Source organism: Schistocerca piceifrons, chromosome 4 (assembly GCF_021461385.2).
Source record: "Schistocerca piceifrons isolate TAMUIC-IGC-003096 chromosome 4, iqSchPice1.1, whole genome shotgun sequence".
Lineage (NCBI taxonomy): Eukaryota > Metazoa > Arthropoda > Insecta > Orthoptera > Acrididae > Schistocerca > Schistocerca piceifrons.
Window position 1 is genome coordinate 603,634,462 of NC_060141.1, and position 288,358 is coordinate 603,922,819.

A 288,358-nucleotide genomic window follows, 5' to 3' on the forward strand; every position below is an offset into this window, starting at 1 on the left:
TGTCTATCCTATCCAGCACAGACTGAGTCCTTTTCCCGCCAATTCCAAGGAAGAGATTTGGTGTTTGACCGACTTAGGCTAGTGGAGGTAGCCCAATTGACCTATTTTCCCACCAAAATCTGAACTCCCCACCATGACATCATTGTGACATTGTCACATCTATCACTGCCATCTTGAATAAATTTGGCAAAAATGCAGATTGGGGCCACATCAGCCTTGTCCCTCTACTCACCTGCCCTCCTAACACATGGCAGTCACTGTATCCGACACAGAACTAGCTTTCATCAAAATCCACAACAGATCTCCACTCTGCCCTCCAGTGAGCTCTAGCTGGAGATCACTGAAGTCGCAAATGGTGTTAGTTTTGAGATCAGTGTAATGCACGCTACAGGGTGTCTGGTTTGGAGCTGTCATTGAAGTAACCAATTTGTAACAGTTCATTGTGTCGCTTTGGTGCCAACTGCTACTCAAATTGCTGCTGCACATGCATTTTGATGCGCCAGAGCCATATGCCGAACACAGTGGTCTTCCATCTCCCTAGTAGCACGTGGGCTTCCAGAGTCTGTCTTCTTCCTACTGTACCTTCCTGTGACCACTGCTGCCAGCTATCATGTATAACGGCTACATTCCTGCCAATAAATGAAATTAAATTAAATTAAATTAAAGTCTTTCTGCAGTATCACGGAAGGAACATCCAGATTCTCACAGCTCTATTACATGACCTCATTAACACTCAGTAAGCTGTTGATAATGACTGTTTCGTCGTCTTATAGGCTTTCTTGACCAATATCAACTCGCTACGTCCAATCTCGAAGGTAGCTGACGCTCAAGACCGTTACAGACGTATTTAAAGCAAACCTTTTTTGAAAATTTGTAATGGCGCTACTAGCACCACTCTTATGCGAATGGCGCGAAATTTGAATAGAAATTATCTTTCAGGTGTTGAAACGCACTTATCAAATTTCGTTTATTTCGCACAACTCCTTCTTAACCTTGGGATTTTTTTCCGTATTTAGAGGGAACCTGGATGTGTTTGGTACTGGCTCCAAGTGTGACTGCAAAGCTGAGGGAGATCTAAAGGCATAGAAACATTACAAACAAACTCAGATTAGTTCAGTACTGCACAGTCTCCAGATTCGCCGCTGAAACACGACTGTAAAAAACTGCAGGAAAGAAACAGTAAGTAATCCTTCGAGTTCTGCCAGCATCGCTGAAGGAACATCATACATCTATACTCATGAACAGTATGTCGTGACATATTCATGATTCTCTTCATGAGCTTCTATCTAAAATACTTCGGACACTTTTCTAAAGTTTTTTTTCGGTGGGAAAGATGGTGGTACAGCTTAAATTGAACGAAAATTGACAGTAAGGACGTGCAACAGTCAGATCGATTCGCACTGCGAAAGTAAGCACAAGCTTGAGCAAAATTAGAAAGTGGAAACATGTTTCACATTCTGTAAACGGTAGAATAGTGGAGGGACGTAAGCCTACCCTCCAAATTATTCCTGATAATAAACCAGGAACAGTAGAACAGTAAAAGTTACACGTTAATTACTTCTGTGCAAGTGAACTATAAAGCAACAATGAAAAGACTGATTTGACGATCTAAAAAAGGAATTTGCATTTTGTGGAAATCAGCAACTTTAACGCTGATGGATCAGTTCAGGAGAGACACCGAGCTGACCATATTTGCAGTACTAGTTCTGTTTTTCGGTTTTCCACGTCTTATTTGAAAGCTACAACTGCACCACCAGTTAAATAATAACTGTTATTTGCGTAAGTCAAAAGAGAGTAAGCTCTTGAAAGCATCAGGTTGCAATAACAATTGTCAAATAACACACACAAGTGATACATCTTGTTACCATGATTAATGGGTGTTAAAATCAAGTAGTATTTGCGATAAGAAGCAGCTGCATTGTTTGTTTCCTGTCCAATGAGCTAGTCGCGAAATATTGTCCCTACTGAACTGTAAATATGGCTTATATTTAACTCTCTTCAGTATCCTTATTACAATTGAGAACTATTAGCAAAGAGGTTGCAATAGTTCCCTTATGAAAATATTTTGTCGTTAAGTTCCTAAAAGTAGTGTGCAAAGCAAACAATAGCAAAAAAAAAGAAATAAAAGAAAAAACGCTAGCTCTTCCGCATGTGTGCATATGAGTTTGTAAGTAAACAAACAGAGGAATGAATTTAAATTTTAAAAAAATCTGTGGAAACAAAGTGTGCAAGAGAAAATAAATGGGTATAATCCAACTTCAGGCAGCGATTTTTCAATAATCCTATTCCCCAACGGAAAATCTGCAGGCAGAAATAAAGAACAGTGGAAATAAGAACTGAAGGGGGTATTCTTCACGTCTCCTTGACAATAACAGAGCAGTAGAGCAGAAGAAAAAAACGGATGACAAAATAAACTTCTTTTCTACCGACTAATAGTCGTTGGTAACCAGTTTTCTTTGCTTTTCTTAAGTTTTACAGTTGGATGCGATTTTATGTATAATTAAGGTGCCCCGACTATACGCTGCATTTCATTTGTGAGGCGAAGTTAAAAATCAGATGACCTCATTCACAGCTGTCCACAAAAGAAAAGAAGAGAAAGAAATAAGCGTTTCAAAACAACTACGTTAACTTTGTGGCCTTCAGATGTAACGAAATTGTTCAAGGAGTTTTGACAGGAGAAATAAAAAGAATTCCGAAGCAGAGAGAGGGAAGGGAAGGTACCTGCTTGACTTCGCCTCAAGAAAGTTTCCCTCACCTTCTTTTCCTTGTACAGTGACACAAATATTTTAAATTGTTTGATAGTACTCAGTCGCGTCTACTTTTCGAGGGGGGGACTTTTTAATATGACCTACTTACTGAAAGACTGTGTAATATATGTTCATCAGATTACAACGACGATTGTCGCGAGGGCTACTCATAAATTGGCGATAATCCTCTATTAGACTTAAAAGCAGTCAAGAAAATAACAACGAAAAAGTCCATTGATAATGATGAGTTACTACAAATAATTCAATTTGAATGTCGAAGCCATTGTCGTTTTACATCGGAATTAGATAAATACTGTATGTTACATTATTCTTTTCCGGTCGCCTTAGGCCATACCACTTCAGCGTATAATTATCGTTTTGTTTGTTCACCTGATTTTACGATATACACAAAATATTCATGTATTGGGGCACCTATGTCAATAAGGAGTATAACAATATATAGAGCTCTGTTAAGAGCACAGTTGATTTGCGCCTCTATAAAAGAAGAAAATCTGTGTTAGTGCCGCATTTTCTCTAGGTGTTCATAACAGTGAAAACACTTGCTTCGTATCAATTGTTATAAAGGCTGCTGAAAGATAATGCCTCCGAATTTTTTATGTGAAAACTCTTAACTTTTTAAATAAAATCAACTTTATTAACATTCAACTTTTTTATTCTTCTCAGAAGAACACATTTCTCCCAGCTAGAGACCAATTTGTTTATAGCGTCACTGTAGACTGATTTTGATGACGGGTGGGGCAAAGTCGGCACTGTATGGAGGATGATCGATGACAGTGGACCCAAGGCATCGGATTGTTGCAGACAACGCAGCGCAATTTTTTTATATACGTATAAGGAGGGAAACTATTTAAATTTATACCTACATATTCATATTCATAACAGCATCTATCTTACATACGTTTTATAATCATTTTGAATTTTGTGGTTATTTTATTATCTTATTGTGGTGGGGAAATTTATTGTAAAGTTATTTTTTCCCATTTACAACAGTATATGTTGTCTGAGAGTTTGTGTCTGCATACTCACTCTGAAGATAGAATTTTGGCCTTGTTCATATGTGAACTGCTCGATTTGTACATACTATGGTGTTTTTAGCCTCTGGAATTACTATCATGCAAGTAACAACTTTGGCTTTTGGTTGTGTTTTTAAAAACTTCTAACAATGGGGCAAGTTCTTCATTTTTTGCACCTCTATTGGTAAATTCCTTGCATGGTGTGTCCCTCAAACATCTGAAGTCCTTCAGATATTACAGAATCCAGAAAGTTAGTCATCAATGTTTCCTCCACCTCGTATTCACTTACGTCAGCCATATTCCCTGTGTGCACTTACAGCAGATGAACTTTTGTATGGTAGTTGACATAAAAGCAAAACTGTCACAATTATTGGGTGACTTGGTTCTGGTATAGGGTGCCAAATTGTCAGACACAATTGACCACCTGACAAGCATACTCTGTGTGTCAGTTTTCCAACAGACCTACACATATACAATTTGTTGGTTGGTTGGGAAATAAATCAGAATAATAATAATAATAACAACAACAATAATAATAACAGCTTTAATCAACATCAGATGGTACATTGCACATGTACAAAGAACAGTAATGATTAAAGTTATTTGTACAATACACAAGACACATTCTTCTGAATACGTCATTAATTTACAACGAAATTACAATAAGATCTTTACTGATTTCTATTCACATAATTTCACAAAGCAGTTGTTGTTCTTCATATAAGTATGGTACTCTTCTAACGTGTAGAAAGGGTGTTTTACTAAAAATTTCTTAAACTGATGTTTCAGTTTAATTGTAGGAAGAGCCATGACTGCACTAGGCAGTGCATTAGCTAATTTTATACCTGTGTACTGAGGCCCCTTTTCGCGAAGTGCTGTTCTGTGGCCACCAATGTAAAATCTTTCTTTATTTTTAGTATTGTACTGGTGGAAATCTGAATAAGTGTTTGGGTGCAGTCTTTTCACAATCAATATGGACTTCAGAATGTGTCTATTTATAACAGTTAACACCTCCGTTTTTGGAAACAAGTTGCGACAAGATTCTCTATATTTTGCTCCACAGATTATTCTCATACCCATTTTTTGAAGAATGAGTAGCGTATCTAGATTACCTTTGGTTGTTGCCCCCCAAATTTCAGTACTGTAGTTCAAGTGAGAGTCTTTACAGAACTTGCTAATAGTACTGATTGCAAATATATTTTTTGACAACTTATTTGCTAGATAGCCAATATGTGTGTCCCATTACAGGTTGCTTTCGATTGTTACATCAAGGAATTTTACACTAGACTCTTTCTTTACCAATTTGTTGCCAATGTATAATTTAATTTCATTATTCAAACTACTTTTGTTAAACTCCATCAAACATGTTTTAATGGTCCTTACATTTAAGTGGCTTTCATTAAAAAACTGAACAACTTCTTTTGTCACATTATTACACTCGGCCTCTCGTTCATTACAAGATTTCTTTTTACACATAATGGCCGTGTCATCGGCATACAGAACAATTTTGGAAGTTATAGTACAGTATTTAATACCATTTACATAGATCAAGAACAGAAGGGGGCCCAACACCGAGCCCTGGAGCACGCCATATTTTATGCCAGTGATATCTGATTTGTAGACACCACTTTCTGTTTTAAGCAGAACAAACTGTTTTCTATTGCTCATATAACACTTTATTAGGTCATAAGCAGCGCCTCTACTTCCCATGTTCCATAGCTTGTCTAATAGGATGTCAACACTCACCCAATCAAAGGCTTTTTCCTGGTCCAGGCATACACCTGCCACATGTTCCTTGCTCTCAGTACCCCCAAACACCTCTTCAATTAGTTGAGCAGCTGCAGTGCTAGTTGATTTACCTTTTAGGAATCCATTTTGATTTTCAGACATTGGGTTGTTTTTGATAAGAAAGTTTATAATCCTGTTGTATATAACTTTCTCAACATATGTAGGCCCTTACAGAATGTTGATGGTAAAAATACAACATTAATCATAATTTGCACAGTAAAGTATTGTTCAAAGTAAAACTGTAGATACATTAAATTCAGGTTAACAGGAGTATTTCACCAAATGAATCATTAAAAAAAAAAATAAAACCCAAAATGATCAAAAACTTATTGCTCATCTCAAACGTACTGTTTAATTTTATTTGAGAATGTTTGACTTCTACTCTTTTGTGTATTTTATATGTCAAATAACTAATACAGCATTTACAACATGCAGAATACATTCTTGATAGTACAGTGATTTAGCTCCCAGATAAGCCCAAAACAGAACAAGTTAGGTCTCAGAATATATTTGTCTTGGTGCATGTGAAGATCGGTTGGTAAGTAAGGAAGTGCAGTAATTAGATAAGGCTGCTACTAAGTAAACTGAAGGAGTGAATATCATAATAGAGTCAAGTAGTTTTATCCCATATATAAAGCCCTTTCACCTCAAGGAATTGACTTACTGAATGTCATTATTTGCCATACCTACACTAGTAACCTACAGAGAAGAGGAGCTACAACCTGATGCCTGACAACCTTGAAACATTACATGGTTCTTCAACTGGCAAACCATGCCAACAGTAATTATGACTTTCGAAAATAAAATAACAAAAACAAATGCAATATTGCACTTTATTTTCCGTGACATCTGCAGAACATTCCCAGTCTAATGATCTGCTCTTTATTGGCATCAGTATACATTTCACTTATTTCAGCAGATCTCTTTCTTACTCACATCAAATAAATGGTACAACTGAAATAAAAAGAATAAAACTTCCCCGTATGTTGTTGGGTGTTTCTGTGAGCGAAAGGCCACACTTCCGTTTACAAATTTAGGGTTTTGGTTCATCCTGCAAGCGACCGAGGCTATTGTCCTCAGACTCTGACTACAGTAATCATGATGTCAGAAGAGTGTTTAGATTACCATCATGAGACATGTTTTTTGAGAAATGCATCAAGAACTTCTAGAGACATGTAAATTTTCTTTTCCCAAACCCTGCTTATACATATGCACACAAACAATTTTTCTTACTTACATTTAGCTCTTGCTTTAATTGTAGACAACATGTAAACAACTAAAAAATTTTCACATTTCACTTATTTTGCAAATTATTTAGGAATGTGGCACTTTCTTTGATGTGTGTGTCAAATGAAGACAGTATCTGAAGTCTTTCCAAAAAGTTTTTATAGATAGGCAAACTGATGAACAATTTTGGAGATTAATGGCAGCATTTATCAAATGAAAGTCAGTTTCTTGTCAGTTCTAACATTATTGATCATGTGCAGGTGCATGAAAAGGCTCTCAATTTCACTAAAAAGATTTTTATATTACAGCTCATATCATTGCTTCATGGTTCCCACAATGGTAGAAATGAAGACCTAAAGAAAACATCCAGTTCAGTATAAAAATGGCGACAGAGTTACAACTTTCTAATGCAAGTGTAACCCAAGAAGGTGTTTAATAAAAAATAATTTTTGTTACGTATGAATTACATGTGTGTGAGCAATAAATTAAGAAGTAAAGAATTTCGATTCTTTTGCTGATGATTTACACTGCTGGCCGTTAAAATAGGAGGCATGTCTGGAAAGTAAGTACCATTTCAGGAAACAATCACAAAAACATTTTTTCAAACAAAAGTTTATTTTTACAAGAAAGGGTATGTCTTAAACTAACTGGAAACCAACTTTTCTCTGCTCTCTGCATCGAAAGATGCAGCTAATGAACACAGCCACTGCTGAACACCATTTTTCTCTTCATAGCTGCCAAAATGCCTTCTTTTAAAAACACTTTTCAATTTCAAGAATAAGTAGTAGGCAGAAGGTGTGAGGTCAGGGCTCAACAGCATGGAGTGCTCTGTTCAAGCATTGTGTTGCTGATGTTACTCAAAACTTTATTCAGCAATTCAGTTGGCTGCAGTTCAGTCACCACCATTCAGCTCTGAGTTCGCGCCTTTTGACTACCACTTGTTCTTGAACTTGAAGCACATGATTTTGGAGTAAGATACCTTGACAGTGATTATGATGACAGAAAAAAGTGTTGAGCAGTGGCAGTCTTCACTGATGGCACCTTTCTATGAAGAGTGGATAGTAAATTTGGCTTCCTGGCATGAGAAATGTCTGAACAATGGTGACAGCTATGTAGAAAAATAGTTAGAGATATTCTCTTTCTTGTAAAAATAAATTTTGGTTTAAAAAATTGCTTTTATGAGGTTTTTTTCTAAAATGGTACTTACTTTCCAGATATGCCTCATAGCAACAACAAGAAAGACAGCAAACAAATAAATTTTAGTTGTTACAATATTACGAAAAGGAAAGTTGCCACTCACCATTATAGTGGAGATGCCGAGTCACAGATAGGTGCAACAAAAGGACTGTTACAAATAAAGCTTTCGGCCTGTAAAGCCTTCATCAAAAATAGATCACACACACACACACACACACACACACACACACACACACACACACACACACAAGAGAGAGAGAGAGAGAGAGAGAGAGAGAGAGAGAGAGAGAGAGAGAGAGAAAGAGAGAGAGGCAGCATACAGGATGCAAAATTTAGCATACACAACAGTCATCTCTGACAGAAACAACTGCTTAAACATGGCTGAGGATTGAGTCAAATTGAGTTCAGAAGACAAATATGGCTACATCAATAACTGTGACTTCAATTCTATGCCAGAGATCGTGAGTCATAGTGGCTGGCAAGTGGTGTTACACCAGTGTCTTGGTATCCCATGACCCGATGCATCTAAACAGGTCAAGACATCAAGGGCAACGTGTAACCTAGTGTTTCCTTGTTGAAAGGTAATGTCATAGACACTCAAAGAAAGGGCAGTGTCCTTAACACAATGGAAATACCTTGACGAAAAAAAAACAACGCCAAAAAATAATTAATTTAGGGTAATGAAATTCCGGGAAAATATTTGTCTGGGTAACATAATTAAGTGATTAACATTGCAGGATCACAGATTAATGTAAGTGCGAGATAAGCCATAGCAAATGTGAAATGCTGGTACTTAAATAACCGATGTTCCTTCCAGAATGTTGAATGTAAGCATGCAAATGTGCTTGCATTGTGTTGAACAGGTGCCGGATGTCAGTTTGTCAGATGGAGTTCCATGGCTGTTGCACTTGGTGGGTCAATACAGGGATGGTTAATGCTGTTTGTGAATGACACTGGAGTTGTCATCTGATGATGTCCCGTATGTGTTCGATTGGAGACGGATCTCATGAGAGAGCAGGCCAAGGGAATATGTCAACACTCTGTAGAGTGTCTTGGGTTACAACAGTGGTACGTGGATGAGCATTATCCTGTTGGAAAACACCCCTGGAATGATGTTCATAAAAAGTAGCACAACAGGTCAAGTCACCAGATTGAGGTACAATTTATGAGTCAGGGTGTGTGTGTGTGTGTGTGGTAACCACAAGCAAGTGTGCTGCCCCTGTCATACATAATCGCACCCCAGACTGTAACTCCAGGTGTAGGTCCAGCGTGTGTAGAATGCAGATAGGTTGGTTGTAGACCCTCAACTGGTCACCTCCTAACGAACAAACGGTCACACTGGTACCAAGGGGTAACCAATTTGCAACAGTTCACTGTGTAACTGTGGTGCCACCTGCTGGTCAGATTGCTGTTGCAGATGCAGTACGATGCACCAGAGCCATACGCTGAACACAATAGTCTTCCTTCTCAGTAGTGTCACATGGCCATCTGGAAGCCCGTCTTCTTGTGATCGTACATTCTCATGACTAGTGCTGCAGCACTCATGTGCAGTGGCTACATTCCTGCCATGTTTTTCTGCAGTACTGCAGAAGGAACATCCAGCTTCTCGTAGTTGTATTATAAGACCTCATTCAAAGTCAATGACGTGTTGATAATGTTGTCCTTGTCGCCTTAAAGGCATTCTTGACTAACGTAAACTCACCATGTTCAAGCATAACCATTATAGCATGTATTTGAAGCATGTATTTGAAGCACATCTGGTTTGCATCCTCACTGTGGTGCTACTAGCGCCAATCTTATGTGACTGATGTGAAATTTGAATAGATGTTATCTTTTAGATGTAGAAACACGCCTACAAACTTTCATTTATGTCGCACAACTCCTTCCTGGCGTTGTGATTATTTTTCTGTCTATGTATAATGGCTACTGTGCAAATTACTCGATATGTGAACAAGAGGTGATCATATTGTGTAGGTACCCAGTATTACCCTATATAGTTACGCAAGGTGCTGGGCCCACATGAAGATGACAAATGCAGTCTGGTAACGTTCACTATCCTCAGAGCCTTTATTTATGGAGACTTACTTCCTTAAGCTGTGTGGAGAACTGGGACACATCTGAAAAGCTGATGTGGTGCCACACATCTGTCTAGTGTGGTTGTTGGACACACCACTGTCAGTGCACTTCTGCCTGCTGCCTTGTCGATGGAAGCCACAACAATGGTCACTGAGCTGACTGTCCACGCTGCTATAGGCATCGTTGCTCTGTGCATCTACAATAACAAATAGTGACATCATATCTAGATATCACAGCTGATGTGTACAACCAGTGTTCAGTTCCATATATAACACCAATATAGAGTTCAAGTTGCAATAATTGTGGAATGCTTACATGTTTCACTCCATGTCATCTAGTGAAAATCATCTTTAATATTAATCCAAATCACATAACTAAAATTAAGCGGTCCCGAAGTCACGATTATACATAATTCATGTTGTGAGATGTATTGTATAATAAGTACATCAATTACTTCTGCAGTGAAGGAGGAGTTGGCTCCTCTTGAACTGTAATCTCATCTTCTGATGCAACCAAAAACTTTGGAAAAAAAACCTGTTCACTTGTACGTAAGTTCCCCAATCATACCATAACCACTAGTGAAGACTTCAATCATCCAATAATTAATAGGGAAAATCACTGTTTTGTTAGTGCTGGTTGTGATAAGACATCCTGTGATGCATTACTAAATGGCTTCTCTGAAAACTACATTGAACAGGTAGTAAGTACCCCACTCATAACGGAAATACGTTGGATCTAATAGCAACAAACGGACCTGACCTCCTTGAGGATGTCCACCACGACACGGTTGTGAAAACAATGATTACCAATGTACATAGGACAACTAAAACAAGCAGAAGGATATATCTGTTCAGTAAACTAGATAAAAAATCTTTCAATGAGGAACTTGAAACTTTCAGCATAGGGCAGGAACTATAGCTCAAGCTTAAAAGAATAACTCACCATGCACAAGTACCCAGTAGAATAGTTCCTAGTGGGAGGGGCCCTCCATCATATACATTAATTGTAAAGAAACTTTCAAAGAAGTTTAAGTTACTGCATAATAGGTGTAAAACAAACCATAGGCGTAAAAATAGAGAGATGGTGAATGAAAGGCTTTTGGCTGTCAAGAGAGCAACGCATGATGCCTTCGAAGCCTACCACAGCAGAATATTGTCAAATGATCTTCTACAGAATCCAAAGAAATTTTGGTAACATGTAAAGTCTGTTGGTGGCACAAAAGCCAGAGTCCAATCCCTAGTGAATAAGACAAACTGAAAATGAGGGTAACAAAGAAAAAGTTGAAATGCTTAATTCCATTTTCAAATGTTCCTTTGCACAGGAGAACTGCCCCAGTTTAATCCTCATATCACTGAAAAGATGGATGAAATAATTATTAGTATCAGTTAAAACTGAATAAAACTCCAGGACCCAATGGAATCCCTGTCATATTGTATAATGAATTCACAGCTGAGTTTGCCCCTCTTCTAATTATAATCTATCATAGATCTGTCAAACAAAAAACCATGTCCTGTTTTCAGAAAAAGCCTAGGTCTATAAGAAGGGTAGTAGAAATGTTCCACAAAATTACTGTCCAGTATCCTTGACATCGATTTGTTGTAGAATCTTAGAACAAAATCTGATCTCAAGCATGATGAGGTATCTTGAACACAATGACTGCCTCAACACCAACCAGAATGGACTCTGAAAACATTGATACTGAGAAACCCGACACTCAGTTTTCTCACATGACATACTGAAAGCTTTGGATCAAGGCAATCAGGTAGCTGAAGTATTTCTTGATTTCCTGAAAGCATTTGTCTCAATACCACAGCTACACTAATTGTCGAAAGTACAATCATATGGTGTATCAATTGAAATTTGTGACTGGACTGAGGACTTTTTGGTAGGGAGGACACAGCATGTTGACTTAGATGGAGAGTCATCATCAGATGTAGAAGTAACTTCGGGTGTACTCCAGGGAAGTACATTGGGACTCTTGCTGTTCATGTTGTATATTGATGACCTTGTGGACAATAATCATTGTAACATCAGACTTTTTGCAGATGTTACTGTCTGAAAGAAACTGTATAAAAATTCAGTCAGATCTTGATGAGATTTCAAAGTGGTGCAAAGATTAGCGGCTTGCTTTAAATGTTCAGAATGTAAAATTGTGCACATCATAAAATGAACACACATAGTATCCTATGACTATTATATCAATGAGTTACTGTTGGAATCGGGCAACTCGTACAAATACCTGGGTGTAACACTGGAGGGATACGAAATGGAATGATCACGTAGGCTCAGACGTGGGTAAAGCAAGTGGTAGGCTTTGGTTTCTTGGTAGAATACTGCTGAAGTGCAATCAGCCTGCAAAGGAGATTGATTACAAATCATTTGCACGATCCATCCCAAAATACTGCTGAAGTGTATGGGACCCTACCACATAGGACTAGTAGGAGATATAGAACATGTACAGAAAAGGGCAGCACAAATGGTCACAGGTTTGCTTAATCCATGGAAGAGTGTCACAGAGATGCTGAAGAAAATGAACTGGCAGACTCTTCAAGATAGACATAAACTATCATGAGAAAGTCTATTAAAACAGTTTCGAGAACAAGCTTCCTATGTATCACCCCCTTGGGAACATGAGTCTAACAAGGAGAGGGGACGACCGTGTGGTCGGGGATTTGACCGAAATTTTGTGTGGTGAAAGAGGACCCCTAACACCTCACGTGGTTAAAATATTAGGACGCACTACTAGTAAAATCCCGAGAAAAATCGTTCCAAAGTTTCTTAGGTGCCTTATGAGTATAAAATGTTAGTTCACTGCCGAGCCGCCGTCTGGCCTATATGGTTACGGCTTGGACTGTTACGTCAGAGTTCTCGGGTTCTAGCACTTTCATTTCTTCTGTTTCATTTTCTTTTGTTATTCCACCAATTATTCAAAAAGTTTCTCAAACCTACATTATTTTTAAAACATTATTTTAGCTCAAGAACGTAAAGTTTTTCATTCACTGAAAAATTTTCGTGCTCGTTGTTCTATTTCGTTTTATGGGGTCTCAAGGCTTAAAAGCGCTTTGTAAGGGTCCCCTTGGGATTATAACAGTCATCTGCGCATAGGACTATGCGTGAGCCGTGAGAAGTAAACGGCAGTTTGTTTTTCGATTTCGTCATGAACAGACATGCCTGTTTCTAATTTCAGCCTGTTATTCCGATCCGAGGTTAAACATGTCGACTGAAGAAGTTGCTGGCTCATCTGGAATAGGAGAAGAACTTTCTGAAGAATCCATTCATAGTGATATATCAAAATTATGATTGAAGGACGCAGTGGTGTATTATGAAAAGCTGTTGACGGAAAATAATTTAATTGCATTGACATCATCGGAAGAAATCTCTCGCGATACTATGTTATTGGCCGGAGAACTTTATAATAATACACTGGAACTTTTGTGTGAAAAAACATTCGTAACTGAAGAGGAATTAATTCATGCTCATGAGGATTCCGAAGAACGTGAGAACGACGAACAGTTCGAAGTGCCACAAAGTGATTCGTCTCCAGACAAAAAGATTTAAAAGTGACATGATTCCCATTGCCTACTAAGTCGAAGTCGTGAATATTGCTAAAGCGCACGCCACATGGTCCTTGGCGACATTGCAATAAAAAGGATGCCGCCAATTGAAAAGAAAAGAATATCTTTCACAGTGGGAGAAAGATATTAAAAGTGGTGGTACGCGAATGGATAAATCTGAGGCAATAGATTCGTGGACCTACGACCGTTTTGAGGAAGCAAGACAGCAATATCAGTAAGTCACGGCAGGAAATTTACAGCAATGGGCATTGGCTGCGGCTGCACAATTCGTCGATTTCAAATTCAAGGCGTCTGATCGATGGGTCATTGCATTTAAACAGCAGCACAGAATTTCACAGCGCAAGATCACGAAAATGGTTTCGAAAAAAGAAGCGGCGTCAATGGAAGACATCCAGGAGTCTGCGGAGACCTTTCGTCGGCAGACGTGCCATTTAATCCCTCAATACCATGAAGATTATGTGATAAATACTGACCAAACAGGTAAATACGTGTTTTCTGCGTACAAAATGTTTTTACCGATGTAAAATACATCAATTCAAATTTAATTATAGAAAAAGATATTTACATATACTTTCGAATATTGTTTCACATTACAAATACTATTGTTTCAGGATGACAATATCAATCTGTTTTCAACAGGACTTTCACTGAAAAAGGGAATAAAACAGTTTTCGTGAAAAAGTCGGATTTGAATAAAGTGACGCATTCGTACACCACACAATATTCAATAACATTATCCGGAAAACTGCTTCCACATGTCTTCATATGCTTACAAGAAGCGACCGGTCATTTCGGACCTCGTATTCACAAGTTAATAGACGGCTATACAGATACTTATACGAACGTCATCGTAACATCATCGTAGTCCAGAAAATTAACAACAGTTTTATACATGGGTTTTATCTGGAAATGTTTAAAATCTTACATGGGGGAGAATAAATATTTACTGCTCATTGACTCTTAGGGAGGTCAAACGAATCCAGAGATACATGATGCAATTTTTCAAGATGCCAACTTGGTCCGTAAAAGTCGTACCTCCAAAATGCACTTCTTTGGTGCAACCTTGTGATGTTTACTTTTACAGGCAAGTTAAAAATTTCATAAAGCGCTTGCAAAATTGCAGAGCATTGTTACAGGAGAATCGTGAAATTAATTCCCGGGTGTGTATAAAAATTCATACTATAATTGACCATCAATTATCATCACCAATATTCTGAGACATGATTCAATATGCCTGGTTTGCCTCAAAATTATCAGAAATTCGAAACATTTTCGTAAATGTTAAAGGGAGATGTTTTTGTACATATTTATTGGAAACGCCCTGTGATTGTAAAAAAATCCTCTTTTATGTGTTGCACAAGATGTCGCGAAAATTATTGCTTTGTTTGTTTTTACGATAATTACCACTGATGTTCTTGTTTATAATTATTATATTTATAAAAATTGACTGTTTCCCAATCGATTTTGTTATTCTGATTAAAAACCCAATGTTTCTCCTCGTATGCTTTACAATGAAAAATGGAAAACCCACCGCCATGAATTTTGTTGGACAAAAAGAAAATAATTTTTATTCAATAATGTAACTAATTTGTTAAAGATAATGTAGGTTTGGGAAACTTTCTGAATAATTGGTGTAATAACAAAAGAAAATGAAACAGAAGGAAAAAAAAGTGCTGGAGGAGGAATCGAACCTGAGACCTCTGGCGTAACAGTCCAAGCCATAACCATCTTTTTGTTTTTTTTTTACTCTATCCATCCTTTTTTCCATCTTGTTTTAATTTTTCTATTTTCTTTTACTTTATTTTTTCTTTATATATAAGTAAAGAAAGAAAATTACCTCTTCCACTTCAGGCATTGGCCCCTATCACCCATACTACCCCCAAAAACCTATCTAGCCTAAAAACAAAAACAAACTAGTGCCACCACCACTTTCATCCTAAATCTAACTAGGACGGCTGTTCGCCACCACTTCAGGTTTCGCCCACAAACAAAAATTAAATATGCCTCTGAACATTATTAAATAAAAGAAAAAGAGAAAAGAAAGGGTACAATATTTTATTATATTTTATTTTTTGCTCATTTTGCTTTTATTTTGTTCTCATGTATTTATTTGGAATTCTCTTTTTGTTGTTGTAGTTTTTTTTTCTCGGGGGTTGTCCACAGCAGCCAGACAGCGGGATGTTCTGGTCGTCTTCTCATTCAGCGAGGGTGAAACACCCTATAATTACCATTTATGACTCTCATCAGTACATCATGCACAATCTCTCAGTCTCTTCTCACACCTGGCTCACCCCAATGGTCTGGAGGGTGCATAAGCAACGACCCCAAGTAATTCGCAAAGAGCATACCATACGACGCATTGCACCGTAAAATTGTGTAATTACTGGTTAAATAATGCCAGGAATCTAACAACCCTGCAACGCTCTCATTAAAAAAGTATGACAGTGCCATACCCTTAACCCACACCGTGGCGTTATGACGAGTAGCAGGGAAGTAAGTGTCGCCGGGATGGATCAGCTCGGTGGGCTGTACGGACTGAGGCGTCCATCACAGCAACAATGCCAACATACACTGTGTGAGGAGCCAGCAGTCGGCAACCGTACCACAAATGAAACGGTGCATGTCGGTGTCGACAGCAGCGCATCTGGGGCAGAGAGGATCCTCGGCATGATGGATCATGTGTGAACGTTGTCGGGTGGGGAATTTTTCGGTCGTTATCACATACCACAGTGCCCTGACCGTGGTGGGAAGGAAAGAGGACTGTATGTTACTCCACACCCATCTCCAGCCAACCGCTGGATGTCGGCGTTCAACCGCATCAGCAGGCAGCGTTCGCTGAAAGTACCGGTAGAAGTCCTTGGTGCAAGGATCCCGCGTGGTCGGCAGATAACTCATGTCGACCAGTTAGGTGCGAATGTGACACAGTGCTGACGTGATATGTCCAACAGGAATTGGCGGACGGATGGGTTGAGGCACCACCTTCTGAATCAGTGTACCAGGGAGGGTAGCCTTGTCCGAAGTATGTAGGCAATACATCGTCTGCAGGAAGAGAGCATGCGCCCTGTTGAGCACATTTCTCAGTCCAACGTCTCCTGCGTGTGTGGGCAACATTAGCGTCTCGTAACTGTTCTTGAACACTCTACCCTCCCTAACGAAATGACTGAAGGCTGCCTGGAACTTGGCAGCGACTGTAGCGGGCATCAGGAGAATGTGTGTGTAATGATTAAGTTTCGGAGCGAGGTACACATTGACAAAATGTAGCCGCATGATCAAGTCAAGTGTTCAAAAGTTGTGGAGGCGAACTTGCGTACAGATCAAATTAAGTAGTCTGCGATACGTGTATGCTGCTGTACGCTGCACATTCTCATGGAAGGTCACTCCCAAACACTTCGTTGTCGGGACTTTGGTAATGGGCACTGGCATACTCATTTGCAGTCCTCTGCCCACATCCATGTAGTGCGACTTTCGCAGGTTGATACGGCTCCCCGCTGCGGTCGCAGGTTTGAATCCTGCCTCGGGCATGGATGTGTCTGATATCCTTAGGTTAGTCAGGTTTAATTAGTTCTAAGTTCTAGGGGACTGATGACCTCAGATGTTAAGTCCCATAGTGCTCAGAGCCATTTCAACCATTTTTTGATACGGCTCCCAGCCACCTCTCCATATTGCTGAAGCCACGCGATTGCCGTACATATATCTTCCGCGAACCTCGCCAAGAATACTACATCGTCCACATAGGTACAACATTTAAAATGCACATCACACAGGCAAATGCCCTCCATACGCTGTCGTAGACCATGAAGTGCAGGCCCGAGGCCAACAGCGAAGAGAAAGGCTGACAGGGGACATCCTTGTCACACTGAGTGCTCTATACTGAACGGTGGCGAGAAGTAGCCATTGACCAGAATAGTGGAAGGGGCTCCGTGGATGAGACGGAGAAACACACCTGCCGATATTGAGGACAATCCCATCTTGTCTAAGACAGCATGCAAGAAATGGTGGTCAACGCGGTCAAATGCGTGGTCTAGGTCAACCGCCACAAGGGTGCCTTCTAAGCGTCATGCCGACATGAACGCAACCACATCTCTGTAAGAGCTTAATGCTGAGTGTATATTACTGCCACCTTCCAGACATGTTTGGTCAGCATGAATGGCATCTTTGACAATAGCACGAAGAATGCAGGCAAACAGCTTGTAATCCAAATTCAATAACGTCAACGGCTGGAAGTCTTACAGTCTGCACCCCCTGTTTGGTTTTGGCACAGGGATCATCATGCCTTCCAAAAATTCGTGGGGGACGCGGAAGTCCAGATCCAGGATTTCACAGCACATCTGCCGCCAAACTTCGCCCATCAGGTCAGAAAAGGTGTTATAAAATTCGAGCGGAAGACCATCAGGTCCAGGTGGTTTGTTTCCCGCACCCTGCAAGAGGGCCATGCGCATTTCTTCCCACGTGACGGCCTCCAAGAATGTGGCGTCGCCTTGCGCCCTACCCAAAGGTGGCAGGTCGTGCAGGAGGCCCTCAATGTCATTGTCACGCCGTTGATCTGCTAGATAGAGTGTGCAGTACTAATCTGTGAGGGCACGGGATATTGTGGTGTATGTCTCTGCTCATTGCCCATCCTCAGAAATAACTGCCATGATGAGTCATCTCTTATGATGTCTCCGTTCTCTGACGATTTGATAAAGAGAGGCACATTCCTCTGGGATGGAATCTTGCAGCCTCCATCGAACCTGCGTGCCATCCAATCTGTCAGCCATGATCTGCAGAAGCTGTGCCTGTGTCCGGCCATTTGGCACTCTGGCAAAGGTGGTTGAGACGCTAGTTCCTGCAAGGCTGTGCTCAGAGGTGGATCGGAGCCCAAGCGCCCTGTCTCGTCCATATGCCATGAGCGTGCGACGAAGAGCTGGTTTGGCACAGTGTGTCCACAGTCTTGTCGTGGAATCATAGGTATGACGCCGCCGCTCACATTTGTGCCAGGTATCAGTGACGGCTACATGGCAAGCCTCTTTCTGGAGGACGTTAACGTTAAGAATCCAAGGTCCTCTACTATGGCTCGTCTGTTGTTGTGGCAGTGTCACGGTGCAGATGAAGGCCTGATGGTCTGTGAGTGCAATGGGCCACAGTTCAGCACCGACTGTTGCTGTCCGAAGACCTCTGGAGACATAAATCCTGCCCAACCTGCTGGCCGAGTGGCTGGTGAAGTGTGTATATTCGTGTTGGTCACCATGGATTAGCATCCATGTATCATGCAAAGCAAGATCTCTGATTATAGTACGTAGGTCTGGACATGGGACATGGTGAGGTATCTGATCCTCAGGGCGTAAGATGCTGTTAAAATTCACACCCACCACGAGTTGCTATGTAGTGCCACGACACAATGGAGCTACCTCAGTGGATTAAAAGAGTCTTCACTCTCGACGCTTCACAGTACCAGACGGGACATACAGACTCACAAGACAGACATTGCCGATGGTGAGCGCAATGCCTTCCGCTGATAGCAAAAACTGAATATCCATTGGTTTGATGCCATCGCGTATTAGTATAGCCATACCACCACCACCATCAGAAGTTGGGTTGATGTAAGACGCATATCCATAAACATCCAGGTGCAGATCAGGCCGTACCTCTTGCAGAAACACGATATCAATGTCCGCCGCTCGAATCATGTCCTTTGACAACTGAGTATTGATTGTGGAGCTAATGCCGTTGACATTGACTGTACCTATCCGATACATCTGGGTCATTTGATAGTACAATGACGTATCCTGCAGTCTTTTAAGCCTGTATGCGCCACATCGTCTGCCCTACCTTCCCAGTCACCCGCACCGTATATATTATTGATCAGTTGAGACGTGATGTCCGTCTGACGATCCGCCGGCTGTGGGTATCTTGTTGTCACTGAAGTCTGATATCAGTCTTTCCATTTTGGACGCCCAATCACCAAGCTGGAGGTGTGGTACATCAGGCAATGCAAGACGTTATTCCAATGTCTTAGCCGCAGAATCACCAGTGGGCTCGTCGGTGAGCTGAGCATCGTCAACTTGTCTTTGCCCTTGGGCGGACGTTGCCAGCAGCAAACCAGGAACCGTTGGTGTGTGGTCCACAGCACTGGCTGCAGATGGATTTTCCTCATCCCCCTGCAACGTGTCACCATCTCTAGAATCATTTCCTGCAGACAGTCTCCTCCTCTTTCGTCGCTTGGGCGACTTCTGCTTGCAGGAACGCATGTCTGGCTCCTGCAGATCACGGCAAACAGTAGGCACCTCCCACATCTCCGTGTCAGAGTTCAAATCGATTTGCTGATGCACTCCTTCCTCACATGGCTGGGGTGCAGACTTGGTCGCTGCTGTCGAACACAGCGACGGTTCCTGTGAATGCTTCGTCATCGTGGGCGCAGAAACCTGGCCTGCGGGGGTCTCCACCTGTAACATAACAACGTCCGCGTCTGTCATGTTCCTCGCTGCCTCAACGTATGTAATAGGCAGCATTGTTGGTTGCAGTGTAGGTGTCGTGTCTGCTCATGGTATCTGGACTAGGCGTCGCTGCAGGCATTCAGAGCGTACATGCCCTTCCTGCCTGCACCCTGAACAAGTCCGCAGTTGACCGTCATAAGTGACGATCACTCAACAACCACCAACGGTCATGTACGATGGGATGTGTTTACGCAGTTCGATTTGCACCTGACACACTCCATTCAGTACAGGATATGTCTCAAACATATGCCACTTTTCTTCCACGTGACATAGTACTTCCCCATAAGGCCACAGCATGCTCATGACAAGCATGGCCCATACTTCAAAAGGCAGTTCGAAGATTCGTATGTTCCAAACGCCGAGTCCTGCATGGTCGACAGTCACTACGCCCACGTTGCCATCCGAATGGTGGAAACGATATCCATTGGTGGAACGTCGAAGAAGTCGTTCGCACGCTGCTTCATCTACAAGTTTCAGGTAAACTGTACTGGAAATGATCGAAAGATGTATACCGATAAGTTTCTGTGGCTCAACGTACATTACTTCACGCAGGAAATGCTCTACTTCACATATGCCTTAGATCGTGTGTACTGTGGATCGAACGTTATTTTAATCGTGGCCTTTCTATAAGAAAGCGCCATCGTCGTGATAGGTGATCTGTTTACACTGCAGTACCACTACCCGCGCAAGTTAACACGGCCCGTTTGCGGGGCGCCGCACAGACACACACGCCCCTCCACTTCACAACACGGCTGAGAACCAACTTATCTAGGCCAGACGGCGGGTCGGCAGTGGACTAACATTTTGTACTCATAAGGCACCTAAGAAACTTTAGATCGATTTTTCCTGGGATTTTCCGGGTAGTGCGTCGTAATATTTTAACCATGTGAGGTGTTAGGGGTCCTCTTTCACCACACAAAATTTCGGATAAATCCCCCGGTCGTGCCATCTCCTTGTAAGATTAGAATAATTACTGCACGCTCAAAGGCATTCAGACAATCATTCTTCTTGTGCGCCATACGTAAATGGAATGGGAAGAAACCCTAATACCTAGTACAATGGGATGTATCCTCTGCCATACACCTCATGGTGGTTTGTAGGGTGTAGATGTAGATGTATATTATGGTAGAAACTAACGGTTTTATGATAAGCAGAGTCTCACTCTCACCTCGAAGACATTTTTTCCCAACCCCACTCCCAGTGTGACACCATAGAGCTGTTACATGACCAAAAAACATTGGCTCCAGACAGCACCAATCTCTCAACTTTTTCCAATTGTGCAAATGTTGGGAAGCTTTGTCAACATTTTCCCCAGTTATCTGAATATTTCTATCGTATTCTTTGCTGAAATCAATGTTTAAAATATATGTAACAGAAATGGTGGTACTTTGTACTACATGATTACACTGATCAGCCAGAACATTGTGACCGCCCACCTACTACCAATATGAACCTGTCCAGGTAATTGCAGTGTCACTGGTGAGTTATAACTGCTAGTCAGACACACACACACACACACACACGGTATATGTAGTATCGGTGAGCGTGCTGTTCGTGGGGAGAATGGGGAGTTTGGCTGACAGCGGATTGTGATGTTCCAGAGGCTCAGTGCGAGCATTTTGGAAACTGCATGACTTGTTGGGCATTTGAGAAGTGTTGTGGTGAGTGTCTTCAGCAGGTGGAACCAAGATGAAACCATCTCCAGACGTCGTGGGGTTGGGTGGCCAACACTCACCACAGATATCGAACATCTTAGGCTGGGCAGAATGGTCAAAGAGGGCAGGTGGTGAACTCTGGCAGAGCTAATACCAGACTTTAATGATGGGCAGAGTACAAGTGTGTCTTAACATATAGTGCACCGAAGACTTCTAACACTCCTCTGCAAGTGATGACCCATGCATGTACCAATGTTAACAACAAGACATCAGCAACTATGACAAACGAGCACATCAGCATCAGCACTTGACGTTGGCACAGGGGCGAAGTATTGCATGGTCTGATGGGAATGCACATACCTGTCATCTTCCGAAGGAACAGCTTCTTTATGCCTATACTACAGGACGGAGACTAGCTGGTGGTGGCTCCCGTATGTTCTGGAGAACATTCATGTGGGTATCAAATGGTTCTGAGCACTATGCGACTTAACTTCTGAGGTCACCAGTGGCCTAGAACTTAGAACTAAGTTAACCTAACTAACCTAAGGACATCACACACATCCATGCCCGAGGCAGGATTCGAACCTGCGACCGTAGCGGTCGCTCGGTTACAAACTGTAGCGCCTAGAACCGCACGGCCACCACGGCCGGCATGTGGGTATCCATGGGTCCAGTGAAGCTCGTGCAAGGCCCCATGATGGCCAAGGAGATTATTCATTGGTTGCATACCACATACACCCCTTCATGACGATTAAGTTTCCCAACAGCAGCGGCATTTTTTTAACCAAGATAATGTGACACGTCACAAGGCCAGGAGTGTGATAAAGTTGTTCAAGAAACACAGTGGCAAGTTCCAGCTGATATGCTATCCCCCCAACTGGGATGTGACCGAACACAGCATCAGAGCTCATCGCCTCTCCCCCCCCCCCCTCCCCGGAATTTACTTGCATGTACCGATGTGCCAGTTCTCTCCAGCGACCTACCGAGGCCTCATTGCTTCATGCTACGACGTGTCACGGCTGCTATCCGTGCCAAACATGGACATACCGGCTATTATGTAGGATAGGGGTCTCTAAACTACAGCCCGCAAGGCTGAAACCAGCCCGCGAGGGTCAGCAAACCGGTCCGCGTTAGCTGGCCAGACATCCCCGGTATCTGGCCCGCCAAATATTTGAGGTGGTACCTATACTGCCAACAATTGAGTTTCGAGACCTATCGCGACCAATACACTGCGACATTGTTGTAGCTCTATCTTTACAAAGCGGAAGGTCATGGTTAAACTTGTGGCTATCCATAATAAACAGACAGAAGGAACGGTTAACAGACTAGTTTGGCGAAAACATTTTAAGTAAAAAAATTCTTTGCATTTTATTCTACTCACGAGTCTGGTGCAAGTCTTTCAAATGTACGCCACTTCAGCGACTAGCCTTAGTAATCAATCATTATAGAATATGCTTCTTAAGCGAGGTTTCACTTTCTTTTGATTACGTTGTAAAAAACACATACGAAGTAAATCGTATAAAATATTTTTGTTTAAAGGCAATTTAAAAAAAAATACTATACCTGGTGTACATAATGATATTGCATATTTTAGTTGTAACTGATGTATAAAAATAACTGTAATTAATTTATATCTTGAAAACTCACAGTGTTATTGTATTTACGTAAAGAAATTTAATATCTTAGTGATAATTAGTGGCTTTTATGTAGCTGTAACTTTCCTTTCATAATTACCTTCAGTTGTGGCTCAAGTTTACTAGTAGAGATAATCATCAGCGACTTCAAATGCTCATCACTTAATTTTGATCTGTAAATACTGTCTGCGTGTTTCGTTTTGGAGAAAGGCCGGCCGGTGTGGCCGTGCAGTTCTAGGCGCTTCAGTCTGGAACCACGTGACCGCTATGGTCGCAGGTTCGAATCCTGCCTCGGGCATGGATATGTGTGATGTCCTTAGGTTTAATTAGTCGTAAGTTCTAGGCGACTGATGACCTCAGAAGTTAAGACGCGTAGTGCTGAGAGCCTTTTTTTTTTTTTTTTTTTTTTTTGGAGAAAGTTTTTTCACATAGATAAGTAGTGCCAAAAGCGGAAAAAAAACCCAGGGGCAAATTTATGTTAATTTGGAAACTGTGTGGATGGAAGACACTTATAAAACTCCAGTAACATTGACTTTGAATGTTTTTCTTTACAAAAGTCGCTACATTGCAAATCAATAATTTCAAACTGAAGTTCTGCGGGTAACGCTTCTATTTCGACGTCAAAAGGATTTTGAAATATCTTGATAGCATTTGAATTTGCATCGATATCTGAAAAACGTGATTCAAAATTAATTTTTAAAGTGCCCAGAGCTTCAATTGAGAAAGCTACAGGAAACGGAATCTCAGTTTGCTGACTGAATGTTTGGCATCTATTAAAATGCGTGAAGCATACTTTGTTCAACTAAGATTGAAACAAAGCTACCTTTTGTCGAAAGGACTTAACATACGTGTATAAATCAGGCAGAACCTGGTTTTCACCTTGCAATTTTAAATTAAGGTTATTCATATGTTTAGTTACGTCTGTATAACCACTCACCGTTCCGTAACTCAGCTATAGGGCGATTCCTTTCGTTCAAAAAAATTTCAATTACTGTTCAGAGTTAAAAAAAAAACAGGTCAGAACTTTACCGCAGCTAAGCCAGTGCACTGCAGTATAACATGGCAAGTCACTTTCCTCAATATCTTCAAGAAACTCGAGGAACTGGCGATGACTGAGTGCATGGGGTCTGATATAATTAACAACTAAAATAACTGGCTTTAAAACTTCTGACATATCTAAATGTTTTCCACACAAAGACCGTTGGTGAATAATACAATGCACTACTAATGGTTTTAGCCACCGTCATTTTCTATGGCTTTAGAAAGGAGAGCAACAACACCTTTATTTTTCCCACACATGTTTTTGCCATCATCAGTTGTAACACATTTTAATTTCTTCCACTGAAGATTATTTTTCGGAACTGCTCTTTCAACTCCTTTAAAAAATATCCTCGCCAGTGGTTGTCCTGTGAATACTGTGAACATCAAGGAGCTCTTCATACACTTCATAATTTTTGTCAATCCCTCCAATAAAAAGTAGTACTGGAGCAGTATCTGATACATCTGTTGACTCATCCAAGGCCAAAGAGAACCAATCTGTCTTGATTTTTGTCACGCAGTTGTGCTGATATATTTCGTGCAATGTCATTTATTCTTAGAGCCACAGTGTTTGCCGACAAACTTATGTTTTTAAATTAACTTTTTATGGACACATTTCTTCTGTTGTTGCAATTATGCAGTTCTTAATTAATTCACCGTCGGTAAATGGCTTACACTGTTTCGCTACTAAATGAGCCACACGAAAACTAGCACGAGTTGCTGCATGTTGTTCAGCATTTACTTTCTTAAACAGCGACTGCTGGGTTTTTAGCTGGCGTTTCAGAGACTCATACATTTCTAATCGTTCGCATCCTGTAAACTTGGAGTAATTCTGAGAGTGCTTAGTCTCATAATGACGTTTTATATTGGATTCTTTGAAGACTGATATTGCTTCATTGCCAATAACACACATTGGTTTGTTGCTTGACTCCACCACGAAATATTGACATCCCCACTGCTCTTTAAAAGCTCTACATTCACTGTCAACCTTTCGTTTCTTTTCCATATTTATACAGAACTTCACAAAAGATTGTAACCTGAAAATAAAATTGTACTATTTAATACTAATAAAACTAGGGAGTAGTATGCCTAAACAAAATGCAATGAATTTATTTTTAAGGTACTTTAATTACTAAATTAAAATACAATTACACTGTAGTTCCACTAAAAAATACGGTGAAAAAATACTCTAGTCGTGCTATACATATTTAGATCTTCAGATTTTCCTTCTCTCTTCGAATTCAAACTTTGAATTGTCCCACACTTCGTCGTCTCACCTACTAGTACAGATTGTTGCGCCGCTTGAAATAACAATGCGTTGACATGCTCTACCTCTGTTACGTCTTGCAGTAATAGTGTTGGTCACAATGATTGAGATTTCGTTAACTTTGCAGGACACTTTCGTGAAGAATGTGCAGTGACATACTTTTTTGTCGGTGAAATTCGCCAGAATAAAATACGCCAGAATTTCGATCAGGTACGTCCACCAATCACAATTATGTAATTAAATAAAAATCGTAGTTCGTTTCAGTGCTAGCTATTCCCACAACCTTAGATTTTTGCGATTTCATCTTTCCTTTAGCCTAATATTGCGGTGATCATGGATTGCTAGTGTACTTTAATCCCACTGGGTAGATCTTGGCCCTTATGACTTCGTGGAGGAGTCAATGTGGCCCGCGGACTAAAAAGTTTGGAGACCCATGATGTAGGAGATCATAATGTTCTGGCTGATCAGTGTATACACCGCGTGGTAAATCGAGCAAAGCATCGCAAATTTGCCAGCTATTGGCCCCGGAAATGATTAAACAATTTGTCAAATATTTCCATGTTTGCCAAATACTTGAACGTGTAGGGCGATGTTTGTCAAACATTGAGCGTGTTTACAAGATATTTTGATTAACTGATAATTTGGCGAGAAAGCGAACGATGTTTGCATTCTTTTGCCGCGTATGTTTAGTGAAAAATAAATCTATAACAATTTATCTCGAGGTATTGTTTTCTCGACTATGGAAACTACTATCAAGGATAAAAACAAAATGTATTGACAATTTCCAAAATGCCAGAGGTGTCACACATCTTTCCCTAGCATATATTACGCATAAAGAAGAGGTTAAGAAGAAAAATCAATAACCTACGCGCAACATAAAGAGGGAGTGCAATTTAAATAACAAAAGAAACCTCGTTCTCCCAAAAATAATGTAGGCTGTACGTTTCCACATTGTAGTATTTTAATGAACTGTCATTAGAGAGCAAAGTAGAAGAGACTATAATTTCGCATAGGTCGTCTTTCTCAGTGTCAGGGCGAAGTAACTCTAAACAAGTTATTAAAATTTGCACTCTCCATTCATAGAAAGTTCATGTAGGCGTAATCATCAGATTCCGGGTGCAACATTTCCTTTAACGGGTTTTCATATGTTTGTTTTACATTTTACACCATTCACCGGGCCAGCTCTTTTTTCTCTTTCTCTCGTTCTGCATTTTTAGATACAGTGCCAGAGTCAACGTCAGAAATGCTTTATCAGCATTTTTTGCCCTTCCAACTAGCCTCACAGTACCGCATACATGAACAGCGTCTGCTTCGAACGTGAATAAGTTGACAAATTTTGTTGATACGTTTACGAGCTTAAGTGACAAATCTAAGGCTTGATAGGGCCAAATTTGACAAACAAGTTTGATCGTTTACGACGGCCTTACCAGGCTTAATATTTGCTGTTCGTAAAGTGGCGTATTTAGAAATTCTTGTTCCTTTATTTAGTGCAGATAGTACGCTGTTTACTTCAGCTGTAATTAATGCTGTGTCTGCTTACGTTTTCCGAAATTGCCAAAGTTGCGGATTATCGCCCAGTTCTCTTCACCAATTCTATTCCGCTTGTGTTGTGGGCGGGGCATTACATAACGACGTCTTAACCAAGGTATACACATGGACGTAGTGTTAATGAATGTTTTTTTTTGCTTAAGTAAACGAGACTGGTTCTTAGTTCTACATCGTCGATTATATACCTGTGCCTATAAATCCGATGATATTTCTTCAGTATTGCAGCAATAGCCGCATATAGTATCTTCCAGTTGACACCAAATCTGTAAGATTGAATCTGCATCTTTATAACCAATATTACCTGCGTTTTATTGTCAGTCATGCATTGCAAATAATATGCATTTCGACACATTAAATGTATTTTACTAACAATTACTGTTCAGTTCATGTGATTGTCTTCGCCATATTCCACTGTCTGAATCTGAAGACGAAATATCTGTTGGGTACAATAAAAGTACCGGTAATTAAACCAAGTTAAGTACTTCCATTCACAGATGAGTTAGGCACCAGCTGCATACTGGTACAGTATTATCATTGGTCTTCTCATTTTCTTTCACAGATTACAGTTTTTCTAACAAATCCTGTTGCACAAGTTTTTCTTAATTTCACTTTTGTCATTGACAAACATTTCCTGCACCAATCACGAATTTTATTAGGCGGGTGTATGACCGTTCCCGTATTATGTGTTTGTTTTGAATATAAAAATGTGCGTAATTGTCAAAACATGGTTCAGAAGCCCGATAAATAGATGATAAAATAATGAATGACAGGAAAAAATGTTTAAGATAATAAGGCAAAACTTTAAGACGTCCTGCCACCACACACTGCATTTAAGCATTTGCTGTCATAGGTCATATTTTATTAACAATGCTACAACATTTTGATACATAACTCAGTACAGTGGAAACCTTGTACTTCTGTTACCTTTTGTCTATCTTGTAATGTACATCATAACTACCATCGCACTACAAAATTTCCATTGCCCCCTATAAATTCTTTATCACCACGTTTTTGATTGCGTTTATATCAAACAAATGGGTTTACATAAATACATCAGAGATGTGCATATTATAATTTTAAATAGGAAGGACATAATTACAGGTAATAATTCAATTCGTCCTAATGACATACGGTATTGTAAGGTCATTTACGAAATGAAACCACAGTGAACTTAAGATAGAGAATAACCAGGAAGCAGAGGCTCACAACAAACAAAGGATTTTGATAACATGTTGTATCACAGTAACTTTGTGTGCTATTAAAACAAGAAGTTAGGTTCAAAAGTAACATATAATTATACAGCGTTTCCTTTTTGGTAGAGAGTGGAAAAGAAGTTCTTGTATCTAATGTGAAATCATAGGTTGCTATCTCATCGGTATTTTTGTCTAATCAACTATAAATGTGTTTCAGAAATGGGCTGTTGTTTCAGTCGGGACTCCAGCAATGAGGAAGTCACCGTACCTCATAGACCACTGGCCACCAACAGTTTTCAACCATATGCAGCCACGAACTATGATATAACTGTGTCACTACCCTCTGTACGAGCAAACAGCAGCGGTTTCCACCATGCACCAACTTCCATAAACAATTCTAGACTGGCAAGATCACAGCAGACCAATCAAGAACCCGTCAGACCGAAGAGACCAAAAACATACTTTGAGGGAAACAACCAGTTTCAACCCTCTGTAACCAGTTCCAACAATATAATTGTATCACCATCTTTACAAGCACATAACAGCAATTCCTACTATGCACCAACTTCCACAAGACATTCTAGAGTGACAAATACACAGTGCATTGTTAGTAGAGGTTACCCAAGTCATTCACTAACCAGAACTGTTGAATCTACATTACACAAATCAGTCTTGAAGTTAACTGTTGGGTGGGATCATATGAATGCTAGCTCAGAGTTTGAGCTGCAGTTGTTGCTCTCTGACACTACTGAATATAAGGAAATATTGTGGTTATTCAAGAAGACCACACAGAAGCAGTTCATGGTTGAGAAAATTTATAGGGTCCAGAATCCTTATTTGTTGGGGTGTTACTTGCTCAAGAAAGAAGAAATACAATCAAGATATGGTTCTGTTGCTGAGGAGTATTTATTTCATGGTACCAAAGAGGAAAACAAAGACAACATTTGCAGAAATAATTTTGACTGGAGGAAACATGGCAAATCGGTAGGCAACATATTTGGACAAGGTGTTTCATTTACTCCTATTTCTTGCTATGCTAGTCATTATTCAGACAGCTGCAACACACAACGAATGATGATAGTGTCAAAGGTTCTAATTGCAAAGGAAACTGTTGGTAATAAGTATATGAAAATACCACCTCAATTTGATTATATGCAGTGTCTTAGATATGACACTGCTACTAAAGAAAATCGCCACGTTATTGTGAAATTCTCTGATAACGAGTTCTATCCTACATATGTTATATATTATACAGGACAGTATGAGAAAAAGGAACAGAAGCCAATAAGATTTTAATTTGTGATACATGTTTTTGTAAGGAACAATATTTCTCAGAAGATGAGTAAACATTTTTTTTAACATGCTGCAATGAGTTTACAAAATTTCTTCACATGAATCTCTCTAAACATTTTTTAAATAAAATGTAATAATTTAAAAAACAAATGACTGCTGCTTTTCATTAACATTCACAAGTTTGTGACTGCTGCTTGTAGCTCCTTATGCTTCTTCCATGCTTTAATTTGTAATTGCCATCAGGAGAATCTTATTTATTTTCCTTATGTGACTGCAGCATATATTGATGTTAGTTAATCGAAGAATACATGACAGTGGTATAGTGTGTAGGAAGCTGTGCCAAAAACAACTTGTTTCACACAACTTTTTTTTAAACTTCACTGCTGCACATGCCAATTACCAATTATACAGATACTTTTAACTTGGCACCGTGTGTGTGGTGACTACTGCGAGCGAGTGCACTGTAACGATGAAAGCACAACTTATTTTTAACTCTTGTGAATTATTTTTGTTAATCTACGAGTCATTTAACCACATTCAATTTGTTGTTATTTAATTTGTTGGGATAAGAAACAGTTACAGACAGTTGTATTTTGAAATCAGCCATTTTAGTACTGCCTGCGTGTTTCTAATTTTATTTCTTTAGCCTGTACCTTTAAACTGTGAATGTCTTTGTTCGTGTCACTTTCATCATCCCAGCCTAAAATGATGCAAGTCTTACGTTGCAACAAATTAATACACCTATTTGTGATAGCTAAAGATGGGAATAAACAATATGGTCTTGCCAAGCCCACAACTTAGTCATTCATCTGTAGTTTAATAAAATCTTGAATCAGTGTTTATAGTAAAAATGAATTACATCTGTTGTTACTGACATAGCCGAGGAGAGAGGAGCTTTCTCGACAAATGCACTTGAAGGCCACAGTAAAAGGCTACAAAAAGAAGAATGATTAAGATTCAGCATTTTGTCAAAGAGAAGGTAATCAGGGATGGAAATAATCAAGGCATGCTGCAAACAAACCACCCGGCATTTGCTTTAAGTGATTTTGGTGAATCATATAAATCTGGCTTTTCAGACAGGCATCTGAATCCCCATCCTCCAGAATGTGAGGCCAATGTCTTAACCAGTACACCACTTCACTCAGTAAATCAAAAATAAGCCTCCAGTAAGTATACTACCGGTAGAAATAACAGAATCCTGAAGTTTAGAATTAAAGATACTGAATGTGTTAGGAAGTTGTTACAAGCAATGGGCTGAAACTCCGTTTACAAATAAGTGAAAATTATTAAAAATTCATACCAGATTATCTGTCTGTCCATCCTTGCTTAGTGCTCAGTAATGTTGTTATATAATGTTGACACATACAATAAACTGACATTGATAAATTTAGTGATTACATGCAAAACATATGGTGGTGTCACTCTTTAAATTTTGCTTACTCTTGTTTTGAATCTGTTGTGGGCACTGTGTTGAAGTTACTAAATCTGTGCGTTTTCACGCAATATCTCCCTGTAACTCAGTTTTGGCATATTGTTTCCAGAAAATTCAAAGCTGTTAAGAGTATGGTAACTTGAGAGATGATCTTTATACTGATTTGCATTACTAAAAAATAAACTATCAAGTCTGAAATAAAGTGGAATTGAGGTGAAATACATCAATCAAAAATTTAGAATATCTTTGAAAGGACTATTATTAAAAATAGTATCAAGTGTATTATCAGTTATACTGAAATAAGTATACTTCTGTAAACTGTTTACTTTAGCTGCATAGCGCCAGAAGATAATTCAATAGACAAGAAGTTGAAGATGTATAGTAAGCTAGCACCCTGGTCTTAAAATCAATGTAATAAGAGAAAATTAACTTACAAACATGTGGAACTAAACAACCAGATTACTTTTTTTGTGTATTTGTTGGCTCCATGTTAGCTTGTACTGAAAGTGAATCACAAGGAATTTAACACACAGTATCATTTAGTTTGTATTTCTGGTATGAGCAGGTAATTTTTATGTGTCTGAAATTGGCTAATGTAAGTATTTTTGAGACAAGTCAACTTGTTTGCTGTGAATCACTTATAAGCCTGCTCAGTTCACATCTGAAGTGCTTACTCATCAGCAAACATTGTTTTTGAACAATCTTGGTCTGCCCTCACTAAAACCCATGAATTTCGACAAGCTTCAGTATACTAGACACGGGGCACTATGGAAAAGGTTAGGTCATTAATTTTCAGTTTTTGAATAACAGAGCAAAGACCATGCATGACACAGACTTCATTTGAGACCATGCAAAATTGTCAGAAGACCCAAAAATAGTGATATTTCATTTGTATAAGTGGCAGCCTACCCACAAGTTGTCATTATTGTTTCGACTATGCTGAAGTTTCACTGGAAAGCCCTTACACATCCTCCATACAGTTCCAGTTCTCCCCATGGGATTTTCATGTTTTTGGAACTCTGGGAAAGACATTTGTGGCTGTCTGCTTGCTTCAGATTAGAACATGTATGCCTGGGCACAATCAGGGTTCTGTAGGCAACCGTAAATATTTTCCTTGATGGCACTGACTATCCTGTCTCACAGTGGGACAAATGTATTAACAGTTATGGTGATTGATTTTGAAATAATAAACAGTTTATTTACTTTTTAATAATCCATCTCATTTTCATTTGACTGTCACCAATACATATCAACACTGCAATCTAACACGTTCTGAAAAATCTAAGAATTAGAGGAGGAAAGCGATTGCTAACTGGGGTGGCGGCCAAATGATAGAAATCCTGCATTCAGATCACAGACAGCTTCCATATGTCTGGGTGCTACTCATATTCCTTGCAACGTTTTTTCCTCTTTGACAAGAGAATGAAACAGGTGGGAACTTCAAGGATGGTGAAAGTTTGAATGGGACTTGAAGGTGCACTCGGGTAACTTAATGATTAAGGTAACTGCTCATAAAACGCAGGAAATCCAGGTTCGAGTCTTGATCTGGCACAAATTTTCAACTGTCACTATGGGTTTGTTACAATGAGTGTGTTACAAGATTTACATATCATCATTTTGAACAGTAGCTTCACATCCAGCTGTCACCTGCCCATAGCATGGTGTTCAGTGTGTGGCAGCCACACACCTCATAGTTCTGATACACCTGAAGATGGGCTTGTAATTACCCGAAACAAGTCGCGATTGAACCAGTAAAACTATTTACAACTAAAGCAGTTAATCATGTGATTCTAAAATAAATTTTGTCATTGAGGGAATAAAAGCGATCTGGGTATATATGTGACAATTACTGCTATAATCTCTCTTTCTTTCCTTCTCTCTAACTACAAAACACTTTTTGCTAATCATATGAGACTTATCATAATATAACGCATTTACACATTATCTTTAGTAGAAGTCAATTAATCAATTAATGATCCTTAACAGGTACAGTACATTTGAACACAAATTTACAAAAGAAAGATTGTGTGTGTACCTCCACACACACACACACACACACACACACACACAGATTTAGTGTGGCTTCAATTGAGCCAGTATGCATAGTGCCTAGATGGATACTTCCAAAATGTCTTCACAACACCATTAGCCTCTTTGCTTTCCTCTTCTAATGAAACTTGCAGTATTTCAAATGAATAGTGATCATATCAATGAGTTACACTTTCCAGGTTTGATTTACAGTTGATAGTTAACTGGTAAACAATTCAAGGAAATTAGATATATTGTGACTGCTGTAAGCATCAGTTTTTCTGATGGACATGAACTTGTTCTGGCAGTTGTGTCGATTCAATAATAAATTGAAAAGATCCCGGCAATGATGTGTCAGACAAACCTTGTCTTCATGAATGAGCCACAGAAGAAATAAGATGTAACAGATGCAGTATGTTTCTTCATTAAGGTATTTTGTACGAAGTAGGTATTGTCAATTTGTATTCTTCAATTTGTATTCTAGCTCTTTTATTTCTGTGCCTTCAGACACAAGAGGCTCTTTTGCAATGGTTTTTGGTCATGCACGCTGAAATCTTCGTATTGGAGGTGAAAGAGCTGCTCTACAAAGGAGGAAATGAGATAGAATTGTGTGAACCTGATGCTCCTATTACGGAGTCTGAAGTTCTGACAGAATCAAGCTCTCCTCCATCATTTACTGATGACAACTAAACACTGGACATTTTGAACCTATACCTCCTGACATCAAAACAAAGAATGGTAATTCTATTGAAAGAACACTGTAAGTAGAAACTTCATACACCACAGAAGAAGAGAACCAAAAAGAATAGGTAAAAAATGCTATAGTGCAAGAGTGTTGACAAATCGAAGCAAGAACATGTAAAGAGAATGTGACAAGAATGTTGCTACATTACATTGTAACACTGGGGGAGGCACCTTATTGCAACTGGTAATATTTAAGTTAAAAATTTCTACACAGTGCGAATTTAGTAACGAGCTCACTTTTCTAGCATTTTCCTCACTGTACTAGGTCCACTATTTTCATTATTTGGCAAATTTACTTTACTTTAGCTCTGTGGCTGGATGCCCTTTTTGTTGCTACAATCATCAGTTAACCTAATGTGTGCAATCTGTGAATCATGCACTGTGTATTACTGTATTCCAACCATGTGTGTGTTTAATTTTTTCTGAGGCCACGTGGGAATCAGCCCAGCATTTGCATAAATGAGCTCTGAAAGCCATCTGAAACCCAACACTCAGATGTTGGTGTATCAGATCAACAACTGTTGATTTGGTTTGTATTCTTGAGGGCCTTTGGCATGGTAAATGTTTTGCAGAGACATTGTAAGTAGAGATATCCAAATGGCTGAGATGTTTAAAGTATTTAGTGCTTTATTGGTTTGCAATAGGTCTATCTTGGTTGCAGTGTCATTTTCTAGCTGCCCGCAAATAAAACAGGATGAGTCATAAAGGACTTTACTATTTTGGAATGACACAGAAATTTATTGAGATAACTTACAGAATTGGTAGATGTGTCATTTAGAAGCAAACAGCCTCAAGTCCTTTGAACCACGTAGTGATTAAAATAACGACTGCATACACAGACGCATTCAAACAATCATTCTTCCCGTGCTCCATAAGTGAATGGAACAGGGAGAAACCCTAATAACTGGTACAATTGGTTTGAAACTTCGGAGGAATGATCACAGTTCATTACATTTGCCACTGACGTGGGTCATTGTGGATTAATGTGTGTAACAATCTCCATCAAACCACGAAGGTCATCCCGAATGTGGATAATCACAAATGCCAAAACGATCCTCTTTAAAACAAGAAAACCACTTTCTTGCCTTGCTCTGTCCAACGGCATTAGCCTCATACATGGCGCAAATGTTTCTGGCCGTCTTCGCTGATGTCACCTCTCTATTGAACTGAAAAAGAAAAATGTGTTGGAAATGTGGTTTCTCCACTTGGCACTCCATTTTCTAGCATCCATAGCTCCACTCACTTTGTCCAAATGACAGTATGTAAAGTAAAATTACAACAGTCAGCTACAAATAAAATATGACAATCAATAAATAAACCCATACCAACTAGAATACTGATGTGCAAAAGAAAAATGCACCAATCTAATATTTTAAACATAGCAGTGTTTGGATTTCTCTACTTGCAATTGATGATTCGCTGTATGGTTTAGATCCAGGTCCGGCTCACCTCCCTGTCTTACAAGGTAGTGCACTGCATGTTCAGCTATACAAACAGATTAACACAACATACAGTTGCAGGAAGTAAATAATCTCACAAAAATTTGTAAAAATGTATAAATTGCGTGTTTGGACACCAGAAAATTGAAAATTACTGCTTACAAGTTTCTAACTCTCAAATTTTACTTTAAAGTGGATTCATGGGGTCAGCAAACTGACATAATTTCCATCATTCCATATTAATTTTTTTTTGCAACTAAAGCCATCTGAATTGCATGGTGAAAGTTCTTCAACTGAAGCAGACAACCATGTTCCCTCACTGGCTTTTTCCAGCTTCGGATCTTCACAATGACTCTACTCTTTGTAAAATCGAACTGGGACTCCATCTGGACCTGGTGATTTATTTGTTTTCAAATCTTTCAGTTGTTCCTCTATGCCAGGTATGTTTCTTTCTGTGTCGTCCATATGGAGTCTGTCCGATGGTTAAATGATGATATATTTGTACGGTTCTCCTGTATGAAAGATTTCTTGAAAGTGGAATTTAAAACTTCAGCTTTCATTTTGCTACCTTCAACTGTCATACCAGATTGGTCAACAAGGGACTTAATGGAAGCCTTTACCAGCTCAGCCATTTTACATATGACCAGAATTTTCTCAGGTTCTCTGCCAGATCTTTTACTAAGGTGTGAAAGTGGCAGTAGTTCTATGCTTCACACACAGATCTTTTCACAGACATGCGAATTTCTAATAACCGTCGCTTATCACCATTTGTGTATCCCCTTTTTAACCTGGAATGCAACCGCCTCTTCTTCCTCAGCATCCTCCGAATTTCATAATTAAACAATGGTGAATCTTTTTCATCCTTTATCCACTTACTAGACATGTAACTGTCCAGACCACAATTTACAATCTGCTTAAACTTTGCCCATAAGTCCTCTACATCCCCCTTGCTGGAACTAAGTTATGCCAGTTCACTGTCTAAGTGAGATGTTAATAACTGCTAATGTGCTCTATCTAGCAGAATGACACTCTTAGCCTTCTTGACTGATTTATTAACTTTATTTTTTATTTTTTTTAATTTATTTATTGAGGCCTTTGATCATATGTAGTACAGTGTACAGGATGATATTGGACTTATTACTAAGTTCAAAATGATACATATTTAAATAATCATTTTTCAACATGCTACCAATTTCAATAGTTTTAGTTCTTACAATGATACAATGTTACAAATTACAGTTGCTTTAGTTCTTAACAGTTATTCTGGTCCAAGTATTCCTTTACTGAGTAGAAACAGTGGTACTGTAGATATTCTCTGACAGATCTTTGAAAACACTAATATTTTGTAAGCATTTTATACTATTTGATAGTCTATTATTGAGTTTAATACCCAGATAGCATGTACCTTTCTGATACTAACTGGTACTGGCTGGGGGTACATGCTAGTTATATTTTATTGGGTATTACAATCATGTATATCTTTGTTTTTTTTATTTAAAGTATTATCATCATTTCCAATCATATACTTTTTTACGTACATTAGTGTGTTGACAATAAACATAGACGGTAGAGGTAGTATATTCAGTGCTTTAAATATTGGTTTGCAGGACTGTCGAGCACCACTCCCTGTCATGATCCTAATGGCTCTTTTTTGTGTTCTGAAAGTCCCTTGAGCTGCTGGGGAATTTCCCCAGAATATGAGTCCATACTTGAGATGGGCATTGAAGTACGCATAATAGGCACACAATAGTGCCTGTTCATTTTTGCATCATTTGAGAACCCTAAGAAGATAACAGCCCGTGCTCAGCTTGGCATTAATTTGTTCTGTGTGTTTGTCCCATTTTAAGTCTCTTTGTATTCAGATGCCGAGAAATTTTGTAGCCTCATCATTTGCAATAGGGTGTTGATTGATTTTTATTTCTGGATATATCAATGTGGTGTTTTGGTGGTTATGGAAATTTAAGGCTACTGTTTTGTTGTAGTTTTTTATCAACTGGTTTTCTGCTGTCCAATTACTTAGATGATTTGTAACTGTGTTTACTTCTTCTTGTATATCTTCATTTTTTGCTGCTTTTACCAGTATTGTTGTGTCGTCAGCAAACAGTATTACTTTGTAGGAATCAATATGTATATCCAAATCATTGATATATAACAAGAAAAGTAGGGGTCTCATTACCGACCCTTGCGGTACCCCGTAAGTGATTGGGCTTTCTGACAATACATATTCTGTGATTATTCGTACTTTATCATCTATATGTCGGATGGATACTTTTTGTTTACGGTCGCTGAGAAATGAACGAATCCGACCCCTAATTCCATAGTGCTCTAGCTTCTTCAATAGGGTTTTGTGGTTTACCATATTAAAGGCTTTGGTTAGGTCCAAAAATATACCTGTTTGCTGTTTTCATCTATTGTTTTTATTACAGTAGATATGCATTCATAGATTGCTGTCTCCATTGATTTCTTGCTTCTAAAACCATGTTGAGTATTAGATAGCACACTGTTTTTGTTTATAAGCTTTAACAACTTACTACACATAATTTTTTTCTATTACTTTTGAGAAACAGGATATTAATGTAATGGGACGATAGTTTATTACTTCATCTTTGTCACCAGCTTTGAAAATAGGGATGAATTTTGATGTTTATAGATGATCTGGAAAGATGCCTGACTCTAGGGAACAGTTGCATAAGTGAGTAAGGGAGTCAATCATATTTTGGATACAGAGTTTTAGGATTCTGTTCGGTATACCATCAATTCCTGCTGAGTATGTTGTCTTTAGTTCTCTGACAGCCTTCAATGTCTCCACCCTGCTTACTTGGTCCACAAACATTGAAAATTTATTACTGTTGCACTTGTTTACCACTTGATGCTGAGTTGAACTAAAATTAGTTTTTATTAAATTTTCAGCTATCCCAGTGAAGTATTTGTTGAATATGTTTGCTGTTTATCTAGGCTGTAAAATCTTTTTATTGTTGTGTATCAAGACAATGCTCTCCTTAGTTCTCTTATTTTTGCCAGTTTCTTTTTTAATGATGTCCCACATAACTTTCACTTTATTTGTAGAATTATTTATGTAGTAATCATTGTACATTCCTTTTGCCTGTTTAATGACCTTTTGTAAGATTTTAGTGTATGTTTTGTAGTGAGTATGCATTTCCTCAGTGGCATTATTTTCTTTGCAGATTCTGTGGAGCTCCCTTTTTTTTCTGGCAAGAAGTTCTGATTCCCTTAGTAATCCAACCCTTTCCTCTTGTCTTCTCTCTTATATTTACCATTTTTTGAGGGAAGGCTGTATCATAATGCTTTACCATTTTTTCTAGAAAAATATTGAATTTTGAATTCAGATTTTGCTTTTCATAGACATCAGACCAGTCTTCAGTATGCAATAGTGAGTTAACTTTCATAATCATGTTTGCTATAATGACATCATGATCGCTAATCCCCGTTTCTATACTGACACTGTCGATAATGTCCATCCAGCCTATTTGTAGCTACAAGGTCCAAGATATTTCCATTGCATGCTGTAATTAATGCACAGCATTTTACACCGAGGTGACAAAAGCCTTGGGATAGTGATATGGACATACGCAAATGGCAGTATTATCCCAAACACAAGGTATAAAAGAGCAGTGCATTGGCAAAGCTGCCACATGTACTCAGGTGGTTTATGTAAAAATGTGTTATGTGATTATGGCTGCATGATGGGAATTGATAGATTCTGAATGCAGTATGGCAGTTAGAATAGCCGCGTGGGACATTCCTCTTCAGAGATCATTAGAGAATTCAATATTCCGAGCTCCACAGGGTCAAGAGTGTTCCCAGAATACCAAATTTCTGGCAGTACCTCATACCATGGACAATGTCTGGCCAACACACCAGAAATCAATGTTGGACATATGACGAATGTATCCACTAGGACAGTGTGGCAAAATCTGGCTTTAAAAGGCTATAGCAGCAAATGATCATTTCGAGTGCCTTTGCTAACAGCATGACATCACCTACAGTGCCTCTCCTGGGCTCATGATCACACTGGGCAGACCCAAGACAATTGAAAACCTGTGTCCCTGGTCAGATGAGCCCCAGTTTCAGTTGTAGTAGCTGATTATAGGGTTTGAGTATGGCACAGATGCCACAAAGCTGTGGACCCAAGTTTTCAACAACGCAGCACTGTCCAAGCTAATGGTGACTCCATAATGGTGTGATCTGTGTTTACAAGGAATCGACTGGGTCCTCTGGTGGAAATGATTTTATTTGGCTACTTGTTGACCATTTTCGGCTATTCATGGTCTTCATGTTCTGAAATAACTATAAAGTTTTTAGGGATGACAATGTGCCATGTCACTGGGCCACAATGGTTCACAATTGATTTGAAGAACATTCTGGACAATTCAAGTGCATGATTTGGCAGCCAGACCACCCAACACAAATCACATCAAATACTCATGAGACATTATCGAGAAGTCAGTTTGTCCACAAAATCCTGCACCGACTTTCACAATTATGGCTGGTTATAGAGGCACCATGGCTCAGTATATCTGAAGGGGACTTCTAACAACTTGTTGAGTCATTACCACATCAAGTTGTTGTGTTATGGTGGACAAAAGGAGGTCCGACACAATATTAGGAAGTATCCCATGACTTTTGTCACCTCAGTGTATGTAGGCAGCACCAAAAACCAGCTGTCCACCAACTTGTAGCCAAAACCAAAGTTGATCACCAAGTGGCACAACATGCTGCTCAGCACAACATGCTCAAGTTCAATAGCTGCTTCACAACCTGCACTATCTGAATACTTCCTTCCAATTCCAGTTTATTGAGAATCTCTTAAATAGAGAATACTCCCACAACACTGGAAAAAGAGTAGAGATCACTCCTGATTGTGAAATTGGTAAAAGTATTGATGCACAGAATTAGAGACCAATATATAGAGCATATTCTAATCTCAACAATTGTGATGTAGCTACCGTAAAAGAAATTTCTCTCAGAGAATCAGCATGGATTCAGGAAAAACCACTTACATGTGACATGGTTACCCTTAATAACACATAATATCCTGAAAACAGAAAATTTACAAAAGGCACTGACCACTAATTGAGTATACAATGGGTATTCTTCCATATGCAATTAGCTCAAGCAATATTTAACTACCAAAACACAGTAAATTACATTATATTAGATGGAAAAGGTTCAACAGCGACAAAGCTTGAAGCACATGTCCCCCAAGAAAGCTTATAGTATTGCTAATATTCTGAAAATGCATTAACAGTTTATCAGATGACATCAGCAGCACTATCAGATTGTTGACTGACAACTATGAGTAACTATTGTCAAAGGACAATCATAAGAAAATGCACAAAAACTGTGACAGAATATCCACTTAGTTTAACAAATGGCTCCTCTCTTTGAAGAAGGATAAATGGCATATAGTGTGTATAACAGACAGACAGAACTCAATAGTATCCAATAATAAGATTAGTCGTGAATATCTGGAGTGCATCAGATTGTACAAGTATTTAGGGGTAATACTGAGAAGCAATAAGAAACAGAACAGACACATCAAATCAGTATTAGCAAAGGCCTAGATTACTGCAAAGTTTCTATAAACTTGCAGTACAACTGAAAAGGAAACCACATACAAGAAGGTAGAGCAACCAACTAGATGGTTCCAGCATAGGGATTCCTTCCAAAACAATCATGGCAACAGGTATAGATTGAATTGAGATGTACTACTAGCTTTGTGACAGGTCAGGATAGTCCATATGAAAATGAACTGGGATGCTCTGGGAGTGGAAATGTCACTCTTTAGAAGAAATGGGGTGGTAGAATCTAATAATCTACAGAATTTGTTTAGTGCTAAATTTTTTTCAGAAACATAAACCATGTCTAATTTATTTACAGGTCATGAAACATTTAACCTACTGTGTGCATCAATTTTTATCAAGATAGTTCACTGAAGTAATATCTTTCATTAGTGCTCCATTGTTACTAAACCTACGTACAAAATCGTAGAATTTGTAAACCTGCAGATGGTGGCATTGTGGGGGAGAAAAGACGGGGGGGGGAGGTGAAGTTTTGACAGTTCCGCGAGGGGGCACAGGATCACCTCAGTGTATCTCTGACAGGGTGACAGAAAATCTCTAATACTGGTCTGAAGAACACTCAGCCACACACTGTACGATGGCTTGCTGAGGATATACGTAGATGTAAATAAACACGCACGAATGCACCAGGTCACAAAAAATGCTTTTGGAGCCAGCATGGCATTTAGTCGACAAAAATGAAGCTGCTTTGGTGCAACACAAATCCAATGTTATTGAAGTTATTTGGATTTTTTTTATCAAGATCAGAGTAGCAATAGTAATAATGCCACTCACTCACTGTTGTCTTCAGTCCAGAGACTGATTTGATGCAGTGCTCCATGCTACTCTATCCTGCACAAGCTTCTTTATCTCCAAGCAACTACTGCAACCTACCATCCTTCTGAATCTGCTTAGTGTATTCATCTCTTAGTCTCCCTCTAACATTTTTATCCTCCACACTGCCCTCCAACACTAAATTGGTGATCTCATGATGCCTCAGAACATGTCCTACCAACCAATCCCTTCTTCTATTCAGGTTGTGCCACAAATTCCTCTTCTTTCCAACTCTATTCAGTACCTCCTCATCAGTTACGTGATCTACTCATCTCAGCTTTTCAGCATTCTTCTGTAGCACTGCATTTCGAAAGCTTGTATTCTCTTCTTGTCTAAACTAGTTATCATGTTTCACTTCCATACATGGCTACACTCCGTACAAATCCTTCCGGAAAAAGACTTTCTGACACTTAAATTTATACTCAATGTTAACAAATTTCTCTTCTTCAGAAACGCTTTCCTTGCCATTGCCAGTCTACATTTTATATCCTCTCCATGTTGACCATCATCAGTTATTTTGCTCCCCACATAGCAAAACTCATCTACTACTTTAAGTGTCTCATTTCCTAACATAATACCCTCAGGATCACCCGATTCAATTCGACTACATCCCATTATCTTTGTTTTGCTTTAGTTGATGTTATCTTATATCCTCCTTTCAAGACACTGTCCATTCTGTTCAACATCTCTCCAGGTCCTTCGCTGTCTTGGACAGAATTACAATGTCATTGGCAAGCCTCAAAGTTTTTATTCCTTCTCCATGGGTTTTAATACCTACTCCGAACTTTTCTTTTGTTTCCTTTACTGCCAGCTCAATATACAGATTAAATAACATCGGGGGTAGGCTACAACCCTGCCTCACTCCCTGAGCAACCATTGCTTCCCTTTCATGCCCCTCTACTATTATGTGCACAAGACTTAAATGATATGCAGCAAGGGCATTGCTTTGGTCTATTAAGTATTGTGCAAAGTGTATGTGCTCATTCTCCAGAATTGTCACAAGTTTCCCCAAGTGAAAGTCGATATTTGCCTGATTTCCAGACAAGTTTTAACATTTTTCCCTGACAAATTTTGAGATCTCAAGGGTAAGTAAAGACATAAGTTGATAAAAAAATAATGTACGGACTTCTGTATTTCTCCTTCGTGTAAGCAAAAATCATAAGTACTAACCTCAACATCTTTTGTAATGAACTGTTTTTAGATGGAGAAAGCAAGCAAGATGGCATGTGTTTCATTAAGACCATTATTATTATTTTATTTCAATAAAACAAAACACATTGATGACAAAAATACGCTTTTCCTTGGAGTCGCAAGACAAATTTAAAATACCTTCACTGATTTTCTTTTGGGAAATATATGAGTACTTAGTGTACAAACCACCAGCGACTGCCACAATTTTCTTCTTCTTACTGTCCATACTTTCTAATATATAAACTACTTTCAAAGTGCCAAAATATACTATAAGGGGCATCCAAAAGAAATGAGCCGGAGGCATAATTACAGAAACCATTACCTGTTTGTTAGAAGTTCTGACCCTGACTGTTGAGACACTTGTCCCACTGTGATACGAGGCGGTGAATGGCTGTCTCATAAAATTACCGGGGCTGCGACGTTAACCAGTTCTACACATACCTCGTCATCCGAGGTAACTTGTTTGCCCCTCAGGGCCTTTTTAAGGGGACCAAAAATGGCGTAACCAGCGTAATCACAAGGAGAGAGGTCCAGATTGTATAGAGTATGGCTGAGAACCTCTCATTTGAATTTCTGCAGGAGTGCCACTACTGTGTTGACCGTAAGAGGCTTTGCATTGTCGTGGAGCAGAATGACACCACGGGTGAGATTTTGATTTGATTGCTTGGCAAAGGGTGGTCAAGGTTTGCGAGTAATGCTGGGCATTCATTGTTGCCCCCTGTTGCAGGAAGTAAATCAGAAGGGGACCATCTTGGTCAAAGAAGAACGTCGGCATAACGATTCAACTCTGACGACGACGTCCAACTGTACATGCGGAACTGCTTAACATCGCAGCCCTGGAAATTTTATGAGACACCCATTCACCGCCTTGTGTCACAGAATGTACTTGAGGTGAGACAGTCGCAATTCCTGAAATCCATCGCCCGTGCCCTCTGGCCTGCCAAGGAGCACCTCAGTCCTGGGTCCACGGATAAACCACGAAAATCCACTGTATTATGCCTCACACGAACAGACCAAGGATGCAGGCAGATCGGTGCGCCTAGATCAGATGGGCAGGGCCTGCATGCATTAATAGTAAACGATGGCCTTCAGATCGACAAGTCCAATCCATTAGAGATGATCCCTGAGCCACAGATAGGCATGTAGAAAAGACAATCACATTCTCACAACTAAATTTTCGGCCATAGCCTTTGTCAGAAAACTAGAGTGCACACACAATCACTCTGACACAACTCATACACACACGACCCCTGTCGCCGGCCCCTGCATCAACAATTTCTGAGAATCAGATCCAAACAAACCACTCCTCATGCCTTCCTGCCTCTTGTCAGCAGTGGCTAGGCTAGCAGCAAGAAGTGGTGGCAGCTCTGATTGCGAGTTGAGGGGAGTGGTAGGAAGGGGAGAAGCAGTAAGAATGAAGGGGTGGGGAAGCGGCGCACGTTCTCAGCTGCGCCCAGCCAGTGACAATGCACGACCTCTCACTAAACAAACCATTTCACCTAATGAGTCTAAACTGAGATTTTTCCAGGTTTTTTTTATTTCCCTGACACGTTTGAAATTCCCTGATTTTCAGAATGTGTGGGAACCCTACCCCCCCCACGCACACACACCTTTTTTTTTCTTTAAGAAGGCTTTTTGGCTAAAAGTTTAAATGTATGACAGTCTATTTGTTGTGCCTGTAAGCGAGTCACTGTCTCCTCTATATGGTGAGAAACAATCTGTCTTTTTCATAATACTGTCAAGGTCTCCTCTCCCTACACAATGCAACCTTTCACCTGAAAGTGAAGTTATCAGACATCAAATTGGCTTGGTTGCCACCATTTTCAACTAGACTCTCACAATCCATGGGCTACAGAGTTATTTACTCATTCAAGTCCCATTATACACAACTATTGATGCAATCTATTATTCTTAGTGTTGAAGAAGCCAAAAGTGCATTTGCCCTTTAACAGACTGTTCCTGTCCTGGGTGCAGTAAATTTGTTTGGCTTGGCAGTAAGGAAATAAAGCGGGAAACTATCACCAAGTGCTTCAACAAAGTGGGGTTTGGAGGTGGTGATGAAGATGTTTCTGTACTCATTGCAGTCAAGGAAATGCAGCAGCAAATGCTGAATTGACTCACCTGCAAAGCATTTCATGCAGTCCAGATGACTACATCTGACGTGATGAGTTTCTGTCAATTCACTCCATTTTTACTTCAGTAACAAATCTAATAGAAACACACAACACAGAAGATGATAAGGACTGATGGGAATATAGTACTGCCCATACTTAATAAGTGTTCAATCACATGCTAAGAATATGCTTGAAAGTTTTATTAACTTGAAATAACAGAACAAGAAAAAAATATCTGTTGCTATAGGTGACTTGTCAAGGCACAGCAAGAAAAACACAGAATAAACAAAGTCAAAGAGTTACAGCACCAAAGAGGAAGCAATGAACATTAATACAATATTCCAAGTGTCGGACACAAACTTGACAGTTGACACCATTCATTTGTCGCCATACTCAACTCTCACCACAACTGCATCTCTGGATGGTGTGAACAGAGCTAATGCACTTTTCTACAGTAGTTGACATGTGTAGCAGTTGCTACAGGAGCCCTCTTGGTGAAAGTAGAGCATGGAACGTCTTCTCTGAACCAGACCAGGAAGTGGACATGTCGTCTAAAGCAGGTGGTGCATGTAGGTTCTACATCAACGTTTTATGACAGCAGAGTTGGGCATCGGGGTGTTGCACCTGCCTTGCATGCAGCTCTTGACCACTAGGCGGGTAATGGCGCCTTGAAAATGCAAGCAGGCTTCACTCTGCAGAGAGAAGTGGTCGCTCCATTTTCCATTCACTGTGAAGGCCATTGTACGTATGTCTCTGCACAGGGCACATTCAGAATAGGGTGGTTGCAGTGGTGGCTTCACACAGTCTGTACATAACATGACATGCAAAAAGCAGTTGAGGCCATTGTGCACAAAATTTGTTGGAGAATCAGGTCTGGAAGCCTTTGTGGGTCTGATGTGGTTTATATATTCCCGTAACATGAAAAGGAACTCTGGTTGTCATCCATTTCTGATAGTACGCTGGCATAAATTAACTCACGTGTCAGGCGCGAAGTCTCGCCATAAAACAATTCTGCTGCCGAGGACACTGTATCTGGCTTGTATGTGGGTCATAGGCTCAATCAATAGGACTATGGGAAGTGCATGTCCAAGACGGCCATAGCACATTGGCACAGTCTTCAGTGTCCAATGCCAATGTTCCACAACGCTGCTGCTGGCTGGATGATAACTGGTCATCTGGTAATGAACACAACGACAGAACTTCGCCAACTGCATGAAAAAGTCTGATTTGTGAATAAATAACATTGGCCATCTGATGGAGGACGTGGTCCCACTGTGTCAAGGTGAACGTGAGTGAAGCGCGAAGAAGCTCTCCAATTGGGGTATGAATGTAGAGAGTAATTTTGCAAAGTTGGCAACACTGGCAAGTTCTTGTCCACTTATGGCAGTCTCTTTTATCCCAAACCACACAAACTACTGAGATACTAGCTTCAATGTCGACCGAACTTCTGGGTGACAAAGATTATGTAAGGCCTCAAACAATGGTCTGCAAAATGCAATGGGGACGAGAGGACTTGACCTGTCGTGTGACACCTCACAATACAATTCCATGTTCTCATCGGGTATGTTGACCAGCTGTAACAGTGTCATAATGCAATATGATATGCAGCTCAGGATCTTCCTGTTGCTCCTTGGCAAGTGCTATCATGTCCACAGACTGTGAGACACTGGCCACTCGAGACAGACAGACAGCAAACGCTATTAGTGGTGCCCGATACAAGGCGAGTGTCCATGCTAAACTGACTAATGAATTTGAATTCCAATTGGTTGTACTGTTGTCAGGAACAAGTGTAGCTGCTTTTCTTGAAAGCATATGTTAAAGGCTTGTGGCCTGTGTATATCACGTATTATCTTGCCTCAACCTGCAGCTGGAAGTACTCTATTGCTTTATATGTGGCTAGGAGTTCCCAATTTTATGTGCTCCACCTTTGCTGGGAAGGCGATAGCTTGCCTCAAAAGTAAGCGAGCAGTTGTCAAGTGTTGTCTGCCTATTGTTGGAGAGCTGCACCAGCTGGCTGATTGGCGTTCACCACTGAAGCCAGTGGAGTTTCAAGCTTAGGGTGCACCAGCAGTGCTGCTTGTGCTACACTCTTTTTGGTCGCTTCAAATGTTGCTTTATCTCCTCAGTCAAATGCACAAGAGAAATGCTGCGTCAATGGTGCCTGTTGTTCTGCAGTGCATGTTAACGCCAGCTGCAAAAATGGAGCATTCTTAAGTACTATGTAGCCCTTTTATTACAGAGGGCTTATGTAGCTGCAATATGGATTCAATCTTCTCAGTGAGCCTGCAGAACATATTTGATGATACAGGAATTCAACTTCACATTGTCCAAACCCACATTTCACCATGTTCAACAATGTTGTAATTTTCCAAAAGCTCAAAAACTTCTCTCATGTGCTAGTGATGATGATACTCAGACAATGAATACACTAACACATCCAAATGCACAAAACAAAAGTTCAGCACATGCAAGACAGAGTCAGTGAACCACTGCCAGGATTGTGCAGCATTATGTAGGCAGAATGTCAAAAACTTGCTCATACAACCCAAACAATGTAATAATCGAGATCTTCGGAAGGTCCTCTGTTGCCACGGCAGTCTGGGTATGCACCTTTGCGCAGTCTATAATATCAAATATAGTAGCTCCATTGCAGCATGTGGTTATAATCTCTTAATAGTGGCACTGGGTAGCAATCAGGCATGGTTCATGAGCTGAGTGCTCTGCAATCACCACACGGATTCCAGACTCACTTTTTAGGTACTAAATGCAGTGTGGATGCCTATGGGCTGCTGGAAGGTCAGATGGCGTCTCTTCACAACATCATGTTGAATTCCATTTTAGCAATGGTGAGGCATCCTTGAGCTAATCTTCTCATCCGTAAAGACGCAGTTTGTGGTTTTCCTGTGGTGGGGCATATCACGAAAAATTTGATGTGGCATGCCTGGAGATCTTGTTAAGATTATGGAGCAGTGTGACCTTTATGTCGCATGTTTTGGCATCATGATGGCACCCAGTGGACGTAAGTCCGGTCAACCTGGCACACATTTTCTAAGTCCGGTAGGAGCTGATAGTGGGCTAGGAAATCAGAGCGCCTACAACTACTTTGGCCACGTTCGCTACAAAAAATCCCATGTCAATTGACGGCAGAGTCCTAAATTTAACCCTTCCTGCCTTGAGCTGTATGTCGCAATAGCTGAATTATTTGTAACAGGCAAGCTAAATGCAACGGGTGGTCTACAACAGCGCAGAGACGCTCTGGGCAGGACGCTAAGGTTGGACCCTGTGGTTATTAAATACTTCTGGACTGATACCATCAGTAATGAATAGGCACCGGGATGTAGTGGGGCAGTGCCTACTACTGACCACCATTTGCATTTGGATAGGCCCAGGGACTAGCACACTAAAATGGCTGCTCTCCGAATCTTCTGTGGTACCAGCAAGTTGACGGACCAGCGTCTGATACAGAGTTGAAGCACGGCTCCTAGATCACTTGCAGCTATTGCTCTGTAGTGACTAGGACATCCTCACAACACCAAAGGGGCAATCTGTCTGCTCAGTGCATTATAATCTGTGTGAGATTGGAGGAGTCATGAACAAGCCACTGCCACACACTGTTACAGCACTAACCTGTTGGTTTGGAGAGATGGCTTCTTGAATGTTGTCAGCTAGTTCTGCAACAGCGTCCAGGGACATCTCTCTCTACAATGCAACGATCGCTTTTACTTGTGGCAGCAGATTGCTACTCCGTGGAGTGTTCAAGACTTGTCAGGCATTGTTCCGGTTTCCACCTTGCTGCGAAGGTGATGCAGGTACTGGGACAGTTTTCTGTTGTCTTGCCTAAGCACTTGTCTGATGCGGTCTTCCAGCGATGCTGAGACACTATGAATAAGCTTGGTCTTTAATCTTTCATAGGTGTTCTCTGCCTCAGGAGCTATGATGACATGCTGGAATTTGGAAGTGCAGCACTGATCAAGCTGACTGACTATCAATGCAAATTTAGTCTTATCCGCTATAATTCCAGCAATGTAAAAGCGGCCATTGACCTGGGTAAACCATAGAACTGTATTATGTGGCCAAAATGGCCAGCCACAATACCAAACACATTTCCATCCTGTAATTAATGTTACTACAGATCAGTCTTCTCAGCACTGATCATGTCGGGGTCACCACTGACAGGATGTAATATATAGTATATAGTGCTGCTCATACTTAATAAGATTTCAATCACACACTGAGAATAGGCTTGAAAGTTTAACTAGAAATAACAGATTGGAAAAAAAAATCAGTTGCTAAGGTGACTTGTCAAGACACAGCAAGAATACACAGAATAAACAAAGTCAAAGAGTTACAACTCCAAGAAGTAAGTAATACAGTGGTCAAAGCAGTGGACACAAACTTGTTGGTTGATGCCATTCATTTGTCACCATACAGTCACTCAACTCACGCTGTAACTGCATCTCTGGATGGTGTGAACGGAGCCAACATGCATAACCACAGCAGTCGACCTGGGTAGTGATTGCTACAGCATAAAACAGAGGAAGAGGAGCAAAATAATGTCCCTAGAAAAATTAAGGCGCTTGAAGAAGCTATTGCATTCATAGACCACGTTATGCAAGCAAACCACAAATTCTTCAAAGCTGTTGCAACTATTGTATGGTGTAGAAAATGGCACAGGGGGAAAAAAAGCAATTTTGAATAGGAAATTCAAACCAGTTTCCATTCTTGATACGAGGTGACAAAGTGAAATGTAAAGCGAATAATCACATGAATGAGATATCAATACAACAATACATGAATTTAAAGTTACAGTGAGAACACACACATGCTATACTATGTATCAATTAGTGTAACAGTTTAGTGTGCTACTGTACAATATACGGTAACTGAACATCTACTGTTCAGGAGTAAAGGTACATAAATATGTGCATAATTACCAATTTATACTTTTGTGCATGATCCCTGAAAAATTTTGTGAAGCCTAGGTGTTTTGTCTAGCTTAAAACTTGTCTAATCTGGAAATTGATTTAATTCCATGCAATTCAATTGTGAACAAGTTTTACTGTATTATGTGGGAAGGATTAAGAAGAAAATCAATTTCCTTCACAAAACATACAAGTGAGAGTACATTAAAATAGAAAAATCTAAGCTTACCAGTTCTTCCACAGACTGTGTGTCCTCATATTGTTTTATTTTAATGAACTGTCTTTAGAGACCAAGTAGAAGAGAATAAATATTCACTCACTTTCATCTTCCTTTTCAATGTGAGGCAAAGTAACGCAGTTACTAAAAGTTTGACAGTCCATTTGGAGAAAGTTGATGTAATCACAAGATTCTAAGTGTAATACTTCATTTAGCAGATCTTCACAGGTGTATTTTTCCCTCAATTTCAACAATTTTCTTGACCACCATCTTGTTGTCTGTTTCTTCTTTATGCATAGTGCTAAAGCCAATGCAGAAAATGCTTTGGTAACCATTCCCACTAGCACCAAAATACTTCATGACACGAACAGAGTCTGCTCCGAAAGTGAGGTTAAACTGACGAACTTTGCTGGAATGTGAACAGGGTCTTAACTCACAAACAAGGGAATTTTTCATTATTAATGATATGTGATGCAAACAACAAATGAACAAGCTTTATGGTGGTGTATTCTCCACTGCAACATATGTTAAACGTATTTGCTGAGTCTTGCATTGGGCATTACAGTAGAGTCCCGCAAACTCAGCACTTGATAACCTGACAAACATATAACGGTGCCACCCCCTCACAGGGCAGAAAAAAGAAAAATCCTTTGTACTGCATCACATTCCCAATCTTCCATCACATGACTGGCGCCATTGCGCACTCGACTGCTCCATCTACCTGCAGCCTTTGGCATGGTTAGCTGATTTCTTAACTGCACTGCTTAAGTCAATGAGAGTGAATACTGTTCAGAGCTGTTTCAAAGGTTTTGTGTGCTTTAGAGAACAATACTCTGCAGGCAAAAGTATGAAAAAAAGTGAGTTTAATGAGGTAAATGAAGCACTTTACATTTGGTTTTGCCAAACAAGAGAGAAGGGCACACCAATTAGTGGGCCAAACTAGCAAGAAGGCCTTGAAATTTTACAAGGAATTAAAAACCAACATTGATCCAAATTTGTTGGAAGCACTGTATGGCTTGATTGCTGGGGAAAAAAATGCTATGACATCTGACAGCTTGGTATATTTGTGGAAAAATTATCTGGTGACACAGAGATTAAGTCTCAGTTTCAGGAAAAGTTTGAGAAATTTATTGAACTTGACGGTATGACTAGAGAGCAATTGTGATGAAACAGGGTTAAATTACAAACTGTTACCAGCTTTCTTGCTTTCAAGGAGGAATCATCAACCCATCATTTTAAGAGGAGCAAGGCGATGGTCACAATCTGAGCAAGCAGTAATGTAACATGTGACCACAACTTAAAACTTGGTATCATTGGAAAATCAAAGAACCCACTTATGTTTAAGCACACTGAAATGGACAAAATTGGTTCGATGCCAAAACCAGCCAAATGCCTCGATGAGTGGTGCAATTTTCAAAGAATGGTTTCATGAAGTATTTGTGCCATCAATTGAGCAGTTTTTAACATCTAAAAACCCACCAAGGAATGCTTTCTTATTTTGGAGATCTTCCCACCCAGACATTGAAGAGTTAAAAAATGGGGACCTACAAGCGATGTTTTTACCATCCAATGACACAGCGTTATGCCAGCCCATGGAACAGTTTTGGTTAGTCTCAAGCTGCTATTCTCCCTTCTTTCTGCAACGATGGTCAATTTATAAAGAAAGTTGACCTATTGGATATTGTTGGATTCCTGGAATATGTTAAGTCACTAACACTAGTTTGTGCCTGCACAAAACACCTCCAATATGCAGAAAATACATTCGTTGAACATCACGATGAAAGAAATGTGAAATTAATCAAACTTGTGAACAAAATTCCTGGACGTGAAGAAGCTAATGAAAGCCAAAGAGCGATTATATAATGATACCAACCAAAACATTACATCCAAAGAAGAAATTATTGCTGCTGTCACAGTTAGTGAAGAAATTCACAAAAATAATGATGATGTTGACATTGAGAACTCGACTGTAAAGGACCCTACACAGTGATGGATTACAGCCTGTCAAAACTGCCCTTCAGTAATTTGAACAACAAGGTGCGTCAGTAATAGGCACACAGTTCCTCTGTTGTCTTCCTGACAAAGAATCAAAATGCAGAGTGCAGTGCGGAAAACAACAGGACATAATGCATTTCTTTAAAAAAAATTAGGCAGTTTGTTTTTAAAAACGTGTTAGTTCATTTTCATTAGAGAAAGCTTTATGCCCGCAAAGTAATTTTCTGAAGTCTGACTTATTCGTTAAATTACTGTATTCCTTAACTTTCATTAGTAAAGGCTCTGTGCCTTCGTAAAGCAATTTTCCTTTGGTTTAAGGGTAAACTGGAACTTTTGTAAGTTACATTTATATAGAGTTCACACATTAGTTATTTTCTTACATTCATTCGGACAGTTTAAACCTGAGTTATAGCATTCTTTGTGAACTGTTGTATTCTTAAGCAACAAATAAAAGGTGTTTTATGACAAAAAATTTGTACTGATACTTTTTTTTAAAGATCTTTCCTGATAACCCGGCATTTTCACAAACTCTGCCACCCTTCGATCCACATTAGACCATTTTTCTGGACTGTATTACAATGAAATGACTACACATAAAACAACAAAATTTTCACACTCAACAAAGGATATTGTTTGTGGACGTAGTTTGGCTTCTGTTGACTCTCCAGTGTTAACATTTTCCTTCCGTGCCCAAAAAAGCTTGAAAAGCACACACTCTTAGAAATATTGCAGCACACATCCTGTTTCCAACAAAATATAATATTCACACATGAAAGTACTTGTGAGGTTCAACATACCAAAGGATGTCATACGATGTAACCCCAAGTGAACATGAACCAAGGAGTATCATCAGGAAATGTTAACAGTATTTCATTTCATTATTTAATTCCCAGAGTCCACTTATTAATTAAAGTTACACAAATTTTTAAATAGTCTAGTATGTACAGAACTGCAGTCTGATTACATTCATTTGAGTTACTGGACTACTTTTCAGTTTTACTTCTCATTAAAATAATAATACAAAAAATGTGGAAAAGTGAGGACTGTAACACTTATTTATGTGGTTTTTGTTTTGTTTTAAAGCAATATCTTCTAAGTGAAAGAGAAAGAACTAGCCCAATGTATAGCAGACTCTGGTACGTGCATGAACTGCAGCAACTGACTATAACCTAAGGGGTAACATAGCTACATTCATTCATATTATAGCTACGTTCATATTAAAACTGATTTCATGTTTTTACAGTGATTAGAGATCTGTACCACCCATTATTGGTCTAGTCCAGTGGACCAAAAATTACAAGTAGACAAAGAATTGACAACCATGTACCAGTCATCATGGCACTGTTATGCTCACTTTTGAACATATATATCAAAAATATATGTGTATTCTGGAAGACAGTCATACACTGATATTTATGTTTAAGTTAATAAGAAGTTAGTAATTGCTTTTAATTAGAGAGATTAATCAGGCATGAAGTTTGCTTTCATAACAATGTGTCTGAAAGTTAGCAGTTTTCTCCCTGGCCAAGTACATTATGCTTACAGCTATAAAAACAAATTACTCTGGATATTTCCTGTCCTCCACATTCAGTACAGTGAATTTGAGTGAGGTAAATGCAGATGTAAATGCTTTGAAAATAGGTGTGATTTATGAATATTTAATTTTGATTTATTACAGACATGATTAAGCTTGTGAAATTAACTAGCCTGCTTATCTCGAATGAAGTAATGCAAAATTGTATTTTTATTTCCTTTCACATTGCTTTTCAATTCTTTAGTCTTAGCTTTATAATTCCAAGATTCAACTAGTTCCATTTGCATTTCATACGGCAGTTCCCTGAACACTGATTGATCAACACCATCTGGACACTTACATTCAACAGGAAAGTCTCTTTTCGTAGCTTGCACACAATCATCTTCCAATGTACATACAGAATGCAAATAATCACTATCTAATTTTTTCTCCATTTTATTGTGAGGCAATTCTTCTGAGGAAGTTTCTTCAACAGAATCACTTGAATTCAGATGAATATCCGAGACTCTTAACTTGCTAGGAGATGCATCATCACTGTCATCATCCATGCACACAGTTCTCTTCCTTCTTGCAACCCAAGAATCTATTCTTGTTTTCTTTGGTGATGGTTCTGGTTCAGATTCTGAGCCAGATTTTTCTGTGTTATGAAAGCATCTATGAACTGGGAATGGCTGTGAAGGTGGCTGCTCCATTCCATTACCGATCCCTGATAGATACTTGTAAGATGTAACTGACTGAACAGACAAATCTTTTTTTAAGAATGAAGCTATGGAACTTTTTCCCGTCTTTCGCTCCTGAAACTTGGTAAATCCTACACCAACAAGAGTCAGATGAAATGGTTTGGATATATTAACCATTTTGTGAAATAACTGCATGACTGAACTCATTAACTTTTCAGTAACGTCACTTGAAAGCTGTTCACAATTAGCAGTAGTAAAAAATGATGGAGGTATATTACATTGTTTGCTCTCCCTGTGACTCACTTTTGTGACACTGTCATACTTTCTTACAGTTACTTTAACAGCACAAGGTATCCGTCCATCTTCATTTAACAAGACCATAAGTCTTTGCAGCAACACTGAAAATTTACTTCGCACCTCTGATTCCAAATTTACTTTTCGGCAACCATCCTCAAGGCTAATTGTATGTGGCTTACCAGACTGTTTTACAGGTAAATTATCAATACCAAAGCTTAGCCTTTTCAAGCGTATAGCATTATCAACACCAACCGCACGTCTTAATTTCTCCATGCTGCAGTTCTGAAGGTCACTGATTGATGTTATGTCTACTGATTGCAAGGTTTCACATAACCTGGATCCTATGCCTGGGATACATCTCAAACCTGGAAGACCTGACACTAAATCTAGGGCACAGCATGCAAATACGGTTGTTTGCTGATCAGGCTTATTAACAGAGCATACCAATTTTGATAATAACTTGTTGTACGATATTCCTGCACAGCAGGTTAAACCCAAGTCGCTTTTTATTTGCTTCCTAATTTTACTTGCAATATGCGAACCAATACACAGGCGTTCATGGCAGCCACAATCACATTCATCCATTATATTTTTGAATATTTTCCCATCTGCAGCTGCCCTCTCAGTTTTAAAGTCTGACTGAGATACCAAGTGGCTTACATCAACAAAATTTTCATCTAACCCTAATCGCTCAACCTGCGTACTGAAATTCTGTAATAGGTTTGTTACTTTGGATGACATTTGTCTATAATCATGCAAATCTTCTCCACAAACAAGCACTAACTGTGGACACAGGCTCTGAGCTTCTCGGACTTCCATGCACTTCTTAACACCATATTCTCTTGCTATGTAGTTGCAGGTAACCACTATGTTTTTTTGTTGTATGCCAACGGGTAAATCTTTCAGTGATGGATTTTTCAATATCTCCACTTGGGCATAAAAACAATCTATATCAATGTGAATAATGGTCCGTCGGTGATCATTTTGTGTACCCAACTCTAAAGGCTGTCCAAAATCATCCATAACAGTTACCTGCAACAGAGACATAACTATGTCAGTGTCATATGTATCAGTGTAGGACACTAAATGATGTCAGAGCTTACATATATGTTAAAGCCATTTAGAAACACCAGTAAAAAATGTAATTCCTGTGTCATCATATATACGTGTGTGTGTGTGTGTGTGTGTGTGTGTGTGTGTGTGTGTGTGTGTTTGTTTGTTTTGGGGGGGGGGGGGGGGGGGGGGGGCGCAGAAACCTTCACAATAACTTTTTACATTTGAAAAGTGTTACAGTTAGGAACAATAACTCTTTTTACTACATTGTCCTGTTCATTATGTGATACTGTTAGGCAGTTCTAGAAATATTCTGAAATACAACCATGTTTTGCTACCATTATATCATTTCCATTATTTATAGGGGTATTTACACTAACGCAGGCATATGTTGATAATTCTTCTCCCAGTTTGCATACGTAGTTCGGAGCCTCTTCTAGTTTCACTAGATCCCTATTTAGTAGTATGTAACTTGAGTCCCTAATTTTCACGCGTATGTACTACTGAAGGCAGAGAACATCCTCTTCCCAATTGCCTGTTTTGGGGTCATTCTTGAGCAAAGTGAAACAGGTAACTACCCTCCTCCACCACCCACACTGAGGACAACATGTAAGGACATTCTTTATTAACTTTATTTTCTATACATGAACATGTTATTTACTGCTAGCAGAGAGGGAAGGGGTTGCTTTAAATTACAATAAAATCACTTGTTACTTTCTTTAATTTTTTAGAGAATATGAAGCAATAAAGTTTTTCCCCCATATATATTTGAATATAGTATATACAATGTAAAACAAGATCCAAGCTATAAAAACATTACTTATATCTGTAGAATGCATCTTGTTACTAGGCAATATGTACATACAGAAGTAAATTGTGGCAGAAGTTCTAACAAGACCAAACAGATGAAACAAGCTCACATTAGTTACAAGGGTTAAAAAAGTGTCTTTCAACAAACATGTATACAAAAACACTGCATATAAACCAAATTATTTTATTCCAGTGAAAGATAGCTAAATCAGGTTCTCTGAAAAGAAGTTTGTACAATAACAGTGCAGAACTGGACTTCAGAGGTCAGAGTTCCCTACCCACAGGGGTCATTGCACTGGTAGTGGGGGCTGCGTGGAGTGAACTGTGTCATTTATTAGGTTAGAGTGTCTTAGGAAAGGACAAAAATGGTGCAGGTGAAACACAGGACAAGGATTGCTGTAGGAATCATAGGTGTTATAGCAGTAAATTGTCACAGCTGTGATGGAAACGAACCCCAGCTCCAGGCACGAATAGAAACTCTTGAGCACAAATCGTTGTAGGTACTGAAAGCCAGCTGGATAAACTTAGCCAAAATTTTACAAAGGACTTGAAGGTACCGAAAAATACACTCCTGGAAATGGAAAAAAGAACACATTGACACCGGTCTGTTGATGCACAGTCAGCACGGATTCCAAAAATATTGTTCTTGTGAAACACAACGAGCTGTTCATTCTCAAAAACTAATGAATGCTATCAAATGGGGACCTCAAACTGATACCATATTTCTGGATTTTCAAAGGGCTTCTGATATTGTTCCTCACAAGGGCTTAAAACGAAGTTGCATGGCTATGGAGTATCGTCTCAGCTGTGCAACTGCATTTCTGACTTCCTGTCTGGAAGTTCACAATCTGCACTAATTGATGGACAGTTATCAAGTAGAACAGATGTGGTATCTGGCGTTCCCCAAGGAATTGTCATAAACCCTCTGCTGTTTCTAATCTATACAAATGATTTAGGTGACAATCTCAGCAGTCACCTTAGATTGTCTGCAGATGATGCTGTGATTTACTGTCTAGTAAAGTCATCAGAAGATCAAAACCAATTGCAAAATGGTTTAAACACGATATCTGTGGTGTGAAAAATGGCAACTGACCCCAATTAATGAAAAGTGTGAGATCATGCACTTCAATACTAAAAGCAATCTGTTAAATTTCGGTTACACAATAAATCACACAAATCAGACTGTCAATTCAACTAAATACCTAGGCATTACAATTACGAGCAACTTCAATTTGTACAATAACATAGATAATGTGGAGAAGGCAAACTGAAAACTGTGTGTTATTGGAAGAACACTTAGAAGATGCAACAGATCTACTAAAGAGACTGCCTACACTACACTTGTCCATCCTCTGCTAGAGTATTGCTGTACAATATGGGATCCTTACCAGATTGGATTGACGGAGAACAACGAAAAAGTTCAAAGAGCAGCTCATTTTGTATTATTATGAAATAGGGGAGAGAGTGTCACAGATATTATATGCAAGTTGGGGTGGCAATCATTAAAACAATTTTTCATTATGGCAAGATGTTTTCATAAAATTTTCAATTATCAGTATTTCCCTCTGAATGCGAAAAGTATTTTGTTGATGCCCATCTACTTATGGAGGTATGATCACTCCAATAAAACATGAGAAATGAGAGCTTAGACAGAAAGATTTAAGTGTAAATTTTCCCTGCACACTGCTAGAGATTGGAATGGTAGTAAAATAGCATGAAACTGGCTCAATGAACCCTCTGCCAGACACTTAATTGTGAATTGCAGAATAGTCATGTAGATACAGATTTAGAGTGCCGAAAGACAAAGTTTGTAAAAATAAAATACGCCGACGTGTTAAAAATATGCAACAATGAAGTTTTGCTGTGGGAAACAATAGTGAAATTGGAACAATGATTGTGAAGATTTTCCGTATTTCCCTCATGTCAGAGAGTCAAGCTCAGCAGTCAATTCAGCCCGACATCGCACACTGTGTACACCTACATTTACACCCATACTCTGCAAACCAATGTGAAATGGCAGCGGAGGGTATGTGCCATTGTAACAGTTATTAGGGCTTTTTCCCCGTTCTATTCATGTAGAACTGTGGAAAGAATGATTGCTTAAATACCTCTACATGCACTGCAGTTAGTGTAATTTTTGTGATACCTATGAGAGCAATATGTAGTGGGGTGCAGTATATTTTTAGATCCATCAGTTAAAGTTAATTACAGAAACTTTATAAGCAGGCTTTCTACAGCATTGATCATGTCTATCTTGAAACATTCACCATTTCAGTTTTTTTGGTATTTTTGTGACATTCTCTTATAGTTGTATCTATTCAATATCCCCTGTTAGTCATATATTGTACAGGTCCCACATAATTGATCAATATCCTGGAAGTAGTTACACGTGTGTTTTGTATGCAGTCTCCTTCATAAACTGATTGCATTTCCCTAGCATTCTACAATGAACAGTACACTGGAAAAATAACACTACCTAATCAACCCACAGATACGCCATATGTGTTAATAAGTCTCTCATTATGTTTAGCAAATTTTGTAAGTTCTTCATACTTTCAGTCACACACATCATCACACAGTGAAACTCAACACCGGTACCTGTGGCAACTTACAATGCATAGTATTCACCTCATTATGAGCCAACAAGAAATCCTTTTAGGTTAATTCTGAGATTTGAATCTTTTGTAGGGTTTACTGTATGTTACACATGTATGTTATCAAAGATTTAATTTCATTTAATAATTGATTTTTGTTGACAATAATTTATTGCCCAAATGAAAATCTGCTGACAGAAAACTGTGCAATGAACTTACCACTAATTAATGCTATGATAGGGCTGACTTTAAATGCATGCTGGGGAAGGCTCAACTTCTGAATGTGAAAATCATATAAGTAATGGATTTGCTGAGTGTAAGGATTCTCGTTATTCTCACAGTCGACATGCTATCAGCAATATACAAACTATTTCTTTAAGAGATCATGCTATCACATTGTACCAACATCAGCTTCTGCAATATAGCCATCTTTCTGCAATTAACTTCATCAAGAACACACCTGGAATTGGAAGGTATGTAGATATTTGAACAGCTAACATAAAAGTTCATTCAACACAATTTTTTATACAACTGAAAATGAAATTAAATGATGGTAACTCCATGTTGAAATACCAACTACATAAGGAAAAGATAGATCACTACTTATAGTAAAAATTATACAATAAGTCACAGACAAGCACAATTAAAATTACACATTAGCTTTCTGCCACAGCCTTTGTCAGAAAAGGACGGAAGGACAGACAGACGTGCACACGCGCACACACACACACACACAGACACACACACACACACACACACACACACACACACACACACACACACACACACACACACACACACACACACACAAGCGCGCGCGCTTACATTCATTCATTCTTACATACAAGCAAACAAGTGCCCACCTCACACATACAATGGAGATGGCAGCCTTGTTTACACGAGGTGTGTGTTTGCTTCTGCGAATGGATGTGTGTATCTCCTTTTCTGTCGAAGGCTGTGGTGGAAAGCTAATGTGTAAATGTCTCTTAGCTGTCTCTATCTGCAACTTAATGTATCATCTTTACGGTAACTAGCAATCTATCTTTTCCTTATACTGTTACAAATGAAATTATTGAGATCAAAAACATTGAAGAGCACAAATTTATGGCCAACAATGGATAAACATTGACAGCGTTCTATTTAAGGCATTTCATAGGTTGCTGTCACTTGGTTGTATATTACTGATAATTTGGAAAGTTTACAGAGAGACTGTGAGATAAGGAAACAGGCCAGAATATATTTTGGGTGATGCCACGAAACTCATTCAGTAAAAAATAATTTGTTGCACAATTTGATAAGAAATTAAGTAGAAAAGAAAGAGGAAAAATGTAGAAATAGTTGGTAGAAGTCTTTCCCAGATTATACAATCTTGAAGTAAATGTGACTGTTAATAAGTAAATGGTAGGTTTTTCGGGTTGATGTCCCAGACAATATGTTCTAAGTGAACCATCGAAGTATGGGATAAGAACATGGACAGCTTGTGGCTGGGGAACTTCAGATGCACTAAAAGTACAAATTAATGCAGGTGAAGCAACATGAGCAGCACCAGAAATAAAAAATAAAAAAAATAAAGTTAAAAAGGTATGATGATGTGTAAGATCTCATCAGTGAACCAAGAGGTGAGAATGTAACATACAACAACTTTTTTTACTTCCTTTGATTCCAGACAGCAGTTGTTAAAAAGGAAAGAGACACTATTAGGAACTCCACAGGAAATCATGTTAGAATTCCCACAGCAAATAATGAACAGTGAAGTTCACAGTCATCATTTAACTTCAAAAGTGACATTAATGTGGTCAATTACATCTCAAAGAAAAACAAAAATTTTTATGGGTATGAGTCATCACAATGGCAAAATCAGCAAGACATATGACAAGAACAAAGATTACAACAGAACAAAGATGCTGTAAATAAAATGCATATCAACGATGTATTCTACATTTCAGATATTTTTGCATACATTACTTATGTTTTCTGACTTCCATAGATCCCAGTTACAATGCAAACAAATTGACAAGAAGTATTCTTAGAAGAATTTGTAAAATCACTCAGAAAACAACATACTGCATCAAAATCACACCTTCCAACATCGAACAAATCAATGAAGATTTTCAAGAATATCCTAAATCCTGAAAATATGTATGCAGGAGCAACTGGCCACGATTGAAAGGCTTCAGGCTGCTGCCATCAGTTGCTGCGGAGCTGATGTGGGTGAGGCCACAGTTTTAACACCTTTGGTGCTTGCAGTGTCATCTGGTACCTCTGATGTTACAGTTCCTTCAGATTTGCTCCTCATGACCCGGTTTATATTCACCTGAGTGTGAATGGTGAACAATGCCGGGGCTACAAATCTCTGGGTGGCAGGTAAAAGTGGATAACAGCAGTACAGCTGTCCTCTTCCACCTCAAAAATAACTTGTATGTCTTGCTGATTGCCAAAAGTACACCTCAGCCAACATGGGATGATTTGTTTGTTGGGACTAGGGTCGACCTCCAAATTTTCAGACAATTCTCGAGAGGTTTGTTGGTCAGTGAGAGCTTCAAGGTTTGGCAGGTGATACAGTCCCTGTTGGAAATAGTAGTTAGGGTGGAAAGGAAGGCTACTTTCCACTCTGTATGCTGGGCAGGGCAGGGCAGGGCAGGGCAGGGCAGGGCAGGGCAGGGCAGGGCAGGGCAGGGGCGAGAGGGGGGGGGGGGAGTTAGCTAATTGTGACTCAGCACCAATGATGCCTGCTGGGGGTCTGGGACCATCCTCAGTCCCTACAGAAGTCTGGCTGCATTTGTGGTGGTGTGTGGTTTGTCATGGTCATCAGCACCCATATAAAATCCCAATTTTTATACAGTCCAATTTGTACCCAATCCAATCCAACCAGTCATGAATGATGATTATGATGATGAAATGATGAGGACAACGCAAACACCCTGTCCCCATACAGAGAAAATCCTCAACCCAGCCGGGAATCAAACCTGGGATCCCGTGAGCCAGAGGTAGCAACGTTAGGCACTACACCACGAGCTGCGGGCAGCTATGTTGGTGAAGACAGTTATCCTAATACATGGGGCAGAAACTGAGCTATTGATCTACAGCATCATTCCCAGAACTGATCACAATCTTCTGGTTCCAACCCAAATGGAAAGCTTCAATATCAGAGACTCAGATGATTCTGTAATGATCTTGGCTGCAGATTACTCCTCTGCCAAAATCGTATGGCAAACTGTAGCCCCCTTCTTAATAAGTCAGAGATGCACTACACACAGGACGAAGCTACTGGATTAGAAGAGTAAATCTGGCATATGCCTGTGGGTTTTTAGGATAGATAAATGCCTTTCACAGGCCCAACAACTGTTCTGTTTTCAGAAAGGGAAAAATAACAGCCCCAATAATTACAGAAAGAAATATTCATTATGGCAGATCACAAAAGAGAATATGAATGTCGTATTTGTTAACTGCAGGGGAGTCCATGGAAAGGACCCACAACTAGTCTCACTTTTAAACGGTAATATGTCAACACAGTGCGATAGGTAGAAAGCTGGCTGAATTCAGATGTTAATAGGAATGAAATTCTAAATTCTGTTTCGAATGTACACTGCAACGATGGGCTGGATGTTTGTGGTGGAGGCATTTATTAGCCATAAATGTGGTAATATCTACTGAGAGTAAATGTTAAAGGTGGATTTAAACATGGTAGAAAGATGGCTCTAAACATGGTAGTCTGATGATTTTATCAGTCTCCTGCCAAAGGCGTAGTAGTAGTGGAGGTATATTTCTGTGGAAACCCATAGAAAGGTGCCTGTAAATTTCCTGGCCATATTATAGTGCTAGGGAGTGATTTCAACTTACCAGCTTTAGACTGGGAGTTGAGTATAAATGAGTATTGTACAATATGGCTTAGACAGGTATGTGGAGAGCAAAATTATGAGGAATGGAAAAGAATTTTAGTGGCTCAAGAGCTGGGTCAGAAAGCTGCACCAAAAGCAAAGAGAGCCTCATACACAGCCAAAGCCTTGTCAACAAACAAAAACTGAACAAAGACAGAATTAGCCAAGAAAAGACATGTGTGAAGTGTTAAACATATTAGAAAGTAAAATTCTGTCAATCAATCTGACAGAAAATCCTAAGAAGTTTTGGTAACACATATCAAAGCCACTTGTCCACACAGTCAGCGACCATAATGGTGCTGAAGTGGAGGATGACAGATAGGAGGCTGAAACTGCTTACCTGAGGCAGACTGTGCTGAAATTCTTCTGTTCAACTGTAATACAAATATCAAATTACAGACATCTAAATAAGTGGCTGTGGAGTAGAAAACCAAGTAAACAGAGGAGAATCAATTGGACCTGATAGGATAACTATGCGATTCCGCACTGTGTATGCAAAAAAACTTGCTTAATTCTAGCAACTGACTACTGTAGGTCAGTGGAAGAACGACGTATTCCAAGTGATTGGAAAATTGTGTGGGTCATACCTGTTTTCAAAAAGATTCATTGAACAGATGTAAACAAGTACCGGTCTAGCCCTATATAGTTAATGTCAGTCTGTTGTAGAATTTTTGAATGTGTTTATGCTCACATATTATATTTCTGTAGATTGAAAATCTCCTAAGCAGGAATCAACAGTTTTATAACTGAATTGAAGAGCACATTTTAAGAAAATGTCGTCGATCTGTAAAGTACACCACTTAGAGAACACTAGTATGACCATTCTTGAGTACTGCTCAAGTGTTTGGGAACACAGGTTGGATTAAAGGCATTTGACACTAACAACAGAACAATCCTACTGCCGCCAAGATACACTTTGCAAAAGGACCATGAAGATACATAAAGAGAAATTCGGGGTCATACAGAGGATACAGACAGTCTTTTTTCCCTCTGTCTATTTGAGAGTGGAACAGGACAGGAAATAAATAGCTGTGGTACAAAGTATCCTCTGCTGCGCTTCATACAGTGGCTTGCAGAATACGTATGTAGATACAGAAGTAGAAGAGTTGCGTTGCAAATAAAATGCAACCTGCAATTCTTAATGGATAAAATCTTCAGACATAAAAGTAACTTTGGGCACAGCTCAAGGAAGTGTTACTGGACCATTCAATTTCTAACTTTCTTCTACATGCTGATGTTCAGAACAACGGAGTGCGTCTGGCTACTAATTTCATCTGGAGGCCGTACTGCACAAAGGGAAAGAGAAAGTCATAACATCCTGCAACCATGAGTTTGTAAAAGCATTGTGCATGGGGTTATAAAAGCATTGTGAAGAAAATGAGAAGTACTGGGAGGAGAAATCCATGGCCATTCAATATTTTAGTTTTCCCAATCTTGTGTGTTAAAATGTTGCCTATCAAAAGTGCCAAGAATACAGACTTACTTTTCATGTGTCAGTACACTCAGCTGAAATACGGGATTTCTATTACCAACTATCAAGTGAATAGTGGATTTGCAAGTCTGTCTGGCAAAACTCATTGCCTGAGGACTGAAATTTTAATGCTGAAAATACTTGTTTAGTGTAACTGCAATAGCAATGGTGTTAAAAGTTTCAGTATCGTCTGCTGCTGCTTGTGCAGATTTGCAAAGTACTAAAAATTTCGTGTTTCGACACAATTTCTTGTGTTTTTTCAAAATCAGTATCTCATCACTACCGACTTTAAATGGCCGTTACAAACATCAACTGAAAATACAATTTGCTGTAACCAGTCACTATTACTATACGATACATTCCACTACATGTTTTAGCAGATCATAAAAAGGTGGTTTGAAAAGTTCTCAGAATCACCATGAGAGATCAGCACTAGCACAACAAGTTGTTGATTTGGGGAGGGGGGGGGGGGGGCATATCGAGATTCGAGCAGAGATTAAGTACTTCCTAAAGAAAGGAATGAAAGCAAAAGGCAGTCATGTCGATTTCTAGAATACAGTGTGGGACTCTGCTCCTTCATAGTCAACTGTTGCGAAGTGGACAAATAAATTTAAAATTGGTCGGGAGAGCTTAGATGATGATCTGCACAATGGTCGGCCAAGATGTGTCACTACTCCAGAAATCCTTCCAAAAGCACACAAAATGGTCACAGAGTGTCGCCGATTGAAAGTGCGTGAAATTGCTCATGCTTGCCAGATGTCATCTGAAAGGGTATATCACATTTTAACTGAAGAATTAGAAATAAAAAAGATTATCTTCGAGATGGGTGCCGTGACTCACGATGCTGGATCAAAAACACATGAAAATTGACATATCGGGACAATGTATAGCCCGTTTTAGGAGAAACAAACAAGATTTTTGTGCGCCAGTTTGTTACGACAGATGAAACTTTGGTGCACTACTATATCCCAGAGACAAAACAACAGGCAAAATAGTGTAAACACGCTGATTCTCTACCACCAAAGAAAGCAAAGACAATTACTTCAGCAGGAAAGGTCATGGCACCAGTGTTCTGGAATGCAAATGGGATTCTGTTTGTGGATTACTTCCTCACTGGGCAAACAATTACTGGAGAATACTATGATAACCTCCTGGAGAAAGTTATGTTCCATCAAGACAATTCACACCTGCACACATGGCAAAATGACATGAACTAAGGTATGAATTGTCGCCCCACATGCTTATTCATCTGATATGGGTCTGTCAGACTTCCATCTCTTCCCAAAACTGAAAATTTTTCTTGGTGGACGAACATTCACTTCAAACAAAGAATTGATAGCCAGAGTTGACAACTATTTTACAGGCCTGGAGGAAACATTTTCGAGATGGGGTCAAGACACTGGAACATCATTGGACAAGTGCATTACTCTGCGAGGAGACTACATTGAAAAATAAAAAAAAAGTTTCAGTGATGTAAGTACTTGTTTTCTATTCCATTGTGAGAACTTTTCAAACCACCCTCGTACCTCCAACATTAAGTGGATTTATGCAAATTGATAATACTTGGATGTATCATATGTATGATTTTTGGGTAACCTGTGGAACTGTTTTACAGAATAAGACATAAAAACTATTTTAATACAAAGTTTAAAGTTACCTGGATTTTTTTTTTATTATACAGGTGGACAGTAATATAAATGGGATATCAAATTACTATTGTCTTTGAATGTAAAGGGATTAATATATCTTTACCCACCACCAACAAGGGTGATCAAAAATTACCTCACAGGTGCAATAAAAGTGACCCACTTCATAATACAGGTGATCCAAGAAACACATGGAAGCACTAAGAAACAAAAATACCACATAAGAGCTGTACCCACCACCCACTACTTGTATGTAGAAAAAAAAAAACCACACACACACACACCATGTTATTAAGTAAACACTGGCATTTACATATCCAACCAAAATGCAAAAAGCTACACACATTTGAAACACCTGAAATATACAAACACCAAAGAAAACAACCTAAGTCCACCATATTGTTGCTGTTCTTATTTCCAGTCCTAGGACTGATTTCATGCAGGCCTTCATACTAGTCTACCCTATAGTCTTGTGTAGTTCGCGAACAAACTAATTCGGAAGAGCACTCCCACAGGCGAACTACGACACTAGTTCATGGATAACCTCGCTATTTAGTTCGTTCGCTCTTTTCCAAAGACCAACGGACAATAGCGAGACGCAACGAGAGCCCGCAGTAGGCTTTTTTTTAAAAAAAAAAAATCACGTGTTTTTACATAATAATATGTAAATTTTTGTAATATTTCACTTGAAAATTAGAAGACTGATTATTTAAAGAATGATAATGCAAAGCACAAAAAGTATGCTTTAGAACACGATCTCACTCAGGGGTCATATTTTTTCTATGCCTAATTGTTTGGTAACAAATTATAAATGTTAGTGTTTCTTCCGTTAATGATAAAGGTATTACTGTTTGTGCAATATAGCACTTAACCTTTACCTAAAGCAGAAATATTTTTTGTTGGTTATTTCCAAAACTTTAAAAAAGTCGATTATTTATGAAAGTGTATTTTTATTCACAAAAAAATGCATTTAGCATATTCTGTAAGTAATATTCCTACAATGAACTAATAAATAAATAAATAAATAAATATATTTTAAAATTAGAATACTACGACTGCACTGTATGTAAAGTAAAGTAGTTAACTACCCCATTTTACCCATTGGTGTAAATAACTGGTTTATTTGCCCTTTCGAAGTCTAATTACTCGACATGAAACTGTAATAACACAGGCATTGGCAACACTGCTCATTATTTAAAAGATCAGCATAACGAATAATAGAGTGTGTGCAGTAGCGGTAGCAAAGCGAGCGAACTGTCTTTCTCGAAATCGAGATGGGAGCTAACGAACTAAAAGAGTGACCTAATTCGCGACAGAACCGCGAACTAAACTGATCATTCCCAGTCGCAAACTATTATGCGTAAGACTACTATCCTATACTACTCTCTTCACTTTTATACGACTACTGCAACCTACATCCATTTAAACTTGCTTACTGTACCTAAGCCTACATCTCCCTCTCCAATTTTTATCCACCACACTTCCCTCTGTAACCAAATATAACAAACTGACAATTCCATAATGCCTCAGGATGCATTGCATCCACCAATTCTTTCTTTCAGTCAAGTTGTGCCTTAACAGTCTTCTTCCCCAATTCAAGTCCGTCCTAAATGGTACAATTTACAAAAGTATCATCACTAAAGCCTGCACAACACAATTAACCCTTTAATTACCACTGATTTCTGCATGAATTCACACATTTTTTAAGAATCAGTACCTTTCACATGAAACCACCAATGCTACTGCGAGAGAGAGAGAGAGAGAGAGAGAGAGAGAGAGAGAGAGAGAGAGAGAGAGAGAGAGAGAGCGCGCTTCTGGTACACTGAGACAAATCCTCTTTGATGATGATGATGATGATGATAATTGGTTTGTGGGGCACTCAACTGCGCGGTCATCAGCATCTGTACACATACCTAATCAGAACACAGTCCAGTCTAGCCACTTCCATGACTGATGATGAAATGATGAGGACAACACAAACACGCATTCCCCGGGCAGAGAAAATCCCAAAGAATCCTCTTTGACCCTGTCCATTTGTATCAGCAATCATGATGCAGTTGTGGCAACAATAATGACCAAAGTGCAAAAGGCAGCTACAACAAGCAAAAAAAACAGTACTGTCATATCTCGATGAGGAACATGAAACTTTCAACACGGAACAGAAGCATGTACAGAAACTACAGCTCAAGTTTAGAAGAGTAGTTGACCATGCACCGGACAGATATCATACCCAGAAGAATAGTTTAGTTTATAAATCGAGTGACCCTCCTTGGTATACAGTCACTGTAAATAAACTTCTAAAGAAACTGAGGATACTGCATAACAGGTGTAAACCAAAGCACAGGACTGCAGAGAAGGAGATGTTGAATGAGAAGTGTTTCGCAGTCAAGAGAGCAATCCATGAAGCCTTCAGTGACTACTGTAGCAGAATGCTGTCAAATGATCTTTAAAAAAACCCAAAGAAATTCTGTTCATATACATACGCTGTTACTGGCACCACAGTTAACATCCTGGCCCTAGCAAATGAGACAGGAATTCAAATTGAAGGTAGCAAAGCAAAAGCTGAAACCCTTAACTCTGTTTTCATATTTTCCTTTACAATGGAAAACCCAACAGAACTACCCCAACTTCATCCTCATACCACTGATGAAGATGAGTGTAGTAAGTATTAGTGTCAGTGGTGTTGAGAAACAGTTGAAATTGTTGAAACTGAACAAAGCAACAGGGTCTGATGGAATACCTACCAGATTCTATATTGAATTTGTGCCTGGGTTAGCCCCTCTTCTAACTCTTCTATTGTAGATCCCTCAAACAAAAAGCCGTGCTCAGTAGTTGGAAGAAAGAACAGGTAACACCAGTCGACAGGAAGAGTAGTAGAAGTATTTCACATAAATACCGTCCAACATCTTTGACATCAAATTGTTGTAGAATCTTAGAACTTATTCTGAGCTCAAACATAATGACGTATCTTGAACAGAATGACCTGTTCCATGCCAACAGCATGGGTTCCAAAAACACTGATCATATGAAACCCAACTCACACTTTTCTCACACAACATACTGAAAACTTTGGATTACAGCAGTCGTATAGACGCAGTATTTCTTGATTTCTGAATAGTGGTTCACTCAGTACCACACCTACCTTTATTGTCAAAAGTTTGATTGTATGGGGTATCAAGTGAAATCTGTGATTAGATTGAGGACTTTTGGGCTGGGAGGACACAGCATGTTATCTGGGATGGAGAGTCATTGTCAGATGTAGAAGTAAATTCAGATGTGACCCAGGGAGTCCTTGCTGTTCATGTTGTATATTAATGACCTTGTGGACAATATTAACAGTAACCTCAGACTTTTTGCAAATGATTCAGTTATCTATAATGAAGCACTGTCCAAAAGAATTAGCATCTTTGTATCAGTCAGACCGTGGTAATATTTCAAAGTAGTGCAAAGATTGGCAATGTGTTAAAGCAGAAATTTAAAACTGTGCACTTCATAAAATGAAAAGACATAGTATCCCAGGACTGTAATATCAATGAGTCACAGCTCAAATCAGCCAACTCATACAAATATATGAGTATAACAATTTGTGAGGATATAAAATGGAATGAACTCACAGGCACAGCTGTGGGTAAAGCAGGTTCTGTTTATTGGTAGAATACTGGAGAAATGCAATCAGTCTGCAATGGAGATTGCTTACAAATCACTTGTGAGACCCATTCCAGAATATTGGAACTTGTACCAAATAGGACTAATGGGGGATACTGAATGAATACAGAGGAGGGCAGAAAGAATGATCACATGTATGTTTGATACACGGGAAAGTGTTACCGAGTTGTTGAAGAAACTGAACTGGCAGACTGTTGAAGATAGATGTAAATTGTTCTGGGAAAGTCTGATAACAAAGTTTCAAGAACCAACTAAGTGATGACTCTAGGAACAGACTACAGCCACCTATATATCATTAACATCGGATCCGTGAAGGCCAGATTAGAGTAATTACAGCATGCACAGAGGCTTCCAAATAATCATTCTTCTCACACTCCATATGTGAATTGAACAGGAAGAAACCCTACTGACTGGTATAATGGGACATAGCCTCTGCCTTGCATTTCATGGTGGTTTGCAGGGTGTGGGTGTGGGTGTGGGTGTGGGTGTAGATGTCGATGTAATGCATTGCAGCAGTCACTAATAGTGTTCAAAGCAACAGTTGATGCAGAGATCGTGCTACCTGATTGTAGAAGATTTTGACATGGGCTTTTTGTATAGCGCGCATACTCAGGAGATCACAGACAGTGAAAGTACATGTATATAAGATATTGCAACAAACCTGAGTTTGTACTACTGCTTTTGTGAGTTTTATTGGAATAAAACCACTGGCACAGACTGTTATTCTGATACAAAATTTATTACATTTTACACCCAATTTGCTCGTTATTTTACTATAATTTGTTTTAGGCATTATTAGATCATCAAAATATCGAGATGCGGGATTTTATCTCGGAAAAATGCAAATCTGGTTTCAAATATATCACATGGAACGATGGGCAGTTGAAAATTGCGTGTCACAGTGGTTCCAAAGCAAAACCACTTCCCTGAAACAAGTTTGTTTACTTTTTGCCATTTTCTTCTTTATTCATTACTTGCTATGATGATAAAGGTTAACTGTGTGAAAAAATTTGAAATTGGGACTCAAAGAGTTAAAGGTCAGTTTTTTTTAAACCCAGTAATTGTCTCTCATTGTCATATAGAAGTTTGAGATTTGGTTCAAAGGTGCCCATAACCTTCCTCTGTAATGGTACAAAAATGTGGGGACCTGCGACGTCACCCTCGGGTTTCGTGATGCTTCAAACAGCATTTTGTTAATACTTGCCAAAAAAGGCCAGAGCTCAGATGTACAGGTAAGTTGTAAAGTGGTTTAATGGTGTCATATTGACACCAAACTTCACCATAAATCTGCCCAATGCCACCAAGGACATCACATAATGGGCAGGTCGTTACACCCCTAGTATCCCTCCAATACATATGTTCTGTAGCAGGAGCTAGAGCAGCAGCAGCATAACCTGCCTGCATGGACCCATGCATCAATCACAAGGTCTCTCTGTAGAGGTACATTTTAAAGTGCTCAACAAAGGAGGGCGAGTGGGTGACACCGAGGGTGTTGCCAAACTGGGAGGTCTTAGAGGGACCCTTAACCGTTTTATTCACAGATGTGTCAATGTTCATCCCCCTGAGATCACAACACAAGAGGGTGGTGTGAAACAGTCCGGTTGGAAAAATAAAACTTGGGCACCTTTCGCTGCTTCGGATCACATTCAAATTTCAAGTTTGTCAAGAATGTCATCCTGTTGCTAATCACACTGTGAACTGATGTTTTTAACATTAACATAATATTTCCTTAAAACAAGCAGCTCTCTACAACAACCTGAAATCAACACGCCAAAGAAAGGAGTGGTTTGAGTGATACATTTTATGCCACCCACTGTGGTATTTTCATGTCAATTGAGTGGCAGTGTGTCTGAAATGTTTTCCCCAGCCACCCGAAAGAAAACAGCATGATTCAACTCAAGGCATTACAGTTCTGACCTCCATCACAGAGGTGCCAAAAGGAAGGGTGAAATAATGGTAAGAGGGGCTGTGATGAGCTTCCCATTGCATGAAACATCCACATGGTGGTTGGCAGACTATGATCAGATTGGATTAGATTCAGTTTTCGTTTCATAGACCCACAAATGAGATGAATCTCGTGGGTGTGGAACATATCAGAAAGTATAAAACAAAAAAAAACATAAAACATTTGATACTACCCTGACCATGAAATTTTGTGCCAATGAGAAATGATTACACCACTTAACACCTCACCTGGATGTCGGAGCTCTGGCCTTTTTTCACATGTGTGGACGCCTTTCATTTCTGAAGCATCGCCAAGCCCAAGGACGATATCACAGGGGTCCATGCTTTTGCATTGTCACAGAGGAAGGTTGTTGGCAGCTTTGAGCCACATTTCAAACTCATATATTGCAATGGGAGACAATTACAGGGTTTCGAAAGAGGTATTTTAACTTTGTTGTGCATATTTAAAAAGAAACTGCACACACACAGCATCCATTTAATATAATAAGTAAAATTTGCCTTTTTGTCACTGTTGGGAGTACTATTACTTTTTAGAACCTGTGTGTTCTTTGTACTTATTAGTGTATAAAATTACCCCTTTGCTTAGTTCAGTGTGTACTCTGTGATGTAAATATGACAAGAGAAAGGAAGCTGTGACCACTGAAAGTTACTTGCATTTATGTTAATATTTATGTATGTAATGTCTTTGAGCTTTGCATTAAAATAGATTTTGTTTTCTGCTGCCAAACAGCAACATAAATTACTTTAATACCCAAATCTCCAGATCAGTACTAAACATTGTATGTCAATAGAGTATCAACCAAAACACTGATTTAGTTCGTGCTGTGTGCTGTAATCCAGTAGAAGATGCATAAATGGTAATTAAAAGTAATACCAGAACTACGGAGTATAGGAAAAGTGTATCTGCGAGGAAAGAAAGTGTAGATCATTGGTAGGTGAATTGGTAGAGCATCAGATCATCGTACTAAAGGCATGGCGAATTTTTTAAAATATTTTAAGTATGAAATTGTTAAGTCGGAGACATTTTTCTGACATCTAAAAGGACATTTCAGAGTTTGGAGCACTGTTCTTTTAGCAATCTGCTTTTGTTTCATTAGTTGAAAGTGGCAAACCTATAGTGCACATCTATATACATAACACCACACCTATCTATACAAATGTACACTATAGGTCTGCTACTTTCAACTAATGAAGCAAAAGCAGACTGCAAAAAAAAAAAAAAAAAAAAAAGTACTAAAAACTCCAAAACGTCAGAATAATATCCTTCCATATAACAATTTCTTTCATAAACTGTTAACAAAAATTCGCCACTAGTGGGTTTCGAGCTCGGGATCTTTAGCTCTACCAACTGAACTAGCAGAGATCCCCCACGATAGCAACTCACATATAGGCTTTTCCTACACTTTGTAGTTCAGGTGTTACTTTCAACATCTCGTTACAGAAAACACTGTAAGGTATTATGAAATATTTTAGGAAACAGTCACAGCATTTGACTCACAACATGAAATTCATGTCTGAAAACAAATTCAGCAGTGTGGAAAACACCAACATCCATGCTACAGAACAGATGCTCTACTAGACAACAGCACACAGCACAAACTAAATTAGTGTTTTGGTCGATACTGTATCGACACACAAACTTTGGTACCAATCCAAGTGTCTGACATCTGGAGGTTTGGGTGTAAGATACAATATATCCACACCTTATTAAATGACAAGTTCCATGATGCTGAATGAATAAGTCTCCAAAACATGCAGTGGAAAGTACAGTATAATAAACGTGACTGGTTACAGCAATTTTTATTCCCAATTGACATTCCCTTAGATATCTGCCACATTTTTGACAGGTTCTTTCTATTAAGAAAATCAAATCATAGTTGAGGCAATTTTGCTTACAATCAGCTTTGGAGTATTGTCTGGAAAGAAGCAAGAACTGTAAAAAAGATTATGGGGAGATAAAGGACAGAGAAAATTACGATACACAGCAGCATCTTGTTACAGAAAATACTGTAAGGTATTATGAAATATTTTAAGAAACAGTCACAGCATTTGACTCACAACATGAAATTCATGTCTGGAAACAAATTCAGCAGTGTGGAAAACACCAACATCCATGCTACGGAACAGATGTAAGTCATATATCACACAGATGAAAAGAGAAAATAGAGATTCAATGTAATTACAGAAATATGCAAAATGTGCAATAACAATTTCTTTTAACTGTAAGTCAACTCAAAATGAATCTTTCTCACAACTGGTTTACCATTTCCAATATAACAGATTTGTAACACACTCATGAAAGATGATGTTTTGTAGACAAATAGTGCATGAATAGATGCAAGTCACTGTAGCAGAGGACACATATAGCTAGATCATATACTAAGCATTATAACCATATCCTGGAAATATATTTATTTCTGTAATACATATTTTCAATCATATCTGATCCAAACAGTTTCGCTCAGTGGTGATACCTCTTCACAAGAAAAGGAAAACTACGATTAGTTGACTTCTAAAGCCTAATACTAATAATTAATAATTTCCTGTGGCTCAATGGCCTGGTTCAAGTCTTTTAATCTGACACCATGTCAGTGACTAATATGTCCCTAACCTACCCCAGATATCCAACGGGGGAAAAGGGACCAACAGTTTAACATGGAATCCAAACGAGCCATTTTTGTAGTGTCTCCATCACACTGACAGGTGAATGTTAGACTGAGTTACCTGCGGTCTGACTAGAATGCAATTCTGTGACCTTTTTGTTTCCAGGCACATGCTTTACCACTAGACTGCAAAGCCCAACAACAGAGTAACATTTTTTTACTTCATAAATAAGTGTGACATCAATTTTGTAATTTAATTAAAAGCATGCAGTGGTCTGTCAATGGATGTGCTGCAGTAGATACACCAGTTCCCATTAGATCACCAAAGTTAAGCACCATCAAGTGTGGTTGGCACTTGGGATGGATGACAATCTGGGCCACCATGCTAGGCCGGCCTGGGGTGCACTTAGCCACATGATGTCAATTGAGGAGCTATTTAACTGAGTAGTAGTCATTCCACATGAAAAAAAACAAAAACTGACAATGGCAAGGAGAATGGTATGCTGATTCCACACCCGTCCATGTCCGCATTCGATGATGCAAGTCAGCTGAGGATGACATCGTGGTCAACTGGTACTATTGGGCCTTCTGAGGCCTGTTCAAATGGAGTTAATTTTCTTACACAATTGTCTACAAAAATCTGCCACACCGACGTCTCTCTTGGGAGGTCAGGATCTGCCTGTCACAAGACAATTTAAAGGGGTGGTGACAGAGGCATAACAATACATTACAAATCTAGGTCCAACTGGTTAGTGGCACCATGCGAGAGGCTCCAGACAGTGTAACAGTGAAGAATGAAATAGTTTGTGAGGAAGATAAGACCAGGCACTCACAAATATCATCACAGCAGAGAAGCAGCTATACTTTTTGCAGGGGTTCCTGTACAGAGACGACAACCTCAAGAGATGCTCTTCTGTTGTTTTTTTTTTTTTTTTTTTTTTTTGTGCACAACTTCAATGGTCATTAGCACCCTGACTACGTTAAGAATGCACCGCGAGGCACAAGTTTAAAACAACAACTAAAAGGGAAAACACGATAAAAGACAGACTGACAGGCATAGGATTAAAAAACAGCATCATCAAATGTCCTTAGAGAGGTTTGTCAAATTGATAAAACGAAGAACGCGAGCAGCTGCTCGTGGGTCATCCGCTAAAATGGCATCTAGAGTACATGGCAGGTTAAGATCTAGACGCAGTGTGTTAAAATCCGGACAGGACATCAAAATGTGGCGGACCGTCAGCAATTGCCCACATGGGCAGAATGGCGCCGGCGCAGCCGTCAGCAGATGGCGATGGTTGAACCGGCAGTGTCCAATGCGTAACCGGGCCAAAACGACCTCCTCCCGCCGAGAAGGGCGGGAGGAGGACGTCCAAGCCGCGGGAAGAGGTTTCAAGGCCCGAAGCTTGTTGTCTGTAAGTGCAGCCCAATCGGTATGCCACAGCGATAAAATGCGCCGACAAATTACCCTGCTACAATCCGACGAAGGGACATAACAAGAAGCTGTCCGAGGCTGGAGGACCGCAGCCTTGGCCGTGGCATCTGCAGCTTCGTTCCCACGGATACCGACATGGCCAGGGACCCACATAAAGCTAACTGGAGAACCGACGTCCACCAGCTGCTGAAGAGAGCGTTGGATCCGGTGCACGAAAGGGTGAACCGGATACGGATCACTGAGGCTCTGGATGGCGCTCAGGGAATCGGAGCAGATGACATAAGCAGAATGTCGGTGGCGGCAGCCTGGTAGAGGGCAAAGAGCTCAGCTGTGAAGACCGAACAATGGCCATGGAGCCGGTATTTGAAACTTTGTGCCCCGACAATAAAAGAACACCCGACCCCGTCATTGGTCTTTGAGCCATCTGTATAAATGAAGGTCATATTGATGAACTTCGAACGAAGTTCAACAAAACGGGAGTGGTAGACCGAACTGGGGGTAACCTCTTTTGGGAGCGAGCTGAGGTCAAGGTGAACGCGGACCTGAGCCTGGAGCCAAGGTGGCGTGTGGCTCTCGCCCACTCGAAAGGTTGCAGGGAGTGAAAAATTAAGGTGTTGAAGGAGGCGACGAAAGCGAACTCCAGGGGGTAGCAGGGCAGAGACATACAACCCGTATTGACGGTCGAGAGAGTCGTCAAAAAAGGAACGATAAGACGGGTGGTCGGGCATTGACAGTAGCCGACAGGCATACCGACAAAGCAGTATATCGCGCCGGTAGGTGAATGGCAATTCGCCAGCGTCAGCATGAAGACTCTCTACAGGACTAGTATAAAACGCTCCGATCGCAAGTCGTAAACCCCGATGTTGTATGGAGTTGAGGCGGCGTAAGATGGATGGCCATGCAGAGGAGTATACGAAGCTCCCATAATCCAGCTTGGAGCGGACGATCGACCGATATAGACGAAGCAGGACGGTTCGATCCGCTCCCCACGACATACCACTGAGAACACGGAGGACATTTAAAGAACGGGTACAACGGGCAGCCAAATATGACATGTGGAGATCAGCTAAGTTTCCTGTCAAATGTAAGACCTACAAATTTTGTTGTCTCCACGATTGGGAGGGCAACGGGACCGAGTCGTAAGGATGGTGGGAGAAACTCTTTGTAGCGCCAGAAGTTAATACAGACCGTCTTCTCGGCAGAGAAACGGAAGCCATTGGCGACACTCCAGGAGTAAAGACGGTCAAGAGAACGCTGAAGACAGCGCTCCAGGACACGTGTACACTGTGCGCTGCAATAGATGGTAAAATCGTCCACGAAAAGGGAGCCTGATACATCAGCTGGGAGGCAATCCATTATTGGATTGATCGCGATAGCGAAGAGAGCGACGCTCAAAACTGAGCCCTGTGGCACCCCATTCTCCTGGCGAAAGGTGGCTGACAGGACAGAACCCACACGTACCCTGAACTGTCGATCCATTAAAAAGGAACGAATAAAATGAGGGAGGCGACCGCGAAGGCCCCATGTATGCATGGTGCGGAGAATGCCCGCCCTCCAACAGGTGTCGTAAGCCTTCTCCAAATCAAAGAACACAGCCGCGGTCAGGCGCTTCCGCAAGAAGTCACTCATAATGAAGGTCGACAAGGTAACCAGATGGTCAACAGCAGAGCGGCGCCTACGAAATCCACATTGTACATTGGTAAGTAGGCGTCGAGACTCGAGCAGCCAAACCAATCGAGAGTTAACCATTCGCTCCATCACTTTACAGACACAGCTGGTAAGTGAGATGTGTCGATAACTGGAAGGCAAGTGCTTGTCCTTCCCCAGCTTAGGAATCGGGACAACAATAGACTCGCGCCAGCATGCGGGAACATGTCCCTCAATCCAGATGCGATTGTAAGTACGAAAAAGAAAACCTTTACCCGCAGGAGAAAGGTTCTTTAGCATCTGAATATGAATAGAATCAGGCCCTGGAGCGGAGGACCGTGATCGGCCAAGTGCGTTTTCGAGTTCCCGCATGGTGAATGGGGCATTATAACTTTCACGATTCGAGGAGCGGAAGTAGGTGGCCTAGCCTCCTCTGCCTGTTTGCGGGGGAGGAAGGCAGGGTGGTAATGAGCAGAGCTCGAAACCTCGGCGAAAAAGCGGCCGAAGGCATTGGAGACATCCTCAGGGGCCACAAGGACGTCATTCGCGACCGTCAAGCCAGAAACTGGTGAGTGGACCTTAGTGCCAGATAGCCGGCGCAGGCTACCCCAGACAACAGAAGAAGGAGTAAAACTGTTGAAGGTGCTTGTGAAAGCAGCCCAGCTGGCTTTCTTGCTTTCTTTAATAATAGACGACACTGTGCACGTAATTGTTTATAATTGATACAATTCGCCACTGTAGGGTGGCGTTTAAAGGTGTGTAAAGCACGTAAAGCGTCTCTATATGCTGCGGTCCACCAGGGGACCGGTACGCGACGTGGAGAAGTAGTAGGGTGAGGGATGGAATATTCAGCAGCAGCGAGAATGACTTCCGTGAGGTGTGCGACCTGACGATCGCAGCTTGTGAAGGTTTGATCCTGAAAGGTCGCCCTGGAAGAGAAGAGCCCCCAGTCTGCCTTGGAGATGGTCCAACTAGATGAGCACGGAGAGGGGGTATGCTGCAGGAGATGGATAACACACGGGAAGTGGTCGCTCGAATATGTATCAGAAAGTGCATACCACTCAAACCGGCGTGCAAGTTGGGGAGTACATATAGAGAGGTCTAAATGGGAATAGGTGCGAGATGTGTCCGAAAGAAAAGTAGGGGCGCCAGTATTGAGGCAGACAAGATTGAGCTGGTTGAAAAGGTCTGCTAACAGGGAGCCCCTCGGGCAGGATGCTGGAGAGCCCCAAAGGGGATGGTGGGCATTGAAGTCTCCAGTTAACAAAAATGGTGCAGGTAGCTGAGCAATAAGTTGCATCATGTCTGCCCTGGTAACGGCAGATGACGATGGAGTGTAAACGGTACAAATGGAAAATGTAAAAGTGGGGAGAGTAATGCGGATGGCAACTGCCTGCAGGCCGGTGTGCAACATGATGGGATCGTAGTAAATATCATCCCGGACCAGCAACATAACCCCTCCATGAGCCGGGATACCTACCACAGGGGGTAGGTCAAAACGCACAGAGGTGTAGTGTGCCAAGGCAATTTGATCGCATGGGCGTAGCTTCGTTTCCTGGAGGGCTACGACGAGCGGACGGTGCAAGCAGAGCAGCAACTTCAAGTCCTCTCGGTTGGAGCGAATGCTGCGAATATTCCAGTGAATAAGTGCCATCGTAAGAAGAAAAGGAAGATGAAAGAAGGGGTCACCTCGAAGGCCGCTGAGGGCCTGGCTTCGAGCGAGCACTGCCGCCGCTATCAGCAGGCGGACAGTCATCGTCCATTGGGTCTATAGGTTCATCGGCCATCTTGGTAAGATGGCCGGGAGGGGGAGCTTCCTCCGCCGGTGAACGGCCAGATGTTCGGCTACCAGCGGTGCGGCCAGGCGAAACGGATGACGGCCTGGGGCGGCAACCGCTGGGTGGCGCAGGAGAAGAAATGCGCCGTGGTGGAGAAGGAGAACTGTGCTGCCTATGAGCCTTCTTGGAAGGACGTTTGGTGGAAGTATCGGTCGAAGGCTGGGAGGTCGAGGTACGTAGGAAGTCTGCACGGGACGGTTCCTTCTTGAAGGCCCGTGTATCTGACTTCTGGGTCTTTGTCTTAGCAGAAGCTGATGAAGGGGCTGGTGTCTGTGGGGTGATGGGAGGAAGAGGAGACGTCGACCGCGCGATCTTAGCACTGGCCGAACGGACGACCGTGGTGCTGAAGGTCAGATCGCATGTCTGGGTTGCCACCTCCCTGGTAGGCCGAGGAGAGGCGAGGACAGTACTGTATTTCCCCGCTGGGAGCAGCGTGGGCTTCCTACTAGCCAATAGCTTGCGAGCAGCCGAGGTGGACACTTTCTCTTTGACCCGAATTTCTTGGATACAGCGTTCTTCCTTATAGACAGGACAGTCGCGGGAGGATGCGGCATGGTCACCCTGACAGTTCACACAACGAGGAGACGGAGGTGGACAGTCACCCTCATGGGCATCCCTGCCACAAGTGACACATTTAGCCGCATTGGAACAAGACTGTCGAGTGTGATTGAAACGCTGACACTGGTAGCAGCGCGTAGGTGTCGGGACATAGGGGCGAACAGAAATAACCTCGTAGCCCGCCTTGATGCGCGATGGCAGCTTAACACTATCGAAGGTCAAGAAAAGTGTCCGGGTCGGTACAAGGTCATTGTTGACCTTTTTCATGACCCTATGGACAGCCGTCACGCCCTGCACAGCGAGGAAAGATTGAATCTCCTCGTCAGTCAATCCGTCAAGGGAGCTAGTATAGACTACACCACGAGACAAATTCAAAGTTCGGTGAGCCTCCACCCGGACAGGGAACGTGTACAGGAGTGTGGCCCAAAGCAGTTTTTGTGCCTGAAAGGCGCTTTCAGTTTCTAGTAATAAGGTACCGTTACGCAACCTGGTACAAGATTTGACAGATCCGGCTATGGCATCTACGCCCTTCTGGATAACGAAAGTGTTGACAGAGGAAAAATCCTTTCCGTCCTCAGATCGAGAAACGACTAGGAACTGTGGGGCAGGCGGTAGTACTTTTGTCACTGGTGGCTCGTCATGTTTCCGTTTTCGGGCAGAAATCGAGAGAAATGGAGTGAAATCCATTGCGGAGGAATCCCCCATGATTGCCAGCGTCTCCGATGGCGCGCTCCTTCCTTGTGGGGACCCTCTCAGAGGGCACTCCCGCCTTAGGTGAATGTTTACACCTCAGGTCACACCTCCCGAGAAACAGATGGAGGGACCAATCGGCATGGTCAGAAGGCATCAGCTCAGGCAATCACCCCTCCCTGGGCCTGGCCTTTACCAGGGGGTAAGTGCGTGCCTTACATGTTTACCCAGGGCGGGGAATTACGCGTTACCCCGTCACCGGCTACGCGTGCGAACGCGTGGGTCGGCCTTCAGGCACGCACAGGGAGGAAGGAAGAAGAGGAAAAGGAAGAGAGAGAGGGAGAGAGAGAGAGGACAGACTGTCTCAAACGCCGAGGCGGAGACCAGAGAAGGCAAGGAGAAGAAAGCAATGAGAAGGCAAGGAGAAGAAGGCCATGAGAAGGCAATGAGAAGGCAAGGAGAAGAAGGCAATGAGAAGGCAAGGAGAAGAAGGCAATGAGAAGGCAAGGAGAAGAAGACAAGGGAAAGAGTAAGGAAGACAGTGAGATGGAGAAGAACAAAGAAAGGAACCAACCAAAGAAGGAAGAAACGAGAAGTAAAAAACCAAAAAGACCACAAATATAGGTCGTGGGACCGTCCGTCTCCGGACGCAGGTGCTAACTACCCCCTTGAGGGGGATGGACTCCTTTTAGTCGCCTCTTACGACAGGCAGGAAGACCTCGGGCCTATTCTAACCCCCGGACCCGCAGGGGGGATGCTGTTCTGTGATTTGGAAGACAATGGGAAACAATTCACATAATATTTCCTTAACACAAGCAGCTCTCTACTACAATGAAAGTGATAGCTTCCTCCTGGTAAAATGTTCCGACAATTAAGTAGACCCCCCCCCCCCCCCCCCCCAATTCAGATCTCTGGGCTGGGAATACTTGGAAACAGCTATCTACACCTACATGCCTGCCATGATGTTCACATTTAACTGTTTGGCAAAGTGTCCCCAGAACCACTTTCAAGCAATTCTCGACCCTTCCACACTCAAACAGCATGTGAGAAAAAGGAACACCTACATCTTTCAGTGCAAGCTCTGATTTCTCTTATTTTATTATGGTGGTAATTTCTCCCGAAGCAGACTGGTGCCAACAAAATAGTTTCACACTCTGAGGAAAAAGTTGATTATTGGAATTTCATAAGCTGTCCTCTTTTAACTTTTTTGATGTCCTGCGTCAATCCTATCTGGTGCACTTCTCATACCCACAAAAAGAGGGTGGACAAGCATAGTGTAAGCAGTCCCTTTTTTATACCTGTTGTATTTTGTAAGTGTTCTGCAAATAAATCACAGTCTTTGGTTTGCTTTTTCCGCAACATTATCTATGTGATTATTCCAATTTAAGTTAATCGTAAATTGTAATCCCTAAGTATTTAGTTGAATTGACTGCCTTTAGGTTTGCGTGATTTATCATGTAACCAAAATTTAGAATGTTCCTCTTGGCATTCATGAGGACATTTCCACTTTTCCCACAATACAGATATTTTGTCCAAACCATTTTACAATTAGTTTTGATCTTCTGATGACTTTAAGACAGTAAATGACAGCATCATTTGCAAACCATCTTTGAGGGACACTCAGATGGTCTTTTAAATTGTTCATATAGCTTATGAAGAGCAGAGGGCCTGTAACAATTCCTTGGGGAACCCCAGATATCACTTTTTCACTAGATGACATCCCCTCAATTACTATGCATTGTAATTTTCCTGACGGGGAATCACAAATCCTTTTCCTGACAGGGAATCACGAATCCAGTCACACAACTCACAATCCATAGGAATATAATTTGATTAAAATCCACTTGTAAAAAGCTGTGTCAATTCCATTTATAAACTCTGCCAGAGTGATGCCATTCCAGAAGTCCAACATAATCTCCAATCCCTACTTAAAGTCTTAGGCCCTTCCCATGACTCCATTTCCTATCTCACCCCCAAGATACCCCACACACCCACATTCTAAATTCTCCCAAAGATCCACAAATGCAATAATCATGGAGGCCTCATAGCAGCCGGTTATTGTGCCCTCAATGAACTTTCGTTCCTCATTGATCAACACTTCCAATCAAATGGTCAAACTCTGGTCTCCCAAATCAAAAATAATGAAGTGTCATAGGCTTACCATAATCCATCAGAGAACAGGCCACCTGTGAAAGCAGTTGGGTCATACACAAGCTCTGCTGCAATTACTGCACAGCTTTTTATATTGGTATGACTACCAAGTAGCTATCCACCAGAAAGAACGGCCACAGCTGAACTATGACCAAGAACAAATGTAACTGAACATTACATGTTTGATTTCGATGGCTGCTTCACAATACAGGATACAGGCCACTTGGATCCTCTCCTCAAACACCAGTTTTTCTGAAATGTGCAGATGGGAGTTATCCTTGCAACACATTCTCCTCTCCCGAAATTATCCCTGCCTCAACCTATGGTTGGATAGATAGTTGGTTTAAATGGTGGTGGTGGTGGGGGGGAGTGACAAGGGTGCAAGTAAAATAATTGAGACATACAAAACACAGCTGGAAGAAATGAGAAAACCACGAAAATGACAGAAGGGCAACAAACACTAAAATGGACCAAATTGGACAAGAAAACCACAGAGACACACAAAAACATGTAGAAGAGATCAAAACAAGAGAGCAAATTACCATGGCTGGCTGACCATGACAATAAAAAGTAGAAGCCAGCCACTCTGCAACACATTAAAACCTCCACCCTAACAGCATTAGGGTGTAGGACACAGAGGGACAAAGGACATGTGCTAAAACTTATATCAAATGATAAAATCCACCCTAACGAATAAAACTTAAAACTAAAGCTGCTGCTGAGGCATCGTCACCTAACACCAATGGTAGAGTGCTGGGAAAGTTAAAAGTCCGCCACAGAGTGGCTAAAAGTGGGCTATCCAGCAACAGGTGGACGACCGTCATTTGTGAACCACAATGACACCGAGGTGGTTCCTCGCAACGAAGGAGGTAGCCATGCGTTAGCCACGTATGACCAATGTGGAGCCGGCAGACGACAACTGATTACCTGTGAGAGGACCGCATGGAAGACTTCCACACATTCACAGTCACCTTAGTGACACACAGTTTGTTGTGCGTACTGTTATGCCATTCCGTCTCCCAAAGCCGAAAGACCCTGCGGCTTAAGACAGAACACAGGTCAGTTTTGGAGATGACCATCTCCAGAAGCAGTTTCCGCATAGCTTGTTTGGGCAGCCCGTCGGCAAGTTCGTTGCCTGGGATTCCGACGTGTTCTGGGGTCCACACAAACACCACTGAACAACGGGACCATTCCAGGGCATAGATGGACTCCCGAATGGACGCTACCAAAGGATGGCGGGGGTAGCACTTGTCGTTAGCTTGTAGGCTGCTCAAGGAGTCAGTACAATAGATATGGCTGCCAGATCTGCAGTGAAAACACTGCAGCCGTCTGGAAAGGAGTGCTGTTCAATATGTCCTCCATGAACATATACAAAGCCTACGTGACCATCAGCCATCAAGCCGTCAGTGTAAACCACTTCATGGTCCCGAGGTCAAGAGGAAGTGGTAGTGGAGAGCCACAGGGATAATGGAGTGCTTAGGGCCATGTGAAAGGTCCAGAAGAATCTGCAGCCTACGTGTACACCATGGAGGTGAGGTGTACGTGAATGGACCTCGAGGAGAGGTGGTAACGGGAAGGACTCAAGTTCAGATAGAAGGGGCTGGACGCGAACCACTGGGCCGCTGATATGGGAGATGAACCGCTGTGGTTGGGAAAAGGAGACGGTAATTTGGATGCACAGGAGAACTACGAACGTGTGCAATACAACTGGTGAGCAGCTGTGCACACCTAACCTTCAATGGAGGGACTCTGGCCTTCACCAGGACACTGGTCACCGGACTCGTTCTAAAAGCTCCCGTCACTGGGCAAACACCACAGTGGTGCACTGGGTCAGGTAAAGGCAACGCCGAGGGTGCCACTGAACCATAAACCAGACTCACATAGTCAAGGCGGGATTGAACAAGGACTCTGTTAGAGCTGTAGCAGTGTAGAGTGATCTGCCGGTGTTGCTCAGGCTGCAGAAGGCACTGAGGTGCTGCCAGCACTTCCGCTTAAGCTGACAAAGGTGAGGTAGCCAAGTCAATTGGGTATCGAAAACCAGTTCTAAGAATAGATATGTCTCCACTACAGTAAGTGGATCATCATTAAGGAAAAGTTCTGGCTCTGGACAAATGGTGTGACGCCGAAAGAAATTCACGAAACACGACTTTGCGGCTGAAAACTGGAAGCCATGGGCTAGAGCCCATAACTGCATCCTGTGAACGGCTCCCTACAGGTGCCACCCAGCAACACCAGTGATGGAGAAGCAGTACGAAATGCTGAAGTCATCCGCATACAGAGAAGGTGAGACCGACGGCCCTACAGCTGCTGCTAGACTGTGAATAGCCACTAAAAATCCAGACACACTGAATACAGAGCGCTGCAGAATGCCATTCTTCTGAATATATGGGGGAACTATGGGAGGCACCAACTTGGACACAAAAAGTACGGAGTGACAGGAAGTTTTGGATAAAAATCGGGAGTGGGCCCTGGAGACCTCACTCATACAATGGATATGGATATGATGTCACCAGGTCATGTCGTATGCTTTACATAAGTCAAAAAGATGGTAACCACATGTTGGCGTCTGGAAAAGGCTGTTCAGATGGCAGACTCGACGGGCACAAGATTATCAGTAGTACAGCGAACCTGGCGGGAGCCGCCCTGACAGGGAGCCAGTAGGCCACGTGACTCCAGGACTCAACCCAACCACCAACACAACATATGTTCCAGCAGCTTACAAAGGAAGTTGGTGAGGCTGATGGGCCAGTAGCTATCTACATCAAGTGGGTTTTGACTGGGTTTGAGCACCAGAATGATGGTGCTCTCCTGCCTTTGTGATGGAAAGACGCCATCGCACCAGATTCAGTTGAAGATGACGAGGATATGTCACTTGCAGTCAGATGAGAGATGTTTAATCATCTGGCTATGGATCCAATCTGACCCAGGATCTCTGTCGGGGCAATGTGCAAGGGCACCGAGGAGATCCCACTCTGTAAATGGGGCGTTATAGGGTTCACTGTGGTGTGTAGTGCACGAGAGGACTTTCCTTTCAATCCACCGTTTGAGAGGGTGGCGGGTAGTTCTCTAACACAGAGCCTCGAGCAAAATGCTCGGCAATCGCGTTTGTGTCGGTAAATAACACGCCATTGATGTTAAAGACAGGGATACCTGTTGGGGTCTGGTACCCAAAAAGACATATGATCTTCGTCCAGACTTGGGAAGGTGACGTATGGCACTCAATGGTTGACACATACATCTCCCAACACTCCTGTTTCCAGCGTTTTATAAGCTGGCAAACGCAGGCACGGTGCTGCTTAAAGGCTATTAGGTGCTCTAGGGAAGGGTGCCACTTATGTCCCTGTAGAGTTCGCCAATGCTCTTGAATTGCCTCAGCGACTTCTGGCGACCACTTTCTTTGAATTTAGACCTTGACCACTTAGAGACTGCTGGTGTAGCAAGAGATGACGTACACTTCATGGCGTGTCATCTGCCCTGATGCCACCCACTCCGACCAGGAACCCTTCCCACAGGCTCTGCCCAGCCACAGCAAAGGCCACCTGGCAGGATGGCCATTGCCGGGAGTCCCAATGCCCCAGGGTGATGGGCATCTACTCTTTGGCATATGTGGGGAGTTAGCGGTGCAGCGATCAGGAGAGCGATACCTGTGTGGTCAGGGGGCTACAGCCAACAGGGTACATGGCGGCCCCACCACAATGGACTGGCTACCTTGCTGGATATCAGGTGCAAACGAGCTAAGAAGTCCACTATCGTCGACAGTGCTGAAAGCGATACTGCATGGAGGATGGAAGCAAATGCACCCAGGAGGGTGACCTCGCCCAACAGCTGGAGAATGAGAGGAAGTGCAGATCCACGTCCACAAAGAATGCGAGAGGTCTCAGCGCACGATGGACACTATGCACCATGTAAGGCACCCTTCCCCAATTGGCTCGCTCTTTGGGAAAATTTTAAAAAACAGTGGTCAAACCCTACAGGGGACAATTACGTAAAGGCCTTAAACATGCGAGACTCCTTTTAGTCACCTCTTACGACAGACAGGAATATCTCGGGCCTATTCTAACACCCGGACTCGCAGAGGGCTCAACCTATGATTATCTACTGTCCCACACCCTACACTAAACAGTTTACATTCCCTCTGTCCTATCACCTCCTCCCAATTCACGTCCTTTCACCCTACTGTGCACCATTCTCTGGCAAAGCACCCATCAGTCTTTTCCCCCTCTGTTGTTCTCCGTTTTTCCACCACCCACCCACAGCCTCTCAATGCTGCGCTTGGCAGCCCTGTGCTGCTGCCTTCCAATCCCTACATGATCTGCCAGACAGTGCTCTTCCCTCCCCCCATCTGCACCCTATTATTCCTCCCACTTCCCCACTTCCTTGCCCCTCTCCAAACTACTGCTTTTGTTCAACAAAACAATCACATTCTGGCATTAGTGGCCGAGGTAGCAGTTGTGTGCTTGCTTGAGTGAATGTGTGTGTGTGTGTGTGTGTGTGTGTGTGTGTGTGTGTGTGTGTGTGTGTGTGGTTTTCCTTTCATTTCCGAAGAAGGAAACTAATGGAATTTCCGAAGAAGGAAACTAACGGAATGGCCTTAAAATAGATTTTGCAAAAACAGTGGGAAATATACTAAGACTGAAAAAGAGGCAGCCATGGATAACAAATGAAATACTGAAATTAATAAAGGAAGGAAAAAAATTTAAAAATGTTTTAAGTGAACAGCAGCAACATACTAACTTTGAAATGAAATTGTGTGAAAACAGGAAAGTTATAGAAGCATGGAAGGAAGATACAGCAAAATTGTTTCAAAATTGAAACAGTGTAATGTAGATGTTACACGCAGATGAATAAATAATTATCATAAGGATACACAGTCAGGAATACCAATGTTTGCAGTTCAGAAGGTAACAGACTAATGGAAGCAGAAAATAAGGGGAGAAGATGGGCACAAAACTGGCAGAAACTTTATAATTTCCCAGGAGGAAGTAATCTATTGAAAATGACAACACATTGAAAGAAGGTTAAAGGGGCATACAAAATTATTCTTAATTTCAGAAATCTTTGCACAAATTGGTAGGGAACAAATGTCTAGGTACTGATGAAATATCAGGGTGACGGGCATCTACTCTTTGGCATATGTGGGGAGATAGCGGTGCAGCGATCAGGAGAGCGATCCCTGTGTGGTCAGGGGGCTACAGCCAACAGGGTACACGGCGGCCCCACATGGCTGCAAGGATTATACAAACTCATGAACGAAACTTGTGTTACTAGGCAAGTTCTATCTGATTTTGAAAGGAATGTAATAACTACGCTACACAAGAAAGCCAGAGTGGTTAGAAGTGAAAATTACAGCACAGTATCGTGTGCATAAAAGATAAACAATACCTAGACCATAGAATGGAAGGGAAAATAGAAAGTAGATTAGGAGAGTACCAGATTCATTTTACAAGAAGCAGAAACCAGAGAAGCAAGTTAAGCAATGAAATTAGTGACAGACACTAGTTTCAGGACAAAAAAATTAAACATGTATTGTATTCAGAAATTTGGAGAAGACCTTTGCTTTTGTGAAATGGAATAAGATGTTTTCCATTCTTCGTTGGTGTGGCATCAATTACAGGGATGGAAGGGTAATCAACACGCTTAATTTAAAACAGACTGACTTAGTCAGAACTGACAAAATGATACAAAATGGCAAAATCGGGAAAGGTGCAAGGCGTTGCTGCCCATTGCATTGTCACCACTGACTGAGAGGAGGCTGTGAGTGAACTAAAGAAATGTCAGAATTCTTTGGCACAGGCAGATGAATCTGCAGAAGAGTTTTCTGATGTGGCTGCAGTGCTGCAACTGAACAGGAACTGACCAGGTGCTCAATGAAATTGAAAGTGTGTTAGCTGACAGTTACAATGCGCACAGAAAGAAACAAGAAAACAAATGCAACACAGAAAGAAACAAGAAAACAAATGCAACAGTGTTAACAACAGGACATGTTCGACACCTGAATGTTAAACTTGGGCAAGAGACTCTTCAAGGGGTGTACAACTTTTTGCAATCTCTGAACTAGTACAGAAAAAGAAGGTAGATGCAAGAAAGACATAATAAGAACTGCACAAGGCAAAAGGACTTTCCATAAAAAGAAACAGCTATTAATATCCAAAAATATAAACCTCGAGATCAGAAAAAAGATTCATGAAATACAATGAAACCACATTTATACGTTTCTCAGCTCTTACATTTTACGCACTTTTTAAATTGTATACTGTGCACTATACCGTGCACTTTTTCAATTTTGCATACAAATTTACCCCACATCCATGTTTTCCATTTATACGTTTTCGCGCTTTTATGCTATTATTTTTACTACTCCACAGCCATTTTTGTCACACTTATACATTATAAAATACAAGAACTCGTCCTGAAATGTTTTGTATGTGGTGTGGCCAGTGATTATTGGTTTGCTAACTGCACGCAAAGTCACAGTTATTATTGCGGGCGGCACTGTTGTTGTTGACCTTGTGGCAGTCCGTTTCGAATCGAATAACTTGGCGGAACACTGCTCTCAATAGCGGCCTTCACACAATGCCACTTTGGGGTGCTGTTGACTGGCCAAGCAGCAGGTTGCCGATTATGAACAGCCAGCACGAGACATCAGCGAAAACAACAGCAGTATCGGCAGCATCAAAGTTGTTCACAGCAACAGCTGCACCTGTTTTCGGTGGCAGCATGACATGCCACACTGTGTGAATGCAAGAGCGCTGCAGAGTAGCGTTTCTTAATGACGTTGTGAAATGGGGCCCTAAGGAGGGGGAATGCTGCCGTGGTCCAACTACCACACAATACACACCAGTGGCACTTGACGGCAGTGCAAACAGGTGGAGCACACTGAATGAAATATGGAGCGTTTTTTTGCAAGGCGAGAACTGGATCTTTTTTACTGTAATTTCCAATTTTTGTGCATGCAAAAATGATTAGTTCACCACAAAATAAAAGAAAATGTTTTTCCATCAGGAGAAAGTAAACATAATTGAAGAAGTGCAAAGAAGTCCTACTGAAGGTTAGGACACACTTTACACACACAATTCGTATGCACATTCCCTGTCAGTTCCTTCTGAATGTTACCAACTTTTTGAAACAGATCTCTAAATTAAATTAAATTTAGTGCAAATATGTATATGTATCTTTTAAACTTGGCTTTCTTATCTAGGCAATGCAGTACATAAGGACTGCAGGGGATCAATTAGAGCCTAACACAATATGCAAGTGCCTTCAAAAAGCGGACATCACAAAAGATGAAACTCAAGCTTACCCAGAAAACGCTGAACATTTTGATGTAGATTTTGATGTACTGGTACCAGAAGACAATGAATAGGCTCATATGTCAAATGGAATTGATTTTGTTGATTTGATGCTGATACTGTCATGTGTTGCGTACAAAATAAGGATGAAATAATTAAATAAGTAGTGTCCGTATCAGCTAAAATAAACACTTCTGAGAAATTCGAAGAATCAGATGATCAATCTGTGGACCCACACAGTCTGTCAGAATCACTTACTGCACTGGATGTAACACAATGCTACATAAGATCAAGAAATGTTAGTGATGACAAGATGTGAACAGTGACTGCATATGAAAACTTTATGAAGGCATTATTGGTTCCAAAAAACAAACCACATCTGATTCATTCTTTAGGCCTAAATAATTTTAATTGTCCATAACTTAGGCATAAGCCTATTTTAACTACTGTACCCATTACTGTACAATATATATATCTTCTGTTGCACACCCTTGAGTTTAATAGAAATATATTAAGAAGTTTCATTTTAATGTTAATCTCACTTGTATATTTATTTTATCACCCTCTTCAAAAATTTATAAACGAGGTTTTACTGTACTATGTTTTTAGCACATATGCATGAAGCACCCATGGTCTAGGGGTTAGCTGGTATGGTAGCTCAGCGTGCTTGGTCAGAGGGTTTGTTGTCCTCTGTAAAAAAAAAAAAACAAAAAAACACTGAGTGAAAGGATCGAAACAAATGCAATCAACAAAATTAGATTAATGTCTTTGATCAGTAATCAAAATGTTCTCAGCCCCGGGTTCGAAATTGGCCACTGCTTAAATTTTGATTATTAATCAGCACTGGTGGCTGAAGACTTCTGGCATAAGACACCACCCTCATTCTGCCAACAGCCTTTTCAAAGAGAGCGGAGGAGCGGACAGAGATCCAGGGCACTCTCTTGTCCTTGGGGTGGGAAACTGCCCCTGAAGGTGGAAGAATCAGCAATGATCAACAGCATGAGGATAAAGAAGGCAGTGGAAACCACTGCAATAAAGACATATAATGTGTATTCACAGGACATATGGCCTGTTACTCAAAGTGACATGATAATCTCTCCATTGGCAAAAGATTCCAGTAGTCCTCCATTCAGATTTACAGGCGGGGAGTGCCACAGAGGAGTTGACCATGAGAGAAAGACTGAACGAGCAACAAAAGGATAACATTCTACGAGTAAAAGCATGGAATGTCAGAAGCTTCAACATGGTAGGGAAGCTAGAAAATCTGAAAAGGGAAATGCAAAGGCTCAATCTAGATACAGTAAGGATCAGTGAAGTGGAACGGAAAGAAGACAAGGATTTCTGGTCAGATGAGCATAGGGTAATATCAACAGCAGCAGCAAATGGTGTAACGATCGTGGGATTCGTTATGAATGGGAAGGTATGGTAGAGAGTGTGTTGCTGTGAACAGTTCAGTGATACTGTTGTTCTTATCAGAATCGAAAGAAAACTAGCACCCATAACGATAGTTCAGGTATACATGCCGACATCACAAGCTGAAAAAATAGAGGAAGTATATGAGGATATTGAAAGGGTAATACAGCACATAAAGGGAGACGAAAATCTAATAGTCATGGGGGAATGGAATGGAGCTTTAGGAGAAGGAGTACAAGAAAAAGTTATAGGAGAATATGGGCTTGGGACAAGGAATGAGAGAGGAGAAAGACTAATTGAGTTCTGTAGTACATTTCAGCTAGTAATATCGAATACCCTGTTCAAGAACTACAAGAGAAAGAGGTATAGTTGGAAAAGGCCAGGTGATATGGGATGATTTCTGTTCGATTACATCATGGTCAGACAGAGATTCCAAAATCAGATGCTGGATTGCGAGGCATACTCAGAAGCAGATAAAGACTCGGATGACAATGTAGTAGTGAAGAAGAGTAGGCTGAAGTTCAAGAGATTAGTCAGGAAGAATCAATACGCAAAAACGGGTTATGGAAGTACTAAGGAATGGCGAGATACACTTAAAAGTTCTCTCAGGCTATAGATACAGCAATAAGGAATAGCACAGTAGGCAGTACAGTTGAAGATGAATGGATATCTCTAAAAAGGGTAATCACAGAAGTTGGAAAGAAAAACATAGGTGAAAAGAAGGTAACTGGGTCATTCCATGTCAAAGGGACCAATATTAAACAGTGTCCCCACTCAACCATCTCCAAAACTAATGAGATTTGATGTGAAGGTTCTATATGGACTTTGATGGTTACATACCAAATTTCAGTCCAGTATCTCCAGTGGTTGGATTTTTAGGGCCTTTCAAAGAGAGGCTACTCACCTTTGCATCACGTATGAAGGTGCAAATGCGCCAAGTTTGCTAGGCTTTTTTAAAAGTTCTAGCAAACATTTTGTCATTTGTTTTAAAGTACCTTGACAACTTTTTATGCTGAATCACACCATGGCAAAAATTAGGGATTTAGCCACACCTAAATATAGATACAACCCTCTAAAGTGGCTAAAAAAATTCATCACACTATTCTGAGAGAACCAATGACACTGAAACTTCAGGGGTTCATTCTTACCTATGATGTCGACATATGAATCAAATTTAATCAACACTGGGTGCCTGCATGAAAATAAATGCATCTGGAAAGTTGGCCAAATTTTTTTTCGTTCAAATTTTAGGGTATTTTTGGGGCAATATCTCAACCATGTCTAATTCAATTCTTTTTTTCTTGCCACAGCTGGAAAGAGCATACTGTAAGCTTTTAGAGCTATAGTAATTAATCTCTGGATCTTGCATTTTGTTGAGTAAGAGTACCTATCGAAAGAAAGGGAAATGGATTATACAGGGTGATTCAAAAAGAATACCACAACTTTAAAAATGTGTATTTAATGAAAGACACATAATATAACCTTCTGTTATACATCATTACAAAGAGTATTTAAAAAGGTTTTTTTTTCACTCAAAAACAAGTTCAGAGATGTCCAATATGGCCCCCTCCAGACACACTAGCAATATCAACCTGATACTCCAACTCGTTCCACACTCTCTGTAGCATATCAGGCGTAACAGCTTCGATAGCTGCTGTTATTTCTCGTTTCAAATCATCAATGGTGGCTGGGAGAGGTGGCCAAACACCATATCCTTAACATACCCCCATAAGAAAAAATCGCAGGGTTTCTTGGAGGCCAGTGATGAAGTTCTCTGTCACGGGCTGCCTGGCGGCCGATCCATCGCCTCGGGTAGTTGACGTTCAGGTAGTTACGGACAGATAAGTGCCAATGTGGTGGCGCTCCATCCTGCTGAAATATGAATTGTTGTGCTTCTTGTTCGAGCTGAGGGAACAGCCAATTCTCTAACATCTCCAGATACTGTAGTCCAGTTGCAGTAGCACCTTCGAAGAAAAAGGGACCAAAAACTTTATTGGCTGAAATGGCACAGAAAACGTTCACATTAGGCGTGTCACGTTCATACTGAGTTGTTTCCCGCGGATTCTCAGTGCCCCATATACAGACATTGTGACGGTTTACTTTCCCGTTAGTGTGGAAAGTTGCTTCATCACTAAACACAATCTTTGAAACGAAAGATTCATCTGTTTCCATTTGAGGAAGGATAAACTCACAGAAATCTATTCTTTTAATCTTATCAGCTGCAGACAGTGCTTGAACCAATTTCAGACGATAAGGTTTCATAACTAACCTTTTTCGTAGGACTCTCCATACAGTTGATTGTGGAATTTGCAGCTCTCCGCTAGCTCTGCGAGTCGATTTTCCTGGGCTGCGAACAAATGCTTGCTGGATGCGTGCTACATTTTCATCACTCGTTCTCGGCCGTCCAGAACTTTTCCCTTTGAACAAACACCCATTTTCTGTAAAATGTTTATACCAACTTTTAATACACCACCTATCAGGAGGTTTAACACCATACTTCGTTCGAAATGCACGCTGAACAACTGTCGTCGATTCACTTCTGCCGTACTCAATAACACAAAAAGCTTTCTGTTGAGCGGTCGCCATCTTAGCATCAACTGACGCTGACGCCTAGTCAACAGCGCCTCAAGCGAACAAATGTACAACTAAATGAAACTTTATAGCTCCCTTAATTCGCCGACAGATAGTGCTTAGCTCTGCTTTTTGTCGTTGCAGAGTTTTAAATTCCTAAAGTTGTGGTATTCTTTTTGAATCACCCTGTATATAAATACAAAAAAGTAATGCAATTTGAAGTTTCAAATCAAAATACGTGCAATTGTAGTGTCTTTCAATGATATAAGATTCGCCTGTGGTTTGGATAAGGCAACTATGCTAATAAGAAGTGTTTTTATATTATTTTACAGCATAGAACATAAATATAACAAAACGTCAGAAAATCCTCTCAAGATTATAAATCCTAGGAGATCATAATGGAGTGCTATGCTGTTTTAGAACATTTTAACCGTACACAGCATGGTGGTGCATATATGCCCTGTCATTTAGTTTCCATCGTCATTATAAGGCAGCAATAGTTTTTAAGACTCTATCCTCACAACAGTGATATATTGCTGAGTCACACTTGCAATGTTGCTTCCACTACTGGCAATTTTAACACTGGAAGCCTTCTGTGTGTGGTATCTTTGGTGTTGACATTGCACAATCTTAGTGTTGAATAATCAATGATCATTGTTGTGGCTGAGCAAAATCAATAAAACAATATTTTTTGATAGCCAAATCTGTATACTTTATATACAAGCAGGACAATCTATTACAAGTAAATTACAAAAACTGTGAGATTTTAAGTGAGTGATGCATATACATCACTGTGTGTAGCTGCATCTTACATTATGCTTCAAACCAGGTTATTGACGAGCTTTCAAATTTGCTTGTTATAAGTTAATAAACTATTGTATAAAATGAACCAAGAGGCACTTGCTCACTGCTACTCTGGTGGATCAGATGGAGCTGACTGTCGTAAGTAATCACCCTTCTATTATGGCAAAAGTCAACTACAATCAGTTGAGGAAATGTCACCAATGGACAAGGAGCTTCTATGATGTACATCTGGACTTGATTTTACTGAAGATGCTCAAATTTGTTCATACCATAATGTCATGGTGATGAGAAAATTTCAATTCCAGCAGAAGACTTCCTACAAACCATTTGGTAAAGAAAAAACACATAACCAAGAAGGCTTTTTCAGCGGTAACCATTGCAATGTCTGATAGGTTGAATGTACTGGCTAATGAAGTTTGTAAAACTGGTCAGAAAATCTGTACCAATGTAAACATGAACTGGCCCAAAAACGATCACACCACCAGGATAAGAACGAACCACCATCCACTGACGACATGGATGTTGTTGATACTTGCTTTACTGCTAATACTTCATTAACACCACTTGGAGAGTCACCATTAAAGCTTCAATGGATCGACAAAAGGGATTCAACTGGATAAATAAAGTGCAAAGTTCTGAAAGCCCAAGACAGCATTACTGAGGTAACTGCCACATCTGCTGGTGTGAGTAAAGTAGATATTGTTAACATACAAATGGAAAAGTGCCAAAACAGATACAGATATGGACATCTTAATTGAAGAATTTTAGGTTAAGCTTCAGCCTTCAAGCAATTGCTGTCAAGTTCAAATTTGCAAGTAGAAAATTTTGGCCAACTTTTCAGATGCGGATCTTTTTATCTAGGCATCCAATGTTAATTAAATATGATCCATTTGTAGACATCATTGGTGTGAATAATCTTTTGTGTTATTGGTTCAAATGAGAATTAGCAGTGGGCGGTCAAACCTTGGCTCTCAGAATAGTGTGACGAATTTTTTAACCACTTTAGAGGCTTGTATCTACATTTAGGTGTGGCTCAATCCCTCATTTTTGCCATGGTGTGATTGAACATTGAACATAAAGAGTTGTTTATGTACATTAAAGCAGAAGATGAAATGTTTGCTAGAACTTTTAAAAATGTCTAGCAAACTTAACACATTTGCACCTTCGCCTCAAAGGACTCTAAAAATTCAACCACTTAAGATACTGAACCGAAGTTTGGCGAAGGTCGAGTGTGGTCCCCTTGATATGGAATGACCTAACTGTGAAGAAACCATGGGTAACAGAAGAAATACTTCAGTTGATCAATGAAAGAAGGAAGAACAAAAACATTCAGGGAAATTCAGGAATACAGAAATACAAGTTGCTGAGGAATGAAATAAATAGGGAGTGCAAGAAAGCTAAGATGAAATGGCTGTGTGAAAAAAGTGAAGAAATTGAAAAAAAAGAAATGATTGTTGGAACGACTCACTCAGCATATAGGAACATTAAAACTACCTTCAGCGAAATTAACAGCAAGGATGGTAACATTAAGAGTGCAATGGCAATTCCACTATTGAACGCAGAGGAGAGAGCAGATAGGTGGAAAATGAAGAAGAATTACATGATCTGCTGAACTGAATGAAGAGTGTAATGAGTATAGAATATGGACTGAGAGTAAACTGAAGGAAGACAAAAGTAATGAGAAGTAGCAGAAATGAGAATAGCGAGAAACTTAACATCAGGATTGATGGTCACGAAGTAGATGAAGATAAGGGAGTGGACCTAGGCAGCAAAATATCCAATGACGGATGAAGCAAGAACACTAAAAGCAGACTATCACTGGCAAAAAGGGCATTCCTGGCCAAGAGAAATCTACTAGTATCAAACACAGGCTTTAATTTGAGTAAAAAATTTCTGGGAATGTATGTCTGGAGCACAACATTGTATGGTAGTGAAACATGGACTGTGGAAAAATCGGAACACAAGAAAATCAAAGCAGTTGAGATGTGGTGCTACTGACAAATGTCGAAAATTAGGTGGACTGATAAGGTAAGGAATGAGGAGGTTCTGTGCAGAATTGGAGAGGAAAGGAACGTGTAGAAAAAACAGACAAGGAGAAGAGAGAGGATGATAAGACATCTATCTGTTAAGATGTCAGGGGATGACTTCCACGATACTAGTGGGGGCTGTTGAGGGCAGAAACTGTAGAGGAAGACATAGATTGGAATACATCCAGCAAATAATTGAGGATGTAGGTTACAAGTGCTACTCTGAGATGAAGAAGTTGGCACAGGAGAGGAATTCGTGGCAGGCCACATCATACCAGTCACAAGACTGATGAGTCAAAAAAACATATCTTTATGAGTGCAAAACATGGGCAATGGGGAAGACAGAGATGGAATAAGCAGAAGCCTTTATAATACGGTGTAACAAAAGACTGCTGAAGATCAGGTGGGTTAACTGAGTAAAGAACGAAGACATCCTGGAAAAAGTGAATGATGAAAAAATACTACTAAAATAGCAATGAATTGAAAAATATAATTACAACATTAGTAGCTGCTGAAGGCAATAATAAAGAGCAAAAAGGTCATAGGTGCAGGCCTAGTACGTACGGCAATCAGTCAATGATGAGGAGTGCAACAGTTATGCTGAATTGAAGAGGATTGCTGGCCAATGACAAGAATGGAAAGCTGCATCTTACTGTTTATGACCAAAATAGCAACATAGTTTTCAAGGCATAAAAAGGCTACTACATGAATTTCTGGGGTTTCACAAGTGAAGACAGTATCTGAAAGAGCTTAATGCTATGACTGTCCCTAGGTTACATGTTTGTTTTGCAGTCTCCCGTCAGAAGACTGGTTAAATGCATCTCACCATGCTAGTCTATTGTGTGTAAGCGTCTTCATCTTTGCCTAAGTGCTACAGCCTACACCCATTTGAACTTGCTAACTGTAGTCAAGAGTTGATCTGATGATTCCCTGATGCCTCAGGAATTGTCCTATCAACCAATCCCTCCTTTTAGTCAATTTTTGGCATAAATTTCTTTTCTCCCCAAATCAATGCAATACCTCCAAATTTTTTTCTTATATACCCATCTAATCTTCAGCATTCAAGCATCCTCTTATTTACTGTCAACATTTCACTTCTGTACAAGCTATACCCCAAACAAATATCCGGAGAAAAGACTTCCTAACACTTAAATTTAGATTTGATGTTAACAAATTGTTTAGTTTCCAGAAACTCTTTTCTTGTCACTGCCAGTTTACATTTGTCATTATCTAAACATCGACCACCGCTACTTATTTTGATGCCAAAATAACAAATACCTCTACTACTTTTAGTTTACATGTTTAGTACAGCCTTATTCCCGTCAAGGAAAAACTAAGAAAACATACCACCATAACAATAGCAATGGACATAATGTCTAATATACTATATAGGCCCTTGACACATTTATCTACAGTGAAATACTGCTTAACAGAAGCTGCATAAATATTCATTTAGATCTTCATTAGATTTCAAAATGATGCAAACTGAGGCAACTTACTTTGAATGGTCAGAAATGTAAAATTATGCATGCCACTAATCATTATTTTAGCACTTTGTACTAGCTTTAATTAGGTAATAAGTCACTTAAGCCTGCTCAGTTAATATAATTTCTATATTGTATATACGCTTTATGTGATAACACAGATTACACGTACTAATGCTCAAAGGTGAATAAATTCTATTCTACTCTTGAACAAAGGCAGTGTCGTTTCTTACGCGTTTTATAAAGTGATGTTGTAGATACTAAGTATGAAGTGCAATGGGAACTCAAACAGGAGACAGCTGGTTCTGAATACCCAGTGAGGAACCAACAGATTGGTGACACATTTCATAACAATGAGTTGAAGTAATTACTTCAAAACTGGATGTGAATCTAGCTATGTTATGCACAATGTACACAGAAAAAGATATGAAATCACCTACCTTTGTCTATGTTTGAAAAAATTACAACTAAAATGTTTGTTCAATAACTGTAACCAAGCATTTTCTGACATCAGAAACTGTAACCAAGTATTTTCTCAAGACATCAGACTATGTAGCCACGCTTTTCCTGAAGACAACGTATTGTTTGGGTTTGCCTACTACAACCAAATGGCCACTTCTCACCTTATCTCTGACTATGCTGCAGATCAGTCTGTCACCACCTTCATGCCAAAAATAGCTTATTAGTATGACAAATTCAACAACTCCCTCAACTCAAATCCAAATTATCCTCGTCCATTTTAAACAAAACTACAAAGTATACTACAGATCAATCTATCACCACAATATAATTTTTTTTTTAAAAAAGGAGAAAAATGAAAGCTACAGGGGCAGAAATTAAAAGCAGCTTCATGAGCAAACACAGGTAGGCACAAATAATTCAAAAAACATTAAATGGTTTTGATATTCAACACCAAAAACACAATGCTGCTTTTCCTGCATCTCACTGTTTACAAACAGCATTCCATTGTCTGCATTAAACATACATGTTGCCAATATCCTTATCACACAGAAAAAGTGCATGGATGGCACAGGCCCTGTGCCATACACACAATTCATGAAAATCAAGTAAGCTGCTAGTCCATAAGCTTATACTGATATTCTCTCTCTCTCTCTCTCTCTCTGTCTCTGTCTTCCCCTTTCCCCCCTAATCAAAATCTTGTCATGGCAGTTGGCAGTGACACATCAAAACAGTGTCATCGTGACTGTAGGTGGGTGTGTTGGAAATTGTTTGTACTTACAATAAAACAGAATTCTAGCTCTAAGCGACTCAATGCCTCCTCAACAGGGTGAGTAGCAATCTATCCTTTCCTTTTAGTTGTTATTCCATCACGGACTTTTGGCTGTTTATCATGTATATAGTCTTGTCTATCGCACACAAAAAAGTGTGATATTCCACAGTGTCGAGTTTCAGCAGTTGTCTGCAAAAACTGATGGCACTGGGTGAAAACCCACTCACTATTACGTCCAAGCTGAAGACTTTTATTTTGGTCAACTATGCCTATTACTTTCCCTTACAGGAATACCTAACATTTTTGTAAGCATAATAATCAATTTAAAAAACCTACAGATTCTGTAATTAGGATACAGGACTGTTACTTACCCAGCGACCATCTTCAATTGTTTTCTCAACTCAAACCACGCAAAGATTGGTACACTTCCTAATCATCTTTCTCCTTCTCAGTCCATTATTAGTCATTTGAAATCAACAAACTATGTAGTCACTATTTAATTTAAATATAATAATTATTTAGTTAACGTAATATCTTATTCCATAATTGTATGAAAAAATTACACTATCCTACAGGATAAAAATAATAAATAAGCACTACAGGGTTTCAAACTAGTGTTGGGGGTAATAAAAAGTGAATGTATCACATTACAAGTAAATCATTAAATTGGGCTACAAAAGATACCCATTAAGCATGCTCACAGTGTAAAGCTATTACCATACAAATTGCAAAGGTGCTGCTCACTATGGATTCATCAACTCAGGGAGGTAGAAAATGCATTTCAGTACAATTAATAGCTCGATTACAATATGTACTTACACTAAGGCTAAGCAGAAGAATTCCATTAGGGGTGTATAACGAATATTCTTCCACAGGTTACATCCAAGGCCCATTTCACTAGCCATCGAGAACCAAATTGAAAGTAGAACCAAGAAATTTAAGAGAGATCACAGACAACACCAATCTATAATGTACGCTGTGACAACTTAAGTGAAGCACTTTAATAATAAATATGTTATCGGGATATGCCACAAATGTCACATTTCTTCTGATCCCATTTACGCCAATCAATGGGATTAACATATTCCATTTTATTTTCTGGGAAGTGATACAGGGAATATACTGATATAAGGATTATAAATATGCTCACAATTTTTTTTAACATCATCACAAACACTATAGCTAACAGACAATCTTTTGGATCTAGAGAAGTTTTGTAGTACCTGCAGAGAAACAACTTACTTATTGCATTCAAGAAATCAGAAACTTAACTTTACCATTCCCACAAGTCATTTTGATAAGAACTAAACATTTACAATAGAGCAACTGAGATTTTTTTTCCTTTGTTAGTTTCACAGGTAGATCCTACTCAACATAATTTGGTGTGAAACATTTATGACAACTTAACTGTGACCACAAATCTTGCAAGTTGAGTATAAGCATTATTTACTATTTTAATGTATTACTTTACATTGCACCTCAAAACAGATGTGTTTCCACATTACTTGCTCCCTTCTCAAAGTGTAAACAGACGGATGCGTACAATCAATCATTAGCCTACCTAGCAGTTTCTATGCTGCCATTGTGAAAACACTAAATGATACTACAGGTATTTACTAGTACATGTAACTGCCCTTAATTGACCTGCACAGTTACATCAACGTATAAAAAAAGGACTACATAGTTCACTAATGTCTTTTCCACATCATAAAATAATTGTTTGCTGTTCTGTGACACAACACAAAAGGAAATCACTATCTATATCCTAGCACAGAGCTTGTTTGTTGCCTGTCAGGTCGTCCTGATTTCATATCGAGCACCACAATTTGATTAAATAATCTCATCCTCAATTTGCCCCAAAATTCGTGATTTTCTGCCAACCACTGTGTTGGAAACGCATTTCATTACTATGACATAACTTCTCACTGTGAGGCGTTAATGTGCAACGGACACAGCAGCAAAAGAATAAATGTCCACGAAGTAGGTGTTAACCACGACAAGAAAAAGTACAGGGTTCTACAAAAATTGCAACAGTTTTGCAAAGAAGCCTACGTATATATAATTTTTTGTGACGTCTACTCAGTTACAAATGTAAACTATAAACACACGTCACTGGTCTGTTCAGATCGCAAACGTGACACACCATTTTAATAAGCACCGACTCAAACTGAATTCCATGGTAAAACAACGACATTTTTGATTCTACCTAGATTCCAACGTCAGTATTGTTCCAAGCGGTATTTTTACACGGCTCTCCTTACATGTCGTAAATTTAAAAAAAGTGAACATTACTCAGTAAACTCTCAGTGTTAAACAGTTATCAGCATTTACACATGCTTTACATTATTAGGCAAATTAGTTACACTAATTTCCATAGTGGTCTTTTAATAGGCCTACTGCATGGGATTTGTTTGTCAGTACCGATTCCCAAACTTACCAACTAATAAAATAGCCGTGACAACTCACACCACTTAGTATGGCATCATTTGTCTTTCACTTGTATCACAACTTTAGCAAAGCAATGTTGTAAGAACTTACAGTTCACTTTCAATTAAAACACAGTCTTAACCAAACTTCAACGCACTCCTTAAGTTCCCTTGGATGAAAAACAATTACATGCTTGCTACCATAGTTCCTTGTCAACGGGAAAATAGATGAAGTGAGATTGGTTTATATGACTCAAATAATCTATGGGTTTTAGAACTTAACGTATACAGTTTTTACTTTAAATTACAGCCAACGTATATCTGAAGAAAATGAAAATAACTGATAACCGCCCGTCTAACAGTTAGCCGACAAACCATTCATCTCTGACCCCGTGTCCAATGAGTACTTCACGAGTTTCGTTTATTTTGCTTACATGTACAGTGTCTTCAGTCTTGTTTGTTTACATGTGCGCGGTGGAACTCCAGTTGTTTACGCGTTGAATAAATCTAGTAGGGAAACTGTGCTTCGATGACACCGTAATGGATAATATTATCGATGCTCATTACTTTCTACTCCCTTCGCAGGGAAACATATATTCTCTTTCTAAATTGTGTATGTGCAATGGCAATAACAAAATATTGGCAGCTTCACTCCGAAGAAAAATATTTTCGTTTGAGTACATGTGCTCTGACGGTGCTCTAATACCTGCTGTAAGAGAAGTTGTATTCACTTACATACCAAGTAAGTGTATTTGTGTTTTTATTTGCCAACTGCTTTTTCTGTATTTTCACACTTCTCCAGATGCCGCCTTTTTATTCACAAGTATAACGTCTTCCATACTTCAGTTCCACAGAGGATCTCATTTATAACATTTTGCGTTTAACACTGCGTTCGTCTTAACAGTATACGTTCCCCTGTTTTTATGTATCTTTGGAATAAAATTTGTACCATTGCTAACAAAGTTCTGAATCATCATGCTGTAACCATTTAAGGGATATATTGTTTTATTTTGCCTTGGAACTTGTAAAGCCTTTTAATTCTTAGAATTGTTAGTGTTGGGTCAACGGACGCATCCGATTCCACCTGTCAGCTTTGACCCGTGACGTAAGGCCGTTGTAGTGTGTGAAGTCACGACGGCGCGGAGTTTAGTTTGTGTGTCGTTATGGAAACGCAACACTGTTCTGTCATCATGCTCTGCAGCCCCATTCTACAGATGTTTTCGTCATAATGTGTTTGCCGTAGAATGTGTAATAGTATATCCCGATGATTTTTAAATAAGGTAGGGATTGCTAAACATTTTGTTTTATTTCATCAGTGCCCAGTTTGCACTTGACCCCTTTTAGCTTTGTCAACTGAAAGAAAAAACTGTGCTTTGTGTGTACTCTTATATTGTGGTAGGAGCTTATTTCTGTAATTTCTCACTGCAAGATACAAATTAGCCTAATTGACATATGAGAAACCTGTTTTAATGCTTGACGCATGACTAATGTATTTTAATGATTCACAAATGGGATGAATAGTGTGCAGGATGCAGATCGTGTGTTTTAATTTGAAGAACATAGACTTGAGACTGAAAAGTGCAGGTAAGATTTAACAACCTTAATCTGTATGCACTAACCACACACGATCACATTTTATTCAATCAGGCCACAACACAAAAAATACATTGTTGAAACTTCGCAACATGGTATCATTGTCTGTTTTCCTAAAAATGAAAGTTAACAAACACACAGGTTTCACTTGTTCTCCATTCAGGGGTTCTACTAAAATATTTAATACATACCAGTTCTGCCTGTCAGTGATTTCATCTAGAATAAAATACACTGGATCCTCAGCTACTACTCTTCTGATTTATCACACACACATGCATTCATAATGATGTGGCATTAGTGCCTTGCATTAACATTTTGTTTCTTTCTTCACTATAATTTCATGACGAAACATTATTCTACTTATGGTAGATCAATAACATGTGTAAGCAGTAAAAGTTTTGTACAGAAATAATTTGCTGGAAAGATCAGGGTATCCCTCAATATCATTCCCCTCTATCCGGCAATGAACAGGGAGGTATCAGACAAGCTTTTAGACTTGCAAGTGCCAACGACATCTGGTAAGTCTGAAAATCCCTATCAGGACGTTATGAACATTTCAGATGAAGAATCTTAAAAATATCTCCAAACTCAGTGATGTGAGGAATGATTCAAAATGCCTACAGTCAGCATGTATTTTATTTGGGATTTGGAGGATGTAGGCTAATGATGGAGAAAGTTACTCATTTGGAAATTCACTCAACAGATAAGTGGGTGCCTTACAGCATTCAAGCAAGAAATGTGTGAATGAAACAGAAAAGTCTGTCACTTAAATATTGTTGATGTTTTCAGTTCAGTAGCAATGATTAAGAGACTACTTGAGGTCCAGTGGAACATGTCTGTCTCTTTTTTTTTCCTCCAAAAACCGAAGTTCTGGGCAAACTTTTGAATATATATCTTCCATGAGTTATTCAACACCCAAAAAATAGCTACAAATGTTGCTGACACTGAAAAAAAGACGCAACAAAATTATAGTTAGGAGTGTTTATCTAATGGATTCTTTGTGCAATAAGTCATTTACACCTATTGCAACAACAATAACAAATTTATGGTGTATCAATTAATCATTGTCACATTACAGATGAATGTTCTTCCATGGGAGAATTAATTAATGAGTTAATGGACTGTATGTTGAGAGGCAAGTAAGGGCGACCATTCCATTGGAGTGACTAGCATTTATTGCTCCTCAGTGGCAGCTTTCCCTCCCCTCTCAGTTGCATATTTTTCTGACTACTGTGTGACAACAGCATGCAAGGGAATGGGACTTTGTGTCAGTTGGTTTTCTGTTGGCCTTCTTGCTTGCTTCATTCGTTTACTCATTTCCCCTGACTGCCACACGCCTTTGCACCTCATGACATCCTTCCCCTGCTGTTGTAAAATGGAACCAGTTTCTCCTGTATTTTTTCTTCTGAGTGTATTTGCTGCAGCACTTGTAAGGCAGCAAAGAATCAGAGCAGCTGAGAACCTGTTTTCTTTGATAATGCTTCATCTACTCCTGTGCCTTTAGGACTGTACAAAGTTTTGCACTAAATACAGACTACTGATTGGAAAGCCAAATCTTGAGGACATGGTCAGGAAAACTGAGTGATCAGTCAAGGAAGGTCCCTTGTTTTGAACCATCTGCGTATGCTGTGTTAAAATTGTGATGTTGGTTGAAAGTTTTATAAAGCAAGGACTTAAAAAGTTAAATCAGAGGCACGTTCATTCTTGAAGTTTAAATCCAACATAATTCTGGACCTCCTCAGAATCCGAGATGGACAACTGCTCCACTCTTGATATAAAACTTTGAAATGAGCCCTCGGGCTTTCTGGCTCACATTCAAATTCTGAAATGTCATTCCATTGGTGGTGAGGCAGTTGAATGATTTGCAAGCGTCTCTGGTGTGGATGTTGTTTTATAGGTTTCTCTCACCAAGAGGAGTCACCTACTGTTAAGTGGTGGCTCACCAGCATCAGCGCAGATGCTTGACATAGAGCTTGCCCTAAATTTTTTAGTAACTATACTGTTCCATGGTGTTGCACTTCATCCACGTCTACGATTCACAGTTAAGTTTCTGGCAGAGGGTTCGTTGAACCACCTTCAAGCTATTTCTCTACACCCGCATCCACACCAGACATGCCATGCAGAAACTCATGGCGCAGAGCAGCGCAGAACAGTGCTGAGTAGTGCACAATCACAGAGAATGGAGCAGAGTGTTGTAAGTGCACTCCAGTGTGCATATATGTGCTTCAGTAACAATGAAAAATTAGAGATGCTGTGCATTAACAGCCTTGCTTGAATGAATCATTTCCTTGGATGTACTGACACTGCGTGGAACTGGTTCATTGTTGTACAAAGCAGTTTTATCAGCCATACCCAAGATTATTCTACAGGGTCCATACTGGCCACTCCGTACTGCACTGAACCTCTTGTCTGGATTTTGCACAGTGTGGCCAGAATGGACACGGCTTACTGTTCCACTCTCAAACAGTAGATGGGGAAAAACGTTCACATAAATCTTTCTGTGCAAGCTCTGATTCCTCGTATTTATTACGATGATTATTTCTTCCTTCGTAAATAGACACCAACAAAATATTTTTGTATTCGGAGGAGAAAGTTAGTAATTGAAATTCCATGAAAAGTTCCATCTGCAACAAAAAAGCATTTGTTTTAATGATTGCCATAACTCATGCATCATAGCAGTGACACTCTCACTCTAATGCAGATCTCACATTGTGCAGCAGTATTCCAGAAAAGGACGGGTAAACATAGTGTAGGCAGTGTCATTATTATACCTGTTGCATCATTTAAGTATTCTGCCATTAAATCACAGCCTTTGGTTACTCTCTCCACAGCATTATGTATGTATCCCTCCAATTTAAGTTATTCATAATTGTAATCCCTGAGTATTTAGTTGAATTCACATCCTTTAAATTTGTGTATTTCATCATGTCATCGAAATCTAGTAGATTCCTGTAGTACTCTTGTGAATAACTTCACTTTTTTTTGTTATTTGGAGTCAATTATCGCTTTTTGCACCATACAGATATTATGTCTAAATCATTTTGCAATTGGTTTTGATTGTCTGATGACTTTACAAGATGTAAATGACTATATCATTTGCAAAAAATCTAAGAGGATCGCTAGATTGTCTCCTAAACAGTTTATATCAATTAGGAACACCAGAGAGCCCATAAATCTTCCTATGGGAATGCCAGGTATCACTTGTGCTTGACTCTATGACTTTCTCTTAGTTACTACAAACTGTGATCTTTTTGACAAGAAATCACAAATCAATTGCACAACAGAGATGATATCTATAGGCACGCAAATTGATCAGAGTTGCTTGTGAGGAGTGATGTCAAAAGCCTGAAAATCTAGAAATAAGTCCACTATTCTAAAATAGAAGGCCATGTAGATGCATACACTATGCACCCATTACCAAACTGAGACTGCATGAAGGCTTTGTAAAACTGGAGCACATAGGTTTGGTCTGCCCCTGTGAACTATAACCTATGCATTTTAAAAGTATTTACTGCTTTTAAGGGCCATGCTTTCAAGTTTTTAATATGTGACAATTAGATAAATGTAAAATCAACTATGAGATCCAGATACCTCACCATTTCCCTTACATTAAGAACAGCACCTCTCATCCTTAGTTCAGTGAAGTTAAAAATTAAGCATGAATATTAAAAAGAGCACACACAAGTCAAAAAATTAAAAATCTTTTTTACACCCCACTCATTTCTCCAGCTTCCTAATTAGAAGCTGCAACTGATGGGTTCACTGTAACAAGGATAGAAGAGTCACCAAAGACAGAGAAGTTGTTCACAAATGACATGACAGGACCCTCAAAACACTAATTTGAAGGACACCAATCTGTTTTGCATGAGTGACTAAGAATATTATATCTTGATGTACCATCAAAGGTCTTCACAATGTCAAAAAAGTACTTATCAGTTGATTACTGCAGGAGAAATCCTATCACACATGTGCTTCCTGGATGTCCACATTATTAAAGGCGGTGATATAAGAGTTACTAAGGAGTTATCTGTAGTCTATGATCTATACGAGATGGCTGTTGACTATCTGCTCCATGATCTATCAAACACAGCTTTTGAGGCCAACACTAGTATAACTATTTGGGCACATATGATCCTTCCAAAGTTTGAAGAAGAGGATGAAAATAGTTTTGTTTCATGAATCGGGAAGTTGTCTTGTCAACTAAGTAAAGTTGAAAGGTCAAGGCTCTACTTCTTTCTGTGAGGTGCCACAACTGGCTGTAATACATGAATGTGTGATGTCTTACATGCTGCAGGCAATGGAAAATACTGCTCTCACATGGAAAAGGAACAGTTGTGTGCTTCATTATTGGTGGAACTGAAGCCCCAACCATCCTCCCATCATTGTCTGAGCTGTGTTTCACAGGTTAGTCTGGAGACTTCTTTTCCATATTACAACATTGACTGGGCACCTCCCACCTCCATCGGAAATCCTCTTAATGATCTTGCCTCTCTGTGACTCAGCATTCCGCTATATGGTGAGTAGCAACTTTGCTCCTCATAATATTGCTACATTCCATCCTGGATTTTCCTTTGTTAAATGTGGTTTAAAATCAGATAAAGAGGCATGATGGCAGTTGATTTTATGCAAAGTAAATTAATAAGAGATGGAACAGTAAACAGAACAAGTCAGGACACTGCTGCAGAAGTGATGAGTAAAGCATGCCAGATTTAAAAGAAGGTTAAATCTCCAGGATATGAGAGTTCTACAGATGTTTGGTACTTACTGCAGACTCCAGTGTGGTTGCCTTTAATTGTTTCCATCATAAAACTCTGTCTGAAAATGTGACAAAAAAATCCATTTAAGAGATTGTGGTCGTATGAAAAGCATACCAGTAGTGAGACATAATCAGTATGTTAAATGAGCAACAGTAATGATACCAATAAAACAGAGTTACTAAACACAGTTTTGCAGTGTTCCTCCACCAAAGAAGATAACAAATATTCCATAATTCAAATCAAGAATAGCTGCCAACAAGAGTAATTTAGAAGTAGATACCGTCAGTGTAGCAAAGCAGTGTAAGTCACTTGATAAAAGTATGTCTTCCAGTCCAGATTGTAAACCTTTTAGATCCCGCTCATTGTGTTTAAAAAACATCTTTACCTAAAGACTGGAAAGTTGCCCAGATCAGACCGCACATAAGAAAGGAAATATAATCCTCTACATTGTAAACTTACATCACTGACATCAATTAGCAGTTGGATTTTGGAACACATACTGTGTTCCAACATTATGAAATATCTAAGAGTAAATGATCTATTGACAAACAACCAGTACAGGTTCAGAAAATAATGTACTAGTGAAACATAACTGGCTTTTTATTTATACAAAGTAATGAGTATTAATTACATGGGCTCTCCTGTTGATTCCATATATCTAGATCTTTAGTAGGCTTTTTGACAGCTTTCCTCTTAAATGGCTCTTGACCAAATTGCTTGTCTATGGAGTATCATCGAAATTGTGCTGCTAGATTTGTGGTTTCCTGTCAGAATTGTCAGTTTGTTGTAATTAACAGGAAATCATCTACTGAAACCAAAGTTATATGTGAAATTTACAATCTAGTAAAATCTTCAGATGAAAAGGTACCATAAAATGATTTATACAGGATATCTGTATGGTGCAGAAAGTGGCATTTGAGCCTAAACAATAAATAGTGTGAGATCTATATGAGTACAAAAAAGATTTGGTAAATTTTGGTTGCCTGAAAAGACTCGCAGAATTAAAGATTTTCAAGTCAGCTTAATACGTAGTGATTACAATTACGAAAAACTTAAACTGGAACAATCACATTTAAACTGTTGTGAGGAAGATGGATCAAAGACTGTATTTTATTGACAGAACACTTAGAAGATACAATAAATCTACTAAAGAGATTGCCTGCATTATGCTTCTGGGACTTAACTGCTGAGGTCATCAGTCCCCCAGAACTTAGAACTACTTAAACCTAACTAACCTAAGGAAATCACACACATCCATGCCCAAGGCAGGATTCGAACCTGCGACCGTAGCAGTCGCACGGTTCCAGACTGTAGCGCCTAGAACCGCTCGGCCACCCCGGCCGGCTGATCTCCTGGAGTACAGTTGCATGGTATCGGAACCTTACCATATAGGACTGATGAAGAACATTGAAAAAGCTCAAAGAAGGGCAGCTAATTTTGTATTGACACAAAATAGTGTAGAGAATATCCCAGATAATATAAGATAGGGAGCAGGAGGGGAATCATTAAAACAAAGGTGTTTTTGCTGCAGCGAGACCTAGACTCTTAATTGCAATCACCATCTTCCTCCTCTAAATGCCAAAATATATTGTTGACTCACACCTACATAGGGAGAAAAAATAATTGTAATAACAATTTCATGTGGCTCAATAGTTAGGTGCCAGTCTTTCAATTGGACACCACTTCATTCACTTGCATGTGTCTAATCTATCCTGGTTATCCACACAAGGAAAGGGAACCTTCAGTTTAACATGGCATCCAGACCAAATATCATTCCTGACTATTCCTCATGTTGCTGACAAGGGAACCTCCCCATCGCACCCCCCTCATATTTAGTTATAAGTTGGCACAGTGGATAGGCCTTGAAAAACTGAACACAGATCAATTGAGAAAACAGGAAGAAGTTGTGTAGAACTGTGAAAAAATAAACAAAATATACAAACTGAGTAGTTCAAGGGAAGATAAGCAACAATAAAGACGATAGGAACGCAGGAGCGCCGTGGTCTCGTGGTAACGTGAGCAGCTGGGGAACGAAAGGTCCTAGGTTCAAATCTTCCAAGAAGTATACATTTTAATTTTTTATTTTCAGTTTATGTGACAAACTTTTATGTTTTCATCACTTTTTTGGGAGTGATTATCACATCCACAAGAAAACCTAAATCGGGCAAGGTAGAAGAATCTTTTTAGCCATCGCCAAGTGTATAAGTTAGGTGGGTCGACAACATATTCCTGTCATGTGACGCACATGCCGTCACCAGTGTCGTATAGAATAAATCAGATGTGTTTTCCTGTGGAGGAATCGGTTGACCTATGACCTTATGATCAAATGTTTTCTGTTCCCATTGGAGAGGCACGTCCTTTCGTCTACTAATCGCACGGTTTTGCAGTGCGGTCGCAAAACACAGACACTAAACTTATTACAGTGAACAGAGATGTCAATGAACGAACGGACAGATAATAACTATGCAAAAATAAGGAAAGTAAAATTTTCAGTGGAGGGAAGACTTGAACCAAGGATCATTCGTTCAGCAGCTGCTCACGCTACCACGGGACCACAGCGCTTCCAAGCACACTTCGTCCATGATGTTGCTTATGTGGCCCATGGACTACTCAGTTTGTATATTTTGCTTATTTTTTCACAGTTCCACACAACTTCTTCCTGTTTTCTCAATTGATCTGTGTTCAGTTTATCAAGGCTGTGCCAACTTATAACTAAATCTGAGGGGGGTGCGATGGGGAGGTTCCCTTGTGAGAAGTGAAAGCCAGATGAAAGAGATTGGAAATTTCCATTGTCCAGCCGGGATTCGATCCCCCAACCTCTTGGTTTCCAGGCACCCACTTTGTCACTACACCTCCAGATCTGGCAGAGAGGAATGATCATATTGATAAAATAAGCAAAATTAGAGTTTGCATAGAAATATGTAAGTGTTCACGTGCAAACTGAGACTGGAACAGTTGATTAATAATCTGAATGTGTTTCATAAACCTCTGCAAGCACTTACTTGACTGTGAATTGCAAGATAGTCATATAGACGTAGTTACCCAGCTCTTTAACCTGCTGTAGGAGCTGCTAGATGAGCCCTCCTATGAGTGTAGGACATACAAGCAGAGGGTTGAGACCTGTGGAGCACTGGGGTGCTGATGAGAAACCTGCCGGAGGAGGGTCCAGTGGCTGGAGCAAGGTCCAGCGGCCAGATTGTCACTATAGCCCAGCTTGGCTCTGGACATCTGATGGAGCCTTAGCATTCCTATTGAGTGTTTTCTTTGTACACACTGTTTCCTTCATGTGCTTCTTATCATGCCTAGGCGTTTATGGGGGTATGTATTAGGGGCTACTACAGAAATGCTAACTTTCAGTACATCAGCAGCTTCACACCCAGGAATATAAACATCTACATTGTCTTCTTCAGTTTCACATTCTCTTGATGGTGATTGTTGCGGTGGGTTATCATTAAATTTCTTGTCATAGTGAGTATAGCAATTCCTGCACAATGGGTTTGATGGTAACACAGTTACTTTAGGACCAAGATATTTCTGCAATACCTCTGACAAATTTCCAGCAATTATGAAGTGTTTCAGTTTTCTTAAACATCACATTCTTGTGTCATTTTTCATAGTCCACACACCTCACCCTTTCACTACTGTATTTCCTCACTGACGCTGAATCTAATAAAAAGTTTTGTGAGAGAGCTTTTCTAGAAAATAATTTGTAGAAATGCGATTTTTAAAAAAAAAAAGTTTAGTAATAAATATTGACGTAATACAAACGGCTGGAGCAGTTATATCTGGTAATACAACAAGGAAATTGCCATTGTGTGTGTGTGTGTGTGTGTGTGTGTGTGAACGAACTAAATTTGAACATATAAAGAGGCAGCTTTAAAGCAAAACATTTGCCAGGTCTCCAGAACTTTTGGTTTATTAGTTATATTTGTTTAGTTCTCTACTGTTTGAAGGCTTATTTACAAAACATAAATTTTTCAAAGGACTGTACCATGTAAAAAAGGCAAGACAAAATGAAACTATTTTATTTCATAACACATATACTGATAATCCAAAACATTATAACCACTGCCCACCACGAAACTGGATGCCGCCTGCTGACGTGGTAGCAAACATATGTAAACAGAGCAGAGATGGATGGGGATCACCATAGTGAAGATACAGGCTGCAAATGGGGACATCCTTTGAGATAAGGGACTTTGACAAAGGGCAGATTATTATTACACAGAGCCTGTGGACGAGCATCTCAAAAACGGCGAACCTGGTCAAATGTTCATTTACTACTGTAATCTGCATCTACTGAAAGAGGTAGGAGGACTGTGAAACTACCACTAGGCGCTAAATGGTTGGACGTTCACAACTCTTCATAGACCTTGGGGTTCAGAGGCTTGTCTGCTCTGTGAAGTACGATAGATGGGGATCTGTGACATCTCTGCTGATAGAGCAAAATGCTGGTGCACGCAAAAGCGTTTTGGAGCACATCTTTCATCGTTCACTGTTGAACATAGAACTCTGCAGTAGACCACCCCTACGTGTTCACATGTTGACCCAATGACACCATCAGTTAGGATTGCAATAGGCATGGGACCATCGGGATTCAACTTTCGATCAATGGAAACTTGTTGGCACTTCGAGTGAGTGACGTTTTTACTGCACTAGGTGATGGTCCTCTCCATAAGCACTGTCATTGAGATGAACGGCGGCTAGAAACGTGCAACGCCTCGCAGATGCAGGCTCGTGGGAGCAGTATTATGCAGTGGGAGACATTCTCCTGTGCTTGCATGGATCCTGTGGTAGTAATTGAAGACATGGTGACAGCTACGAACCATGTGCATCTCTTCATGCGTGATGTCTTCCCCTATGGCGATGTCGTCTTTCAGCCATATAATTGTCCATGTCATTGAACTAGAACCATGCTACATTGGTTTGAGGAGCATTGTAATGAACTCATGTTGAGGTTTTGGTGACCAGATTCACCTGATATAAATCCTATGGAACTTATATGGATCACTATCGGGCGCCGTCACCACATATGCAAATCAGCGGCCCGTTATTTACGTGAATTATATGATCTATGCAAAGACATCCAATGCCACATACCTCCGCAAACCTACCAACAAACTTTTGGATCCCTAATCACAAAACCAGTGATGTATTTTGTTCTAAAGATGAACAAACAAGCTATTAAGTAGATGGTCATAATATTTTCGCTAATCAGTGTACTATATATGCAGTCACATGTGTGTGTACTTTCAAAAGGCTGCAGCAGTGCTATATAGTCCGCAGAGGGTGCCTCAGACTTGTCTTTGTTTTTGTGTGTGTGTGTGTGTGTGTGTGTGAGAGAGAGAGAGAGAGAGAGAGAGAGAGAGAGAGAGAGAGAGAGAGAGAGAATGGTACTTAAGCAGTATTCAAGTTGTAAATGCTTCCATGGAATAAAGTTGTGTCCAGTCTAATGTTTATGCTGTACTTACACCTAATTATAACATGATTGGTGATGAGTGTGGTCTTTTTCTCCATGCGTCTTTCTACTGTGGTTGGTCCTCTGTTTGTTTTCATGATGGCCGATGGTGTTTGCGGAGGACATTTTACATTGGTTGGTCGAACAGCGAGAATCATCCGCCACAGCGTTGCACCACCAATCCCAGGCATTGGACAGTCAAACTCAGTTACTTCAATCATTGGCTTCTGTTTCCTCTAGTTGGCATTTTCCTCAGTTGTGTCACCTGCTGTTTTGCCCTTGCTAAGTCCCCATGGTTTATCCACCTCCCTTTTCTACACATGATTAGACCATTGAGAAATGGGATGCATACGAGAAACATCTGCAACCGTACTATCAAGCTTTTGCGATTACTGGTGCTATTTTATGTCATGCTTTGTTCTGTTCATGGATATTGCCAAGAATGCATCAACTCACCACTTTGCAGGATCCGTCTTTTTAACATTTGAAAAAAAGTGTGAAATTCTTTTAAAATACTATTGTAAGTGCACCCATATTACTGCATCTTAGTTTGATTCTTACTGCTGTAGGAAGCTACCACATCAGTCCTATTGAGCATGGTCAGTTGAACTCCATGGATTAAGTCGTCGTCGTCATTTTGTGTCCATAAAGATTCAAATGCAGATTGGATGGTGAGAGATGCTATCATTCATTTAGCTCTGGATCATAAGTTGGAGTGTGTGCGCTCCCATGTGAAAATCCATCCCTGTCCGAGGTTTTAGCTATTCCACAGTTGTTTGAGGAGTCACAAGTTGCAGATCACGAAATTCAGTCATGGTGTGAGGTATCAGCTATGCAACTCTCTCCTCCACACCAAGCTTCAGGTAGTTTGCAGTGGGAAGACTTTGTCACCGTGGTCCACACACAATCACAACATCAAGGGGGTGGCCTTGCTCCCAGCAGGAGCTGCACCATCAAAGCAAACAGGTCAGTAAACAGCAATGTATGCATTTCACACTCCCTTCCTGCCCTTATTGTTTCGTTAGCCATCAATGGCCAGACTGCCCAAAACTCTGGGCTACCTATAGTAATTGCAACAAAAAAGGTCACATTGCCCCTGTTTGTAATGCAAAAATTCAGCACAACAATCCTGATGAGGGTCTGGACATGAACATTATATCGGCTGTTTCTGTTGCACCAAATGAGCTTTTTATTGATGTTATGGTTTTTCATAAAGTTCTGAACATGCAAGCAGATATAGGAATTGGGGTAACCTTGTTAAACTCTCAAACTTACATGGACTTGGGCTCCCCTCCACTTCTCCCTGTGTCATGGAAGTTATTAAATTACAGTAAATAGAGTATTCCTATTCTGAGCAAATTCTCTGCCCCAGTGACCTACAGCTCAATAGTCCGGTCAGTTACATTTCTTGCTGTAGGTAGCATGTGCGGAGAATCTTTTTGGATCAGGTGCTTTCAAGTTGTTTGGTTTTACCATTTCAGATGAAGTGAATTTAGTGTCTGAACAAGTGCTGTATACAAAGCTAGAGGCATTGTGTTTTGAGTTTTCCTCTTTGTTCTCTCCTGGATTGGAATGTGCCAACAATTTTCAAGCACACATTACCATGAAACATTCTGCTCGGCGTCGCTTTTTCCAGACGTGTTTGGCTCCAGTGCAACTCAGAGAACAAGTCAAAGATGAACTAGATTGCCTCATGGAATCCGGCCTTGGTCAGCCAGTTGCATCAAGTGATTGGTCCACCCGCTTAGCTTAGTTTCTGTGAGTGCATAATCTTTAGTGGATAGTACCCGATACCACGCCCAGATGAACTCTTTGTGAAGTTATCAGGTAGTCAGTATTTCTCAAAAATTGCCTATTTACAACTCCCTGTATGTTAGTTGTCAATACCCCTTTGGCCCACATCAATTCTTGCAGTCTGCTTTTGGGGTCACCAGTGCTCCCGCTATTTTTCAACATTTTTTGGAACAACTTACAGCCTCTGTATTGGGCTGTGCAAACTATTCGGATGACACTGTAGTTTCCGGTGCCTCCACTGAGGAACATTTACAAAAATCTCCGTACTCTTTTTTTTTTCTGTCCTCCAAGTGGCTGGGTTCAAGTATAATTTTAAAAAATGTCAGTTTTTTCAACTTTCTGTCATTTATCTTAGGTTTGAAGTTTTTTTGCAAGGGTCTCAAAAAAAATGGTTCAAATGGCTCTGAGCACTATGGGACTTAACATCTATGGTCATCAGTCCCCTATAACTTAGAACTACTTAAACCTAACTAACCTACGGACATCACACAACACCCAGCCATTACGAGGCAGAGAAAATCCCTGACCCCACCGGGAATAGAACCCGGGAACCCGGGCGTGGGAAACGAGAACGCTACCGCACGACCACGAGCTGCGGGCACAAGGGTCTCAAATCCCTGCATAAAGATGTTTCTGCTATTGTGTCAATTCCATGCTCTGCATCAGTCATGTTTTTCTAAGCAAAGTCGCCTACTACCATAAATTTTTGTCTGGGGCAATGGCAGTCATATAACCGTTACATGTGTTGATGATGGTTGCAGGCATGTGAAACCACATTTCCCATCCTTAAGACCATGTTGCAGTCTGCGCCATGTTTAGTGACATACTCCAAGGGCCTCCTCTTGGTCCTTGCAAAGGACACTTCACAGTACGAGTTGCGGGCGGCACTGGCCCATAGATATCCCAGTGGCTCCAAGTGGCCTATTGCTTATGCCCCAAAAATGCTGACTTCTGCACAAACTAAGTACTCTCAGATAGAAAAGGAAGCTTTGGCCACTGTATATAGTATGGAGAAATTCCATATTTTTCCCTATGGTACCAAATTCCACCTGGTCACCAATCACAAACCATTGGTTTTCTTATATAAGAGTCCTTCTGCGCCGTTACCGGATAAAGTGGCATATCGCGTTCAACATTGGGCTCTTTTCCTTTTGAATTACAACTATGAGATTCATTTCTGCCTTGCAAATCAACCCACAAATGCCGATGCTTTGTCCCGTCTGCTCTCCCATCTGGACCCAGGATTTCATCAGGAGGAATTGCTTTGTTTCCACATTGATTTCATCATGCAGCAGATGGTTGAAGGTTTTCCTATAATTAGCACACAGAACATGAAGGCTTCAGCTTCTTATCCCATTATGCAGAAAGTCATAACAATTGTACAACATGGTTGGCTGGATTCACCACCTTCTCGTGCGTCCGACCGCCTCCATTATTATTACACCTTTCGAAATCGATTCTCTGTTGTGGATGGTGTTCTGCTTTTAGACAGAGATCATGTGGTCACTTGGGTAGTGATTCCTATGGTGCTTCGTTCAGAGGTTCTCCATTTATTACTTACAGATCGTTGGGGTGCACAAAAGCATTGGCTCATCAACATGTGTTTTGGCCAGGATTGGACAATGATGTTACCCACCTGGTTGCCTCCTGTTCACAGTGTGTGATGCACCAAGCAGCTCCCCGGGTGTCACTGTCTCCTTGGCCGATGCTGTCATGTGCATGGGACCATATACATGTGGACTTCACTGGCTCCTTTCTCAACACTTATTATCTGTTGGTCATTGATGCAATCTCATTTTCTTCCATTATGTTTGCACATGCACAACTCCCACTGTTGCAGCCTTGTTCAAAATTTTCTCATTCAAAGGCTTGCCCACGATGTTATTGTTCCATAATGGTCCACAATTTTCATCACAAGAGTTTTTGGCATTTTTTGATTTCCATGGTATCTGTCACGTCCTGAAGCTGGTATTCCATCCACAATCTAACGGTGAGGCAGAGCACCTAGTGTGAACATTCTAAACTCAGATGAAAAAGCATGTTACCAACTCTTCGCCCAACATTGCCTTAGACTGGTTTCCCTCCTCATACTGTTTCACACCGTTCGGTGAGAAGAGCACAGCAGAGCTCCTCCACGGGTGCCAACCAAGGACACTGTTACACCTCGTACGTCATCCACCTGAACATCAACCCGATCAGCTGCCGTGCCTCTTCTGGCCGGGTGCGGCTGTCAGTCTGGCGGGCGGTTTCGAACGTCATCCTAAATGAATTCCAGCTGTCATCAACAGATGCTGGGGGCAGTGGCTCTGTGAGATCCGCATGGAGGACATCCTCTGCTCGAGACACCATGATCAGATTCGCCTTTCCGTGGATGCTCAGGCACCCCCTGATTTCACACCATCGCCTCCAAGCCGTCCACATCAGGCGTCACATCACATGCTGCTGCCAGTTTCCCCCGTACGTGTGGGCGAGGGCATCCATCCTCAGTGGCTGAACCAGCAGTTCCTCTATTGCTTTTATATGATCATTAGGGATTCCATCACCCGATCCTGAGCAACTGCTGATACCAATATCATCAGCTTCACCATCACCAAAGCTGACTCCCAAGGTCAACACAGAAACAGCCCTGGTATTACCGGTGCTGCCACGTGAAGGTGGGCACAGAATGTGTCTGCGCCGAAAACATTTCAGGCCTTACGCACCTGCTCCAGCACCCTGCCTTAGCTAGAACCCAACAGACGAGGAGGACAGCATGGATGTCTCAAGAATCTGTGAATACTGTGTTGAAGTTGTTAATGCTTCCATGGAATAACGATGTGTTCAACCTACTTGTTGTGTTTTACTTGTACCTAATTACAACAATATAGAGGTCTAACACTATTTTTTCCAGAGAAAAATCATGATCATGAGTTTGTCATGTCCTGTAGGATTTGAGATGAAATTGCCCATTAATATGTTCTCCTCCTTTTAACTGTAAAATCTGATATTTTGTTCTTCCTTTTGTGAGATGACTGTGGGTTTCCTTGATGTCATCAATCATAAGAACATTCCAGTCTCGCCGATACCTTCTCTCCATGAAAAGAATGTCCTGATGAAATCTTTCCACGTGCTCATCACTGACTGATCCAAGATTTTCAGGAAAGAAATCCTAACATGATTTAAGATAGTGAAGTTTCAAGCTCTTCAGACAGTCCAATTTTTCATTCAGACTACTGAAGCATGTTTTGAACAATGTTCTTGTAATCTGCATCCTTTGTATTCCTCAAAAATTTGGAAATGGTGTCTCTTAATACAGTTCTTGCCTCCTTTTCATCATATGTCATAGTAGTAACAAATCTATCATCACACATTAATTTGTGAGTGTCAGATCCAGCAAAAACACCTTCTCTGAGTTTGGTGTCTGACAAATTGCGAAAACATTCACAAAAATATTTCAAATGTCTCCCTGTTGTAGGTAGTGCTATCACTGATTGCTTCATTATACATAGCTTAATGTGGAGTGGGGTGGAGTAGTATTCTTCCATGATCGACAAGGCCCAATTGCACATTTTTATTTCCAGGAATGAGATTTTGGCAAACTTGCCATTTGTCTCTGATCCATTTTTGATTCCTGGCTCTGCCGTTTCACTCAACGCAGAAATGTGGGTACTTTGTAAAGCCTGCCTGCTGGCCAAGTACCATGCATATAACTGTCAATTTCCCACAGATAATCCACTTACGATCTGAGTATTTTACTTTCGTAAGGATCAGTTGCATGTTTTCACAAGTTTCTTTTAAGCACACTTAATCAGCAATTTACACTGATTCAAATTTGTCACCATAATGTAAAAGAACAGCTTTTAAGCTTCTTTTAGAGGGATCACTAAATAGCCTCCGAGCTTCATTTTCGTACTCTGTTCCAAATTCATGCATTAATCCAGTTATGTAGGAACAAAATACCGAGTCACCTTCTTGTTCAAAGTAAGGTGTAAACTGCATTTCTCTCTTCCTATAAAAATGAGCAGACATGCATTAAGCCAGAAAATTATTTTCTTTCAGTCTAGATGCAAGTAGTTCAGCCTTTTCTTTGGTTAGACCTAGATCTCTCTTTGAGGTCACTGAGTTCAGATTGAGTAAACACCTCACGCTTTAGATGTCTAGCACATTCGAAAGCAGGATCTGGTTCTCCGCTTGAATCCAATAGGTTATCATCACTTGACATGTTTGTAGGCAGCATAATTTCTTGTAGTGACTCTGGAGGTTGAGGTATTGTAATGCCTGGACCAAGAGGAATCGGGTGGATGCCAGATGGAAGGTTTGGGTGTACAGTGTGGTTTTTTGTTTGTTTTGTTTTTGGAATTATAACCATTAACATCAGTGCAAAAAAAGTAACAGTTGTCACAGTGGTTCATTTGCTCCCGCCAAACCACTGAAACTCTTTCTTATTCCCTTTAACTATTCCCATTAGTCTTCTATGCATGCGCAATGAATGCATCTCCATTAAATTAGAAAGAAGTTACCTTGCCGGTCTTACTCTGGGTAGTGTTCAGCCAAATCCATTTAAAATGTGAAGTCTGTAGTCCATCCCAGATGTACTAATTTTTGTTCCTACATTCCTTTTACCTTCGTAAATTCAACAAAAGTGCCTTGGGTGCCTCTTGTATTAACTAACATACTTTGCAGTAATATATGAGGTTTCCATACTCTTCGTTCAGTTCCATTGGAAACTGTTGCACCTGACAGTGTACTAATGCATGCTACATTAGAAATTCTACTAGTTGTGCCACCAGTTTCTTCATGTGCTACATGCCCAAAAATTTTGCACAAAGTGCTTCTTGATGTGCAGAGCAATAAATCCCGTCTGTTGATTGTTGCAATTTGTTGGCCTTTCATTGTCAGCTAAATTACCAAATTCTTTTTGCATGGTTTTGTAATGTCATATCAAATATAATGTCATATCAATATAGTACCCTTTCTTCTGTCATTCCCAGTCATCTTAAAGGACTGTGATGGTAGATTGCTAGACTGCATCTTTTTTTGCGAACACCCTTTGAACCTGTGAATATCCTTCATATACGAACAAATACCGAAGGGTAAACAGCACGAACACCACAATTCTAGAGAAATTAGAGAGTTGTGCTGACTGAAAAATGTTGCACTGCAATGCTAAATGAAGTGTCATGCTGTTCTGGCTATTTCAGAGAAGGGTCAAGCACAGCTGAGTGACAGGCCGGGCCTTGGCTCGCACACAGCCCACACATGCTGCATGCGTGAAGCTTTGCATGTCATGGCAGGCCCTTCAATAAACATTTAGAACTTATTAATATAGTCACCAGTAACTGAGTGTGTAGCATACCACTTGTAGGCATGTTCAGCTATCATCTGAGTTGTGTCCTATAAGCTTGAATGTGGACTTATGATTAGTATGCCTATGCCAGCAGCAGACAATTCAGTTTTTGAGCTGCTCTTTAAAGTTATGTGAAGATCATCATTTTATTTAATCTTATTGTGTGATGAAAAGATGTTAATTGTTTTGTAAAAGTTTTTTAAGACACTCATTTTATCCATAGTCCAGCTTAGGTAGTTTTTGTTAATAATAACAGAAGAGTGTGTATGTTTGCCTTTAAAAGACCTGTGTGGTATATTGGAATTCATGACATGCTCTACATGTGAGACATGGCCATTATTTAAGTAATGACCAAGAGTGATGTTGTGGCTTAACCTGTTTTAACCCTAATCCTTGAAGATGATCTGTGTGAAACTTGTCAATATTTGGGTTTTAAATAAAAAAGCTGGTGATGGTCAAAATACAGTTTATACAATAACAGAAGATATTGTAAATAATAGTTTCCAAAGAACTATAAAGTGGTTCTCAGAAAATGGACTCTCCCTATGCAGATGACCTAGCCCTTGCTACGCAGAGCTCATGCTTTGAAAGAGTGGAAAGAAACCTGACAACAGCACTTAGAACACTGTCAGGTTACTACAATCAGAACCAACTCAGACCAAACCCTTCGAAGACACAAGTGTGTGCCTTTCATTTAAGGAACAGGGAAGCTAATCGTGAGCTACAAATTGCATGGTCAGGCATCCAGCTCCAGCATCATCACGCACCTAAATACTTGGGAATCACTTTCGATAGAACTCTGACATACAAAACTCACTGCAAGAATACCAAAATGAAAATCTCCACTTGAAACAACCTAATTCGCAAACTAGCGGGGACATAGTGGGGATCACATCCACAAACTATTCGCTGTTCTGCAATGGCACTGTGCTTTTCTACTACTGAATATGCTTCTCCAGTCTGGTACAGGTCATCTCATGCCAGACAAGTAGACATTGCTCTCAACGAAACCTGCAGGTTGAGCACAGGTTACTTAAGATCTACCCCCAACTGATAAGCTCTACTGCCTGGCTGGAATAGTGCCACCATGGGTACGCAGAACAGTGGCTGCCAACAAGGAGAAACTGAAAGTGGAACAGGACAGTGCCCATCCACTGCACGGACATAATCCACCGCAGCAACAGCTGAGATCGCGAAAGAGCTTCCTGAGAACATCCGAGAAGCTCACCATTTCACCAGAGAAGGCCAGGCTGGAGTTATGGAGGAAGTTGACGCCTCACCTGCAGACACCAGAAGCTGAAGAACTACCACCCGGACACAACGAGAGCTGGCTGGTGGGGAAATCTTTAAACAGATTACGACCAGGAGTTGGACGATCCAGAGACAACTTGAATAGATGGGGCTTCATAACAGAGGATATATCCAGTGATTGTGGACAAGAACAAACCACAAGCCACATGCTCCAGTGCCTTTTGTGCCCTACATCCCGCACGAAGATTGATCTCCTGCAAGCCACTCCAAGCACCTTGGAGGTTGCAAAGTACTGAGCACACATAATATAAATACAATTTGTATATATATATATGTACATATTTTAGATATATTTTTCCCATGTGGAATGTTTCCCTCTATTAATATATGTACATATTTATTGATGTGTATGGCTACTGTAAATTTGTTTGTTTCTGACTCGAGAATAAAAAAAATAGTCATACCAGCAGTTGACATAGCGTGCGAGCAGCAGTCAGTAAATAGAGTAGAATGCACCAGATTTTTGACTGTACATATTAGGGATGTTGATAAAATATTGATATATCGATATTTTTTCCAGAAAGTGTCAATGTATATCGGCGACATTTTTCCCCCTAATACATTGATATCAAAATGGTGTTATTGTGTGCCAATATTTTTATTTTATATTAGATATTTTCACAATTTTCAGTAAATATGTGAAGTTGTTCTTTTGAAGTTGTAGTAGACATAATTTTACTTTCACTGTGTGAAGGAATCTTACTACTTTTTGAGCTTTAAATATCGAATCCAATCTTTCACTTTGACTGTGTGAAGCAAATATATGTGGCACAAAAGTATAAGAAGTCCGATTGCACTGGGGTGGAGGTGTGAATGGTATAACAAGATTTCCGATGTAAGGAAACAGTATGCCAGGGGCATTAAAAGACAATTTTTAATGCATCTGCTGTGCTATTTCTTCACATTGGCATTCTTCAAAAACAGTTGCTGAAAATTGGTTACTACCTGTTAGATGTGCACAGTGTAACGTTGAGGGCCACTCAAACCTACGCACAGAATCAGTTCACGTGAGGGAAAAACGACTGTCTGAACGCCTCAGTGCGAGCTCTAATTTCCCTATCTTTGAATGGTGATCATTGCGCGATTTGAAAGTTGGTGGTAATAATATATGCTGTACATCCTTGGCGAAGATCAGATTTTGGAAATTAGTGAGCAGTCCCTTCCGTTTAGTGCGTCGTCTATCTGCAAGTGTGCCCCACTTCAAACTTTCTATGAGATTTGTAATGCTCTCGCGATGGCTAAATGTACCAGTCACGAATCTTGCCGCTCTTCTTTGGGCCTTATCAATCTCTTGAATTAGACCCAACCGGTAAGGGTCCCATACAGACAAACAATACTCCAAGACTGGACGAACTAAAGTATTGTAAGAAATTTCTTTTGTTGAAGGACTGCATCGCTTAGGATTTTACCAATAAACCGCAATCTAGAGTTTGCCTTACCCGTTACTTGTGTAATCTGATTGTTCCATTTGAGATCATTTTGAATTGTCACACCCAGATACTTGACAGATGTTACCGCTTCCAAAGACTGGGCATTTACTTTGTATTCGTGCCTTAATGGGGATTTTCACTTTGTTACATGCAGTAGGTTACACTTAATAATATTGAGAGATAACTGGCAGTCATTACACTACACATTTATTTTATGCAAATCCTCATTGATTTGTTCACAACTTTTGTGTGATACTACTTTCCTGTAGACTACAGCATCATCAGCAGTCTCAGGCCGTTGTCAATACCATCAACCATGAGTCTACAACAAATCGATGTTAGTGAAATTGTCCGGTAATTATGTGCATCCAATTTTCTACTCTTTTTATAGATAGCTATGACCTGGGCCTTCTTCCAGTCCCATGGAACTTTCCGCAGTTCCAATGACTTCTGATAGATGACGGATAAGAATGGTGCTATATTTGTAGCATAATCAACATAAAATTTTACAGGGATACTGTCTGGGCCAGATGCCTTCCTGGCATCTAAGGATCTTAACTGTTTTACATTCCCTGATACACTAAACACTATGTCAGCCATCCTTGCATTTGTTCGATAATTGAAAGGGGGAATGGTGCTGCAGTCCTCTACCATAAATGAGTTTTTGAAAGCTAGGTTTAGAATTTCGGCCTTCTGTTTATCATCATCTGTTACATTAGCAAGATAAGGTATTGAATTATTTGTAGTGTTCATAGATTTTACATATGGCCAAAAGTTCTGGGGGTTATTTTTAGCATCTGCAAATAAAATATTGCTTTCAAATTCGTTAAAAGAATCTCTTATTTACCTTTTGACAACTGCTTTCATTCAATTTCTGTTTGTCAGTGGGGCAGTGACTATATTTAAAACAACTGTGCAAAATTCTCTGCTTTCTCAGCAACTTCCTAATATGTTTGTTGAACCAAGGTGGGTCCTTTCCCGCCCTTATATTTTTGCTAGGCACATATTTCTCTAACACAATACCTTTAAATTCTGACCACAGATGCTCATTATCTTCGTGTTCCACCTATAACTAATAGATAATTTGGATATTTATTTCCTACGTACTCAAGTCTTTCCCTGAAAAGTTCTGTAACGTTTGTTGTGGATACTGGTGGTCTACAAAACCATCCTAATACAGTGGTCACTCCTTGTCTGATTGACAGCTTTATCCAGCCTATTTCACAGTCTGACCCAGTATCGATCCCAACTGCATTTAAACAGTTTTTAACTGCAATGAACACACCACCTCCCATAGCATCAGTCCTATCCTTCCTAAACATTGTCCAATCCAAGTTCAAAATTTCACTGCTATTTATGTCTTGTTTCAACCAGATTTCGGTACCTAATACAATATTGGTACTACTGTTTATTTCGGAGAATAACTTGGGGATCTTGCTACAGACACTTCGACAATTTACTAACATGAGATTTGGCATATTTAAATCCTTTGGAATGACCTGTTTAGTCGAACTAATGATTTCTACAGTTGGCATACCCACATCAGTGTCATGAACTGGTAATTTTTCAGGCCAATGGTTTGTTTCCCATGGGAGGAACCTAATCTAAAAAAAGACCATGTGCACGCCACAAGTACTGTGCTACCCATGTAGCTGCCTCTTGTGTGTAGTGCATACCTGATCTATCGAGGGGCGTCCTACAACCTTCCACCCAATAGCATAGGTCGATGAATCTACAACCATTTTTGTCACAGAGTTGACGTAGCCTCTGGTTTAGATTCTCCAATCGACTCCAAACCAGAGGATCCACTCTGGGTACAATGCTGCAAATCGTCAGCTTGACTTCCCCTCCTCAAGAGATGGAGACTGCCTTCGCCAATTTGGCCAGCTGTCAAAAGGACCCAAGGATTTCCTCGGAACCCTAGCGACTGTCATTGTTTGAGCCAACATGTGCAACAATCTGCAGCTGGCTGCACCCTGCACGCTTGATAGCTGCTGAAAGAGCCTCTTCCACTTTCCGGACACTGCCCCCTGGCGAGCACACCAAGTGAACTTTGGACTTCTTCCCCACCCTAGCCGCTATGTTGCTGAGGAGCTCCATGACCTGCCTAACATTGGAGCACCCAATAACTAACAAACCCCTATCCTTATGTGCCTGTCCAGACCTTGCTCTGAAGCAGCGGCCACTATCCTGGCAGAAGGTGCATTCTGATCCGGCTAAGCCTCCCCCCCCCCCCCCCCCCCCAGCATCAGATAGCACACTGAATCTATTAGCAAAGTGCATGGGATTTAGCAGGAGGCTGCATCCCCCAAGCAGCCTTTGCCTTGAGGACAAATTTGTTGCAGTTCTGAAGCGAATGCTTTGATGTGTTTCCTCCAGTTCAGAAACTGAGTTGAACTTACGAGGGCTTAAGTCAGGGGAGTGCAGTAGGTGGTGTAGCACTTAGCAGCCCCATCAGTCAAACGAATCAGTAACAGCTTGCACTGTACGTGCTTGAGCATTGTCCTGCAAAATGATGGTCAGGTCCTGCAGAAAGTGGCATCACTTCTGTCTCTAAGCTGGTCGTAGGTTGTGTTCCAAAAATGAACAGCGTAGAGACAGAAGTGATGACACTTTCTGCAGGACCTGACCATTTTGCAGTACAGTGCTCAAGCACAAACAGTGCAAGCTGTTACTGATTTGTTTGACTGATTGGGCTGCTAAGTGTTATACCACCTACTGCACTCCCCCGACTTAAGCCCTCACAAGTTCAACTCGATTTCTAAGCTGAAGTAAACACTTCACAGCATTCGCTTCAGAACTGCTACAAATTCGTTGGGCAATAGACTGCACCGCTCGAACTGTCAACACAACTGGCACTGCTAAGAATATCCTACGACTTCCACATCACTGGCAAAGGGTTATATACAATGCCGATGATTACATCTGTAAAAATTTGAAACACATATCTATTTTGTACGAGCTGTATTTCTGCTTCTGTCAAAGTTTTGTCCTTGACAACACTCGTTTTTAGAACTAACACTCACAAGACAAGAAAACAAAATATATTAATTTAATTCTTACCTCTAATCATGAGTCATCTTGACTCCTGGCATTGCCTAACCATATGCCTCCAACAATTACATGTATAATATTTTACTGGAACTGATTCTGTACATGGTGCTGAGTGGCCCTCAGGGTCACACTGTGCACACCTAACAAGGACTAACCAATCATGACTTCCAGTATCTCTAAAACTAGACAAATCCACTGGTTCTCTATGCGCAGTTAAATCTACTTTACGAAATACATGACCATCAAACCTTCTCTCCATGACCAAAATAAATCGACCTTTTTGGACTCACTATTTCATAGGCTTAGGTTCAGACATTGTTCTAAGAAGGCAACATCTTACGTCAGTGTTAGATTACTCGTGGATTGTTACCCATGGAGAGTGAAATGAGACATCTGGACAACAGTAGATTTGTTTAATTAACTGCTTTATTCCAGTCCTAGGCCATAGTACATCAAGAATAGCTGGGTGGAGGCGTCCAGTTGCCTTTCATGCGAAACAATAGATGTCTGACATTGCTGACAATACAATTAGTGTGGTCGAAGGGGACATCACTTGAATGCCACTCTGTTGTATTCCAGGGTGTCACTCTGGATGTTACAGGCTCATGGTGTTGGCTATGATACTGAGACAAGAATATTTTAGTACACAAATGGCTGAGTACTTATACACTACAGACTGTGTTCATTTAGGGCTTAAGGCAGGTATTCTAAACTCTTTCATGGTGGCAAATGAGGAAAGGCTTCCATTCTTCCATTAGCATGTTGCAGTGTCAGCTGTTGCTAAAATGTGACCAGCTGCCTCTGTTTCACAACACCTGTCGGCCGTGTTTTGCTTTGCAATGCATAACACTTTTGCCGGCCTGTGGCTGCCTCTGTTGCATCTCACTTCCACTCTGACATTCTTTTTGACTGAATACCGTCGATACACTACAGTGTTATGATGGTGTGTATAGTGCTGGAGTGGCAGCACGGAAAGGATAGGTAAGTGGATGATAGGGACTAGTGAAGGTTAAAGGCAGGGCAGCTATGGGAATGAAGACTACTTGGTACAGAGTGTTCCCATCTGTGCAATTCAGAAAAGCTAATGTTGGTAGGAAGACTGTAGATGGCAGAGGCTGTGAAGCAGACATTAAAATGAAGCACATTGTGTTGGGCAGCGTGTTCAGCAACTGGGTGCTCCAGCTGTCTCTTGGCCACAGTTAGGCAATGACCATTCGTTTGGACAGGCAGTTTGTTAGTTGTCATGGCCATGTGGAAAGCAGAACAGTGTGTGACATTCGCTTGCTTCATTTCCTCGTTGATTGTCCTCAGTGTCGAAATACTGTGTTGCTGTACAGGCTGAAAAATGGAGGGTGGAAGTTCAACACTGACTACTTTAAATGATGTAGCTGACAGGTGCACATTTGTGTTTCACAATTCTTTACTTTCACTGTTCAGAACCTCCCAATAATACAGTTACATGGCCAGTGCGCTCTTGTTTAACTTTCGATAAGTCTCATTAATAGGTTGCAAGCAAACATCAACATACTGCTACAATAGTTTACTGTTAAACATCTACGAGCTGTATAAACCTAACTCAGATTTCACAGTTCTTGTAGAATAAAATGGTACGTATTGAACACACACTGTCATTGTTTTATCACATGGTCTAATTGTATTAAACTTATTTCACAGTTAATTGGATGCACTGTTGTTGATCTAACCAATACAGGTTCCTTGTCTGAAACTCGGCCATGGACTGACTGTTTCGTGACCAAAAACCGGGCCTCAATATATCATCACAATAATAGGCACTGAAACTATGCATTGTTTGATGTTTAAGTTACAGAAATTGCAATTAAAATATGACTCATTAAGTTAACTGAATATATCAAAAAATTCGTTCCTTTTAACAGTTTCTTCTACGATAAAGGTTAGGCTGAATTATTTGTTTAATTGATGTAATTAACAGATATAGTTACACAAACAAACCTTTTGACAAAACTGGTAATTACTTTGGAATTAATTAAGGGCTGGCTTTGCTAACATGTTTTCAAATAGAGCCAAATAAATACTTAAAGAATGCTATTAGTTGTTCACCCAAATGTTTATAATTATTGTAGAATTTATATTTCTTTATAAGTCAACAATAGAATTTGAGTTATGGAACAGTTGCTGATTTCATCCTATAATGAAAGACATTATCTAGGAAGAGTCAAAACAAATTAGAAAATTGATTACGTACAAAAAAAACTAAGCACAAAATTAGATCTGGTGCTACATTCTTTAAAATAGAGGGCCAGCCTTTCTCTTTTATTAAGATGCAATTTATACTCGTGTATGTTAATAGTAACCTGGTCAAAACTGGAAAAAAAACAAGTTTTAAAGAGGTTACAGCTTTATTTGTAGATCACCACCAACAATACCTCCACTTCAACAGCTACCACCCATTCTATACCAAAAAATCCCTTCCACACAGCCTAGCCAGTCATTGTCATCACATCTTTAGTGATGAGCAGTCCCTCTCCAAATATGCAAAGGCTCTCGCTGAGGCCTTCAAAGACTGAAATTACCCTCCTATCCTTGTCCAGAAACAGGTCTTCTGTGTCTTGTCTCTCCTGTCGCCTACCCCACTGTCCAGAGCACTCTTCTCGTGACTCAGTACCACCCAGAACAGGAGGAATGGGCTCACACTCTCTGCCAGGATTTCAAATGCCTGAAATGAATTAACATTGTAACACAAGCTTTTTACATTATTAAATAACTACTTTGCATAACTATGTTTTACACTAGCGATACATTGAATGAGATTGTGTTGCTTTTAACAGACTGGCATTCTGTTCATGATGATGCAGGAAGCAATCTCCATTTGGCCATTTTAATGTAGGTTTCCCATAGTTCCACTAAATTACTTCGGCCAATGGTTCCTACTATAAACTATGGCAAATGACCTGTCCCATCCTATTCGTATGAGATATGTATGTTGGTAAATACCTATATATATGATTTTTTTCCTGTAATACAATGATATGCCCAATGTTACCATAAAAGTGATCTGTGTGTGCATAAAACAACTAGTTCTCTTCAAAAGCTGATGTGTACTTGTGACACAAGTATATTGATAAAAGATCTCAACAATCCGTACCAGATATGGCCAGGAGAATAATAGAACAGGCTTAATCTTGCATATCCTGATATTATGCAATTTCAGATAAATGAAAATGACTTACAGGTACCAGAAGCAGAGATCAATGAGCGTACACTGGATGTGTGAATTTCCTGGGAATCTAGATAGTTAATAAACTGAGGTGGCACCAGTGTCTGAATAAGTTAACCAAAAAGCTCAGTTCTGCCTGCTGTGAATTCTGAAATTTCTCTTGCCGCACAGACCAGCAGAGAAGATTGCGCATTGCTATCAGATCTTCCATATTTTCTCTCAATTCTGCCCTATGGCATAGTCTTGGAATATGCGACTAAGGTGAAAAAAGTGTTTGTTCTACAGAAGCACGCAATAAGAATATTTTGTAAAGTTGGTAATTGAATATCCTGCAGAAGACTCTTCAGGGACCTAGGAATTCTTAAACTTAATAATATGACTGAACTAATGGTGAACTTTCCAATTCTCAACCACAATACTAAAAATAGAAATAATTTCCATGTAGACTATGCGTCCCCTGTAGGATTCTGACTGGAGTTTTATATTCCAGTAAAAGGTCTCGAAAAGTTGGACAGTGGACATCAGACGAGATATTGGAATTCCCAAATATTTAAACATTTCGCAAAAGCATATACCTCATTAGGCAGTACTACAATATCTCTGACTATTTCAACTCACGAATTTAAATTCTGCTTAACTCTGATAAGGGTATCCACGCCAGAGGTATACACAAACAAATGCTTGTAATGAAAGAAATCGGCAGCATCTTATGCTGCTTTACTCTGACACAGGATGTCTGGGCTAGAGGTATACACAAACAAATGCTTTTAATGGAAGAACCTGATCACATTTTATGTTGTTAGATAAATACACAATCAATAGAGACACTCAAAATGTGATCTTCACCATTTCATGAACAGCACTAAGTCATGACTCATGCGCACAAATGTTTACTGTACAGTAGAAGACATACTCCTGACAATCAACGTTTGGATACCACTAGAAAAGCTGCAATATGTGACATGGTTATAAGTGTTAAAATCTGCAACATGTCTTCAGCAGTGTGCAAGAAGAGAATGGAACATGGATCCTCCCACATGTAAATCTGCTTATCAGTGGGACAGAACTCTTCGAGAAATGGGTAGTTTTGAGTTCAGATACTGGAAGACATCATAAAACTCATGTAAATGAAGGGACTGTGTAACAAGTATGCAAAGTATTTGTTATAAGCCCACATAAATCCATTAGATGACCTAGTAGGGAACTAACTGTTCCCTATTTGACAGTGTGTGACATTGTGCACAAACAACGCCAATTACATGCTTACAAACTCCGAAAACAATGGCTATGTCAATGCAGTGCTGTTCAATGATGAATCTACCCTTCAGCACTGTGGCAAAGTTAACCAACATAACTGTCGAATGTGGGGAAGTGAACCTCCAGGAGCATTGACTGAGTAGGAAAGGGACACAACAAAAGTTAACATATTGCTGGGATTTCATCAACATGGTGTGATTAGTAAATTTTTAGGGTTCTGTGCCTCAGTCAGTAAAAACAAATCCCTTATAGTATTGCTTTGTTGTCCATCTGTCTCTCTGTCTTTCTGTCTGTTAAAAACCCTTTTATCAGGGTTGTGTAGACATATAAAGTTGAAATTCATGTTACATTCTAAGATCTATGGTCCTTTGGTGGTAGAGTAAAGGTTGGCTTCTAAGCCCATGCAGTCAGATGTACTGCCATTTTTGTCACATTTTCATATTTGCAAACTCCCGTGTCAGAACATATAGGGTACTTCCCATTAATCTACAATGATGAAATGTGGCAAGAAGTAAGGTTTTACAGTACAAGTAAAGGAAAAGCCCCAAAAATTGTTAATTTGTAGTTAAGAGGGGTGGTTGAAAAGCTTCTAAATCAAGATAGTTACCATAATGTCTTGCACAAACAACAACACCTACTTTTATGGTGACCTTTTGTGGGTATGCAAGTCAAATTTCGTGGCTCCAGCTTCGTTAGTTTTGCCGCTAGGATGCGTTGTACATGGTAACATAAGCAAAATGGTGAATATCGAGAGAATAAAGAACCGTGCTGTGATTGAATATCTTCATTTGAAGGGAATAACACCCAAGGAAGTTGCGGAGGACATGCGGAATACACTTGAGGACAGTGAAAAACTGGACATTCTACTTCAAATATGGGAGAACGAGTGTGAAAGGTGCGCCAATTAGTGAAAGGCCTGTCATTATTGCCACTGATGTAACAGTGACTGCAATTCACGATACGATTTTGCAGGATCATTGAACAACATTGCAGCAAAGTGAAAACACATTTGAAATCTCCTAAGAGTGTGCTGATGACATTGCTTAGGATATTTTGGAAATCTGGAAAGTTTCATCTTGGTGGGTCCTGAAAGACTTGAAAGCAGATCAGAGATGGGTGCGTGTGCAGTGTTGTGAAGAAATCGTACGCCAATTTGAAGCGGATGACGACGGCTTTCTTGCAAGGTATGTGACAGCGGATGAAATATACCAATATACGATTTAAGCTAAACTGTCTCAAAACCTTAGATCACATACTTTTTTCTGTTTAGCAGTAATACCTTGCTGGTAAGTCCTGTAGTAACTTATGTTCAACAACACCAGTACAGTAACTCTGGAACTAAAATGTACGAGTAACAAAGCTCAAAAATTTCATAAATTTCACAGTCAGCCAAGCTGGAATGGTCTCATCTGTGGAGCCAGATGAAGAGTGTCCCACGACATAGGGCAGGGAGGGCTCAAGAAGCATGATGAAGCCAGCTTTCCCAAGGGAGACAACCCCAACAGAAAATCAGGCGGGTCATGACTCCTCATAAATTTCTATCAGCTAAAAATACAAACAAGCTAGAAGAAATTGCAGATTAAAATTACGGTAGATAAATAATTAGCAGCAGAAATGGTGGGGACAGGATGGATCCTTTCAGAATTATCAGATCTTTCGCACCTTCACTCTCTCTGATGTTAGTTTCAACAGCATATTAGAATGTTGCCAGAAAATTAAAGAAAATCGTTCTACGTTAACTGAACCTTCAACAAAATTTCTATCACTTCAAAAGCTATACAGATAAATATAATACAAAAACAGGAATTTACTCATCTACTGTAACAGAATTTGCTTTCAGAACAAGGATTCACGTTTTTCCCCAGGGTATGTTCTTACACTTTGATGCTGAGACAAAACAACAGTCACAACAGTTGAAACATCATCCCCTACCCAAAAAAATTCCGGGTGCAAAAATCAGCCAGTAAGGTGATGGCATCGGTCTTCAGGTATGCAGAAGGGGTGATTATGGTGGATTACTTGCAAAAGGATGTGACTATCAATGCATCGTACTATTTCACCATCGTGCACTGTTTGAGAGAAGAGATAAAGAAAAAAAGGCATGGAAAATTGGCGTTTGGAGTTCTTTTGCATCAGGACAATGCACCAGTGCACAAAGCCCTCACAGCACTGGAAAATCTGCCTGACTGTGGGTTCAGATTGTTATGTCATCCACCATATTCTCCAGATTTGGATCCATCAGACTTTTTTCTTTTCCCAAACCTAAAAAAAAAGAGCTCAGAGGATGATTTGACAATGATGATGCAGTGATTGATGCTCAAAATCGAAGACCTTTATTTCAATGGTTTGCAGACGTTATCTGACCATACCCACAAGTGTATTAATGTACATGGGTATTATATTGAAAAATAAATAGGTGTTACGAAATTTCTGTCAATTTTATTTGTTAGGCTAGACCCCCCTTGTATATCACACGAAAAAATATTTCATTTGTTATCCGACTTCAAACTTGAAATTAAAAGAATCAGTACTTCTGCAGTCAGGTCGAATGGGTTGCAATGTAAAAGTAAAACATCAGGCAAGGAATGACTTTATTCTCATATGATGCATTCCAGAATTTATCCATTATCAGATGTCCATGTGCGATTGGGCCTACTACACATAGACATGGCATTTCAGTTGTATGTGAAATGCCATATCTGCATGCAGTAATTGCTCCTGGATATCTGATGATGGATAAATTCTGAAATGCATCATATGAGCAACAAAGTCATTCCTTGCCTGATGTTTGACTTTTTCCATTGCAACCCACTCAGCCTGAATGAAGAACTACTGATTAGTGCAGTAATGGCCACCTGCCCCCTGCATGGCTTTATGTCGCATTTATATTATTGAAATTAAAACATTCTCGAAAATCTTGGAATCCCTGGAATTGTTACTTGCCAGTATCTCCATGAGATGTTTCCTGAACGTTGGATGAGAAAGGGGAGGGGGGGGGGGGGAGGAGTCTCATTGTTGTGCCCCCTCGATCTCCCCATCTGACTCCATTGGATTTCAGTACATGGGGGTTTATTTGGAATATTGTTTACAGACCAAAGGTTCAAGATCTGGTAGATTTGATGTAACAGATCTACACCACAGTAGAAGCCATTAACACTTGTTGTGCTTACAAACATGTGAGAAGTGGAATACCATTTCAGTGTCTGTTGAACTACAAACAGTGCCTACATTGAACTGTACTAACATGCATAAAAATGTTTGGGTTCCTGTATACACTGTTGGGCAAATAAAGTTATAAACCATAATAGGTACTGAAAGAGAAAAAAATGGTTTTAATGTACCTCTATACTGGAAGTCCTGTATTTGTATCAGATAGCTCCTGATTTTGATAGTACACAGACAGTGGTCTGTGTAAAGTTAAAATGCTTTGTGTGAAGTATTAGATAAAAACAGCTGCTGTATAGTATAGAAGGAGAGGAGTGAGTTTTTTCAAAGTAGCTTTTTTTCTGCTAAACTACATGTATAAAGTAATTTAAAAGTAATTGACATAATTATCAGTTTGAGTAGATCATCACTGGTCATAATTTGTCATTAGTATATGAAACAGAACAAAGACTTTATATTTAATTTTGAGTTCTATTTAAAAAAAATACATTGTCTTACCTTGTGAGTTTTTCATCATTGTATTAAGATTTTAAATCAAGCACAGTTCCTGTAAAGTGTGATGCTTGTCTAGAACCTGGCTGTTTAACAAATTATTGTTTTATGCATAGTATAGAAGTTTTATTATATACCAACTTGGAACCATTTTACAACCATTAACATGCTGTTTCTCTATGGATATCATTGGCACTTACTTTTTTAAGAATATATGTTAGTTTCAAAACATTGTAAAGGATCACCCAGCTCTTCCATCAGCCTAGCCACTGTTTTACATGTCTAGTTACCTGCAGATGCACATGCATGCTCCACATGAACCTTCTCTCTGTGTCGCTATATGGTGCTTCTGCAGTTCTGTCTTGACATGCTGTCTGCTATTACGCATCCAGTGTGAGTGATTGCAGTGGTAAGTGCGTCCTCTTGCTATCTGGTTTTGCTTTCTACCTATTGAGCTGTTTAAATACAACATGATACTCAGCCTTGTTTCACATCAGTTGCATGCTAAGCTATAACATTTTTTCATGTTTTTCTTTGGGGGGAGGGGGGGGGGGGGAGTGCCCCACAATTTAAGACTGAATAATGTGGGTGTTTACCAGTGTGTTTTTCAAACTTTTGTAGGTAAATGAGGGAATGATGCTGATTAAATTTAAATAATCCTATTGATGATACAGTCGGTTTGTGACCAATTTTTCAGTGCATGGGGACCTTTAGCTCATCAGGAACTGGTACTCCTGGTGATCAGAATTTAGTAGTATTTTACCTACCAGATAGTTTGTTATTGAGAAGTTCTTATTTTAACTGTTGTCCTTTCTAGGCATTACAGGAACACTCTATGTTATTTCATGTTGTGTTGTTGTTTTATGAAGTCCACTAAACAGTGAAAAATTGCTGACTATGAACACTGAGTCATCCCATTCTCTTTCCTGATCAGAACATGAGTTGAGCTTGTGAGTATGTTCATCTGCTGTCTCTCTTCATTTTTTATGTTTCATTGCCTTACATGGGTTCTTGTCTGTAACTTTGTACAGATTGCACCTGTGATGTACCTATAATGCTGCAAAATTGGTTGTGTTTGTAAATAAACTACTTACAGCTAAAGTGGATTCATCTTCAAAATAAACAAAAGGAGCCAAAAGTGGCTGCTTCTGCATGTTAATGTATAATTTGCTTCTTCTCGTGTTCCTAGAGGCTTTGCTTCATGGTTGCACGGAGTTTGAGGCGCCATCTACATCTACATTTATACTCCGCAAGCCACCCAATGGTGTGTGGCGGAGGGCACTTTATGTGCCACTGTCATAACCTCCCTTTCCTGTTCCAGTCGCGTATGGTTCGCAGGTAGAATGACTGCCGGAAAGCCTCTGTGCGTGCTTTGCTTGAATCTCTCTAATTTTACATTTGTGATCTCCTTGGGAGGTATAAGTAGGGGGAAGCAATATATTCAATACCTCATCCAGAAATACACCCTCTTGAAACCCGGACAGCAAGCCACACCACGATGCAGAGCACCTCTCTTGCAGAGTCTGCCACTTGGGTTTGCTAAACATCTCCGTAATCCTATCACGCTTACCAAATAACCCTGTGACAAAACGCGCTGCTCTTCTTTGGATCTTCTCTATCTCCTCTGTCAACCCGACCTGGTACAGATCTCACACTGGTGAGCAATACTCAAGTATAGGTTGAACGAGTGTTTTGTAAGCCACCTCCTTTGTTGAGGGACTACATTTTCTAAGGACTCTCCCAATGAATCTCAACCTGGCACCCGCCTTACCAACAATTAATTTTATATGATCATTCCACTTCAGATCGTCCGCACGCATGCTCCCAGATATTTTACAGAAGTAACTACTACCATTGTTTGTTCCGCTATCATATAATCATATAATCATACAATAAAGGATCCTTCTTTCTATGTATCCGCAATACATTACATTTGTCTATGTTAGGGGTCAGTTGCCACTCCCTGCACCAAGTGCCTATCCGCTGCAGATCTTCCTGCATTTCGCTGCAATTTTCTAATGCTGCAACTTCTCTGTATACTACAGCATCATCCCCGAAAAGCCGTATGGAACTTCTGACACTATCTACTAGGTCATTTATATATATATTGTGAAAAGCAATGGTCCCAAAACACTCCCCTGTGGCACGCCAGAGGTTACTTTAATGTCTGTAGACGTCTCTCCATTGAGAACAACATGGTGTGTTCTGTTTCCTAAAAACTCTTCGGTCTGATATTCCATTGGCTCTTACTTTGTTTATCAGGCAACAGTGTGGAACTGTATCGAATGCCTTTCGAAAGTCAAGGAAAATAGCATCTACCTGGGAGCCTGTATCTAATATTTTCCGGGTCTCATGAACAAATAAAGCAAGTTGGGTCTCACACGATCGCTGTTTCCAGAATTCATGTTGATTCCTACAGAGTAGATTCTGGGTTTCCAGAAATGACATGATACGCAAGCAAAAAACATGTTCTAAAATTCTACAACAGATTGATGTAAGAGATATAGGTCTATAGTTTTGCGTATCTGCTCCGACCCTTCTTGAAGACTGGGACTACCTGTGCTCTTTTCCAATCATTTGGAACCTTCCGTTCCTCTAGAGACTTGCGGTACACGGCTGTTGGAAGGGGGGCAAGTTCTTTCACATACTCTGTGTAGAAACAAATTGGTACCCCATCAGGTCCAGTGGACTTTCCTCTGCTAAGTGATTTCAGTTGCTTTTCTATTCCTTGGACACTTATTTCGATGTCAGCCATTTTTTTGTTTGTGCGAGGATTTAGAGAAGGAACTGCAGTGCAGTCTTCCTCTGTGAAATTGCTTTGGAAAAAGGTGTTTAGTATTTCATCTTTAGGTGTGTCATCCTCTGTTTCAATGCCATCATCATCCCAGAGTGTCTGGTTATGCTGTTTCGAGCCACTTACTGATTTAAGGTAAGACCAGAACTTCCTGGGATTTTCTGTCAAGTCAGTACATAGAATTTTACTTTTGAATTCACTGAACACTTCATGCATAGCCCTCCTTACGCTAACTTTGACACCCTTTAGCTTCTGTTCGTCTGAGAGGTTTTGGCTGCGTTTAAACTTGCAGTGAAGCTCTCTTTGCTTTCGCAGTAGTTTCCTAACTTTGTTGTTGAACCACGGTGGGTTTTTCCCGTCCCTCACAGCTTTACTCGGCATGTACCTGTCTAAAACGCATTTTACGATTGCCTTGAACTTTTTCCATAAACACTCAACATTGTCAGTGTCGGAACAGAAATTTTCATTTTGATCAGTTAGGTAGTCTGAAATCTGCCTTCTATTACTCTTGCTAAACAGATAAACCTTCCTCCCTTTTTTTATATTCCTATTTACTTCCTTATTCAGGGATGCTGCAACAGCCTTATGATCACTGATTCCCTGTTCTGCGTTTACAGAGTCGAAAAGTTCGGGTCTGTTTGTTATCTATAGGTCCAAGATGGTACCTCCACGAGTCAGCCATGTCACAATGTGTGGCCCCTCCTGCCAGAGGTTTGAGTCCTCCCTCGGGCATGGGTGTGTGTGTTGTTCTTAGCATAAGTTAGTTAAAGTAGTGTGTAAGTCTAGGGACAAGTGACCTCAGCAGTTTGGCCCCTTAGAAACTCACACACACCGGCTTTGCTTCATGGTAAGACTGACAGAACAAGATGTGTGAACCAATCAATGAATGAACAAACTGCTGCTGTTCTTGCCTCTGGAGCTGTAATACTACTGATTATTTATGATACTATTTGCGATGATCATGATTTTCAAAGTGAATCAGGTTGCAGCCTGCTTATGGCAGCCTGGAGCAACATTGCAAAGTCAGAACACTTTACGATAAATCTCATGAAACACACAAACACTATATTTATCTTTCTTAATAAACCCAACAGAAATAAATACAGTGATACAATTAATTTCTCCATGTAAACATGTAAGGGGAGAAAAAAACACTGTGCACAAATCAGGTACTGCTGCTGCTGTCAGCTGCCTTTTTCTATGTCTGGAACTTGAAGTGTCTGTCTGCCAGGCATTTTCATGTACTGTAGTGTACTCACTAATTATTTTGACACTATGAATTTGTCTTATTTTATTATTATTAAGGGTTTTCTTAGTTGCTACTTACAACTGCATTAAAGTATAATGTTACATATTTTTTTCATTGTAGACTTTATCTAAATGCTAAGCGAATAAATTGTCTCACTTTTTCCATTAGATTATTTATCTTTGCGCACTGCTTCAACAGTTGCTACAGTAACCCTTAACTGTTATTAACAAACCATTGGTGGCTTTGAAACCATTCACAATTAAAATTCTAGCTAATTTTATATTTATGGTGCTACGCTACAAAGAACACCCATAGTGACTGAGAGAGAAAAATGCAGTTAATTTGCATCCGGTGATACTGTTTTCTGACCTATTGTATTTTAACAGATCATTCTCTGTAACTTAGTTGACTGTAATAAACACACGCATAGAAAGAGAGAGATAGAGATTTATTGTAATGTTGTACGATGGGCTGCATTCCAGTAACAATGAATTAAAATTTTTCAGTTATGATTTCTGGTGGGAGCAAGCAGTGGAAGAGGAGTTAAAAACGTTGCCAGTAATTACTGTTATGTTCCATTTTGTCATATAGAACTGCCTACAGTACATTTTTAGAGAATCAATTAATTTCATGTGCCCATCTTTGTGTACTTATAATTTTCATAACTTGTGTTTTTATACATGCTTGTGAATCTTCAGCTGATCAGTAACTGAAATCAAGCTATATAGTTAAATTATGAGCAAGGTGGTACAGTGGTTAGCACACTGGACTCGCATTTGGGAGGATGATGGTTCAAACTCACGTCCGGCCATCCTGATTTAGGTTTTCCATGATTTCCCTAAACTGCTTCAGGAATGTGCTGGGATAGTTTCTTTAAAATGACATGGCCAATTTCCTTCCTCATCTTTCCCTAATCTGAGCTTGTGCTCTGTCTCTAATGACTTCATTGTCGACAGGATGTTCAACACTAATCTCCTCCTCCTGTAATTAAATTGGTATGAACTATAAGTAATTCATTCTCTGTTTCAGGTGGAGCAGAAATCATATCTATAGATTCATTCAACAAGAGCACATCAGGTGATGATTTTGTTATAGGAATAACAATTATAAAGGTATGATATCGTATATTTCTCAGTTGACATGAAGCCATCAACACCTTGTCATAGGATAGTTTCATGGTTAATTGTTACATTTTGTGTAATATGTTTGTTGTTTCTGCATTATAGGCAAGCAGTGAAAGCAATACTGAAACATATCTAAATATTTATTCTGAATGGGAGCCTAACTCAGAATTCAACCTAGAGAGTGTTGCTCAAAACTGTTTAATGTTGGAGCTGGATTTTATACCATATCAACTGTATCATTCGTATATCCTGGTAAATGAAAATAATGAGAACACTAAAGAGGTACTTAAATAGTTTTGTTAGATTGTAGCTTAATTAGGAAATGATGTTTAAACCAAACACAGTACAAAAAAGTACGGGTGCAAGTGGCAAGAGCATGCACCACCTCCTCCCTCCCCCCCCCTCCCCCCCCCCTCCCCCGCCGCCCCCCCCCCCCCCCCACACACACACACACACACACACACACAGTAGAGTTACTTCACGAGTCTCCTTGTATGTATGCAGCAGTCATTCCAATTGATGAAAATGTATGCCACTTCAAGTTTCACCTCTGCAAAGCTTAATTTCATGCGCAAGACAAGCATACATTTTCAGTAATATTTCTGCAAGTTTAGTACATGAAATTGAATTATACAGCATGTATATGTTTGTTTTTTTAACCTAGGGAACAGTGATGAGCTGTAGAAGCAACAAAATAAGGTAAGAAACCCCTTTCCAGCACTAAAAAATCATAAGCCAAAATTTTAGTCAGCAGAAGATGTTTTTTATTATTTGATTACTGAAATTTTGTCTTTGTGTTTCTAGTTACTAAGATAAATGCCGAGGCTGAAAAAACCATTGTAAATTTAGGCCAGGTGGGTGGCGAGACCCAAGGATATGTTGTAATGCCAGTTCCCATGTGTGGAGTTCTGAGAAATTGGTGTTGGGGGGAGAATCCTATGGCAAATGTGATGAAACAGGCATCAAGCTCATGAGTGTCATGTGGTAGAAAATGTTCTGCAACAGGATATTATATGTTGTCAGTATACACCATCTGTCTATGCACTTTCATCCTAAATGAGAACTTGGTGGTAGTCACAACAATGCAGAAGGCCAAAAAGGGTTTCCATAACAACTGGGCCATGACGTGTGTCATTTCACAGGTGGCTCTCACTTTCGTAGTATATGTTTCGCCAATTGCAGGGCTGGTACAGGGGTGCATAGGACAATTTTCATCCTAACTAGTAACTTGGTGGTAGTCACACCAAAGTAGAAGGGCATGCTGTTCAGAAAGTTACAAACCTCGTTGTCGGAGCTGAATCACTTTCCGGCCAAATGTTCTTTTAACCTAGGGAACAGGTGATAGTCACTGGGTGCCAAGTCAGGATATAGAGTGGGTGGGTGATTATGTTGCACTGAAACTGTTGCAGGAGAGCAACAGTCTGCCGAGCGATGTGTGGATGAGTGTTGTCATGGAGAATGTGTACGCCCTTGCTCAACATTCCTCTTCTCCAGTTCTGAATTGCCCGTTTGAAATTTCAGAGTCTCACAGTACCTGTCAGTGTTGATTGTGGTCCCAGCGATTCAGCTCCGACGAGGTGAAAGAAGAGGTTCATAACTTTATGAACAGCATGGAGGCGAGCTGGTATGACATGGGCATACAAAAACTGCCACAGCATCTACAAAAATACATTGACAGAAATGGTGATTATGTTGAAAAATAGCTAAATGTTCAAGCTGTAAACTGATGTAAACCATTCTAGAAATAAACAGGTCTATGTACTTATAAAAAAATAGGACACCTTACTTTTGGGACTACCCTCATATGATGAACAACAAAATGTTATACCCAAATTTGTAAATAACATTGGCCACATAAAATCAAACAGAAATCTGTGCCAGTACTAGAAAAGATACAGGAGTGAGATATTGGTTAATAATAGGTGGTACTGATAAATAAAAGAATGAGCTAGCACATAAGGATGTAAACAGATGACAGTTTGGACAAGATAACGTGGCAGCAAAGACTGACAAGAGGGTTACTTGAGAAGGTATAATGGCCGCAACAACTAAAATACAAACAAAAATAATCAGTTTTTGAAAATGCAATATAATTGGATAGATGGCACCAAACAGCAAAAGGAGAGAACACATTTAAAAGTTACAGACATGTGTAGGCTGTCAGACACAGTGGCTCCTCCTTCTGGCAGAAGGGTTGAAGGGGAAGGAAGACAGATAAAGGAAAAGGATTAGCAAGGTTTCAGAAATGGGGAGAATTACAGATAAGTCGCCCAGAACTCTGTGTCAGGGTAGACTTACTGGCAAAACATATACTACCAAAGGGAGAACCACCCACGAAATGACACAGCTCATGTCCCAATTGTTATGTAAATACCTTTTGGCCTTCTGCATTGTTGTGACTGAGTTTGATGAGATTTGAAAAACTGAGAGCTTAAAGATGAAAGATAGGGCAATAAACAAGTCACAGATTACTGATAAATCATTGTGCAGGAATTAATAAAAGTGGAAAGTTAAGTGCATTGTACATGGTAGACAGGTGCAAGGAAGTCAGAAAATAAAATATATAGAAATCTGAAAGGGGACAAAGAAGAGAAATAGTTCATGAAAAGAAATGCTGAGGCTGAAGAAATTAGCATAAATTTAAGACAGTGCTGTAACACTGGTTCCCACCTATGGAGTTTGAGAAACTGGTGCCAGGGAAAAGAATCCTCTGGCATGTGTGGTGGAACAGGCACTGAGGTCACGACTTTCATGTTTTAGAGCGTACTCTGTAACAGGATGTTGTGTGTTGCTAGTCATACCAATATAGACTGCCAGACAGTGTTTACATAACAACCAGTAGATAACATTTGTCATCTCAGAGATGGCTTTCTCTTTGATGTATATGTATTGCCAGTTATAGGGCTGGTATAGGTAGTGTTGGGAGAGTGGATAGGACAAATCTTACAGCAGAGATGATAACAGAGTTAGGAGCCATTGGGCAGGGAAAAGGGTGCAGAGTGGGTGTAAGATCTGAGCAAGATGTTAAGATATTGCCACGATTTGTTGGGGGGGGGGGAGGGGGGGTAAAGATATGCTTGATGTTCAGAATGGACTTCATTTCAGGGCATGATTTTAGGAAGCAGCTGATTAATACATTCAAGACCAGGATAGTACTGAGTGAGAAGAAGTTTACTCCTAAGTTTTTTTTTATTATTATTATTTTATTATTTTTAAAGGCATCAGCAGTACCAGGGTTGGATGTGATGGCCTGGGAAATCTACTTTTCAACTAGTCTGATGGGTTAATTACATCGACCAAACATATGTCTGCCTTAGGTCAGCAACACCTGCCCATATAGTACATGAACTGCCCTCCTATATTAAAGACACCAACCATTTCATAGATCATCGAAATCTATGCACATCCCACTCCCACTGCACACCTTCCTTTTCACCATTGCTGCCACCTCCCTCTATACCAACATTCCCCATGTACATGGTCTGTCTGTTGCTGAACATAATATCAACCGGTGCCCACCTTTGTCATCCTTCCTGCTCACTTTAATTAACTTTATTCTCACAAAGATTAGTGGCATGACAGTGGGAGCCACAGTGGCTGCTTCCTATACCAACCTTTTTATGGGTTGCTTGGAGGGGGCTTTTCTGGGATCCATATGCCTTCAACCCCTGCTTTGGTTTATTTTGTGTTAATGACAACTGTGTCATGTGGACTGATGGTGAGGCTAACCTGCTAAAAGTTTTGGATCTCTTAGTACATTCCTCCTATTCCAAATCCCATGCCACTTTCCCTGATCTTGGCCTCATCCTCACTGAGGGCCAACTACACACAGTTCTGTTCACATAAATCTACTAAAACATCAGAACTTACATTTTGATAGCCGCCACCCTTTCCACATCAGTTGTTCCCTCCCGTACAGCCTTGGCTTTCAAGGCAAATGTGTTTGTTCTGATGCAGATTCTTTATGGCAATACACTACCATTCTTACCTCAGGCTGCCACGAACATGACTACCCCACCAGCCTAGTTCAAAAGCAGATTTCTTGAATCATTACATCCAATCCTGGTACTGCTGATCTGTCCAAAAAACATCTTAAGATTGCACCTCTTGCCACTCAGTACAGATGTTACAGGGTGAGTGTTCAATGGAGCTAAGCCATTAAGTCGGTTCTCCTTCAGTGTCGACCTCAGCCATGTCTTTGTACACCGCAATGTTGAGAAAAATTCTTTCTGCTGTAGCAGCAGATGCAGGGAGACAAGCAAATATTTTGTACAGCATGTGTAAAGTAGGGTAGTCAGCTCTAAGACAGACAGACAATGCATGCCTAACAGAATCACAGTCATTAATGGCATTTATACTCGTTTGCTTGTATTGAAGAATCTCTCCCATTAAGTCTCTTTTTAATCACAAAGAGTGATTCTTCTTTGAAGAACAGTAGTTAAGTCAAGCACTGATTCATTTTATGTCTCAGATCATTATTGTCATGTTTCAGTAGTCGTGAGGGCAAAAGTATGTTGAATTTTAAATGGTAAAGCTACATAGGAAAGTACAAATACTCGATAACTCGGTTCAGTCGAGTTGACTGATGAAAGAAACAAATGAATAGTGTGCGGTCTGACTGGCGGGGGTGGTGCGGGTGGCAGTGTGGGGCCCCCCAAGGGCGGGGAGGGGGGGGGGGGGCACGCGACCGCATGCCCCCCATATGTATCCGCCACTTGTCACACCAAATGCCAGCTTTGAGAGCTAAAATTCAGTGAACCTTCCCCCACATCTATGAGAACCAAGAAAGCTATTCTGACTACAATCACACATTCACTTTCAGTCAACCACACATTCATTCATTACAGAATTAACCACGATTAAGTTATGGATGAAGGGTAACGTAGGGTGCTGATATGAAACAAAAGGAAATAAAATCAGTAAAGTTGGTTCTGTACACAACTGTTCTTCCAGACATGGCTATATCATAAGCAGATAGCATAAAAGCAATCTGCTGAACTAGGTGAAGCCATCCAGAATGAGATTTTCACTCTCCAGCGGAGTGTTCGCTGATATGAAACTTACTGGCAGATTAAAACTGTTCGCAGGAGAGCTTCTGTAAAGTTTGGAAGGTAGAAGATGAGGTACTTGCAGAAGTAAAGCTGTGAGGATGGGGCGTGAGTCGGCTTGGGTAGCTCAGTTGGTAGAGCACTTGCCAGCGAAAGGCAAAGGTCCCGAGTTCGAGTCTCGGTCCGGCACACAGTTTTAATCTGCCAGGAAGTTTCTTAGGTGAAGCCATGTTAATCATTATAAATGACAGGTTCATGAAAGGTGGCTAAGCAGATGCCATTCATTACTCCAATGCCAGGAAGAAAACCTGTACCGGATCTGTTATTATCATAGGATATCAGAGTGTAGCCACCCTGATCCACTGATGAGGACCCAAGTCAGAACCTCAAAACTTTTCATTATTACTTTAACTGTACAAATACTATCAAACACAAAAAAATGTTAGAACCAGAATGATTATAAAATGTATACAGGAAATATTCCCCAAAGAAAATTTTTTCTTGCCCTCACTTGGGCCATACATAATCTACAAACATTACTAATTTCATAATTTTACAAAACAATTCAATCGTCATTCTCACAAAAAGGAATATACTAGATGTCCCAGTTCAAAACCGAGAGTCATGGGTCCCACTAACAAAATATAATTTCCTATGTAAGATCAAAAGCTAATATTTTAACTGGGTACAAGAGGGTAGAAACTACATGTTGCATCAGAGCTGCATGTCTGCATACACTAGCATTGTCACTGTAAAAGACATATTAATAGGCATGGTAAATCATGCTGAAGTCTCATTGTAACATAGAAGACAAATAAACAAAAATCAATCATTACAAAAGATAATGTTTTCATCATAGGAGAACCAACAACTGTTAAGTACTTTAGAAAATGCATTTTATCCACCAGCTGTTTTATTTAACCTATACACCATCTAGTGGTTTCAATCACATATCATCACTGGATGCAAGGTAAAACAGATTAGTTAAAAACTTATTCCATTTTTCTTTTAAGTTGATACAACAAGCTTTACAGTGAAAACACTCAAACAACTGTCATCCTGTGTTGAAGGTTTATAAACAAAACCAGTAGATGACATATAGGTTAAATAAGACAGCTTATTGTTAAAGTGCATTTTCGTAGGTACAAAAGGTTTGACATATTTTACACTAATATACAGGATGGTCAGAAACAGTCTGAAAAGCTTGCAAGGGTATGTGGTGCTGAGAAATAATTGTTAAGAAAAAATTCGATACATTGCACCATTTGTGATTTAATTAGCATTGAAATTAGCCTATCAGGACTTAGTGCGTGCAAATCACAGCAGCCTACCAGAGATGGTGTTTGCAAAAGTGTTCTTGTTTGGTTTCCTAAACTGAAGAAGAGATCCTTGCTGTCATCTAATGTCCAGTTTTTGTATCACTCTCTTGTTCAGTTTGAGAAAACCAAACGAAGAACACTTTTGACATCACCGCGTGTGGCAGGTTGCTTGAATTTAGGTATGCAATGTCATGATTGGCTAACTTCCATGCTAACTAAACTGGGAATAGCACAACATAGCAGTTTTTTTCCTACAATTATTTCTCATCACAATCTATGTTGCATCATCCTTATAATCTTTTCAGACTGAATCTGACCATCCTGTAAAGTTCAACATGGTACTAATTATGTTATGGTTGTGTTCAAAAGCACACTAACAATCAATGTGTTTGTGTCTATAAACATTGTCTCGTGTCACTGTACAGAAATCTGTTGACACAATGAACATGCTCTTCTAAGAATGAATGGTGTGACAAAACTCTATTTACGGAACTTAACATAAAATTACCATTAAACGTGTGTGCACAGAAACATAGCACTCATTTGTATGAAATTACAGAAAAAAATCACATGAAAACCGATAATCACGCAAATGATAAAAGTTTCATCTGAAAATAAAAATGTTACAATTCCTACAGCCATTCTGAGACATAACACACTTTATGTTGTAGTCTCTTAACATCACAACATATTTCATAGGAGTATAACAGAATTGTGATAGAGAGGGTTATTGACCAGACTCATCTGGTTTTATCTAATCATGGAAACTGGGAACACGATCATGCAGAGAATGGAAAACAACATGAAAAAATGAGTTTCACGCAGTATGTCTCATTAGCCTCATAGAAAGTCACTCCCAGGCCACATGAGACTGAAAGCATTCTTTTATTAACCACACCTCACTGTCTTTTCTTGATGTTATTTCATTAATTACTGATCAAAAAAAGTGCTCAGTCTTGCAATTTATTGTGGACCACCCTCTATTTTCACCAATAAGATTGTCGCTATAATAACATTTTTTGTCTCGACCACAATATTTTATTGACTTTATTACACCTTACATGTTTCGGAATTGCACCATTTCCAAAGGGTCTACAAAAAATTTATATCTGTGGGAAACATGTGATAACATACAAAATAGTGATTGTTAAAAAATGCTTCAAATCAAATAAGCTTGCTGTCTGATCCTAATGACCATCCTGGATGCACTGAACGTCTTTGGCCTGGCATACATTGGGATGACTTTATGTGCCAAACAGCATTTTTTTAAGTTTATTCTCATTCATGAAATGTATTTTCAGTTGTAAATGTGGACAACCTTCAGTTGTATAATTGAACAAAGACACTGAAAATTTGTGCCAGATCAGCACTTAAACTCGGATTTCCCACTTGTCAAGAGCAGTCATCTAAACTGCTTTGGCTAATCAAGCACGCTTCATCGCAAGACTCAAACTTCCATATGTCACCATCCATGTGCCTAAAATCTGCACTCATACATTCTTTGTGTATATTTTTGTACAAGGGAGACAGTTTAATTCAAAGTTTCTTGCCTTGTATTGACAGATAAATTAAGTATTGCAGTTTGTGCATGTCTGAAGGAATGGGCCCTGCAGTGACTAGCTGTTATGAAACACATGAAATGCATTCACAGTTGCAAATATGGACAGCCGTTAGCTCTGTAATGGAATGATGACATTGAAAATTTGTGGTGGAGCCAGACTTGAATTTGAATTTCTCGCTTGTCGCGAGTGGTCGCCTTAACCACTTTCGTTATATGCGCATGCTTCATGTCCAGACCCAAACTTCCAAACGGCATTGTCCATGTATCTACTGCGTGCACTTGTCCATTCATTATGTGTATTCCCGTACAGTGGGAAATCTGAGTTTGAGTCCCCGTCCAGCACAAATTTTCAGTGTCATCATTCCATTATACAGCTGAAGGTTATCCATATTTGTAACTGCAAATACATTTCATGTTTTTCCTAACAGCTGTAGTCACTACAGCACATGGTTCTTCGGATATATATGCACTGCAACTTCGTATTTATCCACTGATACCAGGCAAACAACTTTCAGTTAAAATGTCTCCCTTGTACAGGAGTATACATAATGGATGTAGAAGTCCAGCTGTAAAAACATGGATGATATCATTTGGAAGTTTGGGTCTGTCCATGAAGCTGTTACTACTGAACAACACTAAAAGTGGCACAGAAAAAGTGTAAGGGATAACTTCGCTTCAGTTGCTGTGACTCTTCTTGGTATGTCATTACTTGACACATCTTTTACTCTCGGATCTATGAACACTCAGAACAAACTGCATATATAAACTAATAAACTGCATAATAAAAAGTCTGCAACTAACATAAGCATAGTAACATGCACCTGGCTGTAGGTTGTCAGAGTACCTTTCTTTCCTTGATGTATGTTCTTTTCCCTTGTTGATACTTTCTCAATAGATGTGGGTCAGCTAATATCCCTCAAGTCTCTCCTCATTGCTCCATGGGTTAATTCCATTTCTTGATTCCTACTTAGCTACTTATCTTTTGGTGCTGCAGTCACTGTGCTCTTCCCAGGGTCCCATCACAAAAGGACACTCTTAACTAAAGTGCTATAGAGAAAATACAATTAGTAGTTACAAATTTTCAGTCTTGTTATCCTCTGATCCACCTCTGCACTGGCAGGAAATTCATTGCTCCATGTACCTACTCTGCTCACCTCTGCATACATTTATGGGAACTCATCTAAATAATCACCACATTGTTCCTTGTTCTGCTGGCACTTAAAATCAATAAAACCCCTTCTTCACATCTGTAAGTCATAACTCACTTCAGGTATCCTTCTTTTTACTTCAGCAAAATCATCTTCTTCACAACTCAAATGAAGAAAAAAAACACAATAAGAACATTCCATTATTCACAAGATGTCTCAGACATCAAGACAAACTAGTATTCAGCATAACTTTCCAGCATCTCATTATACGACAGTGGTCAAGGCATCAATTGATTGTAGATGATATATCTATCAGATTCTGTCTCATCAGGCTTTTCCCAAAATTTCTTGACGTTTGATACATGATATATACCATGAGATCTGATACGCGAAGTGCCTCCTCATTAGCCACTCTCAGCAGATCAGAAATTGCCCACTATATATAGGGTGTCCCAGCTATCTTGTCCACCCAAAATATCTCTGGAACAATAACAGCTATTGGAAAACGACTTTCACCGGTATCAATGTAGGGCTGGGGCCCATGAATGTACATATCTGGAAACATTCTAAAACGACAGCATATGTTTTTTAACACAAACTTATGTTTTTTAAATGGACCTCCTATTATATTTTTTCTTCAGCAATCCATAGCATGACAAAGCACATACACAATGGCATTGATTGCATCGCAATATTCCCATTACATCACAAGATATTGAGACGCGAAGTTGACGCTTGAAACATCCGACATGCGCTGCCAGCGCATGTCCTGAGGCTCAGGCGTGAACCCCATGCTGCCCGTAATCGCGATGTGATTGACATGTGTAATCACACTTCCATACTTATCAAGAGGTCCGAAACGAATAATACGGTCTGCTGCCATCAGATCTCATAAGCACATAATGGTTTCCCTCTTGCACGTTTTACATATCTACGTACACAATATGAACCAGTACCGATCGGTGTACACCCGTCAGGTTGTCTTATTTATCCTGCATACCCAAAATAAGGTTTATCTAATGCGTTATATGGCCCATTGTGCCTGTCGCGCAGGGCCTGGCTCTACCTAGTCAAGTGTCCAATGTAGTTCTCACTACTGCCACAGTTACCACTTCGCCTTGTTTATGATTTGCGACCCATGCAAACTCCTGTACTCCACCACCCTCCGAGCATCCCATTTGTTGTTGCTTTGGCATGCAGTACACCGCTTGCCAGTGTAGTCGTGCAGCAGAGTAATCTAGTGACGGCATGGAGGTAGTACACATTGTGAATAAACGTTGTGTTGTGGAACTTATACTGTACAGTATAATGTACACACATGAAGATATGGTAGAAATGCTGCTGATCTATGGAGAATGTACGTTGACGGGAAATACGTTATGAGATTGCTAGTTTGTAGATAGTACTGTTAGCGAACATTATGATTATTAAGTTAATTTGTCTGTTTTCTACCCTACTCTGCATAACTGTACTGTACCCTGTTGTAGGTGGACGAAATGCTGTTCAGGCAGAACAACTGTACAGAAGACAATTCCCTGGCAAGTCATCGCCTTCGCGCCAGATGTTTGGTCGTCTCACATCTCATCTACGTGAAACGGGAAGCTTAAATCCAAGACCTCGACATCATCCTAGAACACGCACAGAACGTGCTGAAGTTGCTGTGCTCGCTACCATAGCTGTGAATCCTCAAATCAGCACACGTCAAATTGAACGTGAAGTTGGTTTGTTGAGATCAAGTGCACAGCGTATTCTTAAACGTCAGAAATTTCATCCTTACCATGTTCATTTACACCAGGATCTTCATGGAAATGACTTCCGCAATAGGGTAACATTTTGTTGGCAGGCTCAGCAAAAACTTCTGACTAATCCAAATTTTTTTGCAGATGTTCTCTTTACCGACGAGGCATCATTCTCCAACAAAGGAATTGTCAATATGAGGAATATGCGTTATTGGTCCGCAGACAATCCAAAACGGCTCCGTCAGGTAGAGCATCAACGTCCGTGGAAAGTTAATGCTTGGTGTGGGATTATTGGAGATACCATTATCGGACCTTTCTTTATAAATGGCATCCAAAATGGCAGACAATACTCCAGATTTATACGACACAATCTTCCTGTTCTCTTGGACACTGTACCTCTGAACCGGAGAATGGTCATGTGGTATCAGCATGACGGATGCCCTGCACATAATGCCTTACGAGCACGACGACTTCTGAACCGTAAGTTCCCTGGTAGGTGGATTGGATGAGGTGGCCCAGTTAGGTGGCCTGCCCGATCTCCGGACCTTACACTGCTGGATTATTTTCTTTGGGGAGCAGTGAAGGATGCTGTTTACGAACATGAACCAACAACACCAGAGAACATGAAGCAACGCATTATTGATGCTTGTACAGCCATCAAAGAGGAAACAGTAGCACGAAGTAGGGCATCCTTCATCCGCAGAGTGACCCTATGTATACAAGCCAATGGGCATCACTTTGAGCATGAGATGTGAACGCTATGTTTAGTATGTAGTGCTGGTATCACAGTGGAAGTTTCTACAAAGGGCCATTTTACCCAGTGATGTTAAGAAACATTTGTTTGCAACAATTTGTCATTTAACACATTTGATAAACATAACATTGATAATTATGTGATAATAAAAGTAATTGGTAAGACATGTTTACATTCATCATCTATGTCCTACCTGAACTTCCCAAATCAAAACATTTTTACCTAAACAATGGTAAAACTTTTAGTCCACTTGCTCGTTTCACTAAACCATCAACATGAATTTTACTATTACGAGTGAATTATTAACTGTCACTTGCGCTAGATCTACAGTAAAGTAAAGTTTTAACGTTGAACGGCATTACCTTTTTAGTAACGGATTAACGATAAGCGAAGTTAACTTTGTGACTAACGTTGCGGTACACAGATATGTTACAGAACCGCATCACCCCTAGCCTATGGGATAAATACCTACTGGAATGTACGATGTTAATGCAGGATGGCAGCAGACCGTATTATTCGTTTCGGACCTCTTGATAAGTATGGAAGTGTGATTACGCATGTCAATCACATCGCGATTACGGGCAGCATGGGGTTCACGCCTGACCCTCAGGACGTGCGCTAGCAGCGCATATCGGGTGTTTGAAGCGTCAACTTCGCGTCTCAATATCTCAGGATGTAATGGGAATATTGCGATGCAATCAACGCCATTGTGTATGTGCTTTGTCATTCTATGGATTGCTGAAGAAAAAATATAGGAGGTCCATTTAAAAAACATAAGTTTATGTTAAAAAACACATATGCTTTTGTTTTAGAATGTTTCCAGATATGTACATTCATGGGCCCCAGCCCTACATTGATACCGGTGAAAGTCGTTTTCCAATAGCTGTTATTGTTCCAGAGATATTTTGGGTGGACAAGATAGCTGGGACACCCTGTATATTAAGCCTGTGAGTACCAAGAGTTTCTGCCTGAAACCACAGATTCATTAATTTTTTCCTTGAAGTACCAATGCTTGTAGCATGAAACCACTAATGCTGTTGAAAACTGTCACCTAGCGATGCACTGAGGCATTTCTATGAATGTACTGCATTGTAGTCGTCACTTATAATGTTCAAAGCAGCAGTCGACACGGAGACTGTGCTACAGGATTGGAGGAGATTGTAACTTCCCTTTTTTTATAGTGTTTTAAAATGAAACTTCTGTGACAGTATATAGTGCCAAATTTATTAAATTTTAGGCCCATTTTCACTTATTATTTAGGAATATAACTTGTTTTTGAGACATGGGATCGTGTTTAGGAAAAATGTGAATCTGCTTTCAAATAATGACATGAAATGATAGGTGGTTGAAAACTATGTTCTAGTGGGTTCAAAGTGAAACTGTCTCCTTAAAACATTTGATTTTTTACAATCGTACTGACCAACTAGGATCACATTAACAACTTCAGTTCCTCTTCTTCCTTTGTTGTTGTTTCCTATTTTTCCAGTATTCCCTCATATTCTCCCCATGAAGTTTCTTCCTTTCTTCTGTCCATGTTGTTCCTGATTTTTTTATTTCTTCTGCTTTGAAAGCCTTCCAAATTTAGTATTTTATTTTTAAAACGGTTTCTTTCTACTATTTCTGATTCTTTGATGTTGTTTCTTTCTGTATCTTTCCTTACTTCTGTAATCCATGCTATTGTTGATTTCTTCTTCCTGAAATAGAGGAGTATTTGTTTTGCTAGTCTATTTCCATCCATCCGGTAGAGGTGTCTGAAAAAGGTTAATCTTCGTTTGGCCATTACTTCAGATATTTTCTCTATATTTTTGTAGATCCCTCATTGCTTCTTATTTTCCAACCATCTGCAGTTTCTATTGCACCCATTATTTTTCTAATAATCCTTCTTTCCAGTACCTCTAGTCTGCCCATCTTATAGTTCATCATTACCCATTCAGATCCATATAAGCATTCTGGTTGTACCACTGTGGTGTAGTGTTTTAGTTTTGCTTTGCTAGATATGCACTTCTTGTTGTAAATATTTTTGGTCAAACCATACGCTCTTTCCATTTTGTTAATTCTTACATCTATTGCAGATTTTTCTAGTCCATTCTGTTCTATAGTCTCTCCAAGATATTTAAATTGATTTATGTGTTCTATTTTACCTATTTGTGTTTCTATGAATTTCGGTGCATTTTTTATATTTGTCATGAATTTTGTTTCTTCAGCTGAAATTTTGAGACCAGTTCTGTTTGCTATTTTTTCCAGAAGGTTTATCTGAATTACTGCTTGTGTCAGGTTTTCTAAAAGTATTGCAAAATCATCCGCAAAAGCCAAGCAGCTTACCTTGATTCCATTTGTTTTCCTTCCCAGAGTTATTGGTTCAATTTTGTGATTTTTTAGCTCCGAATTCCAGATGCTTACAATTTTTTCTAGAACACAATTAAACAGTAAAGGTGATAAACCATCACCTAATCTAAAACCAGTTTTTATTTCAAATGGCTGAGATTCTTCTCCCATAAATTTGAATGTAGATATTGTATCTGTTAGTGTTTCACAAATTATATTTGCTAATTTTGATTTAACAGCAAATTCTCTAATCACCTTATCTATTGTTTCTCTGTCTATACAATCAAATGCTTTCTTGAAATCAATAAATGACACTATTATTGGTTTGCTGGTTAACATTCTATGGTGAATTATTGACTTTAAGTAAAAAATTCGTTCTGCGCAGGATCTTCCCTTTCGAAAACCACCCTTATATTCTCCCAGTTGTTTATCTAAAGTATCTACCACTCTGTTCAGGAGAATTTTTGATGATATTTTGTATGCCACTGACAGAAGTGACATTCCTCTGTAATTTTTGACATTTTGTTTGTCTCCCTTTTAATGTAGTGGGTGGATTAATGCTGTTTTTTTGGAATATTTTCAGTTTTCCAAATGTTCTCAAGAAGCAGTTGTACATCCTTTATGATTTTTGGTTCTGCCCACTTCAATAATTCTGCTGTAATGGAGTCTTCACCACTTGCTTTATTGTTTTAAGTGTTTTGATGGCTTCATGAGTTTTTAACTCTGTTGGTGGGAAATATTCCTCTAGATTTTGAGGTCTCACTGGTAATTCTAATTTATCTGTTGGAACTGGACAGTTTAACAGCTTTTCAAAAAATTTTGCTAAAATTTCACAATTTTCTTTGTTATTTAATCCCATTTGATTGTTTATTTTTTGTGTATTTCTTTTTATATTCCTTGGTTACTGTGATAATAAATATTAACTGTATGAAAAATTTTAAAATTATGTTGCAAAGTGAAACCACCTTCATACAACTGAGTCTTTACGTTTTGCTGATTTCTTTTAATATTCATTGCTTAGTAAAATAATAAATGCTAATTTTGTGAAGAATTTAAAATTAGCTTTAATCAAAACCCTATTCCCTACTGTCAAATGTATATGATGAAGTGCTCCCTTCTGATTAGCTTTACATCTCTCAGCAGCTCTTCATATTTGTTACATTGCCATCTGTACTATTACAGCATGTCTGTCTCTCTCTGTGGATGGGAAATGAACCTCTTCCCTATTCTTATCAGCTGACCACTTGTTCTTCAAAACTGAGATGCGTGTCTGGGATATCTTCTTGGAAATCTTCCAAGAAGATATCCCAGTTCCTGTGCTTTGTGTGTCATTACAAATGAATTATCCTCACAAGTGCCTTCATTATCCTTGCTGGAGGATTTGATACAGCATGGTAATGAGAAACATATACTGTGATACTCTTCCTCTGTCATAAAAAAAGCTTGCCATCTGAGTGATTTGAACAGAGGACCACTGTCTAATTCAGCCTTGTCTTCTTCCCTTACACCTCTCAGAAAGCTCTCTGCAAACCCCTTACACACCGTCTTTGCACTAGCAGTCTGAAAGGTGCAAAGGTTACATATTGTTTAGTCAGTTCAACAATAACTAACACAAACTAATAACTTTGTCTTGCCCTCAGGATGGGCTGAACAGCCCAGTAGCAGCAAGTTCTGACAGCTTCACCAGAATAATCAGAAATACCGGTCTTCTGTGCATTACAGTGACTAATATTGCATGTTGACAGGACTTGCAGTTTGCCATAACTTTCCAGATTCTTCCCTCCACGTTGTCGAAAAAATAGACTCTCTTAACCTGCCAGAGCATTCCTTTGCACCAGAATGTACATAGCCTTTCCCTGATACGTACACAATTGTTAATCGAAGCTAAGATACAGTGACCAGTGCACCAAGTGGTCATGTGTCAGTTTGGAAGTCGTCAAACACTGCAGCAGTTTATGGTCACAGTACACCTTTATGCCCCCTACCAAACAAGAAGAAAATACAGAAGGTATCCGGGGCAATGGAGAACTCTATCTCTCTCAAAATCAGGATGTTCCAGTATGGGGGCATTGATTAAGCTTCCTTCAGTGCTACAAACTAACACTATGCTTCTTAGTTCCAGTCCCAATCTGTGTTCTTTCTCATTAGATGACAGAGCCACAGGGTAGATACAGTCACCTTGATGAATCTTTTGTAATAATTTACAAGTCTTAAAAAGGCACAAACCTGTTGCTTAGTTTTTTGGTGCTGCATAATTTCTTGTGCCTTAGAGCTACTCCAGATCTGGATGAATCTCTTCTGGTGAAAGCACTTCCCCAATGCATTTGCTCCCTTTACGCCCAGGTTCTGATTTTACAAGGTTCACAGTTACTCCATGATCTTTGAACGCTTGCAGCAAACGGTTTAGGATCTTATTGTGCTCTTTGCCATGCTTTATGACAGAGGAAGAGTATCACAGTATCTGTTTCTCATTACCATGCTGTATCAAATCCTCCAGCAAGGATAATGAAGGCACTTGTGAGGATAATTCATTTGTAATGACACACACAACACAGGAACTGGGATATCTTCTTGGAAGATTTCCAAGAAGATATCCCAGACACGCATCTCAGTTTTGAAGAACAAGTGGTCAGCTGATAAGAATAGGGAAGAGGTTCATATGAGGTTATCTTCTTACATAGTTCTGCAGGAATCACTGTGTTTAAATCTCTTAACGAAGGCAGTTGATGACACTTTCAGTCCAAAAGGTAGATTTTTAAACTGGTAGCAACACTCAAAACATAGAAATGTGGTGTATTGGTGACACTCTGGTTTCATCTCCACTTGCCATTAACTTGTGCACAAATCTACTGAGGTGAGTGTCTTCATATCATGAAAATGTAACAGTTCTTCGAAAGTTTATGGATGATCTGTTTCTGGCTCTATAATCGTATTAATATTATATGAGTCAAGTACCAAGCGTATTGACCCAGCTTTCTGTGGTACACATACTAACAGATTGTTGTAGGATCTGGAAGTTTCAACAATAACCCAAATTTCTTCTTCACTGTGCTCCTTATACTTCAAGGGAATTGAGCAATGTTGCATAAAGAACTTTTGGTGTGGTCCAGGCATGTCTGAAAACACTTCACATTGTGATACCAAAATATCTCAAGCTGCTCTCTTTCTTCAGTTATCTCAAGCTGTCCTGATTCATCATCTCCTACTCTGTTCAAGTCTGATTTCCCATTATTTGTATTGCCTCGGACATGTTCTGTTTGTGACACATCAACAAAACCCACCGAATAGTTATTTTCATGAAACTAAAAGCCAAAATAAATAAATAAACAAACAGTTGTTTTCTATGACACTCTTTTCTACACAATTATCGAAATACAATTTGAATGCCTTTCTCTGAGGTTGTGGCACAGCTAGTTTCATACCATCATTTATCATCATTTTATAATGATTTATAAAATCCAGCCTCAGGATCATAATCCAGAAATTCACCCACATTGTTTGTGATTGGCACACAAAATCAGTTCTTGCTTGTCTCTTGACTTCCACTGCTTTTCCCGTTACTGCTACTCTAATGCTCATCTTCTGCATTGGCAATTCAGTCCATGCTTTCTCCTGCAGAAAGTCCTCACAAACACTATTACTTATCATGGACACCTGACTACTGTTGTCAAGAATACAACAGATTTCCTTACTACTCATACTCTCAAGTGCAGGATAACCTGAATCTTCAAGTCATCTTCCTCTCTTAATAGTACTTCCCGTAAATCTTTTGAAACTAATCTACAATGACACAGGTAGCTGCTGCTTATGTACACCATTACCAGGTCCACATTCCTCCCATCAGTTCCTTTCATTACTGCTTTCATTGGCACTTGGCCATTATTTCTGGGACCAGCTGTCTGCAATTCTACAATTTCCAGTGGCATGTCACACTTCTCTTCTCTCTCGTAGCTCCCAAAGTGACATGTATTGTTGTAGTGTTCTCTAAGAGACCAGCAGTCTCTCCTGTAAACATGGTTCAGTGTGTTATCAGTAATATTCGACTGATGCCAAGGACAATCTCTCAGTCCCACTGAAGGATAGTCTGAAGTCAAAATATTTCGTGCTTGCTATACCAGCACTTGCACCTCGTTGGCTTGGTCATAGGCCACTTTTTGTATGAGATGTCGGAATGCCCTTACATCATTCATGCATGTCCCAGATATGACTGTTTCATGTTGGAGATGATCAGGCAGCTTGATCAAGCATATCCTCACTAGCTCTGCTGGATAATACAGCGAATCAAGGTATTGGTTTTTGCTTTATCATTTGGATTGAACTACTAGAATGTGACTCACTATACACCTCCATCAAGAGAATACTCATTTTTACCAGGTTCTGGGTACTTTTAGACTAGAACTCAGATAGAAATGACTTCTGAAATATTGGTACAACTTACAGTCTCATATGATTAAGCACATTCGGAGACCGCCTCATGTGTAAATGTCCACAGGCGAATTTCATCTTCAAAGGAAGGGTCCATGGGCAATGCTTTTTCAATTTGATCTTGCTACATTCGTAGATGTGGTCAGTTGTGGGATCGGGGAATAAGGAGTACTTGTCAACCAAGATGAAGTAACATCAGGTGTCAGTGTAGATTTATCTCAGTCTCATTCTGTTTGAATTGCGACAGTAGCTGGACTTCTGCATTGCCACCTACAGTGATGGGATAAGGACGATCAGAGTCCTTATCTGTACAAAGAGAAAGTCACTCAGTGGCAGTGCCTGGCAACTCCAGCTTATCCCAAACTTTTACTGCCTCCCCTCTTCCTTGCTTTAATGCCCTCTTCATGCTGCTAAACTTGTTGAAACAAATTCCATAGCAATTCAGTCTGCTTTCTAGTAATTTCACTTACAACTTCGCATAGTTGGGTTTAGTCAAGCTGCGCAGCTCTGTTTGTTTCACAAAACCAACTCTCATTCTCTCTCTCTTCAGCTGGTTTCTGCTTGGCTTCCCCACATCTACAACCCTTTTGCCAATTTCTTCATGCCACTGATTCATTTTCCTAAATCTGATCTGACTTTACTTTTCTTCTGATTAATTTCTTTGGTAGTGCCTGTGTTTTTGGCAGTATACACTTTTAACTTCGTGTTTTGTGCCTCAGTCCTTTCCCCTGTCTTCTCCTCTAAAACATTACTCTGCCCTCCCATTCTCTTTTGTACCTTCTCTAATCCAGTACTGTGCTCTTCCATTCTCTTTCCTATGTTCTTTAATCCGGTACTCCATGGTTGGAATTACAGCATAATTAGATTCTGGAATATGCTGAAGTCAAACATGGCCATAATAGATGAGTCTGCTCTCAACACTGTTCTTCACCTTGCATATTCATGGACCTTGCCCTGCACCTGACCAGTCAGGCCATTCATGAGGGTGATCTCCCTTTGTACTGGTCCTCAAGAGCCTTGTTCCTTGCAGTCGTTAGGCTTATGTCTTCCAACCCAGCATCAATTAACTGTGTTTTGTCCAGTGACAAAACAGTCTCATCCAGCAAAAACATCTGCCCAATGCTCTAACAGGCACAAGACAGAATTGCATGACTCCTGCAAGATAAATTTTACAGATTAGACACTTCACTAAATTTAACAGCTAATAAGAAGATCTGCATGAAAAAAAAAAAAAAAAAAAACAGTCCAGGGAAGGTGTCACTAGATCACTAGACAAGGGAGGCCTGTAGTTCTTTCGATTAGATTTAATTTTACACATCAATGCTATTTATTTTCTGATTCTGTTTGGTTCAGAACTTTAGTTTGTTGAAAATATAGGATATATCTTTCACCAAATGTAATGTACAGGGTGACAATTATTTAACTATATGAAAAAAAGATGTAAATTAGTAACAAACTACGGCATGCACACACTTTATTCAACATGTAAACATTACTACAGATATTCGGATTCAGGTTATGACATGTTCAGTATGCCTGCCATCATTGGCAATGATGTGGTGCAGACGAATACCGAAATTATGCATGACTCGCTGAAGTGTCGGAACATCATTCCTGTTGATGGCCTCTTGAATGGCTGTTTTCAGCTCAGCAATGGTTTTGGGATTATTGCTATACGCCTTGTGTTTAATATAGCCCCACAAAAAGGTGTAGCATGTGTTCATATCTGGAGAATATGGCAGCCAATCAAGGCCCATGCCAGTGGCCTCTGGGTACCCAGTGCCAGAATGCAGTCCCCAAAGTGCTCCTCCAGGACATCAATCTCCTGCTTCATTGGGGTCGAACTCTGTCTTGCATGAATCAGATCTTGTCAAAATCAGGGTCACTTTGGATAATGGAGATGAAATCATCTTCCAACATACCATTTGGCATTCACCATGCCAACAAGGAATATCACCCCGATTATTCTGTGACTGGACATCGCACCCCACACAGTCACCCGTTGAGGGTGAAGAGACTTCTCGATCACAAAATGCGGATTCTCAGTCCTCCAAATGTGCCAATTTTGCTTATTGATGAACTCATCCATATGAAAGTGGGCTTCATTGCTAAACTAAACCATACATGCACATACCAATTCCCATTATGCCCTCGAGCAACTGTACTGTTTGAATATCCTACCACAAACTGTTCAGAAGTTATGGTGATTTTATTCCATATAGTTCAATAATTGCCACCCTGTACTGTATGAAGCTACTGTGCTTTTTATCAGGAGCAGGAAATGGCACTTTTTTGTGGTACATTCCACTAAATGCAGTGTCGTTTCAAGTCTGTAAGAAAATATAATGAGATATGGCCCAGTGTTTTATCCGTAACACAGTACAGAATTTGAGTAAATGTCTTTAGCACAACTGATAATGGAATGAATTTCATTGGTAATTTAAAATGAAACTATCAGAGGAGATATAAGGAAGTGGTGGACTGCATGTACGCAGAAGAGCTAGCAAATTATACTCCATGAAAAAGGACATTTATTAACATGAGGAATTCTCTCCTCAAATTTTAGTACCGTAGTCTGCTAATGAAACAAAAATCATCTTAGTATCTTCTGCCTCCATAGTTGACTTTTCAGTGCTGCAGAATACCATGTGAGGGGCTCAGGTTTGGTTGATGGCTGGGTTGGTTATTTTCTCCACTTGGGGACTGTGTGTTGTGTTGTCTTCATGATAATTTCATCCTCTTCGACACGCAAGTCCCTGAAATGTCATCAACTAAAAAGGCTTGCATCGGGAGACCAGTCTACCTGACGGACGGTTCTAGCCACATGCACATTTCATTGTATCCCATGATTGCTGATGGGGATTGATTTCTTAGCAAACTCTCTGAACATATTCTGTCAGCTAAGGATCGTGTGATCAGAAGGATAGGACATGCTTGCTCTTATGAGTGCATTAAAAATCAAGTACTTACTACAGCTGGGAAAGGGAGTCAGTAGAAGATAAATTTACTAATCAAAGAAAATCCTAGGAATTCCTACAAATTGTGTGCTGCTGCCATCAAACCTGGCTATAGTCCGCAACAGCGTTAATGGCCTGTCGCCGCGTCGCGCAGCTTCCAAGGAGTGCTGCGTTGTCAACTCGGCGCTGGGCGAATTGACGGCAGCTATGCTATGGACAGCTGCTTTAGCCGATGTTTGACCTGTCTCGTTACTGTCAGGTTCACGGTGCTCTACTCCCCGTTCCATGATAAATTTATTAAACCTAATAACTGCAACATACACATAACAGAATGGAATGTATATTCAATCTTTCCCAGTCATAACTACACTACGAAATAGTGATACATATTCTCTCCTTGCAGAATGGATTCTATAACAAAATGCACCTTACAGAAAGATTACGCCTTCTGTTCCTCTTGCTTTATAAATAAAAAGACGAAGGAATCAAATCTAAAATACCCACCTCAGTCCCCAGGATGAGCAGCATTTTAATCTATGTTATATCGTAGACAGAATAGAAAGAGAAGTAAAATAAACAAAGTTGTTTGAATGGCCATTATCCGCGGCAAGTATATAAATAATCATTTTTTGAATGAAATGCCTTTTCTAGCTGCAATCTGTTTTATTAATCCAGATGCATTCCACATTTTATTTTAAGTCATTATCAGTGGATATCATCTGAAATAGTACACTGTGGCTATTAATTGCCGTCGTTGTAGATTTAAGAAGAGTTCACGCCCTTATTTTTGCAAATAATCATAAGTAATAATTTATTTATGCAAAAATAAGGGCATAAACTGTTTTCAAATCTACATGACGGCATATAATAGCTACAGTGTACTACATCAGATGATATCCACCGATGATGCCTTAAAATAAAATTCTGAACGCGTCTGGATTAATAAAACAGATTGCAGCATGAAAAGGCGCTTAATTTAAAGAAAAAAACGAAGTAAAATAAAATTGTCATTACAGAATAGATATTCCACTGAACTACTTTCTACGGCACAGACAACTTGAGAAGAAAGTAAATGTTCATGATAACTACAGAGTAAGTTTACATTCCATTCACATACCCTTTTACTCGGAGCTTTCATTGTCACTGCCTTCGGAATTGGAGTCGCCACATGTGAGAGCTAGACTGACAATTAACGAATCCATTATTTCGTCTCTGACAACTTCTTTCTGGTAATCTTCTTCTTGCAGTTTGTGAGACACATGCAAGCTTTCCAATCAGCAATGGTGATTTTCTCTATTACTTCATGGGTGAGTCTTCCAGTGTTGGCTATTTTAAATGTAGTATTTTTGTCTGACACATATTTCTTTACCTGTCCCCACACCAGTTCAATGGGGTTTTAGTGGCAATGATAAGGAGGTACTCATATCACTCTGTGCCCATGTTGCTTAGCTATGGAGTCAATTTTGTAGTTTTTAACGCTGGTCTTTGACATCTTCACCAGTTACAAAAGCTCTGCCCTTGTTTGTGTTTCACAGTGCGTTACATTATTATTTCGCAACCAAGAAACAATATCACTTTTCCTTGTTCTTGTAGTGGGAGGCCTGTTGAGAACAATAGAGTGATAGCTTGCATTGTCTATAACAATGACAGAGTCTGGATGCAAATAAGGCAACAGCTGATTCTGAGACCATTCTCAAAATGTTTCTCCACTCATTTCGGTATGGTAGTCAGATGTGGTTTTCGATTTTGATTTGAAAATAAGTTTACTTTCAGGCACAAACCCAGTAGCAGCAGAACCAGCATGACATATTATAAGAAGCCCTCCTTTTCCCACTGAAACTTTCAAACCACCTTGTCCATCTGTTGTTTACCAAATAAAATTTCTAGTATGGTTTTGATTTACCCAAGTCTCATCCAAGTAATAGACAGTTGACATTCCGTTTGATCTGGTGTCATGCTTTTTTCTTAGAAACGTAATCCTAGCAGCAGCAATTTCATTACGCTCCATTAAAAATTTGTGCCCATCATTGGACTTTACATATTTAAATCCGATGTACTTCAACATTCTTTGCATTGATCTTGCACTTCCATCAAACCCAGTAGCTTCGTGCATAACAGTGAACAATTTCGCTGATTTCATAAAATTCGAAAACCTTGCGACGTAACACATTTTGATCGAAGTCATTGATTCCTGTTACCCTCTTTGGAATGTTGTTTCTTCCCTGGAGACCGAAACACCACATTGCCAACTGCCTGCTCTGACAGCTTCGCCTCCTGTATAACTCGCCTGACAGTTCATACACCAATATTGCCACAGGCTGCTGCAGTGTGTTCCTGCTCCTTGGCAACCTCGCAGATCAGCTCACCTGAAACTGATTCACGCATGAAGAAAGAGTACACTCTAAAAATAAGTCTCTTGCCTGTTTGTGAAACACTTGACCACGTTTAGGTGTTTCAGCCATTACGACAAAACTCAGAGAAGACCCTGTATACAACAGAAATCAGCCAACCACACTTTTCCGCACGTAAAACACGATAGAACTCTGAAATATGACGGAGCTTCAGACAGCACGAGGCGCGGAAACCGAATGGGCACTCATTCTGTTGCGAAGTATAGTGGCCACTCATTATGCTCGAGAAAAATCTGCAGAGCGCAATGGAGAAATCCTAACATGGGTTGATAGTAAAAGTGAGTCACTCTTTCAAAAACTATGTTGAAAACCAATAAAATCTGTACACAAAAAATTTAGGTACATAATTCCCTCAATAACTGAAGTTAATTACTGTACAGATTACCTACATTATAAACTGAATTGTCTAACCAGAATCCCAACCAAAATGTTTTATCCTATGTTTGCTTGGAAGCAGCATATGCTATTAACCACACTGTCAGACCACAACTAAGAGATCACAAAGCTTTCTAAAACTTCCCAAAAACTGTGACCTGGTGCAACATCCTCGAGTGGGGATAGCAGGTGACCAGTTATCATGAAAAATGACACTGCTGCACCAAACACTTCACCCAGTTGGATGGATGCTAAAAAAATTCCAGGTGTTATCAGTTTACTGTAAGAATTTTGAGCGAAAGCTGGGTGGAAAATGCCACAGTTGACATGCTGGTTGTGTAAACCAGTGTGTAAACTGTGGCATGTGAAATGAACATTGAAAAAAGAGTGCAACAAAATGATGTCTCTGCCAATCACACCACAAGCCACCTTTGAAAGCTACAATTCAGCAGACCTTCCCCCGCTTCTATGAGAACCAAGAAAGCTACTCTGCCTCTATAATGACACATTCAGTTTCAAACAAACACCATTTATTCATCACAGACCTAACGACGATTACGTTATGACTGAAGGATAACATAGGATGCTGATATGAAATAAAAGCAATTAAAATCAATAAAGTTGTTTCCCTGTGCAATCCCTCTCCCGGCTTGGCTATATTATAAGCAAATAGTAGAAAAGGATTGGGGGGGGGGGGGAGGGAGAGAGAGAGAGAGAGAGAGAGAGAGAGAGAGAGAGAGAGAGAGTTGTCCTAACACTAACCCCTGAGACCCTTCCACCTCCTCCACTCCACCCCACCCCCACCTCACCCCACATAACCATGGCCCAATTAGATACCACCTCATAGCTGTTCCAACTGCATATGAAGTGCAGAAAGATGACTGCTGAAACGACTCTATGAGTACTGTAGTTTATGTAATTTTGTCTTCATGGTTACTCTGTAAATGATGTGTATGGCTCTAAACAGATTCTCTCTTGATTCTTCACATGATACTGATTCTTGAAATGTTATAACTAGGCCTTTTATGGGATAATTTGAATCTACCTACAAGAGTTTATCAGTTCAGTTTTCTCAGCTTTTGCTGACACTCCCCTGTGGATCGAACATACCTGTCACCATTTGTGCTGCCATTTTTTGTATACTTTCAGTATCCCTGTTGGTCCTGTTTGGGGTCACATACACTTGAGCAGCATTCCAAGGTGGGACACATAAGTGAAGCAGCACTGTTTTTTTTCCCCAGTGTCATGTCAGTGAAGTGAAATCTGGCTTATCAATGATTAAAGGTTTATTATTTTAGATCTAAAACAATGATCTATGTTTTGTCTGGCCATGATAGTCAAATGTTGACAATAAAATATTCTCATCAGTTGGGTTCAGATAATAAAACAAAGTATTGTACCACATATTATTGAACAGTTTATTTTCTGATTTCCCCGTTCCTCTTTATATATTCTCTTTCTTCTTCTTCTTCTTCTTCTTCTTCTTCTTTAAACCTTTCTTGCGTCACTCTCTCTTTTTATACTTTCTTTCATTTTTGGGTTCTAATGTACCCTACAGTTTTTTATATACTCATTCAGTAAGATTTTATTTCTTAATAAATGTTCCCTTTTTTCCTTTTTCTTTAAATGTCATTTCCATACCTTCTCCTCAATTCTTAGGCATATTGGTGCAGAAAATTCTCCTTTTCTTATAAAATGCCTCTTTTGGCATTACTATTATGATTTTTAATTCCGTTGGTGCCCTTCCAGTCTGTTTCTATATATCCTTCTTCTGCAGTATTTAAAACTTTGCATATGTTCTAATACTTCTCCATTCAGTATTATCTTTACCTTTTTATTTCTTCCTAGTGCCATTACTTTTGTTTTCATTGTATTGATTTCCATTTCATAAGTCTTTCCCTTAGCTTCAGTGGGTTCCACTGTTTTTCATCTATTGCTAGGCTGCTGTCGCTTGGTTATAAAACCATGGCATGAGAAACTGCCTGCCAGTGGCATCAGGCATATGGAATGATCTTGAAAGCACTTCCTATGTCCCCATCTGTGTGAGGATGAGGGTGAGTCTTTTCACATCAGCCATACCAAGCCCCAGCACTACTACTCACAGTTAACTGGGACAGCACAGACTCATCATATAAACATTTGAGATGCTTATTGCACTATTCCAGATCATCTCGAGCACTGAATATGACACATCAGACAATAGCGCTGGTAAACAGTTCTCAACTTCTCAGCAGAGTTTGTGCCCATTTAGCATTAAAACAAGAGAAAGGAAGTGTTAACTATTCTACTCAAGAAAATTAGTTTACAATTAATGTCGCAGAATTACATAGATTGGACAAAAATACAGAAACACCATGAGAAATGCATGCTTGAACATAAATGCAGATGTTAGCTGAGCCTGCAGATTGCATTGTTGTGTTTGACCACAAATGTCAGGCCTGCAATGTCTTCAGTATGTTGTAAGTGTCAGTTGTGGTCAGAACAGTGTTCTGTGTATGTGTGAGTGCATCATGTTGGAACTACATGAATTCAAGCACAGGCAAATTTTTAGTGCTAATATGATGAGTGGTTCCACAAGCAAGGTAGATAAAGTGTTTGGTATTTTAACAGACATTGTATCGAAGATTTATACCGCGTACAGGGAAAGTGAAAAAATAGCATCTCCTAAGTCACAACACAGATGAAAGTGTGTGTTGAGTGATTGTGCCACACAGTCATTCTAGAGGATTGTGACAAAAAATAAGAGGGTGACTGCTGGAATGCTGAAAAAGTCACTGCGGAACTGAATGTCACATTTGTTAACTCTGTCAGCACCAAAACAACACAAAGGGAGCTCCAGAGGCAGGGAATTGGAGGGTGGACCAGTGACTTTGCTGTTTGGTGACAGGGCCCCTGTGCACACAGCTTGCATCATCCAGGACTGGTTTTGTGAGCACAGGAGTGAATTGTCACATCTCCCCAGGCCACCACAGTCACCAGATCTCAATAGGCTATTATTGAGCCTTTGTGATCTACTTTGGAGAAAAGGGTGTGTGATTACTATCCACCCCCAGCATAACTACCTGAACTTGCCAAATACACTGCAGGAAGAATGATGTAAGATCCCTTGTAAACAATGCAGGACCTGTATCTATCCCCTCCAAGATGACTGGAAGCTGTTTTGAATGCCAGTGGTTTTCCTACACTGTATTATGTGTGATAATGTGTTGCAGTTATGATGTTTCCATGTTTTTGTCCACCCTCTATATCTTAACTTGAAGAGGCAGTCAAAAGTAACGAAACAATTCAATTCTGGTTCACTTTGCTGGTCATAGTTCTGTGATGGTATGGAAAGTCACTTACTTTACAATGCCCTCTCAGCACTGTGTTTGGCGAGATCCAGCAGATATTCCATCTGCTTGTTGCTTGCCATTGTGTAATTCCTTCTGAAAGAAAATTCAGAAATGAGTCAAAATACTGAACTCAGCCTATGCAATGAGGAATAAAGATATAGATTAATTTTGTGGTGCAATGACAACTGTATTCAGCTATGAGAGTTAAAACACCCTCTCAATATTAATGTCATTGATTAAAAAGGTCAGTTTTAAAGATAGTAGCTTTTCTGTTTCAACAAGTATTTATGGCATGCTCACCACAGTATGCACCATAGTTATATGCAGACTCCAGCAGTGAGCCAGAACAGAGTAAAGGAATAGCACTCACTCATAAAGTTTCTCCATAAGCAGAATGCATAAGGCAATCCAGGAAGGCACCACTCTGATAGTGCAGGAATTAACAGCCCCAGTTCCTATCAAAATATCACAGGAAATTCTTTGCAGGATGCCTCTAGCAACTGAAATTGAATCGTGTCCAGTGCTAGGTTTACATTGATAGTGATCCCAAAAGCTGAAAAGATGTGTAGCCCAAAAATATGTTCTTCTGCTAGGCAATCTACTACCAGGATGTTTAGGTTTTGAGTGACATTCTTGTAACCAACATCTGTTTGACCAGGATTTGATATTGGCAGTCTCAGTGAGTCCACTTTTCACAACCTTATTCTGTTTATATGTATGCTTCCCGGATGGGAGGCCTAATAGACCTGAATGGCTGTAACTGCTCTGGTACACCACAGCAAGATACCCTTCATGTCCACATTTTGCACAGATTTCCTGGCAACAGGGCATTTGAATCACCGGTTCATTTTGAAGCAGTCTTCACATGATGGGAGGGATTAGTGCCAGAGGCTAACGCCACACCATGTGGTGATCAGAAAGATTCTGAGGATGGATGGGATTGATACTGTTTCCAGGGGTTGACCAGGGCTAGTTCAAAGGAGACCACCATGGGTAACATAACTGCTTGTAAAACTTTGAATAGTTGAGCAATGCATAGAATTCCTTCCAAGTGAAGTACAGGAGTTCTGATTCCTCATTGCAAACCTGTTCATCTTATGGGAATCGAATTTCTGAGTCCCGAATAAATGGATTGGCATACTAGGTTATATATACTAGGTTGTCACGGACAGATTGACATTTTTGACTGAGTCCCTGAATATCAGCCACCCACATTGCATATTGGTCTACACCTTTTTAGTGTTGATTGAACTGCAGACAGATGAACACCACATGGCACTGTTGACTGTAATAAATTGCCAGTAAGATACACAACTCTTCAAAAGGCAGAATTATTGGATCCGTTAATGGTTGCAAGGTTTGCAGTAACATGAGCAATTCAGGCTACAGTAAGAAAAAAGTCCACTGGAACTCACTTTCTACTATTTTAAATGCTGTGAAGTAGTGAAGGCAGTGAAGATATATGTCCCAGTCCTCTTTCGATTCCATGCAGGGTGGACAAAGTGGAGATAGTAATGATTAGGATGGCACCATTAGCTGCTATTTTCTAACGCGAGGTGGCTACTCAAGTTGCCGACTTAGCATGTCCCATTTCCTGGTAGTGCCATTCCTCTTGAGGCTCTGTCTGCTGGTAGTGCCACTCCTGTTGAGCTGCTAATTATTGTTGTAACATAATCCTTTGAAGCCATTGTTGCTCTAACAGCTGTACCAAAGCTGGGTTTATCTTGAAGTCCTTTTCTTGGTTATAGTAAATTTTTTGTTTCAACAAGTATTTACTGCACACTGACCACAGTCACATACAGAGCCGGGGGGGGGGGGGGGGGGGCGGGCGGGCGGCAATCTACAGCAGAGTCCAGGGGTGGTACTCGCTCCTGCGTTAGACCCTTTGTCGCTAAGCAGCAAGATCGCTTCAACTCGTGGAAATAGATGGATCTGCACTGAATTTAAGTTTCCACCAAGGTATAATTCATAAGTATGTATAACAAAAACTACATTTTTGGAAATAGCCTTATTAATCCACACATATGTTTTCCTTTATTGCAAAGAAAATTACTTTTTATTAAGTTGATTCACATTCTTATAGCACAACACTGAACAACCTTTCTCCCATTAAAGTTTCACTGAAACTTTGACAGAGTTAACTAATACCATAACAAACATGTTTTATAATATATTGTGATTGTGATTTGCAGTATGGCATGACCTCTGTTCAGTTGTCAGTGCTAATTCAGCATCAGTGCATTTATACTTTAGTTTTGACAGGGGGACACTTTTGCTTGAATAGATACAGAACAATATGAAAACCCAGACTGAATCTTTCACTCTGCAGCAGAGAGTGTAATGTTTTAAAACTTCCTGGCAGATCAAAACCATTTACTGGACCATAACTTCAACACGGAACCTTGTGTTACATCAGGGCTTAACAACTGGCCGGTTTTGAGTGCGAGTACTCGCGTCTGCTCAGGCACGTGCTTGCGAGCAGGTGCAACGTCGCGGAGTAGGGAGGGAGGGGAGGGAGAGGAAATGCGCGCGCACGTTTGAATAGGGCCGCAGCGTGCCTATTGAAATCGCGACGACTGTGTAACGTTTGAAGTACTACGATCAGCTCCAACAGTCACTTCGCTGGTTAAGAATCATGTCAAGTCGCCGTTGTGTAACCCCAACCACGCTTTTGCAGTTGGGAGGAATTGTATCTGTTTACAGAAAAAGATGGTGTTTGCAAAATGTTTAGTATGTCACAAAACGCTGAATTCTTTTAGGAAATTTAATTTGCAGCTACATTATATGTCGTACCACGCGAAAGACTACAGAAGTGGAAAATGTGATGGACCAGATCGTGCACAGGAAGTTATTAAACTTAAAAGAAAGCTATCCGAAGAAGATCTGGACGACGAAGAAAAACTGAGGCAGCTCTCAGAGTGAGTTACAAAATTGCTTTGCTTTTAGCAAAATCCCTGCGCCCCTTCACTGATGGCCGGCCGAAGTGGCCGTGCGGTTAAAGGCGCTGCAGTCTGGAACCGCAAGACCGCTACGGTCGCAGGTTCGAATCCTGCCCCGGGCATGGATGTTTGTGATGTCCTTAGGTTAGTTAGGTTTAACTAGTTCTAAGTTCTAGGGGACTAATGACCTCAGCAGTTGAATCCCATAGTGCTCAGAGCCATTTGAACCATTTGAACCTTCACTGATGGCGGTTTAATAAAAGAATGTTTGGTAGTTGCAGCGGAACATTTGTGTCCATCTCAAGTTGAACAGTTTCGGATTGTGCCATTATCTAACATGACCATTATGCGTCGCATACAGAACATGGCAGACGACGTCCAGAGCAAGCTTGCAAATATCTGTAAAGATTTTATGGCTTATTCTATAGCTCTGGACGAAAGTGTTGATATCACTGGAACAGCGCAGTTTGCCATATTTATTAGAGGTGTTAAAAGAGATCTTCAGGTGAGAGAGGAGCTCCGCGATGTAGTAGCCATGAAGAACACTACAACCGGAGGTGATATTTTAAGTAGTATTGAACAAAGTGTTGAAAAAATAGGATTGTCATAGAATTCTTTAGTTTCGGTGTCTACAGACAGTGCACCAGCGATGACAAGGAAATAATCAGGTTTCGTTGCGCTGTTGAAGGAGAAAATGCAAAAACTGACCGTGCCAAATGAAATATGGGGCGTTTACTGTGTGATCCACCAGGAAAACTTATGTGCAAAGAGTATCACTCTAAAAAATGTAATGAGTGTTGTTGTTTGTACAACCAATTATATAAGGAAGCATGGGCTACAACACAGGCAATTTAAAAGCTTTCTTGAGGATGTAGAAAGCCAGTGTGGCAGCCTGCCTTATTACAGAGAGGTCCGCTGGCTTAGTCGTGGCGAATTATTAAATCGATTTTTTTGCCTTTTAGATGAAATAATTATGTTCATGGAAATAAATAACATGTGTGTTCCTGAATTGACAGAGCCTTCATGGAAATGTGATTTCACATTCTTATCAGATTTAACTAGCCATCTAAATGCTTTGAACATTCCGCTACAAGGTAAAGATCTGCTAATTACTCATTTCATAGATCGAATACGAACTTTTGAAATGAAATTGACACCTTGGGTGAGTCAGCTGGAAACAGGAAATCTAGCTCATTTTCCTAAATTATCATCCATGCAAGATGTTCACAAAGACTGTGAACGTTATTCCCATAGTTTAGTTGCCCTTAAGGAGGAATTTGATCAACGCTTTCAAGATCTGACAGCACTAGACAGTGATTTCGATCTGTTCTCCTCTCCATATTCAGCGAATATTGAAGAGATTCGTCCTGAGCTGCAACTAGAAATTATTGACCTGCAGTGTGACAGAGAATACAGAGACAAATTTCAGAACAAGAAAAACATTTTGGAATTCTACAGACACTTCCCTCAGGATAGATTTCCTCGTTTGCACAAACTGGCGGCTAGAATAATATCAATGTTCGGTTCCACGTATGTTTGTGAACAACTGTTCTCTGCAATGAAATGTAACAAGACGCGCCTGAGAAACGCATTGTCTGGTCGAAATTTAAACTGCACGGTGCGCCTACAATGCACAAGAACAATTACTCCGAACATAGACGCATTTGTAAAGGGCAGAGAGTACAAGATAACCGAGAATCTCCACACTTCAGTGACACCTTTTATTGTGTAACAGTTCAGAAATTAATACGAATGTGGAGGCATACACTAAGCTGATAAAATTATGTGGTACATGTACATTCTCCTCTATTTGTTTCATTTGTCGCAGTAAGAATTCGTGATATCCCTGCAGGTGGCCGCGGATTTACATTGACTGGCGGCAGCTGTTGTGTGCCCCACGTGACTCTCCCCACTCTCCGCTCTGGTCCGGTAGTGGGGGTAGCGTGCTCGCGCTGCTCCGTGCTCGCGCCTTGCTGCTCACAGCTTGCTCCGCGAGCATGTATGTTGTGAAGCCCTGTCTTACGTGGACAATGCCATTATTGACTAAACTATCTTGGCACAACTAACGATCTGCACCCACAGCTTCATTTATACCAGTACAGTTCTCCTACTTCAAACATTGCAGAAGTTCTCCTACACACACTTCAGTACTAGCTCTCACAGAAGAACAGATATTGCGAAGAAATGGCATAGCTACAGCCTAGGCGTTGTTCCCAGAATCCATCTTCTCTCTACTGCGGCAGTGTGTGCCTTCTTCCAGAGTACTAAGTCTTTTCTTCTCATCCTGTCTGGTAAGTCGCCCTGACCTGGGGTTCTGGGTGACTTTTCAAAACTCTACCCCTTTTCCTAAACCTCTCCAGTCCTTTTCCTTCACCCCTCTTCCTTCCACTTCAACCCTTCTGCTGGAAGGAGGATCCACTGGCTCCGAAAGCTTGCACAAGTGAAAGCTTTTTTTTTGTGTGTGTGTGTGTGTGTGTGTGTGTGTGTGTGTGTGTGTGTGTGTGTGTGTGTGTGTTTCCTACTGCCACTTGATTCAACATTTCATGTTGTTATGGTAGTTACTGCTGCGAGATGCAATTGACGATATTTGTGCAACAGGGTTCGAACTCAGACCCCGTGACTGTCACATGACTATAAAATCGATAGGTTCAGGAGGTTCATACTCAACAAAACACAAGATCTCTACAGCCCATGCAACCACCACCCAGGAGGACTGACATACTGTTGCTTGGTCATGCACCAACATACTGTCACTTCATGTATTTTAAACCAGTCAGTGGAGTAGTTTGCAATAAGATAAGAATCCCGTGTCTGGAGTACCACAGACTGCTAGTGTGATGACCATTGTAGCAGCTTCCCATGACACACCAGCAGAGGCACAATGACAGTGGTGCACACAACCACCACCCTGGATACAGGAGTGGCACCACACTTTCTTTTCAGACCAGGTCTCAGTTTTGCGTATAGTGTCTTGATAAACGTAACTGCATGTGGAGCCTCTGAGGACAGAAAACATATCCAGATTGCATTTTACATTATCAGATGGGCCTTGCACCTGGCATGGTGGTATGGGGTGCAATTGGGTACACAACACGATTGCTTACTGTTCACATAGTTCGTAATTTGGACAGCAGGTGTTACAATTCTGACATGTTAAGGCTGGTAGCAGCGTACCATATTCGAGTTGTCCACAACATTATCTTTCAACAAGGTAATGCAAGGCGGCATGTTGCCCGGACCTATCTCAACATAGAGGGTGTATGACTGTTGCCCTGGTCAGCATATTCTCCAGATCTCTCACCCATTGAAAACATCTGGTCACAGTTTGTTGAGAGACTGGCACCTAATCGTTTGCCAGTAGCTATAACTACTAACTGTGGCACATAGTTGAAGCAGCATGGCATAATCTTACTTGTATCTATTATCCAAGTTCTGTTCGACTCAAGGACTTTTTGAGTGAACCATTGCTGCTGCCAGAGGTGACAGCTCTGTGCACCAAAATTTTCACTCTGTGACCTCGAATCACATACAAATTTAATCATATATTCTTCCTAGATGAGGAATGTGAGTGAATGAATGACTGAAGGAATGTGAATGAATGAATGACTCAGTGACACAAACAATCAATGAACAAAATCAGTTTATTTCATTTGAATATGTATCATCAATGTGTAGTGTTTTAAATTTTAGTGTTAGCTTTAACACCAAATATTTTCTTTTAAAGGTTGTATGGTTATTATCTGGAAGTGATAACAAGATTCATGTGTTTCGAGAGGACAGAGTAAACCACTGCTACAGCCAAGTTGAAGTAGATACCTATTTTCCTGAATTTTCAGACATTCCAAGTGTGGTAATGTGGATGGATATTCGGTATAATGAAGAACACACACAGTAAGTGAAAATGCTATCATAATATACTTGTTAACAACTGGACTGCAACATCATGGTTGCCAGAATAGTAAGATGTTGTTGTTGTGGTCTTCAGTCCTGAGACTGGTTTGATGCAGCTCTCCATGCTACTCTATCCTGTGCAAGCTTCATCATCTCCCAGTACCTACTGCAACCTACATCCTTCTGAATCTGCTTAGTGTATTCATCTCTTGGTCTCCCCCTACGATTTTTACCCTCCACGCTGCCCTCCAATACTAAATTGGTGATCCCTCGATGCCTCAGAACATGTCCTACCAACCGATCCCTTCTTCTAGTCAAGTTGTGCCACAAACTTCTCTTCTCCCCAATCCTATTCAATACTTCCTCATTAGTTATGTGATCTACCCATCTAATCTTCAGCATTCTTCTGTAGCACCACGTTTCAAAAGCTTCTATTCTCTTCTTGTCCAAACCATTTATTGTCCATGTTTCACTTCCATACATGGCTACACTCCATACAAATACTTTCAGAAATGACTTCCTGACACTTAAATCTATACTCGATGTTAACAAATTTCTCTTCTTCAGAAATGCTTTCCTTGCCATTGCCAGTCTACATTTTATATCCTCTCTACTTCAACCATCATCAGTTATTTTGCTCCCCAAATAGCAAAACTCCTTTACTACTTTAAGTGTTTCATTTCCTAATCTAATTCCCTCAGCATCACCCGACTTAATTTGACTACATTCCATTATCCTCGTTTTGCTTTTGTTGATGTTCATCTTATACCCTCCTTTCAAGGCACTATCCATTCCATTCAACTGCTCTTCCAAGTCCTTTGCTGTCTCAGACAGAATTACAATGTCATCAGCGAACCTCAAAGTTTTTATTTCTTCTCCATAGATTTTAATACCTACTCCGAACTTTTTTTTTGTTCCCTTTACTGCTTGCTCAATATACTGATTGAATAGTACCGGGGAGAGGCTACAACTCTATCTCACTCCCCTCCCAACCACTGCTTCCCTTTCATGTCCCTCGACTCTTGTAACTGCCATCTGTTTCTGTACAAATTGTAAATAGCCTTTCGCTCCCTATATTTTACCCCTGCCACCTTCAGAATTTGAAAGAGCGTATTCCAGTCAACATTGTCAGGAGCTTTCTCTAAGTCTACAAATGCTAGAAACGTAGGTTTGCCTTTCCTTAATCTAGCTTCTAAGATAAATCGTAGGGTCAGTATTGCCTCACATGTTCCAACATTTCTACGGAATCCAAACTGATCTTCCCCGAGTTTGGCTTCTACCAGTTTTTCCATTCGTCTGTAAAGAATCCGCATTAGTATTTTGCAGCCGTGACGTATTAAACTGATAGTTCGGTAATTTTCACATTTGTCAACACCTGCTTTCTTTTGGATTTGGAACTATTATATTCTTCTTAAGTCTGAGGGTATTTTGCCTGTTTCATACATCTTGCTCACCAGATGGTAGAGTTTTGTCAGGAATGGCTCTCCCAAGGTTGTCAGTAGTTCTAATGGAATGTTGTCTACTCCCGGGGCCTTGTTTCGACTCAGGTCTTTCAGTGCTCTGTCAAACTCTTCATGCAGTGTTATATCTCCCATTTCATCTTCATCTACAACCTCTTCCATTTCCATAATATTGTCCTCAAGTACATCGCCCTTGTATAGACCCTCTATATACTCCTTCCACCTTTCTGCTTTCCCTTCTTTGCTTAGAACTGGGTTTCCATCTGAGCTCTTGATATTCATACAAGTGGCTCTCTTTTCTCCAAAGGTCTCTTTAATTTTCCTGTAGGCAGTATCTATCTTACCCCTAGTGAGATAAGCCTCTACATTCTTACATTTGTCCTCTAGCCATCCCTGCTTAGCCATTTTGCACTTCCTGTCGATCTCATTTTTGAGACGTTTGTATTCCTTTTTGCCTGCTTCATTTACTGCATTTTTATGTTTTCTCCTTTCATCAGTGAAATTCAGTATTTCTTCTGTCACCCAAGGGTTTCTACTAGCCCTCATCTTTTTACCTACTTGATTCTCTGCTGCCTTCACTACTTCATCCCTCAAAGCTACCCATTCTTCTTCTGCTGTATTTCTTTCCCCCATTCCTGTCAATTGTTCCCTTATGCTCTCCGTGAAACTCTATACAACCTCTGGTTTTGTCAGTTTATCCAGGTCCCATCTCCTTAAATTCCCACCTTTTTGCAGTTTCTTCAGTTTTAATCTACAGGTCATAACCAATAGATTGTGGTCAGAATCCACATCTGCACCTGGAAATGTCTTACAATTTAAAACCTGGTTCCTAAATCTCTGTCTTAAATCCCTGTCTTAGTAAGATATCTTTGTGAAATATTACGTACATATGAACTGGTCCGATAACAAGGTGTGTTGGAAGTTTTCTTCTGCAATTGGGGTAAGGATACTGACATTCAGTTGAGTGACAGCAGCAAACAAGTGTGTGATTTTTAATTATTTCAGTCACATAATACAATTATACTATAGCTGAGGTACTGCTTCGTTGTACTTACTGTTACATATTGGCAGTGCAGCCAAGTAGTTTTCACAGATTAATTATATATAAAGTGTTTTGTTTAATGTTGCTATATCTATTTTTAAATGTGAACTATAATTTATGTGTTCTACTTTTATGTTGTATTTTACTATGCAGCTTAATTAATATGCAGCAAAAAATGTTCATGTGTAACTGAACTGTGGGTATGTACGTGATGTTGACAGATGTGATTACAGTGTATCAGATTTAATAGCTAATAGCTTGTTTAAATTTTCTTATTATTCAGTATGAGCTACGTACAACATCCAGTGAAGTTTTTAGGAATAGCGAAGGCAGTAACAGTGCGGAATGCATAGAAAGGAGTAAACTAGTATTTCAACATTAATAAGTTTGACACCAATATGGTATTGTAATGACATAGGAGAATGCCTACATTAGCCATTGTTCAGAGCTAGATATTGTTGAACCTAATGTGCCATATTTTGGAATAGATGTATGAACATATTGGTTTCTCTGTCTCGGTACCTTTCTTGATGCTTGCATTCAAGTTGTCCTTGCCTTCATTCAATCACGAAGACACAGGAACAACACTATAATTTCAAAATGATTTTGCTTGTAAAGAATATTCAGTTTATATGCTTATGAAGTGTGAGACGTCACTTGCTCATGTTGGACTCTCCATCATATAACTTATACAAACACACACAAGTATTAGTGATGTTATTGTATGACGTATGATGAGACCCATTGTGTGCTGCCATGACGTACTGTAGGAAAAAACAGCTAGAGCAGTTTTGAATATATTAGACTAATATTTCCACTTTGTCAAATACATTACCTTTGAGCGTTAACATAGACCAGCATCTCTATCCAAAAGGTTAGATGATAATGAGCTTTCTTATTCTGTGAGAAATAAGGTAATAACTTTTCCTAATGCTTTTGCATCTAGTAACATTTCCATCCAAGAACATTACTAATGAATATCCTCAGCAGTCAACTGCCAGCTTAATATCATCTTGCGTCAGTTCTTGTGCTGCTCAGTAGCATTGCTTTCGGTGCTGTTAGAGGCCAGCTGTGGCTTTCAACTTTTTTATTTTTCCCCCTAATTCATCAGATACACTATCTATCTCATAATTAATAAATAACTTACAGTTTAATGTGTACTTCGAACCACAGTGCAGCTTAGCATTTGTTCAGATTAACAAATCTTTGTTGGAAGCAAAAGAAGTGATAAACAAGAGAAAAAAGCCTTCTTGTGGGCTCAAATCTCTTCTAATTTTACACTAATGGACTTTTCACAAAATATACATAGAACGAAGCAATACATTGGTTGACTCTTCTAGGAATGTACCTTCACACAACTTTAACAGACTGTACCGTGATGCAGCCACCTCTCTTGCAGTATCTGCCACTGGAATTGGCTGGGCATTTCCGTTACTCTTTCACACACACTAAATGACCGTTTAGTGAAACATACTGCTCTTCTTTGGATCTTCTCCATTTCCTCTATCAGTTGTATCTGATACGGATTCCATACTGATGACTAATATTCAAATATTGGTTGAATGAGTGTGTTGTAAGTTACTGACTTTGTTGATGGATAACATTTCCTGAGGATTCTTCCAGTGAAACTCAGTCTGTTCCACTTCAGATCACTCCATATGCATACTCCTAGATATTTTATGAGAGTAACTGCTTCCAGTGATTGTTCTGCAATTTTGTTATTGTATGTTAAATGGTTTTTCTGGATATGTATTCGCTACACATTACATTTGTTTATCTTGAGCGTCAGCTGCCATTCCTTGCTTCAGGTGTCAATCCTGTGCAGACCTTCCTGTATTTGACTACAATTTTCTAGCATTGCGACATCATATATATTTAACACTACCCTGGGACACACCCAAAGTTACTTCTGCATCTGAAGACTTCTGTCCCCTGTCATTTACATTTGTAGTTTGAAACGTACCCACTAAATTACACTCATTTTTACCATACAGTGTTAACACTAAATTCTCACTATTTCTAAGACATTCTCTGGCTATCATATGCAAATGAAGATGAAGCCATTCACTAAGAGCTTTGTTTACTGCTTGTAGTAATAATTGTTTCTGCTTGTTGTTTCAGACGATTAACAGCATATGGTTGTGAATGTGGTTACATGAAGTTATCAGTTGTTGATCCACAAAATAGAGAAGTTATAACTAGTTGGAGTGCTCGTTTTGCAGGATCAGTGTCTTCTGTCCGTATGTTTGATAGATATTCAAGTGTTCAGTGTCCATCATTTCTTGGAAAAGAGGAGGATAAGCTTGCAGAAGATTCACAAGTTAATCTGCTTGTAACTAGCACTTTGCAGCCTTCGGTTGTATATATGTAAGTATTTGCTAAATTATACATATTTCTCCTTTTCTTCTTATAAAATGTGTACATTGAAGATGTAAAGAAATGGGCTTCAGATGCAGTCCCTGTAGCATGTTAAGTGGCATTTCCAGTAGATACATGTTCTGTGTATGGTATTGTCAGTAACATTAGCAGCAGGGAAGATGTTAGAAGTGAGTGTTTACATTCTTATATCTTCTTGGGACTAACTTATCTTTACATTTGTTCATTTGCATGTGTCTTGTAATGAGGTGTTTGTTCCAAAAGAAAGCTCCCTCCGGTGATATGATAGATTAGTATAAGGAAAGAAGTACAAATGCTGTTGTACTTACCAGTGTAATTATGATAAAAAAAGTGTAATGTTATTGATTGATGTTACTGACAACACCATTGTTGATAACAAGGTAGGACAGAAGTAGATGTGAAATTGCCATGGCAGACACACAGGTCGCTGCAGAACTGTGACAGAGAGAAGAGACTGATCCAATTACTGTAATGTATAAATAACCCACGTTAAACCTATGAATAAGTAATTGGCAACAAGATGTGAACAGGACAGAAAGATGACTTTACTAAAACTTTACTCATAAAATGGCACATTATGTTAGGTATTGGACTATCTAGCCATCCCGTTTAAAGATGTTTGTGATGTTTTTAAAATTGTTATTATTATTATTATTATTTATTATTATTAATTCACATGTTACAGGCCTCTATCAGACCAAGCAAAGCATTTATGACTACTAGTTCTTCCTGTTCTCTTTCATTAAAGCCCTCTTCCTTTCTTCGGTCCACTTTGGTCTTTGGGCTTTAGGTGCTGTTTTCTCTGACATTACTTCCCACTTGTGTCTATAGATACTTTTGTCTGTGATGTCCGCTGAATCTACTTGTGCTTTTTCCAAATCAATTTTGACTTGTGCCATTTAAGGGGTATTGGTTTTGAGCCTCTGTATGTATCCGAGTATTTGCATTACACATAGTTTACCATTTTACATACTTCTGTTAGGAAATGAGCAACGACTAGTTTAGACCCATGTTTATTTTTTCATTTCTTTACTTGTTTTTCTGTCCACAAGAGCTAGAGTCACACACAGTTGACTTTGTAGCGTATTTTAACATTACCATATGTATCACTGTTGACTGAGGCAGTTTGAACCAATGACCACTAACTAACAGCAATGCAGCAGATCCATAGGCATCAGCACGAACATCTCTGGTAGCAGCCATAGGTTAAAGTTTTTTCTGCAGTTTTTTTATTTGGAAATAAGTAGAGACTAGTGTTTGATTTCATTTTTTTACTTCTTTTTATCTTTGCAAGAGCTAGGATCATGAGTAGAGGCAGCTGGGAGCTATGGCTGTTCCAGGATCTTAATGGGGAGTAGACTACTCTCTGTGAACTGCTGGGAACTGCATTGGCATTTGGCTTTATGTGGCCACTGTGAACTGTATGGATCATGGAGAGGTAGGGTGGTCCCTTGTTGTCACAATTGTGCTGAAAACTTATCAGTAAATCATGTTGCTGATGCCATCTACAAAGAACACATGACAGTGGCTAGCAAATTGTGCCCAGACGTGGAGCTGTTTTATGGGGAAGGTAGTGTGTGGCAAGCAGTCAAAAGCCTGGACTCATACTTGTAATGAATAGGTTTGAGGCATTTTTTATACTGATGATGAGATAGAGCCAGTGAAACTTACCTCTCATGTGTGAGCAGCATTCTCTCCTCTGTCAAGATCCAGGCAGCTACAAAAGGGAAAATGAGTGAATATTAGGGTTTAATTCCTCATTGACAATGTGGTCATTAAAAATGAAACAAAAGATAAGACAGCAGATATGAGTTGGCCAATTCGAACAGTGACTCATTGACTTTATAGTCATGGGGTGATATTTTTGTTTTGTTTTGTGAAGTGCACAATTTTACATTTCTGAACATTTAAAGCAAGTTGCCAGTCTTTGCACCACTTTGAAATCTTATCAAGATCTAAATGATTTATACAGCTTCTTTCAGATAGCACTTCATTATTGATAACTGCATCATCTGCAAGAAGCAGACTAAATATTTGACATATGATGGTCCCACTTAGTAAAACAGCATCACATGATGAGAACAAGTTACCTGTGCCCTCATTGTGTATCCCAGGAGGAGCTGTTTTCCAGGTGGAAGTTGCCATCCTGGGGGCAATCGATAGAGCAGTTGCAGTCAGCTGCAGTTCTTAACAAATGTTGTGACCAAAATTGTCTGTTGCCTGGAATCTAAAACTATTTGACTATAATAATAGTAGTAGGTGGTGACAGATTTGTCATACTGATTGTGGAAACCGTGCATGTATTATTGCCAGTAAGGACAAATAGCCTTGTGAAGTAATACTGAATATTTCGTCAGACAACTGCCTGAAACAACTATTCCAACAGCTTGCATGTTGAAGAAATATTTTAGACCTCATGGACATATACAGAACTAGTCTTTTTGAGGTTGTCACCAACGATAGAGATATTAGTGATCCTGATGCTATGACAGAAATGGTGATCACCAAAGGCTAAAAGATAATAAAGAAAGCTAGGGAAGTATTCGTGTGTGGTTGAACCGAAGGGTAGTTGCTAAAACCTACTTAAAAGTTGAAATTAGAGCATTTAGTTCAAATCCACCAAACACAGAACAGCTATGGTTGCAACTCAAACACATCAACAACCATTATCTAGATAAAGCTGCAGGGAACCACCTAGATTTGATGATACCATTTGGAGACAGCTGCAGTCTCATAACAAAAGAAATGCAACAAAACTAAAGAAAATGTAATGGCAATTTGTGCATGCCTAAGGAGGACTGTCATGAAGTCTACAATGATTTCCATAGTCAGACACTGGCCAAAAATCTATCAGAAAACCCAAGAAAGTTCTGACCATATTTAAAGTGAATGAAGTTATTGGAGCCTTCCATCTGATCTCTCCTGCATAAGTCTGATGTTGAAACTAGAGGCAGCCGGTTCTCACACGAGGAGACTATTGTATTTATGTTTTCTTGCCGTACACACACTAACTAATGAGAGATTTTGAAATATGCTTCCTTAATGTTGAAAAACAATTGTGCTTACATAAAGCAAACAAGAGACTAAACCATAATGAAATTCCTTATAAATTTTAGGTTGGACATGCTGTGACATCTTCCCTCTTATTTAAATGAGTGGCTGTTTTGTAGTGATCAGTCTCACGTAACTGGAAGAAAGTGGAAGTCACTTCAATTTACAGAAGTCGTAAAAGAGTCACAGACCAATATTGATAATGGCCATCAGTTGCAGAATCCTAGAACATATTTTAAGGTCAAACATTATGACAGTGATAAAATCACTCCTATGAAACATAGCTTGCTTTTTTCACACACCAGTCTTTGTGAATGAAGAAGCAGGTGAAGAGGTAGACCCATTCTTCTTAGTTTTCCGGAAGTCATTTGACACTACGATATCATCACCTAGTAATCAAGATACAATTTGTATATTCTCACAGATATATGACTAATTCAAATATTTTTTTTGCTGATAGAACTATTTCATTATACTACATGTAAATGTTGAACAGACACAAAACTAAGAGTTAACGTGCCTCAGGGATGTGTAATAAGCCTGCTAATAAACTGATGGAAAAAAAAATCTCAACACCAACAGGGAGCTGTGCGACATAAAGAAAAGTTGGTAGGTATGTTCCAACATCTGAAACATGATGTTTATGCAAATTTGCACCAGTTGCATAAGAGTGGCACTAGTAGCGCCACTATGAGGATACAGATCAGGTTTATCTTAAATACATGTTGTAACAGTCGTGAGCATTAGTTACCTGTGAGATTGGATTGGACGTGGTGATATGATGTTAGTCATGAATGGCTTTAGGGCGACGGAGACACCATTATCAACACCTCACTTGAGTTTGGACAAGTTCATGTAATAGCGCTGTGAGAAGCTGGATGCTTCTCCTGTGATACTGCAGAGATATGTGGCAGGAATGTAGCCACTGTACGTGATTGCTGGCAGTGATGGTCACAAGAATGTGCAGTCACAAGAAGGCCAGGTTCTGGACAGCCATGTGACACAACCAGGGCGGCAGACTATCATGTTCAGTATATGGCTTGGCTCATTGTGCTGCATGTGCAGTAGCAGTTTGAGGAGCAGTTGGCACAAGAGTGACACAGCAAACTGATACAAATTGATTATTTCATGGACAACTGCAAGCCAGACACCCTGTAGCATGCATTCCACTGACCCTAAATCATGCCGATTTGCAGCTTCTGTGGGGCCAAGTGAGAACTCATTGGAAGGCAGGGCAGTGGTCTGTTGTATTTTCTGATGAAAGGTGGATCTGCTAGTGATGGCCATATAATATTTAGGGGCAGGACAGTTGAGGGCCTGCAACCAGCCTGTCTGCTTGCTAGACACTCTGGAGCTAGACCTGGAGTTATGGTCTCTTGTGCAGTTATCCCACGCACTCGACTGCAAACTTGTATACCAATCTGGTGATTCAACCTGTTGTGCTGCCATTCATGACCAGCATTCCAAGGGGTGTTTTCCAACAGGATAACTTTCACCCACATACTCTTATTATAACCCAACATGTTCTACAGAGTGTCAACATGTTGCCTTGTACCACTCAGTCACCAGATCTGTCTCCAGTCGAGTACATATTGGACATCATTGGATGACAATTCCAGTGTTGTCCACAACCAGCATTAACCGTCCTTGTATTGACTAAGGAAGTGCAACAGATATAGAACTCCATCCTACGAACTTGTACAACACCATTCGTACATATTTGCATGCTTGCATTCAACATTCTGTGGGTTAAACCTGTTATTAATGTACCAGAATTTCACATTTGCAATGGCTTATCTCGCCCTTACGTTAACTTATGATCTTGCAATGTTTATCACTTAAATATGTTACCTAGATGAATGTATTCCCAAAATTTCTTCACTCTGCATTAATTATTTTTTTGTGTCTTGATTTCCAAAAAGCAATTGATTCAGTACCACGTCTACACTTATTGTAAAAAGTACTGTCACATGGGGTATCAAGTGAAATTTGTGACTGAATTGAGAACTTTTTGGTAGGGAGGATGCAGCATGTTATCTTGGATGGAGAGTCATTGTCAGATGTAGAAGTAACGTTGAGTGTACACCAGGGAAGTGTGTTGAGCCCCTTATTGTTCAAGTCGTATATTAATGACCTTGCAGACAATATTAATAGTAATATCAGGCTTCTTGCATATGATACAGTTATCAATAATGAAGTGCTATCTGAAAGAAGCTGTATAAATCATTTAGATCTTGATAAGATTTCAAAGTGGTGCAAAGACTGGCAACTTGCTTTAAATGTTCAGAAATGTAAAATTGTGCACTTCACAAAACAAAACAAAAATATCATCCCACGACTATAAAGTCAATGAGTCACTGCTCGAATTGGCCAACTCATATCTGGTGTAACACTTTGTAGGGATATAAAATGGAATGATCACTGAGGCTGAGTCGTGAGAAAAGCAGGAGGTAGACCTTGGTTTATTGATATAATCAATCAGTGTACTAAGGAGATTGCTTACAAATCACTTGTGTGACCCATTCCAGAATATTACTCAAGTGTGTGGGATCCATACCAAATAGGATATTGAATGTATACAAAGAAGGACAGCATGGATGGTCACAGGTTTGTTTAATCTGATACTGAAGGAACTGAACTGGAAGAGACTTGAATATAGATGTGAACTATCCCAAAAAGTTCATTTATAAAGTTTCAAGAACCGGCTTTAAATGATGTCTCTAGGAATATACTACAATCCCCTACACATCGCTTACAAAAGGGGTCTTGAGTATAAGATTAGAATAATTGCTGTGTGCACAGATGCATTCAATCATTCTTTCCATGCTCAATAAATGAATAGAACTGGAAGAAACCCTAATAACTGATACAGTAAGATGTACCCTCTACCGGGCACCTCATGCTGATTTGCAGAGTGTAGATGTAGGTGTTGGTGCAGGTGTAGGTTAAGTAACACACCAAAAGAGAATATCACTCGTATAAATTTATTTTCCTTATTGTTGAACAAATATGTACTGTTGTGTTGAAGTGGAAGAACTTTATATAGATAACTTAACAATTCAACTTTGCATAAACACATTGCTTGAGCCATACACACTAAATCCAATGTATTATAAATGTCCTATTTGAAATAAACAAGCTGTAGCAAAGCAGCCCACAAATCACAAACGTATGGCCTTAAGAATTGTTGTAGTGTTCTGACTGGGTTAGATGACTTGATTAATGATGATTTGATATGGTTTTTCTTAACATCTTAATTTCTTCGACCATTGCCTATGTTGTGGTGATAAAAGAATTAGTCACTTCATTGTTAGCTTCTGGCTGGAAGGAAATGCAACATGGCAAGTTCTACTTTTATTGAATAATTATGCAGATACTTTTTATACAGGGTGTATCAAAAAGAATCATTCGATTTGGCATGTCTATATTTCTGAAACTAATAAACATATGCAATGAATTTTGTTTTTTGATGAACAAGAAACTAAAAAAAAAATTTTTTTCATACCATTTCTTAGGGGTTCATTATGCCCCCCCTTTACATCCACAGTATATGTTAATGCAGTATTCAAATTGTTCCCATAGAGGATTTTGGATCACAGCTTCCACAGCTGCTGTTATGCGATGTCTCAGTTCATTCATTGTTGTTGGTAAAAGAGGTGCATAAACATAGTCTTTTATAAGCCCCAACAACAAATCATCACATACAGTCAGATCCAGTGACCATGGAGGCCAGTGATGTAAGACTGAATTGTTTGGTCCAGTGCGACCGATCCATCATTCAGTATTCCTTGATTAAAAATTCTTGCACTTCCAGATGCCAGTGGGGTGGTGCTCCATCCTGTTGGTAAATGAAGTTGTTTGAATCAGTCTCCAACACTGGCAAAAGAAAGTTCTCAAGCATATTGAGATATGTGCTTCCTGTAAGAGTGTTTTCGGCAAAGAAAAATGGACCATACACCTTTTCCCTTGAATCTGTGAAAAACTGATTACATTTTTGAGAGTCCCTCTCATATTGTACAACTTCATATGATTGTTCCGTACCCCATATTCTTGCATTATGATAGTTCACCTTTCCATTTAAATGGAATGTTGTCTCGTCACAAAACACTAAGCGTGGAATAAAACTATCATCCTCCATCTTGCCAAGAACAAAATTACAGAATTCAACATGTTCTTGTTTGTCACCTTCACGTAGAGCTTGCAGTAGCTGAATTTCATATGGTTTCATGTGTAAACATCGATCAACACACACCAAACGCACATTGGGGCATGTTGAGCTGTCAAGTTGCACAGCGAATGGATTTCTGTGGATTCCTTGTGAAACTATGGTAAATGAGTTCCATGTCTGAGTCAGGCACTCGGGGATTACCGGTGATGTGCCTTTACACTAACAACCTGTTTCTCGGAACTGTTCATGCGGTCATCTAATGCTCTTTACTGTTGGAGGATCCATGCCATACCTAGTACAAGCAGTTATTACTGACCCCCACTGTGCAAAAGGTAGAACACAAAACGCTTTCTGTTGTCCCGACACCATTTTTACTAGAACTGAAGTGGGTGCACACTGTGGCTATCTTGTGGGAACCAGTACGTCTTTCACGCACATATCTCAAATAACATAATGGTTATGGTTTTTTTTTAATTGGATGATTCTTTTTGATACACTCTGTCCTCTGCATATTGTCCGCAGATATGTACATTATCCTTTAGATAACTTAAAGTCAGAAAGCTCAATGTGAAAACCATACATGTAAGTTTACACAAGGCTCAATGGAATCAGAATGACATTTCAGTGACATTTCATTAACAGTTCATTTGCCTGAGTTCAATCACAAAAAAATGGTTCAAATGGCTCTGAGCACTGTGGGACTTAACTTCTGAGGTCATCAGTCCCCTAGAACTTAGAACTACTTAAACCTAACTAACCTAAGGACATCACACACATCCATGGCCGACACAGGATTCGAACCTGCGACCGTAGCGGTCGCGCGGTTCCAGACTGAAGCACCTAGAACCGCTCGGCAACACCGGCCGGCAGTTCAATCACAACCATTGACTGGATTATATATTTTCTCCAAGGATGTCGTGCTTCTCCAGTGTAGGCCAGCACTGCTTGGAGCTCGTATATTCGCATCCTTGCACGTACTTCCTCTTATAGAGTTACTGTGACACCATCCTGTCTTAGAGACCAGCACTGTCCTTGGCATAGTTCTCCACATGCTAATAAAATAACAAACCCTTAGAATAGTTGTGCTCTCCTCTATGACAGCATTCATTTGTGAGTATCATTTGTTGATGAGAATATGTAGGTATGTACACCACTCATCTAAAGTGGAATGTAACACCATGCACCCCACACTTAAATGAGTGATCTCATGATAAATACAGATACTTTGCTTAATTCATATGCCAAACATCTGCCAGTTAGCAATGGTCTTTATAATATCAACAAATTCCTAGTAAAGCTGTCTACTTACTACTGCTTTACAAATTAATAACATTTATTATGTGAGTATAGCAATATGCTTTTCATTGTTCACTAATGGATGTTTTATCATGATTAACAATACAGTAATTATCATGTGCCATTTGAAATTGAAGGAATGTGCCTTTATCTTTGCACATAATGTGGTAAATATTCAAACCTTAGTGCTGCATCTACCCTAGCATATTTATTTTAATATGCCTGTACTTTTTCACCCAATACTGCCTTACCTTCACAATATTTTCCACCTAATGACACTGCGGTAAAGTTGTAATAATGTCCTTTCAATGCATAATTACAAGAAAAAAATGTTTAAAACATGCAGTTTTTGCAAGAACTCAAGAGATTCTGGCAGCCTTATTCTTACATTATAGTTTTGCTGCTGTGTCACAGTAACAGTATACATGAACTCACATTCTGAGTACTTATAACTCTTAAATTTTTGTTTAGCTTGTACATCATAATTATTGTGTCTCTCAAAACTCCATTATTGCAACCATACAAACTCAGGAACGTTTTACATCTTCAATTGTTTCCTGTTTAATTACATGCCTCAAGCTTCCACGACTCAGGCAAGTTTCTGTCTGTATAAAATTAGAGTAGGTCTCAAAATATTAACTAATTCATCTCTGTAAAAATTATCATTTGCACCTCTTTTCTCCCTTCTTGTGTCCCTGTATATATTATTCGTCCCTTTCCTCGGCACTGGTGTAGTTGTTCCTTCCTTAGTACACCACCCTGTTTCCTATCATAGTACATCTTCGAGGGCACAGCATCCATTTTAAAATTCATACCTCCTTCTTCTTATATACCTAATGCATTGACACATCCAAACTCCTACTTTTCAAATAAGCACAACTGGTTGTGTATAGTTTTACTTCATATCCATCTTCTCAGTTCCCATCTAGACCACTTTAGCCAGCAATCCTTGTTACATGTGTGTTAACAATGGAAATTCCTGATGGAATAATGTGAAAAAAACCTCCAGCTGGCTGGTGTGTGGTGCATAGAAACACACAACAGCAAGCAAACTATTTATACTAGCTTCGAGCTTTTGCTTTTCCTCTATTGGAGGCACACGCGCACACACACACACACACACACACACACACACACACACACACACACACACACACAGTACTTCCGCTAGGGAAACAGCAACACCTCAAAGTAGTATGAATAGTTTCCTGTTGTGTGTTTCTAAATGCCACCCATCAGTCACCTATAGGCGAGTGGTGCCTCTATCTTTGTACGTAAGTCAATGTTAATTACATTACATTACCACTTGTTCCATAGATCATGAATATAACATTTCGTAATGATGTGGAATGTACCAGTTTAACTGTACCTAACTTCAGTGATTTCATTTTTATATATCACATGGGCATACAGTTGTAAGACTTGAATAAGACTTCCCCAATACACAACAATCACAAACATTTTCTTAGAAAGATTCTACTAAAAACCAAATCAGTCTTCACTTAACACACAAACACATATAACAAATGTTTTAAAAACAAGTTTTGGCTTAAATACAATGCACCATACTCTGTCATGCAGCATGTAGTGTCATAAGGTAGACTGCACTTTGCCAGCACAACTTCATGACATCATCGTGTTGCAGAGCATCTGATGCTTGCCCGGCCAGTTGCTGTGAAATTAGTGATTGTACATCGAAAATAGTTGCCACCTCTAAAAGCTGCCACCAACCATTCTTCCAACTCGCTGTTTCGTAATCTTCCATATTATATATAATATCATCAGTTTTAACAGTATTTCCTCAGTAACATACTCATTCCACAATCTGTGCAAGCCTTGAACTTGGAATACTGCAGCAAACTGCGTGAAAGATTTTATGATGGCAGTTTAATTTCAAACTGTACCGTCTGCAGCTAATGCAACAATTAAAACTGAAAGATTATAGCTACTGCCTTCAATTTTTCACCACCAATCCAGGAAGCACTTGAGGATGAACTTTTAACCTCCAAAGTGATACTCAGCAACAAAAAAAAAACTTCCATTTATCTGGAAAGGTTAATTAGTGCAATTTAAGAGTGTGGTCCATTGAAAATCCTCATGAAATTATGGTACAGGAACAAGATTTACTGAAGGATAATGTTTTCTGGGCCATCTCACAGATGAAGTCATAAGGGCCATTTTCCTTTTTTTGAGTAGACAGTGACAGTTACCTCTTACTTTGATTTGCTGCAGTTGTGGTTGTTTCCGCAATGACTGCTGATTCCGAGGATTTCATCTTCCAACAAGATGGGGCACATACTCATTGGAGCATTGATGTCTGTCACTACTTAAACAACAAACTTCCACATTGCTTGATTGGGTGTAGTGGTGAAGATGATGTGGCTCTTTTCCGTTGGACCTCCAGGTCACCTGACCACAAAGCCTTGTTTGAATTTTTCCTTTGGGAGTACATTAAGGATTGTGTTTACAGTCCCCTCTCTGCCAAGAAAACTGGAACAGCTCAGACAATGCATCAGTGCTATGGTGATGACCACAGACAGGATTTTGCTATATAAAATGTGGAATGAATTTGGCTACAACTTGGGTGTTCGTCGTATGACCAGTGGGACACTCATAGAACATTTGTGGAGAGCAAAATGCAAACTTCATGAGTTTACAGTTTTGTTCATGCATTAATCATATTTGTACATGTAACACTTTGGAAAATATAGAGGTCTGAAAATGAATGAATCATTTATAGGAGCCCTGTATTAACTCCTTGCAGGTTCAGTGTCAGCTTCAATGTTCTTTGGCACAGTCACTGCTGACATAGTGTTCCTGTTGCTTAAAACATAAATTTATCAATAAAGACTTGGTATGGATTTTCTTAACCTCTTACTTGTTCAATAATTGCTTCGGTTGCAGCGATACAAGACTTTGTCTCCTCCTCATCAGCTTTTTGCTAGAAGGAAATATAGTACAGCAACTTCTGTATAGTTATGTAGACATATTTTGTATATACGGGAGTATGAGCACAGATTTTTAAATAGCAACTGAGTATAGTGTACTGTGTACTGAACAGTGTTACGTCAGTACATACTTAATTATAACTGTTATGAGTAGTATGTTTTAGGTTGATTAGTACGTCTAAGCTCATGTGGCAAGAGCTTGCCATTAATGCTTATTTTCCCCTGGGCAGCAGGTCAGATGTTAAAGTGTGGACGCATAGATCCAAAATGGTTAGTCTGTACTGACAGACCACTTAGTGGTGCAATTACAACTGTGCAGAAGATATCAGGTAGTAAATTATGCAGCATGTTTGCAGAAAGACTGTTAGACACAGAGAGAAAACAACAAACACACTGAAATGGGTGCTTATTAATGTAACAGTGATCACAAGATCTGCGCTTATACTGTTAACACCCTGTATAACCCAAATATTGTTCAAAAAACATATACAACAGTACTTCACACTTCTCCAGTGTAGATCAGTGATGTTCAGAGCTTATATATTCACCTCTGCACCCATATGTACTTTCTCTCACAAAGTTATTGTGATCATTGCCTCATCTTGAAGAGATGCCACACATCATCCATTGGCATATTTCTCCACATCCAAATAAAATAACAGATCCACACAATAGTTGTGCTTTCCTCTCTGATAACTTGTTTTAGGGTTTTCATTTGTCGGTAAGAATATGTAGGGATGCACATCACATTGTTGTATTTCTTTTTTCAGGTACTTTCATTGTGTGGAATCTACTCATCTTTTATAGTGAAGAAAAAGATACAAGAGTTTAAAATTCCAATTGAGTTTCTTACTATGAACTCAAAAGCACATTCGGAGCCTAGCAATTGCCTTCTTCTCCTGTGTCCTTTGTACTTACATCACATAAAGTCAGCTACTACACTTTTTATGCTGGCAGCACTATCAACTTTTATAGGAATAAGTGCAAAACCATACTTTGCAATTATGCTCTTGTCAAGCCCATCACACAAGACAAAGAAGTATGCAACATAGAAAATCTTATTTATTAAAGAGACAGATCATATCATCCAACAAGACCGAAAGTAGTTTTTGGTAATTCTTGAAAATTACAACAGCATTCTTGAAATTTTAAAAAATATGTCAAGAAGTGTAGTTCCAAATTAATTAAAAAGTGAGAACTTCTAAGGACAACAAATTCAAGTACAGTTGTAAAGATCTGTCATTTAAATAATTGAAAACCATATGCTCCTATGTATGTTGCATTGTCTGTCTTTTCCACATGATTTTTTTTTATATTTTTGTGATTAAGAGTTAATATCCAGTTCGTTTGCTAACAGGAATGTAGCTCAGAATGGTTTGAACTGTAGCCATTCACTACCATCAAGTGAAGAGTTTGATGCTGTCCTCTGTTCATGCATTGCTGACATTGACATGGATGGAGAGCAGGAAATATTACTTGGGACATACGGACAGGTAAGCAAAGCTTTATTGCACTATAGAAAATTGTGGAATAAATAATGAATAAAAATTAGTTTTATTTTTATTTTATTTTTTTTCAGGAAATGCTTATGTACAAGTACAAATCTGATTCTTGGGTATTATCTGGCAAACGCACATTTGCAAATCCTATTCATTCAGTGCTGTATGTTGATGTGACAGGTGATGGTGTTAAAGAATTAGTTGTTCTCTCTCTGAGGGGTGTACACATATTACAGGTAAGAATAAACAGTGATTTAATGATAATGTGGAGCAATTATTCATTTCCACAGTATTCAGAAAATAATATAGCTCTCCTGAATCCTGGACAAAACCAAGGAAATCATATTTTCATTATTAATACTGTGTTCATGCTCTCTGCCATCTAGGTCAAGTAAACTGAGACCTTTTGTATATTATTTGTAGCACTAATATTGTAACTGCAGTAACTATTGCATTTACAATGTAGTATTATAGACCGGCATTGTACATCAGACTGGTGCTTGAATACAGGTCTGCTTCACAATTCATAAGCAATGATTCCACCTCTGAGCCATCAAAGTGGGCCATGATGTTGCCCACCTCAAGGCTTTAATATGCCTTTAGCTCTCTTTAGACATGCCCTTCTTAGTATTCCACAACAGGAAGTAGTTTCAGGATACATTTCCCAGCTGTGTGAACCTTATTGCGGGTCTAATTCTTTGATAGCGACTAACAAATTCTCCCATATTTATCCAAATGGGGCGCTATTCTTGTAAGTTTAGCAGAAGGAGTTATTATTGCGGTGCTGCCATCCCCTACATAACTCCAGTTTGTGTGAGGTGGGTTGTAAAACAAATTAAGAGAACAGTCCACTAACTGAAACATGCACAGATCGTTGTTTGAGATCTGATACATCACACAGTTTGATTATATTAATTTTCCAGCCTGCAACAGCACTAGAAATTTATAAATTTTGAGTATCATAAATATTTCATGTACAGGTAATACACATAAGTACTGGATATATCAGAAAGAATCCCCCCAGGGGGCTCAAAGTTCTTTCGTGAGGTCGTGCATGGCAGACATGGGGCCATGAGCTATTGCACAGCCCATTCTTCCTTCTGTGGCTGCATTTCCTTTACTCTGTCCCTCTCTCCCTATCTTTGCTCCTTCCCCACTGCCCCCTCTTTCTCCTCTCTCCATGTTCTGATTTATGCCAACCTGGCTAACCACCAGGTTCCCTGTATTGTTTGCAATTTTGTTTCATTCTGCCTGTTCTCGTTCATCCTATTTGGCATTTAGGTCTCCGCTTGAGGTTTGACTCAACTTATAATTTTTCTGTTTTTAGTGTGAGCCATTTCGGGAAGAACTTCCTCCCTTGCTTCTATGCCGTGAATTTCTCTCCCCCCTTTCCTTTCCCTCTTCCTTTCCTGCCATAGCCACCCTCCATCCTGCTAGGTCACCAGTATGTGTAGCCAGTATGTGTGATGGGGCTGTTATGTACCCATCTGACTGAGTCCCCTGACAACACAGGGGTCACATACTGATACCTGATCTGTTCCCTTCCCATGTATGCCAAGGAGTGGTTGCTTTTCTTCATGGAGCATCAGAACTCCCAGCAATGCTGCCATGCCAGGCAACCCTTGCTGTGGCTGGGTGGTACCCAGGGGGAGAGTTCCTGATCAAAGAGGTTGGTATCAGGACGTATGCTTGGCGTGTGAAGTGTCTCAAGCTGCAAAAATCTGGCTGTTCTCAAATGGTTGTCTCTTCAAATGATGAAGGATCATTGAATACTACTTCATATGACCCAGCAGCCTTCCCTTCCCTAGCTACACCATGGGAGGAGGGCCAGGCTTCACATCTTGGCATGAAAAACTTTCCCCACTATCTCATCTGTACTAGGATGGACTGGGACACATTCACCAGCACAAAGCCATTGTTTTTGTGGAGAATATTGAGGACAGTAAGATGTGGTCGGGCTCCCTGTTGATCAAAGTTGCTTCTGCTGCCCAGTCTGTAGCTCTTTGTGCTTGTGATCATCTTGGCAATGTCCCAGTGTCTATTACTCCTCAGTAGTCTCTCAATATGGTGCAGGGAGTGATTTTTGATAGGGACTTCATCCTGCAAACTGATGAGGAACTCTGGACTAGTCTGGAGTGACGCAGCGTTCATTTTGTTTGGTGTGTTTAAAGGGCCGTAAAGACAACCACACCAATACAGGTGCCTTCATTCTGGCTTTCGAGGGGGATACCCTCCCAGAAAAGGTCAAGGTTATGTGCTTAAGATGTGACATGAATCCGTATGTCCCTCCACCCATCGTGTGCTTTTGGTGCTAGCATCTTCCCACTATACAGCAGACACTTCGTGTGGTGACTGTGGACACCCACTCCATGAAGGAACCCACTGTCTTCCGCAACCTGTGTTCGTCAATTGTCATGACTGCCACTCTCTTTGCTCGCCAGATTGCCCATCTTACAAATGAGAATAGAAAACCCAAGAGTATAAGTCCCTGGATCACCTGAGCCTCACCAGAAATATGAGAGACTCCATCTGGTGGCACTAACTTCAACTTTTGCCTCTCCCTCCTATCTCTTCCTTACCCCAGCCCCGTCCCCCTCCCGGAAACCTACTACCACAGCTCGGCCACGAGATGCACCATCTGTGTACCCCAAGGTCGCCTGCTCTCTTTTGGTTCCAGTTCTTGCACAAACCAGGACAACCCCCCCGCCACCTCCCCGGAGGTGCCATCTGCCCCCTGATGACCACTGACTGAGTGACATGACCTCCCCTCAGCTTCTTTATGTCCAACCTGGACTCTCACCACACAATAGTCCAGTGGAATTGCAACAGATATTATCGTCACATATCAGAAATACAATGTCTTGTTTCCTCCTATTCTGCATTTTGTCTTCTCTTCAAGAAACTCATTTCTGTGATGACCACTATCCAATGTTTCATGGTTATCGGGCATTCTGTCAGAACCATACTGGCCCTGTATAGCATCTGGAGGGGTCTGCACTTTGGTTCACTCCAATGTCATTAGTGACTGGATCCCCGTTCATACCAGCCTGGAAGCAATAGTGGTTAGAATGCAAATGACTCCAACAATCTCCATTTGCAATGTCTACCTCCCTCCAGGTAGGCCATTTTATTATGTTGAACTGCCTACCTCACCACAGCAACTCTCGCCCCCGTTTATCCTCCTCGGGGACTTCAATGCACACCACCCCCTGCGGGGTAGTGCCGCTTCAACAGGTAGGGATCTCCTAATTGACCAACTTATGACAGACTTTGATTTGTGTCTCCTTAGTGACGTTTTCCCTACTTAATTCAGTGCCACTGATGGCCCTTTACTGCTACCGATCTCGCGATCTCCTCCCATGCTCTTGTGGCTTCCCTACATTGGTCTCCCCATGATGATCTTTGTGACAGTGATCGCTTTCCAGTGATTCTGTCATGCTCCTGCCACTGCCAGGTAGGCAGGCTCTCACTTTGGGCTTCCACAGGGCCAATTGGCCTTCATATACATTTGCTGTGCACTTTGACAGCTCTCTCTTAAACTGCAATGATGTGGTCATACAGAGCATTTCTGCCACTATTCTTCATGCTGCTGGCACTGCTGACCCCCTATTCACAGGTCCCTTCGTCATCGACTGGTACTGTGGTGGAACAAGGACATAGCAGTCACTGTCCAGGACTGCCGACAGGCACTGCAGCAATTTAAACAACACCCTTCAGAGACCAACCTCCTTGCTTGTAAGCGTCTCTGTGCTAAGCCTCATTACCTTTTCAAGCAGAGTAAAAAGGAATATTGGGAGCACTAGGTTTCCTCCCTGAGGACGTATGCCTCTTCATTGCAGATCTGGTCCAAGCTCCATAGCCTTCTGTGCCGCCAGCAGCATTCAACTGTCCAGGGTCTTATCCTTTAAGCTTCTCAGTACTGATTCATTGGTTCTTGTAGAACAATTCACGACACACTTTGTGATGAGATTGGCATCCTCTTCCTATCCTGCTATTTTTCTCCAGCAGAAATGTCGAGTTGAACAGACCGCCCTCTGTTTCAACCTCACTAACCTGGACGTTATAATGAACCCTGCTCTGAATGGGAATGGTTGCAGGCTCTTACCTCTTCACATGACACGACCCCACACCTGGATTCCAGCCACAACCATGTGGTCTAACACTTGGACGTTAACAAGAGGCAACATCTACTCAGGGTCTTCAACTGCATTTGGCTCCCAGGTGCTTACCCGTCGCAATGGTGAGACAGTATAGTTATACCCGTCCTTAAGCTCAGGAAGAACCCAACATCTCTCGACAGCTACCACCCAAGTAGCCTAACGAATGTACTTTGTAAACTGCTGGAGAGGTTAGCTTCCGATTATGTTGGGTATTCGAATCTCAGGGCCTTTTATCCCTGCATCAGTGTGGCTTCCAGGAAGGATGATCTCCAACTGACCATTTACTCTAATTGGAAACAGCAGTCCGACAGGCTTTCACTAACTGCCGGCATCTTGTCGCAGCCTTCTGTGACCTACATAAGGCATACGACACACGTTGGCACCATCACATTTTAGTTACTCGCCATGACTGGGGCTTTTGCTGCCCCTTTCTGATTTTTATGTGCTAGTTTTTATCCCACCAGCTCTTCTGTGTTAGAGTTGGCACTTCACTCAGCACCCCTCGGATTCGGGAGAATGGTATCCCACAGGGCTCTGTGTTTAGTGGGGACTGATGACCTCCAATGTTAAGTCCCATAGTGCTCAGAGCCATTTGTCTGTGTTTAGTGTCACTCTCTTCCTCATAGCCATCAATGCATTTGTAACCTCTGTTGGGCCTCTGGTTACCACAGAATTGTATGTCAACAATTTTTGCATCTAGTGCAGCTCCCATTCGGTAGCATCTGCTGATCACAGGCTCCAAGGCGCCATCCGATGGGCCTGTATGTGAGACGTGTCCCATGGCTTCCAGTTTGCTCCCTCCAAAATGCGGGTTATGCATTTTTGTCATTGACCCACAGTACACCCCGATTCAGAACTTTATTTAGGTGACCATCTTCTAGATGTTGTAGCACAGTCCCATTTCTTGGGCCTTATTTTTTTATAAAAAGCTGACATTGCTATTTGCCACCTGAAGACTACATGCATGTGGAACCTTAATGCTCTCTGTATCCTGCCCCACACATCTTGGGGTGCAGGCTGTGCTATTCTTCTCCATCTTTACCATGCTCTGCTCTTGTCCAGACTAGATTATGGTAGTCAGGTTTGTGGCTCATTGGCTCCTTTCACTCTGAAAATACTTGACCCTGTTCACCACTGTGGGATGCAGCTAGCTATTGGTGCCTTTTGCACTCGTCCCATTGACAGTCTCCTTGCAGAAGCAAGTATTCCCCTCTATAAATACTATGGAGCCAACGCCTAGTTTCTTATGCAATCACCATTTGCCGATTCCCTGACCATCCCATGTACCCTGTCCTCTTTGCAAACGAGGGATGTCTCCCTCCTGATAACCAGGCACGGATGGGATTGCCTGTTGGAATGCATTTCACCTCCCTTCGTGGGGATCTCCATCTCAACTCACTGAAATTGCCCCGTGTATTTCGTCCCACATCTGCCGTTCGATGGCGCGTAGACCACAGATTAGGACCAACCTATTCCAGGGCCCTAATCACTCTGTCACCCCTATGGTCTTCTGGCGTCTTGTACGTTCCATCATAGCATAGTTCCAGGATGTCACCATCTTCTACATTGATGGTTCTAAGATGATAGATACAGTGGGACACTCTTTCACGTCTTCTACTGACTTAGAACAGCATTTATTGCCAGGATCATGTAGTTTGTTCACAGCAGAACTGCTAATCATTCACAGGGCTCTCCTTTTTGTAGTTTTTAGATTTGGGCAATCCTTTTGTATCTTCTACAGTGTGTATTTTAACTTCCTCATTTTATAGTTTGACTCCTCTGAATGGATCTGTCCACTTTTAGTGGGCTCTCTCTCTTCCATGTGTAACTTTGGAATCACGGAACAGATGACCTCACTGTTTAGCCACATAACACCCCTCAATTAGCCAATCAATCAATCAGAAAGAATGACTTGATTAAGAAATGCAACATCCATGTTACAATACAGAAGCAGACTTTGAGTGGTGTGCAAAGAACTTCAAACACAAGAATATATGGCTTGAAAATCCTTCTTCTTGCTTTGCAAAATACGCACTTTAGATGACAACCAGTAAACCCACAATTCGTAAAGATCGAACCTCCTGTGTACAAAATTATTAAACATCCGATTACTTTACAAATCAATTAATATGTTACATATTTAACATTGCAGAGAAAGAGTTTAGAAAAGGTTTGAAATTATGTTTAAAGTTTGTTGCAAGACACGAAGTGCTCACATTCTCAAATGCTGGATGAAATAGTGCAGGTAACTGCATGCAGTAAGTTACACTGCCTGAAGACATATGCAGTTTCTAAATACTACTTGCCTTATTGTGACAAACCTTTACATAAGATTATACCTCCCAGTGAATAGATTATGACAGCATTTTATTATTTTTTTAATTCATTCGGTAATTGTATGAAATATTGAAAATCAAATTTTTGTTGCCCCTGGAAACCAATAGGTAAGTAACTTGCAACTGGCCCTGGGTGACAGTGCCCCAGTTGGGCTTCGTAGTATAGTGGTAAAGTTCATCTTGTAAACCGAAAAGTTTTTGTAAATTTGCAGTATGTGCCACAAATCTAAGAGAAATATTTTATACTGTAAAGTAACATGTTATGCATATTAACCCACCTGAAACTGTCCTTTTGCATGGTCATTTTCAAAGAAGTTAAATTTTCTTTACATCAGTGGGAGTAAATTGGGAGCAGAGTATAGCCCAAAAATATTGTTGATATCTCTCTCTCTCTCTCTCTCTCTCTCTCTCTCTCTCTCTCTCTCTCTCTCTCTCGCGCGCACACACACACACACACACACACACACACACACACACAAAATGAAACATATTTTTGATAATATTTATCAGTTTTCCCCAGTTGGGTGTGGGGGAGCCATTGCCCATGCAGTCTTTTTGACTACATGCATGCCTTTTAAATAATGAACACTCTGCCAAGACTGTTTGGGCAAGACTCAGCATCAATGGTGTACATAGATAAGCTTATCACCCACCTGACTCATCTCATAATGTATCTGAAAACTTTAAGCGAAACCCTCAGCTCACTTGTACGTAAGTTCTCCAATCATTCTGCAGTCATTGATGGAGACTTTAATCATCTAACAATTAATTGGGAAAATTACAGCTTTGTTAGTGGCGTGCCTGATAATAAATCCTGTGAAACTTTACCAAATGCCTTCTCTGAAAACTACCTAGAACAGATATTTAGGAACCCCACTCATGATGGAAATATATTGGATCTAATGGCAACAAATAGACCTGACCTCTTTGAGGGTATCCACATTGGAACTGGTATCAGTGACCCTGAGGCAGTTGCGACATCAATGATTATCAAAGTATGAAGGACAACTAAAACAAGCAGAAAGCTGAATATTTTCAGTAAAGCAGATAAAAAAATCAGTAGTGTCATATCTCAATGAGGAACTTGAAACTTTCAGCACAGGACAGGAGCATGTAGAGGAACTCTAGCTCAAGTTTAAAAGAAAAGTTGAGCACGGGCTGGACAGATATGTACCCAGTAGAACAGTTCATAATGGGAAGCAACCTCCATGGTATACAGTCGCATCTTCTAAAGAAGCAGAGATTATTGTATAATAGGTGTAAAACAAAGTGTGGGGCTATAGATAGAGAGATGCTGAATGAAACACGTTTGGCTGTCGAGAGAACAATGCGTGATACTTTCAGTGAGTACCATACCAGAATATTGTCAAGTGATCTTTCACAAAACCTACACACATGCTTAACTCCATTTTCAAATGTTCCTTTACAGAGGAATAACCAAGAGAATTGAACCAATTTAATCGTTGTAGCACTGAAAAGATGAATGAAATAAATATTAATGTCATTTGTATTGAGAAACAGCTTAAATCATTAAAATTGAGCAACGCTTCAGGCCCTAATGGAATCCCTGTCAGATTCTATACTGAATTTACAGCTGAGTTAGCCTTTCTTCTAACTATGGTCTGTTGTAGATCCCTTGAACAAAAAACCGTGCCCAGTTTTTGGAAAAAGGCTTAGTTCACACCTATCTACAAAAAGGGTAGTAGAAGTAAGCCACAAAACTACCGTCCAATATCCTTGACATCAATTTGTTGCAGAATCTTAGAACATGTTCTGAGCTCAAATATAATGAAGTATCTTGAACAGAATGACCTCCTCAATGCCAACCAGGATGGATTTCATAAACATCGACCATGTGAAACCCAACTCGCATTTTTATAACATGACATGCAGAAAGCTTTGGATCAAGTCAGTCAAGTAGATGCAGTATTTGTTGATTTCCAAAGAGCGTTTGACTCGGTATTGTATGGGGGTATCAAGTTAAATTTATGATTGGATTGAGGACTTTTTTGGTAAGGAGGACACAGCATGTTATCTGGGATGGACAGTCATCATCAGATGTAGGAGTAACTTCAGGTGTGCCTCGGGAAAGTGTGTTGGGACATGTGATGTTCATATTATACACTCCTGGAAATTGAAATAAGAACACCGTGAATTCATTGTCCCAGGAAGGGGAAACTTTATTGACACATTCCTGGGGTCAGATACATCACATGATCACACTGACAGAACCACAGGCACATAGACACAGGCAACAGAGCATGCACAATGTCGGCACTAGTACAGTGTATATCCACCTTTCGCAGCAATGCAGGCTGCTATTCTCCCATGGAGACGATCGTAGAGATGCTGGATGTAGTCCTGTGGAGCGGCTTGCCATGCCATTTCCACCTGGCGCCTCAGTTGGACCAGCGTTCGTGCTGGACGTGCAGACCGCGTGAGACGACGCTTCATCCAGTCCCAAACATGCTCAATGGGGGACAGATCCGGAGATCTTGCTGGCCAGGGTAGTTGACTTACACCTTCTAGAGCATGTTGGGTGGCACGGGATACATGCGGACATGCATTGTCCTGTTGGAACAGCAAGTTCCCTTGCCGGTCTAGGAATGGTAGAACGATGGGTTCGATGACGGTTTGGATGTACCGTGCACTATTCAGTGTCCCCTCGACCATCACCAGTGGTGTACGGCCAGTGTAGGAGATCGCTCCCCACACCATGATGCCGGGTGTTGGCCCTGTGTGCCTCGGTCGTATGCAGTCCTGATTGTGGCGCTCACCTGCACGGCGCCAAACACGCATACGACCATCATTGGCACCAAGGCAGAAGCGACTCTCATCACTGAAGACGACACGTCTCCATTCGTCCCTCCATTCACGCCTGTCGCGACACCACTGGAGGCGGGCTGCACGATGTTGGGGCGTGAGCGGAAGACGGCCTAACGGTGTGCAGGACCGTAGCCCAGCTTCATGGAGACGGTTGCGAATGGTCCTCGCCGATACCCCAGGAGCAACGGTGTCCCTAATTTGCTGGGAAGTGGCGGTGCGGTCCCCTACGGCACTGCGTAGGATCCTACGGTCTTGGCGTGCATCCGTGCGTCGCTGCGGTCCGGTCCCAGGTCGACGGGCACGTGCACCTTCCGCCGACCACTGGCGACAACATCGATGTACTGTGGAGACCTCACGCCCCACCTGTTGAGCAATTCGGCGGTACGTCCACCCGGCCTCCCCCATGCCCACTATACGCCCTCGCTCAAAGTCCGTCAACTGCACATACGGTTCACGTCCACGCTGTCGCGGCATGCTACCAGTGTTAAAGACTGCGATGGAGCTCCGTATGCCATGGCAAACTGGCTGACACTGACGGCGGCGGTGCACAAATGCTGCGCAGCTAGCGCCATTCGACGGCCAACACCGCGGTTCCTGGTGTTTCCGCTGTGCCGTGCGTGTGATCATTGCTTGTACAGCCCTCTCGCAGTGTCCGGAGCAAGTATGGTGGGTCTGACACACCGGTGTCAATGTGTTCTTTTTTCCATTTCCAGGAGTGTATATTATTGAGCTTTCAAACAATATTAATAGTAACATCAGGCTTTTTTTCAGGAGATGCAGTTATCTGTAATGATGTACTATCTGAATGAAAGAGCCTGTATATTCAGCCAGTTCCTGATAAGATTTCAATGTGATGCAGAGATTGGCAACTTGCCCTAAATGTTCAGAAATGTAAAATTTTGCACTTCAGAAAATGGAAAAACGTATTATCCTTTGACTATAATATCAATGAGTCACTGTTGGAATTGGCAATTCATACAAATACCTAAGTGTAATACTTCATAGAGATATGAAATGGAATGATCAGATAGATACAGTCATGGTTAAAACAGGTGCTAGACTTCAGTTTATTGGTAGAATACTTGGTAAGTGTAATCAGTCTACAAAGGAGATTGCTTAAAAAACATTCATGCGACCGGCTGTAGAATATTTCTCAAGTCTGCGGGACCTATACCAGGTAGGTCTAACAAGGGCACAGAAGGGCAGCATGGCAGCATACAGAAGAGGGCAGCATGAATGGTCACAGGTTTGTTTAATCCATGTGAGAGTTTCACAGAGATACTGAAGGAACCGAACTGTAAAACTCTTGAAGATAAACATAAACTATCCCGAGAAAGTCTGTTAACTAAGTTTCAAGAACCCGCTTTAAATGATGACTCTAGGAATATACTACAACCTCGTGAGGACAAGATTAGAATAATTGTTGCACACACAGAGGCATTCAAACAATTATACTTCATGTGCTCAATATGTGAATGGAACAGGGAGAAACCCTAATGATAATAATAATAATATATGTAGGATAGAGGACCAGAGTGTCAGGCAGCTTCAGAGCGTGTATGTGGGAAGGAGGGGGGGAGGGGCTTGTTTATGGAGAATAAATAACATATTGATATGTTTTAACGTGGTTAGTAGGGACTGGGGTGGTAGACAAGTGAAAAAGTGGTTATTTATTTATTTAATGCTACTGTATCACAGTTTGATCGCATCCTCATTGTTACTTTGTGTTAGTAAGGGCTTCAACAAGGGAAGTGTCCAGGCGTCTCGGAGTGAACCAAAGTGATGTTGTTTGGACATGGAGGAGTTACAGAGAGACAGGAACTGTCGATGACATGCCTCGCTCAGGCCGCACAAGGGCTACTACTGCAGTGGATGACTGCTACCTACAGATTATGGCTCAGAGGAACCCTGACAGCAATGCCACCATGTTGAATAATGCTTTTCGTGGAGCCACAGGACGCCGTGTTATGACTCAAACTGTGTGCAGTAGGCTGCATGATGTGCAACTTCACTCCCAACGTCCGTGACGAGGTCCATCTTTGCAACCACGACACAATGCAGCGCGGTGCAGATGGGCCCAACAACATGCCAAATGTACTGGTCAGGATTGGCATCACATTCTCTTCACCGACGAGTGTCGTATATGCCTTCAACCAGACGATCGTCGGAGACGCGTTTGGAGGCAATCCAGTCAGGCTGAATGCATTACACACACTGCCCAGCGCGTGTTGCCAGGTGGAGGCTCCCTGCTGTTTCAGGGTGGCATTATGTGGGGCCAATGTTTGCCGCTGGTGGTCATGGAAGGGGCCGTAATGGCTGTATGATACGTGAATGACATCCTCCGACCAATAGTGCAACCATATCGCCAGCATATTGGTGAGGCATTTGTCTTCATGGGTGACGATTTGCACCCCTTTCATGCACATCATGTGAATGACTTCCTTCAGGATAACTACGTCGCTCAACTAGAGTGGCCAGCATGCCCCTCCAGACATGAACCCTACCAAACATGCCTGGAATAGATTGAAAAGGGCTGCTTACGGACAACGTGACCCACCAACCACTCTGAGGGATCTAAGCCGAATCGCCATTCAGGAGTGGGACAATCTGGACCAACAATGCCTTGATGAACTTGTGGACAGTATGCCATGGCGAATACAGGCATGCAGCAGTGCAAGAGGACATGCTACTGGGTACCAGAGGTACCAGTTCGTACAGCAATCTGGACCACCACCCCAGAAGGTCTCGCTGTATGGTGGTTCAACACGCAATGTGAGGTTTTCATCAGCAATAAAAAGGGTGGAAATGATGTTTATGTTGATCTCTATTCCAATTTTCTGTACAGGTTCTGGAACTCTTGGAACCGAGGTGATGAAATTTTTTTTGATGTGTGTAGTAGGGTGAGAAAAATATTTATCATTTTTACTATGTATCTCTAAATTATGCCTCTCAGCACAATGTGAGCATACTTTCATTGCATTTATTATTACTGTAAATTGTTCCAGAACAGATCTGTAATGCAACTGCATTGGAGAAGTCTATCAGTACAGTGGAATTTGTAACACTGATGAATGTACCTAGCATTAACTAGGATGATGCTCGATTTTGGAACTGATATTCATGATTTTTTTTTCAATAAAATAAGAAACAAATTACAAAACTGACTTAAGACCTTTATTGTGCACCATTAAGGTAGTGTTGTGGTATCTTTTTTAGTAAAAAGATTTGCACTCAGAGGACACTACATGCAAAAGGCCTTCACGAAGTGCGAGGGTGGTTGGTGGGAGCTCTGAACGCCAGAATTTTCAACCTAGAACAGAATTTCAAAAACTGTTTTGGTATTTATAATATAGTCTAACATAGTGCAAAGGGATATTTTAAAAATGGTTTTTAATGAAATAGCGGCACGCTCAAATAAAAGTCGATGTTTTTGCCAAAAAATAGAATGTGTGCTAAAAGTCAAAATTAAAATATATCACAAAAATCCTACATACTACAGCAGAGAAAACACTGACCAACAAGTTACAAAAATGTATGATGTAATTGCATGTATATTCCAGGTGTTATAGCTCCTTTCAGCTGGAAAAATGTTCATTTGAAAAAGCAAGCATTTAAAGTTTCAGAATGCATTTTTTAATATTGAAACTAAACAGGCCACCAATTGACAATGCCAGTACCATACAGTTGACCTTTCTTTCTTTCTTTCTTTCCTGCTGTCAAAACGCTCTCATTTTGACAGAAATACATTGATTGACTGGCACTCACCAATCAAAGCATTTTTGCACAATTGGGATTACTTTTTGAACCTTTTTTATCCATAAAAATTTGTTTGTCATTTTCAGGCACAGAAGGGTATGATAAGGTTATGGGTAAATTTGGAGAGGATATGGAGGCCAACAGGAACGGGAAACAACTCTTGGATTTCTGTGCCAGTATGGGCTTAGTAATCACAAACTCCTTTTTTAAACATAAGAACATTCACCGGTATACTCGGGAAGGCAGGGGAACCAGATCTGTCATTGACTATATAATAACAGATCAGGAATTCAGGAAGGCTGTGAGGGACACACGTGAATTTAGGGGATTCTTTGATGACACTGATCATTATTTAATCTGCAGTGAAATTGGGATTGTGAGGCTGAAAGTGCAGGAGGTCAGGTCCATATGTAGGAGGATAAGAGTGGAGAAACTTCAGGATAAGGAAATCAGGCACAAGTACATAACAGCGATCTCAGAAAGGTACCAGTTAGTTGAGTGTAGTCAATTACAGTCATTGGAAAAGGAATGGACAAGGTACAGGGACACAGTACTAGAAGTGGCTAAAGAATGTCTTGGAACAGTAGTGTGTAAAAGTAGGATGAAGCAAACAGCTTGGTGGAATAATACAGTCAAGGCAGCCTGTAAAAGGAAAAAGAAGGCGTATCAAAAATGGCTACATACCAGAACCCAGGTAGACAGAGAAAGTTATGTTGAAGAAAGAAACAAAGCCAAACAGATAATTGCAGCATCCAAGAAGAAATCATGGGAAGACTTTGGAAACAGGTTGGAGACTATGGGTCAAGCTGCTGGAAAACCATTCTGGAGTGTAATTAGCAGTCTTCGAAAGGGAGGTAAGAAGGAAATGACAAGTATTTTGGACAGGTCAGGAAAACTGCTGGTGAATCCTGTGGATGCCTTGGGCAGATGGAGGGAATATTTTGAAGAGTTGCTCAATGTAGGTGAAAATGCGATCAGTAATGTTTCAGATTTCGAGGTAGAATGGGATAGGAATGATGATGGAAATAGGATCACAATTGAGGAAGTGGAAAAAATGGTCAATAGATTGCAGTGCAATAAAGTGGCTGGGGTGGATGAAATTAAGTCGGAACTCATCAAATACAGTGGAATGTCAGGTCTTAAATGGCTACACAGGATAATTGAAATGGCCTGGCACTCGGGACAGATTCCATCAGACTGGACAAAAGCAGTAATCACACCAATCTTTAAACATGGAAACAGAAAAGATTGTAACAACTACAGAGGTATCTCTTTAATCAGCGTTGTGGGTAAAATCTTCTCAGGTATTGTTGAAAGGAAAGTGCGAGTATTAGTTGAGGACCAATTGGATGAAAATGAGTGTGGGTTTAGGCCTCTTAGAGGCTGTCAGTACCAGATCTTTAGCTTACGGCAAATAATGGAGAAGTGTTATGAGTGGAACAGGGAATTGTATCTATGCTTTATAGATCTAGAAAAGGCATATGACCGGGTTCCTAGGAGGAAGTTATTGTCTGTTCTACAAGATTATGGAATAGGAGGCAAACTTTTGCAAGCAATTAAAGGTCTTTACATGGATAGTCAGGCAGCAGTTAGAGTTGACGGTAAATTGAGTTCATGGTTCAGAGTAGTTTCAGGGGTAAGACAAGGCTGCAACCTGTCTCCACTGTTGTTCATATTATTTATGGATCATATGTTGAAAACAATAGACTGGCTGGGTGAGATTAAGATATGTGAACACAAAATAAGCAGTCTTGCATATGCAGATGACTTAGTTGTGATGGCAGATTCGATTGAAAGTTTGCAACGTAATATTTCAGAGCTAGATCAGAAATGTAGGGACTATGGTATGAAGATTAGCATCTCCAAAACGAAAGTAATGTCAGTGGGAAAGAAATATAAACAGATTGAGTGCCAAATAGGAGGAACAAAGTTAGAACAGGTGGACGGTTTCAAGTACTTAGGATGCATATTCTCACAGGATGGCAACATAGTGAAGGAAGTGGAAGCGAGGTGTAGCAAAGCTAATGCAGTGAGCGCTCAGCTACGATCTACTCTCTTCTGCAAGAAGGAAGTCAGTACCAAGACTAAGTTATCTGTGCACCATTCAATCTTTCGACCAACTTTGTTGTATGGGAGCGAAAGCTGGGTGGATTCAGGTTACCTTATCAACAAGGTTGAGGTTACGGATATGAAAGTAGCTAGGATGATTGCAGGTACTAGTAGATGGGAACAATGGTAGGAGGGTGTCCACAATGAGGAAATCAAAGGAAAAACTGGGAATGAACTCTATAGATGTAGCAGTCAGGGCGAACAGGCTTAGATGGTGGGGTCATGTTACACGCATGGGAGAAGCAAGGTTACCCAAGAGACTCATGGATTCAGCAGTAGAGGGTAAGAGGAGTCGGGGCAGACCGAGGAGAAGGTACCTGGATTCGGTTAAGAATGATTTTGAAGTAATAGGTTTAACATCAGAAGAGGCACCAATGTTAGCACTGAATAGGGGATCATGGAGGAACTGTATAAGGGGGCTATGCTCCAGACTGAACGCTGAAAGGCATAGTCAGTCTTAAATGATGACGATGATGATGATGATGATGATGATGATGATGATGATGATTTCAGGCACCCACATTTTACTTCATATTTAAAAAAAGAAGAAAAACAAGTGAAATGATAAATCAAGCAGACAAGAAACAACCATGTGCTTTCAGATTGTTTACCATAAATGATTCATGTTACAAAGAGAAATCTTGTTGACAGTGGCATTTTAGTTGATACCAATGCCCTTTGTGATACTATTAGACACTAATAAGACCCTTATTCCATTTTTAATGGTTATAGTATCACTTTGATAGCATTTGAGCACTCGGGTGTGCCAGACCCCCATCAGTAAATCATGGTTTTAAAATGTTTTAACATTTATGGAATGCTTTATACGAATGAATCTTAAAAATAGGCTCTCTAAGGAACATTTTAAGTCAATAAAAAATGATTATAACAAAATTTCTAGCTTGGTCTACTCCCTTACGCAAATACCACGAAATATCATAATAAAGAAAAAGTCCAGCTACATGTTATAATAAATAATTACGCCTAATGCTGTAAATCTATATTGAGCCCATCTACAACTTATGCTGAGCATTACCTGGGGAAGGGGGGGGGGGAGGATTTTTACTGCACTAAATATTACCATAAGAACCTGGTTGAATGTCATTCTAATAGAAGGGTCATAAGACATTAGTTGAACTTCTTTATTGCATTGTGCATTTCCAGTGTAGACACAAACACCTAAAAATCCACAACGTTAAGATAGTAGTGCCAAGTGATAAACATCACGAATTTTTTGCTTTGACAGTAATATTAATCACTTGTCACTATTATGTTATCATTGTGGATTTTTAAATGTGACACTGTTTGCATCTAAAGATTTTTTCTTGAACTTCGTATTTTGGTCATCTGATGATGGGCTGCACCCAGAATACATAATGCCATAAAGTAGTTCTGCCAACATCTTGTGACTGTTATTAGCAACCTGTCAGCATTGGTTATAATTTTTATAAGTATCATTTTGGTTGCAAACTTCATACATGTCCCTTTTTTATATTTAAAATGTTGCTGATTTGTTACAACAGAATATAAAGTTTGTGAATATGCTATCTTAGGACTAGAAAGACAGTCCTGTATGGTGAACATTATATAGTCCAGAAAAAAAAGAAAGAGAACGAAAACACTCTGAGTCATAGATCAATTCAGGGGCAACGTCTAACAACATTAAGTGGAGTCCAGCTCAGTTCTAACTTTAACGTGCTGTGTAATGTTAACTAGAAAAGTAAAAGCCTAGAGCATTTTTCCTTACAAATGCTAGAAATATAACAATGATATGAAAATGCGTCAACATGTTATTAACAGGTACTACAATCAAATTTTAGCAGAAATCAGTGCACTGGAATCGTCCTCCCTTTCCAATGAAAATTTCAAAGCAAATAATACACCACTGTCTTGCTTTCATCATTGGATATACTAGTGAATTCTGTATAATTAGATATTATGAAACAGTAGCATATAGTACAGTGGATGTACATTCACATTATAATGTACAATCTTATGTACAAATGTGCATTTCCCTGAAGTATATTCCTGCTTTGTAACAGTATCTGGCAGAATAAGTACTTATAAAGCCATTAAGACTACAAAAAATACTCAGTGACTCGACACAATACCATTCAAAGCAGAATTACGCACTCATTCATGACAAGCTGTAATAAAGTTGAATATTAATTCTGTTGAAAACTGCTAACCTGTAGCTCTCCATTAAATGTGAGACATTACAAAAACTTATGTGACAAAAAAAAACTTTGAACATAGCTGCTAAGGTTCAGTGACCGTGTCAGAATTACATTGGAACAGATAAGCCCTCATTCACAAATATTAAGTCAAAATTGACCTGGTTTCGACGCTACTATGAGCGTCGTCTTCAGAATTAGACTAACTGTTCTAAAACATATTAGATATATAGTACATTAATAAAATTAAAGTTTGTACTGACTGGAAAAGATGCAGTACTTACAAGTCACATATTAAAAAAGATCTAAGCCGGAAAGGCGACGTCATGAACAGTTGTGAGATAGTGAGCCGCTAAGGGCTGCTCGTACTGTGAACAAGGGTTGCAACGAGAATATTTGTGTACATATGGTCACATTCTCAACTCCTATTCCTCTTTTTATTGTCATATCAATGATAATTCACTCTTTCTTATATTCCATACACACGTGTCTCATTCTGTCTTTTTGTCACCCAAATCACATTTACTTCTAACATCTTCCATTCTGGTGTTCCTTTCGATGTGAGTATGCTGTTGGCATTAATGTTAATGTTACATATGGTGCTGGCATTAATTTTATCATGAGTCCCCAGTATTTTATACTTTATCTCTTTCCCAAATGTATGCTTTTGTATCATCTTGGTAGTATGGAATATGATCATGCCAGCTATTTATAACTTTGTTCTCCCTGTGTACCTTCAAATTATCTGAGGAAGCCCTACCCAGCTGGAACATGTAACAAACAAATTACAAATCTGCAGCCTTTGACTGTTTTAGTATAAAATTATAATATGGTTTTTGTATCAGTCTGCTACCATGGAATGGAATAGTTTTTTAGCAAAGTTCAAGTTTGTTGCCAACCACAAACCATTGATTTTGTTAATTGGTCCTCATTTTAAGCTACTGAATAGAACTCCCACCAAATGCAGAGTTGGACACTTTTTCTCAGTAATTATTGTTATGGCATTCATTACTGGTCTGCTGCCAAGCACACTAGTGCAGAGGTTCTATTGTTGCCGGTGGGACCCAATCTGGAATTTTATCAACAGGATGCACTCATTTTGTGGTGGATGATACATTGCAGCAGATATTACTGAATATTCATCTGATGACACTGCAGCCATCATGGCCACAGACCTTCTTTTCCAGTAAATCATGTCCACAGCCCATATGGAATGGCCAGCTTGCTCCTTTGAGAGTGGACTGGGTTTTACATTTTTCTTACTATGGGATCAACTCAGTATTGTCCAGATGGTATTCATGCTTGCCACGAAGGAGCAAAGCTGTTGAGTAGTTGTCCCTCCAGCACTGTATCCTTGCTTATTACAGCTGTTGCATGCATCATCACGCTGGGGTATGTTTGCTTTGGCACAGCGACATGGCTACTGGCCAGGGGTATGTTTCATATGAATGCTTTGGCACTGCAACATGGCTACTGGCTGGTGATCGATCGTGACATTGAACATCTGGTGCTGGCTTGCAAGGCGTCTGCACAAAAGCAGGCTGTGTCACTGTGTCAGTTATGCCTTTGGCCAAACCCGAAACTCCCTTGGGACAGGGAGTGTGTCAACTTCATAGGCTTTTTTTTTTGGAAGCATGTGGCTGTCATCAGTGGATGCATTGTCCGATTTCTCATATGTAACTAGACTATCATCGACAGTCTCAACAGCAGCTGTTCACATGTTGTTAGATAGTTTTGCTATCAAGCGCATTGGTATCCAGGATCTAACCACTGCCCCATTTCACCTTGCTTCAACTCAGAAGTGGAGTTATTTGTGTCACCTTTGAAGACTCAAATGAAGAACACCATGTCGTCCTCATCCCTTGTCAATGCACTGTCTAGTTTTGCAGCCACATACCATGCGATGCCAGTTAAAGTGTGCAGTATGATGGAACATTTGCATGTGCGCGAGCTATGGGGCCTCTTAGATTTGTTACACCCTTAGTCACATGCCCTGGAATGTCACACCTACCGCATTTTCCTGTCAGGGATGTTGTTTGCCCCTGGTCTTTTGGCAATAAGCTGAGGTGGCTTCTGGTGTAGTGGGAGGGGACTGAAAAGGTTTGCACTTGCTTGTGGTGGATGTCAGCCGGAAGCAGATGACCCATTATTCAAACCATTGTGTCCATGACCTGTTGGACCCAGATCGTCACCATCTCTGCATAATCCAGATGAAGGATCAGTCAGTGTTTACCTGGTAGGAGGCTCCCAATTGCAGCACTGTGCAGCACACCTACACCATGCGCTCTGCCATATTACTTTCATCAGAGAAGAAGCACACTGGCTGGCGACTACTCCCATGATTTCCAGTGCTGAGCCCATGAACTAGGGGCCAGCACTGTCCTTTCCCCACTCACCCATGGATAAGTCCTCCCTCACCAATGCATGAAGACCAGCCATTACTACAGCCTCCACAAGCTTCTGCCATTCTGGCAGAGTCAGCTGAGTTGTCTTTGCCTACTTTTATGGTAGACTCCCTGCTGGAGAATCTTGCACCTTTGGTTTTTGCAGTGGAGATTGCAGCAGAAAACAGACCAACTTATGGTCCTGTGTAGCCTTTTCAGGGGGAGGTATTTAGTAGCCCTATCAACAGGGATGCATGTACGTGGATGCAGATGGGCTGTCAGGGTCTCAAGGCAGAGTACTGCAGAAAGCTATCACAGACAATGCACACAGAACATCATATGGTTAGAATTGCTGACACAAAGGTTAACTTGCTGGGGATGATAGGCTAGGCCAGTAATTTCTTATGCTGAGTTTGGCTTGCACAAACAATGTTCTTTGTTCTACATGCTAGTTGTTTTGGTCATTCATGCTGCTCGTGCCGTGTGCTTTTCTCTTTGCTAGCCCTCATATGGTGTTTGGACACTCTGCTCTCCTGTAGGCTGAATGACACGTCAAGTTTTTCCTCTTCCAGGGTCCAGCTCCCCTTTTTCCGGGCTGAGCACCTGCCATCACCTGGAATACTGACTTTTGTGCCAGCAGAATTTTTGCAGAATTGTCACACCTGTACAGATACAAAATGTTGAATCATCAAAAACCATCAGAGAGGTTTTGTACAATGTATTTTGTATAGCAGAGAGGCAGTTAACGTTATCGGTCTATAATGAAAGCCGTTAAAAATAGAGTACTATTTCTGTAAATGGAAAGCATAAACTTTAATAGACAACAGAAATGCAGATGTACTTGCTAGATTTTGAACGTAATGAAAGAATATAGATTACTTTCCTTTAGAGGAGAATACAAACATTATGGTATCACCAAATACTATTAAGTATATGAGTGTACAAATTTTGACCAGCCTCATGACTGTTTGTTTATTAAAAAAGTATATGTACATGAAGTTTCAAGTTGCAGATGTATTTTCACTGGCCTGTGGTTGATGTAAAATATTTTTAAACAATGGAAAATCCAGGATGGAATGTAACAATACCAGAGAAGGAAAGTTGCTACTCACCATATAGTGGAGATGCTGAGTCGCGATAGGCACAATAAAAAGATTCACACAATTATAGCTTTCGGCCATTAAGGCCTTTGTCTCTCACACACACACAGAAATGTAACTTGCACACACATCTGCATTCTCAGAGAGAGAGCTGTGTGTGTGTCTGCTGCTGACAAAGGCCTTAATGGCCGAAAGCTTTAATTGTGTGAATCTTTTTATTGTGCCTATCGCGACTCAGCATCTCCACTATATGGTGAGTAGCAACTTTCCTTCTCTGGTATTGTAAAATATTTTTAATTTGGCTAAACTCAAAAGAAACAAACCAAAGTTCTCATGATATTGGTTTGTCTTATGCCACCTCATTAACAAATATGGCTAAAATTGTTTAATAATCCCATAAGCAATGTATTATTATTATTATTATTATTATTATTATTATTATTATTATTACACTAGAACTAGCAGAGAGCATAATGAAGAAGTGTCTCATACTTTGTAACTAACTTTCTCTTGTGTTGCTAGATAAAACTTTTCCTCAAACACATACTTATAACCTGAGTTGTGAAAAAAAAGAAACACTCTATCCTTTAATTAATATGTTATTGATTCCAACACTGCAGCATGGATTCCTGCCATGTCAGTTGACCAGTTCTGTTTTATTTAAATTCACTTCATGGATAAAGTAGAGAACTGATTTCTATTTTATGCTTTGTTTTGTCTATTTTCCAGCATGATCCAGATATCATAAATGAGAAACTGCTGAGAGGATACCAGGAAATAAGTAATCATGATGAAAGTGACAGAGGCAGTGCTGTGACAAGTTAGATCCTAATATTCCAGTTAACAAACCAGTGGGTGGTGCATCTGTAAAAGCTTCTCTACATTATACGTATAGACTAAACAAAAGTACAGTTTTTTAGTTTGGTGCGTGAAGAAATAATCATTCAAGCTAATGAGAGGAATGTAAATTATTTGAATTATTAATTTAAGTAGGTGAAGCAAAAGTGAGTCTTATCATGATTGCTCAGCCATTTTCTACATGAAAATGCATTCCTGATGGGCAGGAAGCACATACTTGGTCTACTTGGTCATAAGTAGCATAATCAGAAGAAAGATGTATTTCAATACTAAAACTATAAACAATTATTTAATATCATCTGCCAAGAGGGTTAAATCATTTATAGATCCACATGCATCATTCCAGGAGATCTGTATATTTATACCTGACTGTGACTGATGTGTTGTGTATTTCCTTTTCCCAAATGCTGTCTGCATACTTCCTCAAACCACATTTAGTGGCAATATTTTTAAAAATGGCATATAGTTAAACAGTGTCATTGCAAAGCAGAAAAGTGGTTGGTAAGGAATCACAACTGCTGCTTAATTAATTTTCTTGCTGACTGTGTAGTTTATGATGGCTGTTATATATTAGTCAGTGAGTTCATCTGGTTTACAGTCTGTAACTAGTCATATTGGATCTGAGAGTGGTTACTATTCTCTCCCAATTTCAGACTGATATGATACTATTACTTTCATATAAATGGATGTTACCAAAGATGTAATTTTGTTTCACTGTAATTGTAAATACTGTTGGCATATTAATAAATGTTTGTTTTCTATTTTATTCCATGTTGTCCTCTGTATTAATGACATATTTGCTGAAATTTTATTGTGAATCAGTTTACTTTCATTTAATTTATATGGAAAATGTGCTGATAATTTGTGTTTTATAGTCAGTAATCTCTTTCAGATGACACACTTGTTGAATCAGTATGTTTGTTTATGGACATAACAACTATTATGTAGCAACAACTTTCTGGTTCATGAGTGGAGTTAATGTGTGGCTGTGTTGTACAACCACCAACATAAACATGATGTTTGTTAATGATGATGATCATCACCATGTATATAAACAAATGCACACCGGCAAAGTGGTATCTATAAATGTAAATAGCTTCATCGCAACAAAGAGCTTGTGGAACTATAGTGACAGAAATTTCATTTCCATTAGTGTTATGAGAATGGATACAATAGTAATCCAGTACAGTGAAGAATATACACTACATTTATACAATTTGTTCCAGCTGCATCTAATGTTAGAAATAACATCCAATCTTCATTAAGCTTTTGGGTTCATTCATGATTTTGAATTAACCATTGTAGTTACTTTCAGTTAGTTGCACATCCCACAGATAATTTTTATGGTCTGTCATAATAACAAGGAAAAGTTTAACTGCAAATATTTAGCAAACACTGTAGTAAACATAGCTGCTGCATACTGACAATTTGCAGGTTGCAAGGACACATCATATTTGAAATTTGCTTCACATCAATCTTTAGCAGACACTGTGAAGTTTATAATTGTACTCTGTAAATAAAAATTGAATTGTAGGGCATGCTTCAGGGCTATTAATTTTTGATATTTTATCAATTAAAGTACTTACTTATGTTATGCTGGGCACTTGCGTACAATTCCACAGCTTGACGTGGTCTAAAATATGCAGTGAGACTACATTGCTCAAAGAGGATGCTGTGTTCAACAAGACATAGTAATGCAAATTACATTTATCACTGTAATGTAACATCATAGCAATTTAGATTATTTGATTTGAAAAATATTCTGTATGAACATATGGAGAGTAGTCGAGTAGTAGGAATACCTGTGTCAAGCAAATACTTATTAAGAAATGACAGTCTCATGTTATCCAACTTTGTAATATTAACATTTATCAAGGTGCTAACTCACACTTAAAAGATTTTTCCTCAGTTAAGCAACTACTGAGAAAAGTAAAATTGATAAAGAAAGAATCCATTCATTCATCATGTGCCGTGGATCCCATCAAGAAAGAGAGACCTCTGGGATGTGGAATGAGCCAAGGTATACATTGACAAGAAACAAATCAGAGAGACAATCTGTATTCTCTATCAACACTAAACTACCAGTTTCCTGCATAATGGTATTCACAATTCTGCCACCTAAATTTAACTGAGTAAATTAGAAAGGAAACTGCTACTATGAAAAAGCTGATGCTTTCTCAGTTATACGATAAGCTGCTGTTTATCTGCATTTAGTTAGCTAGTATTACTTACAGCTGTATTTTTAAAAGAAACTATGTGCCTACATCTGTCAATACTGAGTCCTACCTACAACACATTACTACTTTATATGTATCCTTCAATGTTTAGTGTTATTTGCCATGTAGTTAACAGAACTTCTCATTTTCTAAAATTAGAAATTCAAATAATTTGTAGGAAGATAGCTAGAATTGGTAGCAATTCTCGGTTCTTCCTTGCTGCTGGGTGAGATCTTGTTGAATATTTTCACACCAGAGTACATGACTCCATTTTGAGCCCTAGACGTCGAGGCAAAGTCTACATCAAAATAATTTTTGTGTCGTCTTGTATTGTGTCCGTGTTAATCAAAGTTCAGTTTAACCTGATTTTTATTATCAACAAACAGAACCATTAAGGAGTTAATGCATTGGGAAGTGCATTTAAGAATTCCAAAATCCTTAAAATTGCTTCCGCAAGATGTATTGTTATATGCTTTACACAGTATTCTAACTGCTCAGTGCTGCTGAATCAACACTTATTTACCTTACATGCACTGATGCAGAAGATAATTCCTTAAGACAACAGGGAGTGAAAATGTGCTATGTAGGTCAACACTTCTGTTTTTATGTTGACACAGTGAGGAATGACTCTACTTTAATTTGTTATTCAACTAGGTCCCAATGAATTTTACACAATGTATTTCAGTATATAATCAGTAATGTCCTATTCTGGTGCTAACAGGTCATTGTTAACACAGTGCTGGTATCCAGTGCTGAGACAAGACAAATAACACAGATCGTCCATAACACAAGAAAATATAAATGAAACTGCTTGAAATTTGATGCGCAACCCAACAACATGAAATTCTAAACTCAAATTGGAATGTATACCGCAGAGACAGGCAGAACAGTGAAGGGAGAGGCGTGTTTATAGCGATAAAAAGTGCAATAGTATCGAAGGAAATTGACGGAGATCCAAAATGTGAAACAATTCGGGTGAAGGTCACGGGTAAAACAGGCTTAAACATGGTAATTGGATGTCTCTATAGGCCCCCTGGCTCAGCAGCTGTTGTGTCAGAGCACCTGAAAGAAAATATGGAAAATATTTCGAGTAGATTTCCCGACCGTGTTATAGTTCTGGGTGGAGATTTTAATTTGCCGGATATAGACTAGGAGACTCAAACATGTGGCAGGGACAAATAATCCAGTGAAATTTTTTTAAGCGCATTATCTGTAAACTACCTTGAGCAGTTAAACAGAGAACTGACTCATGGTGGTAACACATTAGACTTCTGGTGACAAACAGACCCGAACTATTTGAAACAGTTAATGCAGAACAGGGAATCAGCGATCATAAAGCTGTTACTGCATCGATGATTTCAGCCATAAATAGAAATATTAAAAAAGGTAGGAAGATTTTTCTGTTTACCAAAAGTGACAAAAAGCAGATTTCAAAGTACTTGACGGCTCAACACAAAAGTTATATCTCAAGTACAGATAGTGTTGAGGATCAGTGGACAAAGTTCAAAACAATCGTCCAATATGCATTAGATGAGTATGTGCCAAGCAAGATTGTAAGAGATGGAAAAGAGCCACTGTGGTACAACAACTGAGTTAGAAAACTGCTGGGGAAGCAAAGAGAACTTCACAGCAAATATAAACATAGCCAAAGCCTTGCAGACAAACAAAAATTACACGAAGCGAAATGTTGTGTGAGGAGGGCTATGTGAGAGGTGTTCAATGAATTCGAAAATAAAGTTCTGTGTACTGACTTGGCAGAAAATTCTAAGAAATTTTGGTCTAATGTCAAAGCGGTAGGTGGATCAAAACAAAATGTCCAGACACTCTGTTACCAAAATGGTACTGAAACAGAGGATGACAGACTAAAGGCCGAAATACTAAATGTCTTTTTCCAAAGCTGTTGCACAGAGGAAGACTGCACTGTAGTTCCTTCTTTAGATTGTCGCACAGATAACAGAATGGTAGATATCAAAATAGATGATAGAGGGATAAGAAAACAATTAAAATCGCTCAAAAGAGGAAAGGCCGCTGGACCTGATGGGATACCAGTTCGATTTTCCACAGAGTACATGAAGGAACTTGCCCCGCTTCTTGCAGCGGTGTACCGTAGGTCTCTAGAGCGTAGCGTTCCAAAGGATTGGAAAAGGGCACAGGTCATCCCCGTTTTCAAGAAGGGACGTCGAACAGATGTGCAGAACTATATACCTATATCTCTAACGTCGATCAGTTGTAGAATTTTTGAACATGTATTACGTTAGAGTATAATGACTTTTATGGAGACTAGAAATCTACTCTGCAGGAATCAGCATGGGTTTCAAAAAAGACGATCGTATGAAACCCAGCTTGCGCTATTCGTCTACGAGACTCAGAGGGCCATAGACACGGATTCCCAGGTAGATGCCATGTTTCTTGACTTCTGCAAGGCGTTCAATACAGTTCCCCACAGTCGTTTAATGAACAAAGTAAGAGCATATGGACTATCAGACCAATTGCGTGATTGGATTGAAGAGTTCCTAGATAACAGAATGCAGCATGTCATTCTCAATGGAGAGAAGTCTTCCAAAGTAAGAGTGATTTCAGGTGTGCCGCAGGGGAGTGTCGTAGGACCATTGGTATTCACAATATACGTAAATGACCTTGTAGATGACATTGGTAGTTCACTGAGGCTTTTTGCAGATGATGCTGCAGTATATCGAGAGGTTTTAACAATGGAAAATTGTACTGAAATGCAGGAGGATCTGCAATGAATTGGCGCATGGTGCAGGGAATGGCAATTGAATCTCAATGTAGGCAAGTGTAATGTGCTGCGAATACATAGAAAGAAAGATCCTTTATCATTTAGCTACAATATAGCAGGTCAGCAACTGGAAGCAGTTAATTCCATAAATTATCTGGGAGTATGCATCCGGAGTGATTTAAAATGGAATGATCATATAAAGTTGATCGTCGGTAAAGCAGGTGCCAGACTGAGATTCATTGGAAAAATCCTAAGGAAATGCAATCCGAATACAAAGGAAGTAGGTTACAGTAAACTTGTTCACCCACTTCTTGAATATTGCTCACCAGTGTGGGATCCGTACCAGATAGGGTTGATAGAAGAGATAAAGAAGATCCAACGGAGAACAGCGCACTTCGTTACCGGATCATTTAGTAATCGCGAAAGCATTACAGAGATGATAGATAAACTCCAGTGGAAGACTCTGCAGGAGAGATGCTCAGTAGCTCGGTACGGGCTTTGTTAAAGTTTAGAGAATATACCTTCCTCGAGGAGTCAAGCAGTATATCGCTCCCTCCTACGTATATCTCACGAAGAGATCATGAGGATAAAATCAGAGAGATTAGAGCCCACACAGAGGCATATCGACAATCTTTCTTTCCACGAACAATACGAGACTGGAATAGAAGGGAGAACCGATCAAGGTACTCAAAGTACCCTCTGCCACACACCGTCAGGTGGCTTTCGGAGTATGGATGTAGATGTAGATGTAGAACATGCAACATAGGCACGTAAGTTTAGGGCTAACTGCTATCCAGACTTGGTGTTCTCTTTGTTTACGTTTAGGGGTAACTGCTAGTTAGAATTCGTGTTCCCTTAGTTTCAGTTTAGGGCTAACTATGTGTCAGACTTGGTTTTCCCTTAGTTTATCTTACAATCTCCAATGAATGATTTTATCAAAGGAAAACACAAATTTTGAGACACAGTTCCTCTCCAGTACCTACATTCAGAACGCAAAATGGAGGAGGAGGAAGAATTAATGTTAAAAGTCCCGTCGACAGTAAGGTTGTTAGAGATGGAGCACAAGCTCGAATTAGGACAGGATTAGGAAGGGGAGCAGTCATGTTCTTTCGAAAGAATCAGGATGAGCAGATGCGGGTTTGAACCTTCGTCCTCTTGAATGCGAGTCCAGTGTGCTAACCACTGTGTTATCCCACTCACTATATGGCAAAATGTGTAATACTGCTAATAAACAGTATCTTTGCTTATCATTTTGTCCTTACCCACCTCTTGACTGAAGCTGGCACAGTGTTTACCATTATACGAACCCTCACCTACTCTCTCTGGGGCCTCACCATCCTTCTTTGTTTACCCTTTACCTTTGTTTACATGTGAATTCTCCTCATCCTGGAGTCTGAGTGACAAGGCATTCCTTTTAATTTTCCCCAAACTATCCTTCTCTGGACCTCAAGGAAGCAACCATTTGCTCCAAAAGCTAGAAAGTGTATCACTTTCACTATTGTATGCGTATATCTTCAGTACTAAACATTTTGCTTCTGGGAGGTAAGCATAACTCAGCAATTCTCTCTTGTAATTTATTAGTTTTCTGAGGAATATGTTAAACTGAAACAAAATTATGGACAATTCAGGAAAAAACAACAAATTTTAGGCATATAATAAAAAATTGAACCCTACAGTGGAAACTCCTTTTTAAGTAGTAAACAACATGTATTGGATGCCATTTGTGTAGTTTACAATTTTTTTGTTTATTTTGGGAACCTGAATGTGTCATTTAACATATAACAACAAGATTAGCTGCCCACATGCAGGATTGTAATTAATGTAAATTAAAATTGTTTTTATTTTCATAAAAGTATCTGTTTCAGACCACAGCTATGTTGACTGCAGTGATCATTTACAAAACATATCCTGGAACAATGAACTTATATCCATCACACACTAAAATCAATAATATGCAATTATGTTAATGAGATTGTCAGAATCGCTTTCCGTAATTTTAGTTATTACTTTGAGACAGATGGAACATTGTCAGATGGACTTTACTGGCGTGCTTTAATGAATGTCCACCATTGCCGGTCCCAAGTCCGGTCCTCATTTTGCAAGTGATGAGGAAGGAGGAGGGGGAGGAGTAACACCTCGTTAAAAAACCTGGGTCCATCTGGCTCCGGATGGTAGTACCCTGTAAGGGCCCCTGCCTAGGGTTACTAGGTGAAACCTGGTCAACAGTCTCAAAGGCGGATGAGGAAGTCCAGATACCCAACGGCGGGGAGAGCGGAAGAACTACCTCCAGCACTCACAATCTTGGTTTTATTTTTTGTGGCCTTTGGGCCACACCCAAAATAAATTTCATCAATCATGGAAGTGTGTGATGTAAACTATTTTACCCCAGGTGGACAATCCGCTGTACGTCAGCAGACATTCGGATTCTGGGGAGTCTGCAACCTTGTACAAAGACAAGTCGGAGTGTCTTGCAATCTCATCCAAATTTCAACATAGGCAATCAACGTACCTAGCAACTTTCAATGCAAACTCATTGTTGAAAACTGGAAAACTAAAACATCTAACAGATACACTAAAGAACCGCAACATACTAATAACAGCCATTCAAGAAATACGATACATGGATACAGATACCTTCGATTCTGAAGGTTTTATTATATACAAAGGTAAAGTGGGACCGAGAATAATGAAAAATGTACCACATCTTGGAACAAACTTAATAATCAACAAACAAATCTTGAACTCGATAGTTCACTTTGATTCCCAATCAGAAAGAATCTCAAGTCTTACATTCACAAGCACAAACAAAATCTACACAATTATCAATGCACATGCCATTTATAAATGAGGATAACAGGAAAAACAAAGAAAAAGTGGAGGCCTTTTGGAATCATCTAGATGACGTTATTCAGAAAATTCCAGATAAAAACATCATCATTCTTCTTGGAGATTTTAATGCACAGATTGGTAAAGAAAAAAGATATAAGAAAGTAGTTGGAGATTATCCTGCACACATGAGAACAAACCGAAATGGTGTGAGGCTAATATAACTTTGCCAAGCACACAATTTAATTCTTAAATCCACAGCTTTCAAGAAACTACCATGAAGACAAAAGACATGGATATCCCCAAATCCTAGCTTTGGGGAATTTCAACTTGATCATGTGGCAATCAAGAAGATTTCTAGCAAAGAAATCATGAATGTTAGGATACTCAGGGGTGAAAACTTGGATTCAGACCACTACCTTTCTAAAGTTAAGTTCAAAGTCATCCCAAACAGGAAACGCAGCATGAAACAAATTAAGGGTCGGACGTATAGCACAGAAGAGATGTTAAAATCAGATGAATTCATAAAAGCAACAGAAACCATTCAGACACAAAGCTGGGGGGGGATATCAAGGAAAACCTCATTACTACAGCCAAACAGATAGCATCTAACATAAAAAGTAAAAAACATGCCTGGTGGTCGCTGGAATGTGATGCCCTCATTGAAACAAGAAAACAGGCATAGCAAAACTGGCAATCACAGAAAACGGAAGAAAGCAGATTGAATTTCATTACAGTTAGAAAACTGATAGATAAAAATATAAAAAGGATTAAGAAGACACATGAAAACAAAACTCCCCTCCAAATTGATGAAGAATTTGCTAAAAACAACACAAGAAGCTTTTACAGAACTTTCAAACAAAGGTTATCAAGATACAAAGCACCCACCCTCCAATTTCGAGATGTAAATGGGACAATCGCTCACAATAATACGGAAAATTGCAAAATACTAGCAGGCTACGTTGAGAAACTCTTGAATTGTGAACCCATCCTTAAAAAATTTGAATCCATCCCAAATAACCGTGAGAAACCAGATTCAGAACCACCGACAATTGAAGAACTACAGAAGGTCATTTCAGAACTTAAAAACAACAAGGCATCCGGAGAAAACCAAATAGTGGATGAGCTATGGAAAAAGGCTGACAAAAATGCAGTTACATCCCTTAAGTGTGTTTTCGATAAAATCTGGAAAGAAGAAGAGATCCCCACAGAATGGAGAACAGCTCTCATCTACCCCATCCACAAGAAAGGTTTGAAGACAGACCGCAACAATTACAGAGGAATATCACTGCTGGATGTAACATACAAGATTCTTTCTAAAGTCCTTTTGAACATGGCAGAGCCACAATTGGACCCGCAAATTGGGAAATACCAGGGAGGTTTTAGAAAGGGTAGATCATGTTCGGAACAAATACTAAACCTCAAAAACATTATGGCATACCAAAAATCAAGGGCAAAGACATATGTAATCTCCTTCATTGATTTCAAAAAAGCATATGATTCGACTGATAGACAATCTCTATTATCAGTCCTGAAAGAAATGGGTTTGGATAAGAAAACAACTAATATTATAAAAGGATCCTTACAAATACATTTTCGAAACTTAAATTTATGGGCGAATTATCAGAACCCTTTGAAGTAAAAACGGGAGTGAGACAGGGGGATGGGCTCTCACTGTTGCTGTTCAATTGTGCACTGGAGAAAGTAGTCAGAGAATGGAACACAAATATTAAGAGTGGTATAAGACTGGGTTGCAAAAAGAAGAACCTTAAAGTAAATTGCATTGCTTTTGCAGATGATATGGCCCTGTTTCCGAAACAATGGAAGAAGCACGGGAGCAAATCCTTGAACTAAAGAAACTATCAGCTAAAATAGGTCTTCACATCTCCTTTGAAAAAACTAAGATATTGACAAACATCAAGCACTCCTGTAAATTACCTCAAAGTTCAAGAACAGAAGATTGAAATAGTAAAAGAATTCAAATATCTCGGAGAATGGATTAGTTGGAATGCTGAGGAAAGCAAGGAAATGGAATCCAGAAAAAATAAATGTGAATTGGCCTTCCACTAACAAAAAATACATACAACAAAAAATCCCTTTCATGGGGGTCCAAAATTACACATTACAAGACAGTGATTAAGCCAGAAGCACTGTATGCAGCAGAAACACTTAACATGAATTCCAAAGGCCAAATGGAGAAACTTGAGCTAAAGGAAAGAAAAATCATTGGGCTAAAATTTCAGGACAATAAGATTATATACATCAAAAATGAAACACTCCACAATAAAAATTAAAAACTTTCAGATTCCATGCGAAAAAGGAGAATAAGTTTTTATGGTCATCTTCTCAGAATGAATTCCAACAGATTAACTAAACAAATCTTTGATTTCTTCCGTAACTGCAAAACAAAACCCAATTGGTTTAAAGAAACTGAGAAAGACCTAGTAGAATTAAAGATTTCAGAAAATTCACTTATTGATCGAACAGCTAAATTAATTACTAAAGATGAAAACATACGGTTCCAAGACAAATCTACATGAAAGTCCAAACCCTTCATCTCAGAAGAAGATCAGAAAGAATGAAGAAATACTGGGCCCTAAGAAAAGAACAATGCACAAAGAAATGATTGATCCAGTGTACCCCAAAGAGGGTGAAACGAAAGAAGAAGAATGTCATTACCAGTTGGCAGTTGGTTTGTAGGCAAGGCCAACATCAAATGGCTTTGTGCATTATTTGGCAGGTAGCATTTGCAATTGGAAGACGTGGTGTGCACGTGATTGTTACTCAGACTGGAACTGGACCAAAATCTTCTGGCTGTGACTAACTGATAGTTGTGCTCAGAGCTGAAATACTTCATGACAATCTGCAAAATTTTCTCTCGTAATATTCTTGAATCTGATTGTCCAGCTCAGATTTTTCATATTGTCAATCAAATTATTTGATAGCTACTTTCATTGCAGGGGTAACCCCTCATTATCCACATTAAAAGAAACCCACACTTGCAGAAAACATTCCTTTCTTAAAGAAGTTCCACATCTTCTTTAGAAGTGTGTAGTGTGCCATTATTTGCACATACAGTCTCCATGGCTTGTATAGAGATCTTTATATTTAAAACAGAAACAGGTCCAAAATAGTGAAGGGAGTTTATGAACAAATTTTGGTAGTGAGAATTTATGAGAAGATAACGGAATAGGCCAAGTTAATGGCTTACAGTTTCAAATGCTATAGGACATGTTAGTTTTAATGCACCAGCAGATATTTGTTGTAAAAATACAGATGAAAGTATAGGAAAAATAAAGAAATTAGAAATAAACAAGTCTGAGATAATAAATGTGTGCAAGGTATTCTCAAAAGGTTTTTAATTACAGAAGTTCAACTGCAAAAGTGCCAACTTGAAGGTTAGTTACTATTTAAGGCAAGGACCAACAACAACGATCAAAACAAGACAATTCATTCATTCACACATTTTTTTCTATAAGTCCTGTCATCAAAGAGAGCCTTCAAGAAACTTGGAACAAGTCGTGTCATACATTAATGGGCAGAAGTGAATACTGTTGACTACTTCTGTAAAATATGCTAACAGGAAATTACGACTAGACTAATGTTCTTCAGACTGATTTTTACCCTGTTTGTGTAAATTTAGGCCGTGTCTAAACTTTTGAGACAAGATTATTGTAAAAATTAGATCTCAAATATAGGCCCTACTATAGATTCATGTGACAGTTCGGTTAGACAGGGCTTTGAGTTGCATCTCCCTCTTCTCCCCTTCTTCAATTACCTCATAACAAAGGACGACTCATCACCAACAGGATATGTTTTAAATATTGAGAGATCGGGTGATGTGATTAATTTAAGGGACACTGCAAGGACATTCGAAGTTGAGAGCAAGAGGAACACTGATAATTTGGTCTGTGAGTAGGATGGGAAAGGAACATGCTAGTTACACAGCAAAATTAAACCTTCAAGTTATCATCTATGCAAAGGAATGTAGAAAGTGGGAAGCTGGACACAGATTTCATATTCATGAAAAAAACATTCAACAGTAGTGTGCAAGTGGAGAGAAAAACTAAAATACCTCAAAAGCTGGGGATCATTTTAGAGAGTAAAAGCGCAAATACCCAGATGTGGAAAAAGACTTGCTTGACTTGTAGTTCAAAGCAGGAAATGTAGATCTGCTGTTATAACTGAAATGATTCATTGAAGGCTGCAAAATAGCACATATAAGAAACATTTTGCCAATGAAATTTAAAGTTTTGTATAGGTGGGTTCAGCAAAGTATGCAATGTAATATATGTGGAAGTTCATCGCAGAGCTACAATTGTGCAAAAATTGCCTCAGGCTTCCGAAAACAGATTCAGCATTACATGAACCAATTTCGATGCAAAAACAAGACACAAATAGTGAATGCAGACCAAACACCAGTCTGTTCTGATATGCTGAACAGCACTACAGTAAATAATGTAGGGGGGATATAGTTTTCAAGTATGTGCATGTGGTGCTGAAAAGCAGCCGTGTATAGTGATATTGGGCATTACGGCTGATGGACAAGAAGTGCCACTGTGTGTGGTTTTGCATTGTGAATCCCTCCCCAGGGGAGAAAGCTTTCTGGCTGGTATTACTGTAAGAGCTTATGACAGAGGGTGGATGACAGGTGTGTGTGTGTGTGTGTGTGTGTGTGTGTGTGTGTGTGTGTGTGTGTGTGTATGTTAGGTAGTTAGTTGGTTGCGTGTTCCATTGATCAATCGCACGGTACAGTAGCCGTTATGATGTGGAATGTGTCAAGTGCACAAGAAATGCACATATATAACAATACAGAGTTTCTATTTGCACCCCATTCCCTTAAATGGAACAAAATGCATATATGAGGTGCATTCAAGTTCTAAGGCCCCCGATTTTTTTTCTAATTAACTACTCACCCGAAATCGATGAAACTGGCGTTAATTCTCGACGTAATCGCCCTGCAGACGTACACATTTTTCACAATGCTGATGCCATGACTCCATGGCAGCGGCGAAGGCTTCTTTAGGAGTTTTGACCACTGGAAAATCGCTGAGGCAATAGCAGCACAGCTGGTGAATGTGCGGCCACGGAGAGTGTCTTTCATTGTTGGAAAAAGCCAAAAGTCACTAGGAGCCAGGTCAGGTGAGTAGGGAGCATGAGGAATCACTTCAAAGTTGTTAACACGAAGAAACTGTTGCGTAACATTAGCTCGATGTGCGGGTGCGTTGTCTTGGTGAAACAGCACACGCGCAGCCCTTCCCGGACGTTTTTGTTGCAGTGCAGGAAGGAATTTGTTCTTCAAAACATTTTCGTAGGATGCACCTGTTACCGTAGTGCCCTTTGGAACGCAATGGGTAAGGATTATGCCCTCGCTGTCCCAGAACATGGACACCATCATTTTTTCAGCGCTGGCGGTTACCCGAAATTTTTTTGGTGGCGGTGAATCTGTGTGCTTCCATTGAGCTGACTGGCGCTTTGTTTTAGGATTGAAAAATAGCATCCACGTCTCATCCATTGTCACAACTGACAAAAAGAAAGTCCCATTCATGCTGTCGTTGCGCGCCAACATTGCTTGGCAACATGCCACACGGGCAGCCATTTGGTCGTCCGTCAGCATTCGTGGCACCCACCTGGATGACACTTTTCGCATTTTCAGGTCGTCATGCAGGATTGTGTGCACAGAACCCACAGAAATGCCAACTCTGGAGGCGATCTGTTCAACAGTCATTCGGCGATCCCCCAAAGCAATTCTCTCCACTTTCTCGATCATGTCGTCAGACCGGCTTGTGCGAGCCCGAGGTTGTTTCGGTTTGTTGTCACACGATGTTCTGCCTTCAACTGTCGCACCCACGAATGCACTTTCGACACATCCATAACTCCATCACCACATGTCTCCTTCAACTGTCGATGAATTTCAATTGGTTCCACACCACGCAAATTCAGAAAACGAATGACTGCACGCTGTTCAAGTAAGGAAAACGTCGCCATTTTAAGTATTTAAAACAGTTCTCATTCTCGCCACTGGCGGTAAAATTCCATCTGCTGTACGGTGCTACCGTCTCTGGGACATATTGACAATGAACGCGGCCTCATTTTAAAACAATGCGCATGTTTCTATCTCTTTCCAGTCCGGAGAAAAAAAATCGGAGGCCTTAGAACTTGAATGCACCTCGTACTGTATTTATAGATTTATTTATTCATATTCAAGAATTCATCTATGGTATAGAAGGAGTTGTCAGGGAGATATGATTTCAATTTATTTTTTAAGCCATTGCTGCTGTCTGTCAGACATTTTATTCCATCTGGTAATTTGACAAAAAATTTTATAGCTGCATATTTTACCCCTTTCTGTGCCAAAGATAGGTTGAATAAAGGACAGTGTAAGTCTTTCTTTTTTCTGGTATTATAATCATGAATGTCACTGTTGTTTTTAAACTGGCCCATGTTGTTGAGAACAAATTTCATCAGTGAGTAAATGTACTGTGAGGCTTTTGTAAGAATGCCCAATCTTTTAAAAAGATGCATACAAGATGTGCGACTATGAACTCCACACATTATTCTAACCACTTTCTTTTGAGAAGAGAATACTTTTTGTCTGAATGTTGAGTTACCCCAAAATATTATTCCGTATGACATCAGAGTGTGAAAGTATGCAAAGTATGTTAGCTTACTAATTTCTATATCCTCAAAATTGGCAATTATTCTGATTGCAAAAGTTGCTGAACCTAGTCGCTTTAGAAGATCCAAAATATGAATTTTCCAATTAAGATTCTAATCTATATGTACACCCAGAAACTTAGTATGCTGTACCCTGTTTACTGACTTCTGTTGATGTGTTATATTTATATTTATTGAAGGAACTTTACTTTTTGCAGCAGAAAATTGGATGTATTGTGTCCCCCCCCCCCCCCCCCCCCCCCCAATGTTTAGAGCAAGCCCAATTGCACGAAACCAATTATTGACTTTTCCAAAGATCTTATTTGTATCATTTTCAATTGGAGTTTATTTTACTGGATTAATAATGATGCTTGTATCATCAGCAAACAGTGTTAGTTCAGCTTCCTGTTTCAGATAGGAAGGGAGGTCATTCACATATATCAAGAACAGAAGGGGACCCATGATTGAACCCTGTGGAACACCTAATGTTATTTCACCCCAGTTAGATGAAGTGGCAAACTTATTTAAATCACTTGACCCATATAAGGAAACTTTTGGCTTCCTGTTCTGTACATATGACTTACACCACTCATATGTTATTCAATTTATACCATAGAATTGTAATTTCTGTAACATAACGTCATGGTTCACTCAATCAAATGCTTTGGACAAGTCACAGAAAATTCTGATTGGTGACATTTTACTATTTATAGATTCTATTATGCGGACAGTGAAATTGTATATTGCTGTCTCAGTGGAACAGCATTTTTGAAATCCAAACTGTGATTTACTAAGTATCCCATTACTGTTGAGATGGCTAACCACTCGAGTACATTTCTTTCTCGAAGATTTTTGAAAATGCTGTAAGCAAGGATACTGGCCGATAATTATTGACATCTGTGGTGTCCCCCTTTTTGTAGAGAGGCCTGACAATGGCATATTTTAACCTGTCTGGGAAAATACCTTGAGTTAGTGATGCATTACATATGTGACAGAACATCAGCTGTAATTCTTCCGCATTGTTTTAATATCTTATTAGAGATGTCATCTACTCCAGCAGCACATTTATTTTTCAAAGATTTAATAATTTTACTTATTTCACAAGAGGTTGTCAGGTGAAACTTAATCTTACTAATCTTTTTCAAAACAGGCTCTTCCATGTACTGCCTGACTTTTTCTTTTAAACTGTTCTCACCAATTTTTTCTCCTACACTTAATAAGTGGTTGTTAAATACATCAGCTACTTATGTACTGTTAGTTTGGATGGTCTCATTCTCTTTAATAGTAAATACTACCTACCCCAGTGGTCACTTTTCCTGTCTCCCTTCTAACAACATTCCATATTGATTTGATTTTATTGCCGGAGTTGTTAATTTTTTCTCTAACATACATATATGTGTGTGTCAAAAGTGTGCCATTCAATTTTGACTGCTTGTGATCAATATTGTAAGAAATATGTCACAAAAAGTTCCAAAAAAACTGAAATTTCCAATAATCTTGATGGGGCTGAAGATGACCACCCTTGTGGCAGTGACTATGAGCAGCATTTTGGATCATCTGGCGAGGCTGAATAATCAGACACTGGTGACACTGTGATGGTGGGAGTGATTGTGCTTGAGCTGAGTAGATTTAAACTAACTGATGCATTTTTGGGAAACAAAGTCACTTTTCATTTTTTCAAGAACAGGCTGTATTTACAAACCAGGTAATAAGTTTTTCTGCTATTTTCTTCTTACGTCTTTCATGGTTTACAATACAAAAGTAACTGCAGTAACTTGTAATGGTGTCAATTTCAGCCCACAAGGTATGTGCACATGTCATTTAGAAACTGACAGTTTATGATCTGGGGGGGGGGGGGGGCGGAGAATATCGATTACAGGGCACACCATGATTTTTCAAGCCAAATTCAAGAATAAAAAGTGTGGCCTTTATTCCCGCAAATTCTCGTGCATGTTTTAGGAAGAAACAGATGCTCTGAAAAAGCCACTTCTCGTCCTGATATACTATTTGGCTGCTGCCATTATCTAATACTTCCAATAAAAGTGTTTGTGTAACTTTACACAGATTGCTATCAATGTCTATGTACTGGCAAAGGCAGGATCTATCTAATAGAAGTATTATAATTATGTTGAATTTATGTTATTGATCCCCAGTATTATGATATAGTGTAGGAGTGTCTAATGAGGTATAATTTAATTTGTTTTTAAATATTTACGATTGTTCAAGTTTCTGTCTGATGTCCACTCGCAAACTGTGGTATATTTTTGTTCCAGAACATAAAACTCCATTCTGAACCCAAGAGGGATGCATATAGTCTATATAAAAAATGTTTCTACCTCTGGCATTGTGGTTGTGAATTGGTGAGTTCATCCGAAATTCACGGTTGTTATTAACCACAAATACCATTAAAGAGTATATGAATTGACATGTAAGTGTGAGAATCCCCACTCTTGAAGAGGCCTCTGCAAGATGTTTAGTTGTCAACTTTACACAACAATCTTACTGCACAACTCAGATAAAAAAATACATTTCTCACCTTAGTTACAATGCCCTGGAAGATTATGTCATAGGACTGAAGAAGAGAGCCTCAATTTTAGTAGCTAGGACCAATTGGTTTGAACATTGCCTTTAAGGCCGAAGGTATAATGTGGAACATTGTTAACTTTAACTGACAGTAGTATGGAAAGGATAGAATGCTAATCGCTGCATAGAGGATGTCTTGAGTCACAGACAGGCACAACAAAAAAGAGTGCTAGAAATGTTCAGCTTTCAGACTATGTCCTTCATCAGAAGTATGAAACGCACACACAAGGACAACTAGCACAAACATCCCCACTGCCATCAGGAACTAGAGTAGTGAACACAACACCTCAAAAAACTGTCCAATCTATTAATATCACGCTTGTGCTTTGGACTAGCACTATCCACCACCACCCCACCACAGGGGCCTCCAGCAAAACTCTCCCATGATCCCTCATAGCCTCCAAACCCTGTGTTGCAGACATACCAGTACTACATTTACCACACCCTCAGAAACTCACCCCCACCACCCTACAGAGCATTGAGCCTAAACAGGCCCGAAACCAGTCACAAATCTATCCTCGAAAAGCCTCACTCCCTCAGAAGTAACAGTCCTTTCGAAAGGCCTTACCTTTTGTCCCATTCCCAAATTTAATCATGCTGGGCTTGTTGAACTTCCTACCCCAGTCCATACAGTGGAAACACTTTTTTTTGCCACCAGCCCTACCAGACTCAATCCAGTCCCTGAACCCTTGCTGACAGTTTACTTCTCCATCCAACCATGATCCATCCTCACTGCCTCCAAATTTAACTTTCTGGAATTTCCTGGCCTCAAACTTTACAACACAAACATTCCCCAAATCCTTCAACATGGAAACCAGCGTTACATACACAGATAAAACCTCAATCGACCATCTACAAACTGATCTTGACCTTATGATCCTACCTTCTAATGGAGACTCCATCATTGTGGTTATGAACTGCAGGAATTACCTGGTGGAGGAACTCTAAAAGCTGTCAGATGCTCCCACTTTCAAACCCTGCCACTGTGACCACATTCCAGAAGTCCAGCAGGATCTCCAGTCTCTCCTCAAATCTTTACACCTATCCCAGAACCTCTCCCCTGAGTCTGTCGCTCTCCTCGCCCCCACCACTCCTGCACTCCTACTTTACACATAAACCCAATAACTGAGGACTACCTAATGATTATTTCATAATGTTGGGCCACAGACATAAAATATTTCTTTAAAGTCAGTACTGTCATTAGACTGTTTTTTATTTGCAGTGTTACATTTACATGATCATGATTTCGGTTTCAAAATGCCATTATCAAGTGTTTTAAATGTTATACAGTGCCTAAGATGGCATACTGTCGTATTTAAAATACACTGTTAGACACATTGTCTAAGGGTTGATATATCTGGTAAAGCTTTAGAGAAACAAACACTCTCAGCAAAGGCATTTATCGCACCCAGCCATCTCTAGTTGGACCCACAGTATAAAAACACTTACATCAAGCTGCCATGTAACATATGAACCACTAATGAACAATTTATAACACAAACAAACAATGTAAATGCACTTGAAAAAGATGAACATTGCATATTAAGGAACTGATTCCAAAATAAACAACAAATTTTAATTATAGGTGCAGCCAAACTTAGTCAAATACGTTGAGCGCCAGTAGCTTCCACAGTGAGTTCACAGGAAGCAAGAAGCAAGAAAATTGTGACCTGAAACATGGTAAGAAATGTTTTTGCAAAACAGCTGAGGCAATAGACAAAAATAACATTCAAAGCGGGTGGAGTGATACATTTATTAGCTCAAACAATGCATCTGGTGCACCTATAGAAAAAATTCATGCAGAAGACTCAATAACTGAGAATAAATACAAGTGGACAAGTGTAAAATGTGGGAGAAAGACGACGATGTCGATGTGCCGTGTGTGGGAGAAAGAACCTGAAACATCTTAGTGATGAAAACGGAACAAAAAAGTGAATTCCTTATTATAGGTGATTCTCTGCTGAAAAATGTGGTAGTGCCAAATTCCACAATAGATGTGCATCAGGAATCAAGACCCACCAGTTGAATAAGCACTGCAGCAACATATGTAGCTTGCATTATGGTTATGCAGGGGCATCTCTGAAGAATTAAACATGAATCTTCATCCTCGTAGGTACAAATTCTCTTATAAACAACACAGAAGGGGAAATTGAAAGTGAATTTATTTATTTATCCATCTACAGACAATGTAAATTGTATGGGTGTTGTCAACACAAAAATACATAAAATACAGACACAGAGATACACAATTACACATATAAATAGATACATATATTTCTTGGCTTACTGAGTTATCCATTCGGACATTGTATTTCACTGTTCTAGTCAACATAATGTAAAATGCCTCTTAACTGCAGTAATTAATCATTAACATAAGTGTCAATAGCATTTACAAGCCATTTTGTGTAATCCTTTACAGTAAGAAACAAATAATTTTTCAGGGTATTCCTGAAGGCACGTATTTCACTTTTGTCCTTGATCTCTTATGGTAATTTGTTATATAGTAAATTCCCTTATATAGCACACTATTTTGGGATTTTTTTTCCCCCTACTGAGACGTAAGCAGTGGCTGGACCTGGTTCCAAGTTTGTGTAGAGACCTGTTTTTGGATACTGATTAATATCTTTTTTAATGTGGATCACTGTTTGCAAAATGAACGCACATGGAATTCCCATAGATTTAAACAACACAGTGCAGTGTGTTCTCTTATGACTCTTTGTGTCATAATTCGTACAGCCCTTATTTGTAGCTTAAAGATTGTTCGTCTCCTCTGCTCATTTTTTTACCAGAATATTCTCCCATAACTTATCAAAGAATGAACGTATGCAAAACAAAATATGCTGTTCTGGTGCATGTGCTCAAAGCGTGTAGTGAGTGGTTTCTACCGCTTTCTAAACTGTCCTACTCTGAGACCAATTACTGCTGCACCCACATACCAAGTTCAAGCTGTAGGCACAGGTGACGGTAACTGAATACATGTGGTAATGCAAGAACTCATTTATTAATAGCAATATATACACACTGAAAAACTAGTAATATTCACATTCACGAGGGCAATCATGTGACTGTGATGCACGGCTCAACCACCGATCCTGAAGGGTATGCACCCCTCAGTAATTGAGAGCAAAGTACAATCACATGGCTGTGAAAGGAAAATGGATGCATGACCAGCTGAGCATGTGAATTGTCTCCCATCTCATGCAGGCATGAGAAACATAGCGCATGAGTGGCAACTTCCCAGTTCGAGTACATAACACTGGAGAGCACACAATGTGCTTAACCCCCACATGGACAGTGGCTCGTGAGGTCGAAGAATGGCATAGACATCCATGGAGTATCAACAGCTAGCTTGCACTGCCATCTCTCTTTGTGGCCTGTGCACTTGTGGGCACCGCATCATTGTTTGGGCCTAACAGTACTTCTGCATCTCAGCATGCATGGGCAGATGTCAGAGATGTCAGCCTGTTGGCTGTGTCATCTGCAATTACTGTGCTGCTGTACACAACTGTGGTAATATGAGTGCTTCTTCAGCTTTGTCCTTTAGTACACTTGGCGATGTTTCGGTGGTTAGAATGTTAATGTCATCAGCAAACAATACTGTTTCATGATGTTTGAGACCAGTAAAAATCATTGATATACATCGAGGAGAGTATTGGGTCATGCACGCTTCCTTTGGGCACTCCAGTAGTAATGTATTCTGGGTCAGAATGGTGTATATGATAATGATGTTTGGTTTGTGAGACGCACAACTGCGTGGTCAGCAGTGCCTGTACAAAGTCCCAGTTGTTACACCGTCGATTTTTCTCACAATCCAATTTATCCACTGTCAGGAATGATGATGATGATGATGAGGAGGAGGAGGAGGAGGAGGAGGAGGACAACACAAACACCCAGTCCCCAAACAGAGAAAATCCCCCAACCCGGCCAGGAATAGAACCCAGGATCCCAAGACCCAGAGGTAGCAAAGAAAGGTGTATATGAAATGACTGGAGTTTGTTTGAGAGATCTCTGCCTGTTGCACTCTGTTATTTATGAATGAACAAAACCATTTGTTTTCTACCCCTCTTATACCTATAGCTTCCAGTTTATTTAACAGTACTGTGTGGTCTTCTGTATCAAAGGCTTTGCTGAAGCCTAGGAAGTTGTCTGTTATATGATCTTCTTTATCTGGTGCTTCCAGAACAACATTTGTAAAATGAACTATAACTGATTGTGTGCTTTTACCAGGCCTGAACCCAAACTGTTCTTTAAACAAAAGATTGTACTTTGTTAGGTACCCCATGAGCCTAATTTTCATTATGGTTTCCATTACTTTGGAAAATGATGACAGTAAAGAGATGGGGCTATAATTTTCTATCTTTTCAGTGTCCCCTTTGTTACGGGCAGGACCTTTGGTGCCTTTGGGAAGCAAACTATGATGAATGGTTCATTTATGATATACACTAAGGGTCTTTGATATTGTCTATATAGTCCTTCAGCAAGCACACAGGCACTTCATCTATACCTATTTTACTTTTACAGTTCCAAACAATATTGCTTATTTCTTCTGAAGAGGTGGGTCGCAGCATCATTGTGTTTGGAACATAGTTCAGTGTTTGTACAGGCTGTATTTTGCCAAATTCGTGTTGTAGCTTGGTAGCGGTGTTTGCTGAAGTATTGATTTGTAAAGTTTGCATAACTGACACAGTGACACAGCCTGCTTTTGTGCAGATGCCTTGCAAGCCAGCACCAGACGTTCAATGTCACGATCGATCACCAGCCAGTAGCCATGTTGCTGTGCCAAAGCATTCATATGAAACATACCATGCAATTATGTTAATGAGATTGTCAGAATCGCTTTCCGTAATTTTAGTTATTACTTTGAGACAGATGGAACATTGTCAGATGGACTTTACTGGCGTGCTTTAATGAATGTCCACCATTGCCGGTCCCAAGTCCGGTCCTCATTTTGCAAGTGATGATGAAGGAGGAGGGGGAGGAGTAACACCTCGTTAAAAAACCTGGGTCCATCTGGCTCCGGATGGTAGCTACACCGTATGTGCCATTTGGCTTCTCCCACCCAACACCAGTCCCTCTGAACTGCGGAGATGGGAACTTGCACTCCAACACATCCTTTCATCCCGCCATCCCCCTGGCCTGAACCTACGTTAAACAACCTCAATCCCATTTACTCTTCAGTCTTCTCCTCTTTCCCTTTCCTCTTTAGCCATTCACGCATATTTTCATCCTACATAGTTGTGTTTATCTTTATACTATATACCTCTTTACTTCTGTATGCATCCTCTTTGGTTTGAAGCTGGCACAGTACTTACAGTAGAATATCTTTGGCTTCCCTCTGACAACCATGCCTCCATCCTTGCTACCCTCCCTATTTTCCTTTCCCTGTTGCTTCATAACCTGGGTTGTGAGTAACTGAATCTCCTTTCCCTTCTTCCCTTTCTTTCCCCTCTCTCCTCCCCGATGAAGGAACATTTGTTACGAAAGCTAGGAACGTAAATTTTCGGTTCTGTTTTATGTGTTTTATGTGTATCTATCGGCTGTACTGAGCTGAGGTAAGTACTGGCCAGCCCCTCTATCTCTTTGTTAGTATTTGTTTAACATCTCATATGAGATTTTCCATTAATCATTTATAAAACCTATTTAGACAGACCTGGCAAATCCTGAATTACTGAAGAAGTGTCTGCATGGTCAAAATTCCAATGAGTCATTCAATAATCTTATGTGTACTCGCTTATCAAAAATTGTTTTTGTTGGAATGAAGACACTAAAGTGGGGGAAGGGGGGGTGGGGAGGGGGTCAGTGATGCTGTTATTGCTTTTAATGATGGCAACATTGGTAGGGTGAAAGTGCTACAGCATATGGGAATTTATCCTGGAGCACACTGCATCAGAGAAATTGAATGGATGGACTAGGTTTGTGTTGATAAAGCAGAGTATGCAGCACAGTTGGCCACTACGGAGTCCAGAGAGAAGAAAAAACTTGGAAAAATATCGAGAGGATCATATACACCTTTGGTGCAGGGTGCTTCTGAGTGACTAAAAATAAAAAATTAAGCATATATTAAGTGAGTTACAGTCTTTTGAAACTGTAGAAGCCATTCCAGAGAATTAACATTTTCTGTTGCATTTTTCCCTAAATCTCAGAAACCACTCTGAGTAGAGTATTCAAATTGTCAGAGAGTAATAACATACATATTCTGAGTCTACTGAAGTAAAAGAAGAACATAATGTTATGTATAATTAAAATTATTTAGGATAATGTACAAAAAAGTACACAAAACTTTAACTGTATAGTTAAAAATTGTATTGTATTTCTGAAAGCAGTCGCTGAAATGCAATTATTGTAGTTCAGTAGACTCAGAACATACAGTTTAATATCCTGTAAAAGTTTCATGTCAATGGCTACAGTGGTTCCTGAAATACAGGGAAGCCAATTCACTAAATTTAACATTGTCAGGATAAGACATTCCAACTCTCCTTAAGCCCCAAGAGTATGTACTGGATATATACCACGATAGTAAGATCTATGATAGCTTATGGGGCTACAGTGTGGTGTAGAACAGCAGGTGGCTGCTAAGGAGCTTGCTAAGATGCAGAGATCGGCCTGCTTAGCCATTACGGGCGGAAATAGCAGCACACTCAATGCTGGGATGAGAACCATGCTGGACATGCCCCCATTGCACCTGTGGGTAAAGATGGAGATAGCAGCTGGAGCACACAGGTTAAAGACTGGCAAAACTGGAACTCACTGGGGTATCCAGCACCTCACACTAAAATACTGAGTGAGGTAGACATAGGTATGGCCGGGGAAATGCCAGCTGACTAGATAATAACTCCCAGCTGCTTCAACAAGCCTTTCAATGTAGTAATTGGAAGTAGAGAACTCTGGGAGAACAAATTTTGACACCATACTGGGGACATAGTCCAGGTCACTGACGGATTGAAAACAGACCAAGGTGTTGGGGCTGGGGTATACGGAGTGCAATCTCTCTTAAGGAAGATAGCCACTGTGTTTGAAGCAGAAATATCTGTTATCACGTTGTGCATGGAGAAGAATTTGTGGAGGTGCTAAAGAGGTCATAGCATTTTCATTTATTCAGACAGCCAAGCAGCCCCGAAAGCATTGGCAGCCGCTGCAACAAGATCAAAGAGCATGGCAGAATGTCACAAAGTCCTTGTGGAGCTAGGGGAAAGCAATAGCGTAAACTTATTGTAAGTCTCTGGTCACTCACTGATTAGTGGTAATGAGCAAGCTGATAGGTTGGCCAGGATAGGGGTGATGACACCATTTATTGGACCAGAACCTGCCCTGACAATCACCAAGGCTACGATTAAAGTAAAACTATGAGACTGGATAAGGAGACAGCTTGTAGAATATTGAGCAAAGGTCCAAAAGCAAAAACATGGCAATGTATTGATGCCAAAGTCATGCTCTAAGAAAAGTCTCTCAATCCTGGGCTTGAACAGGAGAGAAATGAAACTCATCCTTCGACTATTGACAGGCCATGCAAATTTCAAAAAACACCTACATACAATTGGGATAATAGAAAGACCCCAAACGTAGGATGTGTGGTCTGGGTGAGGAAACCACATCACATTTGATCTTCGAATGCGAAACATTGGAGATTAAAAGACACAGAATATTCAAATCAACCACACTTAAAGAAATTGGGTCTGGCAATGCACTGGTGAAGGATCTCCTTACAATTTTTAGGGGCATTGGTTGGCTTTACTAGAGAAACTGGGAACTATACCACCCAATACACACTGTTTCAGTGCGGGCAGCAGCGGACTTGACAATGTTGTTTCTCTCTCTCTCTCTCTCTCTCTCTCTCTCTCTCTCTCTCTCTCTCTCTCAACCCATAAGTTGAAATGTCCAAGCTAAAAAAGATGTTAAAACAAAGAATGTAACCACAACAGTTAATCAAAATAGGATTGTGAGAGGAAAGGTGAACTGTAATTGATAAAAGGGGTAGCAGTACAGGAATTTCAGGATGTGTTGCCTTTAAATGATGAAAAAATTAGAGCTAATGCAGAGGCTAATGGACAATCATTCTTCCCAAGCACCATCCATGAGTGGAATAGGGATTGGGAGGATCAGTTAGTGGTACCAGAAGTACATCTACATCTACATACATACTCCACAATCCACCATACGGTGCGTGGCGGAGGGTACCTCGTACCACAACCAGCATCTTCTCTCCCTGTTCCACTCCCAGACAGAAAGAGGAAAAAATGACTGCCTGTATGACTCTGTACGAGCCCTAATCTCTCATATCTTATCTTTGTGGTCTTTCAGTGAAGTATAAGTTGGCAGTAAAATTGTACTGCAGTCAGCCTCAAATGCTGGTTCTCTAAATTTCCTCAGTAGCAATTTATGAAAAGAATGCCTCCTTTCCTCTAGAGACTTCCACCCGAGTTCCTGGAGCATTCCGTAACACTCGCGTGATGATCAAACCTACCAGTAACAAATCTAGCAGCCCACCTCTGAATTGCTTCTATGTCCTCCCTCAATCTGACCTGATAGGGATCCCAAATGCTAGAGCAGTACTCAAGAATAGGCCGTATTAGTGTTTTATAAGCGGTCACCTTTACAGATGAACCACATCTTCCCAAAATTCTAGCAATTAACCGAAGACGACTATCCGCCTTTCCCCACAACTGCCATTACATGCTTGTCCCACTTCATATCGCTCTGCAATGTTACGTCCAAATATTTAATCAACGTGACTGTGTCAAGTGCTAGACTACTAATGGAGTATTCAAACATTATGGGATTCTTTTTCCTATTTATCTGCATTAATTCACATTTATATATATTTAGAGTTAGCCGCCATTCTTTACACAAATCACAAATCCTGTCCAAGGCATCTTGTATCCTCCTACAGTCACTCAACGATGACACGCCGTACAGCACGGCATCATCAGCAAACAGCTGCACATTGCTATCCACCCTATCCAAAAGATCATTTATGTAGATAGAAAACAACAGCGGACCTACCACACTTCCCTGGGGCACTCCAGATCATACCCTCACCTCCAATGAACACTCACCATCAAGGACAACGTACTGGGTTCTATTACTTAAGAAGTCTTCGAGCCACTCACATATTTGGGAACCAATCCCATATGCTCGTACCTTAGTTAGGAGTCTGCAGTGGGGCACCGAGTCAAACGCTTTCCGGAAGTCAAGGAATATGGTATCTGTCTGATACCCTTCAACCATGGCTCGCAAGATATGTGAAAAAAGGGTGAGTTGCGTTTTGCAGGAGTGATGCTTTCTAAAGCCGTGCTGATGCATGGACAGCAACTTCTCTGTCTCAAGGAAATTCATTATATTCGAACTGAGAATATGTTCAAGAATCCTGCAACAAACCAATGATAAGGACATTGGTCTGTAATTTTGAGGATCCGTCCTTCTACCCTTCTTATATACAGGCATCACTTGTACTTTTTTCCAGTCGCTCGGGACTTTACGTTGGACAAGAGATTCGCGATAAATGCAAGCTAAGTAGGGAGCCAATGCAGTAGAGTACTGTCTGTAAAACCGAAGTGGAATCCCATCAGGACCTGGTGATTTATTTATTTTCAACCCATTCAGCTGCTTTGCAACCCCAGGGATGTCTGTCACTATGTCCTCCACATGGGAATCCGTACGAGACTCAAACAGCAGTATGTTTGTACGATCCTCCTGCGTGAAAGATATCTCAAATGCTAAATTTAAAATTTCAGCTTTCGTTTTGCTGTCTTCTGTTGCCAGGCCAGACTGATCAGTGAGTGACTGGATGGAAGCCTTCGACCCACTTACTGATTTAGACCAGAATTTCCTTAGGTTTTCAGCAGGGTATGATGGTTGTAGTGGTTGTATGCGTCGCGCGTCACTTTACAGCAGCACGAATCTCTACTAACTTTTGCCTGTCCTCATTCTCCCAATCTTTCTTGTACCGCAAGTGCAACTGTCTTTGCTTCCTGAGCATTCTCCAAACTGCGCTGTTAAATCACGGTGGGTCTTTTCCGTCCGTAACCCACTTTTTCGGCACATACTTCTCCAATGCGTGATTTACAATGTGTTTAAAATTTGCCCATAATTCTTCCACGTCCATCGTACCAGAAGTAAATGAAGTCGATTCATTTACTAAGTGGATGCTACCAATTGCTTATCTGCTCTTTCTAGTAAGAATACTCTCCTAGCCTTCTTGACCGACTTTTTAACTTTCGTAACCATAGTCGTAATGACAACATCATGATCACTAATCCCTGTCTCAACACTGACACCATCGGTGAGGTCTGGTCTGTTCGTGGCTACCAGATCTAAAATATTTCCATTACGTGTTGGCTGTCGATTTAGCTACTCAAGACAGTTTTCGGATAATGTGTTCAAAAGTAATTCATACTATGGCTTGTCTGTACCACCTGTAATGAATCCATAGACATCCCAGTCTATACAAGGTAGGTTGAAGTCACCTCCGACTAATATAGCATGATCCAGTTACAGAGTGTAGACTACCTTTGAATGATTCTAGAACTGTCACAGTGGAACCTGGTGGCTGGTAATAACACCCAACAACTAACTTTATTTGTCCTAGCCCTGTTAAACGTGTCCAGATAACTTCACAATCACACTCTACTTCGGCCTCAGTAGACACAATACTTTTGTCAACTGCAATGAGGACACCACCTCCTATGGTGTCTAATCTGTCTTTCCGATACACGTTCCACCCCCTCACTAAATATTTCAGAACTTCCTGTCTCATGGTTCAGCTGGGTCTCAGTCCCAAGAATAATTTGCGTGCCACACACTTCCCGGAGGGCAGTAAATTCAGGAACTTTATTCAGAACACTCTGAAAATTTACTGCTAATATCTTGATAGCTGAAGTGTCTTTACACTGAGCGCGTCCTGATTTCTCTGCCTGCGCGTCGACTGGTGAGTGTTCATCAGGACACCTTGCACTACTGCCTAGCCTAAAAAACCCCCATGTGCACACCACAAGTACTCTGCTACCTGAGTAGCCACTTCCTTTGTGTAGTGCACCCGTGACCTATCTAGGGGCATCCTACAATTCCCCACACAATAGCGCAAGTCTAGAAATCTGCAGCCAAGACCATCACAGTGTCGACGAAGCCTCTGGTTGAGACCCTCCACTCGGCTCCAAACCAAAGGACCCCTATCCAGACTGGGAACGATGCTACAAATAGAGAGCTCTGCTTGCACCCCGCGTGTGAGGCCAGTGGTCTTCACCAAATCCGCCAGCCACCTGTACGAACTGAGGATCACCTCAGAACCCAAGGGACAGGCATCATTGGTGCTGACATGAGCAACTAATTGCAGATGGCTGCACCCCGTACGCTCAATAGCCGCAGGCAAGGCCGCCTCCACATCTTGGATGAGGCCCCCCGGCAGACGAACAAAGTGCATGTTGGAATTCTTTTCAGCCCTGTACGCTATTTCCCTAAGGGGCTCCATCACCCGCCTAACGCTGGAGCTCCCAATAACCAGCAAGCCTTTGCCCCCCGTGTGCCTGCTTGGGCCCTGCTGAAGGAGAGGCCACCTGCCCACTGACAGGATGAACGGGCGAGGCCAGCTGGCCAGCCTCCACATTGGCCCTCCGCCTTGAGCGACGCGAACGCGTTGCAGTCTGCCACTTACCCCGAGGTGAAGGTGGCCCCAACGTGCCGGGCACACCAGGTGGCTCGGCGGCTGAGTCAGCGGACGCAGCAAGCGACACCTGGGATGTCTCAAGCGACAAGCCAGACCCTCCACCATCGCTGCACCTCGAGGCAGCAGTCTGAAGGCGAGTGACCATGGCCAACAGCACGCTCAGCTGCTCGCGAACTGCGGCCAGTTCCTCCTGCGCACCCGCACACAGCACTCACACACCCTATCCATCCTACTGCTATAATCTGGATGTATAGAGTTGCGACAAATAAAACAGCAATATGCAACTGCACAGTTGCGTCACCAGCGCCAGATTGAGCTGTGATATATGAACAATTACTTATGAACTAAGCAATCAACTGACCACGACTACGCCACTATACAGATATTACAATGTGATCCTACCCCTATCTTAGTACAAATGACAACCGCTGACACGATGTTACACTCTACCGTTATTAAAATTTGATAACACCCCTTTCTGATTCAAAAATACATCTACATCTACATTTATACTCCGCAAGCCACCCAACGGTGTGTGGCGGAGGGCACTTTACATGCCACTGTCATTACCTCCCTTTCCTGTTCCAGTCGCGTATGGTTCGCGGGAAGAACGACTGTCTGAAAGCCTCCGTGCGCGCTCTAATCTCTCTAATTTTACATTCGTGATCTCCTCGGGAGGTATAAGTAGGCGGAAGCAATATATTCAATACCTCATCCAGAAACGCACCCTCTCGAAACCTGGCAAGCAATCTACACCGCGATACTGAGCACCTCTCTTGCAGAGTCTGCCACTTGAGTTTATTAAACATCTCCGTAATGCTATCATGGTTACCAAATAACCCTGTGATGAAACACGTTGCTCTTCTTTGGATCTTCTCTATCTCCTCGGTCAAACCAATCTGGTACGGATCCCACACTGATGAGCAATACTCAAGTGTAGGTCGAATGAGTGTTTTGTAAGCCACCTCCTTTGTTGATGGACTACATTTTCTAAGCACTATCCCAATGAACCTCAACCTGGTACCCGCCTTACCAACAACTAATTTTATATAATCATTCCACTTCAAATCGTTCCGCACGCATACTCCCAGATTTTACAGAAGTAACTGCTACCAGTGTTTGTTCCGCTCTCATATAATCATACAATAAAGGATCCTTCTTTCTATGTATTCGCAATACATTACATTTGTCTATGTTAAGGGACAGTTGCCACTCCCTGCACCAAGTGCCTATCCGCTGCAGATCTTCCTGCATTTCGCTGCAATTTTCTAATGCTGCAACTTCTCTGTATACTACAGCATCATCCCCGAAAAGCCGTATGGAACTTCTGACACTATCTACTAGGTCATTTATATACACTCCTGGAAATGGAAAAAAGAACACATTGACACCGGTGTGTCAGACCCACCATACTTGCTCCGGACACTGCGAGAGGGCTGTACAAGCAATGATCACACGCACGGCACAGCGGACACACCAGGAACCGCGGTGTTGGCCGTCGAATGGCGCTAGCTGCGCAGCATTTGTGCACCGCCGCCGTCAGTGTCAGCCAGTTTGCCGTGGCATACGGAGCTCCATCGCAGTCTTTAACACTGGTAGCATGCCGCGACAGCGTGGACGTGAACCGTATGTGCAGTTGACGGACTTTCAGCGAGGGCGTATAGTGGGCATGCGGAAGGCCGGGTGGACGTACCGTCGAATTGCTCAACACGTGGGGCGTGAGGTCTCCACAGTACATCGATGTTGTCGCCAGTGGTCGGCGGAAGGTGCACGTGCCCGTCGACCTGGGACCGGACTGCAGCGACGCACGGATGCACGCCAAGACCGTAGGATCCTACGCAGTGCCGTAGGGGACCGCACCGCCACTTCCCAGCAAATTAGGGACACTGTTGCTCCTGGGGTATCGGCGAGGACCATTCGCAACCGTCTCCATGAAGCTGGGCTACGGTCCTGCACACCGTTAGGCCGTCTTCCGCTCACGCCCCAACATCGTGCAGCCCGCCTCCAGTGGTGTCGCGACAGGCGTGAATGGAGGGACGAATGGAGACGTGTCGTCTTCAGCGATGAGAGTCGCTTCTGCCTTGGTGCCAATGATGGTCGTATGCGTGTTTGGCGCCGTGCAGGTGAGCGCCACAATCAGGACTGCATACGACCAAGGCACACAGGGCCAACACCCGGCATCATGGTGTGGGGAGCGATCTCCTACACTGGCCGTACACCACTGGTGATCGTCGAGGGGACACTGAATAGTGCACGGTACATCCAAACTGTCATCGAACCCATCGTTCTACCATTCCTAGACCGGCAAGGGAACTTGCTGTTCCAACAGGACAATGCACGTCCGCATGTATCCCGTGCCACCCAACGTGCTCTAGAAGGTGTACGTCAACTACCCTGGCCAGCAAAATCTCCGGATCTGTCCCCCACTGAGCATGTTTGGGACTGGATGAAGCGTCGTCTCACGCGGTCTGCACGTCCAGCACGAACGCCGGTCCAACTGAGGCGCCAGGTGGAAATGGCATGGCAAGCCGTTCCACAGGACTACATCCAGCATCTCTACGATCGTCTCCATGGGACAATAGCAGCCTGCATTGCTGCGAAAGGTGGATATACACTGTGCTAGTGCCGACATTGTGCATGCTCTGTTGCCTGTGTCTATGTGCCTGTGGTTCTGTCAGTGTGATCATGTGATGTATCTGACCCCAGGAATGTGTCAATAAAGTTTCCCCTTCCTGGGACAATGAATTCACGGTGTTCTTATTTCAATTTCCAGGAGTGTATATATATTGTGAAAAGCAATGGTCCCAAAACACTCCCCTGTGGCACGCCAGAGGTTACTTTAATGTCTGTAGACGTTTATCAGGCAACAGTGTGGAACTGTATCGAACGCCTTCCGGAAGTCAAGAAAAATAGCATCTACCTGGGAGCCTGTATCTAGTATTTTCTGGGTCTCATGAACAAATAAAGCGAGTTGGGTCTCACACGATCGCTGTTTCCGGAATCCATGTTGATTCCTACATAGTAGATTCTGGGTTTCCAAAAACGACATGATATTCGAGCAAAAAACATGTTCTAAAATTCTACAACAGATCGACGTCAGAGATATAGGTCTATAGTTTTGCGCATCTGCTCGACGGCCCTTCTTGAAGACTGGGACTACCTGTGCTCTTTTCCAATCATTTGGAACCCTCCGTTCCTCTAGAGACTTGCGGTACACGGCTGTTAGAAGGTGGGCAAGTTCTTTCGCGTACTCTGTGTAGAATCGAATTGGTATCCCGTCAGGTCCAGTGGACTTTCCTCTGTTGAGTGATTCCAGTTGCTTTTCTATTCCTTGGACACGATTCCTTGGACGATGTCAGCCATTTTTTAATTTGTGCGAGGATTTAGAGAAGGAACTGCAGTGCGGTCTTTCTCTGTGAAACAGCTTTGGAAAAAGGTGTTTAGTATTTCAGCTTTACGCGTGTCATCCTCTGTTTCAATGCCATCGTCATCCCGTAGTGTCTGGATATGCTGTTTCGAGCCACTTACTGATTTAACGTAAGACCAGAACTTCCTAGGATTTTCTGTCAAGTCGGTACATAGAATTTCACTTTCGAGTTCAATGAACGCTTCACGCATAGCCCTCCTTACGCTAACTTGGACATCGTTTAGCTTCTGTTTGTCTGAGAGGTTTTGGCTGCGTTTAAACTTGGAGTGGAGCTCTCTTTGCTTTCGCAGTAGTTTCCTAACTTTGTTGTTGTACCATGGTGGGTTTTTCCCGTCCCTCACAGTTTTACTCGGCACGTACCTGTCTAAAACGCATTTTACAATTGCCTTGAACTTTCTCCATAAACACTCAACATTGTCAGTGTCAGAACAGAAATTTTCGTTTTGATCTGTTAGGTAGTCTGAAATCTGCCTTCTATTACTCTTGCTAAACAGATAAACCTTCCTCCCTTTTTTTATATTCCTATTACCTTCCATATTCAGGGATGCTGCAACGGCGTATGATCACTGATTCCCTGTTCTGTACATACAGAGTCGAAAAGTTCGGGTCTGTTTGTTATCAGTAGGTCCAAGATGTTATCTCCACGAGTCGGTTCTCTGTTTAATTGCTCGAGGTAATTTTCGGATAGTGCACTCAGTATAATGTCACTCGATGCTCTGTCCCTACCACCCGTCCTAAACATCTGAGTGTCCCAGTCTATATCTGGTAAATTGAAATCTCCACCTAAGACTATAACATGCTGAGAAAATTTATGTGAAATGTATTCCAAATTTTCTCTCAGTTGTTCTGCCACTAATGCTGCTGAGTCGGGAGTTCGGTAAAAGGAGCCAATTATTAACCTAGCTTGGTTGTTGAGTGTAACCTCCACCCATAATAATTCACAGGAACTATCCACTTCTACTTCACTACAGGATAAACTACTACTAACAGCGATGAACACTCCACCACCGGTTGCATGCAATCTATCCTTTCTAAACACCGTCTGTACCTTTGTAAAAATTTCGGCAGAATTTATCTCTGGCTTAAGCCAGCTTTCTGTACCTATAACGATTTCGGCTTCGGTGTTTTCTATCAGCGCTTGAAGTTCTGGTACTTTACCAATGCAGCTTCGACAGTTGACAATTACAATACCGATTGCTGCTTGGACCCAGCATGTCCTGACTTTGCCCCGCACCCGTTGAGGCTGTTGCCCTTTCTGTACTTGCCCAAGGCCATCAAACCTAAAAGCCGCCCAGCCCACGCCACACAACCCCTGCTACCCGTGTAGCTGCTTGTTGCGTGCAGTGGACTCCTGACCTATCCAGCGGAACCCGAAACCCCACCACCCTATGGCGCAAGTCGAGGAATCTGCAGCCCACACGGTCGCAGAACCGTCTCAGCCTCTGATTCAGACCCTCCACTCGGCAGTCCTGTCGACGGTGCTGCAGATGGTGAGTTCTGCTTTCATCCCGCTAGCGAGACTGGCAGTCTTCACCAAATCAGATAGCCGCCGGAAGCCAGAGAGGATTTCCTCCGATCCATAGCGACACACATCATTGGTGCCGACATGAGCGACCACCTGCAGATGGGTGCACCCTGTACCCTTCATGGCATCCGGAAGGACCCTTTCCACATCTGGAATGACTCCCCCCGGTATGCACACGGAGTGCACATTGGTTTTCTTCCCCTCTCTTGCTGCCATTTCCCTAAGGGGCCTCATTACGCGCCTGACGTTGGAGCTCCCAACTACCAGTAAGCCCACCCTCTGCGACTGCCCGGATCTTGCAGACTGAGGGGCAACCTCTGGAACAGGATAAGCAGCCATGTCAGGCCGAAGATCAGTATCAGCCTGAGACAGAGCCTGAAACCGGTTTGTCAGACAAACTGGAGAGGCCTTCCGTTCAGCCCTCCGGAATGTCTTTCGCCCCCTGCCACACCTTGAGACGACCTCCCACTCTACCACAGGTGAGGGATCAGCCTCAATGCGGGCAGTATCCCGGGCAACCACAGTCGTAGTCCGATCGGGGGATGCGTGAGACGAGCTGGCCGTCCCCAACAAATCCCCATCCGGAACCCTATAGTGATGCCCATTGGCAACAGCCTCAAGCTATGTGACCGAAGCCAACACTGCCTGAAGCTGGAAGCGAAGGGATGCCAACTCAGCCTGCATCCGGACACAGCAGTTGCAGTCCCTATCCATGCTAAAAACTGTTGTGTAAAGAACGTCTGAACTGATCTACAGAGAGCACAAACAATTCGACACAAAATTTAAACGGTTATTAAAATACAAGATTGCCTAGTAAATGCAGTAATGCTGCTACTTGCGCACTGCTGACACACTGCTCGGCGGCGGAAGGGGACTACGCGATTTTACACTATTCAGGTACTAAAACGCGATGCTACAACTCTCAAATACTATAATACGCCCAAAATTTATGAATTAAACAATGCAAGTACCAAAAACACCCAAAGAAATTAAGAATTAAACTATGTAACAAATGAGTGAGCTAGGAGTATACGACTTGATGCTGCATCTGCTTATCCATTGGCGGCAGGGAGCACGCAAGGATCCAAAAAATTTCACCACGCAAGCACACAAACACACAAAGTAATTTGAATTAAAACTGCGGAGCAAATACGAAAAACTGAATATATGACTAGTTTCTGCTACTGCTGCTCGCACACGTCACTGCGAGCACAGATGAAGCTGCACTGGCCTCTGTCTGCTGCTAAGTAACCTAACAAAATAAGTGAACTAGTGAATAAACAGTAGTTATGTTATGTTACATTTTCATGAAAGTATCATTGGATAAATTTATAATTGAAAATAAGATAACTGACTGAAACTAAAGGAGGAAAATATAGTAATATTATGAAACAAATTCTATGATTTATAAAGTAGATGAGAGCATCTGCCAAAGACCCAAATTAAGGATTGACTACAAGGAATGGATGCAGGAAACTTGGCTATCTGGTAGAATTGAACACTAATTCAGTTTATTCTCCATTGATCACTTACGGTGGAATGGATTTGAACACTAAACATACAATTAAGAAAATTTTTTACAGTGAAGTTTTTACAATTTAGTTCCATATCTTTCAGAAATATCCTTAAGTGGTAATGGCAATCATGTTTATTTCAAATATTTCAGCTATCTAGTAAAATGGGTGTTTGAATAATAAGTGATATACCTTAACCTTGAAAATATTATAAGGCAATGTCTGAACAGGTATTGGAAGTTTATTAAAAGTTTTAAGCATGCTGTTTTGTGCGAGTTTGAAGTCTTTGTAAATCTGTGTCTCAGTTTGCCCCTGGTATTGTGAGGGTGTATCATCTCTTTGCTGGTGAACTCATTTATGTTGCTTTTGACATAAAGCAACGCTTTGTATATGTATATATTAACAACCGTTAATATCTGGAGCTTGATAAAGAGGGGATGGGTATACCTTAGGTGTAACTTTGCTCATTATTCTGATTACATTTTTTCTGAATTTCACTGACATAGCTGGAATATCCACATAGCAGAATGTTTAGGATATGTTTCATTGAAATAGACCAAAATATGCAGCCATCAGGTACTCACCAGTGATTACATCTGTCAGTTTACACATGTGATAGCTTACTCTTGCAATTCTCTTGCAGATATGGCTAATATGTTGCTCCCAATCTAATTTTGAGTCAGAGTGAAAGCTTAACAGCTTTCCTGACTTACTTCCCAAAGCTGTAGTTAGATCCAGAATTAGTTCCTGTGTTTTATCAGGATTGCACAGGAGTTCATTAGAAGAAGACCAATTCATTGCTAGCTCTAATTTTTCTTCTGTTGCCAGATGCAGTTCTGTCATGTCATGGTGGATACTAAGCAGTGCTGTCATCTGCATAACACACTATGGATCAGCTGCAACATGGTAAGGTAGATCATTAACTGCATTGATGAACAGAAAGGGATCTAGACTGAGCCTTGTGGCACTCCAGTCCAAATTTCCTTTAAGACCATCTGTTTTTGATTGATACATACTACTTTCTGTTGCTTAGATACATCTAAATACGGATTGTGTATGCAATATGTCAGTTTTGCAAGTAGGGTTTTAAATGCTATACAGTCAAAGGCTTTGTTGAGATCACAAAGTATAGCCGATACTAGATCCTTATGTTCAAATACAGTTAACACCTGGTTAACAACTTCAGTGACAGCAGTAGTGGTATTTTTGTCATGTGGAACCCAAACTGTCTGTTGGAAAGTACATCATGCTTTCCGAAACAGGTGCTTAGCTGGTTGTACATTAGATCCTAAAAAACTTTGGAGAAAATTGGGACAATAGAAATTGAGCGGTAGTTTTGAGGCAGATGCTTATCTCCCTGAAGATTCGTGTCAGTTTAGCAGATTTGAGTGAATCAGGGAAAACTCCAGATTCTAAACATTTATTGAAGATGACAGAAGGTGGTTGATAGATAAAATGTGTTATTTTTTTAATCACATAGTTGGAGAACCAATAACACTCCATACTTGCAGTGGCTGAAGCCTTGAGAACTACCTACATCTAAATACCCAGAGAGATTTGGCTAATATAATTCTGTTATCATCCAGATGAATAATAGGAAGGTCATCACTAAACAACATAGTCTCTTGTAATTGCTATGTTAATTAATATGATGACTGCCAAGCTGCCAGCGGACTCAGCAGAAGTTCACACTTGATGCCATGTGCTTGTCCACAGCCACCCTGTCTACTACATTAAATACAATATGTAATAGAGCCCTGCAATCACATGGACTGCTTACATCTAGTGTGCAAGTGAAAACGCAAATATGCTTTGCAAACGTTGGTGGAAACTGTAGAAGAGTACCAATGCTAATGACAGTCACGTGAGCGCATTTTTATTTTTATTTATTTGTTTATATCCCATGAATCCAATACTGTGAGACATTCACATGGGTGTAGGACATGTCAGGATTATTACAAACAATACAAAAGGAATACATAAAAGTACCTCTTGCAAGAGGATATCTGGTATAAGACAAAATACACATTAACAGGTACAGAAAAAATTACATTAAAAAAAATGGTAGATCTTAATAGCTAAATGGAAAACACAATAATGTTAACAATGATTGTGAGTATCATTATGCACAACAGCACATCAAATTAGTAAATGAAAAAATCAATTACAGTTAACTCTACTGAAATATTCTTCTACTGAATAGAAGGAATTATCTAATACATACTGTTTGAGCTGTTGTTTAAATTTGGGAAGCTGGTGGATAAGTAATTTCAGTGATGGTGGGAGAGCATTGAACACAACGTTGCCGGCACAGCCGGGTGAAGGCTTGTCTGCAGCCACGAGGGTTTCACGTGCCTACACTCAGTGCACATAGGTTCTGAATCTGAAGACTGCGCATGCGCTTTGCTTAGCACCAAACTTGGGTGAAATTTATGCGAATGACGAACAATGAATACAGTTATAAAATACTATTTGTTATTTATGAATAAGAAATATTATTCGAAACATTATTCAATTACATGAATAAAAACACTTATTCATCTGTGAATAAAAAGTGTTAAAAAAATAGATAAATTTGAAATCCAACAGCACTTATTGCTCCAATTGTTTGTCATATATTAAATGAGTATACTTTTGGTTTGTTTTAAATTAGTTCTCAGAACAACTCTTTTTCTGAAATGTTTCGTCAAAATGATTTACAGCAGTTTACCATTATGACACAAAAGAAAATACATTCAACATAATCAATCCACACCTAAATTTATCTTTAATCATGACTTCGATTTATGACATTCAGATCACAATCTTCTTCAGCAAAAATTGTGAAATCATCAGTTCCGCTGTAGTATTTGCCAAATAATTTTTTGCAATTCCACTTTAACTTCACTTCTCAAATCATATTTCAAGTAAATATCTTCCTTTTGCATCATAATGTCATTCGAATCTCCTGACCCGATTTCTTTGATGTTTCTTTGGCTTTTACATGTCCGAAGTTTGTTGTAAGCCTCCCTTGGTCCTGGACAGCAATAGGGGTGAAATGCAGTTGGCAAACAAAGGTGAAAAATGTTTTCCACTCGTCTCTTCACACTTTCACAAAACACAAGATTGCTGCAATATTACGAACTCTTTTATATACTCGAACCCTGTGTCTCTTCCGAAATGTTTGAATCTCAAAGCTCTACGTATGTGCAATGACGGATGTCAGATTGTGAGCAGGCTGTCTCGTGGAGAACGTACCAGGTGCATTCAAGTTCTAAGGCCTCCGATTTTTTTTCTAATTAACTACTCACCCGAAATCGATGAAACTGGCGTTACTTCTCAACGTAATCGCCCTGCAGACGTACACATTTTTCACAATGCTGACGCCATGATTCCATGGCAGCGGTGAAGGCTTCTTTAGGAGTCTGTTTTGACCACTGGAAAATTGCTGAGGCAATAGCAGCACGGCTGGTGAATGTGCAGCCACAGAGAGTGTCTTTCATTGTTGGAAAAAGCCAAAAGTCACTAGGAGCCAGGTCAGGTGAGTAGGGAGCATGAGGAATCACTTCAAAGTTGTTATCATGAAGAAACTGTTGCGTAACGTTAGCTCGATGTGTGGGTGCGTTGTCTTGGTGAAACAGAACACACACAGCCCTTCCCGGACGTTTTTGTTGCAGTGCAGGAAGGAATTTGTTCTTCAAAACATTTCTGTAGGATGCACCTGTTACCGTAGTGCCCTTTGGAATGCAATGGGTAAGGATTATGCCCTCGCTGTCCCAGAACATGGACACCATCATTTTTTCAGCACTGGCGGTTACCCGAAATTTTTTTGGTGGCGGTGAATCTGTGTGCTTCCATTGAGCTGACTGGCACTTTGTTTCTGGATTGAAAAATGGCATCCACGTCTCATCCATTGTCACAACTGACGAAAAGAAAGTCCCATTCATGCTGTCGTTGCGCGTCAACATTGCTTGGCAACATGCCACACGGGCAGCCATGTGGTCGTCCGTCAGCATTCGTGGCACTCACCTGGATGACACTTTTCGCATTTTCAGGTCGTCATGCCAGATTGTCTCCACAGAACCCACAGAAATGCCAACTCTGGAGGCGATCTGTTCAACAGTCATTCGGCGATCCCCCAAAACAATTCTGTCCACTTTCTCAATCATGTCGTCAGACCGGCTTGTGCAAGCCCGGGGTTGTTTCGGTTTGTTGTCACACGATGTTCTGCCTTCATTAAACTGTCACACCCACGAATGCACTTTTGACACATCCATAACTCCATCACCAAATGTCTCCTTCAACTGTCGATGAATTTCAATCGGTTTCACACCACGCAAATTCAGAAAATGAATGATTACATGCTGTTCAAGTAAGGAAAACTTGCCATTTTTACCGCTGGCGGTAAAATTCCATCTGCCATACGGTACTGCCATCTCTGGGACGTATTGACAATGAACGCGGCCTCATTTTAAAACAATGCGCATGTTTCTATCTCTTTCCAGTCCGGAGAAAAAAAATGCACCTCGTATTTGGTTGCCTTCAGTCTCCGTGCACTTGGAGGAGGAGGAAATTAGTGCTTAACATCTCCTTGCACTTGTAAAAGCAGTCAGATCTCGCTTGCATCCTGAAACAAATTTCTTGATGACTTTCGATAGCTTGTAGGACCCGGGGAGATTTAGAGTTCTGGAGGGGCGTACAATATGTCTTCAAATTTATAGCCATCTCTCTCTGGCACACTATTATATAAAACACAGCATGCATTTATTATGACAATTGCAAATTCTTAGCCAGCCGGAGTGGTCGTGCGGTTCTAGGCGCTATAGTCTGGAGCCGAGCAACTGCTACAGTCGCAAGTTCGAATCCTGCCTCGTGCATGGATGTATGTGATGTCCTTAGGTTAGTTAGGTTTAATTAGTTCTAAGTTCTGGGTGACTGATGACCCCAGAAGTTAAGTCGCATAGTGCTCAGAGCCATTTGAACCATTGTAAATTCTTCTTGAACATCCACTGGACAATGAAAAATGCTCAATTCTCCTTTTATCTGCCCAAGTGCCAACAAAAGCACATTCTATAAACCGCCTGATTCACGACAGTCAGTTTTTAAAGGTTTCTTTATTGTATGTTGAACTCCTTCCTCCATAAGGATGCATTAAATTTTCACGTGTACCAAATGCTTCGTTTTCAACAATGACGCATGGCTTCGGTATTCCCTTGTTTGATATGGGGCTTTCCTCCTATATTCAAAAATTTTTACTAACGAGATTTTCATGATAAATTGATTGCATAAAAATAGATGAATTTTCTGTATGCTCCAACGTCTATGCAAGTGAACTTATAATCTGCAATGCATAAAGCAAGTAAAACAATGGGAAAATAATTTTTCTAATTATTTGTTACGAGAAAAAAGGCATAACATATACCACGTCCATCTCATTCTGCTGATTGGTCATGACTGACAGTCAACTGGCCATCCAAATTGGCTGCTCAACATTCCACATTCGCATCTACACCCTGCAAACCACAGTGAGGTGCATGGCAGAGGGTACATCCTTTCGTGTTAGTTGTTAGGATTTCTTCCCATTCCATTCACGTATGAGGTGTAGATAAAATGATTGTTTGGATGCCTTTATGCATGCAATAACTATTCTAATATTATCTTCATGACCCCTATGAGAGTGATACATGGGGGATTTTAGCATATTCCTGAGGTCATCATTTAAAGCCGGTTCTTGGAACTTCATTAATAGACTTTCCTGGGACAGTTTACGCCTATCTTCAAGAGTCTTCCAGTTGAGTTCCTTCAGTATATCTGTAGCACTCTCCCACAGATCAAACCAACCTTTGGCTATTCATACTGCCCTTCTCTATATATGTTCAACAGCCCATGTGTGTCCTATTTAGTATGGGTCCCATACACTAGAGCAATATTGTAGAACTGGTTGCACAAATGATTTGTAAGCCGTCTCCTTTGTAGACTGACTGCACTTCCCCGGTTTCTACCAATACACCGAAGTCTACCACATGCTTTACCCATGACTGGGCCTATGTGATCATTCCATTTCATACTGGTATCCCTACAAAGTGTTACACCCAGGTATTTATACAAGTTAGCCAATTCCAATAGTGATATTATTGAGCTCTGCGCACTGGCTTCGTGGCCAGAGTAATGCCTCTCTGGTTATCAATGGTCGTCCGTGGTTTGGTTTTCCAACCAGATATGTTGGTCTGTGTGTCTTTGACTGGAAGGCTATTGACAGGCCCAGATCTATGGGTGGCAAACCAGGGTGTCTGCCCTGGGTGGCAATTTCAGTGGCCCCAAATTCATATTCTTGAAGAAAAAAAACTAGTTTCACAAAGCGCCTATCATCTGGCGCACATTGCTCTATCTATTATTCATATGATTTTGGCATGCATCCCAGTTGGTTTTTGAATGTTTTTGAATACATTTTAAGTTGATTTCAGAACGAATCATAAGTTGATTTTTGAATGCGAGCACAGCATACACGATGTCTGCCAGGGGAATCCCTGTCGCATATACAAAGAAAAAAAATTTCCCACAGACAGAATGGGATGGAGGTATATGAGCTGAGCTGAATAAATTCGAACGGGTGAATGTTAATTGCCTTTTGTTTCTGTGATTAATTAGGTGAGTGAATGATCAGTATTGTCATAATTATTAGCGGAATCCATAGATTCAGATTAAAAGAATGGAAATAAATGAGTAACAGGAATAACAGGTAAGAAAGATTACATGTTATCTTCCCGGTGTATCCAAGAAAATGAAATTTTGACAGAAAATTTTTGCTAGATCACTGCACTGGTGGTGTACAGTCGCTGATTTGCAGCCACTTAAAGTTCTATTCTAGGAACAGTGTGGAAAATGTGTCATACGAACATATAATAAATGTGAGATAGGCCTAACTGTTCCATTGATTCTGGCAGGGTTAGTGAAGTTAGCAGAAAATAAGTTTTGGCAACGGCAGGAATAGTTACAGAATTAGTTATGGCAAGATTGTTTGTTAGAATGAGGAAGGAAAAGAATTGGGGACATCACACAAATTATAAGAAAGAATAATATATGAAGATTCCAAATTTATATAAAAATTTCATGCTACTACTTTTCAATCTCATGCTTGAGAAACCTGGGGCATGTGAATAAAATGTTAAACTATTTCCTAACGTAAAACTTTTTGCTTGTAGTATGGTAGATCTAATTGGCGTTTTATATTGGTATTTCGTGAATTATGTTCTGTCATGTTATTTATGTAAATGACGTACATAAAAATGGCCGTATGTGCCAAAACAATTATCATATTTGGCGTGTGTTAGAATTGCTGCAATATTACAAGGGCGTATTTTGTCTTATCTAGCAGACATTGAGAAAGTAGACGTAATCAAATCAAGAAACCACAACAGTCTTGGGTACTATTCATATTAACAGCTTTTTCAGCATGAGATTTTCACTCTGCAGTGGAGTGTGCGCTGATATGAAACTTCCTGGCAGATTAAAACTGTGTGCCCGACCGAGACTCGAACTCGGGACCTTTGCCTTTCGCGGGCAAGTGCTCTACCAACTGAGCTACCAATGCAAGACTCACGCCCAGTCCTCACAGCTTTACTTCTGCCAGTATCTCGTCTCCTACCTTCCAAACTTTACAGAAGCTCTCCTGCGAACCTTGCAGAACTAGCACTCCTGAAAGAAAGGATATTGCGGAGACATGGCTTAGCCACAGCCTGGGGGATGTTTCCAGAATGAGATTTTCACTCTGCAGTGAAGTGTGCACTGATATGAAACTTCCTGGCAGATTAAAACTGTGTGCCCGACCGAGACTCGAACTCGGGACCTTTGCCTTTCGCGGGCAAGTGCTCTACCATCTGAGCTACCGAAGCACGACTCACGCCCGGACCTCACAGCTTTACTTCTGCCAGTATCTCATCTCCTACCTTCCAAACTTTACAGAAGCTCCCCCAGGCTGTGGCTAAGCCATGTCTCCACAATATCCTTTCTTTCAGGAGTGCTAGTTCTGCAAGGTTCGCAGGAGAGCTTCTGTAAAGTTTGGAAGGTAGGAGATGAGATACTGGCAGAAGTAAAGCTGTGAGGACCAGGCGTGAGTTGTGCTTCGGTAGCTCAGATGGTAGAGCACTTGCCCGCGAAAGGCAAAGGTCCAGAGTTCGAGTCTTGGTCGGGCACATAGTTTTAATCTGCCAGGAAGTTTCAGCTTTTTCAGCGTTAGACAACGACATTTTAATTTTTTGTGTAGCAAAATGTTTGACGACCTTCAAGGTAATAGATTCTTTCACAGAAAGAAAAACATGCCATGTAAAGCTATAGCAACATTAAAGAGAAAAAAAAATGCTGGGATGTAAGGATTGAAGAAATGTGTACTGTCTTGCTTGTCTCTTGTCTTTACTGGTTTTATGTTTCCTATATTTGATTTTATGTCACATAAAAGAGAAAATGGTTCAAATGGCTCTGAGCACTATGGGACTTAACATCTGAGGACATCAGTCCCCTAGAACTCAGAACTACTTAAACCTAACTAACCCAAGGACATCACACACATCCATGCCCGAGGCAGAATTCGAACCTGCGACCGTTGTGGTCGCACAGTTCCAGACTGACATAAAAGTTATTAGCAAATTGTCCATAAGAGTGCAAATTTTCTGAAGAGTTCTTAATCTCCCTGTCACAAATAATCCCACCCAGTATTAATTGTGAGTCTTTTTCTGAAGGGGGGTAGGATGTCAAACTGGCTGACTGGGACTTGTAGAGCACCACAGGACATTTTAATTTCTACTGCACTGAATATGGGTTTGATGGCTTCATTACAAAATATAGACATTTGAATTCCACAGAGTGAAATACAGTGACGTATGATAGAAGAATTCTGTGTGAAGAGGCATAGCACTGCACTTCGATACTCATAAGACCGAATAACATCTCTTACGTTTCCTCGAACATATATGTTTTATATATCAAACTCTTCAGAAATATATGCACTACAAAATGAACATATTTTTGAAATCTCGTTTTTTTTGTACTTTTTGACTTCCTATCTCAAACACTCAAGGGTAAGAGGGATGGAGTGCGTCACTATCAAGTTTTTGCCAGACCCCGAAATATCGTAGATCTGGAGTTGGCTATTGTAGTGTGCATGCTGTGTCGGTTGCACTTGAGTCCTTCAAGTTTGGTTCCATGGTGGTGCGAGGATACTCCACAAGGTGGCAGGTCACGCAGCTGCTGGCAGAGAGAGAAAGCAAATGGGCGGCTCAGTGAGGGTGTGTTGCTCGCTGTGATTGTGCGGGTCCGATTTGGTTGCTAAGTGCGAATCTGATGAGAGTGCTGTACTCAAGTCTGAGGGGCCAATTTGCCCTAGTGTCCACAAACAGCAGTGACCATTTGTTAATTTGGTGGCTAATAAGCTGTTTAAAGCACTATTGTGTCCCATAGCCTGGTTACAGTAGAAGTACGAGTACAAAAATGTACGTATGTACTATTCTGTGACCAGACTGCACTACCGAGCATATATGGTATGAAACAGTTGGCTGGTCTAAGTGATTTGATATTAGTAATTTGCCCTTGTTTTACTGTCCAAGTTTATTTCACCCATTAAGAAATGTCTTTACTTCAATTGGCTGTAACTTGGTGTTCATATTTAAAGAACTAGCATGTGCTGCTGCTGTTGTTTTACTGTAATTTAGATATTTTCTGCTTTAAAGGGAGTTCCATTTACTCAACCATTACGTAAAGATTAACTGCGTGGATGATCACTCAATTGTTTATAATTATAGTATGGTTAAGTAGGCTGAGCCTGTTGCTTCTCGAAAACTACGGAAATGTATGAGAACTTGCTGTTAACTTTATAGGTGTGTGTGGAATATGAGTAAGTGGCTTAATCTGTTTGCACTGCTGTTGATCCGGAATTGTTTCATAAAGTCAAGTGCTCGCCTGCATTGATCAAATAATTATTTCTTTTTTTTTTTCAAGATTTCTTACTTGAGGTGTCTAGAAGCCATTCTAATTGTTAGTTTGTTAAATTGATATGACAGGGAGCAATCATCTATTGGCTTAATTCGCAAATGGCTAAATAAAAGGTTAAAATTAAATGGGTTTAAACCTCTTGACTCTTGTCCATGCCTGGTGCTAATAGGATTATGTTACAGCTATCATAAGTTATTCCAAGCAGCAGCGCCAAGAGGCAGATTATTGTAGTATCTCTTGTTTAATTAACTGTCTTGAGTGATTTCTCGAGTCAGCTGTTTGTTAAATTGTGAGCTGTAATTATTTGTTTTAAGGAGAAAAAGTCATATTTGAATATTCGTGAAATTCTTTGTATATATTGTTTATTGTCAGTACTATTTTTTGTCAGCAAACAGAGTTGTAAAGTTTATAATGTTTTGTAATGCTGGTTATCAGAGTTTGTTTATAGTTTTCTGAACTGACCATCTGTATTCAAGTGTTTAAAAGTTTTGAAGGAACTAACAATAAATCTGTTTTTATGTATGATTGTAAAGTGGCTTGGCACCCTACGCCTCCCCTACCATTCCACCTCTCCTACCATTTCAAGTATAGTCATAGCATACTACATTTTTTCTTTTTGTTAAGTGCGCAATTTTACATTTCTGAACATTTGAAACAAGTTGCCAGTCTTTGCACCATTTTGAAACCTTATCAAGATCTGACTGAATATCTATGCAGCTTCTTTCAGACAGTACTTCATTACAGATAACTGCATCACCTGCAAAAAGTCTGAGGTTAACATTAATATTGTCTACAAGGTCATTAATATACAACACAAACATCAAGGGTCCAAAAACTCTTCCCTGGGGTACACCTGAAGTTACTTCTATATATGATGATGACTCTCCATCCTAAACAACATGTTGTTTCATCCCTACCAAAAAGTCCTCATTCCAGTCAAAATTTCACTTGATACCCCATAGGACCGTACTTTCGACACTGCAGCCAGCATTATAGCCCAAACTGCTGAGGCCATTTGCGTATAACCATTTTTATGATTCATTAGTTATGCTGTAAATAAAGTAAAGCTGTGCTTGACTTAAAGGGTGGTTTCAGCACTATTGTGCTTTCCTAGGCATGGTGGTGTGCCCTTGACTTTCTTCCACCCCTGAACAGACATGTACGGACAGTCAGAGGGAACTCTACATTTCAACACATATTCCAATATGTGGTGCAACTTGACTTGGCATTATTGCCATTGTTATAGGAGAAAGAAGTGATAAGTAACAGAGAAAATTGTAGGATGAAATGGGGATCGAACCTTAAGTCTAAGTTTTGTAGTCCAGAACTTAAGTCACTGAGACACAATGGCACATTTATGGACAAACTAGTAATTAGTTATTTATCACACAGAAACTACACTGAGCAAAGGGAACAAGAAGTAAACAAAGAAAACACAGAGGCATTATATGTTACTCATTATTTGATTAACAGATAATTTACTGGTAAATAAATTTGTTTAAATGATCTACTTATCCAAATAATTATCCAGATTGAAATCTATTTGAATAATACCTCTCTCTTTTCACCACTACACCTTATGCTTCTTTTTCTGTTGATATTATCAAATGTAACGAGTCTTACTATTTCATTTGTTCGATTTATTCACAAAAGTCTACAGTGTAGCTGGCTTGGAAGTTTTTTTTTTTTTTTTTTTTTTTTGTTAATTGCAAACAAAGTTGAAAATTATAGTCTGTTGTCACACTCCTCAATGTAAATCTTTTTAATTTGTTCTGTTCAAATAGCATTGTATGTAAGTGTTCAAGGCTTATTTCTTTGTGATCTCTCCCCTTTCCCCACTTCCCCATATCTTTTTTTAAGGGCAACTTTAGGAGCCGACGAAGTGAGCATTGATTCAGCACCTGTTATTTCACAGAAATGACCTTCAACAATAGTCAACACTTGGTTATAACTTTAATTTTTGTAGTACTGTAGCAATACTTTGTGCACTTTGGTATACAGCACACATCACCTCCATAAAAAACATGGAAAATTGGCAACTAAAAAGAAATTTTAATTCTTAATGCATTGAGAACACTTTCCAGGTCCATTAGTGTCCTACAATGCGTCATACCTGCATAGAGTTTATGATTCTTTATCCTCATGGGAAGGGCATGGGGTTGTTGCTCTGTGAGTAAGTGCCACGTAATGGTGAGTCAGTGAACTGCCAGCCGCATGCTTCCACATGCAAGTGCATAACAAGTAATGTAGACGAACACTACTCACTCTACTATATAGTGCAGCGCTGTGCATTGATTTGCACTTGACCGAATTGAAGTCAGTGGATACGAAATCATTTACTGTTTGTAGTTCAGTGTTTTGAACTTTTTTTTTTTCGGTCTTTTTTTTTTTTAAGCTTATAACCCTCCAAAGTTACACTGTACTAAAAATGGAATATGTGGCCTCTGGCAGGCACACAGCAGCAGGTGTGAACCTCTGCTGCATCTGCCAGCAGCCTCTTGGCACTCAACATGTTTCTGATTAATACAACCATGTTTCACCCTCCAAAATCCAACATATCATTTTGGAGAAAATACAATATTTAGAACTTACGACTCAATCCGTTTTCACAATCAAACAATTTTCTGTCTTTTGAGAAAGTTTGCATTGTTGTGAACTGTTTTGTCCAACTGCAAGAGCACTTCATGTTGACATAACTGAGGAGTCTGAATGACACAAAATGACTGGTAGAGCAGAGTGCCAACCACATGCCCCACCACACCACTTACAATGATGTCATTGGCAGGAGATAACACTGTGACTGACTAACTTTAAAAAATAAAAAAAAGGATATTCGGGAGTGGGGAAAGGGGAGAGATGACAAAAAAAGAAGCTTTAAATACTCCCATACAATGCTATTTATGCCATCAAATTTTCGAAATGCACACAGACTACTGCTATACACATTTTCAGTCATTGTTGAGAGGACTTCTAGACAGACTGAAGATGCATTTAATAATTTACACACTCTGCAAAAACACGATGTTTTAAATCCTCTTAGCTCGTCACAATTTATGCATGGACTTCATTTTTGAGCTTATCCTAAAGAAAATATTCCCATGGCATCAAATTGAATAAATTTGCAAGCCTACTGACAGGTAACATCTTCAAGTCATATCCAGTAACCAAGAAAGAACTGGGAGAGTCCATTCCTAGCCACTAGTGAGTAGTGAGCCAGGCATTCATCACGCTTGTACCATGTACATCTACATATTTCAAGTAGTGCTTCATATAGCAGAGATGTTCAGTAAGAAAATGAGATTATCTATTATCCATTAAGTAGCATTTTTTCCTTCTATGAAGTAAAAAGCAATTACATAGTCTCCAATAATCCTCCAACAAATGTTCACACTCCCCTGCATCTGCTGCTCAATCTGCGTCAGTCAATAGTGAATTTCCAACAGACTAATTACTGCATATATGCTTCTTACATTCAGTTTTGCATGATCTGTATAGTTTACTTCATTGGTAAAGACAATTCTTTCAAGAAAGAATCTATTATTCCAGTATTGTGTCAGAAATGAGTGGCAATTCTGTGTGTGTTTTGCAATCCCACTTTTTAACCTGCTGATAAAGTGACACAATACTGACGGATGACGTCTGCCTGCAAAATGCAAACAATGCTTAGAGATTTGTTACACAGGCATTCACAACTTACGTGTCACTTAACATGTGATTTATGAGCAGTAGCTACTAGAACATTATTTAACTTGCATTGCTTCATTGCTTGTCACACACACTCACTCTCTCTCTCTCTCTCTCTCTCTCTCTCTCTCTCTCTCTCTCTCTCTACCGTACGTCAGTATTAACAATACTTACCAAGGTGCTATGTTGTACAACATAACTCACCTTTTTTTGAGTGTTCCTTCTCTGTTCTCCGCAAAGATGTGGATAATTTAATGTTTTTAGGTTTTTAAGAGATGTCCCCTCCAACTCTCTCCCTTTACTCCTTCCCACTTTACAATAACTGGTATGTAATACACTAACTGTACCTAGAGGACAATAAGTTACACATTCTATGTACTGTGTATATATTTTAACCAAAGTGATGTATTTCTTTTATTTGAGTATGAGATCATGAAATTCTTCATGAGACAGCAGTTGGTTTGATGCTTAAAAAAACATAAACCAATGATATTTATATCATCTTTGTTAAATTACTTATTACATTTTGAAGAGTGAAACATGGTTGAATTCTTCTCTTTGAGACGTACAATACTAGCACCAAAAACTGCTCGAGACACATTTGAAAAGGCAAAGTTTATAACGATAAGGATAGTATGTATGACAAGGAACTGTATATTATTTTGAGAGCAATGTCTTACAGTTCACCTGGATGAAAGAATTACAATATTTTACATGGTTCCAAAACTACTTGAACTGAACAACTTAGCTGAATTAACCAACACACTTGAAGCCACTGCCAGTGCATGGTGAATAGTAATTTTCTGTCCTCTTCCATTTGGGTATTGAAGGGCAAAATTATCTACATGACTCAGTATGCTAACTGATCCCTTAATACTAACCATTCCTTCTCTGTGCATCTACAAAAATTTTATTTTCATATATAAAAATCAAAAATTTTCATTTCAACCACAATTACAGTATTCATCACAGAGACATTTTCTGACTTCCCTCTCATAATTTAAAACTTTACATGGGATTAAGAATTTACAATAAATTAAATAACACAAATCTGTTAAATGTGGAGTTTGATCCATTAAAAAGATTGTTATTTAATACACTAGTGGAAAAATGTTATTATTCAATTGAAGAATTCATGCAGGACAGTTTGGCAACTTGAAAAGAAAAGAAACAATAAAGATTATGTATTGTATAATAAATTGTTAATATATTGTATAAATTGTATTGCAAGCTGCAAAATGACCATAAGTGTTATATATGTTCTTGTTAAATTGTTCATGTCTAAAAATTCAGAAATGCCTGCTTAAACATGATAATTACTATAACCCTATTTTTAAAAGTAATTTGATGTGTTTCCAGTACAAAAATCTTTGATTAGCAACTGTACTTTGAGAGACATTAATTTTAATGACAGTCAGGATGTGCCAAGTTACTTGTTGCCATGTTAAAAAATTTGGCAAGTTTTTGGCAAGAAAATAATTAGAAAAAAACACACACACGAAGTGACAACTATGTAGGAGTGGGCTGCTGATGAGAGGAAAAGTATGTGTAAGGCATGGACAGGGTGGGTAGGTAATGAGCATTGATAGATGGGGCAGGCAGGTTTGTCTTACTGGAAGTGACATAATACCCACTGAAAATGTGACATTTGCAGAACAGAAAGATTGTGAGAATGGAGTAGATGCTGAAGGGACAGTGAGTAGTATTTAGTAATCGCCATTTGTGCATGTGGAAGCTGGTGATCTCTTTTCTAAACAAAATGCTGGATAGTACTTGCAGCATAATTAGTATAAAAAATGGCTGCTTTCACACATGACCAGGCAATTATAACTTGATGCAGCTTTCGGAATGTACTTTACATACTTACAATCTAGGCTGGCAGCAGTTTAGCTCAACAGAAAGTAATGTCTTAGCAACAGTTACCGTTACACAGTGATATGTAAACTTTTAGTGTGATCACATGGTGTTTACATCTCTCATTCTCTAATGTAGTTTGATCTTCTCATAACTCTACATGTGATTGTGCCTCCTGGACATTTAAAAAAGAAGTAACATTAGTTAAGTGCTATTAAATGTGTATATTGTTCATTATACTGCATGCCTGTTACTACCCACAGCACTGAAAGCAGTTTACCAAACACATGAAAAAGATTAGTAGAGTTGTCTAACAGTATTACAACCCAAACCATTACACTTCATTTGGCACCCTAGTGCAAGAAACAAATTAGAGATGCTAAGAGAGCCTTCATAATAATAGAAAAAAATTTGAAGAAAATTATGGAAGAAGGTATGGCTTTGTCCAGAAAAATGCAGGTCTATAACTGAAAAAGTATAAGCAGGCACATGCAGTCAGAAGAAATAATTTTAATTTTATTAAGACCAAATAAGTGTTAATTATTATAAAGGGTTGGTTAACGATGTTAACTGAGCAAGCATAGCAGCAAGGTCAACAGTGAAAGATATTTGCATACTTAAGGAACCTTCAGCATGTAAGAATTTCATCAACGAAATGGGTTAGTTCTGCATGGTGCAACAATCGATCAGCTCATCACTGCATTGCCTGGCCCATGCACAATGCATAAGAGCGCCATGCAGTTAGCTGTATTCCTGATTAGGTGAGCTGTAAACACCACTGATCTGAGATTTTCTTTATTAGTGTTTCATTCTGTAAAGACACATTTCACTGGCTTTGGGTAGTTAGGTCAGAATCGAGCGACACTGCTTAGATACAAATGAGGGTATACCTATGGTATGAAGTTAGTCGTATACCAGTTTGGACTAAGAAGATGGACGATTTAGTGGGTCTTATTAAGGCTCATGGGGAGGAGTTAAAAAGAAACCTAAATACAAATTTCTCAAATTTAAACACACAAGGAGAGGAATTAAAAAGTCAAGAGGGGGAGGTAGCTATTAAGTAGATAAAATTTCTAAAATAGAAGGGACTTTATTAAATTTACCTAAAAAGTAACAAATGGATATGTAGTCAGAAATTATGTTCACGAACAGGTTAGAGGTAAACAATAATATGCGAAAAGTAGATGAATCGTCAGCCCGTGAATTCATAATCAAATCCCAAGACGTGCAAGGCGAAGTAGAACTATTGGAAATGAAGCAGAGAATTTGATGAAGTAATAAGTTCCTCAAACACTTTGACTTGTTTGGAGATAGCTGAACAAAAGTGCTACCACCAGTTATTCAGGTAATACTATAGAGCACCAGAGGGAGCTTAAAAACTTGTGGGAACAATTAGAATGGAAATCCAAATACCAGAACAATTTTAAGACATTGTGTCCATTCAATGGACCTTTAGGAGAGAATTTATAACTCCTTGTGAATATACTAAAATGTATGATGGTCAAAAACCTAAGTCTGAAATATATTGAAGCTGTTATGAATACGTGAATGAAGAATTCAGTTTTGATTTCAGCACACGTCAAGGAAGTAGGCTTACTAGTAAATAGTCACGTGTGTAATGGGTTTAAGTTTCATGGTAAAAAAAAAAAAAAAGTGAACATTAATGGATATGAAAAATAAGCTTTAATCTGTGAACATGTATATCTTAATACATTGTGTGAATGAACTACTGTCTATTGGAAGAGAAGTATTCAAGTATAGGTACTGCTGCAGTCTGTAGATAGACAGTATTGTCTAATAAGAAGTGTATTGTTTAACAGGTCAACGGGAGGTTAAGATCTGAGACGAACAGGGTGGTCCAAAAGTCTGGAAACACTTTCATGAAACCCAAACACAGCACCAAACAGTAAAACAAAGTCCCTACACATGGGAGGAGAAGGGAAGGGGGGGGGGGGGGGGGGGGACTTACAGCAGGGCCAGCGAGAAATTCTGCACAAATGCAGAACTGCTTCACATGTGCAACTTTCTGGTCACAGTATACACACTTATCAGGCTTGTAAACAGAGAAATGGAACTGTCATGCTCATTTAGTGTATGTCTCTAAGCACAGATGTTGCTTCTTTTCTTTTTACCCAGTACCTGGGGTATACCATACCTGCTCTTTTCACAATGTACAATGCAGTTATGGAAAGGTATCATGTTATTCCATCACCCTATCAACAGATATCATGGTTCTAAAACAAAAAATAAAAATAAATGATGCTTAATATGCCAGATTGGTTTTATGCCCACATTAGGTAACTAAACACTCTTCATGGCAAGGGTATTAAACGTGTCTCTCAATAATTAAAGAATAATGTTTTTAATTGTGTAAGTGTACCTTGAACAACCAGTTTAATACAAAACTTTTCATATAACAATCTTCTCCTGTGTAACATGGAGTTGTATGAGGCACAGCTAATAAATAACAATTTTAAATTAGAAGGAGAAAGAAATCCAATACCTGCTTAATGTCAAGCACATGGCACATTGATAGAAGTATGCAGTTGTGAAGATTTTTGTCACTAATTCATTTTCAGTACAGAGAAAGATCTTTCACACTCATAAGTAGATCTGAACATGGAAATAACTGAAGCTTTGTGATGCAGGTACGGAAAATTCTTGCTGTGGAAAGTTTTCATAGGATTCTTTTGTACTTTGTACTGCTAAGAATTTGTCCTTCATCCATGTATTGCACTGCAGGTCAATCGATTCTATCTGTAGATGATTTGGAGCATCTTTGACTGATGCTGAAAATCGCTGTGCAAAGCAATAAATGATAAGACACACACTCAAAACATCTACAAATTGTGCTCGAAATTGCTCCTTAATTTTTACAATTACTGACACATATTCATTAAATCTAGTACTTTGTAGTGTTCCCTTTGTCTCGGGAAAATACCGTGAAAAATATAAAATAGAAAATCTGATTGGGTTTTGAATTTTGGTGGTTTCAGTTACGGATAAGGCAGACTTCGTATTATTGATTGAGATCGTGCTGTAATTTGACCGTGCATGGCAGACTGGGTCGGCAACACAACAAAAAGCGACTGTACGGAAATAGCATCAGAAACTAATTGAAATTTACCTTATAATCTTGTTAGATACGCAGTATTAATTATAATATAGTCTTCATGGCTGTCCTCCTAATTTCTCTTGTAGGACGACCCGTCTTTCACTTTTCTCCGTCTGTTGAAAACTACTTCAAGTTGTCATTGTCATGATCAATTTACAAATTTGGCGATAACCACCTCGAATCCCTATTGAAACAACCTCGCTTTGTAATATAATTTTAATTTCCACCCAAAAGCACATTCAACACAGCGCCAATACACGTCTTTCGCATGAAGACAAGAGAGAGAGTGTAATCAATTAGTTGTTAAAAAAACAAACACCTACGCAAAAGTAAAAAAAAAGAAGATCAAAATTATTTATAAAAATCGGTCGCTGGCACAGTGCTCTTCTGCGTGCGCGATCGTGCGTTATATCTTTGTATTGGCAGAGGCGCGGTAGTCAAAGTACCATTACAACTTTTGTGGACCAAATCAAGAGTAAGGAAATGTGCAGTGTTTTCAGACAACAGTTGGCTCTCCCAAAGAGCAAGCTTACTTTCAAAAGCATTTAATTTTGCCAACATGACAGAATTTAAACTATTTTTACCTTGCAAACTGATGTTCAGACTGTTTATGCGAGACATAATGTTCATGAGAAATGCCAGGTCTGATATCCAGCAAGGATCTTCTCATTTTGGTTCACTTTTCCCTCATGTAAGAAATGTACTACAGCCAAACATAAATCAAAAAATCTTTTCAGCATTTACCTTCACTGAGCCAGTGTGCTTCATTATAGAAAGGTATGTTATCATACTCCTCTCCCAATTCCTCCAAGAAATGCTGGAACTGGCAATGCATAAGCCCATTTGTTTCCAGATAGTTCATAGTATGAACAACAATTTGCATGACATTTTCTAACGTTACCGATTTTGCACAAAGCAACCCTCGATGTAGAATGCAGTGACTTCCATACAATGTCTCTTCTGTGCATCCTAGCTTTTTATGTATCAGTGCTACGAGTTATCTCAGATGACCTCGCATTGCTGGTGTTCCATCTGTGGGAACTGAGACTAACCAATCCCAATCCATACCGAGACCATAAGTTGCTTCCTCTACAGCATGGAGTAAGCCTACACCTGTCGTAATCCCTTTCAAAGGCATACCTTGTATGTACATCACTACCTGATCTGTATCTGTAAGGCTACAGTCACAGTGGCTCTGATATCACTTGATTCTGCCCACATCAATATCGGCTGATCTTTTCAAATTAGTACGCCAGTGTGCGCGCAGTCACACTATAGCCGATCTTATCTCCCAAACATACAGACTTTGGATCACAATTGGTGAGATACAAATCAGTTTGTTTTCTTCGGTTAAATTGGCCAAAGTTCTCACACACAAAATGTGGAGGGTAAGAAACTGATAAGTTTACTCCAGGAAAGAGTAAGTTTGTGGCATCCTGAGGCTGAAAATATCATAATCAGGATATAGTTCGGAATCTAGGGACAGAAATTGCAGGTTTATTGAAAACCTTAAACAGACCAAATTTTTATTGGAAATTTTGGGTGTAGATTATAACCTCAAGAAACAATTTTTTTTAAGTGAAAAGGAAGGAGAAGGTGTATCATATATGAATATAGCTACTGTACTGGATCTTTTTTGTGGTAGATCATCATTAGTTGTCTATAAATTATTATTACTGCTTACTGGCATTTTATGCCAGTAGGGTAGTGATTTTGTTAATATGAAGTGGTTTGCAAATGTGGTGAACTGTATGTATTTCCACTTTTAAGTACTGTAGCTTATCAGAATATCTTATGCTACACTCCACATTTGCCTTTAACTCATGTGCTAAATGACAGTCATTGAATGTTAATCGACCTACGTCAACACAAGTTTTAAAAATATACAGTGAAACAGCGTATTTATAACTTGCTTTTGAAAGTCTCTATGAATTATCTTGAGTATTCAACAGAAAATTTCTTTTATCATCTCATATATTCGTAAAACATGTCCGGTTATTTCAGTAACTGAGGAGAGAGTGTATAGTACTTGCCATGTTCTTTACGAGAGGAGAAAGCTCATTCACATGCATTCAGCATCTCTTTAATAGCAGAAGCTGCTATGCAGCACTCGTATCCAAGCACAGAGGTGTTGTCATATCCACCCCATCCTAAGAGGTTAACATCTAACCTACTACATACATATAATAGATTCTAACTGAAACTAACCTCCTTTGACTCTGCCAAAAATTGATGGAGATCGGATGCATAATGACCATGTTATCGGCTAATGCTATCAGGTGATGGTGTCTTACAACTGTTGCCAGTGCCACTGTGAACACAGCAGCCTAAGACCTGTTGCTTCATACAGTGCAACAGAGAAAGCAACGAAGTCCTTAGATTTGTGTATTAACGGCCTGTGCACATTGCTGGCCATAACATTTACACTGGAGGTCTTGGGGACCATGGACATTCACTATTATAAGAAAATGAAACATGTACAGCTGTCCTTATGACCTTCTTTAATGTGTACCTACTAGTTTCAGCACTTCAATGCGCCATCTTCAGGCCATAGTTGATGCTAAAGGGGAGTTGATGGTTGGAGTAGTGACATCACTGTTACGGATAGCCTGCATAATCCAGTTAAGCTGGCCACTGATGCAGCATCACGGATTGTGATAAACCCTTTAGCATCAACTATGACTGGACGATGTTGAACTGAAGTGCTGAAATGGATAGCTACACAATAAAGAAGATCATAAGGATGGCTGTACGTGTTTCATTTTCTTACAATGGTGAATGGCTGTGGTCCCCAAGACCTCCAGTCATTTTCTTACAATAATGCTCACATATCATGTCATTATTTGTTTGGAAAGGCCAATTTTTTGAAACCTGATAACTTTAGTGGGACACGAAGTTCTGCAGTATCAATGAAACAGTCTTTTACCAACTCCCTTTTGAAAAATGTTTTTCCAGATCTTGTTATTCTTTACTCAGTTTTGAAACTTGATTGCCATTCTGGAAAACTGAAAACAGTACATACAGTAAAATTGATATGAATGTAACACAAGAAACAAAGAGTTCAAGAGAAGAAACTTCCTGGCACATTAATACTGTGTGCTGCACCGAGACTCAAACTCGCGACCTTTGCCTTTCGCGGGCAAGTGCTCTACCAACTGAGCTACCCAAGCACAACTCACGCCCCGTCCTCACAGCTTTACTTCTGCCAGTACCTTGTCTCCTACCTTCCAAACTTTACAGAAGCTCTCCTACGAACCATGCAGAACTAGCACTCCTGAAAGAAGGGATATTGCGGAGACATGGCTTAGCCACAGCCTGGGAGATGTTTCCAGAAACTCGAACTCGGGAAACATCCCCCAGGCTGTGGCTAAGCCATGTCTCCGCAATATCCTTTCTTTCAGGTGTGCTAGTTCTGCATGGTTCACTTCTGTAAAGTTTGGAAGGTAGGAGACAAGGTACTGGCAGAAGTAAAGCTGTGAGGACGGGGCACGAAATGTGTTTGGGTAGCTCAGTTGGTACAGCACTTGTCCGCGAGAGGCAAATGTCCTGAGTTCGAGTCTCGGTCCAGCACACAGTTTTAATCTGCTGGGAAGTTTCATATCAGCGCACACTCCGCTGCAGAGTGAAAATCTCAATCTAAGCTCAAGAGATGACAGTTATTATGTCTTACATTAAAAACCTGTTGATGTGCCTCAACCACTTTTATAAGTGCACTTAATTTGGCTTACTTTTCTTCACTGTTCAGTACACTACACTTGTCTTTATGAAATTAATAGTAGTGTCTTTCAATTATGAACTTTGGCTGGCCACCTATTATTTAGCAGCACAGCAAACACTGAGTTTTCACCTGCTGCCATGAAGAAGAATTGCAATTCCCAGTCATGTTTAAATGACAGAGAATACAGATCCCCTGTTCTTTGCTTTTTTCCAATACTCACCATTTCTCAGTACATCTCACGTAAGGCTACTGTCACCAGAGAGAAGCAAAACTGGGTGTACTTCACTCCTCCTGGTACCAAGTAAACAAGGAAGCAGAACTATCGCCGCTCATTTGGTATACTTTTCTAGTCACCGATGTCACTCTTTGACTATCTGCTGGCTGAAACGAGCACACCAGCACTGCACTTTTGCACAGTGTGCAGCATTTGGCCAGCCCCAACTCACAGGCTACGTCACGAATGTGACAGCCATTCAGCATTGTTAGCCCCAACAGGCAGAAGCCATACTTTGTTGGTGCTGCACCTTTTAGCAATTTTCATCAAGAAAAACTTTTCCTGTAGAGTTTTTCTTCAGTACACCAGTGTAGAAGTATGCACACAATCAGCTAACTGGAAAATCCATGTAATACTCACATTTATTTATATATGAAAGCTGACTTTGTAATTTTCATTTGTGTGAGACTGCGTGTACAAGAACCGTGTGCTGATTTGAAGTTCTAGATTGGCTTTTTTTTACTGTTTGCATCGCTTCTGTGTAATCTTCACTGATTATATCAATACCCATTCTTATAGTGATAAAATGTGAAATTTCAAACATTTGCAACTGCCATGATAAACTAGCACTGTTATTGCCAACTATAGACTTAAGTTAGATTGTGCTCTTTTAAAATTCATGAGAACAGTTTGCCTATCCTCATTCAAAACAATCATTCGCTAATTTCATTGTACAGTTACCTCAGAAATTGGTTAGTCTGAAATTTTGGATGCTTACAAAACAATATTTTTGTAGGTTACCGGTACAAGTGTTTTGGATACATAATTTATTTTGTAGGAAATTCACTTTATATTAATGCAGGTAAACAAGATTTTTTGAGAATTTTCAGAAGCTATCAATGTCCTTTGTATAATTTATGAGCTATTTGTAGCAAATCGGCATCTGTGATTTAGTTACTGTAGCAGATTTTCTTACTAACATATTGTGTTACATCTAGTTTTCCCTTTAAGAGGAGCAGCCCTACATATTATCCACATCTATCACAAATTAACTCTGTTTTCGAGTCTGCTAACAACTATGCCTAATTAGCATCAAAACGTTTTAGGAAACTAGTATTTTTTTACTATAGATTTTTATGTTGCCTAAATAGAAATCTTGTTTTGTATATCTGCTTAAGTTTTTACGGAGAATTAGCAACTTTTTATCTCACCAGATTAGGGGATAGTCAGTGGGCTTAATTTAAAGCTATTTTTTCACTGTCTTGCAATACACTGCACCATCCAAAAAGCTGCCCCACCGTGAATGCTGTTCACAAACATGGGATGATTTGGTTGACGTTCATTGGCAGCTGGAAATTGCCCTGACTACTGTCGAACAATTGGCAGCTGCTGCGAATCAGTGTGTTGGAAAAGCTCCCGAGAGTCGTGTATGTGCGATACCTGTACCAGAGGTACCCCAAGTACTATCCTCTCCTGTAAATCCTGTCTCCTATGCAGGATATACAGAATCTGTCATTACTCGTCCACTTGACTGTGAGTAGCGTGTCAATGGTAGATCTAAGCATCCTGTACAAGGACCACGGAGGACTCAGGGTGTTGTACTGATTCTCCTAACCAACAAGTTTAAGGTGCTATCTTTCACTGAAACTGAGCTAGTAGGACTCACTCCACCCATTTTGGGAAAACCAGTTTTGTCTGCTGTCAGGACGCAGAAAACGCAAAAGGGCAGGGTCTATTAACCGTTTGCAATTCAAGTGTATGGCAAATGATGGTACCTGTTACGGAAATGGCAGCAAGGGACAGGAAAGGACTCCAGGTGCACTCAGTATGTATGCCTGGGGGCATCATTCAACACGTTGAAGAGGCTATTCTGGCAACCATTGAGGGAACAGGGTGCAACCAACTGAAGATTGTGGTGCATGTTGGAACAAATGATGCCTGTCGTCTGGGCTCCGAGGTCATTCTTGGGTCATTCCAGCGACTGGAAGAGAAGGCTGAGAAGACCGGCCTTGTGTGCTGAAGTTCAACTAAGCTCACAATTTTCAGCATTGTTCCCAGAACTAATAGTGGCTCTTTGGTTTGAGTCGAGGACTGAACCAGAGACTTTGATGGTTCTCTGACAAGCTAGGCTGCGACTTCCTGGACTTGTGCCATAGGGTAGAGAACTGTAGGGGCTCCCTAAATGCGTTAGGTTTACACTACATATCAGAGGCTGCTACTCAGGTGGCTTACTGTATATGGGGTGCAGTCATGGGTTTTTAGATTAGGCGACACACTACCCAATCCAGATAACGATAGCTGTAGGAAACCCAGAAGTATCAATGTAAGATTGAAAGAAATGCTTCCCACAGGTGAGAGTATTAAAATTTAATGGTAAAGTGCCGATGCATTTGCAAAAAAGTGGCAGAGTTTGAAGTGCTCATAAAAAGCCGTGACTCTCACAATATTAGGAACAGAAAGATAGTTGAAATCTGAAATTGACAGTAGTGAGATTTTTGGGGAAAATTTCAGTATATAATGAAAGGGTAGACAAATGGGAAATGGAGGTACCGGTAGTGTATTTGTCACAGCAGACAAGAAACTCGAATCCAACGAGATAGAAATTTAAGCTGCATGTGAGATTGTTTGGGCAAGACTGAGTATCAGGGGTAGGCATAAAATGATAATTAGAAGCTTCTATCACCCACTAGACTCGCCGCCTAATGCATCTGAAAAATTTAGAGAAAACCTCAGTTCACTAGCAAGTAAGTTCCACAATCATACTGTAATAATTCGTGGAGACTTTAGTCATCCAACAACTAAGTGGGAAAATTACAGTTTTGTGAGTGATGGCCATAATAAGACACCCTGTAAAATATTACTAAATGCCTTCTTAAAAACTACCTCTAACTGATAGTTAGCAACCCCACTCGTGATGTAAATATATTGGATCTAATGGTAACCAATAGACCTGACACATTTGAGGATGTCCACATTGAAACTGGTACCAGTGACCATGATGTGGTTGTGATAACAATGATTTACCAAAGTACAAAGGGCAACTAAAACAAGCAGAAAGATCTCTGTGATCAATAAGTAGATAAAAAAAATCAGTAGTGTCATATATCAGTCAGGAATTTGAAACTTTCAGCACAGGGTAGGAGCACATACAGGAGCTCTGGCTCAAGTTTAAAAAAATAGTTGACCATACAATGGGTAGATACGTACTCAGTATAACAGTTAATAATGGGAAGGAACCTCCATCATTTACAGTCACTATAAAGAAACTTCTAAAGAAGCAGAGATTACTGCAAAATAGGTGTAAAACAAAGCATAGGGCTATAGACAGAGAGAGCAATGCCTGATGCCTTCAATAACTACCGTAGCAGAATATTTTCAAGTGACCCTTTCACAGAACCCAAAGAAATTCTGGTCATCTGTAAAGGCTATTAGTGGCACCAATGTTAATGTCCTGTACCTAGCAAATGAGATGGGAATTGAAATTGGGTGTACAAAGGAAAAGCTGAAATGCTGGATATTTCCAAATGTTCCTTTACAAAGGAAAACCCAAGAGAACTGCCCAGCTGAAATGATTAAAACTGAACAAAGTTCCAGGGCTCGATGGAATCCCTGTCAAGATTCTATATTGAATTTGCGTCTGAGTTAGCCCATTCTAACTATAATTCATTGTAGATCCCTGTAACAAAAAACCATGCCAAGTTTTCTGAAAAAGGAACAGGTTACACCCATTTACAAGAAGGGTAGTGATTGACTGAGAGGGGTTATGGATCAAACGGTGAGTTCATCAGTTCTGTGATTCTGAAGTTAGTCACAGAAGAAAGAGGGTCCACTAAAAGTGAACAGATCCAGTCAGGGAAGTCAAATTATAAAATAATAAAGATTAAACAGTGAATGACTTAAAAGGTGAAACTAAATTAAAAAAAAAACTAGATGAAAGGGGTGGTTATAGAGTCACAGACTGAGAAGACTAGAAAAAGAGGTCCCAACTACAATCAACCTGCCCCTGTTCCAAGACTAAAGTAGAACTTTATACCTGGGAATAAAAACCACTTTCACGGAGGAAACTGAGGACCAGTTCAACCATCCATGAATCATCTGCTAATATTAAATTTAAGGAATCGGGAAGACTATGCATAGCACGAAGGGCTGAAAGAAAGGGGCATTCCACCAATATATGCGAAACCGTCAGTCTGGCTCCACAACCACATTGTGGGGGTGGGTCGTTACATAGGAGGAAACAGTGGGTGAGCCTGGAATGACCAATGTGTAGATGGCGTAAAACAGTGGACTCCTTCCAAAAGTAGCCAAAGGAAGAGCGCAAAACTGCAGTAGACTCCTTGATTGTGATTACTGTGAGGAGTGGCGCACCAGATGTCATTCCATTTTTGGGTAAAGAGAGATTTGACATAGATCTGCATCTGGAATCACGAAAGGAAATTGGGGGGGGGGGGGGGGGGGGGGGGGGGTAAGTATCTGCTTCTCTAACCAAATGGTCAGCAAGTTCATTCCCTGGGATGCCCACATGACCTGGGCCCAGAGAAAGACAATGGAGCAGGTGGCACATCCAAGGGCAGAGAAAGGGCCATAGGTAGCAGAGACCAAAGGGTGACAAGAGTAGCATTGTTCGATAGCCTGCAAGCTGCTCATTGAGTCTGAACAAATTAAAACACTGTGGACGGAGGCCTGAGAAAAAAAAAAATGGAGCACTTTCTGAATAGCTAGAAGCTCCACTGTGAACACACTACATGATCCCAGCAGTAAGTGCTGTCCTAAGCCAATAGGAGATGTGAAAGCAAATCCCACCTTATCGATTGTCTTAGAACCATCAGTGTAAAAGATGGTGGCACCCTGGAACTCTGCAAGGATGACAGATACAAGATGCCAGAAAACCATAGGAGTGACAGAGATCTTAGGATCCTGGAATAGATCAGTCTGAATCTGTGGTCTAGGCACCATCCAAGGGGGAGTATGGGAGGAAAGACACGGGTTGTATTTCAGTGGGTGGAGATGGAGATCCCAACAGGGGAAATGAGATACATACCAACCAGCAATCCCACCCATAGGCGGATGTCAGGAGGGAGACATCCCTCACTGGCGAAGAGGACAGGGTATAGTGGATGGTCAGAGAATCAGCAAATGGTGACTGTATAAGAAACTAGGAGATGGCTCCATCGTATTTGTAGAGGGGGAATCCCCCCTTCTGTGTGGAGACTATCAACGGGAGTAGTGCCAAAGGCACCAATAGCCAGATGCACCCACAAAGGTGAACAGTGTCAAGCAGTTTCAAATTGGATGGAGCTGCTGAGCCTTAAACCTGACTACCATAGTCTAGTCTGGACAAGGCCACAGCAGAGAAAAGATGGCAAAGAGTGTAATGGTCTGCACCCCAAGATGTGTGGGCAAGGAGGTGGAGAGCATTAAGCTTCCATATACATGTAGTGTTTAGTTAGAAAATGTGGGGCAGCCACATCAGCTTGTTATAAAAAATATGGCCCAAGAAACAGGACTGTGCTACAACATCGAGGAGCTGGTTGCCTAAATAAAGTTCTGGATCTGGGTGTACTGCGGGTCGACGATAAAAATGCATAACATGCATTTTTGAGGGAGAAAACATGAAGCCATGGGCAGTGGCCCACGTGGAGACCCACTGGAAGGTACCTTGGAGCCGACACTCAGCAGATGCTAATGAGTGGGAGCTGCTCCACATGCAAAAATTATCGGTGTACAATGCTGGGGTAATCAGAGGCCCAACAGAGATCACAAGCAATGAGGAAGAGTGTGACACTTAGCACAGGACCCTGTGGGATAATGTTCTGAATCGGAAGGATGCTGTGTGAAGTGCAAACTTGAGCCCAGAAGAGCCAGTGAGATAAAAATCAGAAGGGAACCACAGAAGCCTCAGTCAAGGAGCGTAACTGAAATGTGATGGCTCCAGGCCATGTTGTATGCCTTATGTAGGTCAAAGAAGACCACTACAAGGCGTCGGTGAGTAAAAGCCTGTCGGATGGCAGATTCCAATTGGAATAAATGGTCAGTTGGAAATCATCCTGCCCCGAAGCCACACTGATACGGGAACAAAAGGCCGCAAGGTTTGAGTACCCAACATAATCTGAAGCTGACCATCCTTTCTAGCAGTTTATAAAGTACATTTGTCAGGCTAATTGGGCGGTTGCTGTCTAGAGACGTTGGGTTCATCCCAGGCTTAAGGATGGCGATAATTATACTGTCTCACCATTGTGAGGGAAAAGCACCTGTGAGCCAAATGAAGAAGGGTAGTAGAAGTAATCCACAAGACTACTGTTCAATGTCCTTGATATGAATGTGTTGTAGAATCTTATAACATATCCTGAGCTCAAACACAGTGAGCTATCTCGAACAGAATTACCCCCTCAATGTCAACCAACATGGATTTCGGAAACACTGATCATGAGAAACCCAACTCTTAACATTTTTCACATGACATACTGAAAGATTTGGATCAAGGCAATCAGGTAGATGCAGTATTTCTGAGTTTTTGAAAAGCATTTCACTTACACTTATTGTCAAAAGTCAATTATATGGGGGTATCAGATACAGAGAAGGGTAGCAGGTACGGTCACAGCTTTGTTTCATCTCTGGGAGAGTGTCACAGAGACACTGAAGAAATTGAACTGGAAGACTCTTGAAGATAGATGTAAACTATCCCAACAAAGTTTCTTAATGAAGTTTCAGGAACTGGCTTTAAATGATCACTCTAGGAATATACTACAACCCACTAAATATCGCTCACACAGGTATCATGAGGATAAGATTATAATGTTCTTCCTGCGCTCCATACGTGAATGGAACAGGAAGAAACCCTAATAATTGGTGCAATGGATGTACCCTCCACCATGTACCTAATGGTGGTTTGCAGATTTTGGATGTGGATGTATATGTAGATCTTGAAACTGTCATCTTGCAGACAACTTGAAAATTTCCAAAGGGAAGGTGGTCATGGGACATATCAGACAACAGAGAATTTCACCAGAAAAATGATGACATTTTGAACACAGCTTTATTCATTCTCAAGGTATAATCAATTGTGTGTGGCAGCACTGATATGCTCAGCAGCCCGACTGATCTGTACCAAAATGACATCAAACAGAGTCGTAAACAGCGCAAAGTACAATTCCCATGCCTGGCATATTACATGATTCATTTACTTGTGCTCACGTTTTAATCATTGTTTCCTCTTTTATATATAACGAAAAAGTCATTTACACAACAACACATCGAAATTATCTGGATGTCAGGAGAATGAAGCATCATTGCTGAGGACTTCAGCAGTCACCATCTGACCAGACAACCCACTTCTCACAGTGCAGTTCCCAAACTTTTTGCCAAATCCAGGCAACAGGCTCCTTCGCAGATAAACTGAAAATTGGGAGACAAAAATCTGCCACCAATGAAGCAACAACAGTGAATGTGCTGGCATCATTTAGCACGAGTCCACTACAGAGCACTCACCAACTGTTGTGAGAATGTGGAGTCAGCTGTACCTCAATTATGTGAATTTTATCGCAGCACAAATGGAACCCTTACAAAATTCAACTGCTCCAACATCTGAATGAAGATCACCCAGACTGTCATGTACAATTTTCAGAATGGGTGATGCAACAACTGCAGATAAACCATTATTTTCTGAATCAGGTACTGTTCAATGGTTAAGCGAATTTCTTTATCAATGTGAGATGAACAAGCAGAATCACAGATATTGGTCGGACACAAATTTCCACTGGATTGATGAGTCTGATCAGGACTGGGTTCAGAGGACAACATTAACACCTGACACAATGGACAGCATATCGAACTGCTCCTGTGACTGTTTGTTTTCTCTCACGAGTGTGTAATGTCAGCTTAAAGCCTTTTCACTAACACTCATGCTGCTGAGTGTATCACTGCTGCCACATATAATTCGGTATAACTCTAGAAATGAATAAAGCTATGTTCCAAATAAAAATGCTGTTATTTTTCTGGTGAAATTCTGTATCTGTATCTGTCTGATATCACATGACCACCTTCCCATTGGAAATTTTCGACTTGAACCAGAGATGGTGGCATTCAAGATGACCACCATGTTGGTGACATAGCCTATAACTTTTTTCTCCTCCCTCACGTGTAGATGCTTTGTTTTAATGTTTGGGTTTTACGTAGGTGTTTGGGTTTTATGTAGGTGTTTCCGGACTTACGGACCACCCTGTATTTACAGTCCAAATCCGGCTGATGGTTATATTACTTCCCGCTGAGGGCACATGGAGCCATTGTTGATGTAGTGTCTCTCTCAGAACTATTGCCAGAACTGGAAAAAAAACATTATTTAACAGTACATCACAAGTTGTTTATTAATATTTATTAAAATCCATTATTTTATTATGCATTTATTTAGTATTAAATGAAGTAAATGAAACTGTAAAAGTTTTGTTAATTGCATTATGACAAATGTTCTTAGTCTTGCAGTCATTTTTAACTGGTGCAACAGAATGTAAGATTAACACTAAATTCCTTAGAGGTGCGAAAGCATCACTGCTAGCTAAATATTGTACTCACTTTATTAGAATTGAATATTAAATGAAAGTTGTAACTGCAGAATATTTATTCCAGTGACACCCTCTACATGAGCTTACAGCATTACTAGTAACAGAAATAGCAAGATATTTTATATGAAGCTAAGGACTATTAATCAATTTCATGATACTGATACTAATTTTATTTCATTAAGTAGTGGCACAATGCCCTTATTTACACAGTCATTCATTTATTATTAAACGAAAGAACTAGAATTATAAATCTTTAGGTTTACTACATGTTAGCAATGTTACAAAAAGGGGTAAGAGGAATGAAGGTGTGTGGCGTGCCAGTGTGTAAGTGAGAAAGCTATGGTTTTGAGTTTCAGTTTTTTTGCCGTCATAATCTTAAGATATTGCTAAGACCACTGTTCTTTCTCATCAGAGGGTGCTGATGAATAATGGCTTAGCAGCTGATGCACAATAATAATAATAATAATAATAATAAAAATAGTTGAGTTATCTCTGTTGAGAGTGTCTAGTAAATAATGACTGAAGTAAAGGGAATAAAAAGGCTGTATTTCTAAATGCACAAGGGCTATTCAGAGAGTAGGGAATATTTTGGCATAAAAAAAAACTAAGTACAAGATATACATTTTAATATATAGATCTGAAAGAGCAACTGACATACTACTTTTCCACATAGTCACCAAACACATTGAGGCACTTATCATAGCAGCGGACAAGCTTTGAAAGACATTTGTCATAAAATTCTGCTGCCTGAGACTTGTGGTAGCCTAGCTTTTGAGTGACAACTACAACAAAAAAGTCCGTCAAACTTGTGGAAAAGAAAGTGAAAGCTCCGTTATTGTGAAGCGATGGTTTCCATGAATCGTTTCATCAACTTTAATGACAAGATCGTCAGTCACAATGCTCGGGCATCCACTCTTCTCTTCATCATGAACGTTGGTTCGGCGATTTAAAACCCGAATGCACCATTTCCAGATGGAACATTCACTCATTACGTTGTTTCCGTACACTTCACAAAGTTCACGATAAATTTCTATAGGTTTTAGGTTTTTGCCAACAAAAACCTTATCACAGACCACACCACACCTCACAACTGGTGGGATTTCCAATTGCAGTGCACATTTCAAATTCGAATACCGAAAAAATCAGATGCACAGAGATGTTCCCGCTGTCACGGATGGATCTGCTGAGCATGCATATACCAAAATATACGTGATCGGCATGTGCCTAGAGGCGTCAGATGGAAACATTCCCTACTTTCTGAATAGTCCTCTTATTACTTTAAGAGACACAAAAGTGAAGATCTAACAAGTTATTAAGTAAATGTGTCTTATTTTATAATAACTGGAAAGATTAAACAGTGATTTAGAGCAAAATTAGAATTATTCTCAACCGAAGTAGAAAAGCTATATTTTAATATATATATAGTGAGCATTTGCCTAAAGAAATGAAGGGGAAAAATGTATGTTTCAGGCACTGAAAACTGCATTTTTGTGATTATTTTGAAGCAAGCTGAATGTGACCACTTTAATAATAAAGAATAAAGATAAACTTTATACTTTAGTAACAATGAATAGATCCCTGGCAGACAATCACTGACAAATATTTATTGGAAGGTGAAGACTTCCTTGAAAAGTTATGGCATTAGGAGAAGTATACATACAAAAGAATGAACAACCAGGTAGAGTCGACACGCAATGGAGAAACTGCATCATTGTGACACATAAAGATAAGGATTGGAGGCCGTAAATGATATTAAGAATTGAAGATGGGGCATACTTAAATTATTTATGTAGATATTGGAGGAGAGAAGGCTAGGTGAATCAAGGAAAGAATGGTCTAATCCCAGATAAAGGGAATCCATAGACACAATGACCTGAATGTTTTTTGTATACACAATGACCTGATGCATTTTTTGTATAGAGGGATTAATAAAGGAACACTTTCACCAAAGAAGATGGAAAAGTATTTAGACAGTATCCGCCCACAAGAGGAAGTGTAAGTGAAGCTCTTACAAAGGTAGGAAGCTGTACAGTGACTGTTAGTAACGCTGCAAAACTGTTTTCCAAAAGATAGGTACAAGCTAATAGACTTACCTGGGTAGCAATGATTTTTCGAATTTGGTTTTGACTTACCACAGATCTGAGATTTGAAATTGTGGAAAGTGGTGTAGATTAAAATGTCAGCATGTAGTACCTTATGGTAAAGATGAAGTTGTACACTCTCTATCTTGATAAATTTGAGAAACTTCTGCTGTTGTAATCATTGGGTTGAAAGTAAAGTAAATTCAATTACCTTTGAGTAAAAGTACTGTAATAATGATATAGCCTGATCAAATGAGGCAAATTTATTTCACATCTGCATCTACGAAAATGAAACTATGTATGTGTAAAGTTCTTGTATGAAAGTACAAGCGAAACCCAATACAAACAGCGTAATAAAATGCATAATGGGGAAGTCACTTACTAGAATATAGCATGCAGTGGACAACTGTATGGTTGAACAGACATACATCAGTACCTTAAACTGATTATGCCAAGTGTAAAATGAGGGTAGTGAAGAGAGACTACCTTTCATTTCAGCAACCTGAATTATGTGATTACAATTTTCCAATAATAATACACTACTGGCCATAAAAATTGCTACGCCAAGAAGAAATGCAGATGATAAATGGGTATTTACTGGACAAATATATTATGCTAGAACTGACATGTGATTACATTTTCACGCAATTTGGGTGCATAGATCCTGAGAAATCAGTACCCAGAACAACCACCTCTGGCCATAATAACTGCCTTGATACACCTGGGCATTGAGTCAAACAGAGCTTGGATGGTGTGTACAGGTACAGCTGCCCATGCAGCTTCAACATGATACCACAGTTCATCAAGAGTAGTGACTGGTGTATTGTGACGAGCCAGTCGCTCAGTCACCATTGACCAGAAGTTTTCAATTGGTGAGAGATCTGGAGAATGTGCTGGCCAGGGCAGCAGTCAAACATTTTCCATATCCAGGAAGGCCTGTACAGGAACTGCAACATGCGGTCATGCATAATCCTGCTGAAATGTAGGGTTTCACATTGATCGAACGAAGGGTAGAGCCACGGGTCATAACACATCTGAAATGTAACGTCCACTGTTCAAAGTGCCGTCAATGCGAACAAGAGGTGACCGAGACGTGTAACCAATGGCACCCCATACCATCAAGTCGGGTGATACGCCAGTATGGCGATGACGAATACATGCTTCCAATGCGCGTTCACCGCAATGTCGCCAAACACGCATGCGACCATCATGATGCTGTAAACAGAACCTGGATTCATCCGAAAAAATGACGTTTTGTCATTCGTGCACACAGGTTTGTCGTTGAGTACACCATCGCAGGCACTCTTGGCTGTGATGCAGCGTCAAGGGTAACTGCAGCCATGTTCTCCGAGCTGATAGTCCATGCTGCTGCAAACGTCATCGAACTGCTCGTGCAGATGGTTGTTGCCTTGCAAACGTCCGCATATGTTGACTCAGGGATCGAGACGTGACTACGCGATCCGTTACAGCCATGCGGATAAGATACCTGTCATTTCGACTGCTTGTGATACGAGGCCATTGGGATCCAGCACGGCGTTCCGTATTACCCTCTTGAACCCACCGATTCCATATTCTGCTAACAGCCATTGGATCTCGACCAACACGAGCAGCGATGTTGCGATAAGATAAACCGCAATTGCGATAGGCTACAATCCGACCTTTATCAAAGTCGGAAACACGATGGCACGCATTTCTCCTCCTTACACGAGGCATCGCAACATTTCACCAGGCAATGCTGGTCAACTGCTGTTTGTGTATGAGAAATCGGTTGGAAACTTTCCTCATGTCAGCGCGTTGTAGGTGTCGCCACTGGTGCCAGCCTTGTGTGAATGCTCTGAAAAGCTAATCATTTGCATATCACAGCATCTTCTTCCTGTCTGTTAAATTTCGCATCTGTAGCACGTCATCTTCGTGGTGTAGCAATTTTAATGGCCAGTAGTGTAATAAATAATAATAGTAATAATAATAATAATAATAATAATAATAATAATAATAATTGAACGCAAATTAAAATTATTGTTATTTTGTTGATATTTCTCAATGTTATGCGAAGTTCATAATTAGTCAGACAAGTCAGGTTACATGACATCTCTCGTCTCTTAAGATAGGAATCTGTGCTGTAACACGATTCTGTTGAATAACACGTTCAACTTCTATTCACTCCGGCTGACGAAATTTCTTCGTGAAAAGTGGAACTGTTGTTTACATAATTACGTATGGAACATTCTGTTGTGAGTGCTCTGGTTTGCCATATGTGCAGATGGAATGCAACAGACGTCAGCTCAGAACATCGACAAGGTGTGATGGCGATTGAGCATATCCACCAGCTGTTTAGTGCCGCTTATGCTTGGGCGTCACAGCTTGGCAGCACAATGGACATCATGGAGCAAACAACACTGATGATAATGCCAGTGCAAAAACAATTGAATAATACGTGAGAACTGTCATTCTGTAATGTCAAATCAATGCAGCAATACGTGGTATGACCTACTTTGAGCTACCAGTTAAAAAGAGATCTGCTTCACCCATACAGTGGAAAAACTGATTAAAATTCAGAAGAATTATCACAAAACTGATTTACACCATTTTAGGAGCTTGAATAGATTGGAGGTCTCTTTCTGCAGTGCGATGGTGCAAAAGGTGAAGCAGTCACATTACAGTCTAGTAGCACTGCATAGCAGGTCCACTACAGCAAATGACTAACATCAGCGACCACATGATATTTTTAAGCTAGAAGTTGGTACACACACACACACACACACACACACACACACACTACGTGATCAGAAGTATCAAGACACCTGGCTGAAAATGACTTACAAGTTTGTGGCGCCCTCCATCGGTAATGCCAGAATTCAATATGGTGTTGGCCCACCCTTAGCCTTGATGACAGCTTCCACTCTCTCAGGCATATGTTCAATCAGGTGCTGGAAGGTTTCTTGGGGAATGGCAGCCCATTCTTACGGAGTGCTGCATTGAGGAGAGGTATCAATGTCGGTCGGTGAGGCCTGTCAAGAAGTCGGTGCCTCAAAACATTCCAAAGGTGTTCTATAGGATTCAGGTCAAGACTCTCTGCAGGCCTGTCCATTACAGGGATGTTATTGTCACGTAACCACCCTGCCACAGGCCATGCATTATGAACAGGTGCTCAATCACGTTGAAAGATGAAATTGCCATCTCAGAATTGCTCTCCAACAGTGAGAAGCAAGAAGGTGCTTAAAACATCAGTGTAGACCTGTGCTGTGATAGTACCATGCAAAATAAGGGGTACAAGCCCCCTCCATGAAAAACACAACCACACCACAATCATAACACAAACATCTCCAAATTTTACTGTTGGCACTATACACGCTGGCAAATGACGTTCGCCAAGCTTTTGCCATACCCACACTGCCATCGGATTGCCACATTGTGTACGGTCATTCATCACTCCACACAACGTTTTTCCACTGTTCAATTGTCCCATGTTTACGCCCCTGACATCAAGCGAGGCATCATTTGGCATTTGCCAGCTTGATGTGTGGCTTATGAGCAGCCACTCTACCACGAAATCCACATTTTCTCACCTCCCACCTAACTGTCATAGTACTTGCAGTGGATCCTGATGCAGTTTAGAATTCCTGTGTGATGATCTGGATAGAGGTTTGCCTATTACACATTACGACCCTCTTGAACTGTCGGCGGTCTCAGCCAGTCAGCAGAAAAGGTCGGCCTGTACGCCTTTGTGCTGTATGTGTCCCTTCACGTTTACACTTCATCATCACATTGGAAACAGTGGACCTAGGGATGTTTGGAAGTGTGGAAACCTGATGTAGATACATATGACACAACTGACACCCAATCACCTGACCACATTTGAAGTCCGAGAGTTCCACGGAGTGCCCCATTCTGCTCTCTCACGATGTCTAATGACTACTGAGGAAGCTGATATGGAGTACCAGGCAGTAGGTGGCAGCACAATGCACTTAATATGAAAAACTTAAGTTTTTTTGGAGGTGTCCTGATACTTTTGATCAAATAGTGTATCAGGCAGGTGATAGGTCGAGTGTGGAGTGAAGACATCGTATCAAAATCCCATTCATTCACTTCATAGCTTAAGCTTTGTATTTTGATGATTTTTGTCTATTACTGTATTTGAAGAAATTCCATAATGGATGAGCATTTCAATGAAAATACTAGGATTCTTGTTATCCAGCTTTTATTATCTAGTTACGTCATCTCTATTGTAAATTAACTTTTGGCCATTTTTGGTTGATGTACTTGAAAAAGTGTGTGTTGCCTGAAACACATTCGGCCAGGGTGAAGTACTTCGTTTTACATGGAAGCGGTTGTCATCCATTTATAATGATGTAGAAACAATCTTCTCAACTAATACTTGAAATCTTGTGTTCTGGATGAGAGACCTGTGACTACCATTGATGAATGGCTTCATGCAACATAACAGCAAGTGACTGGGTTTTACACTGCCGTGTGTCAACTCACGTATTACCTATTCACAAAGAGATAGAGGGGCTGGCCAGTACTTACCTCAGCTCAGTACAGCCGATAGATACACATAAAACAGAACTGAAAATTTACATTCCTAGCTTTCGGAACTTTGTTCCTTCATCAGGGAGGAGAGAGGGGAAAAAAGGGAAGAAGGGAAAGTGGATTCAGTTACTCACAACCCAGGTTATGAAGCAACAGGGAAAGGTAAACAGGGAGGGTGCAAGGATGGAGGCATGGTTGTCAGAGGGAAGCCAAAGATATTCTACTGTAAGTACTGTGCCAGCTTCAACCAAAGAGGATGCATACAGAAGTAAAGAGGTATATAGTATAAAGATGAACACAACTATGTAGGATGAAAAGATGCGTGAATGGCTAAAGAGGAAAGGGAAAGAGGAGAAGACTGAAGAGTGAATGGGAGTGAGGTTGTTTAACATAGGTTCAGTCCAGGGGGATGGCGGGATGAAAGGATGTGTTGGAGTGCAAGTTCCCATCTCCGCAGTTCAGAGGGACTGGTGTTGGGTGGGAGAAGCCAAATGGCACATACGGTGTAGCAGGTTCCTAGGTCCCTAGAATTATGCTGGAGGGCATGCTCCGCTACTGGGTATTGGGCATCTCCTAGGCGGACAGTTCGTCTGTGTCCGTTCATGCGCTCAGCCAGTTTGGTTGTTGTCATGCCAATGTAAAAGGCTGTGCAGTGCAGGCATGTCAGTTGATAAATGGCATGTGTAGTTTCACACGTAGCCCTGCCTTGAATTGTGTATGTTTTACCAGTAGCGGGGCTGGAGTAGGTGGTTGTGGGCGGATGCATGGGGCAGGTTTTGCAGCGGGGTCGGTTACAGGGGTAGGAACCGCTGGGTAGAGAAGGTAGTCTGGGAATATTGTAGGGTTTAACAAGGATGTTACGGAGGTTAGGGGAGGCGACGAAAGGCAACTCTGGGTGGTGTGGGGAGAATTTTGTCAAGGGATGATCTCATTTCAGGGGTTGACTTGAGAAAGTCATATCCCTGGCGGAGTAATTTGTTGATGTTTTCGAGGCCAGGATAATATTGGGTGACAAGGGGGATACTTCTGTGTGGTCTGGGGGTAGGAACATTGTTGTTGGATGGGGAGGAATGTATTGCTCGGGAAATCTGTTTGTGGACAAGGTCTGCAGGATAGTTGCGGGAGAGGAAAGCACTGGTCAGGTTATTGGTGTAGTTGTTGAGGGATTCGTCACTGGAGCAGATACGTTTGCCACGAATACCTAGGCTGTAGGGAAGGGAGCGTTTGATGTAGAAAGGATGGCAGCTATCAAAGTGAAGGTACTGTTGTTTGTTTGTGGGTTTGATATGGACATAGGTGTGGATGTGAGCTTCAACAAGATGAAGGTCAACATCCAGGAAGGTGGCTTGGGTTTTGGAGAAGGACCAGGTGAAATTCAGATTCGAAAAGGAGTTGAGGTTATGGAGGAAATTAAGGAGTGTTTCTTCACCATGAGTCCAGACCACAAAGATGTCATCTATAAACCTATACCAGGCCAGGGGAAGCAGCTGTTGGGTCTTCAGGAAAGCCTCCTCCATGCGGCCCATGAAGAGGTTGGCATAGGAGGGAGCCATCCTGGTTCCCATGGCCGTTCCCCTGATTTGTTTGTAGGTCTGGCCTTCAAAAGTGAAGTAATTATGGGTGAGGATGAAGTTGGTAAGTGTGATAAGGAACGAGGTTTTTGGAAGATCTTCGGGTGGGCGTTGGGAGAGGTAGTGCTCAAGGGCAG

General features: G+C 40.2%; 3 protein-coding genes across 13 annotated transcripts; 2 read left to right on the forward strand and 1 right to left on the reverse strand.

Annotated features, from left to right (window-relative positions):
- The first annotated feature begins 25,858 nt into the window (after nucleotides 1-25,858).
- LOC124795264 (protein mono-ADP-ribosyltransferase PARP11-like) lies at nucleotides 25,859-29,810 on the forward strand. 4 transcript variants are annotated; one of them, XM_047259211.1, is made up of 2 exons: nucleotides 25,859-25,921; nucleotides 28,670-29,810. In XM_047259211.1, exon 2 carries the CDS (start codon nucleotides 28,672-28,674, stop codon nucleotides 29,746-29,748), a length of 1,077 nt encoding a protein of 358 aa, XP_047115167.1. In that variant the 5' UTR covers nucleotides 25,859-25,921; nucleotides 28,670-28,671; the 3' UTR covers nucleotides 29,749-29,810. The 4 variants fall into 4 exon arrangements, with proteins under 4 accessions (XP_047115167.1, XP_047115168.1, XP_047115165.1 ...); XM_047259212.1 differs by lacking the exon at nucleotides 25,859-25,921 and adding an exon at nucleotides 26,984-27,164; XM_047259209.1 differs by lacking the exon at nucleotides 25,859-25,921 and adding an exon at nucleotides 26,985-27,356 and having other exon boundaries at nucleotides 28,670-29,809.
- Nucleotides 29,811-53,111: 23,301 nt separating this feature from the next.
- On the reverse strand, nucleotides 53,112-102,628 carry LOC124796449 (DNA polymerase iota). 5 transcript variants are annotated; one of them, XM_047260655.1, is made up of 3 exons: nucleotides 102,013-102,393; nucleotides 100,395-100,472; nucleotides 53,112-55,786 (listed from the first exon to the last, which is right to left on the reverse strand). In XM_047260655.1, exon 3 carries the CDS (start codon nucleotides 55,775-55,777, stop codon nucleotides 53,942-53,944), a length of 1,836 nt encoding a protein of 611 aa, XP_047116611.1. In that variant the 5' UTR covers nucleotides 55,778-55,786; nucleotides 100,395-100,472; nucleotides 102,013-102,393; the 3' UTR covers nucleotides 53,112-53,941. The 5 variants fall into 5 exon arrangements, with proteins under 5 accessions (XP_047116611.1, XP_047116616.1, XP_047116615.1 ...); XM_047260660.1 differs by lacking the exons at nucleotides 100,395-100,472; nucleotides 102,013-102,393 and adding an exon at nucleotides 102,436-102,628; XM_047260659.1 differs by lacking the exon at nucleotides 100,395-100,472 and having other exon boundaries at nucleotides 102,042-102,393.
- On the forward strand, nucleotides 102,367-214,555 carry LOC124796450 (KICSTOR complex protein kaptin-like). 4 transcript variants are annotated; one of them, XM_047260663.1, is made up of 10 exons: nucleotides 102,633-102,743; nucleotides 132,150-132,361; nucleotides 132,563-132,694; nucleotides 139,907-139,989; nucleotides 140,104-140,283; nucleotides 174,059-174,225; nucleotides 178,849-179,094; nucleotides 191,945-192,080; nucleotides 192,167-192,322; nucleotides 213,661-214,555. In XM_047260663.1, the coding sequence occupies exons 3-10, from the start codon at nucleotides 132,643-132,645 to the stop codon at nucleotides 213,754-213,756; spliced, it is 1,116 nt and encodes a 371-aa protein (XP_047116619.1). In that variant the 5' UTR covers nucleotides 102,633-102,743; nucleotides 132,150-132,361; nucleotides 132,563-132,642; the 3' UTR covers nucleotides 213,757-214,555. The 4 variants fall into 4 exon arrangements, with proteins under 4 accessions (XP_047116617.1, XP_047116619.1, XP_047116620.1 ...); XM_047260664.1 differs by lacking the exon at nucleotides 132,563-132,694 and having other exon boundaries at nucleotides 102,634-102,743; XM_047260661.1 differs by lacking the exons at nucleotides 132,150-132,361; nucleotides 132,563-132,694 and having other exon boundaries at nucleotides 102,367-102,743.
- Nucleotides 214,556-288,358: the final 73,803 nt, after the last annotated feature.

Excerpts from the sequence above, each read along its gene's own strand:
- LOC124795264 (XM_047259211.1), top strand. The coding sequence starts at position 28,672 with ATGGGCTGTTGTTTCAGTCGGGACTCCAGCAATGAGGAAGTCACCGTA.
- LOC124796449 (XM_047260660.1), bottom strand. The coding sequence starts at position 55,777 with ATGGATGATTTTGGACAGCCTTTAGAGTTGGGTACACAAAATGATCAC.
- LOC124796450 (XM_047260661.1), top strand. The coding sequence starts at position 102,542 with ATGGATAATATTATCGATGCTCATTACTTTCTACTCCCTTCGCAGGGA. Across the intron at positions 102,744-139,906 it reads TGTATTCACTTACATACCAA|GTGGAGCAGAAATCATATCT; the intron begins GTAAGTGTATTT and ends TCTCTGTTTCAG. Across the intron at positions 140,284-174,058 it reads ATAATGAGAACACTAAAGAG|GTTGTATGGTTATTATCTGG; the intron begins GTACTTAAATAG and ends TTTCTTTTAAAG.